The 203,726-nt window shown below is 48.3% G+C and overlaps 72 protein-coding genes, 7 non-coding genes and 2 pseudogenes across 79 annotated transcripts, besides 1 other annotated feature; 41 read left to right on the forward strand and 40 right to left on the reverse strand.

Annotated features, from left to right (window-relative positions):
• Positions 1–2,212: 2,212 nt before the first annotated feature.
• YALI1_C19151g (uncharacterized protein) lies at positions 2,213–3,412 on the forward strand (the record flags this gene model as incomplete). Its single annotated transcript, XM_501804.3, has 1 exon — positions 2,213–3,412. The coding sequence occupies one exon, from the start codon at positions 2,213–2,215 to the stop codon at positions 3,410–3,412; it is 1,200 nt and encodes a 399-aa protein (XP_501804.3).
• A 312-nt stretch (positions 3,413–3,724) lies between these two features.
• YALI1_C19166g (uncharacterized protein) lies at positions 3,725–4,122 on the forward strand (the record flags this gene model as incomplete). The annotated part of the gene is made up of 2 exons (XM_068282374.1): positions 3,725–3,851; positions 3,896–4,122. 2 exons carry the CDS (start codon positions 3,725–3,727, stop codon positions 4,120–4,122), a joined length of 354 nt encoding a protein of 117 aa, XP_068138475.1.
• Positions 4,123–5,075: 953 nt separating this feature from the next.
• On the reverse strand, positions 5,076–5,441 carry YALI1_C19181g (uncharacterized protein; the record flags this gene model as incomplete). Its single annotated transcript, XM_068282375.1, has 2 exons — positions 5,076–5,292; positions 5,335–5,441. 2 exons carry the CDS (start codon positions 5,439–5,441, stop codon positions 5,076–5,078), a joined length of 324 nt encoding a protein of 107 aa, XP_068138476.1.
• Positions 5,442–15,096: 9,655 nt separating this feature from the next.
• YALI1_C19279r lies at positions 15,097–15,170 on the forward strand. The gene has a single exon. It is a non-coding gene; the product is annotated as a tRNA-Ala (tRNA).
• A 3,557-nt stretch (positions 15,171–18,727) lies between these two features.
• YALI1_C19316g (uncharacterized protein) lies at positions 18,728–19,849 on the forward strand (the record flags this gene model as incomplete). Its single annotated transcript, XM_501805.2, has 1 exon — positions 18,728–19,849. One exon carries the CDS (start codon positions 18,728–18,730, stop codon positions 19,847–19,849), a length of 1,122 nt encoding a protein of 373 aa, XP_501805.2.
• A 671-nt stretch (positions 19,850–20,520) lies between these two features.
• Positions 20,521–20,840, reverse strand: YALI1_C19335g (uncharacterized protein; the record flags this gene model as incomplete). The annotated part of the gene is made up of 2 exons (XM_068282376.1): positions 20,521–20,643; positions 20,688–20,840. The coding sequence occupies 2 exons, from the start codon at positions 20,838–20,840 to the stop codon at positions 20,521–20,523; spliced, it is 276 nt and encodes a 91-aa protein (XP_068138477.1).
• A 787-nt stretch (positions 20,841–21,627) lies between these two features.
• Positions 21,628–22,858, reverse strand: YALI1_C19348g (uncharacterized protein; the record flags this gene model as incomplete). The annotated part of the gene is made up of 2 exons (XM_501806.3): positions 21,628–21,928; positions 22,713–22,858. The coding sequence occupies 2 exons, from the start codon at positions 22,856–22,858 to the stop codon at positions 21,628–21,630; spliced, it is 447 nt and encodes a 148-aa protein (XP_501806.1).
• A 1,215-nt stretch (positions 22,859–24,073) lies between these two features.
• On the forward strand, positions 24,074–24,343 carry YALI1_C19369g (uncharacterized protein; the record flags this gene model as incomplete). The annotated part of the gene is made up of 2 exons (XM_068282377.1): positions 24,074–24,090; positions 24,133–24,343. The coding sequence occupies 2 exons, from the start codon at positions 24,074–24,076 to the stop codon at positions 24,341–24,343; spliced, it is 228 nt and encodes a 75-aa protein (XP_068138478.1).
• A 397-nt stretch (positions 24,344–24,740) lies between these two features.
• Positions 24,741–25,223, forward strand: YALI1_C19376g (uncharacterized protein; the record flags this gene model as incomplete). Its single annotated transcript, XM_068282378.1, has 1 exon — positions 24,741–25,223. One exon carries the CDS (start codon positions 24,741–24,743, stop codon positions 25,221–25,223), a length of 483 nt encoding a protein of 160 aa, XP_068138479.1.
• Positions 25,224–26,653: 1,430 nt separating this feature from the next.
• YALI1_C19395g (uncharacterized protein) lies at positions 26,654–27,073 on the forward strand (the record flags this gene model as incomplete). Its single annotated transcript, XM_066094088.2, has 2 exons — positions 26,654–26,725; positions 26,942–27,073. 2 exons carry the CDS (start codon positions 26,654–26,656, stop codon positions 27,071–27,073), a joined length of 204 nt encoding a protein of 67 aa, XP_065950160.1.
• Positions 27,074–28,306: 1,233 nt separating this feature from the next.
• YALI1_C19417g (uncharacterized protein) lies at positions 28,307–28,849 on the reverse strand (the record flags this gene model as incomplete). Its single annotated transcript, XM_068282379.1, has 1 exon — positions 28,307–28,849. One exon carries the CDS (start codon positions 28,847–28,849, stop codon positions 28,307–28,309), a length of 543 nt encoding a protein of 180 aa, XP_068138480.1.
• A 397-nt stretch (positions 28,850–29,246) lies between these two features.
• Positions 29,247–29,542, reverse strand: YALI1_C19422g (uncharacterized protein; the record flags this gene model as incomplete). Its single annotated transcript, XM_068282380.1, has 2 exons — positions 29,247–29,340; positions 29,391–29,542. The coding sequence occupies 2 exons, from the start codon at positions 29,540–29,542 to the stop codon at positions 29,247–29,249; spliced, it is 246 nt and encodes an 81-aa protein (XP_068138481.1).
• A 2,600-nt stretch (positions 29,543–32,142) lies between these two features.
• Positions 32,143–33,063, forward strand: YALI1_C19450g (uncharacterized protein; the record flags this gene model as incomplete). Its single annotated transcript, XM_068282381.1, has 4 exons — positions 32,143–32,186; positions 32,233–32,329; positions 32,695–32,823; positions 32,878–33,063. 4 exons carry the CDS (start codon positions 32,143–32,145, stop codon positions 33,061–33,063), a joined length of 456 nt encoding a protein of 151 aa, XP_068138482.1.
• A 458-nt stretch (positions 33,064–33,521) lies between these two features.
• YALI1_C19464g (uncharacterized protein) lies at positions 33,522–33,905 on the forward strand (the record flags this gene model as incomplete). Its single annotated transcript, XM_068282382.1, has 1 exon — positions 33,522–33,905. The coding sequence occupies one exon, from the start codon at positions 33,522–33,524 to the stop codon at positions 33,903–33,905; it is 384 nt and encodes a 127-aa protein (XP_068138483.1).
• Positions 33,906–35,690: 1,785 nt separating this feature from the next.
• On the reverse strand, positions 35,691–37,978 carry YALI1_C19500g (uncharacterized protein; the record flags this gene model as incomplete). The annotated part of the gene is made up of 2 exons (XM_501808.3): positions 35,691–37,131; positions 37,935–37,978. 2 exons carry the CDS (start codon positions 37,976–37,978, stop codon positions 35,691–35,693), a joined length of 1,485 nt encoding a protein of 494 aa, XP_501808.2.
• A 145-nt stretch (positions 37,979–38,123) lies between these two features.
• Positions 38,124–39,524, forward strand: YALI1_C19510g (uncharacterized protein; the record flags this gene model as incomplete). Its single annotated transcript, XM_501809.2, has 1 exon — positions 38,124–39,524. The coding sequence occupies one exon, from the start codon at positions 38,124–38,126 to the stop codon at positions 39,522–39,524; it is 1,401 nt and encodes a 466-aa protein (XP_501809.2).
• Positions 39,525–40,086: 562 nt separating this feature from the next.
• Positions 40,087–43,881, forward strand: YALI1_C19529g (uncharacterized protein; the record flags this gene model as incomplete). The annotated part of the gene is made up of 1 exon (XM_501810.3): positions 40,087–43,881. One exon carries the CDS (start codon positions 40,087–40,089, stop codon positions 43,879–43,881), a length of 3,795 nt encoding a protein of 1,264 aa, XP_501810.3.
• Positions 43,882–49,669: 5,788 nt separating this feature from the next.
• On the reverse strand, positions 49,670–50,785 carry YALI1_C19636g (uncharacterized protein; the record flags this gene model as incomplete). The annotated part of the gene is made up of 1 exon (XM_501811.1): positions 49,670–50,785. The coding sequence occupies one exon, from the start codon at positions 50,783–50,785 to the stop codon at positions 49,670–49,672; it is 1,116 nt and encodes a 371-aa protein (XP_501811.1).
• Positions 50,786–55,127: 4,342 nt separating this feature from the next.
• Positions 55,128–55,283, reverse strand: YALI1_C19681g (Compare to YALI0C13948g, Misc non-coding, AJ621548 Yarrowia lipolytica transposon Mutyl MudrA; annotated as a pseudogene).
• Positions 55,284–60,666: 5,383 nt separating this feature from the next.
• On the reverse strand, positions 60,667–62,373 carry YALI1_C19735g (uncharacterized protein; the record flags this gene model as incomplete). Its single annotated transcript, XM_068282383.1, has 2 exons — positions 60,667–60,677; positions 60,702–62,373. The coding sequence occupies 2 exons, from the start codon at positions 62,371–62,373 to the stop codon at positions 60,667–60,669; spliced, it is 1,683 nt and encodes a 560-aa protein (XP_068138484.1).
• A 2,294-nt stretch (positions 62,374–64,667) lies between these two features.
• On the forward strand, positions 64,668–66,326 carry YALI1_C19775g (uncharacterized protein; the record flags this gene model as incomplete). The annotated part of the gene is made up of 1 exon (XM_501813.3): positions 64,668–66,326. The coding sequence occupies one exon, from the start codon at positions 64,668–64,670 to the stop codon at positions 66,324–66,326; it is 1,659 nt and encodes a 552-aa protein (XP_501813.3).
• A 47-nt stretch (positions 66,327–66,373) lies between these two features.
• Positions 66,374–67,582, reverse strand: YALI1_C19794g (uncharacterized protein; the record flags this gene model as incomplete). Its single annotated transcript, XM_068282384.1, has 3 exons — positions 66,374–66,571; positions 66,671–67,147; positions 67,190–67,582. The coding sequence occupies 3 exons, from the start codon at positions 67,580–67,582 to the stop codon at positions 66,374–66,376; spliced, it is 1,068 nt and encodes a 355-aa protein (XP_068138485.1).
• A 959-nt stretch (positions 67,583–68,541) lies between these two features.
• On the forward strand, positions 68,542–69,660 carry YALI1_C19814g (uncharacterized protein; the record flags this gene model as incomplete). The annotated part of the gene is made up of 1 exon (XM_501815.3): positions 68,542–69,660. One exon carries the CDS (start codon positions 68,542–68,544, stop codon positions 69,658–69,660), a length of 1,119 nt encoding a protein of 372 aa, XP_501815.1.
• Positions 69,661–69,777: 117 nt separating this feature from the next.
• YALI1_C19826g (uncharacterized protein) lies at positions 69,778–70,116 on the forward strand (the record flags this gene model as incomplete). Its single annotated transcript, XM_068282385.1, has 2 exons — positions 69,778–69,815; positions 69,858–70,116. The coding sequence occupies 2 exons, from the start codon at positions 69,778–69,780 to the stop codon at positions 70,114–70,116; spliced, it is 297 nt and encodes a 98-aa protein (XP_068138486.1).
• Positions 70,117–70,428: 312 nt separating this feature from the next.
• Positions 70,429–70,884, forward strand: YALI1_C19833g (uncharacterized protein; the record flags this gene model as incomplete). The annotated part of the gene is made up of 1 exon (XM_068282386.1): positions 70,429–70,884. One exon carries the CDS (start codon positions 70,429–70,431, stop codon positions 70,882–70,884), a length of 456 nt encoding a protein of 151 aa, XP_068138487.1.
• A 289-nt stretch (positions 70,885–71,173) lies between these two features.
• YALI1_C19840g (uncharacterized protein) lies at positions 71,174–72,481 on the forward strand (the record flags this gene model as incomplete). Its single annotated transcript, XM_501816.3, has 1 exon — positions 71,174–72,481. One exon carries the CDS (start codon positions 71,174–71,176, stop codon positions 72,479–72,481), a length of 1,308 nt encoding a protein of 435 aa, XP_501816.2.
• Positions 72,482–72,902: 421 nt separating this feature from the next.
• YALI1_C19857r lies at positions 72,903–72,998 on the forward strand. Its single transcript has one exon. It is a non-coding gene; the product is annotated as a tRNA-Leu (tRNA).
• Positions 72,999–73,285: 287 nt separating this feature from the next.
• YALI1_C19866g (uncharacterized protein) lies at positions 73,286–73,783 on the reverse strand (the record flags this gene model as incomplete). Its single annotated transcript, XM_501817.4, has 1 exon — positions 73,286–73,783. One exon carries the CDS (start codon positions 73,781–73,783, stop codon positions 73,286–73,288), a length of 498 nt encoding a protein of 165 aa, XP_501817.2.
• A 578-nt stretch (positions 73,784–74,361) lies between these two features.
• On the forward strand, positions 74,362–75,354 carry YALI1_C19872g (uncharacterized protein; the record flags this gene model as incomplete). The annotated part of the gene is made up of 1 exon (XM_501818.3): positions 74,362–75,354. The coding sequence occupies one exon, from the start codon at positions 74,362–74,364 to the stop codon at positions 75,352–75,354; it is 993 nt and encodes a 330-aa protein (XP_501818.3).
• Positions 75,355–75,516: 162 nt separating this feature from the next.
• Positions 75,517–75,882, reverse strand: YALI1_C19885g (uncharacterized protein; the record flags this gene model as incomplete). Its single annotated transcript, XM_068282387.1, has 2 exons — positions 75,517–75,704; positions 75,771–75,882. 2 exons carry the CDS (start codon positions 75,880–75,882, stop codon positions 75,517–75,519), a joined length of 300 nt encoding a protein of 99 aa, XP_068138488.1.
• Positions 75,883–76,979: 1,097 nt separating this feature from the next.
• Positions 76,980–77,762, forward strand: YALI1_C19898g (uncharacterized protein; the record flags this gene model as incomplete). The annotated part of the gene is made up of 2 exons (XM_501819.3): positions 76,980–77,013; positions 77,218–77,762. 2 exons carry the CDS (start codon positions 76,980–76,982, stop codon positions 77,760–77,762), a joined length of 579 nt encoding a protein of 192 aa, XP_501819.3.
• Positions 77,763–77,941: 179 nt separating this feature from the next.
• YALI1_C19909g (uncharacterized protein) lies at positions 77,942–78,185 on the reverse strand (the record flags this gene model as incomplete). Its single annotated transcript, XM_068282388.1, has 2 exons — positions 77,942–78,028; positions 78,072–78,185. 2 exons carry the CDS (start codon positions 78,183–78,185, stop codon positions 77,942–77,944), a joined length of 201 nt encoding a protein of 66 aa, XP_068138489.1.
• Positions 78,186–78,391: 206 nt separating this feature from the next.
• On the forward strand, positions 78,392–78,906 carry YALI1_C19912g (uncharacterized protein; the record flags this gene model as incomplete). The annotated part of the gene is made up of 2 exons (XM_068282389.1): positions 78,392–78,556; positions 78,613–78,906. The coding sequence occupies 2 exons, from the start codon at positions 78,392–78,394 to the stop codon at positions 78,904–78,906; spliced, it is 459 nt and encodes a 152-aa protein (XP_068138490.1).
• Positions 78,907–79,295: 389 nt separating this feature from the next.
• Positions 79,296–79,732, forward strand: YALI1_C19921g (uncharacterized protein; the record flags this gene model as incomplete). Its single annotated transcript, XM_068282390.1, has 2 exons — positions 79,296–79,440; positions 79,509–79,732. 2 exons carry the CDS (start codon positions 79,296–79,298, stop codon positions 79,730–79,732), a joined length of 369 nt encoding a protein of 122 aa, XP_068138491.1.
• Positions 79,733–81,428: 1,696 nt separating this feature from the next.
• On the forward strand, positions 81,429–83,405 carry YALI1_C19943g (uncharacterized protein; the record flags this gene model as incomplete). Its single annotated transcript, XM_501820.3, has 1 exon — positions 81,429–83,405. One exon carries the CDS (start codon positions 81,429–81,431, stop codon positions 83,403–83,405), a length of 1,977 nt encoding a protein of 658 aa, XP_501820.3.
• A 575-nt stretch (positions 83,406–83,980) lies between these two features.
• Positions 83,981–84,054, forward strand: YALI1_C19968r. Its single transcript has one exon. It is a non-coding gene; the product is annotated as a tRNA-Val (tRNA).
• Positions 84,055–84,418: 364 nt separating this feature from the next.
• On the reverse strand, positions 84,419–84,763 carry YALI1_C19976g (uncharacterized protein; the record flags this gene model as incomplete). Its single annotated transcript, XM_068282391.1, has 1 exon — positions 84,419–84,763. One exon carries the CDS (start codon positions 84,761–84,763, stop codon positions 84,419–84,421), a length of 345 nt encoding a protein of 114 aa, XP_068138492.1.
• A 504-nt stretch (positions 84,764–85,267) lies between these two features.
• YALI1_C19981g (uncharacterized protein) lies at positions 85,268–87,280 on the forward strand (the record flags this gene model as incomplete). The annotated part of the gene is made up of 1 exon (XM_501822.3): positions 85,268–87,280. The coding sequence occupies one exon, from the start codon at positions 85,268–85,270 to the stop codon at positions 87,278–87,280; it is 2,013 nt and encodes a 670-aa protein (XP_501822.3).
• A 348-nt stretch (positions 87,281–87,628) lies between these two features.
• On the forward strand, positions 87,629–88,234 carry YALI1_C20005g (uncharacterized protein; the record flags this gene model as incomplete). Its single annotated transcript, XM_068282392.1, has 3 exons — positions 87,629–87,654; positions 87,730–88,058; positions 88,101–88,234. The coding sequence occupies 3 exons, from the start codon at positions 87,629–87,631 to the stop codon at positions 88,232–88,234; spliced, it is 489 nt and encodes a 162-aa protein (XP_068138493.1).
• Positions 87,859–87,954, forward strand: YALI1_C20007r. The gene has a single exon. It is a non-coding gene; the product is annotated as a tRNA-Leu (tRNA).
• Positions 88,235–88,305: 71 nt separating the features above from the next.
• YALI1_C20023g (uncharacterized protein) lies at positions 88,306–89,466 on the reverse strand (the record flags this gene model as incomplete). Its single annotated transcript, XM_501823.3, has 1 exon — positions 88,306–89,466. The coding sequence occupies one exon, from the start codon at positions 89,464–89,466 to the stop codon at positions 88,306–88,308; it is 1,161 nt and encodes a 386-aa protein (XP_501823.3).
• Positions 89,467–90,138: 672 nt separating this feature from the next.
• YALI1_C20032g (uncharacterized protein) lies at positions 90,139–91,206 on the reverse strand (the record flags this gene model as incomplete). Its single annotated transcript, XM_068282393.1, has 3 exons — positions 90,139–90,316; positions 90,888–90,993; positions 91,140–91,206. 3 exons carry the CDS (start codon positions 91,204–91,206, stop codon positions 90,139–90,141), a joined length of 351 nt encoding a protein of 116 aa, XP_068138494.1.
• A 235-nt stretch (positions 91,207–91,441) lies between these two features.
• On the reverse strand, positions 91,442–92,548 carry YALI1_C20054g (uncharacterized protein; the record flags this gene model as incomplete). The annotated part of the gene is made up of 1 exon (XM_501824.3): positions 91,442–92,548. One exon carries the CDS (start codon positions 92,546–92,548, stop codon positions 91,442–91,444), a length of 1,107 nt encoding a protein of 368 aa, XP_501824.2.
• A 599-nt stretch (positions 92,549–93,147) lies between these two features.
• Positions 93,148–93,218, reverse strand: YALI1_C20061r. The gene has a single exon. It is a non-coding gene; the product is annotated as a tRNA-Gly (tRNA).
• A 962-nt stretch (positions 93,219–94,180) lies between these two features.
• YALI1_C20078g (uncharacterized protein) lies at positions 94,181–94,978 on the reverse strand (the record flags this gene model as incomplete). The annotated part of the gene is made up of 1 exon (XM_501825.3): positions 94,181–94,978. One exon carries the CDS (start codon positions 94,976–94,978, stop codon positions 94,181–94,183), a length of 798 nt encoding a protein of 265 aa, XP_501825.1.
• Positions 94,979–95,670: 692 nt separating this feature from the next.
• Positions 95,671–96,068, forward strand: YALI1_C20085g (uncharacterized protein; the record flags this gene model as incomplete). Its single annotated transcript, XM_068282394.1, has 2 exons — positions 95,671–95,677; positions 95,734–96,068. The coding sequence occupies 2 exons, from the start codon at positions 95,671–95,673 to the stop codon at positions 96,066–96,068; spliced, it is 342 nt and encodes a 113-aa protein (XP_068138495.1).
• Positions 96,069–96,853: 785 nt separating this feature from the next.
• YALI1_C20097g (uncharacterized protein) lies at positions 96,854–98,335 on the forward strand (the record flags this gene model as incomplete). The annotated part of the gene is made up of 1 exon (XM_501826.3): positions 96,854–98,335. One exon carries the CDS (start codon positions 96,854–96,856, stop codon positions 98,333–98,335), a length of 1,482 nt encoding a protein of 493 aa, XP_501826.2.
• A 940-nt stretch (positions 98,336–99,275) lies between these two features.
• Positions 99,276–101,132, reverse strand: YALI1_C20140g (uncharacterized protein; the record flags this gene model as incomplete). Its single annotated transcript, XM_066094122.2, has 1 exon — positions 99,276–101,132. The coding sequence occupies one exon, from the start codon at positions 101,130–101,132 to the stop codon at positions 99,276–99,278; it is 1,857 nt and encodes a 618-aa protein (XP_065950194.1).
• A 2,525-nt stretch (positions 101,133–103,657) lies between these two features.
• Positions 103,658–105,719, reverse strand: YALI1_C20180g (uncharacterized protein; the record flags this gene model as incomplete). The annotated part of the gene is made up of 2 exons (XM_501829.4): positions 103,658–105,124; positions 105,561–105,719. 2 exons carry the CDS (start codon positions 105,717–105,719, stop codon positions 103,658–103,660), a joined length of 1,626 nt encoding a protein of 541 aa, XP_501829.3.
• Positions 105,720–106,977: 1,258 nt separating this feature from the next.
• On the forward strand, positions 106,978–108,570 carry YALI1_C20198g (uncharacterized protein; the record flags this gene model as incomplete). The annotated part of the gene is made up of 2 exons (XM_501830.3): positions 106,978–107,035; positions 107,720–108,570. 2 exons carry the CDS (start codon positions 106,978–106,980, stop codon positions 108,568–108,570), a joined length of 909 nt encoding a protein of 302 aa, XP_501830.2.
• A 956-nt stretch (positions 108,571–109,526) lies between these two features.
• YALI1_C20224g (uncharacterized protein) lies at positions 109,527–110,459 on the forward strand (the record flags this gene model as incomplete). Its single annotated transcript, XM_501831.3, has 1 exon — positions 109,527–110,459. One exon carries the CDS (start codon positions 109,527–109,529, stop codon positions 110,457–110,459), a length of 933 nt encoding a protein of 310 aa, XP_501831.1.
• Positions 110,460–111,106: 647 nt separating this feature from the next.
• On the reverse strand, positions 111,107–112,699 carry YALI1_C20255g (uncharacterized protein; the record flags this gene model as incomplete). The annotated part of the gene is made up of 1 exon (XM_501832.3): positions 111,107–112,699. The coding sequence occupies one exon, from the start codon at positions 112,697–112,699 to the stop codon at positions 111,107–111,109; it is 1,593 nt and encodes a 530-aa protein (XP_501832.3).
• A 1,268-nt stretch (positions 112,700–113,967) lies between these two features.
• YALI1_C20270g (uncharacterized protein) lies at positions 113,968–115,102 on the reverse strand (the record flags this gene model as incomplete). The annotated part of the gene is made up of 3 exons (XM_068282395.1): positions 113,968–114,144; positions 114,377–114,451; positions 114,497–115,102. The coding sequence occupies 3 exons, from the start codon at positions 115,100–115,102 to the stop codon at positions 113,968–113,970; spliced, it is 858 nt and encodes a 285-aa protein (XP_068138496.1).
• A 1,739-nt stretch (positions 115,103–116,841) lies between these two features.
• On the reverse strand, positions 116,842–117,163 carry YALI1_C20299g (uncharacterized protein; the record flags this gene model as incomplete). The annotated part of the gene is made up of 2 exons (XM_068282396.1): positions 116,842–117,040; positions 117,090–117,163. The coding sequence occupies 2 exons, from the start codon at positions 117,161–117,163 to the stop codon at positions 116,842–116,844; spliced, it is 273 nt and encodes a 90-aa protein (XP_068138497.1).
• Positions 117,164–118,548: 1,385 nt separating this feature from the next.
• On the forward strand, positions 118,549–119,097 carry YALI1_C20314g (uncharacterized protein; the record flags this gene model as incomplete). The annotated part of the gene is made up of 1 exon (XM_501834.4): positions 118,549–119,097. One exon carries the CDS (start codon positions 118,549–118,551, stop codon positions 119,095–119,097), a length of 549 nt encoding a protein of 182 aa, XP_501834.4.
• Positions 119,098–119,510: 413 nt separating this feature from the next.
• YALI1_C20329g (uncharacterized protein) lies at positions 119,511–120,056 on the reverse strand (the record flags this gene model as incomplete). Its single annotated transcript, XM_501835.1, has 1 exon — positions 119,511–120,056. The coding sequence occupies one exon, from the start codon at positions 120,054–120,056 to the stop codon at positions 119,511–119,513; it is 546 nt and encodes a 181-aa protein (XP_501835.1).
• A 1,534-nt stretch (positions 120,057–121,590) lies between these two features.
• YALI1_C20347g (uncharacterized protein) lies at positions 121,591–122,021 on the reverse strand (the record flags this gene model as incomplete). The annotated part of the gene is made up of 2 exons (XM_068282397.1): positions 121,591–121,850; positions 121,901–122,021. 2 exons carry the CDS (start codon positions 122,019–122,021, stop codon positions 121,591–121,593), a joined length of 381 nt encoding a protein of 126 aa, XP_068138498.1.
• A 1,559-nt stretch (positions 122,022–123,580) lies between these two features.
• YALI1_C20364g (uncharacterized protein) lies at positions 123,581–124,270 on the forward strand (the record flags this gene model as incomplete). Its single annotated transcript, XM_501836.3, has 1 exon — positions 123,581–124,270. The coding sequence occupies one exon, from the start codon at positions 123,581–123,583 to the stop codon at positions 124,268–124,270; it is 690 nt and encodes a 229-aa protein (XP_501836.3).
• A 2,511-nt stretch (positions 124,271–126,781) lies between these two features.
• YALI1_C20396g (uncharacterized protein) lies at positions 126,782–127,690 on the forward strand (the record flags this gene model as incomplete). The annotated part of the gene is made up of 1 exon (XM_501837.3): positions 126,782–127,690. The coding sequence occupies one exon, from the start codon at positions 126,782–126,784 to the stop codon at positions 127,688–127,690; it is 909 nt and encodes a 302-aa protein (XP_501837.3).
• A 148-nt stretch (positions 127,691–127,838) lies between these two features.
• On the reverse strand, positions 127,839–128,870 carry YALI1_C20417g (uncharacterized protein; the record flags this gene model as incomplete). The annotated part of the gene is made up of 1 exon (XM_501838.4): positions 127,839–128,870. One exon carries the CDS (start codon positions 128,868–128,870, stop codon positions 127,839–127,841), a length of 1,032 nt encoding a protein of 343 aa, XP_501838.4.
• A 1,159-nt stretch (positions 128,871–130,029) lies between these two features.
• YALI1_C20429g (uncharacterized protein) lies at positions 130,030–130,704 on the forward strand (the record flags this gene model as incomplete). Its single annotated transcript, XM_501839.3, has 1 exon — positions 130,030–130,704. The coding sequence occupies one exon, from the start codon at positions 130,030–130,032 to the stop codon at positions 130,702–130,704; it is 675 nt and encodes a 224-aa protein (XP_501839.3).
• A 211-nt stretch (positions 130,705–130,915) lies between these two features.
• YALI1_C20452g (uncharacterized protein) lies at positions 130,916–132,343 on the reverse strand (the record flags this gene model as incomplete). The annotated part of the gene is made up of 1 exon (XM_501840.2): positions 130,916–132,343. One exon carries the CDS (start codon positions 132,341–132,343, stop codon positions 130,916–130,918), a length of 1,428 nt encoding a protein of 475 aa, XP_501840.1.
• A 764-nt stretch (positions 132,344–133,107) lies between these two features.
• Positions 133,108–133,666, reverse strand: YALI1_C20463g (uncharacterized protein; the record flags this gene model as incomplete). Its single annotated transcript, XM_068282398.1, has 2 exons — positions 133,108–133,460; positions 133,507–133,666. The coding sequence occupies 2 exons, from the start codon at positions 133,664–133,666 to the stop codon at positions 133,108–133,110; spliced, it is 513 nt and encodes a 170-aa protein (XP_068138499.1).
• Positions 133,667–135,953: 2,287 nt separating this feature from the next.
• On the forward strand, positions 135,954–138,425 carry YALI1_C20488g (uncharacterized protein; the record flags this gene model as incomplete). The annotated part of the gene is made up of 1 exon (XM_501841.3): positions 135,954–138,425. One exon carries the CDS (start codon positions 135,954–135,956, stop codon positions 138,423–138,425), a length of 2,472 nt encoding a protein of 823 aa, XP_501841.3.
• A 3,060-nt stretch (positions 138,426–141,485) lies between these two features.
• On the reverse strand, positions 141,486–142,208 carry YALI1_C20550g (uncharacterized protein; the record flags this gene model as incomplete). Its single annotated transcript, XM_068282399.1, has 1 exon — positions 141,486–142,208. The coding sequence occupies one exon, from the start codon at positions 142,206–142,208 to the stop codon at positions 141,486–141,488; it is 723 nt and encodes a 240-aa protein (XP_068138500.1).
• Positions 142,209–142,235: 27 nt separating this feature from the next.
• YALI1_C20554g (uncharacterized protein) lies at positions 142,236–142,730 on the reverse strand (the record flags this gene model as incomplete). The annotated part of the gene is made up of 2 exons (XM_068282400.1): positions 142,236–142,558; positions 142,616–142,730. The coding sequence occupies 2 exons, from the start codon at positions 142,728–142,730 to the stop codon at positions 142,236–142,238; spliced, it is 438 nt and encodes a 145-aa protein (XP_068138501.1).
• A 333-nt stretch (positions 142,731–143,063) lies between these two features.
• On the forward strand, positions 143,064–145,451 carry YALI1_C20559g (uncharacterized protein; the record flags this gene model as incomplete). Its single annotated transcript, XM_068282401.1, has 2 exons — positions 143,064–143,201; positions 143,727–145,451. The coding sequence occupies 2 exons, from the start codon at positions 143,064–143,066 to the stop codon at positions 145,449–145,451; spliced, it is 1,863 nt and encodes a 620-aa protein (XP_068138502.1).
• A 611-nt stretch (positions 145,452–146,062) lies between these two features.
• YALI1_C20592g (uncharacterized protein) lies at positions 146,063–146,762 on the reverse strand (the record flags this gene model as incomplete). The annotated part of the gene is made up of 2 exons (XM_068282402.1): positions 146,063–146,359; positions 146,760–146,762. The coding sequence occupies 2 exons, from the start codon at positions 146,760–146,762 to the stop codon at positions 146,063–146,065; spliced, it is 300 nt and encodes a 99-aa protein (XP_068138503.1).
• Positions 146,763–146,910: 148 nt separating this feature from the next.
• Positions 146,911–148,851, forward strand: YALI1_C20597g (uncharacterized protein; the record flags this gene model as incomplete). The annotated part of the gene is made up of 1 exon (XM_501844.3): positions 146,911–148,851. The coding sequence occupies one exon, from the start codon at positions 146,911–146,913 to the stop codon at positions 148,849–148,851; it is 1,941 nt and encodes a 646-aa protein (XP_501844.3).
• Positions 148,852–149,436: 585 nt separating this feature from the next.
• YALI1_C20646g (uncharacterized protein) lies at positions 149,437–151,746 on the reverse strand (the record flags this gene model as incomplete). Its single annotated transcript, XM_501845.3, has 1 exon — positions 149,437–151,746. One exon carries the CDS (start codon positions 151,744–151,746, stop codon positions 149,437–149,439), a length of 2,310 nt encoding a protein of 769 aa, XP_501845.3.
• Positions 151,747–153,541: 1,795 nt separating this feature from the next.
• On the forward strand, positions 153,542–155,686 carry YALI1_C20664t (uncharacterized protein; the record flags this gene model as incomplete). The annotated part of the gene is made up of 1 exon (XM_068282403.1): positions 153,542–155,686. The coding sequence occupies one exon, from the start codon at positions 153,542–153,544 to the stop codon at positions 155,684–155,686; it is 2,145 nt and encodes a 714-aa protein (XP_068138504.1).
• Positions 155,687–155,688: 2 nt separating this feature from the next.
• Positions 155,689–159,591, forward strand: YALI1_C20685t (uncharacterized protein; the record flags this gene model as incomplete). The annotated part of the gene is made up of 1 exon (XM_068282404.1): positions 155,689–159,591. One exon carries the CDS (start codon positions 155,689–155,691, stop codon positions 159,589–159,591), a length of 3,903 nt encoding a protein of 1,300 aa, XP_068138505.1.
• Positions 159,592–161,149: 1,558 nt separating this feature from the next.
• On the forward strand, positions 161,150–161,222 carry YALI1_C20740r. The gene has a single exon. It is a non-coding gene; the product is annotated as a tRNA-Arg (tRNA).
• A 2,239-nt stretch (positions 161,223–163,461) lies between these two features.
• YALI1_C20793g (uncharacterized protein) lies at positions 163,462–166,467 on the reverse strand (the record flags this gene model as incomplete). The annotated part of the gene is made up of 1 exon (XM_501846.3): positions 163,462–166,467. One exon carries the CDS (start codon positions 166,465–166,467, stop codon positions 163,462–163,464), a length of 3,006 nt encoding a protein of 1,001 aa, XP_501846.3.
• Positions 166,468–169,373: 2,906 nt separating this feature from the next.
• Positions 169,374–172,415, reverse strand: YALI1_C20853g (uncharacterized protein; the record flags this gene model as incomplete). The annotated part of the gene is made up of 1 exon (XM_066094121.2): positions 169,374–172,415. The coding sequence occupies one exon, from the start codon at positions 172,413–172,415 to the stop codon at positions 169,374–169,376; it is 3,042 nt and encodes a 1,013-aa protein (XP_065950193.2).
• Positions 172,416–175,928: 3,513 nt separating this feature from the next.
• On the reverse strand, positions 175,929–177,305 carry YALI1_C20901g (uncharacterized protein; the record flags this gene model as incomplete). Its single annotated transcript, XM_501847.2, has 1 exon — positions 175,929–177,305. One exon carries the CDS (start codon positions 177,303–177,305, stop codon positions 175,929–175,931), a length of 1,377 nt encoding a protein of 458 aa, XP_501847.2.
• A 3,308-nt stretch (positions 177,306–180,613) lies between these two features.
• On the reverse strand, positions 180,614–182,467 carry YALI1_C20953g (uncharacterized protein; the record flags this gene model as incomplete). Its single annotated transcript, XM_501848.3, has 1 exon — positions 180,614–182,467. The coding sequence occupies one exon, from the start codon at positions 182,465–182,467 to the stop codon at positions 180,614–180,616; it is 1,854 nt and encodes a 617-aa protein (XP_501848.3).
• A 907-nt stretch (positions 182,468–183,374) lies between these two features.
• On the reverse strand, positions 183,375–183,887 carry YALI1_C20964g (uncharacterized protein; the record flags this gene model as incomplete). Its single annotated transcript, XM_068282405.1, has 2 exons — positions 183,375–183,570; positions 183,631–183,887. 2 exons carry the CDS (start codon positions 183,885–183,887, stop codon positions 183,375–183,377), a joined length of 453 nt encoding a protein of 150 aa, XP_068138506.1.
• Positions 183,888–185,477: 1,590 nt separating this feature from the next.
• Positions 185,478–185,735: a sequence feature (Partial Line element; YALI1_C20983t).
• Positions 185,736–191,184: 5,449 nt separating this feature from the next.
• On the forward strand, positions 191,185–191,853 carry YALI1_C21040g (Misc non-coding; annotated as a pseudogene).
• A 1,611-nt stretch (positions 191,854–193,464) lies between these two features.
• On the reverse strand, positions 193,465–193,546 carry YALI1_C21064r. The gene has a single exon. It is a non-coding gene; the product is annotated as a tRNA-Ser (tRNA).
• Positions 193,547–194,915: 1,369 nt separating this feature from the next.
• Positions 194,916–195,461, reverse strand: YALI1_C21083g (uncharacterized protein; the record flags this gene model as incomplete). Its single annotated transcript, XM_501849.3, has 1 exon — positions 194,916–195,461. The coding sequence occupies one exon, from the start codon at positions 195,459–195,461 to the stop codon at positions 194,916–194,918; it is 546 nt and encodes a 181-aa protein (XP_501849.3).
• Between the last annotated feature and the right edge of the window lie 8,265 nt (positions 195,462–203,726).

Consider the following 203,726-nt stretch of genomic DNA (forward strand, 5'->3'; position numbering starts at 1 on the left):
TTCCCTTCTTCCCTTTTGTTGCTTTTTAATTATTTACCAAATATTTTATTTTGCTGTATTTTATTTTAAATTTATTAAATCTCCACGTTTCTTACAGCCATTTTCTCTGAGTCTACAGCACTGTGTTCATTCGTATTGAGACTGTAGAGTAACGCACGGACCACGAAGCGAAGGGCAAAGATGTACCTTGTGTGGAGGATTGGCGCAACTCCAAAAAACATGTGATGATGCTGCCCCACGCTCAGATCGACACCGCAGTGGTGATTACACGGTGCGTGTGGTGACTACTTGACCAAAGTCGTGGCCACCACATGACCCCTGTCGTCCCACCAAACTCTTCATGTGAGCGCGACAGAGCCGACGTCGCGGCACCACACCAGTCATGTAGTCACCACAGAGCTCATGACACCGTGCAACACAGGCTTTATCGCAACCTCGCAGCCACAATCACATTCGTTATCACCGACACAGACCCTCGTCAGAGATCGTCTTGCAATGATCTACATCGTGGTCCAGGGTGCATAGGGTCGTCCACCTGCTTTTGCTGTGCAATGACATGTGCAGTTGGGTTGAGGTGGAAAAAAAAATGTAAAAAAAAAATGTAAAACAAAAATGGCCGACAAAATCTGACAAAATGATGAAAAAATGAAGAAAAATGTGAAACAAATGCGGGAAAAATTCCGAAAAAATATAACAAAACTCCTTCAAAAAATTTCAAAACCTCCGCCGCTTCGGAATCGACAAAACCACACTTCCTCTCCATCTTCCATCCCCCCGGCATCCCCACACGAGCTTTCGTTCAGGCCCTGGATATTATTTCGCCATCTCGCTTTTAGAACTAGATGGAATAAATAAAGTTTCAACACAATGGCTGTGGAAAAAAAATCGAAAAATTTGCGAATAAGAAAAAAAGAAAAACTCCAAAAAATAGCTGCCAAAACGAAAAGCCCAAGAAAAAGCGCAAAAGAGAAAACCGACCCAAACCAGCCCTGAGCGCACACTACGGAGCCATAATTTCGAGATATTATGGTCGCCCCACAAATATTATTTACGGGGGATTTCCACCGTCCAAAAAGGGGGTTTGGGAAAATAAAGTGGTGGAAAATGAGGCGGAAAATCGGGAAAAATCGGGAAAAATCGGGAAAAGCCGTAAATAACTAGAAGAACATACCACTATACCTTTATGTCGCTCCTTAAACCAATTATACCATCATTTTCCCAAAATTTTCCCCGTTCATCAAACACCAACCTCCGCCATAACCTATCTCTGACCACCGGAAATAAGCGTTCAGAATTAACTTTGGGGTTGCAGATTATGCGGAAATAAAGTCCACTATGTATCTGGGGCAACGGGGCGGTATTTTTTTTGCAGGCTCTATCTGTGTAACTTTATTTCATTCATCGCCTAACACTAATCTTAAGTTGACGCGTCTGGAAATTAAGTTTGAAACGTTCGCGCCTCAAAACTGCACTGTTAAAAATAGACGCTGGTTGGAGGTGAGAGTGCGCCTCAGAGGTTTGCCAGCAACAGTGAGACGGGTGAACTTTCGGCGTTGGAGACCCATAGTCCTAGAGGTTTACCCGAGCCTGGGCAATAATTGTTGCTGTCAGAAACCCCAGCCTCAAATCCTACCCCACTATAGCTAATTTTCGGTGGTAATTAAACTGAGGTCATGAGTTGACTTATCCAGTGTGTCTTTTCCGTCTTTATGCAAAGTTTAGTGGGACGGATGCGGAGATGGGGTTAGGGGAGAGTGGGCGAAGGTCGTGTATTAGGGTTGGGGTTAGGGTTAGGAAGGGGCGAGGGTGCGAGCGGGCTTGGTGAGGGCGAGAGTACGCGTTGGGTGGGTTACGCGTTGGCGGTGGTTTGGGTTGGGAATAGGGTTAGCAGAGTGTGGTGAGGATTTTGATAGCGTCGAAAGTGGTGAATGATTGGTTGAAAATGAGGGAAGAAACGTGTCACGATATAATTGAGGATATGAAAAATGATCTGGGGTTGATTCTGTGGGCAAAAAGTGTTGAAAACACTTACTAAAGTGAGATTTTACCCTCCCGAACGCGTAAAATGAAAAGGCAAAATAAGCTTTTCTTGTTCTGCTACACTCTATTTTAAACTTTGAGGTCCGGCAACAAAGTTGTGCAAGTTGCAATTACATATATACCGTGGTCCCATCCCGACTATGGTGCTTCTTCAGAACCATTTTTCTTCTCAATGACCACCTACGATCTCAACTACGACTACTCCTTTGAGTCTCTGGACTCGTTTGACTACTTGTCCGAGAGCCAGGTGTCGACCGCCGCCACTAGTCCCGGTGTTTATGACTATTCGGGCTTTTATGGAGATCACAAGGCCCATGCTGGAGGTCACAGCGGCGGAGTTGTGGGTCACAACGGCAATGTCGGGGGTCACAGCGGCCACAAGATGCCTCTGTCTCCCGCCACTCCGATGCAGACTCCTCGACAGTCCGAGTACAACCACATGATCACTCCGGCGACCATCATGTCTCGGGCCTATTCGACCTCGTCGACCCCGTTTGTTGGCATGAAGCTCAACTTTGAGACCCCGGTGTCGGAATCTTGTGGCGCTGATTCGCTACTCACTCCCCAGTCCATTTCCATGGACCGATCGCACTCGCTTCCCGAGTCCGGCGTCAACCCGTTCTACGCTCCGTTCGAGCTTAACCAGGACGTGGTTTCCGACGCCGAGAGCGGCAACTCCCCCACCGACTCGTCGTCATCGTCCGAGTCTCTCGTGGAGTCCGCCCTCGCCCCGCCCCTGTTCACAAACCCTTTTTACAAGCCCCAGTCGTTTGTCAAGGGCGAGCAGGGTGATCACGTGTCCGAGCCTTCGCCGGCGCAAGTGACCGAGTCGCCCTCGCATGTGACCCAAATGGAGTCGATGGCATCCATGGCGTCGATGGCTTCAATGTCTCCCTCGCCCTCGCCTCTGGAGGAGAGCATGTCTGCCAAGGCGGCCAAGTTGGCACTTTCGCTGGTCGACGAGTCCAAGAACTCGGCCAACTCAGCAATGCCTGCCAACCAGTCGTTGTTCAAGTCACCCGAGGTCCAGAACCTCTACTCCATCATCCACACCCCGCACACCCCCACTGTGGTGCCGCACAACGGTGTCTTGTCGGTGTCGCCCGAGTTTGAGTTCACCGTGTGCGAGAAGAAGTTTGTGTGCAAGCACTGCGACAAGCGGTTCAAGCGCCACGAGCATCTCAAGCGCCACATGAAGATCCATACCGACGATCGGCCCTTTTGCTGCGATATTGAGGGCTGCGGACGCAAGTTTTCGCGATCCGACAACTTCCGGGCCCATCGACGGACCCACATGAAGAAGGGCGGCCGAAACTCGTTTGTCGAGGGCCTTCAGGACCAGTACACTCATCGACAGAAGCGGCGATGTTAAGTCGAGTCGCGGCTCGACGCGATCATCGACTTCACCCCAACTCCACCTCGATTCCAGCCAGCAATCATGACATTCGCCCACCCCCATTAACACACATGGACGTTACGCAACTAACAAAACTCTCATTCCGTCTTTGACGACCAAAACTGCAGGACAGACTCATTCTACACGCTCATTACCAGCCCCGGAGGCTTATTTATTTCAAGGCATTATTTATTAGAGCAGCGCAAGTCGCAGCCGAAGTTGCCCAGCGGCTTCGTAGTGACTTTGTAGTTAGAACATACGCCATTGTAGAAGATCTAACATCCGTAGATGGTGATTTTTAGATGGGTCCACGAGTTATCGAGGAGGTGTGGTTTTTTATGTTTTTCTTTTCATTTTTCTCATTTTTTTTCTTATCTCGCACCTTTTTTCACCATTTTTATTTTATTCTGTATCTGTCATTTGATGGTCCAAACTGAGATTTTCCAGCCCTACAAGTAGTGGCTTCTGTTCTCTCTGGCCAATTTCTCATCATCTCCTTCTCTTCTGCCAAAACGATTCATGGCGGAACTGTGGGGTGTGACAGTTGGCGATTTTTGGAGATTGGCGTAACAGCTGGGGATATTTGGCTATTTGGGCAACTTTTGAGGAGTTGTACCAACTTATGCCAACCCCGATGTCTTCTGACAACCCGACAATCACCTCATTTCGCCCACATCAATGGTTGAGATCTTCTCGAACTTCTGATCATCCTCCTGCGAAACTAAACTGGTGGCTCTAAAAAGCACACTGTAGTTGAGTTGTTGGGGAACGCCAGCTGGAGTCTGGCAGAGTCGTTTCGGCCTCTTGACATGTGTGTTCTCATCATTTACGCTGATAGTCAACTCCAGCCAAATACCACGAGGTGATCTGCCGATAGACTGAGTACATTGTCCGCGAAAACCATGTGAGCAGCTGCTGTCCGAGTCCACGAGACTCTGGTGTCAAACACGTTGCCAAAGGAAAGGGATGAGACATGGTCCGGGTCTGGGCTCATCGCCACTGGACTACGGTCACTGGAGATCCATTCACTTTGTTCAGCCACCCAAACCCAGCTCATTAAACTCTGTTCAACCAGGCTTAGCAGGTTGAACTAGGCTTAGCCAGTTGAACAGGGCTTGGACTTGGAGCAGGGTCAGGCTAGATCCGAAGCTTTAACCAGGCTCAGCTTTGCCTTCACCAGTTCCAAGGTGGGCGAAATCTGCAGAAAGACCTTGCTGCGAGTCGTAGAGCCGAGTCGAGGGTGAAGTGCGATGTCAGTGGAAATTTCTGAATATTTCGACACATTTCTGAATGCACAACACATTCTCGAAACCTCGACACATTCCCGAGATACCTCGACCTGTAGCTGTCGGTTTGATCTGAGCTTGTCATTTTCCTGTCATTTCATAACAAAAAGTCTAAACTTTGCTCACTAATTTTCTTTAAGTTTGGGGAAATGATCTCCGACGGTAAACAAACATAACGTCAAACCCCAAAATTAACCAAAATTAGCCCCACCAGAAAGCCCACCACAGAGGTCCTTCCCCCTTGCCAAAACCCAATCCAAACCACGTAATATCACTCTCAGAGCGAATCGGAAAATGACATTGTAAAGCTGGCAGTTGGGCGAGTTCAATAGTACCTCCTTCATCGCGATATCTCACCCTTTCACCAAACTGGCGTCTCCATTCTCCACCCCCAGCTGGCACCAACTCTGTCCATCATGGCCATCTGACAGCTGACCGTGAACTGAGACCGAGACTGAGACCTGAGGCTGAGGCTGAGACCCGAGACTGGATCGCGCGGAGTGCCATCGATCTCGATCTCGTCTGCGATCGTGCTGAGTCAAAGTGACACAGAAGCCAGGGTGACACAGACTGAAGGACACAGATAGGACACTGACAGAAGCTCAAGGACACAGATGGAAGCTCAAGTGGCTCAAATAGAGTGGGAAAAAACTGGCACAAACAGATTGGGGGCAAGTGACACAAATAGATTGGGGTGAGGCGTCACAATGGGGACTCATGAACGGACACAAACGGGCGCAACGGACTCAACGGACACAAACGGGCGCAACGGAAACAACTGACACAAACGGGCGCAACGGAAACAACGGACACAAACGGATCAAAGCGACCAAAGTGTCGTGAGTGTCTCCGGATGTTCTGAGTGTCTCCAGCAATGTTTGGAACCCTTTGGAACGTCTCTCGAGTGCCCGAAAGACCATGTCATACCAACTCCAGACACAGAATGAACTGACTGGACTCGATTGGACTTGGTTTTGTGTCAGATGTGAGCAACACAAGTTTGCCAGTTGCGATTTGCGAGATTTGCCAGTTGCGAGATTTGCCAGTTGCGAGATTTGCCAGTTGCGAGATTTGCGAGAGATGTTTGGGCGCCAATTTATCGTTGCGCGATAAACTGGCAAGACCGCTAACCCGGATGACGACTATCTCCACTATTCCCGAGCCCCCATCGGATAGGATGGTCATGTGTCCCTTGAATTTGGTCATGTGACTGGTCATGTGACTGAGGAGTCGGATGTGTCCCCAAAATCCCCAGACTGGTCGTGCTCAAAATGTCGGAATCTCCCCATTTTCGCGCCGACCAGTCTCGTGTCAAAATGCCCCAGAATGCCCCGAATGTCGGAATGGCAGTCACGTGCACCAGAATGAGACGGATTTTCGACAACTCGCAACCATATAAGCACTTACTCCGAGCCCGGACAATCTGCACCCATTTCTCCAAAATGAATGACAAAATCTGGTACGGAGAGTGTCCCGATTGTGGTGTCCGAATTCTACTCAAGGACTACAAAGATCATATGATGAATTGTGTTCCCAAACTAATTGGTGGTCAAGGGAGGTAACGCGGAAGGTGTTGTTTTCGGGACGCGTGGTTGGGATTCGTTTTGTTGACTTTCTGGTTTGTTGACTCTCTGGTTTAATTGGATGTGTCTACAACTACCGTACTTACACCATTGCCATACGTATAGTGGCTCAGGTACTTGTACCACACTAAAACCACGAATAATATAATATCAGCTAGTAAACCATCACTATTTTACTCCCCATTATCTTATCTATTAAACGCACTCTTAGGATTTCTTGTAATTTTTCAGCTCGAAATATGTTGGATTTTTCACTGTTTTTTAGGAATTTTTGTCTCAATATTTTTGAATAAAATAAAACGACATCCAAAATGAAATAAAATAAAAAATAAAAAACAAAAAACAAAAAACAAAAAACAAAAAATAAAATAACCTGGGCATATTTGCGAATAATTCAACTTGAGCGAAGATAATTGCAAATGCAACGGAGATGAAAGATTTTGGAACGTATTACGGAAACAAAAACCACTGTTTTTTAAACACAATTGAATAAAATTGGAGAGAGGGAGAAAAAAACAAAAATAAATAAATTGATACACAATATTCCTCACATTTCTCCATCGCAGTATGACACACTCTCCAAGCCAAATTATCGACTCTGGCCAGGGCTAGACTTTCGAAATAGTACTATGTCATACTAAAAGGGTGGTGGTTAGAACGAATAATTATGGACCATTGGTATTCATTTTGAGAGTAGGAACAAGAGAGTAAAAACCTATGAGCAGAAAAAAATTGTTGCGTAATGGAAAAATCATTGATATTCATTGTCATATATCAAATTTCTTTTTTCCCTAACGAGAGATCAGTTTCGTTTTTCTCTTCATCCCCGAAAATGGTCTATACTGTTGCTCGCATTTCCTTGAATTTCAAAGAATGCAAAAAAGATCAAATTCTACGGAAAACTTCACCAATGTCATATAACATCGTCAATAATTACTTCTAAAAATACCCTGACTCGTTCTGATTTTTCTCCGCTCAATTCCGCCAAATTCTGTCTTTCCAGTCTAGAAAATAAAATAAAATAAAATACTGAATAATTTTGACAAAATCCAAACGTCTCAAAACACGCCAAATCGCCTAAAAACACATCAAATGTATCCTACACCATTTCAGACCCAAGTCCACCCCCAATTTGCCAAATCCCTTGACCCCTTGCGTTCTCTAATCCATTGTCCACCTTTTTCTACCTTTTTCCTTTTTTCAATTTTTCCCCGACTTTCCTTGTCACCGTAAAACATGGTCGAATTCCTCCACATAATATCTACGACACCGGAACTGGCCTCGTCCACTGCCACACTGCCAAGACAAAAGCAATACGACCTCGTGAGAGGTACAGCAGAAATATGATTTTGTTTTTTTCTTTATTTCCCGTTTATCCGCAGGGCGGAGTATAAATTGTATCTAAGGCGGAGCTAATTAGTGCGAAATTGTGCGTTATGTTACGCCAGATGGAGTGCCCTGTTTCAGGGGGCGTTATTTACGGCAGATACGGTTGTATTCGGCGATTTTAACGCCCAGTCGGTTTGGTTGGGTTGGTTGGTTTGAATTGGCCTTTTGTTTCTATTTTATTTTATTTTTTTCCAATGTATATCACCCATGTTCATTCCGCTTCTGACCGCAAGTGAAACTCCTTTGAAATTTCAAAATACCTCCGCTCTCAGCCACTAAAAAAAGTCTTGTCGGCTTTCAGCTGAGACACGCCGGGGTGGTGAGACACGACAGTTGAACTGAAACAGAACGGGGAGGGGACCAGGGGGAACAGGGGGAGCAGCGGGAGTAGAGAGAATAGGGGGAACAGGGGTGGGTGAGGGACTTGTGGAGGAGGAGTGCCACGAACGATTCTTGACGGAAATGATCGTTTTAGAGCAATAATGAGCAATTTAGAAAGAGTTGGTTTAGGGGGTAAATTCCGCTAAAGTATTTGTTAAGTAGAACTCGGATTTTGTAGTACTGTATGTACGGACTGGGACAGTATAGCGGAAAAAAAAAATAGTGGATAATTAGGCCCGCGAATTACAGATGTGTCTAAAAGATGTAATTGGAGAGCTGAGAACCTGAAATTTGTAATGGACAATTCAACAAAAAAGTAGAAAGTCTAGTCCAATAATTGAACAATTCAGACCAATATCCACCGAGTTGGTTGATGTTGTTGTTGTTGTTGTCGAGTTAGATGGATTTGATAAATATTGCTACCGTCAGAACTTTATCAGATTAGCAACAATCCACTATCGACCATAAAAATCCCAAATATATCCCAAATAAGCCCGTTCCAGATACCATTCAGAACCTGAAGTTCACCCTAACATGCTGACATATCCAAATCTGTGATTATATAATCTCATGTTGGGTTTTCTGCAACCCCGTCAGTGTGAATGGTCACTATCACGTGATAGCAGCTCCTGCAGCGTCGTCACAACCTCTAAAATTCCTAACCACCTCCCGATATCGTGAGAAGTCCTCCAGAGTCACACAATCCTTCACCGAAAACTGCTACAGAAATGCCACTGCAAATCTGAAAATTGGAATCAATTTAAAATGGTCCTCAAAGCCGAATGGAATACCAACATCAGACCCAGCATTTCAATGACACTCTCAAAAACCTCTCCCAAAGATCCATGTGGGGGAGTCGTGGGGGAGCAAACCTTAATTTTCAGAAGCGGTTAGATTATTTCAGACGCTCTCTGAGAGTCTGGTGAGCAGTCTATATGATATCTGTCGTTAAAGATTTATTGGCCGAAGCCAGTTGATTCGATTTATCCACTCTTTTTTGTCACCGGGGACCTTCTACGTGACTTGAGCCCCATCCCACTCATAAAAACCATGCCTCCACCAATGTCTCCAAGAGTGGTTCAAGTCACATGTTCAACCCCGCCTGGTCACGGCTCATCTAAAATTACTTTTCTCCTACCGATTCAGCAGCTCACCTAATCATTACTAACTCCTTATCCCCACTACTTGTAGTCCCCGTGATCATGTGCCAGTACTCTCAGACCACCTTCAAAAAGATGGACGCGACGAAGACACGATACAGCTGATTCCGTGCACGATCGTTTGATGACTGAGACAGATGGACAAAGCCCAATTTTTTTTCTTCGTCTTTTTTTTTTTTTATTTGCTGTGATTTTTTTTTTCATCCCGAAATTCTGCTTGTCTCCCGGAAACGTCTCGTTGTGTCTTGCCTGTCAGTGCTGCTTAATCTCAAACTCGGTTTTTTTTCGTTATTTTTTTTTTCACATCTGAATCTCGCTTTTCCCGCAAATTGGATTGTGACTGTCAGATGCGCAGCTTGCATAACTTGTCAAATAAGGTTACATAATGCCAACATCTGAAACACACGCATGCATACACGCACATGTACATTACATGCACGCTGCATGCACCATATCTGCACGGAGATTAATTTTGTTGCGGATTCCGGTAACGAAACAAGGCGGTGAAGAGCTCTTTTGAGAGTGTTTTTGAGTATGAAATTCCAATCGCGGCGACGACCACTCCACAGTCACGTGATATTTGCTGACTAAGAATTTTATCGGCTGACTAAACACCGCCCGACATCCTGACTAAGCCATCACGTGCCGGACTGGCGCGTTTACCGATGGCGTGACATGTGCTCAGCTCCACATTCTAGTACAAAAGCCTAACTCTAGCCGAAACAACTTTAAATTACACGTGAAGAATGCACGGAAGCGTGTTGCACATTTGCATATACAATGCCGCCCGTATGCATATATGCACAGGCATGCGAAAAAGTACCCGACTCAAAATTTTAGTGGGTTGAGCAGCGTCCATGTCCTGCGCGATATAGAAAGGCACCAGCCTTGGGTCGAATCGTGCCGCAGGTGATCTGTGATGCGCAGTTGTCTCTGAGAGATGTGGATCTGCAGTTGCTTGCTTTTAGCGTGAAAGTAGAGACGGATTTTGGGCGATTTTGGGCGATTTTAGGCAAAGTGGATAAAATCAGTTGAAAAAACTGGTTAAAATCAAATCCAAATACTCCAAAGAAATTGTTACTTTAAAAATCGAATGAATTTTTTCCCCCACAGCTGAAATCGAAAGAAATTGCTTCTTCAATAGATTCCCCGATCTCAACAATCTCATCAAGTTCCACGGTGCTGCATGTCCAATAGCACGTCCAATAGCACGTCCAGAATTTAGACTGGTTTTCACGCGCGCTTTTGCTGGATCTGCATGGAAGACACTTTGCAGCCCAGCCGTCAGTGATCTGACCAACTAATGCATCGATCGTAGGACTGTACCGCACTCGTACCACTACCGGTAGACTGAACATGTGATAATGGCTGGGTAGTTGGACAGTCTACTGCATCTGTTGCTGCCGGTAGACCATCAGTCTGTGAAGCGGCCGTGTCGGTAAGCCGACGAAGGCGAATGCGAATGTTCTGAGAGATTCTCTGGTCTGCGTTAGCCATGCATGTGTCTCTGCCTCTGAGCTATTGCAGACATTGGTTCTTGTGGTGTTTTTCTGTCCAAAAGGCCAAAGTCTCAACAAGTTTTAGACCGGGCGGCAGCCCTGCTAGAGTAAGAGTTTTAACAGGGTCGCGCAGCGTTAGATATGCACTGGTTGGCGTGTTTCACCTGGAGTCTGGAGCCTGGAGCCTGTCCCAAAGCCTGCCACTGAAGTCTGTCGTCTGTGCATCTCCCCTGTACTCGCCCGTGCATGCGCTTCTCGCCCGTGCATCTCGCCTCGCCCAAAAATAGAACGAATGGGGTGTAGCGAAATTGCCGGTGCGGACTTGCGCAGCAGCTACGGGTGCAGAAGTCTCTGTTACATAGGCCTAACAGAAAGGTTCCAGTAGGGCCGAATACGTGGCGAGCGGGGAGAGGAGCTCGTTGAACGTTCCGAGCCCGAGCCCGGACGCGTGGGCGTGCTGGCGTACAAAGATCATCTCGGTCGGCCATCTGCAAGTCTGCAAGCCTGCAAGCAACTTGATCGACGTTCCACACCTGATTGAGGTAGAGAGTCAAAAGAGGCCAAATGAGAGATGTTTACGAGGGTCTGGGTTGTCACGAGACACCACCCAGACCGCCGCCTAGTCAGTCGCTCTCGGCTCGCTCAACAGACGTACAGTGCGAGTATGTACGACGTATCGTGACCTTTCGTGCTGTAGTTACTTGTAGACTGGGCGGTTGCTCACTCCAGGGGCCGATTGCATTGGTGGGGTTGGAATAGACCCGTTGAGCTGGCAATCGAGGAACAATGAGACATCCTTTCAGTTGCGTCATTTGTACCAAAAACTGTGTCTCGTCCCCAGGTCCGTCGTGGCCTGGTAATCAGAGTCGGCCATGTGATCCAGGTCAATCCGACTGTATGTGCCGACCACAGGCAGAAGTTCACCTGTAGAGAACTTATCCGACGTCCAAAGAGTGCAGAGTCTCCTAAATGGCTGATGTTGGCCGTGACTTTGCTTCGGGTGATCGGATGTGATCGTTGGATGCTCACCATCTGTCTTACTCACAATGTATCTTACGGGCCCGTCTTGAACTCGGTGGGGTCTCGCACAAAGCCAGTACTATGCGGCAGAGGAAATCAATCTTGGTAGCAGAGTCGCGTATCTGAGAGTCGGGACACCTTCCATCTGGGTCATTGCGACATGCTAATGAGTAGTATGTCAAAGCGACACACGAATGAGTAGTATGTCAAAGCGACACACGAATGAGTAGTAGGTCAAAGGTCTGCGCTGGGTCATTCACATCACATAAACACCGCCCTGGCTTTTGCGAGAACAGAGAACAGTCCGGTGTTTTAGTCTGCAGATGGGGTATCATCAACATGATCAGAGGAGCCAACTTTTCAACAATGAGACTAAATGATGAGACGAAATGATGAGATCAAGAGCGTACCATTTAATGAGACCAGACTAGATCATGTGATATTAGTGATGAGATAATGTGATTGAGATCATGAGATGAGGAGCAAGAGCATTCGATTATGTATCCTGATCTCTCCCCATCGAAACAGCTCTCATTCGAAGAAGTGTTCAGACCAAGAGCAGCTGACAATCAGTTCAGGATAGGACCGGTTCAGGATCAGTTCATGATCAGAGATGACCATCTTGAAAGTCCAAAGTAACTCTCTAGTCATCAAGGTCTGCCAATGGAGACTCATGTGGCGGGGTCTTTCTGAGGTCAATGTGTGGACCAAGATAGCAAGAGGACCTCGAAACCACGTCTCTTACGGCTATAAAATTGTCAGGCCTTTCTTTCACTAGACGTCGTTCCTTTCGAACAAGACGGAGAAGGAACAGCTGCGTCTGAAGAAGGAAAAAGAGACGCCTTGAAAAGGAGATAAGGAATCTCCTAGGTCGAATCCCTAGCTCAACCGGCCGCTTGCCAAAGGTCAAGATCAGCAGAACCGGATTTAACGACTATATTCCAGCTTCTACAGCCGAAAGAAGACCAAGACTTTACTTGGTTGACAGTCACACAATCACGTCAGTTACTTGGTTACATTCCCAACATCATTCCAGGAAGAAATTCAGTCAACCGCACTGGGAGATGCGAAGGAAGAACTAGACGGTTCACTCAATCGCCTGTTTGTTCGCTCTCGTAAGACTCACTTCTCGGGGACTTAGTTACTGTTTGGACATCTAGTGCCCAGCTTGTCCACGCATCATTGTGGCCAATGTCGGACTCCATAGGTCGGATGAGCGGTATAAATACTCGTTCTCTCCATATCTTTTGAGTGATGGACACTGCTTCCCAAGTCGTTTTCCAGTCAGCGTCAGTGCCGGTGCTGATTCCTCTGTTCAATTCCTCCCCCTCCGTGAATAGTCCTGAAACGGACGACACTTTGGTGCTTGAGACAGCTAACCAGCTGTCGCGGATATTACACAATGTCATCATGTCACTGTATCAAATATTGTGACACAGGCGGGATCGGAAATTAGCCCCGGGATTGTCTAGGAACGGTTAGCACCAAGGAGAAAGAATGAGAAAGAATGGGAGAACGAACAAACGAACGAGAAAACAAAACCAAGGACCAAAGAAACACCATGGATGGAAAGACTACTCTCCTGACCAGTTGACTCTTCTAACCCGTTGACTCTTTTAACCACATGCTCACTCCACGCTCACTCCAATCATTCACTCTTCTTCCTCTTCTCTGCAAGGTACCAGCATGTATCTACAAACGCTGTGATGTAGACACAAGACATGCACCAAACTGTCTCTGGATTAGACAGAGTTGAACTGGAGTTGTTGTTTGGAGTTATTATTCGTCAGATGTTCTTCTCCGGTTTTTTTCCGGTAATTCGTCGGCTTATTCTCCTCTTACCATCCGTAAAAGATCCATACGTCCTTGTCCGAGATTACAGCATTGGATGATACGACCTTCACATCGGATCAGGATCCTCATCCAGGTATAACTACTGGTATCACACTAGGTCCGTCAATCTCAAAAGGGCATTTCGAACCGACTTTGCAAGACTCCGAAAACGGCAGAGTGGCAGGTGCACGGGCGCTTGAGAAACGCTCACAACAGCCCTTGGATATGCACATATACATCATTGGATCGGATCATGCCATTATCGGATGAACAAGGCACAAATGCATTCGTCTGTCATTGATCTGCGGTGACGTGGGTGGCATGGCAATAGGAGTGGCAAGAGGGCCACTGAGACGTCACAAGAAGCGACGAGTGGGTCACAAGAGAGCCTAGAGATCAGATATGGGTGGTTAGAGAGTGGATAGACGCAGTCAAAGTCGATATGAACCGCCCCAAACCGTCAGGAAATCCCAGAACTGGATCTCTCTTGTCTCACCTTGATCTTTCCAACTCAGTCCAACCGGATTCCCCTGCTCTACTGTTAACGCTTTGTTTTTCATTCTCTCTTCGTTTTGCTCATTCGTTTACATTCTCTCCGATTGGCGCCGTCTCCGATCGCCCTCCCCTGTCACATCTCCACCACAACACGTAAGCCCGATCCGGAGCCGCTAGTAAAAAAACGTCATACGCCACAAAAAACTGAGAAAAAACATACCACCTCATGCAAGACCCACGTGGGACCGCGTGTGCCCAACCCGGCTGACAGCTCGGTGCATCAAAGCAAGATCTAGCGTTGACAGCCGCCCCGTTCCTTGTTGGCACCTTGTTGACACCTAGTTGACAGATGGCGCACTTTAGACCGTCGCAAAGAGCCGTATTGGTTTTGTGGAGAAGTCTGGACCGGTTTGGTTGATTGCAGCGTCTGGCGGCTAGTTTCCATGTCAATTCAATTGACACATTCGGCGATATGGACTGGTGGATCTGCCGGCATCAATTTTGGAATTTTCGATCCATAATAGGAGAGAAATGAATGTAAATTGAAAGAAGTATTAATCTGATTATGAGATTGACAATGATAAGGCGAATTAATGATCTTACCGTGTCAAAATAAGCCGAAATAGCTCAATTGACAGACGACTGCAACAGTCCCGGAGAAATTGTAGGAAAGAGAACAATCGACTAGGTATACAAAGACGAAATTGCAACAGAACTTGTGAGAAACAATCATATTAACATTCAACGACAATCCTGATCTCTTACATAGGCCAGAAATTCATCGAGGATGTCCAAATGTCTCATCCAGATGTTCCCAATTCATACCACTCTCATCAAACGAAAATGACAGTAAAAACCAAACAACTCTAACGGATGCAATCACCTAATCATTCTCGTCCAAACCATCAACTCCCCACATCAATCAGAGCAAAACTGCGTTGCTCTTGCGTGATTTTTTGTTAGTCAGCATCGTCTCCTTACAATATGCAACGCACATGTCCGAAATCCAACTCTGGGCGTCTGGTGTAGTTGGTTATCACATGCGCTTAGCATGCGCGAGGTCCCCGGTTCGATTCCGGTGTCGTCCACTGTTCTTATCACGTGAATCTTCACATGGTGAGTATTTTTTTGTGCTGACTAAATTTGGTCGGGTTGGTTTTGGCTCTTTGAAGTTCGTGGAGCGTAGAGCAAATGGCGAAGCCCGGTGGGAAATCGATAATCACGTGATAACATTTTGTGGAATGTATGGCAAGCTGTTCGACTACTGTTCGGCTCGCCGAATGATCCGCCACAGCGAATAATCCGACAACTTTCGGATTGGGATGCTTTTCCAGTCAGAAAATGGACAGCAAGAGGCTCGAGGTCATTGCACCGGGCTAATCTAGTCAACCCGAGGGTCAGAAGTCTAGGATCAACTGAACAAACACCGAAAGATCCCTGAGTCCAAGGATGGACATGACAACAGCTGCAAACACGACTCATCTGGAGATCCCGGTTTTGTTAAGGGAAGGAAGCACAGTACTCTGTCTGAGAAGACCAAGATCCGAGAACCGCTGCCTACCATCAAGCCGTTTTGATCCATCGACTTGACTGGAACTTGACTGAACCACTTGTCAATGTCTTTTCGAGTCAAGTTTGAGTTGTTTGAGTTGTTTTAGTGGTTGAGTCGTTTGAGTGATTGAGTCGTTTGAGTGATTGAGTTGATTGATATATTTGTTACCAAAATTCAGCTTGAGTCGGTTTACAAGCATCGGTGAATGGAGATGGTTGTTGGCTCTACCTGTTGAGAGGAGCTCTGGCCCTAGAGATTGGTTTGAATGGCTTCAGTCGAAGGAAACAACTGACTATTCCGGAATCTCGTCAAATGGAGGTGAGTGGCAACGGAGTTGAACTGTACGTTGATGGGGAATCAAATTGCGATGAGACCTCTAATCATTGTCACATGTCTCTTCCGCAAGCGAAATTCAGTCCAGTTCCAGAATCAATAAAGACGAGAACTTCACCATTGTAATAAAAATCAAAAGAGCTATAGAATGGTACCAGTTTTACTACATTCGGGTATATATTTCGGTTTATGGGCATTTCTCTAACTATAGTAGGAAAAAAAGGAAGAAAAAAAGTGAAAGAAAAAGTTAGACCATACTGCGATTGAGAGGTCACGTGATTCGGAGAAAGTATTTTGTTGAGTATTTCAACTTGTACAAGTACATTAGAAGTTTCATTTGGCGTAAAAACTCCCTTTTATGTTCAAAAAATCTGTCCCAGAATGTTGTCCATAGAACCTCCAATCAGAGTGTATAACAATGCATCACTGAGCTTGAACACGACGCAATATTGACATTTCTATGATGGAAAAAAGACACAAGAAATACAAGAGAATTTATTTAAAACGACCTAGAATCGGGTTTAAAAAGTCCCTATTCCTGGCGACTCACATTTTCCACATTTAGTACAATATGTACGAACAACATTGATAGGAGAGGTTTGTTCGGAAGATATAAGGAGGAGTTCTATCATGGCGAGGTGGAGGATGAGGTTGAAAATTTCGTTATGTCGGGTTTTCAACTGAGAACGGATTACATTTCAGATCGACAGTTGAACAAAAGAGACAGAAACTGCGGAATTGTTAGTTGAATATATCTCCACTTGATGGAGGAAAGAAAGGTGGAGACCACATCAACATGAGCTCCAGTCTCCAAAGCAGCAGCATGGAGTCACAGCAGTACAGTATGTAGGGTACAGTAAGTACTTTTCTCGAATGGCACCCATGATTCGAAGACAATTGCAGACCAAGCCCTTGGAATCACCAGCCAGAGGAGAATTTCTTATATAAAGGAGTAGTCCCCGGTACTGGTTTCGGATCTGCCCCTCTCAAGTCGGACTACTACTACCAGACCTTAGGTAGTTTGGTGATTGTCATTATTGACCAGTGGGTGGCTCATCTCGAGACCTGAGATTGTTTGGGCTAATCTCCTACACTTTGATGCGGACTGTCGGTGACTATTAGAGAAACCGCGATGCTGCCGCCAGCCGGAGAAAGTCGTTGGTTGTATCGGTGACCAGGCTCGTCCGGAACAGGCCCCCAAGTCTGCCCCGGCTGCAGCCACTGTTGCGGTTTGTTCACTTTTCTCATGATTTTATGATTGATTGTTCAGTGTACATTGACAAGTTGTCTTTGGTTGCTCCCTAGCCATGTTGTTTCTACAGGCGTCATCTAGACTCCATGGTACTCAATAAGTCACTGTCTGGAGCGGTCATTGCTCTTTGCACTGTTTCAGAGACCTTGCTGGTGATTCTAAACCCTGAATAAATCCATTATAGCACGCCAGTGTCCCCACAGCGACCTTCGTCAGAGACCCAAGAGCCACACGGTGAGATTAGAAGGAAACCGCCACCCAAAGAAGACCGTACGACCATTGTTGGTATTTGTCACGAACACGAGGTTCCTCCCGAGACCGCCTGGGGGACCCGCTTCATGACAGTCGGCTCATACTACTTCAGAGGACACGGCCGCCCGTCCTGCTTGTCCACACACGGCAAACTTCAGGACTCACAGCACGGTCGCTCCACCGTCAGTTTGTCGCTGGTTGTGCAAACATGTCGGGGTCGTTGCAGAGGGGGAATATCACTCTCTATCAAAATAACATGAGGCACTGGAAATCAAAATCAACAGGACTTTTCCGGGTTTGACATGAGATTTCTGATCCCATTGAGATCCCAAATTCGTCGACTTAGCATAATCCAGCGGACAAAAGACCAAACAGCAAATGTACTGAGGGCATGAATTGAATCCATTTGAATCTGTGTATGTAAAAGTGCCGCAATTTCCCGCTTTAAAGAGTTCCTCGCCGGAATCGAACGGGCAACCCGTCATCTCGAGCCCAACGCCACATCGTCGGCTCATGTCGTCTCACAGACGTCAGTCCATGTCGGAGGTAACGGAAATCAGCCTCTGGTAATTTTCCATCGTCTCAATCATCGGCGCTGTTTCCAATTTGTTTTCATCTTTTGGTGAATTCAAACTCGGACTAATCGAATCGCCAAACGAAATTCACCCAAGTTTACAAAATAAAGTTCACAACGAAGGGCTTAAACAAGGTTAAAGACCAACACTCTAAACTCTATATACCAAACCCTACCACCCAATTGGACCCTTAGTGTGGCGTAACCTGCGTCGATGCATATAGATGCATAAAACATGCATGGTAATTTGTATATATGTGGCTCACATGTTACATTCACAAATAAACTTTAAGCATTTTTAGGTTGGTCAAAATCGGATCATTCAGAGCAATCGTATTCGGGTTTTTGTGAGAGCCGAAAATGGCTGATTTAGACACCAACCGAACTAACCATTGTATTTCTGGCGTCTTTGCGAGTCGTTCAAGACCACTCCCACTCTTCTAGCCCATCTGGAACCCACTTTCAGCGTCCCCCCGCACCTTGTCTCAAAAAAGACGATCTGCACTGTACCTACCACCTCTCCAAAGTAACATCTACAGTGTGACAAGTATAAGAACAACTACACACCACTCCGACTTGTTCTCTTCCCCATTAACACGAGCTTTTGTGACGTCTCGAAACCAACTAAACCAACGAAACCGCATAACTCCCACCCCTTCTCTCCATCGCCGGAAACCTCGTCATGCTGCTGCTGGCGCCGACCCAACCCACCTCCAATAAACGCTCAGCCCACCACACGCCCGTGCGAAAAGACCATGTGGCGTCACGACCGACAAAGAGAAAGACCCAGTACACGATCCGGCCGGTGTCGATGCAGAAAATGCTGGGCTTAACCCACAAAAAGCTGGAGCTGCTCAAGTTCTACGTTCTGCATGCTTCGCCACTGCTGGTCCACGCCTCGGGCAAAAAGGACGCACCGTGGATGAAGTCGTCGATCCAACTGGCGAAAAAAAGCCCCGCCTTGACCGCAGCATGCCTCACATTTTCGCAAATGATGCTCTACAACCTGCAAAACGAGTACCGATACATGCTCAAGGGAAACGTGCCGCACTCCAAACGGCTGGAGTTGCCGAAATGCCACAAAGTCGTGGGATACGTGCCTCTGTCTGACAAACAGGAAGAAAACCTGCTCATCATGTTCACCGACGCCCTCGCCAAACTCAAACTCGAACTCATCAACCTGGATACCACCCACAACTACAACTGCGTGCTCATCGCCTGCGTCATGGTGTCCATGTGCTCCAAGGCCCTCTTCATCATTCCTCTGCTGAGCTTTGATAACTCCGGGGCGGACATTTTCGGCATCCTGCGCATCATCCACGATATCCAGACGCTGTACTTGGGCCAGGGAAAATCGGACACCATAGCCGCCGCCCCCTTGCCAAGTAAACACTACCTTCCACGTGATGACCTGCTATGGAACATTCCTAATCTAGTGCCCAACAGCGACCCCAAGCTGAAAACCTGTCTCGTCAGAGAAATCCACACTATGACCGAACTTTACTCCATGGACTTGGATGGGCGGAGCTCGGCCCATCTCACAGCCTGGAGCGTTTACTGGCATCCGGACTTTCTGGCTTACATCCGACAGAATAACCCCTATGCGCTCTTGTTGGTCTGTTTCTACTGTGCCTACGTGCACAGATACCACGGCCTATGTTGGTGGAAGGACAGATTGCAGTACGACCTGCAGGACATTCTCGATCAGCTGCCCCAGGAGCTGCATCAATACGTTTGGTGGCCCATGTTGGAGGTATCCAGCTTTGAGTATGATCATTCCGTCGAGCTGGGTTTGGCCGTGTAACTTCATGGTGTAGACAAGGGCTTGTATTTATATATTTATATACAGTAATACTGTAGGTATTTTTTGATGCCGAACGAGGCAAGATGCGCTGAATGGGAAACTAATACCCTCAATTGTGGCATCAGAATGTTCGCATTGATGAGGCGGACATGATGCGATTATTCCAAACCAGTTGTACATTCCTGTTCAGCAGATTGGGGTGATTCCAACGGTATTATTTTTATTGGTTTTGACACTTTTTCCGGCAAAATATTGACCCTTTCCAGGGTCAAGTAATTCCCAAGTAAACCGTGAACATTTAAATAGCACTCTTGTCCAGCCAGGAACTCCCTGAGGTGTCAGAATGATCACAATTATCACAATTATGCCACTATTGCTCCCGGCCTCGGTATCGCTGAGTGCTACCATTACAACTTCCGCACTTCAGCTCCTCGCTGCTCCTCTCTACAGACTCACATCCAGGGCCTGCAGCAGATATTCGATTGAACTGAAGGTGTAGCGACCGAGGCTCAACGGAAAAAAAAACAAAACATGGCAGCCAATTCATGATCGACACAGACACGACTGCATCTCACGCGAGAACGACTTCAAGAGGGCCTCGATGTCTTGAACCCATCTGCGACACGCAAATGAGTTGAATGGGTTGAATGGGTCAGCGGATCCACACTCCGTCAAGCCACAGCGTGAGGAAAGTGGATCTTTCGAGCAAAGCGGAGGAAGTTTTTGTTCACATCCCCCAGACAGCCATGTTCGATTGCAAACCCGGGAGTTGCGTAGTTTCCAGGACCGGAAACCTCGCTATTTGACGACTTACAACAAGAATGGGTCATAAAAGTACCAGGGAGATGTCGGCAAGAATCCAGTGGTTGGAGAGTCTGAACTCACTGCCATCTGAGAGCTCTGAGATGAGATCACTCAGGTATTCGTCGATACTGGCCACTATTTCGTTCCACAAATTCGCAAACGAGCATATCGCACCAAGACCAGTCATGGTTCCCAAGGACTAGACCATCTGGGTATCCTACAGCACAAGAGGGCCTTTGGGCAAAGGGGTGAGGGCCAGGTGGATAGTCGGATCCAGGTGGAGTAAAGTGACAGACTCACTCAGTGCATGCACCCTGCTAGTCCCTGTGCTTTTGTGGAAAAGTTCCGTAAAGTCAAGAGTTGCCGCAGAGCACAGAGCTTCCATGTCCCTGGTCCTCCCAAGAAATGGTCTATCTGGATGAGATTGTGACAGCATATCAGGATGAGTCTTAGACAGCGATGAGATCATAATCAGAGATGATGATCGTCGTCAATAGCGCAGCTTCCACCAATCTAAAATCACCACTTGTCCCGTTGATCAGACAGCAGCGAAACAGATTGCAAAGGACCAGCTGGTATCAGTCCGCGTCACAAAGACATAGTCTCCACTCATCCTCAATCCACCATCCACCGCCATCACCGACTAGGCTTGTCCCTCTTGTCATTGTACAGCATCTCCAGGCCAAAATCTCTCTGTTTAACTCACCAAAACTCACTGCACCGAATCGCAGAACCAAGAACTTCTCCACACTCATTTCCGGCCCATTCATTGAAACCGGCCTCTGTTGGATCAGGGCAAGGACGGGGATTCAGAGCGGTTTTTCAGAGCCGCAGAATGGCTGTCATCGCTCCTCCAAGAGAAAGCAGTTAGTTGGGGGTGTTAGTATCGTAGTTTACATAGGTCTCACCTACTGTACACTCCGCTCATCGTAAGTTCTCATTAAAAGTATACCATCTACGTACAGTGCCGTAGATTACAGAATCTGTCTTGCGATTCCAGCACCACCAAGAGTGGAAGACCCAGTGAACTCCTGGTGCTTGAGGGCTGCCAGAGCGTAACACATGGATGTGATGGTCAGGAACACGGCGGGCACCAGCAGCGACGTGGTCATGAAAATAAGCGAGCAGTACTGGATAGTGGCCATTCCGATGTAGAAGGCGGCTCGCGGCCAGTTTTGGTTGAAGAATCGAATGAAGTTGGAAAACCGTTCCGTCACGGGGCAGATTCGCAGCAGGAACGGGATTTCAACAAATACGACCACCAGACCTTGGACGCTGGGTTAGTAGATAAATGGGGTGGGAGGGTTTTTTTGGTTGATGATCAACAGAAGCCTTGTCTCTGGATTTTGTCAGTGGTAGTAACAACAGACAGGGCAGCCATAATTATCAACACGTATCAGCTACGCCGAACGACAATCAGATGAGATCATGCCAACACCTTGGAAGACAAGCGCCAGCGACCAGACTTGAGCAACCCGAGTCACAACAGAGTCACAACCGACAAGCAGCAAGGTCCGGTTGCACGGGCCCCGAAAAGACTCAGCGTCACTGAGTTGGGGTTGGAGATGGTGGTAGGTGATGAGTCAGTGGATTGAAGGCATCAAGTAAACGGGTCCTTGTGAGATCAGGACATGTCGGAGCAATAGGACCATGTAGGGGCCATTTGAAGACGTCATATCTGAGTCGTCACATCAACACCAGCACCATATCATGAACCAATGCAGCACGACAGTCGTTGAAACTCATGACCACATTGGCAATCACACCACAGTGTCTCAAAACATTGTCAACCATTCCCCAGTCTTCTCTCTGTATCCGGCCATCAGCAAATAACATTCACGGTGCCCTTGTCACCAGCACCGTTGTGCATAATCGATCTCCACACCATGCATTGTGCACAGATAGGAGCCTGACACCACCCCACAATTCGGTCTCTGTCACAACATCGACTCCGGAACACATCACCTTCACAGCCCCCACAAACGCCACCTCACACAAATGACACACAAGCCGCAAAAGTGACACAATACCCGCGGCCCACAAAAAACACAATACTCACATGCAAATAATGGAGAAAATGATCACCAAGCTGGCATGGAAAATGTTGGCGATTCCGAGCGCAATGCACAGAATGATGCACAGCACGCCAATCCATTGCCCGTATATACTGAAGTTTCGAGTCTTGAGTTCTTCCACAAGAGACATGTCGGATTCAGAGAGTGGTGTTTGACACAAGAGTGAGTATCAGAAAGAGTGTGCGTCGACAGATATTATTAATGTTATGATGTGGACATTTGGGGGTTAGGGTAACGTTAGATGGGGGATGACGTTGCACTAGCCGGTTGATTGGGGGGCTGGGGCGAGCTGCCGAGGGGATATGTGGATTATTCGGGTGTTTCTGGACCCACTGTTTTTTCTTAGTCAGTCTCAATTGCGCTTGCCTTCCCAGTTTTCCGGTCGTTGTCTGAATTTCAGCCGTGTTCGTGTGCATGACACATGTGTCTCGGGTTCCGTACCAACGCTTCCACCTCGTGTCGGTGATTTTGGAGGTGGACGGCTGGAGATCTGGTCACGTGATGCAAATGGTGCGATCTGAAGGGATGGGTGGGGGGTTTGAGGTGTAATCCTCCGTCGTTAGATTTGAGCTCCTTTGGTGACGTGAATTTTTCCAACTGAAATCCGTTAAACTTGCAGCTCTTTTGTTGATGTTTTGTTTGGTCAAAGGACATGCTTTTTTCCCATGGAAATCTTGCCAATGAAAATCCGTCAATTGTTGCACCCGGAATTCAAACCAAACTGTGGTTGATTTCCCAGCGAGCATGCAGGAAAATGGCGATTATTTCATCTGAAAATCAGCCGGAAAATCAGGTTATTTTCGGTGTTTTGTGGGCTCATTTGCTGACATTTTGATGAACCACACCCCACCACCCAATCGAGTCAATCGCGCAGGCCCATCCAGGTTGATTCCAACATCATAATGAGCAGCAGAAAAGCAGCCCTGATTCTCATTACAGACGTCTTCCGACTGCCCGAGAGACCATATCGATAGCGATTTTGCAGCACTTTCAAGACTTTTTCGCTCCCTGAGCTTCGACAGAGGCTGCTCGCAAAGTTGATGTGGGGTAATAGCTCGCTCCTAATATGCCTTAGGGATCGTGACTGAACGTACGTGTTCACCAACTGTGAGCTTCTTGTTGTTTTGGTCACCAACTGTAAGCTTGCTTGTGCTGTCTTGGAAAGCGTCTCAGAGACAGATACGAGCGAAAATTCGCGCGACCTAATCGATTGACTGATGTTGGTGAAACAAATCGTCTTATCAATGACCCCAGACACTGCTACTTGTGCTCTGTGACATTGATAAACGCCAGACTCCATTCCATTCCCTCCCCAGACTACTGCACTGCAGGAAACCCGCCTGCTATGATATCCAACCTGAAGTGGTAATATAATCACTGGTCAGCTATACAGATAACAGGAAGAGGGGTCTTTTTCACCGGTAAACAGTCCCTGCCTTGCTTGTTCCTCTCAAGTCCACTTGTTTCGTTGCCGATTCATCTCTTCGTTACTTCCTCATTGAGGTATCGGGCCGATTGCTTTCTCATCAAGTTCCCCTCGTTTAACAGCCAATTTTTCTCTCAGATTCTGTTCCCCTCAGTTCTTGTCTCTGTTTGGTCTACGAGTAGATGTTAGAAACTTCCGGCGAAACTCGTGCAAGCTCGGGATTACTGAGATGACCCACGTGAGACATGTGTCAGTGGTGCAAATTAAGCCCGAGGCAGCCAGGGTCGCGAGTCGATCGGGAAAATACGACGGATGTATTATGTTAGGTCCATCGGTGGATGTTCGTTTGTGGTCGGGTATTCCCGAGGTTTGGGTGGATTCAGACTCAGACATGGGCTGGGCGAGTGATTATAGGAGGTGTTTGCACTTGTCCAAGGCAGATGCACTAACGTCGAGCTCTTTATCGTCACTATTTTCCCCGGACCAACCGCTAATCGAACAACCATGTCTTCCAGATGGCTTACTAAAGTGACGATTCATTCTAGAGTCGACATGACCTACGCTTCGAGCCAATGTGGACCAACACATGTCTGAATGGTCCGAAGCGGCAGCAGAAAGCGTATCTCCACATTTGAGAGTGGGCGCGATCTTATGGAATGGGTTTTTAGCGTCTATGGGTTCGATTTTCTCGGTGCAAATACGACTCTGGAGTCCAGGGATATGCAGGAGGACACGAAAAGAATGGAGGGTTCGCGCGCGCCGGTTGTGTCGAGTGCGGTTGAAAGATACAAAGGTCCTGCGCTGGGTCGTCGGTTGGAGGCCGCTATTTTCCATTCCCGGCTTTTTTGATAGTGCGCTTAGCCATCCAGTCACTAACATTAGCGGAGTTCAGGACGTAGAAAAGGGTACGAGACTAGAGACATTGTTTCACACGGCAGAGACACACGACTGGAGATATGTTTCACACGGCAGAGGGAAGACTCGTAGCCACCGAGTAGAGGATCGTACCACCGTACATGCTGTACATACCGCACATGGCGTACCGTACAATACCGCACATCCACATTGAATACTGACTCCGGGATCACCGCCTTGTTCTCTTTGTAGTCAGACGGCTAGCTCGGTGTCTAGTATGGATCTATTTAAGGGCTAGAGTCAACAGATTGATTGCGTGCTTGTATAAATAGTGTCGCTGTCTAAAAGTAGCCAGCCAGAGTCTTCAGTCAGAAACGTTCTTCTTCAATGTTTGTTCAGATAATGTAGATAAGAATTTGTAGGTCAATCATCATTCTGAGCCGAGTACGTGGCAACTGGAGGGCTTACGCCGGTCCAATCTGCCGCTTACACCGCCGTTGTTTTCACAACAAGAGTCTTTTGCTTGGGCTTGTCTGGGCTTGTTTGGAGGGATATTTTTTTTTTCTGGCGAAATTTATACTTTTCACTTTAAGGTTTGGACATGCTGAAATGTTCACCTGTGTTATAATTTACGCCGTGCTTATGTAAGGCACGGGGAGTTGGAGGGGTGAGCGTAGGAGCGAATGATGGCAAGGGATGGCAAGGGATGACCAAATAATGTAGATGATTGGTGGGAATCGAGCTGTGTTTGTGGTCGCTTGCGGTTACTATGGTCACTTGTTGTCACTTTTGGCTATGGTCGCTTGTCAAGTGTGTGATGGTTCTGGTCAAGGGTGTCAAGTAGTGACAAACTGACCAATGAGAGGCTGCGGTGGAAGCCGGTTTGTGGCATTCGTCTTGGGCACACATGTACAAAGGTACAAACACCGCCATGTTCGTATTCCGGTGTCAATCCAGCCGGTTTTGCTGCCACAACATGAGGATAAGATAGATTCATGCAGACAAGCAGAGAACGTGAAAGTGCACGTATCGGCAGGGCGGACGACTTGGGAGGGGGCGGGGAGCGGGTTTATGGGGTCAAAGGCGCAATACGATAATTTGGGGACCATGCCCAGCCAAATATCTTTGCAAAACCCCCCGCTGACCGGCCTACGTCCTCCAGATATCGGCGTTTCGGGCTATTATCGTGGGTACAAGTACACTTCAAGTACCAATTGAACTCCCATAATATACAGCCCAAACTCTCATGATTTTTAGCTCTATCGCGACTGCTAGCTACCGCTAAGCTCCAAGCCATATCTACATACACACTTGACTAAAGGGACCTGAGACAACCGCTTGAGACACAAAAAGAGAGATATAAAGGGAGCGCGGTCTGCTGTTTTTTTCTTTTCCCGCTCCTCGCTACCAAAACACAAACACCAACCGTCCGTGGACAGCTTGTGGTCTCTGCCATCGACTCGCCACTACTCCTCACACCTACTGTACTGTAATTACAGTAACAGCTCAAATTGTCACTTTTTGCTCTTTAAGCAACACCCCGACCTTAATATATAAGAGAAGCGCCAAAATATCCCCCGGACTCTTCTCTTGTCTTTCTCCTACATCTCACCAACCCCAGCCGCTCTCGACCCTCCCCCAGCCATGCCCCACACGGTGCTCTACTCGTACGGCTTTGTGTCTGACCAGGTAACCCAGGCCATTGTGTCTGTTTCGGTGAGTATTGAGGTGGTATAGATGGACGTGTTGGAGGTGATTAGATGGACCAGGTTTGGAGACGTAGTGGGTTTAGCTGCTTTTCCCGCTTCTCTTCTGTGCGCGCCCTGTGCCCGCTCTGCTATTCCCGCGGTCTGTTCCCGCGGTCTGTTCCCGCGCTCTGCGCCGCCCTCCACTTACTGTCCCGCACCGTCCCCCACTGCTCTACTAACACAGCTCCTCGCAGCGCTCTTTTGCATGACCCCAATCGCCCTCTTCTTTCTCATCGACATCTCTGCATTCATGTACCAGTCCATGAAGAAACAGATGGGCATACTAACCAAGGCCACCGTGCCACACGTGGCCTAGACGCCAAATATTTATTCGGATTATAGAAATGGATGGGATATGGTATCACGATAAAGGTGACGTAGGGATCGACATGTCTCATGTAGAGGCCACATGATGATGCGGACGTATCATTCCATCCACGAGCATGACCATGAGGTGATCGACACACATGCGATACGACCATTGTGCGCGATAACCCGGACGCTTCTTTCTTGCTATGGTATGTGCGCTAGATCCACTAGTCCCCGTCTTAAACTCAGACGCTGGTTTCAAATGACGACAAGTTCATACCATTGTCTTGTCTTGTTATCACTCCGTATCTAGGTTCGCGGTAGCAATGAAACCCGACCGCACAGGTGTCCCTGACTGTATCCATATCGTACAAGTACTGTACCGTGGTTATGTAGCAACTCGAGTCAGTACAAGTATTAATTGATTTACATGTTTTGTTTGTTTCTTTTTGCTTGGTCTCATTTGTTTTATTTTGTCTTGTTTTGTTTTCTGTTTTATATGATATGATTTTCATTTTCGTAGTTTTATATTATTTCCATTTTTGTTAACCTTTTCAGCGCCTTAGCTCGGCGCCAAAAAAGGATACCACCAGAAACACGTGGAAAAATAATACCCGGGTGTTGCGGGAGGCCAGAACAGGCGAATTGGGCGTTTAAAGATATGAATCGGTTCGTGTGGGCATGGAGAAGACCATTCTCCAGCTACATTCCCCCTGTCTCTTCTCCTTTGGTCGCCCGTTCCGTCGTTTTGCCGCATGGGCCAGTTCTATACGAGAGTCTAATGTCCGACACTGGACTTGACCGAACTGACTCAACTCGGGTGCATTGAGCATAAATTAGTGGTGGGAAATCGGTGTTCAAGAGCAATCTTTGTTCCGAGTCGCTGCGGCCCGTCCCCCCTCGAAGACGGTCACGTGACATCCAGCGACGACGGGATGTCATCATTTTTCTGTTCTGTTCTTTCTGTTCTTTCTGTTCTGTTTTTCTGTTTTGTTTTTTTGTTTTTTTGTTTGTTTTTTTTATGTTCTGTTCTGTTTCTGTTCTGTTTTGTTTTGTTTTCTGTTCTTTTTCTGTTCTGTTTTATTGTTCTGTTCTGTTTTCTGTTCTGTTTTTTTTATGTTCTGTTCTGTTTTGTTCTGTTTTCTGTTCTTTTCTTTTCTGTTCTGTTTTTCTTTTTCTGTTCTTCTCTTATCTGTGTGCAGAATAATGCAGAGTTGTGTGCGGGGAAGGGTCTTGCAGATTATTCAATTATCGGAATTTTATATTTTTTTTTCGTTGACGACATTTCCGGTTTAGTCTGAAACAGCGTAGAAAACATAACCCAAAGGGTGTCTTCCCAAGCACAAACAAGCCATTTCTGGTGGAATTGAGGTATTGAGGACGAGTATTGCAAGTCAATTGGTGGTGAAGATGTAGAATGGACCCTGGCATAGCTACCAAACAACTGTAGAATCGAATCGAATCGATCGAAGCGAATCACAGTGTTATCGGTGTCACATTGGACGTGCTCGTGCTGTATTACTGTCGTGTAGAGCGACATCTGACACAATGACAGATTGTGGACGCCTGGAGATGCAGTAGTGGGTCCTTTTGGCTGAGGCGTATCTGGAGCGACTGTTTGAGAGGGCGTCTGGTGGAGCTGACGGAACGGTTGAAGATCTCTGTCTGGTCCAAATGCAACTGTGAACAAGCCACTTATCGCCATTGGTAAACCATGGACTGCATTAGTCCGACTCAGAGGCCCCAGAGAGCTCAACTGGGCCGAGCCATCTAGCCGAGCCATCTCTTAGCACCCTGGATTTTTCGAGCGAACCAAACAGCTTAACGGGACCAGGGTTGTTTATGTCGACGTGATCGGAAGACACCAATAGTGGCCTACTGTACAATACTCGAATCACCTGGGTCGTCACCTCGGTCGTTAGGTCTTTGACCCTGCTTCCACCTACCTAGCTTGTCTCACTCGTATCGAATGGCGCAACTCCTAGATCCAACTACCAAGATAGACCGCTTTCGTCCACTTTTTGTCTGCTCCTAGAACTACTAATGTCGCACAACCTCTAGCTTCTTATCCGCCTTGAAATCTCCCCACAAGGGTCTCACCAGTGCGGTAAAGAGATCGGATCGGATAAACTGGGTTGAGAGAGACAGGGCTTTGGAGATTGAAGAGATTGACAGAGAGATTAACAGAGAGATTGGCAGATTGAGATTGGCAGCTTACGTGATCTTACTACTTGTTCTATTGGCTCCAATCGACAAACGACCAGACCAGACTCCCTCAACCAGACTCTTTCTACCAGACTCCCTCAACCACTTCCCCAATTGACCACCATTCGCACATTGATAACAGGTAGATTCCATCTCCGCAGCAGATAAAGTCACCACCGATAAGGACCTCCGATATGGTCGCCGATCTTGACACTAGTTCTAGTCTAGGGCCAAATCGCCAAGCCGCGATAGTGCGAGTCAAAAGCAGCATGCATCGACAAGGGTCGGGCACTAGTGCTTGCTAATTGGCGGAAATCGTACGATACGGGGACCAGCGCGGTTATTGGTATTTGTTGTTACTTGTTGTCAGCTTACGAAGACTCAAGTTACTGACATCGCCTGTCTCTGAGATGCTGGTATGGTATGTACATGCTATACCACTGTGTGTTCGGAATGAAGTATCCTGTACACGGTATGAGTATCTCTGGAGATTTGTGTGGATCAGAAGACTCAATTGATCTAATACGTTCATCTGGTACTGGTATTTCAACCGTCGATCTTGGTTCTCTCGTCGAGTTCTCGTCGAGTTTTCGTCGAGTCAGTCAAGTATTTTTGTTAACTAACTGTAGTAAATTAGTTATAATTTACTTTGCAGCTAAATCCCTCTTAACACCAAATCCTCCCACACTTGACTTTAACTCAACTTTTAAACAAGAAACAAACAACTGGGCCATTATTGACACCAGCCGACTCTCCACAACAGACCCAGTCCACCACCCCTCATCAGCACCACCACCAATTGCTTCATCTCACTTCCCCTCAGTCCCGCCACTATGACTAAGCAAGTTACCCTACCTCCTTACCTGCAGAATTTTAAGGTTTAAACCAAACCTCCAAACCAGGTCTCCAGCAAGTGGAAAATCCACATCACCATCCAAAAAACACACACACATTTCGCTATGCCCGCCCCCGCCCCCAAGAACGACTCTATTCTCAACGTTGTCACCACCATTCTGACTTCTCGAGAGACCGTTCCCATTTACTGGAGCGTTGCCTGCTTTGTTGTGAGTATCCGGAAAGACGGTTGACTGAGAGAATCGAGGAGACTGCCGACTGAGAGGTTGCCGATTGAGAGGTTGCCCAATGAGAGGTTGCCGAATGAGAGGTTGTCGAATGAGAGGTTGCCGAATTGAGGAGATTGTCCAATGGCGAACAGATGAATGGATGAGGAACCGGTGTATTTATCGCGTTCGCGCGAGGAAGAACCGTCGATACATGTCCGATCCGACCAGCATGATCCGAGGATTCATGTGGATAGTGACATTTTGCGATTGAACCGGGCGCATCTGGTTGAAATGTCGAATGGTTGTCGTTGTTGCTGGCAGAAGAGCCGATCGTTGGCTTCATTGAGGCTACGCATCCCACGTTGATGCCAACCACAACCTGTTCTTCGATCCAGCTGATGCCAACCGCAACCTGTTCTTCGATCCAGCTGATGCCAACCGCACCCTTTCCTCAATCCAGCTCGCGCCAATCTCAACTATGTTCCGTCCGGCCCACGCCAACACTCAAACCCCCATTACTAACCCAGGCCGGCGTTGTCTTCATCAAGTCTTCTCTTATGGACAACATGGCTCCCCAGCTCTAAGTGTAAATATCTCTCATGAAAATGTATATATATCTGTGAATGAATAGAGCAGTGCAGTGGTGCGTACCAGTAGGAGTAGTACCCAGGTTTTTGGATTCGCCCATCGGCTAGGGTAGGAGTACCGTGCAGTATGTACTGTGCCTTTGGGAGATGACTTGAAACCTGGAGACGACTGAGACCTGGAGACGACTGAGACCTGTAGATGACTGAGACCTGTAGACGGGCCCATATGGAGAGACGGTGCAGACGAGACTTGTCATAAAGTGGGACTTGTTTCGTCACCAGCCTCTTCGCACAGACGTGGCCCAACAAGTCAAGGTCTGGATCATCTGGCTAAGCTGGGCCTTCTCGCTAAGCTGGGGTCAGTATCTCACTGTGACCAACACCGGATCAAGTACAGACCCGTCATCCATCTCACTCAAAGTCCCCAGCGCTCACTCTGACCGAACCCCAGGTTGTAGCTGTTGTAGTTTGCCGTATTGTCGTATTGTTATGGTGTCATTCGTATCGTTCCATTCTTACTTGAAGTTGGTTGGAGTTAGTTGAAGTTAGTTGAAAGTTAGTTTGAAAACAAGTTGCACTGGGGGTACCCATTTCGGGGTTTCAGCAATCGCCATGTCCGAAAATACCATTCAAGTGACGGTGGAACAGGTGGTTTCTAACAAAAATGGTAAAATGTCTTTCTGTTGCCATACGAATATTTCGGGGTATCTACGTCTGTAGTTTTGTGGTCAAGTGTTTATTGTTAGTAGTTAGTTGACAAGCTAGAACTTGAAAAGAAGTATTTAAACAAGTAATGAGAGTAATAAATAATAACCAGAATAATAAATAACCTAAATACAAATAATGAAGAAAAAATTATAAAATACAACCAACAACAAAAATCGGTATCGCACTCGTTCAACACTTCCTACTGTCTGAAATCAACATGATACCCTTGTTTTCTGTCAACAATATCGATTCCATCAGCTGTATCATCACATCGCCGCAGATGCTAGATCTCTGTTGGTGCCATATCGTGAACCTGTCTCTATCCTTATAGGGATCACCACCGTTACCACAACGTCTAGAGCGTCTTTGCAACCATGCGATGATCCTCAAGATCCACCCGGTCGCCATTGTTCGACTGAGTTGGTTGGCTTTTTTGACCCTCGGTGCAATCCATCGCCAACCATCATCCATCGGGTCGCCTTGAACGGTGCACTACAAGTAGCCCCGTTAACATGGAAATGAACCTGTCCAAAGTCGATCTAACCTTCAGAGTGACGTTGGTGGCGTCGATTGGGGCCGTGATTCAGCCGTGCTAGCTTCAGTCACGAAACGGGGCTGTGTCGTCCTACCAGCCTGCTGTTCCAAGGTAGTGCTGTGGACGGTAGTACGGCAGCCAGTACAGGCGGCCAAACGCCCTCGGTGAGTCCCTTTTCTGAACCCGAAACCCATGCCTGCCACGGAACCTGCTGTTTTGGTCCGCGTCCGACCCCACGGCGAGGTCCTAGTTGGTCCATATCTACAAACATCTCAGAGTAGCTCCAGGTCCAGCTTCGCTGGCTACAGCTCAGCTTATCGACCTAAATGACCACCAGTACAGCTTGTCAGATCTTCTACATTTTGACTCAGAAGTTGTGCAACCACACGCAAAGCTTTTCAGCAACCTCTTTCTTGCACCGTCGCCACTGTTGACTTGCCTGTCCCAAGGCGAAGCGTCGCCGTGCTCCCGAGGTCGTCCAACATCTTGCTGATCGGGGCCTACAAACCTCTACGAGACCGACAACCAGGTTGGAACTCCGCCCCAGAACGTGACTGCAACGTTCGACACCGGATCGCTCCGCGGCACCAACATCACTACCCGTGAGAACCTCTATTACTGTCGATCCTCGTTCGACGTGCGCAAGTCGGAGATACCAGTTCCATGGCCACGATTACTGGAAATCTCTTGGTAACAATGGCCTGGATACCAGTTCCATGGCCAGACTTTCGAGGACTTCAACATCTGGGTGGCCACAGGACCAACGAGCTTCGACATTGGAATCTTCGGTAAGTCTGCCAATGACGACTTCAAAAAGAGCTTTGCCCAGGTTCTCGCCGACTCTGGCAAGATTTTTCGAGTCGTCTTCTCGCTCGATCCCAAGTACAAAAGATCCTAGGTGCTCTGAACAATGTCTAATACCGAGGGTATGACTGGGCCAAGTCCCGGGGAGCCTCGTACTACACCGTGCATGTGGACCACCATAGTGGCTATGCCATATCTCGTGGATGCTGTTTCATTCAAGGCGACCCGACACCAGATCGTGCTGGACAATGGAGGATTCAATCCCTTCGGCACCAAAGGTTCTTACCGGTCCTTCTCCCATTTCTCAACACCCGAGACTTCACTCTAACAAGGGCCTAGTACAATCCGACGTGGTGAAGATCACCGGCGACGGACCTGGAACCGAGGTTTTCCAACACTGTCACTTCTACTACTTTAGCTACCGGAGTCGCATGGCCTAGATTGCTTGTGTCGTGCTTCATATACAATTATTTTGAAGTCATTTGAACAGCTCATGGTCTGGTTGGAAGTGGATCTTGTAGTAGAGGACCCGAAGCAGTAATTGAGGATCTTATGGCTGAGGATCTGGTGCAGTACCAGAAGTCGGATTGGTCAACGCTCGAAGAATCAGAGTCTACGCTATCAGAAGATCAAGTACTGTCTGATGGAGAAGACTCAGGGATAGTATCTATCACCTGTGTGGATTCGAACTGTGTTTCTGAAAACGAGCAAGGCAAACTCCATCAGTGGAGGGACCGATGTGTAGGTCTTTCAGGTGGGCGGTTCCATTCCTTGGAATGCTTGCAATTCACACCCGGTCAGAACCCCGAACGTCTGGGAATGGTCCTTGGGGAGTCTCTGCTCGACAACGCGGTTCCCAAGCCTCCTGACGTTGATTTTGGAAGTAGATCAACGATCTTTTGTCTCAACATTGTTACCTTTGACTCTTGCCCGTGACCCTCCTACCACGGCCAATGCCGATCTAGGCGGTGGGGCGGTGCGACAATGCTCAAGAGAGATCTCCACAAGGCGACTATGGTTCTGAACGTTTCAACAACTGCTGAGCTTTCAACATCTGTTGTACTTTCAACAACTGCTGAACTTTTCAACAGCTCTGACGTCATCACTCAATAATCGTCGACAATCACATTGTACTGTGGCTGTTGAGACAAGATGGAGAGACAAATGACACCTTGGCAGTAAAATATGGGGTATTAGGCCTCACCCAGTTACGTGGTTACCGATGTCAATTCCGGATGTGGTTCTGAATGTGGTTCTAAAAGTTCGATACGTTGATGTTCGTCCACAGTTTGATAAAAACTCTGCTGATTCAACTATATTAGTTGTTGTGTCCAAAGTTTTACTTGACTAATAGTCTTACCTAACTTTTATTACTTAGGTGGACTGAAATTCCCTGACGCCAGCATCTTGCCTGTCATTCCAACTCGCCCATTTGAGATCTGATCGGCATAAATTGAAAGAAAATCGTTTAAACTAAGCCTTTGCGAACAACATTAGACACATCTGGCTTCGTCCGCCCCCAATGACCGGTGTTCGTTCTTCAGGACCATGTGCGACTGAAAACAACCATTATGACGAATTACTCTACTAGACTAGCCAAGTAATGGATCTAAACCCGTTTTTAAATGTACATGAAGTTCAACATCTATGGGTCTGGTGAACTAGCACTGATATTTAAAGCACGGTCTGTACATATCCTGTCCCAACTAGTAATCGACAAAACTAAAGAATTAAGTCAACTGAAAATACTTGGAACAAAATATGAGATTTGATTTAGCACAACAGAAACACAGCCGATATTTGTTTAGCTAGAATTTTAGTAGGTAATGTATGACTTTTAAATCTGTATATTTAATCAGATTTGTAATCAACTCTTTGGTTCCTACTTTTGCGACCCCTAGCACAATTTTTATCTAACAAATTCTAAGTAACTTCCCAACTAAAGTTCCTCTCACCAGCTCCCATCGATGGTATTCATTTCAAGTCGTTCAACAATTCCCGTAGTGGCACATGATGGGTAGATGGAGAAGTAAAACGTTTCAGAACTGTTTCTGCTTTCTTAATATCGTCTGGAGTCCAAATTCAAGTTCCGATACTATCCTCAAAACGTGCCCTCTGACTGAACGGGGATAGGGTGAATGGGAAGCCCAATTTGAGGATTTCTCGATGGATAACTTATACAATGCACTCATAGGTCGCAGTCATTGATACATATGGCGATATAGATGCTGTATTACAGACAATTCACTACTCAGGTCGATGGTAAGTCGTATGGCAAGATGGTAAGTGGGGCGGCAAGAAGTCCGATGGCTAAGTCTGGGCAATAGTTACCATTAGTGATAATACTGTGACAATCCTGAGAGACATTGAATGGAACTCTCCCATGACTCGTTTAGAATCCATTCTCCTCCTCTCCTCGTTCTTGCAATACAGTATGTCACGGGCTGTTCACATGTCGAGAGACTCTGAAGGTCCCTGAAGTCTCTCAGAGCTGGATGGAGTCTATCAAGCCACCTCCATGTCTCGATGATACATGTTTCTCAACTCTGGTATCCCCTGGCAGACGTTTAACTCCAACTCTCCTATACATCAATTCATAACATTTATTTAACTATTCTGAGTCGCCATTCCTAGCATGTGAAACTCATACGGGCCGGTACCGGCAAAGTCAGCTCGTAGCGATGGTAGCGTTTCATTCCATCGCCCCACCCTCCAACCATATTAATCTCTTCGACCCTGCTGTCGATCTCGGCTCCCTCCGTAAGGATGGTAACCTGGGGCTCGTCCGCCGTCTCGTCGATCTCGTCCTCGACCTCCTCCATGCCGTCGCCCTCTCTGTCGGCCGTCTCGAGGGCCAGTGGGCACTCCGGGAGACCGAGATCGTCGGTCAGACTGGTTGTAACCCCGGCCCCGTCGGCCAGAACGGTCGTCTCGGCCACGATCGACTCGCCGCATCTCATTGTCGTCACTCGACTCATCGTTGTGGTGGTCCCGCTCTCTCGACTGCTGGTGGTGGTTGTCTCTCTGCTGATGGCTTTGGCCCTGAGGCTGCTGCTGCTGCTGCATCTGGGCCATCATCTGGGCCATCATGGCTTGCTGGGCTTCGGGGTCGGCCGCAGCGCCTCCCTGCATCTGCTGTACCTGCTGCATGTATTGCATGTACTGCTGCCACCATTGGGTCATGGCCTGGGGGGTCATGCCACCGTAGGAGTTCTGGGCAGGAGCGGCGGCGGCATCTGCAGTACCTCCGTGGCTGTGATTGTTGTTGTAGTTGTGGTTGCCGCCTCCATGGGAAGGTCCCGCAACTGCATTGGCCACTGCGGAAGCGCCGGCACCCTTGGACCGGTTCTCGGCTCGCTTGACCTCAATGGGCTTGTCCTTGAGAATCAGCAGGGGCTGGGCCAGAATGGTGTTCATGGCCTGCTCGGAGTCGAACGTGACGAACCCGAATCCCCGAGGCCGGCCAGAGTCCTTGTCAATCATGAGCTGAGCGTCAATGACGGTGCCGTACTGCTCAAAGAACTGCTTGTAGTCCTCTTCGGTGACATCGGAGCCCACTCCGCCCACGAAAATCTTACTGGTCTTGTCCTGCTCTTCTCGAGGGATAGCTCGCTTGGGATCGATGATCTTTCCGTCAAGGTAGTGCTCCTTGGCCATGACTGCGTTCACACACTTGGGGTCTCTGAAGGTGAGAAATCCGAATCCACGAGACTTGCCGGAAAAGTGATCGCGCATGACAGTGCATTCCAGCACCTCGCCAAACTGCGCAAAGTAGTTGGTCAGCGACTCGTCGGTGGTTTCCCAGTTGAGACCTCCAATGAACATCTTACCCTCGTCCTTGGGAGGGATGACAATGTTTCCCAGAGCGGCATTTCCATCCGACCGGTAAACAAGATCGCCGTTGGGTCCGGGCATGGCTGCTGCGACTGCCGCAGCCATCTCGGCGGGGATAGAGGGAGCCGCAGGAGCCACAGGAGCGGCGGCAGCAGGGGCAGCTGCGGCGGCGGGTGCAGTGGGAATGGCAGCGGCAGCAGGAGCTGAGGGAGCAGCAGCCAATCGAGGATCAGCAGTGGGAGCGGCGGGGGTGGCCGCAGCGGGAGCTACCGGCGTGGGGATGTTGTCCTCCGCCTTGGGCTCAACCTTGGCAGGTTTATCCTCGGCGCTGGGTTAGTATTGGTAGCAGAAGGCCGTGGGAACTCCTAGTTGGTACTCGTACAACTCCTAGAGACGATGATTTTGTAGTCACGAGCTCAAATATGTCAAGGATGTTGGTCTGGAGTGTGAGAGGAGAGGTATATGGTGCGGAGAAGGGGACGAATGTGGTCTGAAAAATGGACATCTAAAGGAAGATGGCGTCTAACGAGGAACTTGGAGAAGATTTATGATTGCATTCCAGTGCGTGGAATGACTGCTCAGAACACAGCTGGGGCAGATCTCAAGTATGTGCAGGATAAGCTAGGGGTAGAATGCTGGCTAGTGGAGATAGTCAAATGTTTTCATCGGTTCGTGTCTCGCTACTCCAGCAACCGCCGGAACAGTCTGTCTGCTCAACAGCAGTTGGGTCTTGTATCTAACTTACCCTTGGGTACTGGGTGACAGCCGTGGAGCAGTAAAAGTGAGTACAGAAGAGTCGTTATGGGCCCAATGGGGACAGGGAAGCTGGGCTATGCAAACTCGGCACAAGTCGATGGTGATCAGTTCCGAAATGGGTCTTCAGTCTGACCGTTGCAACTGATCTCCCTTTGACTGCTTTAACACCTCAGGAATCGGAACTCTCCCTGGTCAACCCACCCCTCCAACCATCCTTCCAACCACCCTTCCGACCACTAATACCATACATCTAGATTGTGCAAGTACATCTCTGGCAACTCTCCCTCCACCCCCACACAAAACAAAAGCCCTATATCCACCTAGATACTCTAAATACCTATCTGTGTCACGTCGCCGGTCGCGTGGAGTACTCACTAAATATCGTTGAGAAAATCGTCGTCGTCGTCGAGTCCAGACATGTTAACTATCTAGTCGCTATGTATGTGTGTGTGTGTGGTAGAGGAGAAAACCTCCCTCTGCGGTGTCACTATGCACTCTGTTTTACCCTAACCCATTCCCCCAATTGGGGAAAATATCGAAACGTCGTGTGTTCGATTCCTGTAAATGATTATGTTAAAAAAAAAGTCAAAGTCTAAAAAATATTTTGATAATGCGACTACTGATCTGAAAAAAAAAAAAAACACCACACAAACAGAAGCAATGAAGTACCTGCTGTTGCTGTCGCAAACGCACATGCAGTTTCGGCTGGCCGAACTCACCGCCCTGGCCCAGCTCGAAAATATCGCCGTTGACTTGTCGTCCCATGACGAGTCGTCTCCGTTCATGATTGTGGAGCTGGAGAACGACGAGGCTGCCAAAAAGCTGATTCGACGATCCGTGCTTGCCAAGTCCATCTACGAGCTTTGGGGCGGTCCAGCTGCGTCCATGGAGGAGCTTCACGAGCAGATCAAGACCCAGACCAGCCAACTGTGGCCCAAGTATGCCACCGACTCGTTCAAGTTTGAAATCATTGGATACCAATCTTCGCGACCCAAGGAGGAGTTTATCAAGATGGTGGAGGGGTTTTCATACATGGATTTCAAGGGAAAGATCAAAATGAAGTCGCCGGACCACGTGTTCACCATTCTGGAGGACTACCGAGTCATCGGGCAGAACCCCGAACCCGCTCCCGCGCGAATATTCTTTGGACGACACATTGCCAACTCCAACCGGAGTGCCATGGACACTTTTGATCTCAAGAAACGCAAATATATCGGCACGACGTCGTTTGACGCTGAATTGTCTCTTTTGACGTGCAATTTGGCGCATGTGAAGCGAAACGGGCTCATGTACGATCCCTTTGCCGGCACCGGATCGTTTCTGGTGGCTGCGGCAGCGTTTGGAGCTCTCACGGTGGGTTCGGACATCGATGTGCGCATGATCAGAGGCAAGGGTAAAGGATGCGATATTCCTGCCAACTTCAAACAGTACAACTCCGTTAACCGGCTTCTGGACGTTTTGGCGGTCGACTTCACCAACAACTCGTTCCGAAAGGGTCTCAAGTTCGATTCCATCGTCTGTGATCCTCCCTACGGAGTTCGGGAGGGTCTCAAAGTCCTGGGAGTGCGAGAGGAGGACGTTGAGAAGAAGAAGCATCTGGAAACGACTCTGGTGGACGGTCAGCTGGCGCATACTCGTCGAGATTACATTCCTCCAAAGAAGCCGTTTGAGTTTGGAAAGATGATGGATGCTCTGTTGAGTTTCTCGGCTGAGCGACTTGTTGAAGACGGCCGGCTCGCCTTCTGGATGCCCACCGCCAACCAGGACTACACAGACGCCGAGATTCCTCTCCATGAGGATCTAGAGCTCATCTGCAACTGTGTGCAGGACTTCAACCAGTGGTCGCGACGGTGTTTGGTGTACAGGCGACGAAAGGAGGGCGATAAGGGCGAGTTGAGAAAGACTGAAGGCGGTAAGGCTGAGGACTTTCGAGTCAAGTACTTCAAGGGGTTCAAGAATGAGTAAAGGTGTGAGAATGAGCTATATAGATGGTAATGCATGGTTATTGGAGACTGAAAATTGGTTTTATTTTCGTTATTTTGGTAATGCATGGTTATGGGTGACTTTTGGGACTGGTAATTGGTTTTATTTCCATGTTTTTTGTTTTATTTTCGTTTTATTTCGTTTTATTTTGTTTTATTTTGTTTTTTTTATTCTATAATATTTTATTAATAATCGTAATATTCCTGCTGACCGCTCTTCCGATCTATCCTTAAAGTTTAGTTAAAAAAGCTCCGTTTTAGTTGACCCAATACTTTGTAGTTACTTACACTGCTTCGCCAAAACAACACTCTCCAACTCACCCAGGACCACTCCTATCGTAAAAAGGAGAATATTGCCGGAATCTCCAACACCACCTGTCTCCACCAAACCCGTCCTCATCGCCTCTCGCCCATCCCCGACGCTTTTCCTTAGACCTCTCCCCGCTACCGCCAAACCTTATGCACCTGTAATTGCACACCATCACCATCACCAACCACAGTTGCGACGCCACTCAGTTACACACAGAAACCAACCATTCTACAGCATGTCGCGGGGATTCAATGTGGCGCACCAGAAGGTGTCGCTGGACGTGGATCTCGGGGAAAAGGTGCTGCGCGGCTCCACGGAAATCACGATTGTGCCGTCGGACCTGTCGATACGGCAGTTTCGGTTCGACTGTCGGCAGGCGCAGATCAAGTCTGTGTTGGTGAACGGCAAAAAGGCCACGTTCACACATCACGACGCCAGCGGCTACGAGGCGTTCAGCGACTCGCGCACCGTCTCGGACGTCCATCAGCACCATCTCTACCGAAAGTACATTGATCACGCCCACAAGGAGGTGTTGGAGGGAGAGCTGGAGGTGAATCTGCCGCGAGGCGTCAAGGTGAGCTATCAGGACACGTCACGGGAAACAGGGCCCGCCGCAGATGAGGAGGCCGTCGGGGTGTACGCTCCTCTGATTGTCACCATTTCGTTTGTGGTCCGGGATCCCAAGACGGGAGTCACGTTTGTCGGGGGCCATGGATCGAGGCTCAAAAAGTCGTTCTGGCATGCATACACAACCCACGCACCCATAGGAGCGGCCACCAGCCACTGGCTGCCGTGTGTGGACGGTCTGTGGTCTCGATGCACGTGGCAGTTTGAGGTGACGGTGCCCCGAACGGTGGGCAGTCTAGGAGGAGCAAGGGTCGAGGAAGAGGAGCCCGACGTCGATATGGAGGACGCAGACGACGACGAGGGTCTCGAAGGAGCCACTCCACGTGTCAAGGAAGAACTTGCCGACGAGCATGTGGTCAAAAAGGAACTCACAACAGAAACCGGGTCGCCAAAACAGACCGTTGACGACGATGATGAGGATGAGGAGATGGAGCAGGACGACAAGGAAGAGGAACTTGATCTGGAAATGGAAATCGAAATTGAGGTGGTGGGAAATGGAGCTGTGGTGGAGGAGCTGTCCCACGCCGATGCATCCAAAAAGACCATTGCTTACTCCCTCTGGAACCCCGTCTCGGCCCAGCACATTGGCTTTGCTGTGGGTCCATTTGTGGAGGCGCCTCTGCCTGATTTCAGAGACACAGACGAAGACGAGGACGGAGGAACACCAGCAGGATTCCCCATCAAGGTGTTTGCTCTTCCGGACCAGGTTTCCGACGCCTCAAACACATGTGTCTTCCTACACAAGGCCATCGAGTTTCTGACCAATGAGTATGGTTCATTCCCGTTCGACGCCATGAGCGTGGTGTTTGTGTCTGAGTATGGCAAGGCACAGATGGGCGCGTCTGGGGGTCTCTGTGTTGCCTCTGACGATTTTCTGTATCCTCCGGATGTAGTGGATCCCCTGCTTTCGTCCACAGAAGCTCTCACAGTTGCCCTGACTACCCAATGGTGTGGTGTCAACATTGTGCCACGCACCTGGAACGACACGTGGTTGACGCAAGGTCTGGCTATTTACATGGCTGCTCTGTTCATGAAGCGTCTGATGGGCAATAACGAGTACCGGTACCGGTTTAAGCGGTTGGCTGAGATGATTTGTGAGGAAGATGTGGGTCGCCCACCGCTCGCCAAGCCCCATTTTCGATTCCCTCTGTTTCCCAAGGATCTGAGCTTCATCAACCTGAAGGCTCCGGGAGTTTTGTTTATTCTGGATCGTCGAATGACCAAAATCGACAAGACGTTTGGTCTTTCTCGAGTCATTCCCCGTATCTTTCTGCAGTCTCTTTCTGGTGATCTTGTCAACAATGCTCTGGGCACAAACCACTTTTACAAGCTGTGTGAGCGAGTTTCGCACTGCAAGCTGGACGAGTTCTTTGACCAGTGGGTGTACTCGAGTGGTGTTCCTGTACTGCAGGTCACCCAGCGGTTCAACAAGAAGCGAATGTTCATTGAAATGGGTATTCGGCAGACCCAGACCGACAAGAGCGGCGAGAAGAAACCTGTGGAGGATACCTTTATTGGGGACGTTATTCGGAGTGAAGAGGGAGTGGATCATGGGGATGAGGAGGAAGGAGGTCCCAAAACGCCACTTTTTACTGGTCCCATTACAATTCGAATCCACGAGGCTGATGGTACTCCCTACGAGCATGTGGTGGATATCAAGCACATTTTTACCAAACTTGATATCCAGTACAACACAAAGTATAAGCGGCTGAAGCGGAACAAGAAAGAGGTGGAAGCTGCGGCCACTGTTACTGCAACTGCGGCGCCTCCTGCAGCTTCTGCTTCAAACAATGAGGAGGATGAGGTCGGTGTGGTCATCTCGTGTCTGGGCGATGTGCTACAGACCGATGCAGAGTTGGAAGAGTGGGAGCTCAGTGAGTGGGGCAAGGATGAGGAGATGCGCATGTCCAATGAGGCGTTTGAGTGGCTCCGAATCGACGCAGATTTCGAATGGATTTGTAAGATCCATGTCAACCAACCCGATTACATGTACGCTTCTCAGCTTCAACAGGATCGAGATGTGGTTGCCCAGTACGAATCGGTGCAGTTCTTTGCCGAGTCGCGACCCTCCAAGGTATATTCGACGATCCTGCTACGTACATTGATTGATCGGCGGTACTATTATGGAGTTCGAGTGGCAGCAGCACTTGGGTTGGTGAAGATGGCAGTTTCGGAAACGTCTTACATTGGTCAGACGCATCTGTTAAAGGCCTTTCAGAACTTGTTCTGTTTCCCCAACTCGTCTATTCCTCGATCTAACGACTTTTCGGATTTCCCCACATATTTCGTGCAAAAGGCCATTACTCGAGCCTTTTCTCAGATCAGAAATGGAGATGGCGAGTGTCCCGCAGAGATCCGGACGCTGATTCTAGACATTTTGGCCTACAATGAGAATTCAACCAACTCCATGAGTGACTCGTTCTACCTGTCTGATCTGATTACGTTTTTGGCCGATGTCTTGTGTTCGTCAGACAGCAACGACGAGTCTACTCGTGAATTTGCTGCCCGTGCAGTCAACGAGATTGATCGGTGTGGTCGCCTGGACACTTGGATTCCGTCGTACCAGAACGTGGTGACTGTGGCTGCATTGGAGGCCAAGAAGCGGCTCTTTCTCAAGGGTCTATTTTCTGCCAAGCTGCAGGATCTCATCCAGTTCACGCGTTCTGTCAACTCATCGGAGGTGCGTCTGGCAGCTTTCGAGGCTATGTTGCACATTGGTGGGCTTCGAAACCACTACATTATGCATTATGTGTTCGCCTCGGCTGCTCTGGACGACTCTGCGCGGGTGCGAAACGGCATCATCGACCTCTTCACGCGGTATCTCGGCACTTTGGCCATCAAGGGTGATATGTCTGCAGATAACCATGCCGATGACAATGACGGTATGATTGTCGATGATGGTACCCAGGCGGCGATGGAGGCGCGAAAGGTGCAGATGGCTCGAACGTCGCTTACTGGGGCTGCAGATATTCTTCGAGACATGCTCCGGCAGGACACCAGTCTCCAGACTGAGCTGTGGGACTCGCTACGAAGTCCATACCACGGTCTGGAGGCCAAGTCGCAGTTGCTAGACGTGTGTCAGGTGCTGTTTGTACCTGTGGATGCTTTCAAGGTCAAGTTGTCGACCCCCAGTCTGATCAAGTTGGGCGTAGACTATTCTTCTGGAAGTTCTTTGGCTTTGCGGGTGGAGTCCAACATTCCTGCTCCGGAGAAGACGGCCGTGTTGCCTGCCATCAAGAGCAAGCGGCTCAAGGAGCAGGCGCAGAGGTCGGAGATTGTGGTGGTATCCAAGAACAACCCAAAGGTCAAGTATTCGGTGAGGCCGGGCTTCAGGATCACGACAAATCCCGGTCCCAAAAAAAAGGAGGTCAAGCGGTTGTCGGTAAAGCTCAGTTTCAAGTAATAATGTATATTTATGATGATTGTATTGGGGGAGGGGGGAGGAGGTAGGAACAGAGAAGACGCAAGTTTGTAGGAGGAGGTGTAGTCGTTTCCACCAGTAGTACTACGACGCCTTTGCTGGAGAATGGGAGAGTACATCTGCGGTGAACTCTGCGGTGAGCTCTCGTGGTTCAGTTGACTGCTGAACACATCTTTTGGTCAAACACGTGACAATGTTGGTGGATTTCTGATGACCGGCCCGCTTCTTTTGAGTGTATATGTCTGTAGAGTAAGAAGGAGAGAATGTATATATTATTTATACGTCATGTCGTGTTTTTTTTTTTTTTTTTTTTTTTGTTTTTGTTTTTGTTTTTAAGTCTTCTTTTTTTGTATCTGTTTTTTCATAAAAGTAGTTGTTCGCCTCCAAGTCTGCGCTATGTTTTCGTTCCAGAGCACTTTGAGGTATAGACACAAATGGTACACAATCTCTATAGAGGCCAAAGATTTCAATAATGAAGTCCCTATGTGTCTAGCACCTCCATCGCGTTCTGTAAATGGATATTTAAACCTGGACTGGACATGTTCCGTATGTGCTACAAATGAGGTTTGTCATAACTCGATAAGGGGTCTATCAGTGGAGTTTGGGAGTTAAAAATATGGCATAATGAGGTCCAATAAATACAATAATCGGCTCTGTTTTTCTCTATCTCTCTTCTGGCATTCAGGAGCATCAATTCAAGATGTTTGTCTAAGTAGAATGGAACGATGGGTAATAATTCAGGCTGAAGAGTCACGTGTTCAAGCCAATTGTCCAAAGTGACAAGTGCTAGGGCTAATTATATCTTGTCTCTAAACCATTCCAATGCGTGCCCTTTGCGCTGGAACAACGGCGAATATTTTCAGTACAAACACATCGATGCAAGTAGGTACAGTATGTAGTCAAGTAAGTTGCTCTTGCTAGGGTAGCTAATGTGTAAACAGTGAATGATACAGTACTGATAGGTTGATTATCGTATCCTGCAGTAAACTGCTTTACGAGTAGAATGACTGACCGTCCCTGGTCTGGACCGTAAGCATTATCCCGGAAGCCAGTAGCGTAGCGTAGCAGTAGAGTCCGAGACGAGGAACTTGGGAATGGTAATTGATCATTTGATCACTGTAGCACTTTATACACCTTTTGAAAGGTCTTTGTTGATCCTCTGGTGGTGATTGATGGTAATTACTCTCTCTCAGAGGGAAAATGGAGAACACTATTAGGAGCTCCGGACAAATTGGAATCGTAATCCAAGGCTTGTGTCCATGGCACTGTCAATGGTTGTTTCTAGTGATTCGCTAACTCTTGGCAGTTACTCAATGCTTTCAATGGTGTCTAGACGTATTCATGACAATTTTCACGTCTCTTCGAGCTTCACGATGATGATGAAGATGTCTTGGGTATCGTCCAACCAAGGCACGAAGAAGCTGACCGACAACCGTGATGAAAGAGCTGACGAGGAAACGAGAAAGCTTGGAAAGAAGAACTTTCGAGTCTTCACGAGAAAAGGGAGGGACTGTTTGACGTTGTGGACTTGTGAAGGGAGCAAGAACAAGTACATAGGTGAAAAGGAATGGTGAGACAACTGCTGTGAACCATGGAAAAGACGATCATCTGAAGGATGTAGGACAATGAACCAACGGAGCTGAGTCGAAAAATCTACTTTGGGGTTCATCCTGATGTCAGCTAGAGTCAAGCAGTGACTAGAAACAACCCATCGACATGTAAGGCACATGCTGCGTTCTCATCGAAAAGTGGCAGCTCCGGAGACTCCTATTCACATCTCAAGTTCGGGGAACGGATCGAAACGTCGAAATGACCCCATTGGATAAAATCCCTGGAGAATCATGAGATCATGATCGGGTAACCTGATACACTAGCACAACAGTGTCTGCATGATGTTTTGCTGCATCCAGTGTGAAACAAGTCACCAGAATCACTGTAGATATACCTCCAGCTGGTTCATTAGTAGATAAATGACGCCCCATCAACTCAAACGATTTGAAGGTATATCTATAATGTCGTAGAGCTTTTTTGTCCCTTTCCAAACGACCCAGGGTATCTCTTGGTACGTCGTCTTGTCAAGTACAGTACTGAGACGACGTACTGAGAGGTGAGGTATTGAGAGGCGATGACTGAGTCGTAGAGTGGCTGAACGTGAAGTAGTGGAAGAATCTGGACCCGGCGCTAATCTGTGGAATGTCCAACATGGCATCCTCGTAGATGTGTGACTGTCGGCTTCTCACCACCTCTTCGTCTGTATATATTTTCGGTGACAGCCGAAGATATCGCTCCTTTTCGCTGCCAGCAGTTGTGGATCAATTGAGCAATTGTTCTATTGAGAAATTGAGGGTTTCTGAAGTGTTTGGTTTTTGTTTTTTTTTATATTTATTTATTCATTATTCATTTATTCATTTATTTATTTGTTTATTAATTTATTTTATTTATTTATTATTTATTATTTATTTATTTCAATTTTTTCCCAACCTTTTACTTGACCCTCCCAACTAAACTCCCACCTGGTTGGGTATATTCCACTACATTGTAGGTCTGAACTCCACCTCTGCACGTCTCTCCACCTCGGAATATTCACAAGAACTTGTAGGCAATCATGCGACCCAGAAGAGCTACCAGTCCTTGTCGATTTTAGCGGGATTCAGCCAATCTCAAATTAAAGGAATCGGATTTTTTTGATAGAAAAAAAAATTAAAAAAATTAAAAAATTAAAAAAATTAAAAAAGCTTAAATTATTATTAAATACACAGGTTAATTACTTCATTTTGGACCCGCTCAAAGTGCCCAAATATCAAATTTCGCCTTTAATAAATGATACCACTCTGATCCCATGTATCACGTGATCCCATCCAACCTTTCGTCGATTCTATCTCACCAGTATTTGTCGATCGGGGTTCTATCTCTGTACGTCTGCTCCGCCACGTGACTGTCTAAGACAAAAAGTAATAAAAAAATATTACAAAAAATATATCACAAAAAAAATATTTTCTATTTGTTTCAGGTGAACAGCCTGGCTCCAGTGTGGCGTGTATTGGCTGAGCAAAAAGGCGAAAAATATATATTTTCCCTGAGTAGTAATATTCTGGCCGATTTTTGTTAAACAGAGCAGAAGAAAACTTGAAAAATTGGGAAAAATTGAAAAATTGGGGAAACAAAAAAATAATATTTGAAACCCTTCTCCAAGAACACCCGAATAATTGGGGGAAAAAAATCAGCAACAAATTCACCCTGAAAATGAACCAAAGACTTCTCTGAGACCTCGGTACCATTGCCACGCGCCCAAAAAGAAAGTGCCACTCCGGACAGCCCATTTCGCCGTTAAAGTCTGAAACGAAATTGCATCAGAATACGTCGATCTCTCAATGCTAATTTGGGATGTAAGCGAGATGGACAAGGAGGCTTGGAGGGAGCTTTTGTGAATATTTTGGGTATATTTTGTTCATATTTTGGGTTTCTTCAGTGTGATTTTTTTTTCTTCTTTTCTTCTTTTTTTGCTGACCTTTCTCGTCACGTGACCAAACCACACCAACATTGTGTCTCGTCACGTGACGGCACAGTGCGCGCAACCCAAACACGCTCTGTATCAGCCTACTGTAGTGTGGAATGTGAAGCTGAATTTAAATTCTGAATTTTAAACTTAAAAAGCGGGAAATAAGAAAAATTAAAAAAGGAAACAAAAGAAGCAAAAAGGCAACCCAGTGCACGTGGACTCGTACCCGTAAGACTGGTAACGTGGTTTTAGTGAATAATTAGTGGACAATTAGTGGACTGTTCGTGGAAGCAGATTTATTGGGGGTTCAGAGGTCTTTTAAAAAATTAACATATGATTTCTTTCAATTATTAGTTCATTTATTCATTTATTCCTTTATCTTTTTGAGCCCACCCCTTTGACCCCTGAATGGCGCCTTTTTGCAGGGGAAAAAAATATCCACAAAGCCATGGGACCCCTAACAGGCCCCGGAAAGTGTACTGTACAATACTTACAGGCTTGTGTTTTTTTAGCTGGTTGTGTGTATGACGCCCATCTTCCTATTTTATTTTATTTTATTCTCTTTTTTAGTGTATTCCATTTTAATATCATAGGGTCTGTAGAGTCTGAGTCTGACAGTTTGAGAGTGAGTCTGAGAGTCTGAGAGTGAGTCTGAGAGTCTGAGAGTGAGTCTGAGAGTCTGAAAGACTGTGCTTCTCTCAGAGGTTAGATGCGACTTGGAGAAACATCTGTGTCCATTCAGAGGATATAAATGTGCTACAATACAAGTTTTGTTGTAATTGTTGGCTATTTTACTCTTTTTTCCTTACGCAAAAAAAGAAAGAAAAAAGGGGGGGGAAAAAAAACAGATTTATTTTTGAAAATTGTTGCCCCCGTACTGAACATGGTCAATAATATGGAATCGCGAAATTTCACCCCTCACTCTAGCCCGCCGTATCTCACTAGTGTCGACGCTAATGGTCTGGAACGTAGTGTTTGGCAGAGCGTAATGAGCTGGAGATGAGATCCGGAAAAGGGTGGTTCTAGGCAGTTCGACGGGACCCGAGATGGTTTGAGCGACGGATGAAATGCGTGGGAAGTACTTTATGTCATCTCCCACCGTTTCGGACGCCGTTTTGAGATATATATAGCTCCAAGAGTAGGGTGCTGTGTACACCTCAAGCGTGACAGATGTTGACAGTGACGTATGACAGAGAGTGGGCACTAGAGACAGCTCTAATATGACACCAGATGTCAGCGGAACGAAGTCGACTACAGATATACACCATCTGGGCTTTTGGTGGATTTACTATAATTATTCTGTGAGCGAGGAGAGTCGAGAGGGGTTGAAAGAGCTAGCGGTTAGTTGTGTGATACCGCTAGAAGTTGGGCAATGTAAAAAAATGACTCAAACTGGAGAAATAATCAACTTTTCCTGGTTCCAGGTACAGTTGATTTCGGTTTGTAGCCGTTCAAACCGGCTCCCATTGGAACCAGTGCTGCTTTTCCAACTACAATTTCATGTCAGATTACAACTTCTTTTTGCTGACTAAAACAATCCTTCGGCTTACTTAATCCATGTCAACGGTGGTCATCCACTACTGAGAGCCCAAACTAGTCAAATTCGACTCCTCCCTTTTTCTGCCACCCTCTCAATCCCAACTTAGTCAGCAACACGTGACCCCACGTCCAAAAATACCCCAATAACCGTTTCTATACATCTCAGCTCATCTATAAGAATGTATAGAATCTCATTTATACCGAAAACCAAAAAAAAAAAAAAAAAAAAAAAAAAAAATCATTTCTGCAAACGGAAATTCCACCAACCTTAAATACCAATGATAGAAAAATGAACATATCCAACAATTGGAGATAGATGGAGAGATGAGAGTAGTACCGTTGTATTCGGGGCACCATGTCCATCATTTTGGTACAAGAATTGGAGCTACAGCGTTTCTGAAGAGTCCAATTGAGTCCTGTCAAGTCCCACTGATAAATCGCCTACGGATGGGTGCCACTGCCTACGATAGAAGTACTGGTATGATCTGGCACAAGTAGGTGCCACTGATCTGGTCGATGACAGTCGCTCGGCGACCATCACCTCCCACGGTAAGTTATGCAAATGTCATTAATGGGTTGCCCCGGTATTCGAAAATACAATAGATAGCAGCACAAACAGAAGACTGCTGGCTGAGAGAAATTAGAGTTAGTGACGACTGGACAAGCCCAGTTGGAATGTTCGCGGACCCAGTCGGAACATTCGCGGTTGGCAAGAAGAAACGCAAGAGCCTATCATCTGTAGTTGACGCTCACATTGCTCAAATTGCTCATGGAGTACACCTGGGGGGAAAAATGCTGTTTCACATTAGCAGGCGAATTCTGCTGGCTAATGGGAAAGTACGCCGATGACGGGGTGCTGGCCTCGGAAAAGGTGGTGTGGATGGAAGATGCAGGAGAGTGGGGCGCCGAAAGGGTTGGGGGAGGGGTGGCCGGGTTGGGGATCGCAGTGGGGTTGCTGTTGGCGGCCTGCGACACAAAGCTCTGCACAATCTGGGCGGCGTTGCAGTACGACTGGCGTGAGTACTTCTTCTGGACCGCCCGCGACGGCTGCTGCATGTGCTGGGCCAGGGTCGACAGACAGTGCATCTCGGCGCTGTTTCCTCCAGCCGACGACGGGTAGATGGAGGAGTGCATGTTGGGGTTGGGGCAGGGGATGCCGAGAATATGGTAGGCCAGGGTTCGGGCGCACGAGGCCACGAGACTGGGGGCGAACGAAAAGAAGGTCCGCGGGTAGAGAGCAATCTCGCACAGGTAACGAGACACGTGTCTGATGGTTTGTGTCACCTGCTGGCTCTCGGGCCCCAGAAACAGGTCCAGGTACGAGTCGGTGGTGGGGTGGCCCACGGTCCATTCCAGGGTGTTGAGCACGTGGCCCTCCATCTGGCAGAACATGTCCTCCTCGTAGGCGCCGCAGCACATGTGTTTGAGGTCCGAGATAGTCGGCACCCGGCTCTTTTTGTCCTCGTACTTAGCTGCGATCCACAGGCAGGTGCATCCCACCAGCTGGTAGTGCTTCTTGTACACCACTCGCTTGGAGCAGTACCGGTCAATCAGGTTGATGGCGAGAAACAGCGTCTGGGGCTGGAGTCGCAGCGTCACATGAGTCTCGACGATGAAGTCCAGAAGGTAGGGACGCATGTGCCACTCGAGTTCAGGCTGCAGATCCATCATCGAAGCCTCGGGCAGGGTCTGCTGTTGCATCGTGGCCATGTGCGCGATGATGTCGTCCTTGTACTCGGCCTCGACCCGGCGAGAGATGGCTTGTTCGATGACGTTGAGTCGCTGTGCCGGCGTGGGGGTTGCCCGTTGCAGTTCTTCGTTGATTAGTGATGCTAGGTTGTTTGACATTTGTGGAATGGGGGTGGCTTTGGGGTTGTGGGTATGATGGTATGACTTGGTGAGTCGTGACTTGACTTCTTCGATGTCACTTTTTAAGGACTGAACGACTGTGGTGAGTTGGTGAAGCTGGAGCTGTTGGAGCTAGTGGAGTTGTTGGAACTTCGGAACTGTTGTGTAACTGATGGAACTGTCGGAACTGGTTCTGTGTCACTGTTGCTGTCACTGTGTCTGTGTCACTGGATCTGCAACTTGCCTCTGTGTCACTGGATCTGTGTCGCTGGAGGTCAGGGTCGGTTCTGTGCACTGCTTTGCTGGTTGTGCCTCACTGGTGCTGTTGCCGTTGCTGTTGCTGTTGCTGTGTCTGTGTCACTGGAGGTGCTGTTTTTGCGACTGTGTCTGTGTCTGTGTCACTACTGTGCCACTGTCTGCGTCTGTCGAATGAGTGAATGCCCGCGATGGATGAATGAATGACTACTGATGGCTCAGTTAAAGAAAAAGCGAGACGAAAGACGAACGACAAGTGCCGACCAAACGCAACGACCCCCCAAGTATATATAAACAGACCGCTCTCTACATGCCAAACCAAGATGCCCGACATGCAAGGAGGTGTGGAATGCACAGATGCGCCTTGTTTGAAATTGAGTTCAAACAAAGTTAATTCCACACACATTACTGCGGAGAGGAGGGGGGAACAGATGGGAGAGATGGGAACGAGGGTGTCCACGGAAACCCCTCGAAAACAACTAATTACAGCCCAGAAACAAAATCTGGAAAAACAAATGTACCCAGATTAGATCAAACTACCACGTGGTATTTTCTTTTCTCGTTTTAAAGGCCCGAAATCCCGCTACAAACAGGCTCCACCAGACAGCTCAGCGCTCAGAGCTCGCACCTCAAAACTCTCTCACTACGAGCCAAAACTCAAACCAAACACGACCACTTTAACCTCCACGTTTCACGCCAATTTTTAACGTTTCGCATTCTCTCAAAATCGCACAAAGATCTTCAAACTCTGTCTCAAACATTATTTTCGCAAAAATGAACCTTGGAAAATCACAAAGTTGACGAACCAACTACCTCCCTGAACTACACACTACGAACAACATGTCGAGGTAAGTGAGTGAATGAAGGAGCGCAAATGAGTACGCTCGAAAGTGTTTCGAATATCACCCACGAATGAAGCCTCGCCGTCCCCTCACACCCCTACCTCTCCCCCTTCCATCTCCCCAACCCACTTTCCCTACCCTAACCCCTATCCAAGTCTCACGACACTCCCAGACAACACTGTACGAAGGTTGTGCCCCCTCACGGTGGAATACCGCCTTGAATGCGTGAATTTAGCCCAAATCCGGATTTAGAGGCGATATTTGGAATCACGTGACTCTCATAATCCCAGTGATATGTCCAAGTCGCAGATTCGACCCGGTATTCTTCCTCCAATGGGCATTAGATTTCTCCAATGTGGGGTGGTGAAAGGCTCAACCCTAACCCTAGAGGTCCCGACCCTGGCCCCGATATTGGCGACATTGGGTCTCCAGAAAGCCCTAACCCTCGAAAGTTGGAAACCTGTTTCATGTAATACAGCCCGCGTAGCAGGTGAGTGCTGGGACAAAATTGGGGGAAATGACAAGAAAAATGAAGAAAATGGATACAAAAAAAGGTCGAAAGAATGGTGTTTGACTGAGTAAAAATAATAGTCATTAATTTGGTTGCTTTTTTGGCATTAATTGGCCATTAATACACGTCCGATTCCATCTTGCTACAATGCGGTGTACAAGTACAAGTATGGGGAAATATGTCGATCAAAAAGAAAACGAGGCGCGAATCTAAACGTAGATCGTGGGTCGATGGTTTGAAAGAAGAGAGCTTGGAGAGGCTGTGGACATGTGATTTGGGACGATTACACAGGTGGTGTTGGGGGGTTACAGAGGTGTTGTCGGGGACTACACGGTTTCTGTCACGGGTCACAGAGGTTGTGTCACGGCTCACACGCTCCATGTCGGGGCCCGCACGCTCCGTGTCACAAATTACACGCCCCATGTCGTCACCACGCCCGACTCGTAACCTCCACCAACTACAGTACGATCCACCTGCATCGCAAATGTCATACCACAACCCCTGAACAACGGAGAATGCGCAACTTTAGGCTTGGCGCGGCGGGTCACGTGACGCGATAAGCGAGCGGCGGCGAGGGACTGTGGGAGGTGGGCCGAAGAGAGGGTGGTTTAGAGAGTGCGATTTAAGGTGATTTATTGGGTATTAATTTGAGCGTTTTTGAAAATGATGGAATTTTGAAAATTGAAATGGAAAATTGGAAAAATTTGGGAAATTTGGAAAAAATGGAAAAAATGGAAAAAATGGAAAAAGTGGGAGAAAGCCAGCTCTGAAATAAAACCGGTCTGAATATAACCACTCTAGACCAATTCAATCACTCTCACGCCATCCTATTCTCTCCCCATTATCATCGTCAATTCTACGGTCACCATGACAACTGGAGGTTGCTACGACTCCAATCCAACCCAAACCAGACATTCCACCTAACCCCCACACACGCCACACGTCTCCAGCGGCTGTGAGGAATCTACACTACCCCTTTGGTGGTTGTTGGGCAAGGTACGTTAGCCGGAGGTTAAGTTGGATTTGGTTTTTGAGGTGTAATTTTGGGGGCGTTTTGGGGGGGGACAAGAAGGCGGAAATGAACTTTTTAAAATCATAATCAAGTCTCTTGAGCGAGAAGAATACAATGGGAGTCTTGGATAATGCGTAGCGGCATTGCTCGGCGTCGTGAGGTGTCTCTTAAAAGTGTCAAACCAGCAACCTGCTGTACACAACTTTAACCGTCTCCTGTTCTGGAAATCCGCTTCCCAGTTTCGTTGGCAGATGGACTTGGTGTCGATGGTCTTAGGCTGGAGTTTATTGCGCGGCTTTGGATTTTTCTTGGACTCGAGAACCAGGGCAATTCGGGGGGACCAGGGGGATCAGAGGGATCAGAGGGATATAGGGTCATTTGTCCCGTACCTCCTGAGCCCTCCTGAGCTCCATTCAGCGCCCTGACTAACCGCCAGACATCTACTGTACTTACGCCATCTACTTGTGATGACACATTAGACCATTCCTGACACTCCCTTGGTACAGTACTTTTAGCATGTTTTGGGGTGAAAAGAAAAGAAAAAAATGGCAAAAAAGACAGCAAAAAGGACTGGAAAAAATGAGTGAAAAAGAAAGAAAAAAATCAAACAAGGTTCGAGAGGAATGGCTGGGAAATTTAAACTTTTCCCAAAGCAGAAATGACTGGGGTGAATGTATCGTGCTGAATCGCGTGTTTTTGTGAGAAAATAGAGGTATTTTACGCGATAAACTGATTCTTCACCCTCTTGAACCCGTAATGACACGCTTTATTCACGCGCACTGTCCCCCCAAGTCTCCCCAGCAGTCACTATTAAGGTCGGCTAAAAATCCACTACAATCCCGTTGAACTTTATTTTACCTTTTTCCACATCTAGGTTTGGCAGATATTGCCAAAAAGTGCATCTGACGCATACGACACGACTTTGCACGATACGGTGTCTATAGCCGTGTTGACAAGGGTTGTGGGTGGAGAAGGAGGGCTTGGGGTGGTCGTGGAGTTGGGGGGGAATGTTTTTAGGGCGTTCTCGCGGCGGAATATGAGATATGCTGTGTGGGGACAGGAATGCCATTTTTGGTGGCTCAGTGCAGATCAGATCTCCACCCCTGGCTTTCGTCAACCGCGACGACGACATGTGGACCTGATCTTCGCTGTCAGGCACACTCCTGGTTATCAGGGGTAGTTTTGGAGACGGGTGTGGAGGTGTGGAGGTGTAGTGCGAGTGGTGCGGTAGTAGGAGCAGAGCCTTCGACTCGTGTTCGCGGTATGAGTGGCGCTATAGAGACTTGCATTAGACTGGCGAAATGGCGCGCTAGTATAGAATGGTGACAAGGATGGCGGAATGATAGAGTGAACGGAGACAGCGTATCTGAGTGGAAAAAAACCGATTCAATTTGTCTTCAGTCTGTCTGTCAACGGCCGGTGTATGGAGGATGTGGAATGGTCTAAGACAGACTCGTGAATGATTTGCAACTTATTAAAAGCCATCATCAGATCAGACAGAACCCATCCTACAGACAACACCCGTCCCATAGACAAATCCGTCTCGCACTATCCTCGATGGTCATATCTAGATCCTCGTGAGGTCGGCCAACATGTCTGTCCTCGGTATGATGGCTCCACAATCCTGAGCTGTTGCTGGACTGATCATCTCAAAAGTGTCTCTCTTGAGTCGGCTTCCAGCATTCTAATTGGTTATACTGTAGCGGTTCTACTGTAACCAAATCAGTACCTCAGTGGACATAACCGATTGACGGCCGAGGCAAGGTTGTGGAAGTCGATTGGTGTCAGTAGAAAAGCCTCAATCATGTGTGCCACAAGATCTCCATTACGCCGAACATGAGCAGGGACCTCTTTTTTGAGCTTCTCCTCTTTCTTTTTTCACTCTTTGTCACATCTCGGAAGCGCGTCCCACCGTCCTCCGAACTTGCCATCATCACAAGCCTCTCATTCACTTCCACTCATCTGTGTGGATGTGTAAGTCTCTCCAGCGAGGAGCATGAGCGTAGCTCGACGTGTGTGTATCTCGGCTGTACCAAGGTCTTTGCCTCCCAGTTCAGCTCCAGGTCGCATCCTTTCGCTGCCGTCCGCGGACAAGATCAAATCACCAATCATGTGATAACATGGATGGGAGTCCACTACCCCAAGAATAGTTCCCTGTACACGCACCGGGAACGTAGTCGTCGTGTGAAGCAACAGATAACCTGTTCGATACACCTCAATAATGCTTTGGTGGATATAAAATTCCTAGGAACAGATTTGCAGAACCTCTTGTTGATATCTTGGAGATACCTCTCCATCTCCCGTGCATGGGCATGTTCAAGGCCGCATCCGATACATGATTCGACATCAACCAAGACTGGCTTCCAGAATAGGAGTCATCAGATTGCCGGTTCTTGGACTTCTATAACGGACATGTACCACCTTACACAAATCACCTTTACAGGATACTGTTCATCTAACTGCAATGAACGCAAGTGTTTGTCAGTGTCAGTGATTCCACGACAATCTTCAATCTACAAGTACATACTCCAATTGGCGACAGTCAATTGCCTGCTACAATACTTGCACACTATGTACTATACTCGCTCGAATCGGCTCCATTGTTGATCGATGACAGTCAACCACATCTTGCTGTTCGGCTGTTCGAAGACAGTCGCTCCGCGACCTTGACGAGATGTTTCAGATTTGTTTGAGAGCAGGAACCCTTTGAGTTGGTCATTCAACCCCCTTTTTGTATTTTTAGTATTTTTTTAGTATTTTTTTAATACTTTTAGTACTTTTTGATACCTCTTTTTTTTTCTCTCGCTAAATATAACGTTTCGCTATCTCACGTCTGAGCTGCGGGTTTCGCTACTACACAACGGTATCGGAACTTTATCTGGTGATGTTTAGAACACTATGTCTTTTTTCTTTGCCTTTTCCCCCTGTTTTTCTCTCCTTACTTCTCGCTTTCACCCTCGGCGCCAAGCAGCTGGTTCTTACCTTCAAGAAGAGGACTTTTTTTTTTTGAATGTGGAAAGGAGTGGATCTCCACGGGCATCAGAGACAGGGTCGAGCTCTTCATCGGCCTACTTGTACTAGAAGACTCAGGAAAACTCCTACTCTCTGTGTCAGTATTTGCTGATCTACAATCTCTTTGTGGTGACCGAGCAAGCACGTGGTGTCCTAGGAGTGGGTTGTAAGTCGTTACATTAACTACATCTAATCTAATCAATCAATCTCATCTTCATTAGATTCTCGTTGAGATCAGATATCATGAATCACCAATGTATCTGCCAGATCCATGTAGAAAACCTGAAGTATCATCAACCAATAACTTACAAACGATAACTTTTTTGATGAGCCTTCGCAGTGTCAAGTAAGAGTACTTTCGACAAGGACCTGAGGATCAGGTGATGATTCGCGAGCCTCCCACTCTTTTTCACAACTGTTGTCTGACTATAAAGCTGATTTTCTAGTTGTGAGTATCGCCATTACCATCAACAATAGATTCTAACCCAAGTTGATGTGTATGTGATTTGTCAACTTCATATTCCCATTTTCGTTGTAAATACGACTCGGGTACAAATTTAGCAATACTCTCGAGTTCAAATTTTTATATATTTGTTTGTTTAAAACACTACTCTGAAACTCTGGTTGCTTTTCTGGGACTGATACCTCACGGGTTTGGTGGAGACACGAGATATGGAGGCGGGGAGTCCATCAATCGAAAGCGCTATGTCAGGGGATTCAATTGGTACCATTCTGAGTTATATCGACAAACACGACGGACACGACGGACAGAGTAAGTAGAATGCGTTAACTGGTGCGATATCCGTGCCACATGGTTGCGGTAAAAACGTGTGTTAAGTGTATGAGTGATATTTATCTTCTGCCGTTCGCTCCAACTAATGATAGACGGATGTGTACAGTCGTTCAGTTTCTGGGATTCAGACAATCAACCAAAAGTACTCAGGGCATGACTATGACGAGTTTGACAATGTGTTAAGCAATATACCATCGAACAGTCTGGGCACAATAATGCTCAGAAGGAGCTGAGGGAAAGGGGAGTATTTTGTGTCATTTCTATCCCATAAAAGAGCCATTTCAATGTCTCTGAACAGGTATAGTTCTCAGATATCTTTCGAAGGCTGTTGATAGTCCATTTATTGCATGTATGGTGGTGTTGGGACGTGTTGCAGCTGCCAGAATCTACTTCCATGGCCCCAAACGTCCTTGCAATGTTCGTACAACCAGTAATGAACTGCAGATTAAGCCCAGATTCTTGTATTACAGTGTTTTTACTTGTTTTATGACCATACCGTCTAAACTACTGCTTAAATCCATGGCAACATTGTAATAATTGCCGTTGTACTACTAGTTCTGCTAGCAAACCTCACGTATGTAGTTGTAAGAGAGCACACACAATCCGTTTGGAAAGCAATCTTCATCACCACTGGGCCTGGACATCTATTTCGTTATTATCTATAGTACTTGTAGAGTCTCAGGGCTTTTATAGCTCCTACCAATTAGTCATGAGAGGAACCAGTTTGGTGATAGACACATGTCCATCCTGTAGAGAGTGTCAGAGTGTCTAATCAACCAGTTTTGTGATCTTCAATAAAGACGGATGATACGGATGATACGGGCCGAACAATCTGATGTCGACGATAGTTACTCTCCTTGACTGGGCGTTTGTGAGGGCGCGGTGAGGGAGAGAAATAGGAGAGGTCCCCCCTCCCCCAAGACCATACTGTGATGACACCTGCCCGCGGTGGACAAAATTCAAGGAGTCAAATGGGCCTTCACCTACGCCGGTCGCCCCCTTGTCTTCCCGGCTCAAGTCTTAATCTTGGCTTGCTTCGACCCTGACGACTTGGCCTGTGAAGCCCGAAGATGTAGTAGAGGTTGCAGAACCGGCGTCTGTTGAAGATGTTGGCTACCTCAGGATGACCACAGCTATGACCATGGTTATCAGATGTGCCCACATCTAGAAATGCCTGGACATTGGCTATGCGTGGGAAGTTCTGACGGCCGGAGAATCTGACCGAGGATTGGGTATACTCAGAGTTCAAATCAACCGAGGAGCATCGACATCCTTTTGAACACTCATGTATCCACAAGACAGCACTTGCCATGCTGGATGTTGCCCAAGTAAATACACATCAAAGAGGTATCAGCGGCCCTGGAAATCCAATGGGACTCTGGCGTCAGCATCGGAGAGTAACACACGCCGCTAAACTCCCAGCACTTGTGAAGACGAGGTTTCTGTCGCAAGTCACGGTATAAGGAATCTTGTGGAATGCCACTTCACGTCGTAGAGAGAGGCAGCATGAAGCACAGCAGTCCTAGGGCCTGGTAGGAGGACTCTGGTACCTTCCTTACCTTATTGTTGACTCCATGAGCCGTTTTCCTGGTGCTCACCAGCAGAACCGCAGAAACTTTCAGTCCCTTAGTCCATATGTGTGTTCCAAAGATTCTTAAGAACAGCCTTACACGGTGTGCAAGATGTTTGTATCAAGTTGCTCCGTCATGGTGAGATATGCAGACAAACTACCTCCGAGTCCAGATTAGGAATCCTCCAGTGACAGTGAGCTGTTCAACACTTGGAAGGCTGGCAGTGAGTTAGCAGCCCATTCACATTCTTGATTGTGATGTGCCCTCTTCCACACACCATTGGCCATTGCGGTTGTGGAGAGAGACATTCCAGTAGCCTAGGACTCGGCTTACAGTCTTGCCATCCGGTCCCTGAGTGGTAATCATCGCCAAGGTGAGAGGTGCATAGTCCATTTGTCTGACATGTAGATTGAGTGATGCCTTGTGTGCCCGTGGTCGAACATGGTCGAGCATGGTAGCAGTGCTGCAGTTCGGAGTACCCACCTCCTAGATTGTAATCAGATGGGGGTGTTTTTACCTGAGTAGACAGGAAGATATCGAAACAACTTAGTAGATTAGGTAGTTCCCAGATAGCGCGGGGTTGGTCTGACTGGCGTAGATCCGATAGGACTTGGGACTGGCAGAGTCGTAGAGAGAGGATGGAAACATCACTGCCGTATTGGCCTAGAGCCAGAGCTTTTGGACCTTCAACCGCAAGTTTGTGTACATAACGCTTCCTCCTGAAGTGTCTTCAACCTTTCGCATTCCTCATACAGTGATACGGACGGAATATCGCAGCAATCGAGAGAAGTACCGCGCGCCATACAGCTTCTCGAAGTAGAAACCGAATCACTGAATGACCCAATTGAGATGTTTTGCCAAAAAGTTGTAAACATCGCTGCCCAAGTTATAAACCTGCTTGTAGGTTGACGCCGAGGTGGTAGAGATGGTTCATGGTCTGGTTCTCTCTGAGTTGGTGAACGTGATGCAGTTGATGCAAAGGGATTCCACAGGTTGGTGGATCTTACGGGCTCAATATTTTCCTTCAGGTCGCACATGTTAGAGTGTGGCTTCTGCTTACAAGTAGCAATCGTCATCTCTCTCTTCAGCCACAGCCCCCCGCTATGCCAGAGCGCACCATGTCCTTAAGAATCAGCGTCCGTCGTTCGACCAGCCCGTTAGAGCTGGTATGGTAAGCCGCAGAGTTGTTAAAGGAGATGCCATAGTTGTGGCAGGTGTTGACGTAGGCATCCGAGTTGACGGGTGGCCTTGGTTGGTCAAAATCTCGGTACTCCAACTACAAACTTGGGGGAAGTGGTCATCTGGATGTTTCAGGCTGAAACCAACCGCAACTGAGTCGTACCATCTAGTCGTGAGGTTGCATAGAGAGTTAAAGAGAATTTCTTCTCGTCATACTGTGGCTTCTTCAACAGCTGTTGATGTTTCGAAACCGGCAAAGCCTGAGTACATACAGTACAGTGCCTAAGTATGGTGCCCAAGTACTGTACTGTACCTGAGGAACAGTACCTGAGGAACAGTACCTGAGGAACAGTGTCTCTCTCACTTTGGGAAACTCTTCTACTAGAGATATATCAATTACTTATTACAACAAAAAAGCGGCGGCTCCCAGCGCCATGGCCAGTCTCGGAGCGGCACGGGAAACAGCCGAGTTGGCCTGTTTGGGGAGTTGGGCCGGGGCGGGAGCTTGAGCGGGCGACTTTTCAGCTTGAGCGGGCGACTTTTCAGCTTGAGGCGGGCGAACTTTTCAGCTTGGAGCGGGCGGCACTTTTCAAGCTTGAGCGGGCGACTTTTTCAGCTTTGAGCGGGCGACTTTTTCAGGAAACTTGAGCGGGGCGACTTTTCAGCTTGAAGCGGGCGACTTTTTTCAGCTTGAGCGGGCGACTTTTCAGGCTTGAGGGGGGCGACCTTTTCAGCTTTAAGCGGGCGACCTTTTCAGCTTGAAGCCGGGCGACTTTTCAGCTTGAGCGGGCGACTTTTTCAGCTTTGAGCGGGCGACCTTTTCAGCTTGAGCGGGCGACTTTTCAGGGACTTGAGCAGGCGACTTTTCAGGGACTTGAGCAGGCGACTTTTCAGGGGCAGCTTGAGCAACTGGAGTCTTAACTGGAGTCTCAACTGAAGTCTTTACAGAAGACTCAGCTGAAGCCTCACCTGAAACCTCTCCTGAAGCCTCACCTGAAGCCTCAGTGTCACATGGAACAGTAATGGTCACGGTCTTGCCCTTGCAGGCATCACAAACAGTCACCAGAGTGGTGGAGGTTGCATTGACGGGCACATTGGTCGAGAGAACCACGACAGGAGTGATACATCCGTCCGAGTCGCAGAAAGTGACCGTTTTGGTGATGATGGAGTTGGTTCGCTGTACCGGAGTAGTCAGAGCGGTGGAGTTGTAGTTGGAGTTGGTGTTGGTGTTGGCATTCGAGTTCACATTCGAGTTCACATTCGAGTTGACATCCGAATTGGCACTGGAAATGTCTGTCGCTTTGGTCGACTCGGTTGAGGAACCTGTTGTCTTGTCTGAAGTTTTTTCCGAGGCTTGGTCCTTCGGATCTGTTGACTGTGTTTCCTCGCCCTCACCATGGCCTTGACTGGTGACACTGTTGGCGGTAGAGTCAGATTCAGGGGAGTCGGACTCTACAGCGGTTCCAGTTTGAACGGAGGCGGACGGAGGGATCGATGAAGAAGCGGGGAGTGGAGTGACAGGCGCAGATACGGAGGAGACAGACGAGACCGACGAAGGTACGGAAGAAACCGACAAAAGAGTGACTTGCTCTTCCGAGGAAGAAACCGACAAAGGAGTGGCGGGCTCTTTCGCCGAAGAAACCGACAAAGGAGTCACGGGCTTTTTCGCCGAAGAAACCGATGAAGAAGTCACGGGCTCTTTCGCCGAAGAAACCGACAAAGGAGTCACGGGCCTTTTCGCCGAAGAAACCGATGAAGAAGTCACGGGCTCTTTTACCGAAGAAACCGATGAAGGAGCGACGGGCTTTTTCGCCGAAGAAACCGATGAAGAAGTCACGGGCTCTTTCACCGAAGAAACCGAAACAACAGACGAAACCGGACACTCAGAACTAATGAATCCCAACTGACACTCCAAAGAAGTGACCACCTCCAAAAGAGTGACAAGAGCCCGGGAAGCGGCGGGTTCTGTTGCAAACCCTCCAATTGCACCGCTTAGAAGGCCGTACCACGTAGCAACGTTTATAGAAGCCAGATGGATGGCCAGCGACGGGTTGTAGTTGGTGATGATGGAGGAAACCAAGTTGGTGGCGCTGACGTAATCGGAACTCTCCTCGTATTTGGCAATGGTATCCTGGATGAGGGAAACAAAGGGAGGGATAAGCGCCGCACTCCACTTGAACTTGATGGTGTTTTCGAGAGCGGCGGTGAAGGCGGGTTGGAGGTCTGAGTTTCCCAGCAAAAGATTGACCAGAGTTTCTACCTGTTTGCTGGCAACATCATCGTCAACGTTGCTATTGTGGGCAGAAACGATACCGTTAGATATTCCCGTGGCAATGTCGTTCAGAATAGCATTGTCGAGTTTGATCAGAGCAGCTAAGGAGCCCCCGGCGAGAAAGATTGATGATAGTCTCATTGTTGAGAGCGCAGATGGGTTGGAGGTGTATCGGGGGGCGTTTTGTGGGATTTATATAGTCCATTGCAATGTTTATGAGCAGGTCGTGATCGTGGGCTAGGTTGAGAGGTGTTTGAAGAAGGAATGTGCCGATTGGGAAGATTAGGAGAGCTGATTCGTGCTGGTTCATGGGCTAGGTCGGCGACTGACTGACTTACTGACCCCCGACCTACTTCTGTTCTGTCAGTTGCCGGACCAACTTCTTTGTCCGCGCTGGAATCTTTCATGAGACATGAGAGCTGATATACAGACATGAGTTTGGTCGGCGTACTTGCGGCCATTCCGTCGTTCGTGTGTGCACTGTTCTTTCCGACAGGAGGACGGCAGGGAGAATGGTTCCAGTATCTTTGGAATGAAGGGGGAGACTATGCCCAGAAAGTCGCCAAAACAGGTGCATTTTCAACATACCAGGCTGGTTGCTTCTCTAGAAGGAAAAAGGTTGGAGGAGCTGATGGTGGTCCGGGGTTCGCTGAAGATTTCTGAGTGACTCGACGAGACTTCCTCCCTTTCTTGCTCAGCACACTGGTTCGATATCAACTTGCGAGCAGAATTCCCGTTTGATTCCATTGGTCCAAGTCAGAGGTTGCCCAAACATTACAAAACACTAGACCCACTCGACCCGGTTCTGGACCTAGTGGGTTCTGGACCCTGGTCCAAACAGATGCAGGGCCTGGACCGTTTTAGTTGACAGAAGAGATGGAATGTGGGCAAGCCGGAAAAGTCGCCTTTTCCAACGACAATTCCGCCTTAATCGAGAGTAGAGACGACTAACCGGCTTCTCCACTCCCCCCTGGGTTTGAGACAAGTCCCCGTCCGATTCTGTCCAGACTACCAGATAATGTGACTGCGATGAGAGAGACGGCGTCATCTCTGGACCGATAGCACTGACGACGTTATCACTGACTCGAGAGACCTAAAGATGTCACCCTTGAACTCAGAGCCTGACGATATTCTCACTGAATGCCAACGCCAAACACGCCCATTATGGACCCGCTATCCGACATTCCACGCCCAGCAAACGATGCTCCTCAAAACAACGAGGGCTGTGGCATTAAAAAGACGCCAGGCTGTCAGTCTAGATTAATGCCGTCAATAAATGTTTTTTGAAGTCCTTGCAACTTTTGTGTTAATCTGGTTGTTTTTGGAGTTGTGACCAGTTAGGGAGCCTGGTTGCTGAAGGCAGGACCCAGAGAATCCATTGTTGCGACTGTATAACACCAAATTACTCATTACGAGTTCGGAAAACTGCTGCAAACCACTGCGTCTATATGGACCATCTACAGTAATCTCCTGGGCTGCAGATGATGACGTAATAGCCCTCTCCAGGGACGTTAATCAGGACACACTGTGGTAAAAAGATGACCGATTTGCGCGGACTTTGCCACTCTTTAAAGGTATGCTAACACCAGCCATACTTGATAGTTGTAATCCACCACGGTCAAATATGGAATTTAGCACCTCCTATTTCATGTCAGAGTCTTATTTAGACCTCTCGGAGTGCAATACAGCGACAATACAACTGCCAGCAGACTCTAGAGACATGGAGACGAAGACATGGATATGATGAGATGGATATGAAGAGACGGATATGATGAAATGGATCTGAAGAGAAGCAGATTCATGGTCTGTGGTCTTTTTGTGAATTTCAATGCTGGCCAAACTCGTAACAGTACAAGCACGAGTGCTGTCACAGGCCAAGGTCAGACTAGACCCACATTACAAGTACAGTACAAGAACAAAAAAAAAGGGTATAAATGCACCTTGGTATGGTAACTCCTTAGATTCTGGAATGCTTACTGACCAATTCCGCCACTCGGTGACTATTCCGTGTTGTGACTCGGTTTTTCCTCAGTACAAGTGGGTATATGTCTACCAAGTAGGTGTTGTAGTACTTTTGTACTTGTACTTGTTGGTGAGAACGCAGGAATTCCGAGAACGCAGGAAATCCGACAACTAAACCACTTGATTTCTTTCTTTATCTATTGCATTTTCTCTCTCCGATATCTTTTTCCCTAATATATCGTTTTCTTTTTCTTTCTGCGTCCACAATATTCTCAAAAAACTTCATTATTTTCTTCATTATTTTATTCTAATATTTCACACTCGCACACAAAAATGCATATAAGCTGCATGACGATGCACCATGCCGTGCGGCTCGAAAAATACAATCTCCATTGGGACTAAGTAAACATGCACCGTGTGCCAACCTCCGTCATTTCGATCACAACCTTGTAGACACCGCGAGCGACGGAAAAATGGACTGGATTTTTTCGGAAAAGCCCGATCCCGCAACGCCGCCCGTGTCGTGGGCGCTGGGAGCCATTCCGGCCATGTTTCGGCGTGAAACGCCGCATTTCGAGCGAGATTTGGGCCGGCTGAGACGGGCAGACAGAGACTCGGAGGGAGCCAGAGACACAGAAACGTCCACGGGAGACGATGTGGCGACGGAGCCCACTTTCGACAACTTTTTGGAGATGAAAGCCAGCAGCACCCCCTTTTTCAAGCCGGAAAAGGTGCATTTGAAGCGGCGGGCGGCCAATGATAACCTCAAACCGTGCCCAAACAAGTTCCCCAAGACGGGCGGTATTTTAAAACAGACACAGACCGGAGCGCACGGCGAAAACGACACGGTGTCCAATTTCGGGCACAAAAACGTGAGTTTTGCCGCGTCGTTGGGATCTACTACAAACAGCATCTCGGAACAGCTTCCGTCCGGGTACGAGGGAGCCGACCAGACCCCCGTGGCGTCTTGTCGAGGCCCCAAGTTTGTGCAGTACGACCCGGTCAACGACGACACCAAGACCATGTTTCGCAAACTCGACAACAACATGGATTTGTTGAACGAGAGGCGGTTGAAGTGGGGAGGAGGAGGATCAGACACCAGGCCGGTGACGCAGCATGTAGCGAATGGAAAGGAGGAGGCGGAGGAGCACAGACTGGTCAAAAGCACGGCTCAAGTCGAGCTGGAGCTCGCTTTGGAGAAGATCAAGCGACTGGAGGAAGACAAGAGACGGTACATGAACCAGAGCAATAAGCTCGAGATGGAAAAGAGGACGGTGGAACACGATCTGGAGATGCTCAAGCACCAGCAGCGCAACGAAATCGATACTATGAAGATGACCATTGAGCACCTGCAGTCGAAAATGAGTGTTAGTGGGTGCGAGACTCGCGTCAAGGAGCACAAGTTGAACGTGGCCGAGTCACGTGTGGGAGAGCTGCAAAGAGAGCTGGCTGATACCAAGGTGGCTGCCGAAGCGCGCGAACACCATCTGAAGGAGCAGGTGGCGTTCCTGGAGGAGAAGGTGGGCACACTGGAGCGCAAAGAGCGGGCGTTCAGGGCCTCGGAGAAGATTGCCATGCGACAGAGAGACGATTTCAACAAGAACTGGACGTTTCAAAACCAGGGTTCAGGGAGCCAGGGCTCTCAGAATGAAACAAATCATAGTCAGAACCACGTGAATGATTTCCATCAGAACTGGAATCGAAACCAGGGACCTCAAACCAGCTTCAACCCGAATCAGAACTGTGGTAATCAGCATAGTGGGTTGCAGAAAGGCAACGAATTCAACTTGAATCACCTGAATCCCCAGCAACAGAACCCCCAGCAACAGAACCTCCAGCAACAGAACCTCCAGCAACAGAATTCCCAGCAACAGAACCCCCAGCAACAACCCAACATCTTCCAGAACCCAGGCAACCCGTTTGCAAGCACATTCCATCCACAGCCGCAACAGCAGTCGACACGCCAACCACTGGGCTCTTTCGATCTCAACATCAAACGTGACAGTTGGCAGAAAAGTAGAAACATTTTCGGTCACAACCGACAACCATCGACGACACCCAAACAGCCCCCTCCCTCGTACATGAGAGGTCACGATGTGGACATGGCCGACGGTATGCGGTTTTTTAGATAGCCATACTAATTATTTATTCCATGGAATGTACAGTAGCCATAATAATTTCAGTTTATCACGAAAATACATTGTTTTGAACACCTGTTGGTAGATGGGCAGCAGAAATGGCTGCTTTTGATGCCACAGCACAGAGACTGGAGCAATATACAGTATGTAATGTCAGCTTGGGGCGTGCTGGTTGAAGAGAATATGGACATAAACATGAACAGGTGTGTTTTCACACCCCAAAGGGGATTGAAGAGCAGCTAACAGAGCAGTGAATCGGTCGGCGTCAATAGATCGACTCAAGGGCAAACGTCTGTACTATCCAGACACTGGTTGTAGTGTCACTCTTGTACTCAAACGTCCTTCTTCTTGTTGTAGACCTTCCAAAAGTTTCGCTTTCCCTCAACACCGAGATCTGGACCGATGCTCTTGAGTCGGCCCACCCGACAAATGCTCTCCACCAGTGTGTTGTTGACGTTGGTGTCCTTCGCGTAGCACGGTTCGGCAAACCGTAGAGACACGTGCCATCCAGTGGGGTTTGAGAGCAGTCGGAAGACCCACATGGGCAGCGTCACGGGCAGAGGGGTGGTGATGTACTGGGGGGCGAGTCTGAGGCCTGCCGGAATCACCTTTGTGTTTTGAGAGAGCTGGTGGAAGTCAATGTGTAGCAGGGGCAGCAGACCTCGTCCGTTGGAGGTTGTTCCCTCGGCAAACACAACCACGGCTCGTCCCTTGGAGGTGGCGTCAAACACAATCTTGGACAGCGACTCCCCATGGGTTGGAGGCACGATTTCGGGGATACCCAGGGCCTTGAAGAAGACTCCAAACGGACCCAGCTCCTGGTAGACTCGGGAAGAGGCGTGGGGGACGATGAAAACGGGGTCGAAAAGTGCAGAGTACACAAAGGCGTCAATGGGCGACAGGTAGTTGGACACCACGACCTCTCCGGGCTTGGGGTAGGCCTCGGTCAGCTTGTTTCTTCTCACCGCTTCGGCGGACACGTTCCAGAACCAGAAGCCACTGACAAACAGCAGCGTCGAAAAGTAGGCCTTTCGTACCGGCTCGATTGTGATGAATTGGATGATGCCCGCATACAGCGCCAGCAGGGCGAGCAAGAGGGGGATCTTGATCACACTCTCCACAAGAGCCAGGGGCGCCTGCAGAACGACGAAAATCGTGCTGGGGAGCGAACCGTCAGCCTTGGAGCGCGGATGCGGCAGGTAGGGAGCAACACCTGTGCCCTTATCGCGGTACTGGGAGAACTTTTCCATGCTGTGGAGTTGTGTGGAGTGCTGCTCAGTGGTTATACAAGTAAGCCTGATGCCTGCACTGTCTTTTAGAGTTTCACAGTTGCGCAGTCCATCCCGGCATGGGCCGAGGTTGGCCGCTGAAGCGAGTAGAGAGGGGCGGAATGGGTGTTTAGACTGATTGCGAAGTTGCAAAAAAGAGTTAGAGCGGTTTCAAGCTGTATTTGACGGCGGTAATTTGTCATTCGATGCATCGGATGGGCGGGGCTGTGATTTACTTTTACTTACTTGACGTTAGTTAGGATCATAATCTTTAGTATGTGATTTAGTGAGAATATTTGTGGTGAGAGGTTCGATTCCTGCTTGATGTGAATAAAAAAACCCGTACATAAAACAGTATATAAAATACAAAACACAAAAACAATGCATATAAACCAATACATAAAAACAAATGCATAAAAACAATACATAAAACAATACATAAAACAATACATAAAACAATACATAAAAAACAGTACATAAAAAACAGTACATAAAAAGTGATGTAGTCATAAAGACAGTGAGTCAAAGTACTTCCACACAATGGAACTACGACTTCAGTAAACAATCTTCAGTAAACAATCTTCAGTAAACAATTTCCAGTAAACAATTTCAGTAACCACAAGATTCCAAAGTAAATCGAAGTAAATCGAAGTAAATCGAAGTAAATCGAAGTAAATCCAACTGACTTCCACACCGCACACACACCAATAGGGTTCCTCACATTTCGCATTTCCAAGTAGCACGAACCCGGTTCATTTGTGGCCAAAACTCATGAAAAACAGACCAAATTGTAAATCACAGTATTGCGACTTGCCAGCCCAAATACTATCACCTCTCTGTTCATATTACCCCAGTGGCGTCCATTTTTCAATTTTCAATAAAGTTTTAGATCATTTCACATCGGCGCTCTCACCACCATTCCGCGCCCCTCGTTCATCAACATGTCTTTCCGAAACGTCTCGCTGCGGGGCTCGCAGCTGCTCGGCAAGCTCGACAGTCGCGGCTGGGGCTGGTACGTGGCAAAAAAATGGAACATTGGGCTGGTCTACACGATGTGCAAGGTTTTTCTGAGATGCAAGAAAGTCGACATCAAGGGCCTCGACAACCTGCTGGAGGCCCACCGACAGGCACGGCTGGAGGGCCGAGGTCTGCTAACCGTCATGAACCACACCAGTGTGCTGGACGACCCGGTCGTATGGGGCATGCTGCCGAACGACAATGGCTGGATCCCGTACCTCATGAGATGGGCCACCGGAGCCAAGGACATTTGCTACAAGAACAAGCTATACTCGTTGTTTTTCGGTGCCGGCCAAGTGCTTCCCATCACGCGATTTGGTATAGGAGGACCCTTCCAACCCGGTATGGATATGTGTGTGCGTCTTCTGAACCCCAACAACAAGATCAAGTACTCGGCCAAGTACACCCCTTATCTGGTTCATACCAACGCCACCAGCTATCCGTTTTGGCGAGAGTCCAACTGGGTGCACTTCTTCCCCGAGGGCTACGTTCACCAGGCTCTGGAGCCCCATGAGGGCACGATGCGATATTTCCGATGGGGAACCAGTCGAGCCGTGCTTGAGCCGGTCACTCCTCCCATTATTGTACCCATGTTCTCACACGGCCTGCAAAAGGTGTTCCAGGAGATCCCCAAGGGCTATGAGATGGAGGGCAATAACACTAACAAGGATAGAACCATCAGTATTCGGATTGGAGAGCCCATCAGTGAAACTACGGTTGCAGGTTTCCGAAACGAGTGGATCAACTTGTGCCACAAGGAGAATGTTGGCTTGAACGCCGAAACAATGCCCGACGTGCTCAAGAATGGACAGGAAGCCAAGGATCTGCGATCCAAGGTGGCTGCTTATCTCAGAGAAGAGGTGGAGAAGCTGCGTCTGACCGTTCCCAACATGAACCCCGAGTTGCCCGAGTTCAAGGAGCCCGAGTTCTGGAGCGACATTGACAAGGTGCACAAGGGCGTCTACAACCACCGAGGCAAGGTGCGAATGCTCAGAAACCCCACCAAGGGGCTCATTGAGGTGGTGGAGGCCAACAAGGACTAGAAAAAACATAGATAGACTTGTATATTGTATATAGAAACGGGACGCTGTTAACCGGAACGGGAGGGTGTAGTTGGAACAAGTTGTGATTGGGCAGTATTGTGTCGGATATGAAGGAGTATGGGTGGGGTTCGGGTGAAGACTGCTGAGGGCTCAATGTGAGGGCGCCGTTAAGAGCTCGAAGAACCGATTGAGCCGAGACCGATTGAGCTTCTGTTTGGCCCGGTTCAATATGGCTTCCAGGTTTGCCACGGTTCTTTCCTGGATGTACTGGCACGAGTTTGTCACCGAATAACATCTAGTCAATCAACGTTCATGAGTTCTCATATATCGCTCCTTGTTGGGCTCTCCTCGGCAGTTCTGAGCTCACAACCACCCTTCTTTGCACGACGGAAATCGCCAGGGAAGATTCTCCAGACTGGCATCCGGGAGATCAAGGAGCTGGATACCCGGCAATGAATCGAATGCCGGAATGCATTTTCGGCTGTGAAGCGTGACTGACTGAGGATCTCTGGAGTTTCAACTTGGAGAAACAGCTCATATCAATGGTAAACAAGGTACCTCCTGAACTCCCCAGAAGTACGTTCGCCTGGACGTCAACATCAGTGGCAGAAATGACATAAACAGCTTTCTGTGGCCAAATCACCGTCAAAAGCCCGGGTTGAGCCTTTTGTCAGACAAGTCCCCGTCATTTTACGGCGTGTAGATTTCAAGAAGAGACGATAGGAAATGACGATGATGAAGATTGGTGATGAAGAATGGTGATGAAGAATGATGAATCACCCCAACTGCCAAATCACCACCACCAAATCGCCACCACCAAATCGCCACCACCAAATCACCACCACCAAATCACCACCACAACCCCCGGCCTCCCCCGATCACGTGACCAGGATACCCCAGAATGCAGATTCGCTGCACGTCATTATGTGGTGGTCAGTCCACCTCCTCCCAAACTCTCCAACTCTTTCACTTTTGGTTTCGACACAAAACGACATCGGCCAGCTCAGCGACAGTTTCCAGCACCAGCACCAGCGCCATCCAATCCGCCGATCACGTGACCTGTCGACTACTCACGTGCCCCATTATCGATTCGTGTTTGCAAGCAAGGCGGCTTTTGAAGACTGCGGCACCGTTTTATATATATTTTTTTTTTGGTTTTTGGTTTTTGGTTTTGTTTTTGTTTTTTGGGCTTGGACAGAAATCTCGACTAGTTGTCCTTACTAATCATCGTTTGACCTGTGATTCGCACCACAAGTCATAATTACGCATCGCATCTCATCGCACAGCATCGAATCCGACCTACTAATTGCATCACGTGGACATTGGACCTGAGCTTTGATTTGATTCGTTCAGAAAAACACTCGGCATCCATCATACTAATTGTGACTGTTCGGAATTAATCACGACATTTACAAACACACAGTCACTCACACAAACTAATCATATCCTCACGACACATCGGGTGAGCACGTGACACACACACACACACACACACACACACACGCACATACTCATGAGCGACATGGAAGACGACTCCCTTTTGGGAATCCCCGACAAGGAGGAAAGCGTGGAGGTGGAGGTGAAACAAGAAGACTCGAAGGACGCAACGCCAAAAATCGAGGACAAGGAGGAACATCATCAGCAACAACAGAATGGCGGCATAGCACCGTCCATGATGGGAGGTGGTGATGCAGGAGGAGGGCCCACCAGCATGAGTATTGCTCCAGGCAGTCTCAGTGGAGCAGGAGGCACTGGGGGAGTTGCAGCGGCAGCGGCGGAAACGGCAGCGGCAGGAGCAACACCGACAGCAACACCTGCAGCATCTACGCCTGCGGTCGGAGGCACTCCTGCCCCGTCTACTGCTGCTGGATCGTCGTCAGCGTCTCGTCTTCAAGTGGACGATATGATGACTGCTTTCCAGAAGCAGCTGGGACCCAACTGGGAACGGTACAGAGACGTGCTCACACATTTCTTGGTGGGTAGATTGAGTCGACACGAGTTGCAGGAGGCGCTGGATGGCATTTTGGACCGATCGATGGTCAAGATGCACAACCAGTTTCTGCTGGCCAACCTGTGCAACTCGCTGCGAGCTGCTCCGGCAGACGGGGCCACTGGCCGAATGACTAGTTGGAGTCGCAAGCGAGGCCGAGGAGGCGCAGGCGCGCAAAAGGTCAAGGGAGACACACAGATGGCCCAGCTAAAAAAGGAGGTGCTTTCTCTGCCGCCGCGTGAACGAAAACGGATCAAGGCCATCACACGAGAGGCCGGCAAAAAGGGGTACATCTCGTCGACGATCATCAACACACGACAAGCTATGCTGCCCCGGATTCCGTTTGTGCAGGATAAGGATCAGGTTGGAAAGCAGGGCAACACAGTCACGTGGACCCAGGACATTATCCACGCGTATCAGACGCAGCTGGCTACAGAGTCGCGTGAGCTTCCCGATGCGGACCACCTGCGGTCGCGCATGATTGGCATTGCCCTTGAGCACGGTGTTCTTGGGGGGCTTGGCCAGAATGTCGTTGAGCTGATCCAGGTGGGACTCGAGTACTATCTCAAGGGCATCATTCAGGAGACGATTGAGATGGTTAAGCTGCGCAAGATAAAGGACAAGGAGGCGATTGCTACGGCGGCTGACATGGCAGTGGTTCTGGAGAGCACTCCCAACCTGACGGTTGAGACGTGTGCTCCTGTTTACCGACTCAACAATGTCATGTTGCAGAACGATGAGGTGATTGAGGAGATGCAGCCCAAGGAGGAGCCTCTGGGTGACAAGAAGGAGTTGAATCATTTGCTGGATGATTTGCTCGCGGAGTTTTAGCCAGTCGACGATCGAATCTACGACTGAGGTATCAACAAGCGCGATCCAGTCATGTGAACTGCTCTTGGTATCATTTGTCCCCAGGCTACAACTCCACGAGCTGGCGTCCAGAGTCCAGTCTTAATTTATAGTGTATAGAGATGTATTATATGGGCCTGTCATCGAGCGGGTGACTTAATGGTGGTGTATTCAGTAGTCGGCTTGAGAACTGGTACAGATTCTTGCAGCTTCCATTCTAGTGATCGTGGTTATGGACACCGGGAGTCCGAGACAGTTTATATCCATATCTGACTGAAATATCTACGTACTTCCATGCGTGCCCAATGGCTTCTCCATGGTACATTGCTGAGCGTTTTTTTCCCAGAATGACCCGCCAAATGTCACCTCAGCTATGTTCAGGCTATCCCGGACTCCACAAAAGGGCAACCTGGCCGAGTGGTCTAAGGCGCCAGGTTCAGGAGACTGAATCAATATCCTGGTCTCTTCGGAGGCGAGAGTTCGAATCTCTCGGTTGTCAGCGTGCGAATGGCGCGTATTCTCTTTTTACTCTTCGTCGGGGTGAGTTCCATCGCATGTTCCATCGCATGTTAGGAGAGAATGTGCTTTCTCAGGTTCCTTTTGTAATATGCACGGGAATGACCTGGATACAGGTCCAATGGCAGTATTAGGTCAATGGTTGTATTATTCAGAGGCACTCATGCGAGCTCGTCGACCGCTGAAGATCTGACAGTTGCTCATGCTAACATGCTGAATCTGTTGTAGGATAGAACTGCGGTCTGACTATAAGTAGCACAAGTCTCCATGCTAAACGCCATGTCCACTCATCTTGGCGAACTGTAGGAACCGCTGTTGATCGTCCGGTGACAGGAGCTTCCACAGCTCGTCTTCGGGGACCTGGTCGAGCAACTCGTTGAGCTCATCCTCCTCCTCCTTGGTCCATTTCGGCTCCGTGGGGCTCGAATCCAGCTCCTTTCTGATCTTGTCGGTGTCAACTCCCTTGGGCACCTCGTACTTCCACCCGTCATATTCCTGCCCGTATCGATCCACAATCTCCAGCACCTTCTTGCGATCGGCCACCTTGTCTGGATTCATGTGGCTGGAGTTCTGGAACTCGTGCTCCTCCTCCACATTGGTCTTGTAGAACTTTTCCGAGCAGAAGACGTGTTTCTCGCCCTTATAACACGCCAACGAACAGTATAACGACTGACATTTGGGACAGCTGTAGTTGCTGGGATTGGGGCAAAAAGCACACGTGTGCGACTCGGCCGACAGAGACGAAGCGTTGGTCGACGGTTTGAGCATGACAACAGACCGGAGCGTGGTGGAGCACAGTTGTCAGGTCAGACTGGTGTTCTAGAGTTTCTCACAGGTTATGAGCATCCTGAACGTCACCGGTCATGTAGAACACGGCCAAACATTAAGGATGACAGTATCGTATTGGTGCTGGTACAAGTACGATATTTGTAGCTGGTGACAGTGACAAATGAAAATTTAGTTCCGCCAAAATAGAACATACAAAAAATATATAAAATTACAGTATAATGATTACATAATCAAACTGTGAATTTGATAGCAATTGATATAAAACGTATATAAAAAGAATCCGCGCTCGAATTTTCTCCTGTCTATCTACCTGGAATCCACCTCACATCACTATATGCCTTTATATTCACCTCTTTTCGGGCTGTGGGGGCAACCTAAACTCTTGCTTTCACATGCTACCACTGCGTTTTCCAAAAGTCGTCAAAAGTGCGATAAAAGCGGGATATTTTGGGGAAAAATCAATCTACTGAATCCCTGTCTCTTGATCTAGGTGGAACACTGATTTTTCTCGTCAATTTCTTCATTCTGTCACCATCAACTAGCTCTGAATTGATGCCATGGTCAACAGTACTACCCCTACCCCCACAAGCACAACTCGCCACCTCCTATCGAGCCAATACATCACCTGCATCCGAGTCTACGCGTGGGGATTGTGTGTTGGAGGCCGTCTAACTCACCATCTTGTGAGCGACACAGATCGGGTGCTTACTAAGATCAACCATAGTTCTCCGGGACTGGACTATCGGGGCATTCTGGAGCAGATGGATGTTTTGGGGGGCAAAGGGCTGGCTGATTGGCTCCAGCAGGGACGGTGTGAGAACGAGATCTTTCTCAGCGCTCTCGTTCTGTACCTGTTCCAGTGGATAGATGGTATTGACAAGGTGGTTGACAAGTTGTATAGGAGGACCTGTGTTGAGATTGAGCTGTCTTCGGGGCCTGCTAAAGGTGAACTGAGAGATGAGGACAACCCAGGGTCGGCGTCTCAGCGTGTTTTACACTGGTTTCAGACCAAGGTTCCCGTTTTGGAAACGGTATCGTTCTGGTCAAAACTTGTGGGCAGGCAAAACAAGACTGAAGGAGCCTTTTTCAAAGTCAGACACTCCACAATTCCTCTTTTAGACACTTTGAGGACCCACATCAAACACTACAAGACATGTCTTCCCTCTGTTCTCGGGCTTGGAGATGTTTCGGGCAACCCCATTCCACTGGATGCTCAGTATCTGGCTGAGGAGATGAACATGAAGATCGTATTGGGCAACAGTCGACTTGTGGAGGCGTTTCCAGCTGCTCAGGGACTTGCCAGAGACTGGATTGATGGAGCTCTGATGGTCACAGCCATCATGGTCCGGAGCATAGTCTGGTGGAGTGCCTTGTTGGGGGAACAGGAAGACTCTGCGTTGAGTGACGGGTTTGAGGAGATGGTGGGGGGTGGAGGTGTCGAGGAGATGGATTTTATTCAGTATTTGGAGCAATCCAGGTTCCAGCAGAGGTTGCAAACCCTCAGTGACTGGTTCTCTCAGCACAGCGGGGATACAGCTAGCGTCGACTAACCTAGGCCGACCAGACCGACAATGTTTGATTACAAAATTGCAGCACCCGCACTGTTCAGTTATCAGAACACACCCATGTCATAATACTGTGTTCATGGGCATAATAGGCGGGAATAGACGGCAAAATAGGACCAATTGAGTAGGATACAGCGTCGGTTGTGCTCATAAGTGCGGATCAGTGCGGATCAGAGCAGCAACTTTGATTCTACTACTATATCCGTCATAAATCGAAACTACCATCTGTACAAGTGCGTACAGTACAAACTGTTGATGGCAAACCTGATGGCAAACCTGGCAAACCTGGTCTTCAGGCACACATACCTGAACTAATAGCTTCAGGAACATGACACCTGGTCACTCCATTTGACAAGGCTGCCTGTCAAGCCACCGTCAGCTGTCAGACTATACAGGGTGACAGATTCTCCAAGAAACACCCATGCCCAGTTTATAATTGCGAGCTATAGACGGGACTATCGTGACGGGCGAATGAAGAGCATTAGCCAGGGGGACGCCAACATTCACCAACATTCACCGACAGCTGGCGATTTTGCCCATGTACAACTGGTCTGGTCGTATCGACAATGTGTCATCTGGCTACATACTCCACTGGCTTGACTCCAGGCAGCCTCTGGAAGCAGCCATCAGATAAAGGTGGGGGGTAATCTTGGGTTTGATAGAATTGCCGCTATTGTATAATATTGCCAGGTGGCTGTTTTTGGCCGGTTATTCTCCATCGAAGCACGTGGAAGGGTGGAAGGGTGTGTGGATGGACTCCAGGTTCGCAACTGCGCAACCCGGATAGACATGCACATGGCCCACCCTGCATTTGTCTGTGGTGCGTCTCTAACGTGGCCGGAAATGTTCATCGTCGTCGAGTTACGGGTATTCTCTCCGTCGTTCGTCTTTTGTCCTTTGCTGGCTCTGCACCTGCCCGTTGTGTATATTATCCACCCCAGGAAAAAAAATCAAGAAGTACATTGTAAAAACAAAAACCAAGAAGGAAAAAGAAAACAAAAACCAAGAAGGAAAAAGAAAAAGGAAAAAGGAAAAAGGAAAAAGGAAAAAGGAAAAACACAGTTGTACTGTATGTATATGTACTGTCCGGAATACGAAGAGATCGACGGAGGGAGCCGGGAAAAAGGGCGGAAATAAGACGAAAGAGATCTTGAGTCGGAAACCACACAAAACCCCGTCGCCAGAGTTTGGACACACACAAGTAGAACCTTTCATAGATCTAAATAATATATCCACTGTGCAACCTACTACCATGTAGCCCAAATTTAAACCCATTTACACCAAACAAAAATTAGCCCAAAAAATTCTTCCAATTAGACTAAGTTGGCTGGAGAGTAATAGACAGACCGACAGAAGTAATGGACCCGAGGGAAAGAAAACACGTCCCGGCAGACATGGGAGGAGCAGTCACGTGACCGGACCAGAGACCTGACTCTCTCGTCCAGGCCACCCCTCCATTTCCCTCTACCCCGCTATTCCACCCCTTTGCTCTCGAATTTAATCACACTGCATCTATGCACTAGGGGCTCCTTTGTATGCACCTAGACCCGCTCCTCCACAACTTTAATAGTGTCTACTTCTTCCTCCATGGCGACGAGAGCAGCATGAACATGATGGAGGAGCTTGAGAATCACGCCTTGAAGAGTGAGTATGGCGCTGGGGGTGGGTGTCAAGGGGATCCGGTGGCTGCGGCGGTGTTGGGGCCGCTTTTTGCCGCTTTTTGCCCGCTTTTTGCCGCTTTTTGCCGCTTTTTCCGAGTTTTTCCGACCAAAAAGTCGGTTAATCCAGACAAATTCTTCACAGCTCGGAGTGTCTAATTCGGTGCAAAATCGTCATCTTCTAACACAGTCCTGGTGGTTGGAGACTCGGGGGTGGGAAAAACCAACATTGTGGGCCGGTTTCTACACAACACGTACAATCCTCACGCCAACTCGACAACCCATGCCCAGCAACACATTCACACACTCAATATCGGCCGAAGAAAAGTCACGGCGCAAGTCTGGGACACTCCCGGAGGCGAAGAACACATGGGAACCATGTCTGGGCTCTATGAAGGAGCGGTGGGGGCCATGCTCGTCTACGATGTAACGTCGGCTCAGTCGTTTCAAAACATCACAGAATGGCTCGAAGATATGAAGGAGGAGAGAGACGACTACATTGTGCCGATGCTGGTGGGCAACAAGTGCGATCTCGACAACCAAAGGGCATTTCCGGTCTTTGATGCCGAGTTTTTCGCCATTCGGAATGACATGCTGTTCATGGAAATCTCGGCGCTGGAAGGAACCGACGTGGACTTTGCTTTCAAGACCCTACTCAACCACTGTTGCAGGTACAGCAGTTCGCATTCCACGTCCACCAAGTCATTCACCTCGTCGTCCTTCACTTCCTCGTAAAGGCCACAAGAGAGCAAAAAATATTTATTCAAGGAGAGGGTGGAGTCCAGATTTGCTCCAGGAGTTATACAGTTTATTGATTCTGATTATTAAGAGCTAGCACTTGTAACTAACTAGCATCTCTTCCTGGCGCACCTTCACGTCACTGTTGACAAGACATGTCTCAGAATTGCTTTTGTTCAACACTGACCGTTACATTGTTCTGTGCAACTGTGTGTTGCAAGTAAAAGGAGGCAGTGGTTGCAAGATGGAGAGTTATCAGTGATCTCCTTGGTCCTGGCGTCCGTTATAATCACAATTGTACTTCACATTGCTCGTCAGACACTGCACAGAGGATGGTAAACGTGGGACCGGCCCAGTACAGTCAATGTAGCACGAAGGAGTCATAATTAGGACATTTAAAGACAAAAGGGAGACTCTCATGCCTTCTTGTGAAGCTCAGGATCTCTTCAAATGTCATTTGTAGCCATCTCCTACACTTTGCAGGATCAGTAATCCCGAACGGGAATGAGCTTTCAACACAACATGACGGAGGCGGTAGAGAAGCGTAGGTGCTGATATCCGTATTTAAGATCCCCTATGCCACGAGACGTAGGACTGTGCTAATCCACTGCTTATAAACCCACTCCATGCGGCTCTGGAATACGGGTTCTTGCCGAGATACCCGAAACTTAATTGATACTGTTCAGTCGGCGTGGAGAAGAGAAAGTGGAGTGGATGGGCGGGTAATCATGCTGGAAATATGTCATATTTGGTATCATACTGACCGCGTCGAGCTCCTAGAATCAACTGTGGTTTTTTTGGAGCTTTAGACGTGACATTTGGCAGAAAAAGGACTATCCCCTCAAAGCCTACTAATCATTTCCAAATACTCAACAATCTAGTTAGTGTTAGTTGGTCACGGATCAACGGAGTGTCTGGAGAAGTCTCTCCTCAGACACCGGAAAATCTCACAAAGCACCTGCAATCATCCAAAGATGCCCAATGTAATGTTGCGTCTACGTCGAGAGTAAGACATTACCAGCTTAGGTTGGAATTTGCCCTCTTTTGGAAAGTGAAACATACCGAGGACAATCTTTTTTCTCCAGGGCCTTCCGAGTCTGGAGCCAATGTTGTTGTTGAATGTATAGCTCTTCTGCTATAACTCTTGTGTCAACGCGTTGCTCGTGTAGATCCTCCAGTAAGATTGCTCTGAGTCCACGGACGATCTGATGCGGCCCCATGCTTGTGCTCCTTGAGGTGTGCACCATCTCAATCGCTTACTAACACGTGTCTTGAACGCGAATTGTCTCTGATTTACAGAGGATGTGCACCGGGGCGCGTTTCCTGTCGATCCGCGGAGACGGATGGTTGAGGGCGGTATCGGTAGTTGAGTGTGGGTCGAGATAGCAAGCAAAGAATATCATTGCAAAGCCCCGGCTATGGCGATTCAAGCGATGCCCACAGGTTCCATGTTCATCCATTCAAAAATGTCGAGCATTTCTGTCCAATAGCTGAGCATGTGATTGTGTGTGACCAGGACAGGCATGGGAGATGTACCCGCGCGGTAGAGACAACCCAAACGTTCTATATCTTTGCTCCTTTTGGTCATTCAATCACAACTGTAACTTCCGCGGGCTCGGGGGTATCTCCATGGCTGCTATCTCCACGGTCTGTAGCTATAATTACACAATGGAGAGTGGGTAATCATACAGCCAGACCTCAAAAGAAGCGAGCGAGAGATGAGGGATTTAGCCGGGCTCTGAGCAACGGCGGCCAGGACCAGGAGTGAAAAGCATCTTCAGAGGCGCTCGGTTGCCAACCACAGGCTCCTATCGGTCCTGTCTATCTGGCGTCCACATGTCTTAGTCGCGTGCCATAATATCGCTGCCGTGCCCATCGCCTTTCCGTCGCGTACAAGGAGAAAACCATGTATGCAGGCACGTGTCCGCAGAGTAGAGACATTCTTGTTGGACATAGACTTGGTCTAACTGACGGCCTTGTTGGTCGTGTCGAGTTTAGCGAGAGCCTTGACATGTTGTAGCCATGACGGTCCAAGCCACCGCTCCACCTCCGTCCAAGACTGCCAAATGGGGAACGCAGTCGCTTCTGGTCATGCTGGATAACTGCAAAATCCGCCTTCTTTAGGTTGCTACCCCTTGAAAGTGGCCGACAACACGTGAACCGTGAGTCTATCTCTGTAGAATGACGGGCGTCGACGCAAGAATAAGCAGCGCGATCTAAGCGTCCTCAGCGAACCCAACTGTGAGACACGGCTTGGGTCAACAATGTACGTCTGTAGAAGTCAGAAGTCAGAAGTCGGAAGTCAGAAGTCGGAAGTCGGAAGTCCAGAAGTCATTGAAGTCATTGAAGTCATTGAAGTTGGTCAGCAGAAAGACCTCAGAAGGACTCACAAGGACCTCAGAAGGACCTCAGAAGTTGGACAGTGCAAGTGGGTCAGTTAAGTACGCCGTATGTACACACTGTACACCACTGGGACGTAGTTGTAACATACAAACCAAGTCGGGGCACGACAGCACTCTTTCACCGTCGCCACAAGAATACTCAGTCTCCAGCTCTTGGCGCAAAACAAACGTTTCCGCAACAACACTGCCCATACCAAGCGCCCAGGAGCCCCACAATCCGCCAAGGCCCAGGTTGCTGCCTTATGATGTGCTTTTTAGGTGGAACATTGACATGTGCATCTGTACTTGCAAGTCGAGTGAGGATCGAGTCCCGTAGTAGTTGGCCATGGCCGTCCTTGCCAGCAGAAGAATGGCACGGGAATCTACGGCGCGGGAATCCACGGCGCGGGAATCCACGGCACGTGATCTGTCGCTGTGACCTGTCGCGGTCGCCCTCCTGACGCCCTCTCGGTTGCCTTCCACTCCCCTAACCGCCTAGCCCGGCTGAAGCCAGTTGCTCCAAAGTGTAACGTAAAAAGTTCTATTTTGAGCATTTTTTTTGCCCATCACCGCAAGTTAAGGTTGGACTTTTTTTTCCCTGCAAAACGCTGCTGTAGCGAGATAGACAACCAGCCGCGGCAAAACCGGCCTTCTGGGGCCAAAGCGCGGATATATAGCGGTTCCCGGGACAAATATGCCCGTGATTGTACGATTTCCGTCTTTATCTGGCGATTTTGAACCCCGCAAACCCTCCAAAAACCGCAGTGTTGGGTGGTTTTGCACATTTCTAATTTTGGTTGGTATGTACGTACCATACAGACACTGCCTCCTGAGTTAAATATGTGAAACGCGTGAAATTTGAGGTGGAGCTGGCGGTGATTGGGACGGATGGAATTGAGGCGAGGAGGTCGGCGGCAGGCGGCTGGTCACGTCAAGTCCTGATTACGTGCCTTGTCGGTCGCCTCCCCGACTCCGCCTCATCCCCTTCCCCATCGTCGCCCATATCTCCGACATATCCCACATCATGTCTCCGCCCTCTAGTGCTAGCCACCATTAGCTCCAACAGTGCACCCTACATAGTGGGTAGGAAGAGAGACCCCCAAGCCAAGTACAAAGTGCAAAGTAGACTAGGAGCGCAGCTAAACTTGTGCGCGTTACGTTAAAGTTGCTGCTGTGTGACACCTAAGTCAAAGTAGTAATACACACCACATTACGGCCTCCTTCTCCTCCACACACCACACTACCACCACCACACACTCGCTACCCACCACCCACCGTGATAATGCGAAATCTGACAGGGGAGCCGGAAAACCCGTTTGACCAGCAGTCGTACCAGTCATCGGACGAGCGGTCGCACGGGTCGGGCGACTACCTATACCCCGAAAACGACAGCTACCACGACGTTACCAGCCAGACGGACACGCCAAACCCCAGCGGCACCGAACATCTGATGCCGCAGGTGCCCAGCCGGGCCACAAAGCCGTACTTTGACAGCAACCACGACGGCGCCTCGTCACGACAACATCTGGTGGACCGATCTTCATCTTCGGGCTCACTGGCAGGCATGGGCGGAAGCATGACGCCCAACGGGTTTGATCGGTACCCGGACCGGATTTCCTCGGTCAACATTCGATCTGCCACAGCGTCCGAGGTCGGCTCCATCTCGGAGAATGATGACAACCCGTTTGTGGTGAACGCAGACTTTTCGCCGTTTGGCGGCTACCCAGCATCGTCCTTCCCCCTGCACATTGACGAGAAGGAGCAGGACGATTATCTACACAACCCGGACCCGGTGCTGGACCAGGAGATGGACAAGCGGTGCCAGTGCCAGAAAATGGACCGCCGGGGAATCTCGTCGCTCATCGCCTTCATTCTGCTCATTGGCGGCCTGATTGTTGTCTTCATCGTTCTGCCCATCCTCACTTACTCCGGAGTCACTGAACGAGTGGCACACCCCGTCGTGCACAGGGAGGTCGAGGTGCTGTCGGCATACCAATTCCCCCAGCTCTCGTTCCGAAAGGAGCTCGTGGACCCCGATACCCCCTCTTCGGCCATGACACATACCGCCGACGACGGCTCGAAATGGGACCTCGTTTTCTCCGACGAGTTCAACATGGAAGGACGAACCTTCTACCCCAACGACGACCCCTTCTGGACCGCCGTCGACATTCATTACGCTGCCACCAAGGATCTGGAGTGGTACGACCCCGATGCCGCCATCACCGAAAACGGAACCCTGGTGCTCCAGCTGGACGCCTTCAAGTCGCACGATCTCTACTACCGATCTGGAATGGTCCAGTCGTGGAACAAGGTCTGTTTCACTCAGGGATATATTGAGATCTCCGCGTCTCTGCCCGGCCAGGGTCGAACCCCCGGTCTGTGGCCCGGTCTCTGGACCATGGGTAACCTGGGTCGTCCCGGCTACCTGTCCACCACCGATGGTGTGTGGCCCTACGGATACAACAGCTGTGATGCCGGAATCACTCCTAACCAGTCTTCTACTGATGGTATCTCCTACCTGCCCGGTCAGCGACTTAACAAGTGTACCTGCAAGGGTGAGGAACATCCCAATCCCGGTACTGGACGAGGAGCTCCCGAGATTGATGCTCTTGAAGGTTCCGTCGGCCCCAAGGTCGGTGTTGCTTCCCAGTCTCTTCAGGTCGCTCCCTTTGATATTTGGTACATTCCCGACTACAACTTCATTGAAATCTACAACGCCTCCGTCACCTCCATGAACACATACGCCGGAGGTATGTTCCAGCAGGCCATTTCTGGTATCACCATGCTCAACAACGACTGGTATGATGTGGTCAGTGTGGAAGGCCAGGACGAGTCCGAGCTGCATTACCAAACGTTCGGTTTCGAGTATCTCAACGATGACGACAAGGGCTACATCAAGTGGTTTGTGGGCCAGGACCCTACCTTCAACCTCCACGGCTACGCCCTGGGTCCCAACGGTAACGTGGGACGACGAGACATTTCCAAGGAGCCCATGTCCATCATTATGAACCTGGGTCTGTCCAATTCTTGGACCTACATTGACTGGCCCGCTCTTAATTTCCCCTCTAAGCTGCGAATTGATTACGTTCGAATCTACCAGCCCTCCGATCAGCACAGTATCACCTGTGACCCGGACGACTACCCTACCTACGACTACATTGAGAAGCACAAGAACGCGTACGAGAACGCCAACTTGACCCTGTGGACCGATGCCGGTTACACCTTCCCCCAAAACACCCTGATGCACAGTTGCACTTAGGCGGGGGGCCCAGTGGAGGAACCAACATACATGAGTCGCCCAAAAACGACTCCTTTTTATAGAGTACATTAAGCATTAACGGTAACAAGAGTGCGTAGACAGGCTACAAGTAGCCAAATATGGGAATTGGTAGTGCTATTTCTAGATCCCCAATGGTTTGTAAATAGATCAAGTACTGTGGTAAAAAGGAAGCTATAAAGGCCGGGGCGATTAGTCATGCGTTAGCTGCTCTACAGCTGCTCTAGGTTTTTATTCTCTTTTATTCTCTTTTATTCTCTTCTATTCTCGTATTTTTTTTTCTGCATTTTATTTTATTTTGTTACTCTTATATTCACACTCTAACTAAACAGTTGCTATTTCTGAATCTACGGTAACTCCATTTCTACCTGTCAGAAGTGAGATTTGAAAAAACAATCGGGTCATTCTCGACCAAATTATGAAGATGACGTTTTATTTGATCCTATAATTCCGCGATATCACTCGTTTCGAGCAGCTTCAGAATTTGAAAATAGGGTTCACACGTGACATTTTTGGCCCATTGTGTATGAAATTTCATTTGGGACGGCAACTTGTCTGGTTTCTTGGTCTAGTTGGTCATGGCATCTGCTTAACACGCAGAACGTCGGCAGTTCGATCCTGCCAGAAATCACTTTTTTGCTGTTCCCGACACCATCCGCTAGTATATAAGTTAGATGCCTGCGTGCTCGAGAATATGGATGCCAACTCTGCGCTTGAGTCTGTCTTCGTGTTCTTTTTGAATTTGATCTTCGTGAGGTGTATTTTGTTTACTTGATGAGGTGTGATTTCGAGTGACTGTGGAGAATAGAGTCCTATGGCGGCAGCATTCGGCATTCTCGTCGACCGTCCTCCGCTCCGCACAGTACATACGGTACTCAGAGTGCCATCGACTCCAACGGTTACACATGCACCTGTCACACTACCACTACCAATACCGCAGCTGTATCGTATGTACTGGTAAATGCCTTCCGAAACCTTTCTTGTTGGCTCTGACTTCAGCTTAGACTCCCGAGGAACGGCCCAGTGTTTGGCAGGTTGTCCGCGGAGGAAGAGGCAGATTTGGACTTGCAAAGTTCCATGGAGAGCGGCAGTGGCAGTGTTTGTATATGCGGAACTTGTACGATTACTTGTACGTGTACTCGTACATCGATCTGGTCCGTGGAACAGACTAAGCGGACAAGATAGCGATGAAAGATGAGTGTTGGTGAGAAGAGTCGGTAGTTGACTAAAAACCGCATTACAACAAGAGGCATGTATAGCCAGAGGTGAATAGAATGTCCAAAGTTGTCAAGGCAACCATGGTTTCTGTAGAAGAAACTGGCCAGGCGTCCAGTACCCATATTTCGAGTCTGCTTGACAAGACATGTGTAGGTGTAGATGTAGGTGTAGATGTAGGTGTAGGCGGTACGACGAGGTCAGTCCAACCCTCCATTCCCTGTACTCATAGGTACACGAGTCTGACTTCAAAAAATACCTCCTACGGTGCCTGACTGGAGACAGTGAGACCCTAACGAAACATTTCAGAATGAACTTTCATCTGTCATCGCTTCCAGCAGGGTCTCTCTACGCCTATTGTGCGGGTCTGTCGTCCTTCTGCAACGTCATCTTCACATTGGAGAAGTACAATAAGACCGTAGATCGCACCAAATCTACTTGGCCCCGCTACTTTAACGTCCAACATCTCTACCCTCCACCTCCCCTTCTGCATGCAATGAGACATTTACTCACACTTGTCAACTAACTCAAGCCCCTTGTCAACTAACTCAAGCCTCGTCAACTAACTCCACCACACTACTTGAACTTTATGGCGCAGATAAGAGCCGCGTCAACCTCTTCCCATCGCGATGCAAGTCTGTGTAAATTTTATACAAAGAAGAGCAACGGAATTGCAACCAAAAGTTATCCTCATAAATCGCCTTTCCGCACACTTGTCAACGTCTCCATCTCCACCACTTCCGCATCCTCTCGTGACCACCAGCCACACGCCTGTGGGTGCCCTAACCCCCAAACCTCCCAACACGTCCTTCGGTTCTCATCACCAGGTCTCCATTGCTATGCCGAAATTTAACATCAACTCGCCGAGTTTCACTCCCAGTGTGGTGGACAAGGCGGCTATCGACTCCACGGGTCCCGCTGCGCCCGCAGCCGCGCCCGCCTTTGTGCCAGGCAAGTCGCCCATCGACCTGGAGCAGATCAAAAACAAACTGACCATCAGCAAAGACAAGAAGGAGAATGCGAAAAGCGCACTGCCCAAATTGAACCCTGCCGTGGCCGGCTTCACGCCTGGCGCGTCGGCTTCAGGCTCAACCACGCCCAAAATGGCCACAGCACCCAGCTTCCAACCCAACCAGACATCGGCCATCAACACAAACAGCAACAGCAGTGCGTCAGCAACGTCTCAGAGTGGCCCTCCCGGCGCCTCCTTTCAACCCAACCAGTCGTTCCAGCCAGGCGCAGCCTCATTCCAACCGCGTTTTCAGTCCGGACCGTCTCAAATCGAACCTGGATACGACAACTACTACGATGAAATGAGTAACGGAGCAGTCATGGCAGCAGCGCAGAACCAGCAGTTCCCCCTGCAGTACCATCTGTACGCACCCCACTACCTATCTGCATCGCGACAACGACAACTTCTGTCCCACCAGAAGACAGCAAAGGACTTCTTTCTGGACCCTCACCTCCACCAGCGCCTACACAAGCAATCCGAGGACCTGCTCAGGGTCGAGGGCTCGTCCAACCTGCCGCGGTTCGTCGACAAGTACCATTCATTGGTGTTGCTGGACTCCAATCTCAACACCAAAGAAAACGGAGCTCCAGGAGAATCGCCTCAGTGGGTGTACAAATGCATGAACGGCAAGGACGGAAAACAGTATGCGCTACGGCGCATTCAGGGATTTGTGCTTACCAATGAACAGGCCATGACCAGCGTAAGAAAGTGGCAGAGCATTGTGCACCCTGCGTTTGTGTCTCTGTGCGAGGCCTTCACCACCCGAGATTTTGGAGACGCGTCTCTGTGCATGATTTACGATTTTTTACCTTCGGCAGAAACGCTTTTCGACCTGCTCAACCGTGGTCAGCAGTTTTCCCGTGACGTGATCATCTCGTATCTCCTGCAACTGCTGTCTGTGCTGGATACCATTCATTCTGCTGGCTTGGCTGCCAAGACCGTGGACCCCACAAAGATTCTGGTCTGTGGCCCCGGGCGAGTCCGACTGAACTGCTGCGGACTTTATGACGTGATCAATTTTGACAAAGACGAGAACGTTACGCTTTTCCAGCAACAGGATCTTCGAAACCTCGGTCTGCTGGTCCTCTGCTTGGCATGCAACTCTGTGGAGGCCACTAAGAATGTTGAGCAGAGTCTCACTCGTCTTGACAGTGAACTTCAGGAGATTGTGCAGTATCTGCTGTCTTCCAACACATCCAAGACTGCCTCTAGAGTGCTGGCATCTCTAACTCCTCTTCTGACGGCCACGTTCAATGAGTCTCTCAACACCAACGATTCTCTGGAACACGAGTTGCGTCGAGAGCTGGAAAACGGACGGTTGGTGCGGCTCATGGCCAAGCTCAACTTCATTACTGAGCGGCCCGGGCCTGATCCAGAAATGTCCCAGCAGTGGTCCGAGACTGGAGATCGGTATTTGATCAAGTTATTCAGAGACTATGTTTTCCATCAGCAGGACGAGATGGGTAAGCCGGTTATGGATCTGGGTCATGTTGTGCGAACGCTGAACAAGCTGGACGCCGGAATTGATGAGAGAATCACTCTGATCAGCAGGAACGGACAGAACTGTCTTATTGTGTCCTTCAAGGACCTGAAGCAGTGTATCGAGAGTGCGTTGAGGGATCTCGAGTAGAGGAGGCAAGTGTTGCAGATGGCTGGATCGGTTGGTCGTTCTCTCTGGCATGCTGCTCTGGACTACATCGGCTGAGGGTGCGCGCTCATGTGTTCAGATCTAGGTGATGCAGGGCAACATTTACTGGTACTGGGCATGGTGGAGAGTGTGTGGCAACCAGAACGAGTTGGAGTGATGATGTAATGAATGATTTGAAAATGACTGAGGTGGTGGTTGGTAGAATGTGGCCAGGTACTGTATATATGTAGATGAACTGTAAGGTGGCGATGCACGACAAGCGGTGTAGGAGTACCGAGTAATTGTACATGGTTGCTTACGGGAGCCAAAGTTCACAGGTATGTATGGAGCATGATCTATAGGGGTGGGAAAGAAAAGTAGATTAGTTGAGTTATCTGGAGTTGTTTGGTTGCCCCTAAGCTGTCAAAATTGGACATTATATTCATCTAGAGGCGCTTTAAGAGATTGCCGCACTCAGATAGTATCATTTGGGCAATTTTTTTCGGTTTTTTTTTCTTTTCTTCGGCCTCTTCTGTTTTTACGCCTTCTGTAAGTCCAACCGACCTCGGACTCCACATTGGGGCAACCTGGCCGAGTGGTCTAAGGCGCCAGGTTCAGGAGACTGAATCAATATCCTGGTCTCTTCGGAGGCGAGAGTTCGAATCTCTCGGTTGTCAGCAGCAGAGCGTGAGCTCTTCTTTTTTTTCTTCTTCCTCTCTCTTTCTCATTGGAAATTTTTTTTTTTTGGTGAGACTCAACGCAGGTAGGTGTGTTTACCCAAGTGACAAACAGTTGCAGTATCTGTTATAGTACTTCATTTAAGAACAACCCCGTGGGCCACTGTCCATATCAGTCACGTGTCACTCGCAATGTACTTATGTAGCGGAACAGATGCAAGCAGCACTCTCCTGTTTGATCACCACCTCAGACCTATTCTATATGTCCAATAGTGGATGAGGTGGGCATTCATGTTAGGATATGTCGATATCGTCTCATTTGACACTGTCAGTGGGCGTTTACAACTGTCCTTAAACGTAAACATGCCCATCCATCAACCGTCTCGCAGTTCTGATCAAACTCGCTGCAGCCGCCTGTTTTCCATCGTCCTCCAACACACCACCCGTCACAAGCAGCCCCGAAGTATGGCCGACCCTGAGCATACCATCTGGGGTCTTTGTGGCCATCTCGTTCACCACCGACCCCTCCAACAGCGCAGCAATACCAATGGCCACAGCTCCAGTACCAGTGTATGCTCCGTGCGGAATTCCCATTGAGAAAATACGGGCAGTCACGTCAATATCTGTTGCTTCCATGGTTTCTCCATCCAGTCGCCTGTACGTTTGGGGCTTGGATACAAACGACACCTTTGGAGTAGCTGGTCGTTTCGCAGCATCTTCTGGAGTGTCAACAAGACCCATAGTGTAAGCGCCCTGTTGTCGAATGTCTTCAATTTTTGCGAGAAACTTGGGATCCGACAGCTGAGGAGGCAGCTCCGTTCCTTTCAGACCGAGATCAGCTGCTCTCACAAACACCGTGGGGTTACCTGCATTGACCAGAGAAGCCTCGATTGTAGATCCGTCTTTGAGAGTCAGTGTGTCGATAGCGTTGTCTGTAGGAAGTGTTTTTCCCGACGAGGGCTTCAGAAAGTCGATTCGGAACGCCCTGGCTGTACCGGAGACTCCATCCAGTGTATCCTCTCCTTCATAGATGGGCAGGCCGTCCTCCTTGGAAACCGGGACATGGGCAATGATTCGCTGATCCACGTTTGTCTGCCAAATTCGCACCTTTTGGACCAGGCTGTCACCCTCTTCCTGTGGCTTCTCCTTCACCAGCCGCTCCTCAATGGCGTAATGGGCCACTGCCGCCGTCAGATTACCACAATTGCCGGTCCAGTCGATGATCGGCTTGTCGAGACTCACATGACCAAAGTTGTAGTCCACGTCGTAGGCTGCATCTTTGCTTTGGTTGATGATGACGATTTTCGACGTGCTGGATGTTGCCCCGCCCATACCGTTGAGCTGCCGTTTGTACGGGTCTGGCGAGCCAATCGCCTTCAACAGCGTCTTTTCGAGCTCGGAAAAGTCCACCGGAACGTCCTGTTTGTTGAAAAACAGCCCCTTGGACGTTCCTCCTCGCATCCAGACTGCGGCGAGCCGTTTTTGGGCGTTTCTGACAAGACTGGGGAACATTGCAGATGGTTGCGAGTTGCAAGACAGCTAGTCGCAAGTTTATTAGGCGAAACTGCGTGCGGCTTGGAAAATAATTTTAAAAAAAAAAAATTAAAATCGCATTTTTCACGCTAGAGCAATGGTATGGTATGGTACGGTACGTTCGTTTCCAAACTCGCAGCAGGAGATTGTGGAGAGCTGTGTATACGTAATAATTGATATGGTCAGCTGGTGGTCCAGGCAACGAACGACCTTCAAAAGATGAAGGGCACGTCGATGACAGCGTGTACCTCCAGTGTACTACTGCCTTGAACTCGACTGCTTTTACTGCTGGCTACGGAGTAAGATGGTGGAACCAGGAGATGTGGCAGTACCTACTTGGTGAACAAAAGGGTGGTTCCCTCCACTTTCTAATCAGTGGCCTGTGGCAATTATACCGTACAAGTACTTCTAACACCAGGCTGAGTGATTCTTGTAGGTGTGACTTACTAACACCAGGCTGAATTGGTTCTTGTAGGCGCGGTTCTAGGGGCAGAGTCCAAAGCACAATGTCCAGCCAGTTACTTGGTCTCTTCTTATATATTCTTGAGCTGGGTGTCCGTCCGGAGTGATGATTCTGTACGACAAGTTCTCCTCAAGGGGAGATCTGTTTCAAACACGGGAATGCTTCTGGAGAGGCAGGATGGAAAAGATCTAGACAATCTGCGTCGGTGGGATTCCTGACCTTACAGTCTTGAACTCCTTGGGAGAGTAGATTCGGGTCTCCTTGTGGGTGTCATCTTCGTCGGCATCCGCTGGTGTCTTAGCAGCGAGTCTTCGGAGTTCAGAAGGGTCTTCTTCGGGGGTAGTAGAAGGCTGCCACTGGATTCTGCTGATTGTAACGGTTCAGTACGAACAGGAGTAGGAGCAGGAGTGCAGTCAGACCCACTAAAGGATGCCATAAGATCCAGTTGCTGTGGATGGAGAGACGTCAACCCAACAGTCATGATGGTATGAATTCTCTCCTATTTTGGTTGTAAAAGTTCTCTGATCCTCCATGGCAAACGAATCCCCAGGATTAGTGAAGTTTTGCCAACAATAAACAGTGTCTATTGCTCCTCTAAGTACTTGTGCTACAGCAAAAACAGTGGTAAGATCAAGTAAACTGATCCAGTAAACTGATCCAATGACTGACCCAGTGAACAGATATCAGACATTACTGGTACTTCAACACTGTCGGCTCTGACAAACAGTCATCACTTCGATCTTTGATATTCTGTTTTTACTGGTCTTGACAAGTGGACAACTGTTTGGTCATTCTGGAAAACAGTATCAGGGTAGAATTTCTATCCCTCAGGATGGAACTGCTATCCCTCACTTCAGAAACAGTACAATATCGTTCTGTAGAAGTAAGAACATTGTAATCGTCTCGATCGCACAAAAGACCCCGCATCTCTCATCACTTAACCCGCCTCTTCTGGAACTGTGACACTGCGAGCTGCTGTCTCTCCAATTCCGTCTTCCATGACTTAGATATGGCGATACTGGACTCGTACTTGTTCAGAGCAGCTGCTGAAGGCCTCGGGAAAAGCAGTATCCAGACAAGACAAGTATAGTACAGTACATACTGCATTGAGAAAGACCCACGATAGACTCTCGGCGAGCTTTAGAAAGTCGTCAGGAATACCAAATGGGGTGCAAGAGTGACTGTGAACATGCATTGTCATTCTTCAGATCACAGTCGAAGATTGCGAGAGAAACATCACCTCGGAAAGCAGCCATGTGGAGGGGTTACTAAACATGTTAATGTCAGGTAGTCGCCGTCACCCAGCTCCGGCCTTCATCGTCACCCTTGTCATTGTCACCGATCTACGGTCTAGTCATTGTCACCGATCTACGGTCTAGTCATTGTCACTCTTTGTCGTAGTCTGCCTCACATTCTTCGACTTCGAATCTGCGATAAAAGATGACACAATCTCATATACATGTTATTCATTTGCTATTTAAACAAATACCTTCACTTCTGCTGGTGCTCCTTGTGCTCCTTGTCGTCACCGTAGGCCTTTGTACCATAATGGCCGTTGATACAGATGATATCCTGGGGTCTGTAATTCTGCTTTCCCGAGAAAAAGACCTCGAGGATCTTCTTGGTACCCTCAGCGTATCGGCCCTGGGCGTCGATGGAAGTGCCGGAGATGTGGGGAGTCATGGCGTTTCCACCGCCGTACTTATTTCGCATGGTTCTCCAGGGGTGGTCCTTGGAGGCAGGCTGGGGGAACCAGACGTCACCGCCATATCCTCGGATCTTGCCCAACTCGAGAGCGTCGACAATGTCCTCGGTGACGCAGATGGCTCCTCGAGCAGTGTTGACGAGCCAAGCGCCGTCCTTCATGTGGGAAATGAGCTCCTTGTTGAAGAGACCCTTGGTGGAGGCGTGAAGGGGACAGTTGATGGTGACAACGTCACAGAGAGAGAGCATCTCCTCCAGAGACTCGACTCGTCGGCATCCAATCTCCTTCTCCACATCAGCTGGCATAGCCTGGTAGTCGTAGTAGAGCATCTCCATGGGGTCAAAGGGCTTGCATCGCTTGAGCACTCGCTGGCCGATTCGACCGCCTCCAACGGTGCCAATGACCTTTCCCTCGAGATCGTACGAGTCCTTGGCGACAGCAGCCACATTCCAGCCGCCCTCGATGATCTGCTCGTGGGCGGGCACAAAGTTTCGGACCAGCACCAGCATGGTCATAACGACGTGCTCTGCGACAGACTGGACATTAGAACCAGTTACCTCAAGAACAGAGATATCTCGGGCGTTGGCTGCGTCGAGATCGACGTGGTCGGAGCCAACACCAGCGGTGATGCAGATCTTGAGCTTTTTGGCCTTGTCAATTCGCTCCTTGTTGATGTAGCCGGGGTGGAAAGGGGTGGTGATGACTACATCGGCATCGACAATCTCCTTGTCAAGCACAGAGTGGGCACCGTCCTTGGAAGAGGTGGTGACAAGAGTGTGGCCCTGTGACTCGAGCCAGTCTCTGATTCCGAGCTCGTTCTCGGTGCATCCAAGTAGCTTTGGCTCATCCTTGGCGTGGGAGCCGGCATCGTATAGAACAAGAAGGACCTTCATCTTGGTGGTTGTAGTGGTATGGTGGTGCTGTGGTGGTGGTGGTGTGCGTTTTTGTGCTGATGGTGATTAGAGAGGACTTGGAGCCCCTTTTATATCGTTTTTTCGCCATTTCGTCCCCGCCTGGTGTGTATAGGTTGCATTAATCCTGCTGAATCGCGGCGTTTAGACGGATGGACTGTGCGGCTCATTTATTTCAATATCTTGCTAATTAAGCGAAGAACTTTGCAGCTCCATTTTCGACGAATTAGATAGTTACCTGGTAGTGAAAGTAAGGAAATCAAATCATTAGGTCATCTTAATTCCCCCGGTACTATTGAAGCCATGTTTTTCTACAAATATACCGCTTTTTTGACCGTCTCGAAACATCCGCTAAACTATTTCCGAGCCGCATCAACGGTCCATGTGAATTTCCGAGCCGCACCAACTTGGGCCGGATTATGCAAACAAACAATGCACACATCTGAAAAGCACCAGCTCGCAGAGGTGTATAAGCCTAGGGGGAAGGAATAAAAAGTACAACAATTCAATATCAAAAAGATTACACCAACCACGAATCTCGCACTACAAAAATTAATTACTAGTTAGATCTCTGAACGGATTGCGCCGACCCGGAATCGAACCGGGGGCCCATCGATGGCAACGATGGATTTTACCACTAAACCATCGGCGCTTTTTTTCTTGATGTCAAAAATTGAAGTTTCTATAACTATCCAATAATGAGCCAGATCGGCCGTTTTACTAGATGTGATAATTTCAATAAAAGATAAAGTCTTCTATGGGTCATTAATTTCCTCTGCTCCTTTTTTGTAGAGTTTCAAGTTATTTTGAATGATTTCTACGTTATTGAAAACTTCAAATTTGGAGCTCTTGTTTTTGAAACCATTGACACATGGTGGCTTGGGGTTTGGTTGAATTCCAGAGCAACACGATAACTCTTGTTACACTTATTATTGTTATTCTTGCCTTTAGTGTGTGTCTTTCCTGTATATCTCGCGTTTTATACAGGATTAACATCGACCCTGGATGTGGCACGATCCAAAACATGGCGTATCAGAAACTGAGACTCGAAGAGAAGCTGGTGGAGTTGATTTCCTAGTTACAATTCATTCAATTTCTCTATCTATTCACTACTGTACTTGTTTTCTTGCATCACTGACTAGGGTGAGAAGTCTACGGATGGAGGCTAGTGAGACCTGCGGGACGAACAGATTTCCGATTGTGGACATGATGCGAGGTAATGAGATGGGTTTTCAACTGCAATCAAAGCAATCTCAAGCTGTCTGATTCAGTTTGTATTTCCCAAGTTCAACATTTCTGCGATACAAAATTAATCGGAACACTTTTTTCAGACTGGTGCAACTGGACCCTTCATCGCGAAACTTGTAGCAAAACAGTTCAAAGGCAAGAAACCAGTTTCTACTGATGGAAATCTTTCGGGGAGCCGTTCACATCCCCCGACCTCGTGAGATTGTCTCCCTTCTGGACAGACCATGTTTGGACACATTCCAAAGGTCCAAATAATAGCACTTTACTGTAGTGTACACTCTGGCTAACATATACCGACACATCCATTCGTAAGCATAATATTAAGAGATACGGTCATTAAGAGATATAGTTGGTGCAGTGCCGTCTTCAGTTGGCTCGGGCAACCCATCTCAATCTAACGTAACCCGCATACCACTTTTTGGAATGAGGTTCGTAGTTGGTGGTCTTGAGGGTATCGACAATGTAATCAAGAGCCGCGGACCGCTTGCTTTCATCAATCTCGCTCAGGAAGTTGAATCCGAACAACTCCAGCCACTTTCGAAGCCCCTCGCCTTCTGCGAGCTCAGTAGATCGGTAGACTCGCTCAATCTTCTCGACCGAAAAGCCCGCTTCCTGGAGAAATTTTGCAATAACATGTTCATGGGGAAAGTACCATGGCGAGGCAGCAGCAGCCTGCTCAACGGTTTTGTTTCCAAACTTCTCCACGGCCATAATGAAAGCGGCCTGGATCTCGGCCACGTTTCCGAACCCGCCCATTTCACACACAAAGGTGCCTCCGGGCTGGAGCAGGTGGTGGATCTTCTTGAATACTGCCACTCGCTGGGAATCCGTCTTAGTCTGCGACAAAATCCAATGGAAAGTGGCGTTGGAAAACACCTTGGAGTACTTGTGAGAGTGGTTCCACTGGTCCAGCTTTGAACAGTCCACCACCTCGGCGTTGAGACCGCGGCTTTGGCTGAGCTCGACCATGTTGGACGAGTTGTCAATTCCGAAAATGGACTCGCACCGCTTGCTGAGATCCTGGGTCAGCTTGCCGTCTCCACATCCAATGTCAAGGATGGAGTCTGAAGATTGCGGATCGAGCCATTGCTGCACGACAGAGGTGAGCTGAGGCACAAACGCCGCGTCCTCTGTGTATTTCTTGGCGTTCCAGGGATCTGACATGGTGAACAAGTGTGTGAAAAGTCGGACTGGGGTTCTTGTGGATTCCCGGACCGCCTCTTCTCTATATATGTTGACGTTGAGCGATATCGCAAACTCTAAACCGAGCGATATCGGCGGTCTAAAGGGGGATCTGGAGAGCAATAGCAAGAGTCAAACCAGAGTCTTTCAAGGTGGATAGGGCCGAATTGTGCTAGAAATGATCATCTGGTATGTTACTTTGGTCATGAACTGGCGGTTAGAGAGTCTCATCGGCGTTTTAGGTGCCATGGTAGACTTACAGACAGACATACCAGAGTAGGTACTTAGTGTACTTACAGTAGCTAGAGGACAACTACAGGACAAGTGCTTGAACTCCTGTTCTGAGATATCATTACCGTTCGTTGGATACTCTTTAGATGAGCCTTCCAGATTTCGCTGAACTACTTCTTCTCCGCGTCTCGCCAGATGCACAATATGCACTATTCCCCACACTGGGAATATTGTTCTGTTTTTCGCCGGGGTGAATAGGGTTGTGGACAAGTCGACTTTGAGAAAAGAAGAAAAACGGAAAAAACGGAAAAAAAGGGGGGGGGGGGAAGGGAAGAGTATTAGATCCGTTAGATGCCACCATTGGCGTTTGTCGGTTTAGTTGTTTCTTGGCTCGGCTGTGTTTCTGTACAATCAGAAGAAAAGAAAAATCACAAGTACAAGAAATGTATTGTACCAAATGAAGTCATGCTTGTACAATACCGTATGAAGTCATACGGTTCGTGTAGCGCTTGTGCTTGCACTTTTGAAAGACAAACAATATCCACTGTGGAACTTGGAAACAACTCCCCCAACACTCCGGCGCCGGCTAGAACCCCTGAATGGCACTTGCATATCTAATCTGAACCAGACAAATAATCAAACCTGTCAACAAGACCACCAAATGAGACAAATGAGACCAGAAAAAGATGCCCTGGAATCGCCCAGTATCGCCCGGGATGGCACAGTAGGCACAGTATGGCACAGTAGGCACAGTATGGCTCGGTGGCTCTTCTCTCCAACTCAGGTAATCAACTTACCCTGTCTTCGGCAGAGCGTTTGGGCCGAGCCACGGACCAGTTAAAGAGGCGCGAGGGATTGGCAATGGACGACAGGCCATTAGATAAGCATTTTGGTGGCTGACAATACTTGAATAGTGTCTGCTTTCAAGTTTACACCCTCCAAGTTGTCAACCACCACCCTCTCAGCCAAGTCAACTCCTCAATGATGTGCACATGACGTCAGACCTGCTTTGGGAGTCTAGACCGGAGAATTAGGGCAGGGCCTGGTCGGCGTGCTCTTGAAGCGGAGCACCGGTCGAGTGGACGATTGTCCTCTGTCGATTGTCTTAGGTCGACCACTGAACTCCACCCGTTGTTGCGCCCCTCCGACGGAACATTATTGCTGGAGTAAATCCGTTTTTCCGCACGCTTGTCTCCTCCGGCAGAGTCTATTTGGTGGGCCAGTGCGAAGGGAGCCAATGTAAAATGCTGGGGAAAAACAGCTTGTTTGTGAAGGGAAAAAACGCCCCCAAAGTTGGTCGTGTGCCGGGGGGAAGGGGGCATATTTATACACGGACGGGCTTGGCGCGGGGAACACAAACACACACCCCGGCACCGCCCCGGGCCCCGGGCCCCGAGCATCAGTCCATCGGTCGACTCTCCGCAATTATACCGCCTGTAATTGTGCTTGGGTTGCACCTACATAATGGCACATAATTGCACATAATTGCACATAATTCCACATGCACCAGTCGCCCCCAACCAAAAACACCAATTATAGTTGCAACAGCACCAGACTCGGGATCACCACCACCTCACCTCCACCTCACCACCACCTCACATCAGGGTATCCATCACTCGCACGACCATGATCAGGGCGAGATACACGAGTCTGCGGCTGGCCGGCGCCGTGAAGCCCCGGGCCGGAGACCGGGGACGGCCGCTGCTGGGGGTGACTCAAATGAGTCAAATCAGCTCCACCGCCCCTCCACCCGAGTCGCACAAGAACCAGCCGTCGCCACTGCCGTTCTACGACACCCATCAGGAGCAGTCCGAGGCGTATAGCAAGCGACAGCGGCAGCCGCTGTTTGTGGCGACCCGCAACATGGGTCTGTTCCCCCTGGTGGACTGCGAACGATCGCTGGATCAGGCGCTCAAAAGCAAGGTGTTCCAGCAAAACTGGTTTGCGGCCGACTACGACGCGGACCTGGTCAACGCACCAACAACATTGACAATCACAGAGGCCGAGATCGACCGACAAAGGCGCGAGAAGGAGGCCAAAAAGGCAGCCAAAAAGACGGCCAACAAGGCGCCCGACAGCAGCAACACCGCAGACACCACCAAACCAACACAATCACCACAAACACCATCCAAGTTCAAACAGCTGACCGCTCTGGCCAAGGTGGCTCTTACAGTGTACAAGTCCGGCATCAAAAACGTCTGGATCAACCGCAGCCAAGCCAAGCAGCTGCTCAAAAAGTACGCCGCCTCCAACAAGACCGATATCACCGACGCCGTACTTGAACACTACTTCTACAACCAGGTGGCCACCCACAAACGCATCTTTTCAACCGTGACCGGCGAGCTGACGTTACACAAGCGAGACAAAGAAATCGCCCGAGAGCGAGACAACAACCGCCGCAAGATTGAGGTCAACATCCTACCACCAGACGGAGAGGCTCTCACGCGGTCCGAATACCAGCTCATTCTGCGAACCGCGCGCGACTTCCCCAAACTGCCGCTTTTCGTGGTGGTATTTTGCATCTGCTTCGAGTTCACACCGCTGGTGGTTCTCGCATTCCCACAGGTTCTTCCAGGCACATGTGTGATCCCTTCCCAGGCCCGCAAGATGCTGGAGGTCCGGTCCAAGGCCACTCGCGATCTGCTCAAGCTCAAGGGCGAGACCCAGCCCGCTCACTCGACATACCATCTGAACAAGGACCAATTGCACGCAATTTGCAAAGCCCTCAAGCTCACAGCCTCCATGGTGCCTATCAACTGGTATCCAACTTCGTGGCTGCAGACCCGTGTGGAAAACCACATGAAGCAGGTGCGTGCAGACGACATTCTCATTGCAAAGAGCGGAGGAGCATGGAACATGTCTCTTGCTGAGCTACAGCAGGCGTGTTTGGATCGAGGCATTCCTGTGATTGCCGAGGACGGAACCGCATACAACGTCGACTGGATGCGAGTCAACATCTTCTACTGGATCGTCAATTACTCACGAGGTCGCTACGATGCAGGATACCTGTTTGCGGACTTTGAGGATCTGCATCCCGAGGAGGCGTCGCAGGTCATGTATCTGCGAGATGAGTACGATTGGTCGCTGGTGAATCTCAAGCGACCTTGAGAGCCTGTGGGAAGGATGCCGTAGAATTGGACGCCCACGCTGACAGCTACACTTCCCAGATACAATATTGTACATATGTATATTATGATGATGACCCCATTCCAGAGAGCGTAGGTCTAACCATCATCTGACAAATGGTACGGTATCATAGACTATCGTTCCACATGTATTCCTGCCCTAATACGGTACCGCCCGCACCCATAGTGTATGTTCACCGTTTTCCGGTCAACATAACTTATGAAAAGTCCAGTTTACAACCAGCACTTGGGGTATATATAACACGTCTCACCGGGTCCAGGAATGTCATAGCGAGTTCTTAGCAAGTACAGCATGTCTTTTATGCCCTGATTACCACAGATATAACCCCCCTCCTCCATCACGCTCAAATGGCTCTGTAGAAACATGCGATGAACACACTGGCGTTTGAAGTCACTCTGGCGCAATTGGACCGGCTCTGTATTCTCTATAGAGTCGACTATATGCTCAAACAGGACTGTAGAGCCATTTCTGCTGGCCTGACTTTGCTATATGACCAGGGAGAGACGTTGAAGAGAATAGGTACAAGGGCACAACTGGAGGAGTTTCATGTACATTACCGTTCCAAGTTGGATGCTTTGGATGAGGTGATGCAGTTGTTACAGAGGATCAACTACTTGAAGCGGAGAATCTCTCTAGAGGAGCTTGCCCGAGCTACGAATGTGAGACTGTTTATGAGGTATCACAGGTTTCACAATAGATTCTAATTTATCGAGTGAGAAATGAGTGCATGTATGTAAAAGTAGTATTAGAAGCGATCTTCAGGCCATTTCCATTTGAATATCGAAGTCGCCATTCAGATGGAAATGGCCTGAAGATCGCTTCTATTCATCAAAACACCAACAAATTGGTTCAACAAATACTTAATCAAAACTCATAAATTAACTACTGTACTGGGCTATAACTACTCTTTCAGGTATCCCTCCTGGCCTTCGAGAGAGTCTGAGTGAAGTTCGTCAAACTTTTCAGAGGGCTCCTCGCTATGTTCCTCCTCACTTTCAGATCGGGTCTCAATTCTATAGTCGTCGGGCTCAATATCGTCTCCCACAACCACGTTATCACTACCGTCTTCCTTGAAATCGATAGAGGGATAGCACAAGGCGGTGAGAAAGATCATGGAAGCGCAGGCAAAGGTGCCGTACAGCATGTGTTTCATGGTCTCCTCAAAGGCGTGGTTGATTTCGTTTCGCACCTTGGAGCCCATAGGAAACTTGGTTGCCTTCTTGATCTTCTCAATGATCATGTTTCGGTCCTTCTTGGGGATATCGGGTGCGTACTTGTGGATGTATCGTGGGTACAATTCTCGGTAGATGGCGCCGAGAATGGCGTCTCCGATAATCTGTCCAATTCCGCCCATGGTGAAGTAGACGGCGGTGACCTTGGCGACCTTGTGTTTGTCAAACATGGCCTGGGCCATGGTTCCACAGGGGATGTAGAGAGTTCCTCGTCCCACTCCTTCGATGATCTGTGAGATGATGAGAATGCCTAGGCCCGAGTGAGCCCGTCGAAATCGGTATGTGAGTCCGGTTCCCACAAAGTAGAGACAGGTTCCCAGCACCATCATGTGCTTGGGCTTTCCGTTCCACCAGAGGTAGGGGGCGGCAAAGAGAATGCCAAAGGCGTTGTTGGACACCGTCAGGGCACTGGAGATATTGGTAGCGGCCTTGGGGCTGTATCCTCGGACCACAAGCAGCCAGGTGATGTAGTAGGGCACCGACAGCTTGTTGGACATACTGGAGAAGAAGAGAATGATGCAGGAGCAGATCATGACTCGGTTTCGGAAGAGTTTCCACGAGATTAGGGGAGAACGGGCTCCGTATAGCTCCCACAGAGGGAAGACGGCCATGAGGAAACTTCCGAGCGTCAGCATGACGATGAAGCTGGGCTTGGACCATTTCTCCGTTCCTGCTGCCAGAGTGATGGGGAAGAAGAAGAGAATAGTTCCGGCGCACAGCATCACCAGTCCAACGATATCGAAGGACAGAAGGAACCGCTTGACTCCGCCGGGGGTGTAAAAGTCTCCGCGGGCTCCAAGTCGGATCTCCTTGACTCGCATCATTGAAAACAAGACAATGATTCCGAGCGAACAGACAGGGAGAATGATGGCGAACATTCCGTAGCCCCATCTCCAGGTGGCCACCTTGAGGATAGCACCTACGATGGGCGCCGCGGCGTAGGGGCCCCAGATGTTGGGCGATTGGATGAACGACGAGAAGATGATTCGGGTGTTGATGGTGGAGGTGTCTGATGCGTACAACTCGGTCATGAGATGGCCTCCAACCGTTCCGATCTCCCAGAAAACGGTGCCTGCAAAGTAGCAGCCAATGTTAGGGGCGGCGGCGAACAGCACTGAGCCCAGAAGATGTGCGAGAATAACCAGAGTCCAGCCCTCCAGACGTCCGATATGGTCCGAGATTTTGGCAAAGGCGGGCCGGGTGACGATGAAGATGGAGGATTGTACCACCGCCTGACTGGACAGTAGAGACAACCCAGAGAAATGGGAGGTGGCCAGGGGCGCCATGGTTGGGTAGACATGTTCAGCAATAGCTTTACTTGCTGCGTACAGGTAGACGAGAAACCAGCCGACAATAATGATTGGCCGGGTCCATCCTCGTTCTTTGGCGTTGGTGTTGAATCTCTTTTTGGGGTAGTGTTTGATCTGGGCCTTGGAGAAGAAGATGATTCTGATCCACGGGTGGAAGCAGATGAGGTTCTCGAGTTTCTCGCCCCACTGCTCCTTCTTCTGAATGACTTTATCCATGCTTTGTGTCCATCAGAGGAGCCTGGCGTCCCCTTTTGTTTTATACAGGCCGTCCACAAGGTTTCCCCAACTTTGGCAGATGCGATAATCGGAGCGAGCTCTAAACGGTGCCAGTCACGGTGCCAGTCACGGCAGATAGAGCGGCCGTATGGGTCCAAAATAGTACGTGGATGTGCATTAAGACGGACTAAGGCACGGTTGACAGGAGACTAGCGGGATCAGATACCGCTCTATCGACTGGCGACCCGGACAATCACATCCATCACATCAGATAATCAGTGCCACCAGCAACTGGGCTAGCGGGAGTCACAACGTACAATAAGTTGAAGATGATGCGGCATAACTCCAATTGTGAAACGCAAAAGGTTCTTCATGGCTTGGCGAGCGTTTAAACGCCGACGTCTCCAACAGTAATGGCTATTGCTCGCGTGTCGTTGGCCGGCTTGTTGCGGTTTTTTTTTTTTAAATTTTTTACGTCAGTTTCAAACCCGAGACCCCAGGACTCACCATCTCATCAAAACCATCACAGCAAGAATTTGCGCGGACCCAAACCCTGCTCAAACCTATAACAGCACGTCTACGAAAACGTGGCCGTAGGTTTCACCAGATTCGGGCACCTCGGATACGCAAACCTAGAGTGGAGATGGCGGTGGGTGGTTTGGATCATGGTGCACTGTAGTCTGGGTCACCTGGGCCAAAACACGGAGGAAATCAGCGCAAATGGACGGAAAAAAGAAGATGCCCAAACTAGCTATCTCATCAATCTTCATCTTGCCCAGGTTTATGAAACAGGCCCACTCCATTAGCTTCTTCTAATGAAACCCTACTGAAGTTAAGCTGCAGCCAGATGCAGACTGAAAAAGCTTGGCCTGCACTGCCGTCTTGGCGTCGATGAGGTCGAACGGCCACTCAACGGTTTCTGGGAGAGTTCGGGAAGTTGGTCCAAAACATCATCGACGAACGCTCAAGACATTCGCCTTCAAAACCCCACCTCCATAGCCCAGCTCGTGTCGACTTCAGCAACCCTATATCTTCTAGTCTGAAAATTAGTCAACGTCCAAAGTTTTTACGTAAGAAGTAAGCACTTTGGTATGCAGACCTGCAAGGTCCATTTATTATTTCTCAGACCGCACGATTGGAACTTCCGTGGTCCGATGGATTTGATTGTGAAACATCTCTTCTCGAGTGCAGCCTGTGAGTCCAAGAAGAGATGTTGGCCCTTCAACTTGCACAAATGCTCACACCAGCGCCCGCAAACTACCGTCAGGTACTGGTACTAGAAGACATGTAAAGATCCACCACAACAATGAGACAATAATCAACATAATGAACTTATCAGAGTGCTACGTAAAATGAGGAAAGGTTTCCGGATACGCTTTGCCGTCCACCAGGACACATGGCAGCAGTCCGAACAGAGGTAGACTCCAATATACAGCTTGCATGCCACAATGGCGCTTCAAACTTACATGGCCGGTAGCTATGGGTCCAGTCTCGATCAATACTACGCTGCTGAGGCTGCTACCAGTTCCTGGAGGTACTTGTGTTCTAGCTTCACTTGATCCGAGCTTCCGGGAAGGTTACGATTTCGAGACCTTGAAAAATTCTCAGACGTTGAGGGGACGTTGAGACGCGGTCAATGGGTCTCGGTGAATTTGTTTTTTCCTCTTGTCAAAAGTGTATTCTTCGGACTGCGGTAGCCGCCAAGGTGGCAGGTGGCGCATTTCGATCGTAGATTGCCAATAGTGCAAGATGTCAAATGTGACGCTGGATGCAAAACACCATTAGACGGAATTATCTGTCGAAATATGGTACAAGTAGTTGTTCTTTCGCTATAAACTACATTCCAGAACTTGTCTAGACTCAGTCCGAGGATGACATGACAGGAAACGAGCCCGTCAGAATCGTCATTTCCAACTCCGAGAAACAGAGAACATAGCAGTCTGCCTCGAGAAAGAGAAAGACAGATGCAAGTCAACGGAGATGCTGTAATTAACTCCCTTAGCAACCATCAACGGACACCCTAGCGATATAAAGAGCTCAGATTTAGTCTCCTCCACGATTTTTCAGTTCCACTAGACCCAAGAAAGAAAAGTCTGAAAAGAGAGAGAACAGTCATTGTCTGATTATCTAGATGACCAATGGCTACAAGTACAATTACTTGTTTATTGATTTGTAATTGTCGCAAACAGGACCAGTGGCTTGCTCAGAAATCTCAACAGGCTTCCGGAACGCCATGGGCTTCGTCCTTGTTGTCCGTCTTACTCGAAATGTACAGGATTATCTGGCCAGTTGGCTGTATCTACTTGTTGACCTACTTGTACTTGTACACTAGTGCCACTTCATTTGTTATCATACGGATAGATACCCGCACGTTTTATTATTTAATATCTAGTATCAAAGAATGCGATTGTGTGTCAGAAAAGGTCTGGATCTTCTGACTGTTTCTGTTTCTGTTTCTGTTGATGGCGCTGGCGGTTCTTCTGCAGCCAGGGCCTGATCAGGGAGGGTGAGAGATGTTGCTCGGATTAGTAGTCGAGCTCCACCTTCTCCCTCTTTGTCCTTCCTTCTCTATCTTCTCCTCTCCTCTTTCTCACCAGGCTCTCTGCCAGCTTTCCACTCTCAGCATAACATGTGGCATGGAAGATCTTATCTCCAACCTGAACCGCGTCTGTCCACACCCAGTCCTCAGCTTCATCACTGAGTTCCGTGTTGAAGCCTCCTGTGCAAATGGGACAAACCTGCTTCTTCTTAGAAGCACTGCTGGGAGCCAGAACCCATTGTTTCTTGACACTTTCCATGTCCACCTTTTGCACCTTTTCTTCTTTTTCCTCCTTTTGCTCTCCTGCCACCCACAAATGCTCGGCCAGGTACCACCGTCTGTTCTGAGCTCGTCCCTCGTCCTGGCGCATCTTCTTATTGATTCGGAAATGCCAGTCCATGTGCTGCATACGGGCATGGTCCTGATTATCTCGGAACCGCCGCCCACAAATGTTGCACACCTTGGGCATCTTGCCGTAAAGGTTGAATACCAGATTGGGGCGAGGCTTCAGCAGAGAAGACGTAGAAAGTTCCACGTCGTTAGACTCCAAGGAAGACAGCAAAGAAGAGGCACCAGAGGCCAACAGAGAGTTAATGTCCGGTGCAGGAACAGTACCAAGGTTAGGAAACATGGGAAAAGGCATACCAGGCATAGGCATGGGTGGAACAGGCATACCAGGCATAGCCGGCATTCCAGGCATTCCAGGCATACCAGGCATTCCAGGCATTCCACCAGGTATACCTCCTGCTAACAAGCCAGCGGCTTGTAGGGAAGCTAGCAAGTTGCTTGGTGTCGTCTGCTGCTGTTGCTGCTGCTGCTGCTGCTGCTGCTGCTTTAGTCGCTCGTTTTCTTCGTATTCAGCAAGCTTCTTCTCCTCATGGGCTAGAGAAGAGGCCAATTGAGCCTCAATATTGGACAGGTACGACACAGGAATGGCCTGGGACTGAAGAACGGCCTGTAGCTGTTTGAGGACAGGAATCCGTTCCTTGGCATCGACGTCGCCTGGAATATGTTGTAGACGGTCAGAAGTCATGTCGATCACGTGGCTGCACTTCTCCAGCAGCTGGGGTTGTGTCAGGCCCGCATTGGGCACTCCGAAACCTCCTTGGCCGAGAACTGGAGTGCCTAGAGGTGGAGTAGCGGGGTTGGGGGTGCCCAGGTTGGGGGTTGCGGGGTTTGGCGTGGCCCGTGATGTGACTTCGTTGATTCGTTCCAGAAAAGAGGCAATCTTTCGCATGGGTTCTGCTGGGAACAGCATGCCGCCTGTGGCCGACGTTTTCCAGGTGCCGTACAGCTCGATCAGTTTTCGTCGGATCGATTCGGGAACTTGGGTGTATGTGTCGGCAAAAGTGCGGTACAAGTTGATACCGAAGCAGGTTGTGTATGGTGCTCCTACGTTCTTGCAGATGGAGTCGAGCAGGTACATTGCTGGCAGCTTGTACTCTGGAGCGCACTGGGTTAGTATGTAGAGATAGATATAGGCGGCGGTGGCATATGGAAAAGATTATTGATGTGTCGTCATTCGCAGTATGATCTCTCGTCAGTCACTAATCACATCGTTGTCTCGAAGACATAACGACAGCCTGGAGATACAAACTCCATCACACGAGTTGGACCAAGCCAATCGATGGATCAGAGGTTGTATACATGTGCCACGTTGCAAAATCAATCGTCAACCTGTCCCAAGCTTCATGTTAACGCCACCCATAACCACAGTCGCAGCACATGATCACCAACATGACACCATACGCCTTATTAAACACCGTCACTGGGATAGAGCAAGAGTCGGCGTACCGTGTGGCCGGCACCGGTGTTTTCAGGTCGCTCTGTGTCCTTTGATCTCGTCCTTGTCGTCGGCATCTCCTCATTGTGGTTCCTCCGCTACTCACCTTACTTATTCGCTCCTCAATGGCTCGGGTAATGGCCTTGGCAGCGTGTCTGTTTTCCTCGGCAATCACCGTGAGGTTGGTGATGATGGGCTTCTGGACCCCCGTCAGCTCCTCCAGAGCGTACAGGTAGTCCTCTCGAATCTCATCCAGCTCGGACATTACATATATAGTGTCGCTGACGTTGATACTACGAGGAGGAAAGAGTCTTGCAGATGGATGCACGGCCTGAAAAAACTTTAATATTTAGTCATGTGACCAGCAAAGTTGCAAGAGTGCTGACTTATCAACCACGGTGCGAATTGAACGGCGAATTGCAGGAACAAAAGAAAAAAGCCATCCATCAAACTTGCGCTCCCATTTCCACTTCTCCCCTAACCCTTTATATATCTACAATGTACTGTACGTGCTGTTTGTACTTGTCCTCCAACTTTTAGTGTATGGCTCTTGTCTGGTGGCATTTTTTTTTAATTTTTTTTAATTTTTTTTAATTTTTTAATTTTATTTTTTCAAGTTTTGCTCTCTCTCCAGTTCGATTCCTGCTCTTTTTATTTTTATTTTTATTTTATTTTTATTTTTTATTTTATTTATTTTTAATTTTTACCAACTACAAGTGTTATCGTACGTTCGATTCTGACGTAGACCATTAAAGTTCGTGGAGATTAGCTCTCCGGAAATGAGCCGAGGTAGCACGAGGCGGAATTATGGATGGGATATGCGATGGCCGCGAGCCCGTAATGTCCACAATCAATTGTCGCTCACAAAAAGACCCGCTTTATCACCGCATTTCTCCGAAATTGGCCCTTGTTGGCGCGGAAAACCCCGACCGTTGGCTTCTCCACCTTTCTCACGTTGAGCAACTATTGTAGTTGAAACTTTAACCAACGTTATCAGATTTTAGTTGCCGAAACTGGCCAACCAGGAGGCGGCAAAAGCCACCACAACAGCCCTTGCAGCGCCCATGGCACACGCGCCTCTGCTATCTTTGCGCGGTTGGGCGCTATCCGGATAATTAGGCGGGGGTCCGCGTTTTGGCCGAGCGTCGGAAACTTTCGGATCTCGCACGGTAATTGTCGGGTGATAGACAGGGCCAGTATGACCAGCATCGCAGTTGGTGAGCAGCACAACAGGTCCGTCGAGCGCCGTCACGGAGGCGTTTGTGGCCTATCCCGAGCAATCCGGGGACGGTGGGCCACGTGACTCCCTCCCCTCCCCCTGCGCACACAAGACACACCCTGGTTTGAGCGCTGATACTTTGGCTGTTGGTTCCCAATCGCTGCCCCTCTGGAGAAACTTCGGAGCTGCATCCTGACTCACTTTGGAATTTTTGTCTTGGTGAAAAACCCAAACTGTATATCAGTGTCTGCTTTCCCTCCACACCTTTTGCACTTCTCCAGTCTCCATCGCTACCGTCCAACAAATGGCTCCTATTTCGTCCGATAAGAAGCAGTCTGGTGCTGCCCGAGTTCTCGGTTCTGGTGAGTATTGAATGTGGGTGTGGGCGCCTGGACCCCTGAAAACGACGGGCTCTCAGCCGGTCGCTTGGGATGCGCGCCGGTGTCGGCCTTTTTTCGGTCACCATGGCACCACCGCAGACCCATGTGGCATGTGAATATGACCACAAAAAGGTCGCGAGGAGGGATTGAAAAATAACAGAACCAGGGCGCCAAACACACCCCGTCTTTTTATCAGCGGCCGGCGATGATATGTTTCTGTTCCTTGCTTCTGGAAACACGCCCTTGTGTCTCTTCAGCCGTGTGCGCTCTTGTGTTGGGTGATATATGGGAAAAGGTGGTGGCGCTTGTGGGGTTCCCGTGGTTGATTTCAAGACACTTTGACGAGGTTGCACTCTGCCCAGCGACCGCACCTCTCAGTGACCCTGATTACGTTGATCGTATTGTCGTACGGCTGGGTTCAGGGAACCAATCAACTAGAGCGTTAATAAGCAAGTTTGATAGGAAGTAGACTGGCCCGGAAGAGTGTGAATTCACCCGTGGAGCTCCTACCGGATCATTCAGGGGTCCAGATCAACTGATTGACCGGTTTCAAACACCATTCTTCCATCGCTACACTCTTCACCCCATACGTTCTCATAACCCCTCCAGCCACACATTTGCTCCTTGTGGCATCATCCTCCCATGCCGTGACATTGTCTAACCCAGCCTCCGCCGGTATTGCCGAGCTCGCCGTCTTCCACCCCGTCGACACCATCGCCAAGCGACTCATGTCCAACCATGGTAAGATCACTTCTGCGTCTCACCTGAACCAGGTCATTTTCCGAGACTACGCCGACGCCTCCATCGGCAAGCGATTCAGATCCCTGTTCCCCGGTCTGGGATACGCCGCCTGCTACAAGGTTCTGCAGCGAGTTTACAAGTACGGTGGCCAGCCCTTCGTCAACGAGTACCTGTCCAAGGCCTGGGGCTCCACCTACGAGCAGGCCTTCGGCAAGAAGACCGGAAAGGCTCTTCTGTCTGCCACCGCCGGTTCCTTGATCGGTATCGGAGAGATTGTTCTCCTGCCCCTCGATGTCCTCAAGATCAAGCGACAGACTAACCCCGAGGCTTTCAAGGGCCGAGGCTTCTTCAAGATCATCCAGGAGGAGGGTATGGGTCTGTACCGAGGCTGGGGCTGGACCGCTGCCCGAAACGCCCCCGGATCCTTTGCTCTGTTTGGAGGTAACGCCTTTGCCAAGGAGTACATTCTGCGACTCCAGGACTACTCCCAGGCCACCTGGGGCCAGAACATTATTGCCTCTTTCTTCGGTGCCTCTGCCTCTCTGATTGTCTCTGCTCCTCTCGATGTCATCAAGACCCGAATCCAGAACCGAAACTTCGACAACCCCCAGTCCGGTCTGCAGATCATCAAGAACATGGTTGCCACCGAGGGTCCCGGCGCCTTCTTCAAGGGTCTTGTGCCCAAGCTTCTGACTGCTGGCCCCAAGCTCGTCTTCTCTTTCGCTCTGGCCCAGTCTCTGATCCCCGCCTTTGACAAGATGCTCTCCCAGAAATAAGTATAGGTGAGGAGCCTTTGTATATAATATATGGAATGATGTAACGACACAGCAATCGGTGTAGTTTCGTTGAATGGCCAAGCCCATGGCTCCACCACTGCATGCTGGATATACGCACTAGTGGCGATGGTAGTGGTGTTTTTTAGCGTCTTAGCGTGTCAGAATAGCGTGAACAGTAGCGTTGTCGGAGACAAACTGCCTGGAGTGTATGCCATTCCAATGAATGATGATGATATCAGGGCTTGTAGTTGCAGTAGTAGTTACTGTACATACTGAGATGTACGCAACACGGTCTCACAGTTTCAGTTCTTCTGGCACGCCTTCCATGGGTATCAGAAGAGTTCCAGTCCAGTAGGAATACGGTAAATGGCAGGATCAGTGACCGATCATCGAGCCCGACCACGGCCCAATTGTACCCCCGGTAACGAAAATGGGGATTGACTGAAGGGACATGAGAAGTGGGAGAGCTCAGCTGAAGAAAATGCCACCCATAGCATGAGTACTCAGTGACAGTCTCAGACACAGCCATAGACTCCTGCTAGCCCTCGTGCCGTAGGGCATTCATAGACTGTCTCGTAGACCGCCATCATTCGTAGATCGCCATCATTTGTCATGCCACTTGCGTTAGTGTCATCTTGAGTCAGGGGTGAGGGCTGGGAGCGGCTCGAAATGGGTAGAGAGGGCCGCACGAGCCGTTTGTGGTGCAATTTATGCCGATTCAGTGTTGAAAAACGCTGCAAAAACGCACCTATCTGCTTCCCTCGGAATCTCCACACCCCGCAAAAGATTGCATAATCGCTTCTTAAAGTTGCCGATAGTGGGTTAGGGTTGTCTCCAATAAGGTTCTCCGCAGGCTCCAACCGAGGTTAGGGGACCACCCCGCCACTGGTGCCATCACACTGTGATTTTTTTACCACCCTTCTTTTTTTCCCCTAAAAAAAAACCATCGCCACATCATGTCGACTGAAGCTACCGAAACCCATCCCTTCCCCGTTAAGCACGGAAAGGTGTCGTACTACACGGCCAAGGACGGGCAAAAACTGCGAGTGGGCGAGTGGGGCACCGAGCTGGCCCAGCCCAAGGGCAAGCTGGTTTTCAACCACGGATTCACCGAACATATTGGAGTGTTCGACGAGCTGTTCAAGCGAATGGTGGACAACGGCTACTACGTGCTTGCGCTGGATCAGCGAGGAGCCGGAGAACAGTGCCAGGGCAAGAAGTACGGCATCACCAACGAGACGTTTGTGTACGAGGATCTCAACGGGGTGATCAAGGAGTATCTGGTGAAGAACAACAGCATTGAACAGAGCAAAAAAGAGAAGCTGTTCATCTGGGGCCACTCAATGGGCGGCGGCATTGCTCTCAACTACGGAGTCAAGGGTCTTTACCGAGACCATTTCACCGGCTTCATTGGTTGCGCTCCTCTGGTCCAGCTTCACCCGGCCTCTGTGCCCAACTTCATTTTGCGAGGCGCCATGGAGGTGCTTGCCCGAGCCTGGCCCACTCTTCATTTCCCCGCCGACCTCAAAATGGACTACATTGTGTCCAACCCCGACTCCCAGAAGAAGCTGGAGGCCGACGAGTGGATCCGACCCATGTGCACCGTCAAGCAGATGTACGACATGTTCCAGCGAGGCAACGCCCTGGTTGACCCCGATTACGTGGCCAACTACCAGCGCGACGCCGCCGTGCTCATCTACCACTCGGAACACGACAAGATCAACTGGTACGAGGCCAGCAAAAAGTTCATTGACGCGGTTCCCGTCAAGGACAAGCAGCTGTTTGATGCCAAGGGATGCGAGCACTCCATTCATCTGGAGCAGGCTGAGAAGGAGAAGCCTGCCTTTGACACGTTGATCAACTTCTTGGACGAGCACACCAAGCAATAGGTGAATGATGAGACCATGAGAGTGGCAGAGTGGCAGTACCACTGAGAATGGCGTGTTACGAGTCAATAAGATAGCAGAGAGCCCATTGAGCTCCATCAATAGTAATTTATGAGTTATTGTATGTGCACTGTATTGGTCAGATCGCTACAGTTCCAGAACTACAAGTAGACTGCTATGATATACAGACCCGAAACATTGTCGAAAAGCGGCTCCAGAGAAGCAGCTATGATTGAAATGATACTGGCCTTGACAACGGCTGATCATTTGTCTTTCTCTGGCTGTTTAGTTCCAGGCTATCTTTGTTTCTTTTATCTAGCGAGCGGTGGAATCAACAGAAGACAACCCGTGCTTAGATGTGTTATCAAGTGCAATACAAGTAGCCCCCATGGAACAGGCATGGCTGTATTGTCCACATTGATATTTCCCGGGAAACAGGGATTACTTGTAGTATCTGGTCTGTTCCCCAAGTCTAGACTCGGCAAACTCCATTTCCTTCTCAGATTCGTGTTAGTCAGCAGGAGCCGTACTCTTGTGGTTCCGTATGAATGATCCAACGCCCACCACTATCTATCCGCGCACAATACTTGTACGACAATGGCCGTGAAGTGTGTCTCGTAGGTGGGCTGAATTGTAGGAGCTGAAAATCTCTAGAATACCGGCTCTAACTCCCCAGAATCAAACACACTTGAGCTCAATTCTAGAGGCCAGTCAAAGTCTCTATAATAGTCGTCGACTTGCCACTGGTTGTTAAGATGCAGCTCGTCCTTGCCCTGGTCCTGTTTAGTTTTCCGACGTTTCATCTTCTTCAGTTTTCTCGCCTTCTTGAGCTCACCCCTTGTGTCTTTTTCACACAGGTCGTCAAAGAATCCAGCCAAATTGCTGTCCGTGCTTTTTCCATCAATAATCTCAGAAAATTTGGTCTCCACAACGTCCATGACTCTCTTCTCACACGTGTAAAAGCCCAACGCGCCGTTTTCCACAAAAGGTATACCAAACTGATCAGCAACAGCCGCGTCCTTGGCGAAATAAGTCGTTCCTGTCTTTAAATCACCAACCACCCCTCCAGTCCCTCTAATGCCAACATACCGGCTCAGGTCTCCTGGTCCTTGCATGATCCTAAACTCCACTCCCTCCTCCATGACGGCCTGTCTAGAATCCAACAGAGAGCCAATGGCGGGGAATGCTTGATTCCAGGCACACAGAACTTCATTGCCGGGTGTTCGGATGCCTAAATCGACCCACAGTCGGTGAAAACGACCTTCGTAAAACAGAAACAGGTACCCCTCATAGCACACGAAGAACCGCTGATGAATGTTGTAGAAAAGAGGCAGTTGCTGAAACCGCGTGAGTTGACAGATCACCAACGGGTTCATGTTGTCGTCAATGTGGAACAGCTGGGAGTTTTCTGTTCCATCGCCCACCAGCCTGTACATCAAAGCTCCTCTTTCCGGTAGAAGATTGATCATTCCCGTCTCGTTATGATCTGACTTGTAAAGCCGGCGAGTACCGTTGGACATTTCGGGGTCCACCTCAAGTCTTGTGGTGGTGGGGGTCTTGAGAAGCAGCTCCTCCGCAGGTCCATGATTTGAAGTTGAGAATCGAACCAGCACAAACGTTTCATTCTCGTCAATGACCTCGATCGTCCCACCGTCCTCTTCAGTAGTTAACTGCACCTCGATTCCAGATGAGGAGGAGACGGCTTTATTTGTGAGTGCGGTAGATGTTTTGGGAGGGCTCCACTTGTCGTAATCCGACTTGGAGATTTCCATGGAGGATAAGTCGAGGGCCGTTTTTGATGAAAGCAGCTGAACGCCCTCCAAAACGGCGTATTTCCCCACCGTCGTTTCAATGCGCTCCTCTGGAAAAAGAGGGTTCATGGTAAAACGTCTCTGAGCATCTCGTGAAATGTCCACACTAGTCACTTCCTCCACCTTGTTGCAACTCAGCGACAGAGGCACCGCCATGGATTTGAGCAAAACAGGTCTGTCGCCTAGACCGTGGGTATCTGCCAACGCTCGCTTAGTGCGTGAAACCACAACCAGAGCACATGTTGTCCACGAGGAGAAATCACCGCCACCTAAACCGAACCACGGAACCCGCTCCAACACTTTGGCACGAACCACAGAAGTGTCCAGAGCAGCCCAGACCGCCCGCGACGATCTGGTCACGTGACTCAAAGCCACGCACGACTCCAGGTCCGCCATTCGAAACACGTCCACCAGAATATCGTCAGTTATCATAGAAAAAAATGGGTGGGGAGGTTAGTTTTTTGTCTGCATGTTCATGCAGCACACAGACAAGGAGGAGGAGGGTGCCGCAACGTCGTTATGTTTCTATTATGTCGAGTCGAATTAATTGCCGATATCTTCGGCCTTATCGGGGTTTAGGTTGGAACTTTAAATATAAACAGTAGATAATCGTGACACAAAATCGGGGAGAAAAAAATACATATACTTGTACATGTACTCGTACGTACTTCGAGTCGTGCGGTGATATCGCCTACCATGGCTGATATTGCTAAAGTGGTCGATTAGGCGGACCATGTACGAGATGCTCCTTTCAAGAATTCCACCGGATTGTTGTAGTGGAAAAGACTCAAAGACCTTAAGAAAAGACTAACAAGAGTTGTAAGTAATTTAATAGTTTCAAATACTTATATTCAACCATGGTTAACGGACAATGATGGTGCTAAAAGTGTAGAGTACATGATGGTAACTAGTAACTAACACTTCACCTGTATATATACCATTACTTGACATGTCTAGAGACCACTGATACTTCCCCCAATCGACCAACTGATTTCCCTCCAACTCTTCTAACCCACCTGGTAGTGTATATATAGATTGAAGGGTAGAAGTAGTGTATATATTGAAGGGAGTCAGATGTTACAACACGTTTCTATATACCGGCGTCTATTCGTACTCTGTCTAGTCTGATCTTACCAACTGCTTCGTACGACCCAAACGCCCAGTTGTGTACACAGCAACAATCGGAAGAAATGTCCCATGTATCTGCCACTTTCACTCAATGACTCTGGAAACCTCAGACAGCCGTACTCCTCTCATGTGACCGGTGAACTTCTAACCAAAGGCGATTGGCGAAAGGTAGAACCGGTAGTTATGGTCTGGACGACTCTGTAGCTGCGAGGTTGTTTGAAAGTTCTCTGATATGCTGAGATGGATACCCTTACAGTATTCGTGTGTAGTTGTATTCACGACCAAATACCATATTCCATTGTCTTGAGCACAGCGATGAGTCTCTCGATACGCACACTACGATATACATTTGAAGACGAGACTCCAAGTAGTGATGCCGTAGGAAACTCGGGTTCAATGATGTATAGACAGACGTCTGGGTTGTAAGTGTGTTGAAACACAATGTGTGATATCTGATTACCACGTTTAGGGATCATTGTCGGAACAACCCCTAGCAAGGGATGTGTAAGCCGTTGTGTATTGGTTACACAAGATTTATCGTTATTGAACATCTTCAACGGTGCTCAGTGCCTCTAACGGAACCTCAACCAGATGAGAATTGCCTGCTTCTGTTGTCCAGTAGGACTTACTGTTTGTTTATTGTCTTGTGAGTCGTAGTCTTGGTCCTCATTGACTTGGTCAGCCTGATCTGTGACACATGCTCCCAAAAATTCACGGTGGTGTCGCAGAATTTGAGATGGAGTCGAAAACTGGTGATGCAGTGCATTCAAAACTGAGATAGTTGTAACGATTTGCAGTAGTCAGTCAGTAGTCTGTTTGTAGTGTTGTCGTCAGTAGTCAGTTTGATGCCAGCTTCCTTTAGGATGACATTAGTGTGGATGTCAGACCACTGAAGGGTAAGTTCTTGGGTTGCTTATGGTATAAAGTGGTCAGAGAACAACTACTTGGTCGACAGGATCATCATTCCAACAACTCTACGACATCAACCAAGCTCTTGACGACAAATTGGTCATCTGAGACCTTCAGAATGTCCTTCTTCAACTCCACCGCTTGGTTCTCTTCAAACTCGTGGAACTCTTGAAACCCTTCGGATCTGTCCACCAGGATCGTCACCCACCCTGGAACAGATACCAGGTCCTTCTTACGCTCGTCTCCGACATGGTACAGGAGATTATCGCCATCACTGTCCTTGTGGGTCACTCCAAAGATATTTTCGACGTTCTTCCAGGCCCGAATATCCGGCTTTTCCACCTCGGTATCAAACGACAGAATCGTTTCGTCCAGGTACTGGGTCAGGCCGAGATCGTGAAGAACATCAATCACGCGGGGGTCCATGTTGCTCAGAGCAGCAGTGCGGAAACCCATGGCCCGCACCTTGGTCAACAGAGGAATAGCATCTTCGTACAGGTGGTAAGGCTTGGTGGTGCCAAAGTGGTCGTAGACATGATGGGCTGTTTGCAGGGAGATTTTGTTTTCAAACGTCTCGCGGATCACCAGACACCACCATTGCTCGTATCCAATCGTCTCCTTTCCATACAACGGGTACTCCTTGAATAGCCGCTTGAATGCCTTGTGGAAGCCGGCCTGAACTTGGGCCACGGTGGCGGAGCACTTTTCGTGCTGCTGCACAATTCTGAGATACTGTGCGGGCACCGACGGTCGCGGCACAAACAGCGTGCCAAACACGTCAATCGTGAGAATCTTCATGGACGAAATGTGGTTGTTCAATTACCCGTAACTGGCGTAAGTGGTTGTTGCAAGGAGACTGACTGCCTGAGCTGAGGGTTAGAGTTGTTGTCGATGCGAGATGATAGATTGCTCGCGGTGAAATGGAGAGGTGGGGGAGTTGGGGTTAGTGAAATGAGAGGCGGTTGAGGTGGTATATGGCGGTGCACAGTACAGTACGTACAGTATGGTAATTACGCCGTTGCCGGAGCTTATACCAGAACCTGCCAAATGTGCTCTGAAAAGTTTTTAGATCTTTTAACTAATATCTCACTATAATAGTCATTAGCTTAAGTAAGTTGAAAAAAGGTGGAAACCATGCAGAAAAAAAAAAACAAAAAAAAAAACACTCTGAATCATCCTTCAAGTGGAAATTAGATAATTGCAATGGAATTATTTGAAAGCGGACAATTATAACTACCAATTAACACACTTCTACTTGCTCTGAAGCCATAACCACCGACTACAATACTGCGTGGAGATACCTTGGACTCCACTACAATAGTACATACAGTACATACAGCAAGACCCAGATCTGCTAGGGTCCGCAAAAGATATGGTAGAGTCAGAAGATTGATATTGTGAGTGTGTACGAAGACTTGCTTGATCTCAACCCACCACTTGCAGCAACAGATTCGGAAGAACTTCGGGGTTGAGTGGTTCGTAGACGATGATGGTAGGGTTTCTGAGATTGTCTTTTCGTGCGACTGCTAACGAATGAAGAATTACTTTTCAGAGTGAAAAAAAAGGCTCAAGTCCTGGACACTGTTAGTACAATACTTGCTCACGGTTGACTCAATCGATGGACTGTTGTCCTGCTGAGTTGTGTTGGAAAGACAAGCTCTTTACGCTCATGTTGCTACCAGTGTCGTTCTAAACAACTACAATGTCGATTTGTTGTACAGTAGTCGATGATACGCTCCAAAGACTCCTCAATTGTTTTTGGAAGTCCAGCTGTTGTTGTCGTCCAGCTGTTGTGCAGAACTTGTCGTCCAGGACTTGTTGTGGTTTTTGGCGGCAAGGAATAAGCGATTAAGTCGACATATCAACGAATCGAAAGAGATGACTCAGTCGGTTCTTGGAACTGCTAAACAGGAGCTATCGTATTCAAATTTGGTATCAAAATGATCGTCTCAAATCACCCCGTCTATACACCCTATTGAGAATCAGGTAGCACGTCGTGAACCCGTTCTCATTGCAAAAAGTCACAATCCATACCCAAGAAAAATAAACACGCAGAAAACAGTCGATTGAAACCAAAGGTCGCCTCCGTCGACTGTAGCTCACGCGACCAAACGAACACACATCTAGGACTGTCCTATCTGTATCGAGCGAGTGACAAACTCTATTTTTAGCCGAAATCAGATTGACGAACCTTAATACCCCTTGTTTTGCGTTAATCCAATTGTCTCCTGAACGCCGGCGAGGTGTCCCTGGCGGTCTGAGATGCGCTGGATACGGAGAATACGATGCGGCGCGAATCCGGCCGAGTTGTCTGTTTGTTTCCAGGACCAGTATTGGGCGAGATAGGTCAAATGAGGGTGAAGAGGGCGCCCTGGACTGTCTGAGACGAACGAGTATTCATACCGGCACTGTACTTGTAGTCGGTGGACATGTATTGTTCCTGACTGGCGCATGGAGGCTCTCTTGCGTCAATCTGTCTTTCCATTCAATGTTTCTTTGATTCTATGTTTAAACAGACAGTTTGAGACAAGATTCTCCTAAGAAAAAGCAACGGGTTTACAACACAAGGCTGGAGTTGTCAAACTCGACTGATAGATGGATATAACGGCAGCAAATGACACGCGTTTCATGCACCAAGTCTTTGACGTGAGTATAGTGCAATATGTACTTGTAATCGCACCCGTACAGTTAAGCCACGCGTCTGTCTGTAGGTGGTTTGGGCGCTTGTAATCGCGTCTGTCAAGATTTCCATGGGTTGGATTAAGTGATGAAGCACTAGATCAACTCGAATCTACATCGAGAGCCGTTTGGTGTGAGATTAATGTCAGATACACGTGTGTTGGCGGGGTTTTGGTGCATCTGACTTAAGGGGGATAATTGGCCGATAGTCTGAATGAGATGACGATAAGGAGTTGGGAGAAGGTCTATTAAAATTCGGAAAAAAAAGGGGGAAAATAGGGAAAAAAAAGGGAAAAAATAGGGAAAAAATTGTGGTAACATCCGAATAACACCTACCTCTTCGGATTTAAGTCTCTTCATATTCAACACAACAAAGGGCCCAAAATCAGCCATCCCGTTCCTTCAAGGTTGGTTTATTTTTTATTTTTAAAAAAAATCACACCTCAGAAGGCTACGACGAAAAGTAAAATCCGCCGTCTAAATAACCTTGTCAACTATGGCAGGATACCTGTCAGATAGTTATAGTATGTTGTAAAAGAGACGAGCAAAGGGGGGAAAAGGAGCCAGAGTCCGTCTAGGTCACGTGTTACCCAACCCTCTCCCCTAACCCCTACCCATACCCTCTGTTTTCCTGGCCACCTCAGCTCACGTGACCCGAACTTCTCCCACCCCCCGTCACGTTCCCCACCCCCTATCTTAGCTGCCAAACTCAAATGACACGCACCTCTCACGCTACCACCTAACCGCCGCCAGAACCGTGATTACCACCTCTTTCGACGTACGTGAGGACAAGCCGCCGCCTGAAAACACCCTGCCCGTTTGTGACGAGACCTGAGAGAAATCCGCACACTTGTCCACGTTTCGCAGTTCACACGCCATCAAAGACCCAAAAACACCAACACCAACACAAACACGTCGTTCCTTGCTAGTTTTCGTTTGTCAAATACACAGTGAGTATGAGAGAAGAGGGAGGAGGGAGTGAGGGAGTGAGGGAGTGAGTGAGGGAGTGAGGAAGGGAGTGAGGGAGAGCGGAGAGCGTGAAAAGGGTGTGAAGAGAACGTGTACAGAGCGTGAACAGAGCGTGAACAGAACGTGAAGATATACTTGTTGCTAGGACCATATACATTGGTCGAACGCGATATGGGAACCTGACGGTTCGAACTACGTGTTCGCTTCTAAGACCCGACTGTTGAGAGTCACGTGTGTGAATCCATGTTCGTTTTTGACGTGATTTCATTACGTCCACCGGAATTTGATTCTCACCATGTCTTTGACGTGAATGCGATTCTTACACCACCTGTGCACTTCAATGGCCGCGTTTTCTTATACACGTCTGTGCTCTCTGTCCAGTCCCGAGCCCGGAGCCCTACTGCCTTCATGCTACTTTCATCAGAGGCCTCATTGCCGTTCTCTTCATCCAACATGACAACTACAGTTGTCTTACTTTGGTCCTTATCGCGGGCTATTCCGTTCTCACCACAGTCGGTCACGCGCAGCATCCTTGGCTGAACCACAATCAGCATTTCATTTCCACACTTCACCCATACCAGACCATACTAACCCAGATGGGCAATTCCATGTCTAAAATCCTCGCCAAGCTGTTTGGCAGCCGAGAATGTCGAATTCTGATGCTCGGGCTCGACGCCGCCGGCAAAACCACCATTCTCTACAAGCTCAAGCTCAACCAGGGCATCTCCACCGTCCCCACCGTGGGCTTCAACGTTGAAGTGCTGACGTACAAAAACATCAAATTCAACGTGTGGGACGTAGGAGGGCAGGATAAGATCCGTCCTTTGTGGCGCCACTACTTCACCGGAACCGAGGGTCTGATTTTCGTGGTGGACTCTGCCGACCGTGCTCGAATCGACGAGGCTCGACAGGAGCTGCACCGAATCATCAACGACCGAGAAATGAAGGACGTTTTGCTACTGGTGTTTGCCAACAAGCAGGATCTTAAGGAAGCCATGCATCCCAAGGAGGTGACCGAAAAGCTGCAACTGAACTCGCTCAAGGGCCGAACTTGGTGCGTGGTGGCTTCCACCGCCAAGACCGGAGAGGGTCTGGTTGAGGGTCTGTCTTGGTTGTCGAGTAATTTGCCTTCTATGGATAAGTAGAGCGCGAGGAGATGGATTGACATGGGCCAACGGATTGACATGGGCCAACAGGGGCTGAAAGAAGGACACTCGAGAGAGTCATGTAAAGTTTTATTGTTTAATTAATTGTTGTATGGATTCAGTATGAGCTCGGTGCCTTTCAGGCCATTTTTCGCTACATAAGTACCAATGTGTCTGTATAAATAAATAGTTGCTGGAGCTCGTTGTAGTTCCCATTAGCTCGTGGCTTCCTCGAGCTTTCACATCATCATCATTAGCCGTTCTTCAGACGATGTTGGCCATCTCGAGACGTGGTTGGAGTCAGGCGAGGTATCGACATTTTAGGGGGTTTTTAGATGCGTTTTGGAAGGGTGCACTGCCTTGGAAAAAGGGAGCTGTTGTCAACTTCCCTCCCCCTAGGGTCTGACTACCGCTCACTCAATGTCGAGATAGCGCTGTCTATTCCTCAGCTGGACCATTTCGGCTGTACTTTCGCTCAAGACCTCGATTTCGACGGCAGGAACGCCAGCCCATCGCGTGAAAGGGGCACATACCGTTCTTGGAGGTATCACCGACCCCGGATCAACAATGACACAATCTTTGATGATACAGAACTTGCCAATCTCGCAATTGTCGCCTATTTCCACGTTGGAGCCGATCTGAACAGCTTGGGTCACACTGTTGTCGCCAATGTAGACGTAGTCGCCAATTCTAACGGGATAGTAGTTTTCCTTGGCCTCGTCTTTGCAAGGTGGTTCCACAGTCACCTGCGTCGAGATGATGCAGTAACGTCCAATTGCGATGATTGGAGCGGTGCTTCCTGGTCGTTGGAGGTCGCCTCTAATCTTGGATCCGTGATCTATCACGGTCTTGCCTCCTAGCACGATATTCTGGAGTCCTGACAGAGCAGCTTTTCTCGAAATGCGGTTCCCAGACTCGGTGATGACGTAGGCGGATTTGGGTGTTTTTTTCGGTGGCATGGCCGACTATGGGTGTATTGGTGTATTATGACGAGTCTGAGGTCAGGAGGAACCGGCTAGATCGCTGAAATGGCGGGTTTGAGGGATGCTGACGGCGAGCGAATCAACCTGGCGTTGGTTTGGTGTACCACCAACTTTACATTCCATATTGGCGGCATGATTAGAGTTTTAGTTGGGATTATTTGGATGCTATAGAAATACTTGAAAAATTTGTTAAGATACAAGAGCGGAGAATAATGGGAAATATTTGGTGAGTCGTGTGTCTGGCGTGTTATAAGAAGTGTTTATGATATCTTATTTGTGTGACAATCATAATTGTCAAAAACTCTAGCCTCTAGTTTCCCTTTGAGTAATCCTATGGTCTGATGAAAGTGAGGTTTTTCTAGTTTGTCATTTGTTTAGATGTGATTATTTCTCTTAACATCTGTTGAGTGTAGTTCAGATAAAACCGATATCCTAAGTAAAGAACTGGATGTGAGATTCTTGAAATAATTCACTTGAGGGTAATACCCGAACACTCAAGACTCTCTTCATGTATTCAATACACCTGTAATCAGTTATGATGGCAATCTGGTCACCGACAGACGTTTTTCACGTCCTACAGTGCATATTGGAACCACCAGCTCTTCGAACATTGTCTCTTGTTGAAGTAGTTATTAGTGTTTGGTGGTCGGTAATAGGTAATTACTAACTAGACCTTGACTTGATCCTGAAGGACACCTGAGAGGGAAGCTATGACTGGAGCTCGACAGACCGTTATTTAGATGACCAGAGATGATTCCTGTGGATGTTCCGCTCTCTTGTTTCAATACAATGACTCTACAGTAGGCAGGCTATCAGAACAGACCCGTCTGTCTATAGTTGGGTGAATGAGCAAGAGGCGAGTGATAAAAATGAGGTTAGGAGGTGGTAGAAATCAGTGGATGTTGGTGGATCCTGCTTTCAGTGACAGGTTTTTTTGTTGTGCTCAGTGGCAGTTTTTAATTTATTTATTTTTGTGGTTTAATTTTTTCTGGTTTTTTAATTTTTTGTGATTTTTGTGATTTTTTGTGATTTTTGTGATTTTTTGTGATTTTTTTTATTTAACTTGATAATGAAATTTGATGCGCTGATTGTGACATATTTTAATACTACAAACACCCTCAACAGTCACAAAGATAGATCAAAAGACGACGCTGATCAGATCTCTGCTATTTACATTGCTATGGCATTACTGATGGGTGATATATCATCAGATGTGTTTCTGGAACATTAGATGGTCGGACCTAAACGGATGGAGGGAGCTACGAGAGAAGGAACCATGTAGAGAGACTAAGTTCAATCTGCTGGATTTTCTGTACCTCTTGGATCTACTGGCTTTCTCGTGGCATCTCTGCAGCGTCTTTCACATGAAGAATCTCGGGTGGAGATGTACGAGTATCATCCTGTACCACAACCGGCCCCAGAAATGTGAAATTCGGTGAACCCGAAACGGAAATAGACAACAGGGAGTCGGAAAACAGAAACCATACTCACCTAGCAATATCGTGGCTCATTATTCAGTCTCATTTATGTTCTCAATTCCATCTAGATCGAGCCTCCGACCGACACTGAACGAACTTCCGACAGCACTGAACGAACTTCCGACAGCACTGAGCAACCTGCCAACAGGCCACCAGAGAGACCGGAGCCTACCGGATGTATGTTTGCTTGTCTTTGGAACCAGGTAAAATGGTTCTTCAAGTTCAACTACAGCATTAGCAACCTGTGGCCTACCAGATACTACAAGTACTCGTCTCTTACTAGCTCCTCCTGCTGGCACCTCAATATCAGCGGGCTCTAGAGTGGAGAAAATTTTTCGTGACACAGCCTAGACACAGCCTGGATACAGCCTGGATACAGCCTGGATACAGTCTGATATAGCCTCGATACAACGGGAAAAAAGCCGCTTCGATTCTGATTATTTCTCTCAAGTTGCAGTTGCATTAGTGTCGTGGATAGTGATAAAAAAAATTAAAAAAATCGCTAATTACGTTGTCATGGTTTACTACAAGTAGGCTATTTTGGGTGCATGTCGATGGCACAAATATTTGGTGACGATTTGTTTTCATTTTCCCAATTTCACAATTCCCCAATTTCTCCAGAATTAATTTTTTTTTGTTGAAAATCCGCCCGTCCCATTTTTTTCCTATTTTTTTCCTCTGCTTTTTTTCCCCTTTGTTCAGCCTTGGCAAGTTGGGAAACCTTATGTTAAATGACCGAATTTCGGCACAAAAATGCCTGAAAAATGCGTGAAAAAAATGTCGTCCCAACCGGCAAATCATGTGCCTGATCAGCGTATCTGATCAGCACATGGCCAACATGAGGAATGTACGAGTGGAGTCAGGTTAGGGTGTGTGGGGAGCAATTGTTCTCAGCTAATTAGCAGAATTGTTCGGTAAAAAAATAAAAATATAAAAAGTTATAAAAGGCCGTGGGACATGGCAGCACCAACACAACGACGGATAAAAATACATTGGAAATATGTGCCCGTGTTTAGTGGCTCTCTACTACTCGCCCTAACCCGTAGTATGGTGCCCAGACGACCACATGTGATTTGCCCAACACGGCTGCACGCAACTCAGACGCGTATAATGTAGACCGTGGTTATTTTATTTTATTTTTCGATCAAAAAACAATGACCGGAAAATCAAAAACCGGGCAAAAACCAAACAAAATCGGACAAAAGTCGCAGGCAAGAAATCAGGAAAATACGACACCGAAGACGTCGGCAGAATGACCGCCGAGATGATGCAAAAAAGACGTGTATTGGTTAGTGTCCTTTGGAATCGTTTGGTTACTGTAATAGGAAGACTTATTTTTTATGTTTAAACGGCGGAAATTTAACAAGAGAAAATGGAGAAATTTGAAAGGTTAAATAAATAAAATCATCTGAAATTCCTACAAGATGGGAAAAGCTTTTCTATTAGTGAAGGCGATGTCGAAATAAAGAATAGATATTCAAAGCCACCCTGATTTATTGATTTTCCCCATTTTTTCTCAGTTTCCCCATTTCCCCCAATTTTCCCAATTTTCCCAATTTTCCCAATTTTCCCAATTCTTTTGCATTTCATTGTTTTCATCTTTTCCATTTTTTCCACCTTTTTTAATTCAAATGTCCGCTTGAAGCCGTAAACATGCTCAAATGTCTCCAAGGTTCGTTGCTTAGGGCAGGGGGAGTAAGGGTTAGGACAGGCTTAGGGGGCCAGATTTCCTAAATAGGCAATGAACTAATTAAGGGTTAGGGTGGCTGTCTTTGTTTTCGCCCTCGTGTATGCATATTTAACTATTAGCGTTAAACTCTCATTATAACCCAAACACAGTGACGGTCCTATGGGATACAGAAAAAAAAAAGGGGGTCGATATTATATATACCAGACAAGCATATCTTTGACTGATTTCTACGCCGTTGGAACACATTCGTTTTTTTTCCTGATACCCCCCATCACCGACCCTATACACTCTTTACGCGCTTTACGCCATCTACACTCGTTTTTCCAACTACTATGAAGTTCTCCAACTCCGTCTGTTTTGCTCTTGTGGCCGCTTTTGTGTCTGCCCAGGAGGATGAGGTCACGTCGACGTCGACCTCGACCGTCATTCTTTACTCGACCGTTGGTCTGGAGACCGTGACTGTTTCTCGATCTCTTGAGACTCCCGCCAATTTTGCCGTGGTTGAGTCTTCTTCTGAGGAGGTTGTGTCTGCCCAGGCTGCCACCATTGAGTCTGAGGCTGTGGTCTCCACTACTGAGGCCGTGGTCTCCACCTCTTCCGTGGTCTCCTCCTCCGCCGAGTCCACCTCTTCCGTGGTCTCCACCTCCGCTGAGCCCACCTCTGTCGAGTCCACCTCTTCCGTGATCTCTTCTTCTGTGGTCTCCAACTCCTCCGCCGTGGTCTCCACCTCTTCCGCGGTCCCCACCTCTTCGGTGCGAGCCATTGCCCTCAACACCACCTCCGAGGCCTCGTCCGTCGCCGTCACCACCTCCACCGGCTTCCAAAACTCCACCGGCTTCCAAAACTCCACCGTGGCTCCCGCCCCCTCGTCCTCCGTGGCCCGAACCACCGCTGTGGTCTCCGCCAACAACGCCACCGCCTCCGGATCCGTCGTCTCTCCCACCGCTAACGTCAACGGCGCCGGAGTCAACGGCATTGCTGGCGCTCTGATCGCCGTCGGAGTCGTTGCTGCTCTTCTTTAGATGAGTTAATCGACCTACTCTGGTTCCTCCGGTATTTGGATACACCGTTTTTCTTAATTCTACTACCTCGCTTCGACAGCGACCCTTGTCTTTTCTATATACCTGCTTTGATAGCACCGATACTGATGCGTTGACCGTGTTTTGTTCACGTTGATCGTGTTCTGTAATTAATGAAGTTCTTGATTGATGTGAAGGTCAGCGAGGCCGAGTCGAGGACATAATACGGAGGTAGAGCTCGCCTATATTCTGGATATTTGTAATTGACTGTTTGTAGTTGATGGTAAAATGGCAACAGTAATGTTTGATCGTTTTTCGTAGACCTTGTGGACAAGTTGTAGGCCTCTACTTGTCTCCTCATTGCCCTGGACTGAACTCCCGTACACAGCCCTTATTCACGGTCCTAAGAGTTAGGAAATGAGGTATAAAACAGCTTGGAAACATATTCCGCATGGTTAGTGTGGATCTAGGGGCGGTTGGTGTCTGGAGATATCAGGGGATATTGTAGAGCGAGTTCTATCCAAGAAAACGAACAGAAGGTGAAGGGGGGAGCATTCCCGGGCCCAAAGTCCCCAATAGCTATCTTCACCAATTAAATGAGCATCCGAAGAACAACATTCAGTCATACCATCTCCTTGATGTCCACACTAGCCGAAAAAACAGGGTAATCTCGACACCATTGTTTGGTGCCCTAGTCATACTACCTACTGTTAGAGATCTGAGACCTATGATCATAGAAGGTGGTCGAGTGAGTGAGCTGATTGATAGCACCCGGTCTGGAATGATGTTGAGTAATATCCAACATGGGTGGTTTCATGTCCATACCATCCAGAGACAGTCATGATTCCAAAGCACACTGTACAATCCATAATAGACACTGCATTGTGCTAAAAACACCAGTAGTTGCCGTCAAATGCACACTTGTTCATTCCGCTCCAGTACCCCGAGCTTTGCCTATTCCTCCATCGACAAGAGCACTTTGTTTGTTGTTTTTTGTTGTTTTTTGACGGAAACAGATGCAACTCTGGAAGAAGACAAATTCATGACCAACCCACCAAGTGTTGCGAAAATGGACTTCGAGACTTCGATGCCATCTCTTTTCACACCCAATTGTGTTACTAAAACCGACATGGTGTGTTAGCAGCCTTTTCTCGACTATTTCTAGTGTCCGCCGTATATACCCCTGAGCACCAAACAGTATATACAGCCCAACCCTCAACCCCTAAAATTGTACGGTTGGAGCTACAAGTAGTAGATAGGTGGGGATAGAGGAGACAGTTCCGTCGATTGATCAAGTGGAATTCCTCCAACTCGGCTCGGGTCCTACTAACCTGGATGGACAAGCTGAGGTCGGTGTTCCTGCCTCCTTGACGAAACTGTTCTTGAGAGAGACTCGACTTGGAAACCTGAAGAGTGCGATTAACGGAGTTTATCAACGAGCGGCTATCTCCGGTCTCGTTCGTGTTCAAGCCAGTGTCTGTTGGAAAGGTCGTCTGACCATTCTGGTCTCGAGGAGTGGTGTGCCAGGTGGTAGCAGCCCAAGACAATGAATGTTTGTCACCGTAGGCGCCTGTACGGGGAATCTCAAACAGATGATGACCGTTGTTACTAGTGAATCACGGTTTCAGTATCCTTGTTACTGATTCATCGTTGCAGAAACATCGTTACTGAATCGTTGAACGTCGTTACTTGTGGATAACAATATCGACGGCTTTGGATGCCACCAAGTAACTGTCAATTCCAAATAGGACATTCACATAGTGAACGCTTCACACCATCGTGAGTTGTCAGTACTGTATGTACTTAGATAACGGACAGTGTGTAGGAGATATCTGTCTGATTCTGAATCTCTTCTGGAGAACACACTAAGCCTGGGTGTACTGCTATCGGAACCAAAGGGTTCCCTGAAGTCGGTTGCAAGAGGTTACATCAACTAAATATCAATGCTCATACGGTTTTTAATAGCGTCACCTCGGTTTGGTGAACAGACGTTTAGACAGGAACCCTACAGTAGAACTTTTTTGTTGGAACCCCATTCAATGTATGTACCATACACCAAAGGGACATCGAAAAATGTTCCACAAGACTCATATGGATTGAAAAGTACAGTTGAGAGAAAAAAAACAGTGTCTTTCATTTACTCACGTGACTTTTCGCTTTTTAATAAACATAATTGGCCTCATCAGAATCGAACCAGCAGAGTGTGAGACAGTGTACCATAGGAAAATACATAATTAAAATAAAAATAAATAATAAATAAATAAATAAGCACTATAATTTTTATTCTATTCTTGTATGTTACACAAACACAAAACTCGAAGTATATAGTTAACCGCAAGTCCAAAAACTTTTACTTAGTGTCATCATCATCTTTTTATCTTTTATTTGTCTTCGTTCCGTCAATCTACAAGTAGGTCTCGCCTTTGACCTTGCTTAGGGTTTCTGTGGCCAGAAACCTAAGTTACAGTGTACTCACGCCTTGCTCTCATCATCAAAACACCTGTTCGTCAATTCATGTTGAAAAGCGGTCTGTCGAAAATGGTCAACAACATCAAGGTCGGCTTTGTGCCCGAGCACTTTTCCACTCCCCTTTTCTTCGCCCAGACCCACGGGTACTACGCCCAGAACGGCATTTCGGTGGATCTCAAGCCCTTCCCGTCGGGGTCCGGTCATATGATCCAGTCGCTTGAGTCTGGCGAAATCGACTATGCAATCGGCCTCACCGAGGCTTTTGTTGCGGGAATCGGTAAGGGCATGACCCACTACAAGGTTGTAGGTACCTACGTCGACACTCCTCTGTGCTGGGCCATTTCCAGCGGATCTGATCGAGCGGACATCACCTCGGAAGACCAGCTGGAGGGCAAGACTCTGGGTATCAGCCGAATTGGATCCGGATCCTACGTCATGCCCTTCGTGCTGGCCCACAACAAAGGCTGGAACAAGGAGTTCAACTGGGAGATTCTCACCAACTTCAAGAACCTGCGAGACTCCGTCAACCACACCGGCGAGGTCAACAAAAGCGACGCCTTCATGTGGGAGGTCTTTACCCAGAAGAAGTACTACGACTCTGGCGAAATCAAGAAGATTGGCCAAATCTACACCCCCTGGCCCTCTTGGGTGATTGTCGAAAAGACTGGTCTGCCCAAGAGCGAGGAGACCACCCCTGCTCTACTCAAGTCAATCAACCAGGGTATCGACTACTTCAACAAACACCAGGAAGAGGCTGTTGAACACATCTACACCACTCTCGACTACTCCAAGGAGGATGCTACCGCGTGGTTGGACACTGTCAAGTTTGCCGACGATGTCGCCAAGATTGATATGAAGAAGGTGATTACTAACACTGTCGATATGCTTAAGGAGGCCAAGATGCTCGACAAGGAGGCTGATGATAAGGTCTATGTGAAGGAGTATGACATTTAAAGGCAGCGAGTTGTCACACGGTCCGTCGCGCTACCAAGTATATAAACTAAACCAAATTTACATTTGTTATGAGCAGAATGAACAACACGCTGACTAAAAATAGCTATTTCAAAGTGTCATCAGAACCTGGATATGATCTCTTTAGTCTTCAGCTCCTGGGAGACGCGGGAGGGGTGGTCTTGTTGAGATCAAGTTCACCAAATGCTCTAATCAGTGACTGGGGGAAGGTGTTGGTGGCCGGGGTACTTTTCATTGAAAGATGACACGGACTGTCAGCTGGCTTTTGTTTCTTATGATGCTTTAGACACTTTTTGTGTTTCTTTTTGAATGAGTCACGTTCCTTCTTCAGCTCATCAACTTGGACTGATAGTTCTTCATTCGACGCCGCCCAACTAGCTCTGTCGGCTGCCCATTTGGACCTTTCATCACTATGAAACGCCTGAAGGAGTTGGGTTTCGTTTTCCCACAGAGAAGCGTATGATTTCTTCCATCTGGCTCGATCCTCACGGTGATTGTCGACGAGATTTTGTCGGTCTTGTTCCCACTGAACTTGAGCAGTATCAAACTTGGTTCGTATTTCGGAGAGAGCCGTCTCAAGTTGCTCCTTCTCTCTTTCCCACTCGGCCTTGTGATCTTCGAGATACACCTCTAGGTATTCTGTCCATTCATCGAGCTCTTCTGCGTCTGTCTCAGCATGTTCCTTACGTTCTTTCAACATGGACTTCACTTCCAGTCTCAACAACTTCTCTAGTGCCTTGTGCTCGCCAATGATGTGGTTTCTCGTGGTCAATTTGGTAGATAGAGTGGCCACAAGCTCTTTTTGATGTTGCAGTTGGTCTGTCAAATCAGAAATTCGAGTCTTCCACTGTCCCGTGAAGTTCATGGTGGTGGGGTCCTCGGATTTGTGCTCAAACACTTGACCCCGAGGACACTTGAGGGTCTGTCGCTCTACGTCGACTAGTCGCCGATCTATGACGGCCATTCGCTGTTTGGCATCTGCTGTCCATTGCACGAAATCGCACAATGTCGACTCCTTTGACCTGATCGTGCTCTTCAACATCTCGATGAGTCGCAACTTTTCCAGCCACAGTCCTTCTAATCTGGAAAGACACTCTGTTCTTTTCAGATCGTCATCCAAGGAAAGCAACAATTCAGCAATGATGACTTTGTGCCTCTCCATATTGTTCCTGTCGTTAGCATGGATCCAACACTAACAAGTCTCGGTATGGTATCGTACTCACATTCGCTCTGTCAATGAAGAGATTTCAATCCTGAATGTGACATTTATATAATAACAAGCAACAAGAAACAGCCCCAGACTGATATACTGACTACCCCTGGCTAAGGAGTAGATGGAGAATGTTCAAGTGGCATTCTGGACGAGTCACTTTGGGAAACCCGTAGCAAAAATGGATCTGGCAATCGTGCCAATGAACAATGGAGATAAATCAGATTCCCAGCATTCACACTCGTCTACTCACTATTCCTCCATTCAACATCCGCTCGATTGAACCAGCCCCAAAAACAAAATGCACTGGGGGGGATCAAACAGGACCATGATTGGTACCAAAATGATGCCCGGTAGCTGCTGAATACAGCGGTCTTGTTTGTTTTTCTGTTAGAACGGCGCTTCGTCCCCTTGTCGTCGTTTAATGTGTGTATCGGGCTGTCACAATTTACTCACGAAAAAACAAAAAACAAAAAAAAGAAAAAAAAAGAAAAAAAAAAGAAAAAAAAAATGGTCCGTCGGTTTCAAATTAACAATAAGCTTATCGTGAGGCCGATTGTGCATTTAGCGAAACTCTAAAAAACTATACATAAAAAAAAACCTGTTTTTTTCTCACTGTTTTCGCGACACCGACAGGTATCCTAAACCAGCCCAGTAGAAATCAACTAGAGGGTATCCATGGCATCTTCGTATCAATTCTGGTCTCTTCCTCTCTCAAATTTCCTACTACTGACAACTTCCGTTCACCCACTCACATATGCCCCATATGAGGCAGGACCAAAATCATCCACATCAATATCAGTGGAGCAAAGCAGGCGAGAAGGAGCAAAACACGGGTATAATTGTCATATACGACTGGGTCGTGTGGTTCTACATTTCCCTATTTCTGCATCCGCTCTCTCCTGCTCCTCGGCCACACGACCAAGAGTATTTATATGAACAGTCGGAGCCAGCGTGAGACAGTCGACACTGGAATACAGAATATTCCAACCCCCCACCCTCCTTCATTCACGTGATTAATCGAAATCTCACGTGATTAATTGGATCTCACGCGATTGCTTGGATATCACGCGATTGATTGGATATCACGCGATTGATTGGATCTCACGTCATGAACGTCCCATCCAAAGGCATGTTTACCACGGCACCTTCCTCTGATGATTATAGCTGCTGCGACTACCTCAACGACGACAGTAAAGACAGCGCGACGGAGATACCGACACCTGAGAGCCTTGATAGTCACGTGGTCTCCGACATGGCGACTTCTTCAGGACACATGAGCGACATTGACTTTGATCTTTCGAAATTCAGTTATCTTTTGGAGGTAATGGAGTGCGAGTCGTCTTCGGGTCACGTGGCCTACTCCAATGGCCGGCTTTCTTCTTCTCCGATTACTGAAGACTTTTCCAAGTGGCTCGATTTCTCAGTGTGCAGTGATTCGGCGTCCGACTCGCTCGTCAAAGTCACGGTACCAAAGCCTGAGCCACAGCAGCGGCATCTCAAGCTAGAGAAGAACCTGAATCCGATGATTTCCGATGATTCCATCATTAGTCCAATGTCGGCATTCTTTTCAGATGTCAAGAGTGAGATGGAAGAGAAAGGAATGACAGCAAATGTGGTTCTAGGAAGGAAGTTTTGCAACTTCGAAGACAGTGACTTCGCACGCTACAACCGAGGCCAGGAGATCCCCAATCCCCATTACATGCCCTACTCCCCCTCTCAATGGAATTTCATCAGTTCTGAGTTTCAGAAACTATGGCATGAGCTGGAGGATTGTGTCAAATGAAGACTACATCGCTAAAAGGAAATATGGATTTAGTACAGATATAATATCGACATCTACGTGATTTTCAATCGCCAAAGTTCGTATATATATACACACGCCCATCATCTTGGCTTTCTTCGGACATCTTGCTTCTTCGGACACCCATCTTGGCTTCCTCGCACCATCCTTGACTTCTTCGGACACCATCTAGCTTTTCTCGGACACTCTTCATTTAAAAAGTGCACACTGGCAGATAAAAGTCCTCCACGACCCAGTACCGTCGCTTAATTCCATCCCAAACATGACCATCGGCTCCAGTCACGTCCTTGTTCACCTTGATCACTTGGTACTCGACATTGAGCCCATACTCCTGTAAATCGACCTCAACCACGTTCTTGTAGACATCATAACAGACCTGTCGATCGGCTCCAAGTCCGTTGAAGAAAGAGAAGACGCCGGTGGGGGCCAGCAGACCAACAACGTGGTCGAAGAAATCCACCAGATCGCTGTAGTTTTCCGAAAATGTGTCGTAGTACATTCCGTCAAAGTACACTCCCTGGCTGAGCAGCCCTGGGAGAGTATCTTGCCATCGTCCCACAAGAACAGTCACACCAGGCTTGTCCATCCAACCGTCCTTCTCCATCTTCTCAAGAACATCAGGATGAGCTTCACAGATGTAATGCTTGGATGGCTTCTTAGACTGCAGGTAAGTGTCGATGATTCCAAGTCCAAAACCCACATTCAGGACTACAGGACCGTCAGACTCCTTATCTGCTCGCGACACCAGCAGATCCGCACTCTTTTGCATAATCTCGTCCTCCCAATCCATCATTACTCCGTCGTTCTGAGTAGTAATCAGAGTCTTGTTGTCATCTGTGTATGTGAGTTTATCCTTGAGATAATCCATCTGAGAACCAGCTAGATCAACCTCATTCTGTGCTGCTGACTCATTGTTCTTCTCGTCCTCCTTGTCTCCAACCAGCTCGGGAACCTCTTCAACAGTCTCCCCATCAACAACCACCTCCAGACCAGCTTCCTTGGCCTGCTTGATGGCATCGGCAATTGCCTGCTGGATGTCTCCAGTCTCCTCGCCATCACGTGACTCATCCTCTTCATCGTCGTCGACGTCCATTTCCTCGTCGTCATCGTCGCTGAGGAACTCCACGTTTTCAGACTTGTTGATTCGGCGCAGAAAGACCTCAGATCGGGTTCCTGCAGACACAATCTCGTTGTACACGCTCGCCAGAACCGAGTCTCGAGCCTCCGCCTTGCTTCTGTCCCACGCGACACATCCTGGAGTCTGTCCCTGTTCGTCTAGCAGCATCCATCCGGCTCCCCATTGGAACAGTTCCCGCATCATTTCGAGAGCCACCTCAAGCTCCTCCGCCGTGGCATCGCTGGGGAAAGATGAGCAGATGACATGCAAAGGTGTGGTTCCATCGATAGTGATATCGCCCTGGATGATCTCCTTCTTCTTGGTGGCCTCTTCCTCGTCGGTGAACAGACCCAAATCCGAGGTGGTGATGGTGGCAGGAATGTTCTTGCGCATCACTTGGCGGACTGTCTCGAGATGAGAGTCCTTTGCAATGGGCCGCTCGGTGAAGGAACATGCTTCAAACAGGCTCTTTCCCAGCTTGGTTTCTTCTTCTGTGAATGACATGTAGACAGTTGAAATGTAGTACTAATGGTAGATGGATTCTCTTCTCTCCCGCAGTCTCGATACCGTTGTGTCTTCTTCTTCTTCTTCTTCTTCTTCTGATATCGCTGTAACCGCCGTGTAACTGTGTCGTGGAAAACGAGACCAAAACAACAACAAAAAAGACGTAGAGTCGTATCAAATTAGACTAATGCAGCTTGTGGTGACAATTGTTGGAGTGGCGAAAACCAGGGCGGGTTGGTGCAACAACAGATCCAAGCAGCTTGATGAAATCAACGTCCTATCACTCCGACAAACGTCTTGTCTTTAAGCTGGAAAAAAAAAAATCTACAGCAATTTTCCGACGCATGCACGAGCTTAATCATCTTTTTGCGTGCAAAAAAAGCTAGGTGTCGCTGACATACGGGCCCAAAAAAGGGTAATGTTGGTCAGATTTGGTACTTTGGCAAGCTGCAATCGAATTAGCCGCCAAATTCCATTACCTTTTGGGTTTTCCCCGTCCGTTTTGGGCCGTTATAGACCCCCACCTGATGACGTAGATTTTTTGGACCATCCCGGAGATAAGCGGCTGAGTACATTCAGGGGGGATATCCCGATGTGGAGATGGCGGACTCGACGATTGTAGCAGATGAAACATTTTGAAATATGCCATAAATCGAGATAAATGAGATTCAATTGTTCTTCAGGGCTTCCGTATTTATGGACATTTTATCCAAATTGTGGCAGATCAACCTATGATTCCACCTGGACGCCGTCCATATCCGCGGTTATTTCGGAGAATCACGTCCAACTCGAGAAATATCCATCGCAGCCGAAAACCAGAAACTCCATTGGAATCTGACGCGCATTTCCAAGCCATTGGGCCGCCCGGTCAGTCCATTACAGCCCTGGAGCGCCCAAAAAAGTACTTCTGACACCCTCGTTTTAACTCCGAGGCGTACATAACAGAACGGGACCTCTTCCAGTTTAGCAGCAACCGCTCGACTTATGCGATACGATACGATACACAGCAGTCCGAGAAGAGGCGTCATCCATCTCCATAGTCCGGTCGGAGACTTGTGTCTGGGTCCCAAATGGCTGTAGCGCGCTCTCCATACCAAAAGTCCTCCCCCACAATGGTCTCCACCCTCCTACTCACCTCACAAAGTTCCATATCAATACGACACGCAATAAGACATCTTTTATTACCTTCCTCTTGGGGATGACGTGGTTGTCTCTTTTACTCGTACTGTACGAGTCTCGTATCGTATCGCACTGAAGGAACCTCTCGCGCTGACTTTTCTTCTTTTGCTGACTCTGGTTGCCATCAATGTCGAGACACATCATTGCACCCAAACTCAGTCGGAGCGACTCCCGACAGACATCACGTGAATATCAGTTGTTTGCAACTTGTCGGGGAGCCTGGAGGGCGAGACACGGGGAGATGATCCCACGGTGTTGTGATCTGTTTGTTTTCAGGGGTTTTTTGTTTTTTGTTTTTGACAACTTTTTTTTTTCCACTGTATTTCTTTTTTCCAACTAAATTGTGCCATTTTGTTGGGACGCCAACCCTAACTTACTTACCTACGTAGCCTCCCCGCAACCTGTCGCCTTGATTATTGGTGCACGAAAGACGTAACGGTGAAACCGCCCCCGACCACGCATTTCGAGCGGGTTTTCCGTGTAAAACCGCTTAGTCAGCGTCCAACGTCAACTTGAGCACGTCCACTTGTGCACATGTTTTGAAAACTGCGCGATTTTTTTAATTTTGTAGTTTTTGTTTGTCTGTATGCTTATGTCATCATGACACGGATAGCCCAAATACACTCCACCAACCCCTGATCTAGATGCATGTTGAATGCATAATTAATGCTAGTTTTGAAACGATCTGCGGTTCACTAAAACAGGTCTCGATTTCTCCATGTATTCCTCCCCATTTTTTCTCATTATCCACACAAGGATCCATGTCACATCCTTGTCAGTCCATTGGTAGTAATTTGGTGCTCGTACCAGTTCTGGGCGTCTTTCAATCGTGGTATTTCTACCATCAACCAAGTCCCGAATCTTGCTCCCAATCATCAAGTGGCAAATAGGGAAGAAAATAGGAAGAAAATATGGAAAAATAGGGAAAAATAGAGGAAAATAGGGGAAAATAGGGAAAATAGGGAAAATAGGGAAAATAGGGGTGACTTTTTTGAGTCTCGTTTAAGCCACATTAGTATCACGTAGTACAGTACGTACAGTAGCGTACACGGTGTTGCTGTCTTGTTGAGTCACGTGATCCTGACTATACTCGACTCTCTCTCTCTCTCTCTCTATCCACCAATCTTCTTGAAAAACATGTATTGTGTTGAAACTCATGTACTCATGTGTTGTCGCCACCTGGTCCTGACCCTGTCTGTTGGCTCGCCTTTCTCTGTACAGTAATTCAAACACAAGTTGTTTTCGCACACTCGAGGCTATTTTTTTTTGGGTTGCCGACAGTGATATTAAAAGATGATGCGGGTGTCTCCCGGTCACGTGTTATGTATTAATGTGTGTCTGCGGTTGCACTGAATCTCCCAGCGTGCTTTAAACCTTAATTCACCCCATTATATGCCCCCATCTTTGCATCTTCCCTCGCCTCCACCTGTACTTACTGTACTCGAACTTTATGTGGCAGGGTCACACAAACACCTTGTTTCCTGTACATACATACACACACGACAACATAGACCGACCCTTTTTCAGCTTTCTTTGGGTGTTTTTTTTTTTCCTTCCAGCGGCGCATCTTCGAGATATTCTGCGACTTTCCCCCCGACCACGTGTCCATTTCCTCGTTTCTGAAAGACCGCCTCCCCTTGAGTGACGACGCTACTCGACTGGTCTCAGCAAACACCCCCACGGCATCACCGACCTCTCCAGTGCGACACAAATACTAGTAGAAGCTGTGTGCCTTTGTGTTTTGCTAGTTGTGCATTTCAAGTGAGTATTTCACGACTCGGTGTGTGTGGGATGGCGGGCAAGCGTGCTGTCATGGTGCTGGCGTCTTATGCTGAGTGCGTTTGGTGCACAGTGTGGAGTCCGAGCCTGTGTGAGGCGGGAGTTTGTTTGCGGCGTGATCGAGCTGGAGTGAACAACCATCCCAAGTGAAACCAGACTCGAGCACACAGTGATGGTGATGGCGTCGACACAAACAACCCTCTTGAAACAGCCCCCAAGAAAAACCAGGTTTCGATGGTAGTTGACATCAACTTGCCACTTACTTGTACGCCACTGTGCACATTCCTCACATGGATCATATGGGACCTGCGTCTCGTATTTGCATGAAGCCCTGAACCATGGCGCCAACGCGACCTGTGCCTCTCCATATTGCTCTTCGTCTTCAAATCTAACCTAGTCCGCCTATTTACAAAAAACGACAAAAAGCGACACAATCCTGTCGAAAAAAAAAGAGTGAGTACAGATGGTGCAACGGCTCGCCGCAGTGGTGGAGGACGATTCTCGATCTTCTAAATGTGCCTGTTTTTTCTGCTACTATTGAATGATCTTGGCGAGATCACTCGCAGAACCTGTGTTGTGACCCCCGACGATTGCTAGGACTGTGGCATTGCTCCTAGGTCGTCGACGGTTTGCTACTGAGATATCAGCGGCAATGTTACGGCCTCGTTCAGAAGTGATCCCTCCAACATTCACATTTTTCCTGTCTGACACACGGTGGCGTACATGTCCCCTGTCTGGTCAGAACATTTGCACCTCGACCATTCTCGATCCCTTACTAACCCAGCTTTACTCCGATATCTCATATCACACCTCACACAACATGTACTCGGATGATGTGGCAAGTGTCACCAGCAGTGACAATGAGCAGGTAGAAAACGACTCCATCCGACGAGCCCTGCGGCGCTCGGCTCTTCTTCGATCAGCATCCAGTCGTCACGGTAGTTCAGCCGTGAACCGGTCGGGAGCCTCCTCTCCTACCTCTTCGTCATCCAACTCCATCCAGTCCGCCGAAACGGACTCAGACATTGACATGGACGAAGTCGCTGAAGCAGATGGCGTGGAACCCGACAAGGATGCCCCCGTCCACCAGCTGCCGTCAGAGCTTCTGACAGTTATCTTCACCATGCTACCGGAGCGACGAGATGTACACAGCTGTCTGCTTGTGTCGAAAACGTGGTTCATGTCGTGCGTGGACCTGGTTTGGTTCCGACCTCATCTCCCCAAGGACCTCACTCGTCTGCAGCAGCTGTTACGCACTTTGAAGCAGCCCGTGAGCTCGCAGACAGTGCCCTACTCGACCTACATTCGGCGGCTGAACCTCACCAACCTTACGGGCGAAATGACCGACGAGCTGCTGAGCGGTGTCGCCGTATGTACTCGACTGGAGCGACTCACACTGGCTAACTGCACGGCATTATCCGACGCTAGTCTGGTGCCTGTGCTGCAGCAAAACTCGGGGCTGCAGTCTGTGGACGTGACCAACGTCAGCCATATTACTGATGCCACCATCAAGGCGCTGCTTCCCTCCAAGCGGCGGCTGCAGGGTTTGTATGCCACAGGGTGTGCCAACATCACCAACGCTGCCATTGTGGCGCTAGCTACGGAGTGTCGACTGCTCAAACGCATTAAGGTCAACTCGTGTCCCAACGTGGAGGACGAGGCTGCCATGGCGCTTGTGGACAACTGTCCTCAACTGGTGGAACTTGATCTACACGAAAACAGCGCGCTGTCAGGTTCTGTGGCGACTGAGGCCTTACGTAAGCTTCCTAACCTGCGGGAGCTTCGTGTGGGTCAAGTGACTGGTGTAAATGACGCTTGTTTCCTGGGCTTCCCTGCTCGTCCACAATTTGATCGGTTGCGTATCATCGACTTGACAGCATGCAACGCCATCACCGATGCTGCGGTCGATCGATTGGTTACTTGCGCCCCCAAACTGAGACATGTGGTGTTGGCCAAATGCACACGCGTGACTGACCGCAGCATACGATCCTTGCTGCGCCTGGGCAAGTCGCTGCACTACCTGCATCTGGGCCACTGCGCATCCATCACCGATGCTGGTATTGCGCAGCTGGTGCGTGCCTGTCAGCGTATCCAATACATTGATGTGGCCAACTGCAGCCAGTTGACGGATGCGGCCGTCGAAGACCTGGCCTCACTGACTAAACTGCGACGTATTGGACTAGTCAAGTGCGTCAATATCACGGATGCGGCCATCTACGCGCTTGCTAGCAGGTCTGGCTTTGAGGCTTCACTGGAGCGTGTGCATTTGTCGTACTGCGCCGGCATTAGCATCCCAGCCGTTCTGCGGCTTGTCAACGTGTGTCCGCGACTATCACACTTGTCTCTGACGGGCGTTACAGCTTTTCTGCGTTCCGACTTCCGACAGTTTTGCCGAGAGCCTCCGCCAGAGTTCACTCAGCACCACCAGGCGCTGTTCTGCGTCTTTTCAGGCGATGGGGTGAAGCGGCTGAGAACGCATCTCAATCAGCTCGCGGAGGCCGATATGGGCTACCTGCTTGGAGGAGGGGGCTTTGCTGGAGGGCTTGGTCCTGGGATAGGTGGAGGCCTCGGGGGTGGGGTTGGCACCGCGACACTGGAGGAGCTGATTGCTGCTCAGCGACGGGTGCGGCACATTGTGAACGAGGTGTTCCCTGACGGCCGCCCGCATGGGGGTCTGGATGGACTGGGGATGGATGGCATAGACCCGCTCGCTCAGTTGGAACATGTCCATCACATTGAGCGAGTCATGGCGCGATTGGAGATGGAGCGTCAAGAGGGACTGGAGCAGCGACATCAGCAGGAGCAGCGTCAGCTGCGGGAGGGATTTCGACAGGCCGACCAGCGACAGCTTCGGGAAGGCTTTGGACAGCCTGAGATCCAGCAACCTGGCCCTCCTACTGCGCTGCCGGTTCTGCCTGAGGGTGGAGTTCCTGTTGTAGCCCAACCTGTAGCAGGTATTCCTCCTGCGGCTGCGCGAGGTTTAGAGCGTCAGACTCAGCAGTATAATGAGGCGCTGCAGCAACTGCAGATGCTGGAGGGTCGACCTGAGGTCGATCAACAGTTGGTTGCGGAGCTGCGCCGACAGGTGGAGCAGCATGGACGAGAAATGGGACAAGGAGAGTAATCCCAAGTAGAGTAGAAAGGTATAGGTTTAATTTATTAGCTGCATGGGATGTGATTGACGTCGGTCTTGCCTGGACAAGAGCAGCACTGTTTGAGGAGTGGAAAAGATCTTTTCGGAGCTACATGGCCCTCACTTCAGTGTCTTCAGTTGGACGTCCGACTTGACTATACATTGATGGGATGTCTCGGTTACTTGTACAACGAGATTGATTCGTGACTATCTGGATCTGAGTCGCTGCATTCAATGAGTTGGTTTGGTTCTGGTTATACAGTCCATGTCTTGTGCAAAGTTCTGAATCCATGTTTTATTCTGTTGATCATCCAACATTGGTTATGCGTCGAAAATGGATCCCACATATCAGTGGTCCAGGTGAAGATGGCCGAGGAAGGGAGACTTCTTCAGGTACAAGTCGTTATAGAAACAAAGATGATTCTCTCACATCTATTGGTCGACTTGCCATTCAGTTATATATACTTGTACCAGGACACGGCACAATTCTGGGCTGTGGGCTGCGGAGAGACCAAGTTGAAGATATTAGTGTGCAGAGAGTTGTAGGACCAATATGAAAGTGAGTGAAGAAAAATGGATATAGGATCGCCGTATATATGCATGGGTCACGTGACCGCACCATGTGCCCTCTTCCACCGCTACAATATCTTGTATATCATCATTGTGCGTGCACCTCGGCTGTTGCGATGGAGCCCCCATTTCCGATTAATCCGGAGTGAAACAAGGGTTTCAAACAAGGGTCAAGCGGCATCCGAAAACAACCCGTGCGAGACATGTGTCTCGGGAGATTCACAAAGAGGCTGGCTGGTTTCACCTTTGTCGCTATGAGGTTCTTCCTGTGGCGCGGTCTCACATTCTGTTATGATTAGTTATCTCCGGGTGGGGCTTTGTAGGGGGGTATCTTCGAGTAGTGAATAAGCAGGTATATTACGGCCTTGAACTGGATTGTAGCGGCATTTTCAGTGCATTGTTATTGGTACTTCATCGACTGAGAAAGCAGTCGGCATTAGATCTCTTCTTTGATGAGGAGATCGTCCAACTGTGAGCTTGGTTTGCGAGGTGAGAATGTGGGGAGCCATATGACTCGACATTGTGTATATAACGAGGCCAAATGGAACATCGACACACTGTGTCCGTCTACGAGTGGCGTATTATTCATCATTTACACCCCATCAACCGTTGTTGGGTGTATGATCAATAATACGCCTTGGGCAGTCTGGGTTGGACATGATATCTATTACTTTTCCCCTCAGACCTGGACCTGGCATCTGTTCTATCACCGCATGAACAAGGAATAAGGGCCGCGTGGATGGATAGATGAGTCTCTGCTTGTTGTTGTTCGGTTTCCGGCGATTCTGCGGCCCAGTTATCAATAATACGAGCATGGGGGGCTGGTGCTAAAATCTGTTAGTTGTGTTCCAGTTTTAATGAAAAAGTTGAAAAGTCGGCATTGAGTCCGCTCAAATGGGGAAAAATACAAGGAAAATAAACCCGAGACACAATGCAACAGTCTGTAGAGTCTTGGATATTATTAATCCCCAAGATTCTGGTCTCCAGGGTCTTGATATCGTTATTGATCCAGGCACCTTCATCTCGCTACTTTATCCCAATGCAATCTGAGACAGGTGCAGGGGTATATTTGATGGGTATCATCACCTTGCATCATTAAATCGGACGGTATTTTTTTGATTTTTTTTTCTTAATTTTTTTTTTCTTAATTTTTTTTTTCTTGATTTTTTTTTTTGGTGTGGTTGCTCATAGATGGTTGCTCACAGAGGGTTGCTCACAGCTGGTTGATTCTAACCGGATCTTGTGGCATTTATTTCTGTGGCAAAATGGCAGAAATGAAAAGGGTTTGTTGCAACACTCACTGTTTTGCTATTTTACGGGTACTGTACGGGACTTTACAAATTTTCGTGCTTTTTCTCCATACACGTGACTTCATGCGGGGTAGAACTCTATTTTTAAATCTCTTTGTTCCAGCCCCCCCAACGGGTTCCCCTCATCCATGTGATAAATGTCAGGACCAGAGAAATGCGCCATGCACCGACCAGAAAACGCCCTGTTTTCGCTAGACGAGCGTGCGCAGCCCATGAGAGCTTTACAAGCGGGGCGCTGCTCGGTTCTGACAGACACAAACGAAGTTTTTCGCTACCCTTCCCTTTCCATTTTGGTCCACTTTTAAGGTTTATATCAAAATGGGGGAAATAGACTCCATGCACTATGCACCTTCCCCACATCAGAATCCACTTTAGAGAACACATGAGTGCGAGCTGGACAAGAAGAAGACTTGACTTGTTGTTATACGGCTATTGACGAGACTCCATAAGGCTACAAGTACTAATTTCTGTACATTTAAATTCGCCTTGCTTTTTTTTCCTTCTTTTTTTTCTTTTTCCTTTTTTGCTATTCTAAAACCTGCATCTGCAAAGGGTGTCAACTCTACAAGTAGCTGAACCACGTCAACGCTAGCTGACACCTGTGGATCCGGGAGGCGTGACGGGAACGAGAGTACCACAGCACGCGCTGTCAGCTCCCACAATTGTGACAGAATTTTCCGGGCTTTTGGACCCTCTTATCTACCCCCAACTTGTCTCATATCTGCTAAAATCCTCGTACTGTGCTTGTCTCACCTACCCCACATGGAATGATCAGCAGTGTGGGGTGCAGGGTGCAGGATGGCGGTCGAGGGGAGGTGCAGGACGCATGGGTGCGTATAGGGAGAATAGCTGCGAATGGTGTGCAGAGGCGAGGAGTCGTGCGTGTGACCAATCAAGTGTGGAAATACGGGGCTATGTATGTATGTGGTAGGTACGTGTGCAGGAGTTGTATGACCCGAATTCTAATTTAGGCTTCCGACCCAAAGTGGACAAAGTTAAATTTCGTTTGCCCCCACGGAAAAATAGCACGGAAGATTACTGCCATCTGGGGTAATCATTTACTGTGAGATACACTATCGGCTATTGCTAGGACCCATTCTAAACACCACCACCTGGACCCAGTTCAACAAGATTCAAACAACTTTTTTCCCGAGCGTCTTAACCATTCTCTCTACCAAACCAGCAAAGCCGTTTTATTTGCAACAAGCGACTTTCTCCCACACACACACACACACACACACACACACACGCACACGCACACGCAAACGCACACTTTTTTCTTCCCTCTTGCAACATACGCCTCGTGTATTCGCCTGCAACAACACAACCAACCATGAGCACCCCTTCGCCTCCTCCTCTGCTGTCCTCCAGCTCGGGCGACTCCTCCAACGCCTCTCTTGCGACCATGAACCAGAACATGAATAGAGTGAGCATCCAGAGCCTGTGCAATGACGGGGCCAGTATCAAGAGCGTCAGCAGTGGCAACAGCAACAGAAGAGGCTCCATCCAGGACATTCTCAATGACGAGCCCATGGGCAACAGCAACGGCTTCAGCCCTGCCGCTACTCACAACAACACCACCCTCGTAGGCACCCCTAATGGCGCCACCGCCAGATACAGTCAGAACGACTACTTTGCGGCAGAAACGCTGGGGAACCTCAAGGCAACCTCCGCACACGTGACCCATGGCGCTGGGCACGTGACCTCGCCGCCTCCCCGGGCATCCAACCCGTTCGAGGTGCCCATTCAGATTCAGCCCGGGTACCAGCCCTAGAAGGGTCTTTACAGTGACGTGAGTATGATAACAGAAGGAAACGACGACCGGTGAGGAAAGTGATGGTATTTGTGGTGGGAGCCATTTGTCATTGGCGGTTGGCGGTTGGTCATTGGTCATTGGTCATTGGTGATTAGCGATTGGTGATTAGCGATTGGTGATTAGCGATTGGTGATTGGTGATTGGTATGGTCTGATTACTGAATGGACTTGAGACACGAAGCAGATGGACCATGATAAACCATGATACAGCTCTTGACTTACTTGATTTGAACGTGTACTTGAGAAACAGTTTTATTGTTTTCGAGCTATTCAACTGCTTGGTCTGAGTCTGTTTGGTGTGTGAGCTCACACCGTTTGGTATGTTTGGTATCACTATGTCAATGCTTCTGCCAATGTCATGTAGTCTCCAGAATGAGGCACTTGTTTTCCTTCTCTGTCGTTTGTGGCACCTCCTTATGTGTCTCGGTTCTTGTGGCACGTTTTTTTTTTCGTTCTATCTCGGTTCCCCTCGTCATCTCATGATACTCACCGTTGTCAGGCTGGCAGCTCGCACTTGCACCATGTTTCGGTCTTTTCTTTCCCGGCTACGTTCCCTGCCCACACATATATCTGTTTCTACGTGCATGTGATTCCCCCACATGTGCCTGTGATATCTATGTACCGTGGCTAGGATTATGCCTGTGATTGTGTCATGATAACCATTCTGCGCAGTGTGATTGACGATCAGGGTCTTGGTGGGTACAAACTAGCTTTTTGGGTTTCTTTTTTTCGCTCCAAAATGTGAGCGTGAAAATGCACGTGAGCTAAAAGAGTCCCAACACCCACCAACTGCGCTGGCTCGACTGTTGAGCATGTTGAGTGAGAGGAGAGGAGAAACAAGGCGCGGAAAAAAGGGACGAGAAAAGAACCATAGGGCCAAAGACAAAAAACCACAGACACATGTCACATGCCCGGATTATGCCCCGATCAGTGCATGCGGAAGACCGACCCGGCGATAGAAGGAGAAGAAATACGAGGTGCAGAAGTGTCATCCTCCGCCGTGATTGCATTTTGCGTGGTAATAACCACGAGCCACGCACTTTGTCCACGCACATGTCTATGGTGTAATTGTGTGGGTGACATTTGGCTGATTGAGGGTTTTGAGGGTATAATGGGAATGGGACCTTGCGTGAATTTGCTGAATTTGACAGGCACGTGTGGCGCCGTTTCATGGCGGGGCTTTCTACAGCCATTTTCCCGCCATTTGTGGCACTCGCAGCCCCCATGCCTCCCGCTCGATTTTTAATCACCAACCCTCCGTTACAATCACATCGCCGATCTTGTGTCTCAAGAGTAGCGCCTCTCCACCTCAACTATCACATGAGAATGACGTCTGATTTTTCGACTTTTGAGTTCGACAGGTGCATAAGGCGAGGATAGTGAGCAAGTGCAGGGGTGTGTGTGTTCCAGTGAGCCTTGAACCGGGCGAACGGGGGCGCTCATCCACTCAGGGCGCCCCACGGCCCCGGCTCCCCTCCCACGGCAAGTCTCACGGACCCTGCCTACCACCACGCCAGCCGGCTTGGGCCTTCCTAAACCACAGTTGCACTTGTCCCACAGTTGCAACCACTTTTTTCCAACTTCCATACTAACCCAGACCTTTCCTCCCAACGCACCCAACCCAAACCTAAACTCTAAGTTGCACAAAACACATGAACGTGATACTGCAAACTTCCCCTCTGATAAAGGCGCTGTGTCCATATCATCTCAGCACAACCACATCTCCAACACCAACACGACTTTTGCCACCTCGGGAGCCCAGAGCCAGTACCACCGGCTCTCCAACAACACCAAGACCTTCACTCGAGACTCCCCCTACCATTCGCGAACCCCTTCAGTGGATGACGACGGAATAAGACAAGCATCGTTTCTCAACCGAGTCTACCAGTCCTCCAAGTCCTACAGTCCCCGATTCCGCTACGGAGCAGAGATAGTCGAACGGTGGGCAAGTTCTGAAAACACCAACGCAGCAACACCTTCGGCGTCAACCACAAACAGCAACAACAGCAACCACAGCAACACGCCTGTTTCAACCACACCCTCAAGCACAACCATGCCCAAGGCTCTGTCTTCAAAGTCGCTGGACGCCGCCAGCATCCACATGGCATCGAACGGTGCGCCTCCACTGATACAAAAGTCGTCGTTGCACGACTTTGAGCGCCTTAAATCGGGAATTGACGACATTCAAAACTCAGACACCAACGGTACCCAGTACAGTGTCGATGTCGGCTCCCAGGGCCTGCGCATGCGTATCCAGACCCAAGGGTACGCCCCCAGCGGCAACAGCAACAGAGGCAGCCCCGTGCCACCGTCACCGGCGCTGTCCACGTCGACCTCCTCGGGCTCCACTTCTGCTGCAGCCTCCAGATCCACCTCGTCTCCTGTGCCACAACAACCTCAGACAGCTGCCACAGCTGCAGGAGGACCTCGACCCGGACAACCTCGGTCGGCATGGCAGGAGGTGCTGATCAGCGCCACGTCGCTGGCATCATTGTCGCAGGACTCGCGAAAGCGACTGCGATACTGTCTGCATCTCCTTAAGCTCGCCAACGCCCATCTGGCTTCCACCGTCACAAAGCTGCAAGGCGCCATTGCCGAGGAGACTGCATACAGTCTCGCGCAGTCCATTGCCGCCAACCATGTGCCTCACAACGAGCGACAGGCGTACCTGCATCAGCCTCCCTCCGCTGAGCCTGCTCTCTCCATCACCGCTCTCAAGGCCGATGTCGTGTCCACGATCCGCAAGATCATCAAGGTTGTCAGCCAGTACGCCGGCAACAGTCTACCCGAGCCGGCTTGGTCGCACATCCGGACATACATTCTTGGCCTGCCCTCTCGGTGGGCCTCTACCACCGCTTCCACTAACATCACCCCAACCCGGTCTCCTGCCGGTTCCCAGTCTCCTGTGGGCTCTCCTAAGGAGTGTGTCACACCTGACCACCAGGGTCCTCCTCTTCCCACAAACACAGTGTCGTCTCCAGTGCCCGAGGGCCCTTCTGACGAGCAGTTGTCGCGGCATCGAATCGAGGTTGAGGCTGGAGGCAAGGTGTTGATTCTTGCCAACGAGGCTCTCGATATGCTGGGCAACATCATCAGTATTGTGGATGGCACCCTGGAGCGTGCCGAGGGTTGGTGCGAGGGCATCAACCGGGTCAAGCAGAGAGTTGGGCTCGGTGAAACCGCTCCTGGCGCAGCTGGGGAACCTGGAGCCTCCACCGAGGCTTCTGCTGAGGCTTCTGCTGAGGCTTCTGCCAGTGCCGCCGCTGCGTACTCTGCTGTTGATACCTCCACGGACCAGGACGTTGAGATGGGAGATGCCTAAGGCTGGCATGACACGACAAGGGACACAGATGAAATGCATGATGGATGATGACACAACACACACAGCATGAAGCATGGCATGATGGAGAACGACATACAGCACAACACAACAGAGAGAGGATAGCATAGGCACAACATATTTCATGTACTCACCACACACAGAACAAGCGACACTGACACATACACACACACACACACACACGCACACACAGCAGCAGCAGCAGCAGCGGCAGCAGCAGTACAGCATTATGCAACCCCTCACAGATGATGCAACACTTAAATGGTTACACACATGGCATATTTAATCACCTCTCTTGTGGGTGCTCCAGAAGATGGCTTTTGGCGTCGGATGACGGCACTGGTTTTCATTTTCCTCGATTACATGTCTGTCTCGGGCGTTGTTTGTCCCCTCGGCACTTTTTCGGCCTCGGCTACCCGGTCCTCGGGAAAGTGTGTCAAGGTTCACAACGGTAAAAAAAGTCAAAGGTGGTGGCGTTTTGGGAGGTTCGGTTTGAAGAGCGGAGCTACTGTGGGCAGCAGCGTTAAACTTGGTGACAAGACAACGGCTGGACGCTGACGTTTACCATTAATTGGCGCTGCTGCCGTGGGTGGCTACTGGATTTGGTCTTTTGCACGAAGACTTATGCGTTGCTGCTTGCGAGTGTGTCTCTGTCTTGGGGTGGTTTGCCACGTGACGGGCCGGTGTGACGCCGAGCAGAATTCGTGTTTCTTGCCCCTTTTATTTCCGACATGTTCCGGCTGCTGCTTCTCCAGCATGTTACCCCACAACCGACGGGTAAAATTTCTGGACGCGCACAAACCTTTTTTGGCTTGCGGTCCAGGGGAAAGGAACCGACAGATGTCTACCACCACCATCAACAAGAGCACACCACCAGTACCAGGAGTACACTGTTACCGCCATTAGCAAGTAGAGTTTATTTATATAATGCAAAGATTATGATGGGTTTTGGGCCGTGGTGTTGGTGTTGGTGTCTGTAGAAGTTTGTGGTCGTGGATTTTGCAGTCGACGCGGCGATTTGGTTCTCCAGGTTCCCGCAGCGAGACCTTGCCCCGGCTTGTAGCTATTATAGACGCTGTTTTTTAGGCGACGAAGTTGTGGAGATTCTTGTCTTCTCGTGTAGACTAGAGTTTGCTGATTGGGGTGAATCACCTTGCGTCTGATTGGCCACAGCGAAGCGAGAGGGGGTGGTTTGGGGGTCTTTTAAAGACGGATATTGGACAGTTTTGGTGGATAAATGGGGGTATTTGGGGCTGGTGAGTCCGTTGCCGGCCTCTATTTATGTCCTACCATCTCCCACAGGCCCTGACAGACCTACCGTCAGGACACACCCGACCAACAACCGAACGGGTAACCTTATTTGGGAGGCACGGGAAAGATACATATATATAGATTGGGGTGGTTGTCTTGATCTTCACACTACCACTACTACACATACACCATGATTCGATCCAGCCGGCTTTTGCGAGTGAAGCCCCAGCGGGCCGTTCGGGGTGTGCAGCGAGTTTCGCGAGCGATCCCCTCGGGAGTGACCCACATTCCGCGAGCCACCGTGACTGCTCATGTGTCCAACTTCTCCACCTTTCGAGTGGTTCGACAGCAGCAGTTTTCCGAGGACGAGCTCGACGTGCTGAATTCCGAGCGAGAAAAGGACTTTGTTGACGTGGCCATTGTGGGAGGAGGCCCTGCTGGTCTGTCTGCGGCCATCAAGATCAAGCAGCTTGATAATGAGCACGGCAATGGCGATCTGCGAGTCATTGTGCTTGAAAAGGCCCCCGATATGGGCTCGCACATTCTGTCTGGAGCTGTTCTCGAGCCCCGAGCTCTGGATGAGCTGATCCCCGAGTGGAGAGACGATCCTCCTGAGCCCATGACTCTTGTTACCGAAGAGACCATGCGTTTCTTCACCAAAAAGTGGGCCATTCCCATCCCCGAGCCTCCCCAGATGCACAACAAGGGAAAGAACTACATTGTATCACTTAACCAGGTGACCAAATGGCTGGCCGAGAAGGCCGAGGAGGTTGGAGTCGAGGTCTACCCCGGATTTTCTGTTTCCGAGCTGGTTTACCGAGACGGAAACGTGGTTGGTGTGGCTACTAACGACATGGGCCGAGCCAAGGACGGAAAGCCCCTTGATAGCTTTGAGCGAGGCATGGAGTTCTACGCCCGAACCACGCTGCTGGCCGAGGGCTGCCACGGATCGCTGAGTAAGCAGGCAATCTCCAAGTACGATCTGCGAAAGGATTCCGAGCCCCAGACCTACGGTATTGGAATCAAGGAGGTGTGGGAGGTCCCTGACGAGGTGTTCAAGTCCGGATACGTGGCCCACGGTCTGGGATGGCCTCTTGATACAGAAACTTATGGAGGAGGCTTCATGTACCACTTTGGAGACAACCTGGTGGCCGTCGGTCTTGTCACTGGCCTCGACTACAAGAACCCTTACATTTCGCCATTCAAGGAGTTTCAGCGAATGAAGCATCACCCCTTCTTCGCCAAGGTTCTGTCGGAGGGAACCTGTATTCAGTACGGTGCCCGAGCTCTTAACGAGGGAGGTCTGCAGTCCATCCCCAAGCTTTCTTTCCCCGGAGGCGCACTTATCGGCTGTTCTGCTGGCTTCCTCAACGTGCCTAAAATTAAGGGTACTCATACTGCCATGAAGTCTGGTATGCTTGCTGCTGAGACCATTTGGGAGCAGTTCCAGGCCGAGAACGAGGCTGGAACCCCTCTGGTGGTGTCTGAGGCTGAGGACCTTGAGCCCGAGCTGTTCAAGACTATCGATCTCGCCAACTACGAGCAGAAGTTCAAGGATTCGTGGATCTACGACGAGCTTCACGAGGTCCGAAACGTGCGACCCTCTTTCCACAACCCTCTCAAGAACTGGGGAGGTCTGCTGTACTCCGGTATTGACACCTTCCTGCTGCGGGGACGAGTTCCCTGGACTCTCAAGCATGCCACCACCGACTCTGCTGCCACCGAGCCTGCTTCCAAGCACAAGGAGATTGATTACCCCAAGCCCGACGGAAAGCTGTCTTTTGATCTGCTTACTTCCGTGTCACGAACCGGAACTAACCACGACGAAGACGAACCTGTCCATCTGAAGCTCACTTCTGACCCTGCTGACGCTCCCTTCAAGATCAACACTGAGGCTGATCTGGCCAAGCATACCGCCGACAACTGGGAGAAGTACAAGGGTGTCGAGGCCCGGTTCTGCCCCGCCGGTGTCTACGAGTACATTGAGGATGACGCTGGTGACGGCGTTCGATTCCAGATCAACTCGCAGAACTGTATCCATTGCAAGACCTGCGATATCAAGGTGCCTGGCCAGAACATCAACTGGACTGTTCCTCAGGGTGGAGATGGTCCCAAGTACTCCATGACTTAAGCACATTCCACTTTTGTCTGTAACTGAGTGCTCCAATGCACAATCGCATGTGATCCTGCCCCATCACCTGGGGAGTCCCATGAAGCGCACTCATGAGAGAGTGACTCGTGAGACAACCAATTAGTCCCACAACCCCAAATGTTGTATTTACTTACATGTGTTTTGCACATCCGCGTCTTAGACGTTAATATCATTTTTTTTACATCCACCGTGCTGTAGTCTTTGGATCTTACTGTATCATGTTATCGCGCTGACAACAACAGTGACCCTTCATCATCTGGTTCCGTGTTCAGAACACAGCTTGTAGGTGTCCAGTCACACAAGTACGAGTTACTGGTATCGACGTTGATAATTGGGGCGAGTGCCTGAGATCTTGTTCAATACACACGGTACTCGCACTCCCGGTCACATAACATAAATAACTTGATTATATCGTTTTTGCAGAGATCTGCGTCGTTTCAAAGCAGTCGAACACCGCCGTTTGTAGTAGTGAGTGTACAGCCTGAGCTGGTTGCGGAGCAGTTTCTTGCTGAACATGATCGCTCTTGATACATGTCCGTACCACGTTGTTCAAGATGCGTGCTCTTATGCGACCCAAATATTCAACTGCTCCAAATTTTTCTGTTCCAAAGCCATGGCGATATCCTCATCCGAATGGATGGTCACCATGTCTCCGTCTTCGTCCTGGTACTTGATTCGCAGAGGGGCAGGTACCACCTTTCCACACAGTCGCACCTTTCGCTCCACCCGCTCAATCAGCTGATCGTAGGTGACCTTGGCAGGCACAATGAGCGTGAATACGTCCTGGAAATACTGTACGCGTACCTTAATGTTTGAGGGACGCATGGAGCCATCATCAAAGCCAGGAGTAGAAGCAGATCTAGCCCGGCTCATGCCTCCTCCATTACTGCTCGCAATGGACACCGAGCTGTGATTCATGCCGTTAGCCCCGTGCATGCCGTTGATAGAGGTGGTGGAGTGCTGTCGGGGGCCCAGCTTGGGCACTGGGCCTGAAAGAGACCGATTTCCAAGCGTCAGTCGGTCCAGGTCCTCAGACAGATGCGAGCTCTGCTGGGAGTTTCGGCTGCTGATTGGAGACTCCACAAGAGGTGAAAAGTGAGACTCATACGAGTCCTGGTTGTACCAGTCGTGCAGCTGTTTGATGGTAGCATCCCATTGTCGCAGTTGCTCTTCGTGTCGGAACCGCATGGTCATAGAGCCATAGCCGTCTCCTTTGTACGTAAGCGTCAAAGAGTATCCGTTTTCTGTACTAGATATCATGTTGGTCACGTTGGCGATGTAGATTCGGCCCTTGAGAGAAAGAACTGTCTTTTGTGGCTTCTTTGAGGGCAAACTCATTGTCTTACCCTTTTTATCACGTGTCTCTTTGCAACACAGGATGATGGCCTCGAACAAATACACCAGGTACTCATATTCACCGGACTCCTTTGCAATCGTAAGGTGGTCCATGTAGAGCAGGTCTCCAAAATCTTCAAGGTTGTAGCTCTTCCAGCTATCTATTCGCTCGCACAGGTCTTGAATGATAGCCACGTTCTCCACCCTTCGCTGTGTCTCGTTGACACTGTTGGTAACCCGCTTGATGGCCTCCAAACCGTCTAGCAGCTCTGACGCGTAAGGATGGTCGCTGCTGCTCACTTTTACCAGCTCTCGTAGCAGTAATGGGTACTTGCAGATTCGTTGAATGGGCTTGATGAGGAAGGCCTGGAGCTCGTAGGTAGGCTCGATGATGTGGGCGAGGGCGGTGAGTTTGGGGGCCTCCTGAACAGCCAGATCGGAGGACGCCTTTTGGTTCAGCGCGTAGGGCTCGTAGATGTGAAAGCCAGCCTCCATGTTGAGGAAAAGTGCGCCAAAGCGCTGCTCTTCGACCGGCAGAGAGCACACATGTTCAATACCGACCAGTACTCTTCTCTGGAAGTCGACCAGTGCAGATACGTTCAGAAACATGAGATGTATAGTGTCTGGGTTTAGGATTTCAGCTTCCAGGAGACGGTTTTGGTAGTCGTGCAGTATTTCGAGATCCTGGACGTACTTTCGCTCTGTCTGTAGCAGCTCTTGAACCACGTTGTATCGCGCGTCTCGGGTGGCGGGTGCGGTTATGGGTGCAGTTTTCGGAGGCAGCAGGTGTCTGGCCTCCAGCGTCTCCACCACCATGCTGACCGTACGCATCACTTTGATAAGATCGCCCGTGTTTTCGGAAAAGAGGTTGGAGATGGTGAAGAGCTCGTCGTCCGAGTAGCCCAGCTCGGCCTTGCAGCCCTGCACAAAGTCGTAGACCGACCGTTTGCATGTTCGCACGTCGATGGACGCGCGGTTAGCGGCGGCGTGGGGGTCCACTGTGAGTGGAGTTCGAGGTTGCAGCATGTTGAACAAGATGCACAGGGGGGCTCCTAGTCGGAACAAAGACCAGAGCTGGGTAACGGGGTCCAGGGGGATGGAGGGGGGTAGGTGGGTGATGGGCACGATGGACGACATTTCCGAGTCTTCCAGGAAGGGCCGCACTTGCTCAATGTCGTGGAACCGGTCCCGCATGGTCTTGCACATATTGTAGAGCGACTTTTCCGAGTCGGCCTGTCTGTTCATGACGAGGTTTGCCACCGGCATGGGAGCCACCGAGGTGGGGGCTGTTGACTGCACCGACGACATGGACATGGTGGGCGTCATGGATCGCAAACGCGGCGTGGAGGGGTATGTGGAGTTCTGTGTGGACGGCGACAAGGTGGACAGAGACGGGGTGGATTGCGACGAGCTTTTGCGTTGCTGGGGGGTCTTCGTGTATGGCGACGACGGTAGCAGGTTGTTGATCTCCTGGTGCAGCATCTGCTGGTGAGCCAGGTTGTCATTTGGCGGAGACAGTCTTCGAGAGGATCCGTTCATGGTGACCGACGGGAGCAAGGGGGGACCGTGGTAGTGGACGGTGCGTGGTTTTGAAATGGATGTGCGTGGGAGGGTGCGAGGCGTGTGGTCACGTGGGCGGGCGATGCGACTAGTCCCGTGGCGATGATGGAAGCGTGCCTGCTTTTGTGTCGTGTGTGTGCTGTGTCGTTCAAACTCACGTCGTCACGTCCTCTCAGGTAGTGTCAACAAGTGCGGTGGGCCTTTACAATAGCAAGACACCGAACCTTATGGGGATACGAGTGAGGGGGGGGGAGAGGACTGGGGGGTTGGTAATAAGTGGCCCGATAAAACAACCTGAGATAGAGAGTTTAGTGGCGGACCCTGAGCCCTAAACCAAACCACAAGACAACCACCACCCCCTTATATATAATATATATTTATATATAATATATACTTCGATAAATTAACAAGCGGAACACAGTTCGCACAGGAACCCGACTTTTGCGGCCGTGGTGTTTTGGCCTCGTATCCGCTCCTTGTCGTTTCCCAACATTGTTCGGACTCCTTGTTTTAGTTGGGAGATGCGCAGCCCCTGGATGTTAGTCAGCCGAGCCTATTTGGGCCGCGGAACGTCAATTCTGGCCGCGGACACGGCGTGAGATGACCATCAAAAGGTCTCCTCCGTGATAAAGAGCCCGGATTTCCCATCTCTCTGGTGAATTTTTCTACTCTGTGACCCCACGATCTGGCCCCACGATCTGACCTCTCGATCTATCGAGTTGTCGGGCTTTGAAAATCTTTAAAAAAACCTTTAAAAAGATTTGGGAGGACGAGTGTGAGGGTAGAGCACGAGACATGTTGTATAGTACACACGAGAAGCACAAGTACAGTACTTGTAGGTATAAGACTTGTAGAGAACAAGTACAAGTACAGTACAATATAATACAATACAATACAATACAATACAATTACAATAAAAAACAGGTACCTTCACTGTAGCCTCTTCTACCCCATTGCAATATCCAAACAAGAAGTGGTCCGATGACTCGCATTCGTGGTTTTTTTCGTCGCCAAAGTCCATTCATTGTACAAACGAAGAAGCCTTTTTACCACGTGGCAACGAAATTGCGAGACCCTGAATGTGTTTTTACAGCACGAGACCTCGTGTTGCTGTAGGCCGGTTCTATTTATAGACCATAATTCCATCCACATCTCTTTCTCTCTCTTCTCTCTCTCTCTCTCCCTCTCTCTCTCTCCCACAGTTATGTGAACAACGCACCTGTGCAGACAGACTCCGAAGTGCTCAGTGGAATTAGCCGCCGAGACGCGCTGAATACGCTCTTATTAGTCCTTTGCTTTCTTTGGGCCTCTTTTGTCTCACCGAGCGTCCCCAGAATGTTTTATACACCGCGCCAACTCGTCCAACAACCTATTTTGTTTTACCACTCTTGTATGTTGTTAATTAGAGCGGCGCATTAATACGTTGAAGGTAATACGTCGGGCCAGTAAAGTTTCAGCTGAAACCGTCACATTGAACAAACATGCGCAGTCTCTCAGAGGCGCAACAGAGATGGTAGGGACGTGCAAAGAGTCTTTCTAGAATCCAACAAGTCCAGATATATGCCCTCTTTCTCTCAAAATGGAATTCCAGCAATTGAACTCCGATATAACCCCGTCCTCATTAGACTCCCACAGAGTTTGGCATCGTCGTGGTTATTATTGAAGATCATGTTGGATCATAAGTACGATTGATTAGATATAGATGTAACGACTCACTTCTTTGGTTTACCAAAACAGAGCTATTAATCGAGCGCGACCAGAAAAAACGTTCACCATGGAAACAGCGCAAGCCCAAGCTTCGGCGGGTAACTCCTTGGGCGCTCCGAACCCCCCACCTCCTGATTTATCGCGAGGTGATGGAGCCACCTCAACCGAAACCCCCAACCAAACCGACATTGAAAAAATCCAAAAAAACGACAAAAACGATGAAAACAACAAAAAAAACGACAAAAACGACAAAAACGACAAAAAAAACGACAACAATATCACCCTCAACGCCTGGAAGAGCAAGGCCGAAGTCAAGGCTCTCCTGACATCGAACCCCTCCACACTCAAATTCAACCTCAACAAGGAGCGAATTTCGGAGCCCCTTGCGGCGCCGAATGGTAGGCATACCTCCGGCCGTTTCAACGTGTCCTATGTAGCCAGCAAGGAAAACTTCTTCCGAAGAGCTCTTGACCGCTCCGCCACCCCTGATTGGAATCTTCCTATCTCCATGTTCCTCGAGCACCTCGATAACGCCGCTGAAGTCGACGAGAAGGACACCATCAGTGTCCTCGAGGGCGTCATCGAAAAGTTCGACGAGATCAAGGGTCAGGTTGGTCTGGCGGAGTTTGACCTGTCCAGGCACAACCTAGACATCGTCCCCCACCTGATCGACCAGATTAACTTAGAACAGGACCCTGAAGACTGCTACCAAGTGGGAAATGGTTGGCACTACCTGACGTCGGACGCCCTCACTGACCCCCACGAACAACGAATGGCTGTCATTCTGGAGACAGTTAGTCTCATTGTTGAGGCCAATACTCAAGATTATCGCATCATGAGGAAGGGCTCGGCTAACCCTGCTGGACGAAGAGTACTTTACTACTTCAACCTACCCTCGTACATGAAGATGGAGCGTCAGACGGAGGATGCTTTCAAGATCCACCTCAACGCTATTCTCAACCAGTTCGACGTAGACATTGATCAGGCCATTCCAGGTTCCTCCCTCTTGAGTGGCACCCTTCTGATGACCTCTGCCAACCATCAGAACATCTCGGGTCCTGTGATCGCAGTTCGTGCTCTCCTAGGCTCCACCCTGCCCCAGACCATCCCCGACTTCTTCGTCAACCTGGATCCCACCAAGGCTAGGCTTACCGGCTCAAAGTTGATCAAGATGCACTTCGCCAACGGCGATAACATCTGTGTTAAGTGCAAGAGCACTAAGCACATCCGGGAGGCCTGCCCCGAGAAAGACATGGTCACTCCCAAGATCTTCCGCACCCGCGCTCACCAGGGTACCCTCCCACAGAGAGGTAAAGCCCTTGCTTCCATCCATGCCCCATCCACCGTGGAGCCCCCGGTCCAAACTCGCAAGTTCCACCACACGCCTGCTACTCACCAGTGGGAGACCGTCGGCACTAAGTCCCCTAGACATAGACGGACTCGAGACACGTCCCCCCAACCCACCGGTCAGAAGCCCCTCCGATCTTACTACAACTTTGAAGTCTTGAGCGACAAAACCGGAGAGGACACACCCGAAGAGACCGAGCAAACTAACCAGCTGCCCTCTACGAACCAGCAGCATGGAACTCAGAATCTACCCATCAACATCCCCGCCTCCGAGGAAGACACAGTTCCCGACGACCAGGAAACGGAACAGGCTGACGTATCCATGAACGGCTTTGACACCCAGCCTGACGCACTTGCTCACCCTGAAGTAGCCCCTGATGTCACCCAGTTTCTTCCCCCCGCTACCCCGCTTAACACCGAGGCCACCAACAACGGCCTTCCCCACGACCACACCAGTCCCAACACGACCAACCAAACACAACCCCCCCCCGGAAGTATCCACGAGGGCCGACCCCGAGGAGGGCACACCACCTCCAGTTTCTCTGGCGAGCCCTCTCACACCACGCTCGGCAAGAAGCACATTGCGGTCTTCCAGACCGCCTCGAGCGAGGTTCCGGTGCAAATCCTGAACCCGGACAGGTCGGAGAACAGACTCTGCTGGCTGCCTTCTCAGGAGGTAGCAAAGTTCATTGACGGGAGGTGCCCGACATTCCTGTCTACATGCCACTTCAAAGTTTTCCACGACGGTGCGACACTCAGCTCGGTAGACGAGATTGTAGAACCCCCGAACAGTCCCCCGAACCCCCCTAGGGTGACCACTCTCCATGAGGTGGACACAATGCTCCGACCGGGGCAGAACCAGTAAGCATGTCTTTCACCTCTACTACCACCCCTTCTAAAGCCCCATGTAAGAGCACCCAGGCCAAAATGAAATCTCCGAATGTTAAAGTCATCACGGCTAACATCGGCGGTTTTAAGATGGCGGAAGCGCTTAACCGATTACCCGACACCATTGTAAACATTATTCGAACTACTCACTACCCCGATCTCGTCCTTCTTCAAGAGACGAACTGGGTGGACTCCTCCCTACAAACCGCTCAACAAATCATTTCAAACTCGCCCTACCCGGGGGGCAGACACTACACCCTCCTCGGCTCCACAGCTGGTGTTTCTAATAGAAGCGTCGGCGTGGGGCTAGTCTATTCCGACAACGTCACCATCACAAACTTTACAACAGTTTTTGAATACTTCCCAGCCCTAGACAACAGACTGTGTTTGGCCGACGTGCACATCAAAGGCACCGACAGACACCTATCGCTGATCAACGTATACGCACCAAACGAGCAGGGAGCCTCCCCCTTCACTAACCGGCAGTTCTACCAGTCACTAGACGACTATCTACGCCTCCATCCCTGCCAATACCCCCTGATAGCGGCAGGCGATTGGAACGCGGTCGCCTCCAACGACGGCAGGATTGGCGAAAAAGTGACGACTCACCTTAAGGACTTCTTAGCTAACTGGGACTTACTAGACACCTACACTCTAATCAGCAAACACAGAAAAGGCCTCTACACTCACACCAACAACAGCCGCGGAGCTGGCAGGCGCCTGGATCAGCTGCACATCTCTTCGACACTCTCACAGTGGATCAAATCCACACAACTGGTAACCAACAAGCAGGGTCACAACATCACGAAGTCCTCTCACCACGCGGTCCAATTCGTCTTTAACTTTGGCAACCTCACCCAGCGACAAGACAGAGGCCCAGGCACCTGGAGGATGCCCTGGTGGGTTTTTGATACAGAGTACATTGCTTGGCTCAAGTTCCACGTCAAATCCATTCTGAAGCGATATGGTCCTTTGAAGCCCAGCCTGAAGCTGCAATGCCTGAAAGAAAACATTAAGGTCACCATCCAACAGGAAGCCAAAAACCGCGCACTTCGAGATTCCAACCACCCAGACAACAGACGCCGCGAGGCCCTCATGGCAACAGCCTCAGACTGGCAAGCCTACCCAGCTAACGAGCCATACCCGATGCTCCATGCTCGGGTCGAACAATCCAAGCAACAGATGGAGATCCACTCCCTACGGAACCACCAAGGCCGAGTGAAGACCGACACCTCCTCTCTCTGCGACATCTCAGCTCGATACTTTGACAACATCTTCGACAGAGCTGCCGATATCAACGACACCGACGACAGCGCCTTTTTAGACCTCTTCCCCGAAGAAACCCGGAGGGTGAATACAGCTAACCCAAGCCTGGACTCGTCTTTTACCAAGGAGGAGATCTTCGATACCATCAAGGCGTCTACGCACAACAGCGCGCCAGGGCCAGACGGCATCCCGTACAGGTTCTACCGCGACTGCTGGGATGAGCTGGGGGACTTGATGACGGACGTCTACAACGAAGCTGGAGCCGACTCGCCCATCAGCACCGAACGCAACACCGCTATCATCAAACTACTGTACAAGTCGGGAGATCAGGCCGACATCTCCAACTACAGGCCTATTTCTTTGATCAACACAGAGGTGAAGATCTACACACAGCTCATTAACAAAGCCATCCAGAACATTCTTCCGGACAGCATTCACGGCGCCCAAAACGGTTTCGTACCGGGTCGACACATCACTAACAATCTCGACACCATGGATCATTTTTGCAACGCCTACTCCCAGCTGAACATGGGTTGGGTCGTAGGATCACTGGACTTCCGGAAAGCCTACGACACTATCAGCCAGAGTTGGGTGATAAAGACGCTTCGAAATGTGGGTGTCTCGGAACTGATGATCAACCGTATCCTAGCTGTACAACAGAACGCAGTAACGAGAATCAACATCAGAGGTGTCCTATCTCGCCCAGTCCGCATCAAGATCGGAGTGAGACAAGGATGCCCTCTCTCTCCAACCCTCTTCATCATCGCAGTAGACGCACTTGTGCGTCGTCTGGACCGAGAGATGTTTGGACTGGCCCCAGGCCTGCCACTATCCCACCACCACACCACTGGGCACAGGCCGCCACAACCCCCTACTCACCCGGAGGCAGTGGCAGCTGGACACATGAAGGTGTCGGCTTTCGCGGACGACATAGCGGTGTTCCTCAACAACATCCAGGACGTGGCCACGGTTGGTAGAGTGCTCTGCCTCTTCCAACGGGTCTCAGGCCTCACACTAAACCCGTCAAAGACGGTGCTTCAGAAGATCGGCCCCCCCGATTGTTTTGTTCCACTAACCTTTATTGACGCAGAATGGCAGCGAACAATTGACGCCACCTGGCCAACCGACAACAACACACGACAGGCCCCGACGCTCCGGACATCTGACAACATTTTCCGGTACCTCGGAGTACACTTCGGAAATCGCGAAAGGTTGGACACGCACTACGCTCAGATCAAGGAGGACCTCAAGGAGTCGCTGCGACGCCTTTCACTATGGGGTCTCCCCTATTACAGCAAGGCGTGGATGATCAACATCTACTTCTTCTCGAAACTGAATTTCCTTGGACCCTACGTCAGCCAGATCGACAACACCTTCATCCGAGAGCTGAACGAACTAGCGTGCGACAAGATCAACAAATTATCACCCGACAAAACACGCAAAACCTTCAGCAATGGTTTCATCCAAACTCCGGTAGGCAGAGGAGGACTGAACCTGCGGGACATGGGACGTTTCATGGTGTGCCTGAAGGCCGCTCGGGCTTACAGGTTCTTCCATGGCTCATCGCCGGCCCTTTGGGACTGCACCTTCCAGTTCTACAGCAGAACTCACAGTCTCACACAGGAAAAGCCACACCAGCGCGTCGACTGCCGCTTTCCGACAGGCCAAGCTTGGGGCTACGCAGCCTCCCCCACCATGCGAGACGCAATCAGAGCTTCTTTCGAGCTCAACAAGCCCCTCACCGCGGAACATGCCAACCCTCGAGAAGATCACGAGCCCTCTACAACAGACACAGTTAATCACAGAATCTGGGAACGAAACCAGGTGAACGTGAGAGCAGCAGAATCTTTCCGGGAAGCACACGTCGACATCGCAGCCGCGAGACGATACCATCCGGTCAGAATGGTGTCCACAGCGGAAATCGACCACCTCCGGTGGAGCATGGGACCACTTACTCTAGAGAACTTCATGTTTCACAAGACCTCGTCTCCCGACTTGCCAAACTTCCCACACACACTTGCACGACCGAAGAAGTGGACTCAACGAAGCGACTACGGGGGCATCTCTGACGACATGGTCTGGCAGGAGGTAATGCATGACCTTCGAAAACACTACATCGCCGACGCCAACAAAGCACAAGTTCTTCACCTCATGCGGATATCTCGACTTCCGCTCGTGAAATGGAGATACCCTGACGACCACGTTTTCACCAAGAAGAATCCAGGATGCGGGCTCTGTGATAAGGCCATCATTCAGGATCTGCACGAGCATATCTTCTGCAAGTGCGAAGTTCTTCTTTCCATGTTGACCAGGATGAAGATTCCGTCAGTGGACTCTCTAAAGGACTGGATCTTTACCGAGTCGAAATGTGGAGTACTCCCCTCTTTCCCAGGGCATGTGAACAGTGACGCCCCCCGGAAACATCAACAAGTCAAGACACGCAAATATCTGCGGGAATTGGCTTATGGGATCTGGAAGATGGAGAGATCCCTCCGGTACTCAGGGGACGACGCCACCCTGGGACATGTCCAACAGGGTTTGCTTCAATTCCTGAAGGAAGCCCAGATGTGTTTCTACGATGGACAACCGCCAGCACTTCACGATGAGCGAGAGTAGACACAGTAGCAAGCGTAAAAGGCGGCCGAGGCCACCGAGAGAACAGCGTAGCAGGGCGCGTAGTCACCACAGGGGACGCAGAACCAAACCAATGACGAAGAAGAACCACAAGGAGAAGTTTTCAAAGGCAATGCAAATGAAGAGGGCAATGGAAGGATTGAGATTAGAGAACTGGAGACTGGAGTGGCGTTTTCCCGATGAACGAACAAACACGCGAAGCTATGTGGACCAACATACAACACGGACTGAACCAGGTTTTTTTATGATTTTTTTACTGGAAATAGGTACGTGCCAAGTTGGACCATGACACTAAACGTGTTTAATTAGTAATATTCGTGTAAGCGTACATTCATTTCAAAGGTTATTCTTTCACGGCAAAGTTATAATTAAATGAATGTATATGCAGAAAAAAAAAAAAAAGGGACACCACGTTCCGATGCAACCAGAAGGGTCATTTTACCAGAGAGATTCAGATACACTATCCTACAGGATGGACATCTCGTCCAGGTAGTGTCCTATCGGGGGGTATTACAGTACCTTCAACAAGTTTGGGGTATTACAGTACCTTCAACAAGTTTCCTACAAACTCCCGTAGTTGTAACATTTGATACCGGCTTTTCCTACCCAATCAGAACTACAGAAGCATTGTCATTAAACGAGTGGAGGAGTCCCCAAAAAATATTTTTTTTATATATATCAACCTATGTATATATATTATATACACTTGGTTATAACAAATTTTTTTTCTTTCATGGAGACTCATTTCCAAGTCCAAGTAAAGATCACAAGTGTAAGTAAAAACTAAGTATAGTACAAAGGTACTTTATTGGACAGTACTGGAAAGTAAGTGTTACCTAACAAAACAGCCTAATACGAGCAGTAGTTGAAAACACACAAGCCCCACAAGCCTACTACCGTAGTCGCATTATAACTGAGCTCTGAATTAAGTTGTATTATCCACGGCAGTTTTTTTCTATTTTATCTCCTTTTTTTTGTTTTTTTTTGTTTTTGTTCCACAAATTATTTTCAATTTGCCCATTATCAAACGCTATCACACACAACAGGCCGCACAAAATCGCAAGCCGCAGGATAAAAAAAAAAAAATATATAATAAATTGATAAAATATATTAATAAATGATAAAAAATATAATAAAAAACAATAATAAAATAAATTAATCAAAAAATGATCAAAAAAAATAATAAAAAAAAAAAAATAAAAAAATCCAAACGTCCAAACGCCCAAAAGAGATACAGCACAAAAACAGCAACTTCTTTGATCCAAAACTAGCCCACAACAGCCCAACAACCAGCAGTAAATTTAAGTTTGACACATATAGACTCAAGGTTTGTATCACGTGACAATTTTTCACGACTTTGAACCGCTGTTGAGAGACCTTAATGAGCGCCAACATCTAATTTCACCAATGAATCGTGGCCATTGGACGTCAGAAATACCTTTGTGTTTGTTAAAACGGCAATATCACCACAATAAGTCGGACCCTAACCCTACTCACGTGACCTCTAACCGTCCCAACACCGTCCCGACGCACCAATCAGGCCCGAGTAGCGCAATGGTTAACGCGTTGGACTTCTAATCCAAAGATTGTGGGTTCGAGTCCCACCCCGGGTGTATCTCTTTTTGATTCCGCGTCTTTCCTTTTGGCATTGATGATTCGAGCTGATCTACGTCGCTTTTTTTTAGATAATGTGTCAGCAGCAGCCTCTGTCCGGTTTAGATCCGAGTTTCATAGTCGAGTGAGCTAATCGGCACTCCCACAGGTTCGGGTCACTGTTAGGACGTTCCGTACATACTTGAGTCTGGTCAAAGCGACATCAACTTTGGGGATAACATGCGACAGGTTTGGTTTAAGGGTTGCATTTCTCTGTTTGTTCCTGTACGTTGTTGGTATGTCTTCTCTGGGAAACTGGCTGCTCGGATGGCGATGATTACTGTATTCTCAGCGAGCAAAGAGTGAGGTTTCACCACTCCAACGACTTTATTTGTCGTGTCTCCTGACCTTGGATTATCTAGACCTAGGTCGGGACATTGATGTTCCAGTCTTGTATTGGAGAGACGGAAGGGCGACTTTTTGAAGATGAGCACTTGAAGATGAGCACGAGAAGAACCAGCATTTGACCAAACATATCCGAACGAGACAAAAGGTTGCATTTTAGCGAAACCCAGCCTATCAGAGACGAGGTTGGGGTGATAATCTAGTGCTATCTAGTGCAATCTAGTGACGAACATGTATCACCCCGGTTGTACCGAGAGAGTGCGGAGTTGAGTTTATGGGTGCATTATCGTAACCTTAGATTGGTGGTTTGGCCCAAAAAATGAGAAAAAAGAAGAAAGAAAAAAAAAAGAACAAATGGAGTTAAAAAATCAAATAAAAAAACACACAAGAAAACCAGACAAACGGTTAATTCAGCCATCCTCAGTCTGATTGACGCTCCGCACCGTGGCAGCAGCTATAACACAACTCCTAGAGATTCTGCAACACGGTGTGCAGATTTCCCATCAGAGTATGATCCTGAGACCGACGAACCCGACTGACCATCGGAAGCCTTGTCGACTTCATCCAAATTGATTTAGAGGCCCATTTTTGATTATATATGGACCTCGTCTTCCCCTTGTTTTCTCTTCACCACTCTTCCATAACAGCTCTACAACTAACCACGACTACTTCCCCCAACATGAACACCAACGTTGATATTGACAAATATCAGCCGATTGGCCTTCTTTACTGCGTTTTTGACCGCCAGATGGGCTCATTCACAAGATGATCGCTTGCGTCTGAAGATGGCAACACCAGACCAAGTACAATATCACAAGCACTCTTACTTCCAGACAAAAGTGCACAACTACTGGGGTTCTGAAAAGACGTTCTGCATTGCTGAAGATACTGTGGAGGCCCCGTGGAGATTATCTTGATAGGAAGATCATCTGTATCGCCATGCTCAACAAAGTCCTTTTGCGACTGCTCCAACTGTGATGAATCCAGGAAGAAGCTACTTGAGAGTCGTTTTCGAAAGACGAGCTCTAACATCGCCAACTTGACAAGTTGATGGCACAATCTGGAAACACAGAAAATGCAATCAAAGGCCCTGTGTGACAAACTGGAACCGCACGCTATACCTCTGGATGTCAGAGTCTCAAACAAATGGGCTGGGGGGTAACAAGTACGACCCCAGCTTTGACCCCCAACTTTGATAATATGGCTCTGCGTACAAGTGGCTACGTCCCATATTCAATTCAACAAGCACATACTCGTACTGTTCATTCTATCTATGTTTTACCCCAGTCTTGACCCTTATGTCCCCTTCTGCTAGTTGTAGTCGTTGAATCACTGGTGAAAAACCTGGCTGCCAAAGGAGAGATAAGTGGTGGTTCATTGGTGATCTTTTTCATGGCCTCCAGCAAATGTGGATCTTTGCTTTTTTCAGCACCTCGCATGTTTCCTCGCTCCTAGGAACTGGTTTCTGATCTGAACAGAATACTTCATAACCGCTCAAAGGATCGAGCCAGAAAAGCCGATGACACCCAGAGTTCAAGTCTCTGGAATCCCTACAGTACATTACGTACTCGTACTCTTAGTCAAAGTAGTTTGCTTTGGAAACAAGCACGACTGCCTGTTTCTCAAACTGCCCTGGCGCCTCACAGCGCTGGACCCTATAACCAGCTGTCAGACATACTCACATACAGTAATATCAAAAATCTATAATCTATTACGTCTATTAGTTCAATCAAACACCGTTGTGTTTTCGCTGTTGTTTTCGCGCGCTGGCGTACGGTATTGTAGCAAGTGCAATGGAGCGAAAGTGTCTTGTACATAGGTTGGGTTGTATGAGGGAATGCTGCAAGAGCCTGTTCAAGCCATGTTTTCCAGCATCTTCTGCATATAATAATCATGATGAGAGTACTGTTCACCAACAATTGCCTTGATCAGAACAAGAATTCGGTCCATTCGATCGTAGATCTTGTTGGCGATGGAAACAGCACTGAGGAAGGTGGCAGAATCAGGAGTGTTGACGGGACCCTGCAAGTTTGCATCCATCAAACGCTTTCGAGCAACAGCTGCATGCTCATGGTACAAATGTCCAGGGGTCATCTGAGGCAAACCAATACCTTCTCGAAGACCGGTACTTGCCATGAACACGACTGAGAAGAAATTTGACATGAGGACAGGGTGGTCCCATCCCACACATCGAATTACCTCCGGCAGCCACTTCTCCACGTCTTCCAAACGCTTGATGACAAAATACAAATGTGCGTACAACTCCACCAGCTCCGAACAGAGAGCCAGAAGCTCCATATAGCTTCGTCGTGGCCAAGGACCTGAAAGGTCAGGCTCATACTTGATCACACCAGAGAGTCGCTTGGCTCCCATGAGCTTCAGCACACACATTTCAATGTTGTCCGAGAAGGGATCGTCAGTGGCATCCACCACCAGTCCAGGGTGCTTCAATTTCTCCGCGGCAAAAGTCATCACCTGGCAAAACAGAGTACCTGTATTGCCCACAACAGATGCAACAATAAGTCGGACGGCTTTCTTGCCGGACTTGGGATGCGGGAAATTGCAGCAGATCATACCAATCACAATACCAACACAGACGGTGACATAACGATGCCATGCCGCAGTGAAACCGTAGCCAACATAGACAGCTCCTGGGTTCTGACCATCGAGCCACGAAATGGAGACAACCAGACACATTGCAATGCACAACATGAGTCTGGGCACCGGGGAGACTCCAGGCGGCCAGAACTCTCGGTAGAAATGCATCAGCAAAAGAACAATGCCAAAGGCCACCATGAAACCATAGGCGTTACCGTGACCGTTACCAGTGGAGATGTACCATGTAACCATACCAATGACCACAGCATAAAAAGTGTGGAAGATACGGTTGACGGCAGAAAACATGTTATCTGCAGCATACTCGGCCACAGACATACCGGTCATAACCACAGCCCAGTAACATCGGTTCTTGTAGTACCAGTAATGGGTGTTTGTGAACAGAGCCGGGGTCAGGGCAGCCACACAGAATAGCGCTCCTTTGATAGGGACAAGCCAGGACGAGGCACGCGATCTGGCGTAGAATAATCGTACCTTCTTTCCAATCTTGTGGCCCCAGTGACGGGCAGGAAGGGCGTCTGGATCTCGCTCTGCCTTCAGGGGAGTGATTTTTTCGGCCTCAGCGTCGTTTCCAACGAGAGCATCAGCCGAAGAAGTGAAGACAGAAATGGATGCAAATTTCAGAGAAGCCATTTTGAAAATGCCAGTAATCCAGTGGGGGGTGGGATGATCTCGGTCAAAAGATATGAGCTTTTCAACCATGAAAGTAATGGTTCGATTCACTTCTTCAACGTAGCCACAATAAAGAGTCTTTTGAAGAATTAGGTAAGGACTCATTGTGTTTTCAGTAACAGCAAATCGCTTCTCGCGAAACGATTCAGTTGCCTTGGAAAAGTGTTCGTAAGCTGAAGATATCTCCAGAGCCATTGTTTGCTGGTCAAGCACGTGCTTCTTGTGTAACCAAGGCAACCAAGACCATCCTCGAAAGTCATTGGCTACAGTAATCCACTTGATAGCCACCTTCATCATGCCTGCTTGTTTCAAAACCATGGGACCACAAATATCAGACAGGGTTTGAATGGTCTCATCGAGATCAGAAAGGGTAACGGGTTTTTCGGATTGTCTCAAGACGCTTGCGACCGAATGCTGGGTTTCATACACACCCACAGGGGCATACTTCTTGTGGATCTCACTGATGACAGGCTCAATGCTTGCCTCCTTGTCCTCAATTATGACGCGCCGCAAGTGTTCGATCGAATCGAAAATCATAATGAGACCAGTCAGCTGGGAAGTGAGACGCCGGGCTGTGATTCGCGCGCTCTGGTATCCAGCAATGGTGAATCGGGTGAAACTGAATTCAAGAGGAATAGGTCCTGACGACATCCTCAAGACAGGACCCAGACTCCGTAGACCAGAGACACACTGTTCGAGTTTCCAGTACCCTAGCCAAGTATCGGGAACACTCGGCTTGGCCTGGGCTAAGAAGCCAACCTGCCATTCCAATGTCTGTACAACAGCCCCCTGGAACCTCAGCAGCTTAGTGGTGAACTGGTACCCCGATGTGAAGGGGAAGAAAATTATTGCTACCACCACGTTGGCAGCAAGTCCGATACCCATGGGCTTGAGCATGCCAGCACCAATGGTTTTAGGGGCGTACCAAGGGAAATGCATAGCTGAGTCTGCTGCCACAGCTGCAGCGATAAACGAGGTTGAAGCTCCTGCTGCGAATGTCATGGGGTCGTGGAACTTGCACCAGAAACAAACTGTACAAGCCACGGCAACCCAAATGGCGTAAACAACACCGGGGCCGGCTTTCATGTAGTGGCCGTGAACACAGTAGTCCGTCATGCATGCAATGAGTTCCTTCTTAGGCAAACTGGCTGAACACACACCTCTGGAAATCACATCCTTGAGAATGTCAGCTTGCGTAACAGAGTCATAAAAGTACCTGTTGGCAATGTATCCAGGAATGATGTATCCACACACCCAACCCCAGACGATGAAAGCACACAGCACACAATTTGCGATGAAAGCTCCGATCACTGAAACCTGCCCTGACGTCTGCACAACTGTCATGATTAATGCCAGGTGTGCCGAGGAGCCTGTCCATGCCCAGGCTGGCTTGACTGTGAGTAGAAAGAGCATGGAGAAGGATGCTGCCCAGTTTCGGAGAATGATCTTGGCGGACTTTAGATTCAGATTGTTTAGGAACCAGTCCGGATGGACGAACCGGTACCAGTACGGTTTACTGGGCGGCGGCGGCGGGCGATTTGGATACGCGCGATAGGATTGTATGTATGGCATGCTAGTTGGAAATTGAGCGAGTACTTTGCTAGAGTGTCAACAGGTGCGGACGGAAAGATAGAAAGGGAAGAGGAATGCAAGCAAAATCTGGGTTAGTAAAGAAGGGGGTTGTCCGAGACGGTCAGACACCATAGGTAGACTGGTAGTGCTGTGATTCAGACCCATCTCAAGCTATAGAGAGAAAAGGCCAGGAATCTCGGAGAATGATCCAAACGGAAGTATGCTGTTACATAACATGGCAAGTGTGGCTTTTTCAACGACATTGCCGAACATGTAGTATATGCCGTCCTCCACACATGGTATCCTCGAGCCAGTGGCTCCCAGCAACTTGTACTGTCACGTCTCTAGCCCGTAAAACAGTGCGAGGGCAGTAGGCCTTTGGACATTCTCGGGTCGTTCTGTCAAAGCTGTCAAATGTCGTTGTCATCTGTACGTCGGTGCCAAGGGGTCTGCTAATGCAGGTGTCGTATGTACTGTACTCACGGAGAAGTGTCGAAGAGAAACGTCAACGGTCGAAGAAAGGTCGGAGAAGGAACAATAGGTGGCGAAGAGTAGGACACGAAAGTGCACCAGGTAAAATGTGAAACCCGTGAGAGATAGAGTTGATCCACGGGGTATAATTGTTATTACGTCGCTGGATTCAGTTAGACTCGAGAGAGCTGGAACTCTGCGTTATTTAATATGGGAGGGGTTAGTGGGTATAGAAAGCCCGTGAAAGCCGGAAATAAAATTTAGAAAAGACCACTCCAATCTAGACGACGACGAAAGTCCACAGAATCTATTTTTATTGCGATATGAGGAGTATTCATACATTTACCACCCCCACAACCGCACATGTCAAACGCACAGAATACACCTTATTTGCAACAATGCAGGCAAGCAGGTTTTTTTTATCAGCCGTACGGTTTGCAAAAGACGCCCTGTGGGAATAACAGACCCACAGATTGCACTGACAGATACATTGGCGGGCAATATTCCCGTAGCTGGTCTTTTGCAATCACCTTGTACAATTATCCATGTACACAATCCGCTATTTCCCTCCACTACGTTCATGTCCAAACTCTCTTTTTGGGGGCTGTACTAATCATAGTCTTTTTCGGCTAAAGCTTGTTGTACAGTATACAAGGGTGTTTGTTCTGCTGCGCTGCACTCGTAGCTGTGGAGAGATGTGATGATGGATGGCTCGAATAAATATCAATGCGTGAGGTCCGGTTGACCGCGGGAGGAGGGGGGGTAGCCGTCGGGACAGCTTGGGGGTAGCTGTCTGGTTATATAAATATATATATATATACAGCGTGGTCTTGGTCTGTTGTCGATCCAACCCCTTACACCTCCTGAACAGGACATATGAAAAGAGATCGACATTTGATTCTAGCGAGCGAGAAAACGTTAGTCAGCAGCGTTGCAGATTACACAATGAAAGTCTGAAGCTGAAACAGGGTTCCGCGTGGACTTGCATTCATTTACGGGGGTTCGTGGTGGGGCGACAGCATGACAATGGTGAGAAGCAGCCAAGTGCAGCATGAGTAGATTGAGCGAATTGGACATGGGAATTGGAGATTGAGGAATGAAGGAAAAAAAACCAATTAAACCAATTAAACAGAATAAACCAAATTAACAGAATAACAGAATAAACCAAATAAATCAACTAAACTAAATAATCCAAACTCCCGATCCAAACCCCGATCCACTCCCTCCGATCCAAACCGCTTGTTCCTTGTTTTGCGCTAAAAACGGTTTTGTCAGTCTTATACGTCTACTCATTGTTCGACTCTAAACGGACCCTTGGGTAATCGACAAATCATTGAGCCCACAGCCAAGAAAAATGGCAGATGGCCATTCTGGGCTAACACAAAAACCCCGCCAGTCATCCCGGGAAACTCGTCCAACTCCTCTCTACGGACAAAACAGGTTGGCACAGGGTACATACCGTAGTATCCATAGTTGCTATTTTAACACACACCTTGTATCGGTTAAAATTTTGGGTTTCGGAGTTATCGGATATGACAGGCCCCGAGAACCTGTCTGTCTCCTCCGTACAGTAATTATAACGGCAGAACCGCGTAACGCACGGGATTGGGGTTTCAGCCGCAGCAGAGGACCCAGGTCACGTGATACTATCAAGAGTGCAATCCTAAGCTCACATCAGTTTGATACTGGTGCTGGTACGTACCCGGTCTACAAGTACACTATGTACGAATGCTAGGGCTATAGTGTTTTTTGCGAATTGACATCATTTTCGATGCTTTGTAATTCCCGTCTTTCCGTCTTTGAACAGAAAAAAAAAAGCCGAATGAAGAGCCTTCACCACGTGGACGCAGGGCACAGTTTCAGCAGCGAGTCATGGTGGTTACAGTACTGTACGTACAGTACACTGTATGTATTGTGCATCACACAGCAATGAGGTTATGAAGGAAGAACAAGTCACATGATAAAGCAACTGGAGTCGTATTATGTCATGTGACTTTCTCTTATCCACTACAATGTTGCCATAGCAACATTTTTATTTGTATCATAGCACTAGACAAAAAAGTACACGCAATTCCGTGGGTGAGTTCAGAAAAAGTAAAGTGTCAACACCGGGCGGACTTGAAGCGGCGCAGAGTTGGGCCGTTGGTCTTGTTAAGGCTAATAAAAGCACTTCTTCAAATCTCCCTCACTTTGCTCCTTTCAGGTTCATCAGTGCGAGGGATCCCGAAAAACTACGAAAGGTCACGGGGGGAAAAAAACCCAAGGAGCTCCAATCGGAACAGTTGTAATTAGTGACTGATTCTGTGAGCTACCGGTCCGTCAAGTTCATTAAATAATCATGGGCATTAAAATATTCTATTGAACTCTAGTATAAATAATTTACGATATTCGTACTCGTACGTAATTCGAGAACTGTGCCTGCCAGATGCACCAGCTTAGGCAACATCGCGTCGCATCAACTCCTCCAAATAGTACTCGTGTCCCCAATATTGCTCTCCAACCACCTCCTTTGTGGTGACCAGGATTCGATCCATTCGGTCATACAGCTTGTTAGCCACACTGACAGCAGCCAGAAACACACTGGCATCTTCAGTTTGAGGAAGCAGAGTGTTGATGACACCGTCAGGCTGGGCACTGTTGCTGCTGTCACTGGCTCGTTTTTCCTGGCTGCTCTCATCCTTGGATTCCATTGCCATGCAATGAACTTCACGGGACACAACTTTGGCATGCTCGTAGAACAAATCGGCCGTGGAGATCTGAGGGAGTCCCTTACCCTGTACCAGTGCTCCGCTCACCATGTACACGACCGAAAAGTAGTGGGCCATGAGATGGTGGTTTCGCCAGCCAGCAACAAGCACGATTTGTGGAAGCCACAGATGCACATCCTTGACACGCTTGATGAAGGTGTACAGATGCAAAGTGAGCTCAACGACCTCGAAACAGAGACAGAGCAGCTCATTGTACGCCTTTGCGGGCCAGGGTCCGGACATGTTGGGCTCGAACTTGACGACACCAAAAAGACGCTTGGCTCCCATGAGCTGCAGAACCGTGCCCGTCACATGACTAGCCACGGGATCCTTTGTAGCATCGACAACTAGGTCAGGATTCTTCATTCTCACGGCTGAGAACTCAGACACCTCGCAGAAGATGCTGGCTGTCTCTCCAATCACGCCACTGAGGATCTTTCGAATCATCTTCTTACCAGACTTGGGTCTGGGGACGTTCGAAGCAATGGTTCCAATACCGATGCCGGCAACCACACAGACATATCGATGCCAGGCTGCCGTGAATCCAACACCAATATCGACGGACGAGGGCTCTTGGCCATCGTACCATGACAGACCCAAGACCAGGTTCATGGCAACAATAAGCATGATTCTGGGGAAGTAGGATTTTCCAGGAGGAATGAACTCTCGGTAGCAAATGGCAAAGAAGGCAATGATACCCATGACTACTCCGAAGCCGTAGTAGTTGCCTCGTCCGTTACCTGTGGAGATGTACCAAGCCACCATTCCAATCACAACGGCGTAAAATGTATGCAGAACTCGGTTGAAGGCGTTGAACAAGTTATCTGCGGAAATCTCGGCCATAGACATGTTGGTCATGACTACAGTCCAGTAGATTCGATGCGAGTAGAACCACCAGTGCGATTGTTTGATGAGACAGGGTAACAGAGGGATGATTGTAAAAAGAGAGGCTTTGATGGGGGTCACTAAACGAGGTTGAATGACAAAGTGGTACGCTGCTCGGACCTTTCCTCCAATACGGTGCAGAATATGCTGAGGAGCACCATGATCGGGATCTCGAGAAGTAGGAAACCGGGTCTCGTTCTCTGTAAGGGCTTCGTTGCTGACCGCAGCCTTCCCAGGCGACATGACAAGCAAACCGGCGAGCTTGTGGAGCTGGAGATGTTTCCAAGACAGTCCAGTGGTGAATCCTGGGGTTGCGCGGTTATGGTCCAGTTCGCTGAGCTGGTCTACAAGCAGAGTCAAGACTCGAACTAGCTCGTTAATGTACTCCACATATAGAGCCTTTTGCATGGCCAGAAATGGGGTGCTCTTTTCGTCGTGGTGGGAGTGGATTGACATGAATCGCGACACTGCCTCTTCATATAGCGCACGAGATGAAGCCAATTTTTCAGCCATTTCTCGTTGTCTGGACGCATGTTTCGACCGGATGAAGGGGAGAATAGTGTAGAACCGGAAGTGGTTGGCGGTTTCAATCCACTCACAGCACACAGCTAGAGTCTGGATCATGGCTTCGAGAATGGGAGAACACGTCATGTTGATATCCTCGAAGGCTGCGTCCAATTGCTCCAGAGTCAGGGGACGATCGGCCAAAATGGAGGACATGGACTTTGTAGCCTCGTAGTTCCCAACTGGGTATGGCTTTCCATTGGGTCCTTCTTTCTGCTCTCCGGCCTGGTATCCCCCTACAGACACCCTAGCCTGTTCGAAACTGTCGTAGATTGTGGTGATTCCCGCACAGGTGCTCGTGAGTCGTGAAAAGGTGATGAAGAATGAAGGGTACAGCTTGAGAGGGAACCGGGTATAGGACACCTCCAGTGGTATCGAACCAGAAACAATTTTGAGAACAGGAACGAGCATTCTAGTTTTAGCCACAAGACCCTCATGGCCGTTGTAGGTTTTCCAGTTCTCCATAGACGGCTTCACCCCGTTCATAAAGTCCTTCTGGAACTGTAGAATCGACTGGACGCCTTTGAACGCTCGGTTGACATACGTGGTGTACTGGAAGCCAGCAGTAAAGGGGAAAATGATGATGGCCACCAGCAGATTGGTAGCAAAAGCAATTCCCATGGGTTTGGTAATCAGAGCTCCTGTCTCCTTAATGTCCACCCACGGCGTATGCATGGAGGTCTGGGCGCACACGGCTGTAGCAATCATTCCAGTGATGGCTCCATTACCGTAGAATACAGGGTCTCTGAACTTGAGGAAGAAGTTGATTGAGCAGATGACTGCAAACCAAAAGGCGTAGACCACCGAGGCGTTACCCTTCATGAAGTAACCATGTTCACAGGCGTTCATTAAGCATTCCTCCAGTTTAGGCCCCGCCATACAGACTCCCTTGTCGATGAGTATCTGGGCAAAGTCCTCCTTTTTCAGCCCGTCGTAAAAGTAGTGGTTCGAGATATGCTGTGGCAAAATGTTTCCACAGATCCACGAACACACAATGTACATCATCATGACAATGTTGGTGATGATGGCAGTTGGGACCGATAGCTGGCCCGAAGGAGACACAAAGGTCATGATGGGCAGCAGATAGATGGTGCTTCCAAACCACTTGCGCGAGTAGGGCACAATCTCGATGATAATCATGCCGAAAGTCGCGCACCAATCTCGGAAGATGATCTTGAACGACGGCCAGTCCAGGTGTTCTGTCACCCAGATGGGATGCAAGAAACGGTGCCAATATGGCAGCACCGGTGGTGGCGGCGGGCGATTCGAGTGGGCTCGCATGGATGTGGAGGAGATTGAAGGTCTTCTCTCGTCTTTTTCTGTGGCATTTTGTGTCTCGCAACGGATATATTCGGTATAACCCTGTTTGATCCTCCGACAACGGGGGTGGGTACTGTGTCTGATGAAGTCCTGCCGGGGGGATTTTTTCAGACGGGAAAAGACATACTACTAATATTGAGACTGTTCTGGATCGTCTGGACCAGGTGTCTCCAAAGAATCTCCTCTAGATATCTCACAAATGGGTATCTCCATCAACCCGTATTTCTCGGATTAACATTATCATATACGTCGCTAACAGTTAAAGCCGTGCGGGTGGGGATCCGGAAAATGCGACGTAAAACGTTCAGAAAAGCTGCAATCGTCACGAATTTTTTTCTCGTGGCCTTTTTCAACTCCCCACCACCCTATATAACAGACAAATCTCCGCTAGATCGCTATATTCGTCGCCTAACAGTAGTCATAAAAAATCGGCTCCCCCTAACCCATGGTCCATCCTCGCAAACTCAAAGGGGGGGCTGTAAGCTGCACACTGTAAAGGGAAGGAGAGACAGCTTTGCAGTGAATGATGTTGTCGAGGGAGCCAAGAGACAGACGGGATGTTTTTTCGAATTGTATTTCCGAGTTGTTTTTTCGGGCCACGTGACGCCCGTTCGACTGACGTTTTCGTCATGTGTCCGTGCTTCTGACAGATTTGAACAAGAAACGACTTTGTATATCTGGTCTGATCCTTTGTTCTATAAGCGGAAGTTTAATACAATTGTGGGGTTGACTGGTTTTCCTCCAACGGGTTGGTCTGCCCGTTTTATTTGCGGACAGACCGAAAGTGCTCCAAAAAGAACCCCGGATTTCAAAATCTTCCATGCTATATCTCCACATCCACCCTGCTCCAGCCATACATTGCTCTCAAACCACTCTTTTTAGCGATAATCAATCTAGCCCACTGCATAAGCTCCCGAATCTCTCATGCGATATTATGGGGAGTTTTTTTACACAGCATGCCCGGTTTACTCCCCCAGGAAAATGAAGAAAAACCGTTACCCAGCCCAGCCTTGCAGAAATCAACCTCATACTTGCTCTTCTACACTACGGGCTCTCGCATTTCCAACCGCCCCAATGGCCAAGCACAAGACGTATCACAGCCACACCATACAAGGCGCCACATGTGCATCGGGGTGTACTGGATTATGTGGAACTCTACCCAGTACAGTAGTGCGTATGGCGTTGAACTTTCATGGCAAGTTGGTGATGTAGGCTATACTAAGCGAATGAGAACTTGAGGGGTCAAACGGCGAAAAAACGACTTTTACAAGTGAGACACGGGGACTTATACCAAGGAGGTCACGCCGTCCGTGGAGCAGCTGTTCCCAGGTCCGAAAAATCGATCGACGGGAAATAATTTAACCCTCTAGCTAAACTATTATCTCCGATAATCAGAGGTTTAATTGGCTGTCGTAAGCTCGAGTTTTATTTTCGGGACGTTTAGGCGAAACCTTGATGTAGAAGTGCCCCTGGATGGGTGAAGCAGAGATAGCAAGATAGTCAATACAGGTAGTACCGGTAGTGTAAGTATAATCAGTTATTGCAGAAAAGAGTTTGGATTGTCGCTCTCCTCTTATGATCAGTATACAAGAGTTTGGCTTGTCGGCCAGCTCGTCTCGTTTGCGCCCACCGAACAGATCCAGACGTTGGATTCTCCAGGTCAATTTACTACTATCCGAAATCAGACGAAACAGGACTAAATGCTGGAAAGTTGAATCCCATACACTTTCCAGAGCTTGGGGATCTACGTACTGTACTTCCGGCTGAATTGGAGTGCTCTTTGAGTCGGCCGTTTGAGTCGGCTGTTTGAGAGTCACTTGTCTATTGAAAATATCTCGTTATCCTCTATACGCCCTCATTAAAGTACAACTACAAGTACGTATTGTAGTACACTCTGCATGCTGAAATACAGTACCAGTACTACAGTACATACTCGAGCCGCTCAGCTGGTGATCAACATGCTACTTTTAGCAAAGTTCAATGTGGGGATGTATTGATTTCTGAGTACATGTTGATGTATGAGACAGGGTGGGTCTGTTATTATGGTGTTACTCCTCCGAATCGGAGCTGATGAGTATGGTCTACTACTACAAGGTCAGACAGCTCTCGAAAACAGTCGGTAGTCTTGCAAATTTGGAAAATCGGCCGTCCATGTGGCCGTACAAGGATGACCAACAACTGGATAATTTTTCAGGATCGTCGGGTACTGTAGTAATTAACGACCCCAAAAGAGACTAGTAATTACCGATTGTATGGTCAATAAGCACAGAAGCTGGCAGGGGGATGTGCAATTGAGCCAAAAGACAACGTTAGACGTGGTGATCTTCGAGAAGAGTGGCTCTCACATGCGAACTTACAGCTGATGTGACACCTGCAGAGGCTTCTGCTGTATTGTATTGATGTAGACAGTTGCCCGTGCGCAGGGACCGGGCACGATATCGACAAGCTCCACAAGACTTCATTGTTGATTGAATATTGTTAAAATATGATATAAATATAAAACAATTCCAACAACTGAACATCTTGGTTGGCGATACGGTACTATTTCCGCGCTAACAGACTCCTTCCCGCTATCGATGTACATTATCTGGAGCTAAATCTGGGAGGTAAGTTTGGACCGGATGTCCGGCGATTCAAGGCTGAATGTTGGCTGTAAATAGCAGTATCCAACTCATCCAATCATCTCAGACTTTTGTGATTGTCACTGTTCGAAGACTCGCCACAGCCAGCCCTGTCAATACTATGCAGTCTATTCCAAACACTAGAGCCGTGCAGAAGGTACAAGTATGTACTGTACTGAATGTACTACACTCCACAAGTCCCGGAATGCAATTGTTACTCAGAGATGGATTAATGAGCCAAATCAATGCCCCATATGTCTTATTCAAGGTATTGAACTCGTAGTAACAGCTTCAGCACGTGTATTCAGTAAACAGCATCAGCACGTGTATCATAACAGCATCAGCACGTGTATCAGTAACAGCATCAGTCCGTGTATCAGTAACAGAATCAGTCCGTGTATCAGTAACAGCACTCAGCATCGTGTGTGTATCTTGATGGTATATCTTAGGAATCCAGATAATGATCATTACTACCAGGGGAGTGTCTAGGATTGGTGCCAGTCATTTTGAAAGAATCGATTCAAACAATTACATCAACTAACCATAGTCCGTTCTGTGGAATGGGAAACCGACGTGAGTGACAAACCGCTAGTTTCCATTTGAGGGGCAAATTCACTCAGCTGAATTTGTCAGCCTGATGGCTCCGTAGAATTCCCTACTAGGGTGGGAAGACTCCTGAAGAGTCTCTTTGAAAGTGCTCTACAATTGTCGTATTAAGACTCTTCACAGGAAAAGGGTTATTGTGGTTCAGACTAGTGGATCGGCTATACAACTACTGTACTTTCAATCACAATTGGTTAGCTATAGAATCTGAATCTGCGGCTGGTGGAGACATAGCCTGCTATAGTCCACTCTAGAACTTGGGTCCAACACCAACAATGCCGGAAGGGGGAGCGGCAGTAGTAGGAATGGGATGGTCTGTGGACCAGGTGGCAGCAGAAGGAGCCTTGGTGGCGGAGGGAATACCCCCGGAGCTAATGGCGACAATGTTCTCAGCAGAGTTGTCGTACTTGACCTGGCCGAGACCAACCTGGTTGTTCTGGAGATCGTATGCCACGTAGACGGATCGCAGGAAGGAGTCTCCCAGAACAGACTGGCCCTCGTCGCTCTGAGCATCTCCAACCAGCCAGGAGTAAGCAGCCTCCTGGGAGCCATCGGCAAGAGTCACGTACCGCTGGTTTCCTTCGCCATCGGTATCAGCAATGAAGAGCTGGGTGAGGGGCACGTTCACCTTCTTACCCTGGAAGGTGTAAGTGATAGCCGACCCCTCGCTCTTCCATTTGTCAAGCTGTGACTGAGAGGCCACGGGACCATCTTCGGTATTGTACAGTCCCAGGGAGTTGAACAGAGTCAAGAAAGTGGTGGAAGGGAGAATGGTAAGGGTTGTTCCAGCGTCGAGAAGAGCCAGACGGGCAACATTCAGGGCGTTAGAGTCACCAAAGTCGATAGAGTTGAGAGTGACCTGGAACTCCTTGGGACCAGGGTCACCGGGAGAGTCCTTGATGAAGGGGAGAAGGGCAAGCTCGTCAGCGAACTTTGAAGTGTCCACAGCTCCAAACAGCAGGGTTCCGGTGGTAGCCTGCAGAGAATCGAGGTACAAGGAGTAGGCGGGGGTGTTGATGACTCCAGCCTTGGCCAGTCGAATGGGGAAGTTGTCGTACTCAAACTCCGGTCCTTGCTCGTCCTGGGAGTCGGAAGCCTCGTTGCTGGGGTATCCAACTCCAAACACAGGGTCGGTATCGGTCTTTTTAGCAGCAGCGAAGACAAAGTCGGGGATGCTGGCTCCAGCAACGTCAATTGTGTCTTTGACCCAATCTCCAGAAGCGGTGGTTTGGTCGCCGTACGCAATGAAGAAGGCTCCAGGCTTGTATTCCTCGTAGGTGGAGGAGAGAGAGCTGTTGTAGGCGGTGTCGGAGCCGTCAGCCTTGACCCAGAGGTCGGAAGAACCGGTATCGATCTGGACAGAGAATTTCTGAGCAGGAGTACCAAGGGTGATGTCGACAACGTACTCGACCACCTTGTTGTTCAAGATAGCAACGGGGTTGGAGGGGTTCTTGGAAGGGTTGCTGAGCCCGTTGGGGTTAGGAGAGTTCTTAAGATGGTTGACTCGCTGGTTGAAACCGACCTTGAGGGTCTTATCGGTGGCAGCAGAGGCAAGGGCAGTGAACACTGCGAGGGTGAGGATGGAGAACTTCATTGGTGAGTGAGGTGTGTTTTGATACTGGTTCATGTCGAGAGAACGGGCATATTTATATGGATGAAGCCGACATTGGTGGAGGGAGAGGCACTTGTCAATCTACTGATTAGGTGGAGGAATGATTGGGTTAGCGTTTTATCTTCACAATACCATGTGGAGATCTACAGAGGTCTCACCAGCCCATGGACAAGGAGAGACGTGCAGTTGGTGTGATACTACACACATAGGCGAAGACATACATCAATTTCTGTTTCTCGAGGGTGTTCTTACCAATTACTTCTTTTTATTATAAGACACGTTCTACTGGTGTAACCCTTGCCATTCCTTGGTCCCATTCATAACTCCCCCCACGAGAGATCGACGCCAATTAAGTTGGACGTTTGGGTGGGGTCAGGTACTTTTGGTGTTAATGTCGTGTGGCACCAGCTATAGTTTTGCCTCCAAATCCTCAAATGCCTCTTGTTGAGGTTCATGAAGAGCTCACCGGCACAAATTGCGTGTTTTCAATGTCCACAATTTCGCCATGGCATCATAGCAAGGTTCCGAAGCCGTCTATACCAGTGTAAACGTTGTAGTACCCACGATATCACTCCGATGAATGTTCCGATACTGGTTTCACGTCCCGCTGATTCTATCTGCTGCACCGGGTCTTGTCCATACATCTTGTGTGCTGAAATTCGTCCCCAGATAGCACCGGCAACAAGCAAGGGTCCGAATCTAGCTTCCGACGTCGAAAGTTGACTCGACGCTGAAACTCGACGGTGGAAATTAATATGGCTTGCATCTCTTCCCTTTGTTCTATTGGCCCACCGTTGAACTAAATTCAACAAAGAAGTGTGGATGGATCTTGTCATGGAAGCTAGACCTCATCGCCCAGGAGCAAGAGAAGAGCAATTACCGTAAAGATTTCACCAGTAGAAAGGTCTCGACTTGAGAAATGTAATGATACCATATATAAGCCCCTCAATTTACCGCTGTATTCTCTTTTCTGATGGTGTCCTAGTTCTTTTCGCAACTGATGTTCCAACTCTATCCAGAGCCATTGATGCCGTGCCAATGAACCTTCCTAGGTGCCAAGACACTTGGCGGCGTCGGGACAATTGGTACTGGCTCGTCATTGGAGGCACCAGTATCAAAATGAAGCCATGAGTTGACTCACGTGTTTTAGCATTGTTTGATTTCCCTATTTCTTCTCCCATTTTCCCGGAATTCCCCTATCAATTCCTCCACCAAATCAATTTCCCGCTAATGCTAAAATGCATGTATCATGCATGTCCCTGCGCAGACCAATGTAGCATTGTGATGCCGTTTGTGATAAGAGATGGGGGTGATTTACATATAAAAGTCACGTGGAAAGTACTCATTACGGTGCCACAATGTTTGATCAAGAGACTTCCCTTGTGAGGATGAAGACTTATCCACTTTACAAGCCTTAGTAACCCTTTTACTAGTCTCACCCCAGAGAGTCAGCTCAATTACAACTTCTTATTCAGTATTACGCCATCTACATGGCTCATTTCCTAAACTTTTCTCTCCACGAATTGGTGACTAACACTGCCACAGTATGAGATGTATCCTTGGTCTACAGTGAGTACATACAAGACACTCGATGTCATTCATAGTCCCTCTCAGGCTCGTTGGGCTCTGATTTGGGCCATGCTCTCGAATCTGGCCATTATTGACTTGATATCAATCATCGACTTATTCAGAATCTCGTCTGCTCCAGATGCCTCTGGTTAACCAGGCATGCTGTCTACTATAGTGCTTCAGTATTTCTGTAGGTTGCGTTTGAGACATGGTTCAGACACCTGTGACTTGTCTCACGAATGCTACCATGACTTCACGTATTCGGTCACCAGTCATCTCCTGCTTTGTTTCACCATCAACAGCTTCTGTCTGTTCTCTTCTTGTACCTGGAGTACCCCCAGTTCCAACATGTTATGTCTCTCTCACGGTTCAGGGTGAGACTAGCAAGATCAGTTAAGGCCTTGTAGCGAAGTCATCTTTTGATGCAAGAGACAAGATTGTTCAGACTGCAGTCCATCTCTTTGAACTCTTTGGGTCTACAGAACTCTTTGGGGATTTTATCCCGCCTGTTGCACCTCGAGAGTAATCTATACCGTAGACTCATTAATCGATTTCCAGCCCGTCACAGCTACGTATCAAGGACAGGATTATTGAGAAGCATTCCAACCCCCGGACCTCTCATATACCTGTGTAGTTATCATCGGCACAATACCAGGAACATACTATTCACACGGCAGTTTCGTGGCATTCTCTCGTTTCACGTCTCTCGCTCGACAAGCTACCGCTCTTAGTCATCGAATCCTCTACAACAGCTGAAAGTCTGCTCAGCTTGAAAACTGATCAACTTATGAGATTCAATAAATAAGCAGAAAGATGTAGATTGAGTCATTCCCCCTTCATCATTGTTGCATTGTGGCATAATTATCATCAATATCGATCCCTGACTGTAGGAAAAATCGTGAATCCTGACAAAGTCCTTCAAATTGAGGATTCCCCGAAGAATTTTCGGGTATTCCATCGCTGTACAAGTACATAGTACCTGCTGTAAATCTGCTGTTGAAATATGCTGTATATGTTCACTTCTGGATGCTGGCTTTTTCCGTCGATTTTGTCGTATTCGGTTAAACTGGAACTTAATTAACACCTTATAATTACAAGTAATTGACTATCTCGGGGGGATTTGAGATAGCCTGGGAAAGACTGAAAGAATCGATTGCCTTGGAAAATGCAGCTATTTTGAATCTTAGAGTGTTATCTCCTTGTTTCGGCTATTTAAGGAGTTCTAGCAATCTTTTGGAGTCATTACTTCCCTCTAGCATCTTTTTTGGAGTCAACTTTTGTCTTGATGTGGCATTGTTTACTGGAAGATATGAGACAAAAGGTCAAATGAAAACTGATTGACATATACTATACATCGTTCTACACACATACCCTTGCTCCATTTTGGTCTCCATTTGTTTCGTGTAGAAACAATTCTTTTGGATTGAGGTCAAAACGTGGATTACAGAGCCAGTCCATTCCTGGAGAACAAACTAACAAAGCGCTACTAGGTAGTCGTAGAACCATCTCCACCAACGGCTTTATTGCATAATTCGTCTTTCATAAACTTGAAAATCGTTCATTTTGTCAGACTGTGACTCGGAGATTTGTCCAGAATCTGATGTTTTCCAATCTCCACATCATCTGTACATGTTATTCCGAATTCAGGCGCACTAAAAGTGTATAATAATGATATTGAAGCTACCTGATATACCCACCCACTTTCCATCCTACTGTATCCAAGATCTAGAACCCAAGAAACCTGATGTACCTCCCTATAATTTACCAAAAACCTCCCACACCATTTCACTGGCAGCCTTCCCCACACCCTTAACTTGTCCTCTTGTCAGCAACTCCAAATAACCCTTGCCATGAGACTCCTCCAAATCCCTGTACTTGTCGATCAGATGACGAGGCGTAGGAAACAGCTTCTGGATAACCTGAGCCTTTTCAGCCGAAATACCATTAATGGTCATGAGCATCTGAATGAATAGTACCTTGAGGGAATGGTTCGACTTCAGATTCTTGTCCTGCCAGGCCGTCAGCATCATCGTCGAAAAGGTATCACGAGATTTAGAGAAGCCTCCAATCTCCTTGGGCCCTATGCTCAGAGTGACTCCCTCGTAACACATCTTCACAGACTCATAAAGACTGGCCATGTAGTCACAGCTATCCGCCACACTCTTGGTCTTCTTCAACAAAAACCCATCGATAGCCACCACTCGCCCCAGAATACTGGCAATGGCCTTATCACGGATCTGGACCGCAGCTCGGGACATGGAGAAATGTTCCACCAAATAAACAACGTTCTCGACTCCACACTTGCGTAGCCGACTCTTCTGCTCTTCGTATCTAGAGTCCACAATCGATGAGTTCAAGTCATCGTATCTCTTTCGCTCAATAATTGTGTTCAGAACGGCGATTTTCTTGCTAGTTTTGTGGCGAGCTGCAAACAAGAAGTCGCCCAGATACAACACTGAAGGAATTACTGTCACGTTCTTCTGACTCAGTCCGGAGATGGCCTGCTGTGCTTCTTCTCGGTTATTTTCTCGTTTGTCTACAATCAGAACCACCTCGTAGGATGACGGTTCCCACGTAACTTCAGCTGCCTCTGTTATTGGTCGTACCACTCCTGAATGGCGTAGTTCCGCTGCTGCCATTGTTGCTCCATCACTCATGGGGACGACGTGCACGTCCATATCTTCGTCGGCTGAATATCGATTCAATTTTGTCACCTGCTGCGATGAAGCCAGCTTGGATTTATCGGAAAACCCCTGGGTATCCACCCTCTTTGCTGTCTTTGGTCGCTTTTGTCGTTCGATTTCCTCCCGTAACTCTTGGCCAACCCGCTTCTCTTGGGTGGAGAATCTCCTCAACTTGTTGGCGAGGTCTTTTCCAGCTGGCGTCAAGCTGTAGGTGTATGTCGAGTTCATTTTGGAAGTGGTGACGAGCCCCTCGCTCTTCAGCTTTGATAATCCACCCCAGGTTTTTCCAGGGCCCGTGATGTTGAGAACCTGCTCCTTAGTCGTGGGGTTGGGTATACCAACTAGCGCTACTAGTAGATCATGTGCAGCAGTACCTTGCTTGGGGTAAAAGGTGCTGGCAGTTGCTACTGCCATTTGTTGTGGTGGTGCATCATCGGTCAGATCAACTGCATCAGTGAGATCAACGGTGGCTATGGAGGAGTCTGTGCCATGCAGAGGATCTGTAAATCCACTTGTCCCTCTTCCAGCCTTGCCCTTTTCCCGTCTGATTTTTTCCACCAGCTCCTCGTGTTCCCTCACCACTGCATCCTGAGCAGACTGCTTGATCCGCTCTCGTTCACGTGCTGCTGTTTCTTCCTGTTGTCGCTTCTCCTCCTCGGCCTCCTCACGCGCCTTTCGGCGTTTATCCAGCACTTTGCCCCAGCGTGTTTCCAGCACACCCAGCGACTTGGTGTCGACGTACTTCTTGAGATCGGCCACTTTGAAAATAAGCGGTCCACCCAGCCCTTTCTGCACACTTCGCAGCACCTCCAGCTGTTCCGAAAACAACCGCGCCTTCTTGGAACTGGCCGACACAGACTTGGCGAGAGAAAGATCCGCCTCGGTGGCAGCAATCAAGTCGTTGAGAATGCTCTTTTTGCTCATTTGAGATTGATGTATAAGTGAGTCGCGTTTCGTGTCGCGAAAATCATTTAGGCGTTGGAGCTAATATTATCAAGGTTTCAGTACATACTGTATCAGTCTCTGAATCATGGCCAAGTGACATGGATATTTCCTCATCCTGCTACATTGAGATACACGCACTGGTCTGTGTATACTTTTGCCCCTTCAATTTGCTACAGTACTGTACGTTTTTTAGAAAATGTTTTTGTTATTTCTTTTATAGTAACATAATACATTTATGTTTGTTAGAGCAAAACATCCTTAACAATAACGTCCACTAATCATACATAATTACTGGCGTAAATCTTAAAAATACTTGATAAATTTATTTAATGCAGAAAAAATAATGTAATCATGCATAACTCAACAAACGTTTCAATAACCCAGACTCGTGTGTATGGGATCTCTTTCCCCATAGATAATATCCAGTACTTTTGAACAGCAAACAGCCTCCCCATCGACTTTTAGTGAAATTTTGGACCTGTGATTCTAGACCAACCCAGCTCTCAAAGTCACGTGAAAGTCTCAACTCAACCCCCCCCCCCCCTTTTTTTTTTTTTTTTTTTTTTTTTTTCATAACATGAATTTCTTGTTTCACCAGTCGCACAAGTTGGACATATTTTTTCCCATTACAACAGCCCAAGACGGAGTATGGAAACACCAACTCAACACCGAGAGAGGATGGAGAGATGGAAATTACATGACCATACTTCACAGACCGGGGGTTATTATTATGAGTTGATCTGAAGTCTGCAATATAAAACTGCCCACGTCATTGAGACATTCGACATCTGTAAGCTACGTTCATCTTTCCATTTAATAAACACTGCTGAAAACAGCTACAAATAATTATAAATACATAAATAATCGAGCCGGGAGCTCATGCAAATTATTCCAACACAACATCACTGTCATCCTCGTCGGCACACTCAAACACGCTGGTCAAGTCGAAATCGGGCTTTCCAGGACCAAGCTTCTTGTTGCCAAACTTCCACATTTCCGTCTCGTCCTCACTGCACACTAGCCACAGCTGATGATACGCAACATTTTCCAGATCCACAATCAGAGTCTCCCAGGAAGATCGTCTCGCAGCATCGCAGACTTGAGCTTCTCGTCAAATCCACAGCAGTAGGGAACCGCTGAACACTGAAATCCGGAGGCAAATCGGGCAGTATCCGGCCACCGGAGGAAGCACTTTGAACGAAGTCTTGTCAATGGACACCATGTCGGGATCCATACTGGACTCGCCATCATCCTTCTCACATTCCATCGAAGTCTCGTGGTCCCTGTCCCAGAAGAGCGCATTGACGTTGGAAAAGCTCACGTCGATGACGGAATCGTCCGTCTGACTGGTCTCAACCGAAAACTTGACCTCACTGTGCTCATGACAAATCACAGCCATGGAGAATCGCTCAATTGTAGCACCCGGGTTTTCGTCTGGTCTCAGAAAAATTAGCTGAAAGATTCGCAATGTCGACACCTACACGATGGAGTGGAAACAGCAGGGCTGTGGCATACGTCGTAACGCCTCTTCCAGCCAACTGCACAGGCGACTCAATTCCAAGTCAGAAGACTAAGAGAAACGACCAATCCGAGGTCACTACTGCTGGAGCGGAAGCTGCGACTGACAAGAGAGGATGTGTACTGAATCAAAATCCAAGACAACATCAGTTCCATACTAGAGAAAGCTCAGTCTTGCTATCCCAAATCCAAGGAATATGAAGCCTCAGAGAATAGTCAATCACCAGATACTGTCGCCGTGGCGAGGGTTGGGAACAAGGAGAAGGAAGTCCAGCTGGAACAGAGTGAAGTTGATGTATTTTATTGTGAGTGTTAATGAATAATTATCGAAACTTGTGAGAAATAGGCGATGAGCTATACACAAGTGTACAGTATTTACACTAGCAGTGCAAGTATTTGGTAATTGAATACTTTCATTCGATTTGGAATTCTTGGGATATTTAGTCAAGCATTTTTCGATATGCTATGTTTTTTTCTGTTTTTTTTCTTTTGTTTTTTTTGTTTTTTGTTTTTTGTTTGCTTTTTTTGTCGTGTTTTCCAAATCTTTTGGATATTGGTCCAGGATTCCAGCAGTAAATTAGAGGTCACAAGTGTAGTGACCCGAGGCGTTACAGGAGAGTAGGGGGCAATACCATGGCCCATACAGAACAGGTAATCGTCTGGCCATGTCCAGGGGCAGAATGATCAATTCCCACCATTCTCGTCAGAGAAGTTGTGACTAGATTACAGACGGTACACTATATATATTGTATTCTACTGCCAGAAGTAATGTTTTGTAATGTTATAGCATTTTAATCAGACAAGTAAGTACTCGTGCAAATACCAACCTGGCTGATTTGACATTGAGGATCTGGTTCCCAAGGATGGGCCACCCGAAAGACATCCAGATCCAGTTCTCTGGCGTGTAAAGTTTACGGACTGTCATTTTACATCAACCAGCCTAGACCCATAAGGGTCACCGATTCCAAGTCTGTACCGTACTTGAGATAATACAATACTTGTAGTAGAACCGGACAGCAAACTTGTCGACTTGCTGAGTTGGTTTCAACGACCGAATAAGGAACAATTAATGTCGATCAGAAAGTAAGCCAACAGTTCAATACATCTCTTTTTCTCCTGTTCATCGTCGTCTTTGGCGGCTGTATGCACTTAGTTGTCAAATCCCACCAAGTTCCAGGCCGTTGGAAGAGCCAGGTCGCTGTTCAGTTGCAACCTCCCCCTCTAGAGCAGAGTCGTCCTCCACTTTTCCTAGAGGAGACTCCCTGAGTCTACCAGATCCAAGCTTCTTAGTCACTCGCTGGCCATGTCATGGTATTTAGGTGGAGGACCCTTGTACTGTAGTTATTGGGGTCTCAAGTGATTCTTAACAAGATAAAATTGAAAAATTAAGGTCACCAACAAAATATGTTGAAAATCTGTCGAGTAAAGTGAGGGATTAATGGCACGCCTTTGGATTTCCATTAAATATTATGAGTCGAAATGTGGAGTACTCCCCTCTTCCCCAGGGCATGTGAACAGTGACGCCCCCCGGAAACATCAACAAGTCAAGACACGCAAATATCTGCGGGAATTGGCTTATGGGATCTGGAAGATGGAGAGATCCCTCCGGTACTCAGGGGACGACGCCACCCTGGGACATGTCCAACAGGGTTTGCTTCAATTCCTGAAGGAAGCCCAGATGTGTTTCTACGATGGACAACCGCCAGCACTTCACGATGAGCGAGAGTAGAGACAGTAGCAAGCGTAAAAGGCGGCCGAGGCCACCGAGAGAACAGCGTAGCAGGGCGCGTAGTCACCACAGGGGACGCAGAACCAAACCAATGACGAAGAAGAACCACAAGGAGACGTTTTCAAAGGCAATGCAAACGAAGAGGGCAATGGAAGGATTGAGATTAGAGAACTGGAGACTGGAGTGGCGTTTTCCCGATGACGAACAAACACGCGAAGCTATGTGGACCAACATACAACACGGACTGAACCAGGTTTTTTTATGATTTTTTTACTGGAAATAGGTACGTGCCAAGTTGGACCATGACACTAAACGTGTTTAATTAGTAATATTCGTGTAAGCGTACATTCATTTCAAAGGTTATTCTTTCACAGCAAAGTTATAATTAAATGAATGTATATGCAGAAAGAAAAAAAAATATTAATGAAAAATGCGGAACATAAAATTCAGGACAATTTCCGCATGTCGGAACAAATATTTATAGAGTTAGTTGAAATCTAGTGGATATATATCGATTTGGGTACAATTTTCAAGAATTTTGTTGAGTATATTTAAGCTATAAACATTGGGTAATCTTAAATTGTGTGCCATAAACTTGCGGTGCCATAAAACTTTGTGTGGTGCCATAAACTTGCCCAATAATCAGGCCACTTTTACAAATAATCAGGCCATTTTCACGAAGCTTGTTTCGTCGGGCATAAAACAACATCAGAGATATATTTCTGGTGTTAGCGTTGATAATGCAGGGACTAATGAGATGAAAACTTTAGTATGCACTACTTCGAACCCAAAAAAAGAATATCGTCAAAATTGGAGTTGAATGGAGTTAAATTCGTGGTTTTATATAATCCATCTTGATACGAACCCCGCACGTAAAAAATCAGGCCATAATTTAAGGTGGCATATTGACTATAGCTTAATTGTCTGTTTGTGCAATATAAATATACCCCCGATTTACAGATTCTCCAGAATCCTCTATTCATGTTAACCATCATCGCCAAGAATCCGCCAAGTACGTGTTTCGTCTCGAACACTGAAAAAGACGGCTTCTTTTTGTCGCCGGCTAAGAAAGAGGCGGCTTGAGTGAGTATTTATGGTTCGACTGGCACCACTGGGGACTTTTTCGCGTCGTTGTGAAACAAATCGTGTGTTTGTGACACAAACAGCGCGACACACAACATCACACAACATCTCACAACACTATGGAAGATCACGGTATCATTACAACAACCGATGACGCTTCAATTACAGTCACTGTCGCCATGACCGCCAACTTTTTTGTACGACTGATACCCACAGTCAATCCATGTGACACAAACACAACACTAAGTGACACAAACGCGACACAAAAACGGCACAATAATGACACAGGCAAACAACATACTACAGGTATCTATGTTTCCAGCACCTTGATCGCCGTTCAACCAAGTGTCTCAGCTCAAGAGGAGTCCCCACAGTTGCCATGTCTTCTCCATCACATTTTTCAACTTACTAACACAGATGGGCGTCCTAAGATCTAGTTACTACCATAGGTAGCGCTAGTCATAGACGGGTGCTTCCCGAAGAGCTATGAGCCAAACGATTACGTCTCCCGAGGGTGTCGGATAGGCGAAATCAGGCCATAGTCTCCAGGGGGGCATCTAAATCCCAGGGAGGAATTATTTTGTTTACAGGGGGGTGTGCGTTAACCATGCCCAGGTTCCAAGCATGCTATGAACTCAGGGACAGAGTCTCATAGGGAGTGCCCCGGAAAACCCGTGTCTACTGACGATTTTCGTCTTTAGACACGACGCTACAACCCAGTCAGTTTCAAACCAACTTGCAATCACCCTTCGCGTCCCAAGAGGGGAGTCTGATTGCACAGAGACGAAACCAGACTAGCGTCACTCACGTTCTCGGCGGAACCGGTTCGTGAGATTTACTTTTTTACTTGCTATCGATGATAATTTTGGCACTGGTGATGTTGGAGCATAGACGTTGGTGCTCTTGGTGGTGGAAGGTCGGAGTGGATTTGGGGGCTTGTTTGAAAGACAGGAGGTGTGGGGAGAGTGAGGGGTGGTGGTTGGTGGATGGTAGATGAGGGGAGTTGGAAGGGGGTGGTGGATGGCAGATGAGGGGCGGTGGAAGGTGACGAGGGCTGGAAGACGAGGGGAGTTGGAAGGTGAGGAGCAGTGGAAGATGAGGGGTGGTGGGAGGCCGTCGGCTGTGGATTGTGGCTGCTTGGAGTGTGTGACGGAGAAATCCTGGAACCTTCGGGTTGTTTGGCCTTCTAATCACATCCGTGTGTGGGGGAGAAAGCACTTGAACCTTCGGGTTGCGTGTCCTTCTCAATCACATTCGTGTGTGAGGGGAAAAGCACTGGAACCCTCGTTCTCGTTCACCTCCGTGTGCGAGGGAGAAAGTGCTCGAACCTTGGGTTGCGTGGTCTTCTCAATCACATCCTCCAGGGGTGGTGGAGAGAATGCTGGGAGAGGGATAGGACATTTTATGGGGATGTTGGGGTTGTGTGGGGTGGGATATATAATTAATGTATTGATTGTCTTGAAGCACAAGAGCCGTTTGTTAATAACCCAAAGCGTTGCACTGTATTGTATAAATGCTACTGCATCTTGTTTTCCAAGTATCAGATGTCGTAATGGTCACAATGCGGAGCAGCTGCTTTTTAGACCTAAGGTCAATCATCTACGACCCACGTCTAAGACGTAATGAACTCTTCAAAATGCTTATTGACCAGAGTTATACTTGCGGGATGGAGTTAGGTGGCAGTAGTTTATGGAACAAGGGCCATGAGAGCTGGCGATGGTATCAGATAATGGATACGCTCTGATCCCAATGCCAACTAACACCTTTTTATCCTGTCCTATAACTTGGAAACAAGGTACAACAGTATTTACTTCCATACCACACAACCAGCCTATATGGTTCCTCCAGACCTCCAAACCACCAACAGTCACAACACGACTACTCGTACATCTGGAGTTGGTGCCAATTCACACATCGATCAGTGCGAGGAAGAAAGCTCTGACACGGTCATTATCTTGGAGCTCCTGCAGCAGAATAAAGCTCTCTGGATGGTGTCGAACTTCGATTTGGTCATGGGCCATCTCGGACGACCATGCCTGCGGCGGGGGTCTGTTCTTAGTCATTACGAGATGGATTTCAACGTGTAAATACCCAAGTTGATTGATAACCGTCTAATGGAACTGATCCGACCTGTGGATGTTTGTTTTTTGTGTACATTTTGGAAAAGCCAGTACAAGTACAGTACTGGATAATATGAGTTTTGGTACAAGTAAAAGTACAAGTATCCCATTGTTTCTTTGATTTTTTGGTTTTGCAATGATAACTCAGCATCAGGTCGCGTAGTAAAAAAAAACCAAAAAAAACAACCACATACTAATTTCCTCAAACCCTCAAAAAGTTGCTGCAAATAGAAATTTTAGTTGTCAAAACTCACAAGAGCGCCATTGGAGATACAGCAAATATTAATTTCCCATCAGCAGGAATGAAATTCAATTATCAACAGCTCATCGCCCACATTCACAAAGTTTCAATTATGCACTCCATTGCATTATCTCAACCTTAATTTTTGATATTTGTGACATCTATTCTATACAATAAATATATACAATATATATAGGATAAGGGATTATATCCTGGGAAGGTGCATCGTGTATATTTTATATATTTTTCCTATTACGGTAAAACGACTAACAATACATACAAATTAAGATGAAGAGCCACAACATTATACCACAATGTCTGTATACATTCCCATCTTAGCTTATTCTGAAGATGTTTGTGACATTCTATTCTTCTTCCCCATCTCTCCTCACTTGACGACATCATCTACTACGTCATTCACGACACTTCTACGACTATATTACGACACAGCTTCTACGACTAGATGAACGGGCATCGACTCAGTCCTCTCCATTCATTTCAGGTGGGGTTTTTTGGTAAGTTTTCACAATCTCTAGCTCTTTGTTTCTGTGTCACTTCAAGTGAGCAGTCAAAGAGACATGTTCTGATTCCACGTAAGCCTTTGAAAACTCTAGAGCGATACTAACACAGCGGGAGGTAGCTTTGGTTTCCCTCCATTTGGCACATAGTGCCGGTGGAGGACCCACTCTGTAAGGAGGTTACAGAGCCAGGGCCGGAAAGGAGGTGATGCAGCGTTGGGGTGGTGGAAAGTTCCTCTCAAGGCCCTATAGAGCAGCCTCGTGTCCGTTCCTTGGAGTCTACCACGGATCAGGTTGTCTCAGCTTCTTCTGGCAGTTTTGAATAGGAAGAAACGTCGTGAGACTCGATTGGGAAGGGGTGTCCCCATCCCTCTAGTGTCTCAATTTCCTTTACAGAAGATTGCTCGAGGCGGTGGATTCTGCCAGACCTCCGGAAACCGGAATCTCGCAGAGATGCCACTTTTCTTACCCTTCGACCACGCCCCCCAGCCTCACGTGGTCAAGGTCTGGCGCTTCTTTCCAGTAATGCAAGTAAGTCTCGGGTGCCCCCCAGTGCTCTTTTTTTCTTTCGGGTGTTGGCTCTATTTGCGGTGTTGGCTCTTTTTGCGGTGTTGGCTCTTTTCGGGATGTTGGCTCTTTTGCGGTGACGGCTCTTTTTCAGTGTACAAAACACTGTCAGTTGTGTGGTGGGGTGTCGGATTATTGCGGTGTGGGCTCAGTGGATTTTCCACTACTTTTTTATTTGCGCGTCAAGCACAATGGGGGACTGGCTGCCCTGATGAGATCAAACCCATGACTAGCGTCGAAACATCAACAGTGGGGGCTGTTGGTGTCGGCAGCCACTAGTCATAAACTTCGACGATTTTCGAAGTACCAGCAGTGGGGGCTGCTTGGCACTTTGAAAATAGTCGTACAGTATATATATTAGGGAATTATATAGCAATATAAGAATTTATGGAGTATAAAAGTAGGATTTTCCAAGTTTTTTCCCTTTAGATGAGTAATATATTACCCAATCGGGAAATTTTCATTGTTGATGTTGAAAAGTTTATATACTCTTTCATATACCTTTAAAGAAGTGAAGCTACTTGCATTCAATGACACTTATCTACAATTCAGCACAACTACTTTTACAGAAACACTACAGGCGATGATTTGGGTGGGACTTCATGGTCCATAATATATTAACCCCAGAGGTTCAGCTCACTGCTTACATCCTCTTTTCTATAGACTAAAAGGTTCGGTCTCGTCTACATCCTCGTGTCGAGGTTCGACTGCCTACATCCTTTTTGAATGCGAATCTTGGATCAAGAAGATCAACTTCCGACTGCCTTTAGTATGGCTCCTCTGCGGAGCTCTGACTCTTTAGATCTGGCTCGTTGGCTCTGGATCTCTCTGCTCTTATTGGCTCTAGCTCGATTCAGCTCCGGCTCTCATTGGCATAACACCTGGCTCTTATTGGCTCATTGGCACTCACTGGCTTATCGTCATGGCTCTGGCTCTTACTGATTGGCTCTGGCCCATGCTCTCAAGGTGCTGGCATTCTGCTCTCGTAGTTCACAGTTTCACCTTTGCGCTGTCGTCATCGTTTCACAGTGTCACTCTTGTGCTGGCATAACTTAACGTGTCTCAGTCGCTTCAACGTCTCCTGCTCTGGGGGCTGGTGGAGTTTCACCATCAACAGCTCCAGGCGGCTCTTCAGCGTTATCGTTGTGTTGTTTTGTTGGCATTTGTCGGTCGGCGGCTCTAGTTCTGGCTCATTGCGGCTCGGACTTGCTCTTTGCTCTGGCGGTCTGGCAAGTTGGGCACAAACACTTTGCTCAGTGGCGGTCTTTGCAGACGCTTATGCTCAGGCGGAACAAGCTGGATCAGGTTCGGATCGTGTGTCAGCGGTTCTCTTTACCGTGATTCCTGGTGTGCTGATACCAAGTCAACAGCAGATGGAGAAGACATATGACTGTTCAAACGACAGTCCATCCCTCCAAAGCATTCAGTAGTTATTATCCATGCAGGGAGTTGCACCCAAGGGAGCTACCCATACCGTCAGAGAGCTCATGGACCATGTTTCATGTCCGTCACTGCTTCATATCCACGGAGACAGGATTCATGAGGGGCTTGCTAAGTCTCCAACTCGTCATCACCCTGCGTCCTTTTAGTGCATGTACTGAGGGGTTTCCTTTCACTCGGCAGCTTCGTAGCTTACGCTCAGCTTCACGTCTTAGTTACTCGCTCATGCGTTGTTCACGCACGGTTTTAATCAGTCTCAACAATTGCGTCGTAGCAGAGGCTTTGCAGCTTTCCGCTCAGCAACTTCTGGAATACTGCCTTGCGACAGGACCAGTAGAGCAGACCCCAAAGTGTTGCTCATGCTGGGAGTTTCACCCGTGGTTGCGAACCATCAGAGAGAAGGAGCTCATGAGTAGATTGCGAATCTTTGCTCGTCATAGCTCCATCCCGTAGATGCATGAAGAGAGGTGTGCTGACTCTCCAACTCGGCAACATAAGTTGCGTCAAGGTAGGAGTGAAGTGAATGTCCGCTCGCGCAAGACAAGTACTGATTCATAGCTTTCGCTCGGCAGTATCAGCAGCTCTCGAAGTGACCGTATCTTCTGCAAAAGCTGAGAGACTGGTCGACTTCTGATACTGGACAAACTGGGCGATGGAGGGGGTTTAAATACTGCTGGAGGAGCGTGATAGAGTTTCGAAAGACTCGTTAGAGTTGCATTGGTGGCAAAAATTAGTGTCGATCATTGCATAAACGAAAGAGAGAGAGCTCTGTCGAAGATTCGAGAAACCTCACATCATGAGGTTAGAAATTGAGATTATCACAAAATAATTGATGGAATATATATTAGATAATCCAAATGGTGAATTTATAGCAGCATTTTTCTCAATGTGATTCTTTCAAGCTACCGAAGGTTGGCTTGCTTATTTAATAAGGTTCATCGTATCGAGTGGCAAATGGAACTCTAAATATACCTTTGTTATATCAGAATATGGGAGAACATTCTTTCACCGGGCACAATAGCAGACCCAACTGTTTTGCTTGGTTAATTACTCCTTTTTGTGACAAGTAAAAGTACCCTCAGTCATAGATCTATCTCTTCATATCCATATATTGAGTAATTGCCACAGTAGCAACAGAACTTCGTATGTACTGTATGGCTCGGGAGACTCAAATTTCACGCTCTCTTCGACGGTCCGGCTCTTCCAGGGTTTGATCAGTACTAAATATCAACAGAGGATTTTGCTGTCAGAGATCATTTCATCCTCGGCCAACTTTTTCCTTCTAAATACACCTCAAAAATCAGGCTGCCTGCTGGATAAGTTTGAGTTGCAGACTGAAAATCTGTCTGAATGCTTCAGGGGCCTACGGGTGCTGTACAATATGTACAAGTACAGTACTGTGTACATACTGTCATTATATCTTAATTCACGGGTGCTTTTACTTCCATACCATTATGTCACGTTTTGGCGCGCCACCTTCAGACTCTCTTTCGAAATGAACAAACATTGAGAAATTATGACAGGCATCTCCATCAGACGATTCTCGAGTGTTTATAGAAGATTTCTGGTCTACAATTACAAGTACTATACTGTACAGTACATACGGTATGTATGTACCTGTACAAGTAGTTCCATTGATGCAAAAAACAGTCTTCTCAAAGTGAGTGAACCTGAACGGCTCCGTCTGTTGAACACGGCTTGGGCGCTGAGTGCAAGGTGTGTGATGCCACGAAGAAAAACAAATACAGACAAAAAGATGGCGACATCCGCAGGATTCGAACCTACGCGGGGAAACCCCAAGAGATTTCTAATCTCTCGCCTTAACCGCTCGGCCAGGATGCCATGGATGGATTTCAGCCGTTGGTGGGCTCCAATAGTGCATAAGTCTGGGGTGAAAAAAAAAATTCGCGTGTGTCAATATCTACAGCGGTCTGTGCGGCAACGGCGCCAAGGGCCGGCGCAGTTTCAAGAACGTGATTGTTTTACAGCCTCTCAAGGCCGGTATCTTAGGACTCAGGAACCTGAATCACCAGGCAGTGAGTCTCAAAGAGGCACAGTCTCCTCGGTTTATCCGAGAGGACACGCCCGCGAAACAGAATGTTTTCTACCATTTTGGTTCGGAGTTACTCCCTGTGTAATACGGCGAAGACGCCCATCCCGCCCTCCGTCTCTTGAAATCGAACTGGTTCGCCATCTATAACTGGCGGTAGCACCGTTTCTGCTCCCACATTTTGGACATTGGTCTTCATATCCTTGCTCAGAAGGACACGAAGAGCTGAACCGCGCCCTGGAGCCGCGTCTGTCGTGGAAAGGAGGCGTTTAGCCATCTGCTCGTCCTTCGCACACCCATGCTGGAAGATCCCCGCGGGCTCCATAACTGAGTCTCTGATTAAGTACCGTTTTGATCCGATCCCTCTTAGGTCTGCACGGGCAATGGCTGACTGGCGCAATCACTTCACCGTCATGAAGAACAAGCACTGGTTGGCCCTTCTCCCTGAGGCGTGAGACCGTGGGCACGCACTATGGTCCAAAGCCACCAATTTTTTGAGCAAACATTACGGGGCTGCGACTAGATGTGCCGAAACGCTCCACATGCTTCGACTATGTTGTCTGCCTGTCGTCAGACATCCTTCCCAGGCAACGGTTTTCAAGTACCGGGGCCTGGTTGCGTTTTACCAGTTGCAACGAACTCATGTCACACGGACACCATTGCCGGGATGACCACGTCTACCACATGCCACACGACTTTTTAAGTCATCTATTTTAACGACTACAGTTTCTTCGTTTCTCAGCAGCACAATATGGCAGTGTCTGATACGACTACTTCTTATTTGCTTTGTTTGATTGTTGATATATTTATCCGGTCAAGAGATGGAACAGGAAGGATACGTGAGCTACCGAACAGCATGTCATGCGTCTTCTGAACAACCGAATCCGAATCCGCATTGCGGGTATAACATTGCTAATATGATTCAAGTAGCTGAAATGTATCTCCCTAGAATAATAATATATATAGCTGTAATGGATCATTAGAATAAAAAAAACACGAGTATGTATGTACCACTGTTCCTTGTAAACACTCTGTTCCGTGCTTTACCACTTGAAGAAATGTGGAGTTGGTGTTGTTTACTCTGAAAGATGTCTAATATTAACAACGACAAGCACAAAACCAGATATTAATTAGTAATTATATGTAAGGGGTATGTTTCGATCAGTTAGTGGGGGCGGCGCCGACGGTGACGGTGACGGTCTTGACGGGATCGGGGAGAACAATGTGGGCGTTCTTGGAGGTCTCGGCATTCTTAGCAATGGTCTGGGCCATGTACATGTTGAAGACAGTTCGTCGGGCGAGCTTCAGGTCCTCAGCAGTGAAGGGCTTGTTAGAGGACTTGCCGACAACCCACTTGATGGCAGCCATGGGCAGGGTAGGGTTAACGGCCTTGGACCAAGGTCGTCCGGACTCGGCGGAGTACTGGACGACGAGTCGGAGACCCTCAAGGAGCTCCTCGTGGGTGGGAGGACGAGAAAGATCCCTGCTGTTAACGAAGGGAATCTTCATGCCCATCTTCAGAGCCAGAGCTCCAGCATTGGTGACAATGTTGGCAGCAGCCAGGCTAGGAATGATCTTAGCGTAGGCAAGGAAGATGTGGTTAGTAGAGGGAGTCTCGAGGTACTCCAGCTGCTCGGGGTCGTCGGTGACGACGAGGCCGAGAGCCATAGAAGCGAGGGTAGCAAGAGCGAGGATAGAGAACTTCATAATGAGAGACTTTGGTAAGAGAGAAGCTGAGGCTGTTGATTCTAAAGAAGTATTCAGGGTCTTCCATGGGTTTATATAGATTGGATAGGGGCAGACCGGGAGCAATTTTCATGCAGATATCCCGTTCATGTGCAACTTTTCCACTCCTGGAATGTGCGCCAGTTGCGGAAACGTTCCTCACTCACACCGAAGCGGCTGAAGTTAACCTCCTGTACTGTAAGGTACGATGCCTTTGTTTGCAAAGACGCTTGAAAACCGTTGTCGCAATGAGTCTAAGATCGGCGCTACTGAGACTTTTCACGAGTTCTGTCATCGTTTTTTTTTTTTCTCACCGGTAAGGCCCTAGCAAACGTGCTCACTACGGGTGCAGAGCAGTATCGAAGTTGGGAAAGCGTTTGGGCCCGAACAGCCATTGTCAACCTCTGCGTTCCGCACGTATTGTTGAGAAAACCATGACTCTGCAGATATACTGAGCAAACGCACGGCATGCGGTCTCCGGGAATGAGTTGCAGTTTTCTTATCAGTGAATATAATGGTGGTTCTTCACGATGAAAAATGAGGGTGCAATGCCTTCCCCATCACAATGCCCCCACCTTCCATGTATGTCACATCCTAGGATATTCTCCTAGGGAGCTCGATCTGCATCATTCTTTCAATTCCATAAAGAAATACGACGACTATCGTTCAATTAGCACAATATTTTTTGTAAGGGACGGAATCTTCCGCAACGAGATTGAGTCTGCATTCCTGCTGCAGGTGTACGAAAAGCCCTGCAGGGTATATACGGAAATTTTACGATCTCTAAAAAATTCAAAAAAAAAATTCAAAAAGGCAGTTGCGTCACGATGCAGATGTGGAAAGCAACTGTCTGGTTGGTGGAAGGTACTGGGACGCTCCCTGGTGATGTAATTGCTCTATCTCTACAGATTTATCGACCAGACGTCGTTCCGATCCATGACGGTACTTGTCCTGTAATGTATGTACTGTACCGTATGTACTGTACCACACAAGTAGGGGGATTCTAGTAGACAGTATTACGGTTATATGCAGGTGGCTTTTGGTGCATATTTGAGTCCAGGGTCTAAGATCCAGGAACCCCCACATTGGCCGCTTTTGGGCAATGCATGAACTCTTAGGGTTCATCTGAATTTCTAACCGCCATCCAGTGGAAGGAAGATCCGGGGAAGCGGACGCGTCCGAGGACCGAGTTTATTCTTGCAAACCAAAAGTTGAGAAGTGTACCGATACGAGAAACTCGTAGTCCACATGATTGGACATGCAATGGTACGGTATGTACTTTTAGTTCCTTCCCTTACCTGGAACTCCGTATGAGCTGGGTACCGCTTCAATACTTCTAGACCAGTCCACTCCGGTTATTGCTCTTTCTTGAAGCCGGGAAAGTGTCAACACAATACAAGTATCCAAACCCTAGCACCTCAATTTGGGTGCCAGCTTTCGGAAACGGGTTTGTATGCAGTGCTCGTACTGTAGGGTCAATGCATCCACCACGAAGTCCCTTATCCATTTTCTTTCTTCTTTTCACCCCTTGCTGCCATGCATACCGCATCTGGTTCTTGGTACCCCCAAAACGTCGGAGGAGGGAAGTATTGCACTGTAGTGTGTAAGTACTGAACTCACGCCCAACGAGCCTCCGGTCTGGACTTGACCGAAAGCTGTATTCGACCTAGGCTTTTCTCATTCCCTAACTTTGTGGCGTCTAATAACTTTCCAGCATTTATCCACCTTCGAATCTGCCACCAGTGGACCAGTGACAGTCATGGTAGCCCAATGAATTCGGATCTTGCATGCATACTGTGCCACGGCACCAGCCACGGAGACAAAGTCGATCGCACTTGCACCTCCAGCGCATGCATTACCTCGCAGCAGATCCGTTTTCAGATGTTGTGAACTCTCGTAAAAACCTGCATCGCATTTATCTGCTCAAGGGGTTTACAGGGATTCTTTACCACCGGGAGAACAAACGAATGCTGAAACCCTACCTTAGAAACAGGTACCTTGTTCTTGCTTTGAGGTTGAAGAGATACTGGTTGAAAAGATACTGTAAGTCGGCCTCTGTACCGTACAGTACATGTAACAGCCTTTTCGAAGCGTTGATCAAAAGATCTCGGAGTGCTCTTTGAGAAACATCTCATAGATACATAGGTACTAGTGTACTCAATGTCGGATACTGTACTAGTGAAAATTTGTGCATTGTGTTTTATGGCACTCCAAACGGGTTCTAGTCTCCTCCAGGACTATCTCGGGTTCTTTCTGAATGCCGGCTTCATGCTGATGGGGGTCTAGGTCTCAGTGTAAATGTGCAGCAATCGAAATGCCGCCAAGAACGTGGCCGGATACTGGTCCGGAACCTCCAGATACTTTTGTAAGGGGTCTTTGAATTGATTGCAGCTTTTCAAGGCATGTGCCCCTGAACGATTGGACCTACCCAGATATGCCTTCAACTTAGCGTGCGTATTTGCTCCATTCATACTTGATGCGAGAAATGCTCACCACGAGAACTTGTGCTTTATCGTGAGTATTACAAGTATAGTAGATCGGAACCATCAAGACCTTCGGTTTCCCATGTCCGTTAGCAGTGCTGGGTGATGGTGACCTTGCAGATGATTGGTTGACGAGAGGTTCAGCTTACAGTGCTGAATAGAGAACTCATTTCTCAGTTTTGGGTGGCAAGCCCGCTTGGTAAAGTGGCACTGTCCTGTCTTGCGCTCTATCCAACAACAACAGTTGTTAACTCTGATTATCTCCCCGGCACTGTACATACGGAATCGCAACCACTCCTTTTACGAATACAGTACCTCCATAGTAAGAACAGTGAAAATCTCTTACCCCTGCATACTTCCTCGTGACATTTTTTATAGACTAAATCTCTCTGGTTTGAATCTCTTGGCGATCGTGTAGTGACAATGTTGGGGAGGTTCTGTCGTACCTGTACAAAATGAAAAGAACACTGAGACTTCGGACTAGTGCTTCAACATTCTCGAGCTACAGTAGAGGAAGCTCTCCCGGTACTCCTGAGTTTTCAGATACACAACTCGGAGGCTCAGTTTTCTATTGGGAGAAAAGAAAAGAGGTCCAAGACATACAACGACAGAGACTAAGGCTTCCCGTGTTCAAGCGATGTCATGAGGACCAACGGACTTGGTATTGGGGACTGGTTTTGAACTTCCCGTCTCGTTACAGACATCGCGACAATGTACTCGTCTTTCGGACAGTCGATTCAAGTTCTTGTTACCTCTAACCCCCACTAGCGGCAATTGTGAGTACAATCAAATGTTAAAGCGAGATATACGAGTTATTTTATAACCAATAGTGGGTTCAGGACTCTTAAGGAGCTTGCTTTACATTGTTGTCTTTTGTATAAGTCGAGAGAGTAGAGTTTCTGACAGAGACGGACTTTCCGTACTTTCGATTAGCATAGGGCTCGACAATGGCTTTGCCAGGCAATGTCAGCCTGATCTAGACACAAAAGCGATGGTTTACTACATGTACAGTACTGTATCTACTGTACCACACAACTTATCGTTTGTCATCTGGAGTGTTATTGGAGCGGTGGTGCTAATCCCAATCTGGCACTATACACCGATTGGTGAAGGGTTCAAGTGTGCTATGGAATGGGTTGGACTTTTTCGTATATTTCGAGAATAGAGCAAGTACGTTTCACCTTGAACTACTCCTCTGTAGTGCTGGTCCCTGCTGTAGATTCCATGAAGACGATGCAAAATTCACGTTAATTCAAGTCAACTTCTTGACCATCAACAACCTGATACCCGCATTCAACATACTCAATTGATACCCCAACAATAGATAACATTGCTAAGAAGCAGTAGACCACTTCCCTTGATGATATTAATATTACCTATGACCGTTCCCTTGTACCACTATCCGGGTATCGTACTTGTGATCAAATGTCTTCAGGTATCCAACCAGAAGAATTTAAAGCATTACGAACCACTCACCAGATCGATCCTTTCTATTGAGATCATATCAGGTTCAAATTGCTAATTATTGTTCAACTATTGGTGCCGCAAGGTATGTTTGTCTAAGTAGACGGTTTGGAACCTGAATCCCCTTTTTTTTGGAGAACCCAGCATCTGATCGGACTCAGATCAGAATCGAATTTGAAGCAGGTTTTAAGAGGCATGGAATCATTGTGAGAAGTTTTTACTGGTTACGCTACGGTAAACACTGAAGAAGTTTTAAAAAATTTGAATCCCTTTTCTCGAACAAATATGGGGGAAAATACCAATGGCTCTCACGGCTTCAGAAAAAATCAGAACTTCCCAAAAAGAGGGAGCAGGTATATATTTGTGACACACGTAGTGGGTGATATAGTCAGTCATGTTCTGGAATTCTTGTGTCTTTGATGTGATCAAAATCAGAGCTCAAAAATTGCCCAATCTTGATACGGCGATATTGATACCTTACAAGGATCAAAAAAAAAAAAAAAAAAAAAAAAAAACATAAAAAATAATTTCTGGAGATACCAACTATGTTATAGCATGTTAAAATAGGATGTAAAAGTTAGTATAGCTATTATTGAAGCTATAACACTCCAATGACGAACATTCCTATAAAAATGTCGTTATTTCTAGTTTTGAACCATGCATTAAATAAGCACTGGGTAAAAACCACCTTACACACACATCACCAATTTTCATCAACCAATCTACAAAAAAGCCACCCACATGGAAGGTCATAACAGTCAGGAATGACTTGCAAGTCTGGGAGATGCAAAATAAATATTTTCTATATCCGGATCGTTTTGTAAGTCGCTCTAGCGTCATTTGAACTCGTCACGCTGATACAACAGATACTTTCAACTCTGATACCGCTGAACGATGCACAGGACCACTGCCTAAAGACACCAGGTGCCCAGATATACATCACTAAATGTGATAGCACATTGACGTGAGTGATTTGTCTTTTATGTTAGCTTCGACTTCACGGATTATTTTGTTTTGTCTAACTACAGCCACATCTCTGTCCTACTCAAAGATACCTATCGACGAAACATCGGGACAGGGAACAAAAGTTACCACCGTTATTACTGACCCAGAAAACCTGACAGCATTTTTTCCTATCGCTACATGTTTGTCTGATGGTTTTAACAGCAACCACTGACCAACCCAGCTACACAAAAGGGGCGCACCAGTGAAAATGAGTACCGTGGCTATTGAGAGCTCTAGCACAATATGTTCTGATCAACGAGTGGGCAAACGCTTGTGGTCATTCACTGAATGTCTCCTAACTATGGGATGTTGATGCTAGTCACAAGAAATGTTGAGCCATCATTATTGCGGTTCTCACAACGATATACACCAAAATCGAGTGCCCGTGACACTATGTCACATATGATGAGCGTAGGGGGGTTCAAGGGTTCCAAAAGAAACTAAAGCGCAAAAACTGAACATACAAGCCTTCACTAGTTACAGGCTTGAATTTTGCGCTTGTATCTACTGCTGGTTCCTTTATGACGACATCACCATGAATTTGACACAATACTACCTATTGTGTAGCACGGAAATTCATAGATTCCAAATGAAGAGCTAAGTATCAGGTCTTTATGTGGAAGTTTTATCGACTTTATTCAAATAACGGCGTAACCGAGACTGATGTTGGCGCTAACATTAGTTAACGCCATCTTCACGACATAGAATGCAATAGCAAAGACTCCAAGACATCCAAGAGGTCTTAGCATATGGTCTGAGTCTCTTCTAGGGTTTTCGTGATTAGATACTTATGCAACGTTTCTTTGACATTGGCCTATGATCAATGGTCGACATGTTAGTGGGTTCTAGATTACTGCTGCCATGATGAACCGCTAAGTCCTGCTGTGTGGATGACAGTGGATGTATGGATGAAGGTGTGGGTGCAGGAGGTAAAGCTCTCATACGTTTTCCTGTTGATCATGTGGCTGTCGCACTGTTATGGGGAAAACCCGAATTCCGTCACTTATAGTCAGTAGCCGTCGTTGAAGTGTGGGAATGGCTCTCTGTGGGTGGAATGTGTGATTTTTGTTGTGTAGGTACACTGTTTGAGCTGCTTGGGTGCTGATTCCAAGCCCTTTCGTCGATTCAGCAACCAACAATATCTGTTACAGTGATTATCGTGATAACAGCAGCTTGATGGAGAGTACAATAGGCTGACAGCCCCCATGGCAGTTATAAGAGATAATGCATAGACCCACCAAACTACTGGCTCTATCATTGAGGTAGATGATGATAAGGGCGCTCTATGTTTCTAATGCCATCTCTTTTGAGATACTGCTGGTGTCTACGTTATCCCCTGGGTGACAGAAGGACAAGCAATAGGGAAGGCGCTATTCGTTGCCGGCGGTTTCGGGCCAAGAGTCAGAGTTGACTTGGCCGGGAGAATAGAGGGGCTACTTGTACGAGTAACAGTGGCAGTGGCACTACAGTGCTTGTAGTGACAAGGTTGACAGGCACGGCGTTTGGTGTTTAGCACGAGTCTGAAAGCGGAGTCCGAATGGGGGCGCAGGTACCGTTGGTATGGGTTGGTGTTGGGGAGAGATGGTCCAAAACAGACAACTTTCGCCGCTGTCCAAGCACGTGTGACCAGTTTGTTACCATAGTTAGCGGCTATAAAATCCCCACCTTTGGTTATTTACACACAAGCAAAGCCCCAGGATGTCCGATACCACGCTCAAGCATTCAAGCCCCAGCTAAAAAGCGTCCTCCCGTAGATGGGACAAGAAGGGCTAGCATATTTTTGACAGACACGTGTTCTGGTGTCCAAAATGTGGTACAGTACAGTACCGCAAGTGTCAGTCAGAGTGAGAATGGTGGTCATGCGCACAGCATATAGACCTTAGCAGATGCCTTGGAGGCGAAGTTCGAGGCGCATACGTGCTAAAAGTAAGGCGGTTAGAGACGCACAAGGCTGAGCAATCCACGCTTCGATTCACGATTGCTTTTGTATTATATGCCGCACATGTCTCTTATAGACCGGGTCATGATATTCACATGGAACTTCTGAGATTTTTTTCTTGGCCCAGCAATCTTTGGCGTTGAGGGGCAAAATAACGTTGGAGCTTAACAGAAGAGGTGAAATTAAAAAAGTAGACAGGAGGTCTCTTGGCCAAAAAAAAAAAAAAAAAAAAAAAAAAAAGGACATGCCACAAAGCAAATCTAACACTCCTCAACCGTCGGACGAATATTTGAGATCAGAGAGGGGACATTGGGAAAAGCGGGTATGTAGGGGTAGTAAACTGCAGCAGGTCCGGCAGAGGGATATTCTCAAAGTTGCGCGCCGCCGTCCGGATCATCACCCTTCTAGAAAAACTCAGGGTCCAAAACTCCCAAGAACAACCTCCGAACCGATCCCAGAATAACATCCGACCCGGGAGTAGCAAGTGAAAATTGAGACATTTTATGGTGTAAAATGTCTGGAAAATTTGAAAATATAATATATAGAACCGCTCTTCCGATCTCTGAGTCAGCTTATATTTAAGGTGTATTTTTTGTGTGTGTGGTTTGTTGTTGTTTTTTGGTTATTTCCCATCGGTTCATCAAGAGGCCCTATCATTTGGCTCTCTTTCCCAAGCGAATAATCCGCTAGATGTATGATACAGTATGTACATGCGGAGGGATCCAAAATTAGATGATCCAGAATCAGTGGTCAGGAAGAGGTTCAATTGAATCGAAAATAATGCTTCTGGAATCTAAGAGTCAAGGCGAGCATAATGGTAATAATTTCGCCTTCATTCCATTAATATCCAGCCCGAAAGTCCAATCCAAGAATTAACGACAGCCGCACACGATGCACTGCCTTATCCTTATCGACCCCCTATTTGTAGTTGGTCAAGCCGTATTACTTTATGTTTAATGCTGGTAGAGTCATGCAATGCACTGCAATGCATGCAGATTTATAGGTAGCATCACGTGGTTGCACAATATGTTGAATTAGCAGGGATAATTGGGAGAAGAATAACTTTTTCAATATTGATTATATAGACAAAATATGCATATTTGTGAAATCCTTGTGTACAGACGAACATTATGATACTAACAATACCCTCATAATAACGATTTTCGAAAATTGATTTTAGAAAAAACTCTTGTGAGGAATTCCACCGCCGATAAATGTGGTTGGGAACTTTTAAATGCTATTTTGTTATAGGAAATTTGTGGCTATATGTTTTTGTTTCTTACCTCAGCGGTATTTTTACGTTGCCGTATGCCGAGCGATAGCCGTGTTTTGGATAATGACCCAGGACTCCACACA

Source organism: Yarrowia lipolytica, chromosome 1C (assembly GCF_001761485.1).
Source record: "Yarrowia lipolytica chromosome 1C, complete sequence".
Taxonomy (NCBI): Eukaryota; Fungi; Ascomycota; class Dipodascomycetes; order Dipodascales; genus Yarrowia; species Yarrowia lipolytica.